Below are 288,358 nucleotides of genomic sequence, written 5' to 3'. Positions count from 1 at the left end.
CTGCAGATCTGATTTCCCAGCTATTATGTCTGCAAGAGCCATGAAGCGGCAAGAGTGGTTTATCCCAGCCCGTCACAATGACCTACATTTTGTGACACATTTTTGATGTTCTATCACATGCAACAGTTTCTTGTAACTCCGTGAGTCATCACAGAGAACCTGCAGAGACTCTGAAAGAAGCATCAGTGCTGTTCCACCTGACCAACGGTGTCATCCACAATGACAATTACACACAATAAAAAGCAATCACATTAACACTGGCCAGGGCAGCACGGCTAGAGATGTTGTTAGAGTGAGTCATTTTAAAGTGCACGAAAAATAACTGACACAAACTAAAGAGGAGCATGAATGAGTATAATCATACTGCCATATGAATAACTTCTATAACAGATCAATGGAGAAAAATGAGAAGAAAGATGTTATATACCGTATTTTTCGGACTATAAGTCGCACTTGAGTATAAGTCGCATCAGTCCAAAAATACATCATGACGAGGAAAAAAAAAAACATATATAAGTTGCACCGGACTATAAGTCGCATTTATCTAGAACCAAGAGAAAACATTACCGTCTTCAGCCGCGAGAGGGTGCTCTATGTCTTCAGTGAAGACTACAGTACCACTGAGCAGCATAGAGCGCCCTCTCGCGGCTGTAGACGGTAATGTTTTCTGTTAGTTCATTTCTCTTGGTTCATGTCAAATTAATTTTGATAAATAAGTCGCACCTGTCTCTAAGTCGCAGGAGCAGCCAAACAATGACAAAAAGTGCAACTTATAGTCCGGAAAATACGGTAGTTCAAACTGATGTTAAATGGGAAAACTTGTAGGAGAATCTGGAAAACCTTGACACACATATCCAACCACAATTTTAACCAGAGTGGTTTTAAAATATAGAGTCCCTATAGACCATTATGCACTCAGAACTGACTTCGCCCCATTAACTCCAGTCTGCATCTACTTCAGGGAACATTTCCCATCTCCATTACCAACAACATGTGTCCCTGGTCTGTAAGATCAGCCATTAGTCTCTTGGGATTTGTCTCTACTAACTTTGCACAACTAGACTTTACATTCACTTTCTCTCCTTTTTTTGTTGCTCAGTTTTGCTGTTTGCTTTGGGTCATTGTCATGTTGGAAGGCAAACCTTCTTCACACTGACAACTCTCTCACAGAGGGCAGCAGATTTTCCTCAAGAATTCGACGGTATTTTGCCCCATCCATTTTTCCATCTTGACAAGTGCTCGAGCCCCTGCTGCAGAGAAACACTCCCATAACAGGATACCTCCACCTCCATGCTTTAATGAAGGAATGCTGTAATTTGGATGTTGAGCTGTACTGGATTTCCGCCAGACACATTGTTTGATGTTGTGGCTAAATAATTCAATTTTAGTCTTATCTCATTTAAAATCATCAATGTTGTTTTTCGCAAAGCTCAGTTGTGACTGCATGGCACCAATACAAGCCACATCTGTGGAGAATCTGTGATATTGTTGTCCCATGCATACAATAACGTTCTTTGCCATAAATTCCATAAAACACTGATAAAGCAATTACACAAGATCATTAAATGTACCTTAAGATGTTTGTTCATGCTTATTTCATGCTGTAACTAGTACTAAATGGTAGTAAAGTGGAAGGGATGATCGCTTTTAAACATGCACTGCGTTGCTGCTTGAACTGAGGCACCTACACATGTCAAAATGGCATTTATTATTTGAATTTCCAGATACAATTGACAGAATTTGAAAGATGAGACTTTTGTTTGTTTCAGTGCATCAAAACAGAGCTTATTATGATTATTTGTGGTTAAAACTTGAAAAAAATAACACTGTATTCATCATGTACACATGTGTATCGAGCTGAAAGACACATACCGAAAATCTGAGGTATTTTACTGCCTTCAAACTTTTGAATGGCATTATTTACATAAAGAGACCATTTTATCCCAAATCTAGTTTAGGCGGACATTATTTAGTTGGACATCCCGTTTCAATCTGCAATATATTACATTATATTGTAAGGCTTTAATATGTCCATCAGTCTGAGTTTTTCAGTTGTCTTACTTACAAACAAAAAACCATATAATGTTCACAGAGACTGTGCAAGAACAGTAAATCCCTGCATTAATTTATCGATGATCACACTGCTGTCATCTCAACCCAATCAGTATGTCGCATAAATCAGGCCAAGAATCGCCCATAAAAGGTGAAAACTGTGCTGAAGGGCACTTTGTTAAAGAGTTAAAAGAAAGAAAAGCAGAAAAATCTATTTCAACTGCCAGGGAAGATCAATTGCAGACATCAATATTTCATTAATATTTCATCTCATATGGCGATCACTCTTCACTCATGGCTGCAGCGCAATAAAGAATAATTATTTGAAGATTGCTTTGTTTTTTTTCCACACAGCAAGTTTTTAGAAAGCTGTGTGTGATGTTGCCTTATGAGACCTGCAGTTCCGGCAGCGTTCCTCAGTGATGGGAAGATTATGAAACCTACATAACAGAAACACCTTAATTTGTTGACCTTTAAAGGTCAGAGAAACTGAGATATCTGTACCTGAAATATGGCGTTTATATGGGAAAATCAAGGACATCCAAATACCCTTTAAATGTCCGGACTGAGATCCGAGGGTATATGAGTATAGACATGATACTTCTGTCACCATGTTCCCATTTCCTCCTCCATACGGACATGGCAACAGACCGTCAGCGTTCAGTCATTATGAGCGGTGACTCAACAAGCTAAAGGCACATGTGTGAGAACAGCAGGCTATTGATAACACACACATTCATCAGCTCAAGTCTCTTCTCCAAAGCCAAACCAATTTACTTAACTGTTTGAAAGTTTAGGGGGAGTATGATTTTTTTTATGCTCTTATGCTCATCAAGGCTGCATTTACTTGATTTAAAATAATTATATTTTATATATATATATATATATTTTTTTTTTTTAATAAGAAATTTACAATTATTTAAAAGTATTTTTTCCTATGATTCAAAGCTGCATTTTCAGTATCATTAATCCAGTTTTCAGTGACATAAGATACTTTAGAAATCATTATAATATGCTGATTTGCTGCTCAATATGACTCTTTGAAGAATAAAAAGTTAAATAGAACAGCATTTATTTAAAATAAAAATTTGTTATCAATGTCAGTTTGGTCAATGTAATAAGTCTTTGCTGAAAAAGTAATTTGTTTCTGAAAATATCTTACAAATGTCAATCACCAGAATCCTAATTCCAGATGGATAAAATGATGCTCTGTCCTACAGTCTTCCTTGTTATATCACATTGGTTGAAGACATTTAATTTCATGTTGACTTAACAGTATCAATCCAAAAACCTGCCATATTTAAAATATCAGAAAAATCAGGCTTTGTCTTAAGACGGCACAGAATGACTTCCATCATTGGCTGGGCATAAAGTTCATGGAAGCATATCACACCTGGGTCATTTAACATCATTACCCTGGACCATCATTTTTGAAACTCAGTTCCAGGCTGAATGCAGAGCTTTCATTTCATCAGGCAGAAATCCAATGATATCTATCACCTACATTTCACATGGCTAACTGACTTCTGGAGAAAAAAAAATAAGACTGCTGAATTTGCCCTCAGATTTCCCGAAAACATGTACCAAATATGTTAAAACATACATGAGACACATGCATCATTGCATTACAAATTAGATGTTAACATTTTGTTTTGAAAAAAGTTCAAGTCTATGATAATGTGGTCCCTAAATATGTTCAAAAGAGCACATTTTGTCTTCATAACATTCTGGTGTCTAGTCTGAATTCAGTCAAAAAAAGTCAGACCACTCTTAGAAGAATAATAGCACACGATTTGATATCTAATATCTTATATATTGTCCTACTCTAGATTCACTTTCTGTTCAAACCTCGTCTACCAATTCTCAATGGGACACATCCTGTCTTTTCTTACCTCCCCAGGTTTTTAGGTAGTGCTGCAATTCAATAAGATTTCATCAGGACATTTCTGATGAGATCTTATACCCCACAGCACTTCTGCCAACAACCAGAGATCTAAGGAGAATAAAAAGAAAGATGTGAAATTATGTTAATTTGGGTGCATTTCAATTTCACAGGTCCCCAATGTTCAGAACAGTGAGTTACAGCACCAGTCTGAATGTGTCCCATCAAATAATAGAACTAAAGTAAATTGGATGTCCAATGTTCTGCCAATGCCAATCCGTAGGATAATAACATTATATGAAAAATCATAAATTAGCTCATGCAAAAATGAAAATCTTGTCATCATTTATCTTCCATTATGTCAATTCAAATCTGTATGACTCACTTTCTTTCATCTGTATTTTGAAGAATGTTTTGTTCTACAAACACTGTTTGAAACAAAAACAGGTATAAATTCAAATATGCATGCAATAGACATTATGTTGAATAAGTAACTGGTAAAAATTGTATGAATGTCTTGAGAGCTAAATAGTGTATATTTAGTTCTAAAGAATCATACTAACACTTGCAGGATCATTCATTTTATAATAACACACCTGCACACAATTTTATATAACTCACTTCCAGATTTATAGGACAAACAAACAAAAGATGCACCTGGTGCTTCCATGACAATAAGGAAACAAAAATATCAGGATTCAATTTTAGGAGTAGAAAAATAGGTTAGTGTGCTACATTAATGTAGGTCAGTGCTGCCCTCACCTGCAGTTTTCTGAGTGTGAGCAAAGCCCAAATGATCATCTTACTGACAACTGAGGGCCTGAGGAGACGGGGGACAAACCACATCATTTAATCCAGCTGAAATGGAGGACTCGGCTCTGTTCATGCCCCTTACAGGCTTTAAAAATGTCATCCGTGACGTTATTCAGCTTATTGAGTTACACAGAGCAGTGCACGAGTGTCATGGCGACATATAAGCTTTAAATTATGGGTAATTAATGATATATTGAATGGGACGAGGTGCACGAGTCTGACCCACATTGGCTTCAGCTTGCTCCGAGTGAATGTATTTACCCAAAAAGCTGGCATCCATCAAGATAAGAGTTTACACCGCAAACACCTCAGTACAGAAATTATTTACGGTTTAATGACAAAGATGCATTTGTGTTGATCAACTAATAACCAGCAATATGTGAACTAAAACATGACTTTTGCTAGGGTTAAAGTTTAAGGATTTAAAGTAATTGTTCACACTAATGATTTGCTAAGCCAAACTGAAATAATGTTATTAAATTTCAATAAACGTTGAATGAGGGATGCACAGATCGAAAATGTGGTCAATACAGATCATTTTGATTGATTTCATTTTAAAGCTGATAATGGGCCAATAAAAGCCCATTATATACAAAATTTTATCTGAATTAATTAAAAATAAAACAATTTAAATCAATAGTTTTAAAAACAAAAAGAAAATCTAAGCATCGCAACACTATAATGTAATTACACTATAAAAAATACACATTACATTTGTTTTGATTTGTTGAATGAAGATTGCTACCATTCTAAAGATTGCAGTCAGAAAAAAAAATTATTATTCTTTTTTTTTTTTTGTCATTTATGATCATCAAGGCTGACTTCATTTGAAATACAGTAAAAACTATGAAATATCACTGCAATTTAAAACGACTCACCTATTTTGAGAAAAATTATTTATTCCTGTGATGGCAAAGCTGAATTTTCTTCCAGTAAACGTTACTCCAGTTTTCAGTGTCACATGATCCTACATGATACATAAATCGTGTACATACAGGTATCCAAAAAACAACTCTAGGGCATAAGAAACACAGAGCAATGGGACAAAAGACGATTCTCTGAAGCAGCTGACAAACAAGAAGAAAAAGCATGATTCTGTTGTGAGGCGACAGAATTTAGGTCACAACACTGTTTGGATTTCTTTGACGCTCATGCTGCAAAACATTGCCAGCTCAGACAATGCTGTGAAAATTGGGAGCTGAAAGTGGGATAAAGGACACAGGCCTCCGCACAACACATAAGGACGCTTGATCAAATAACCAAAACACATCCTGGATATTCAACTGGAGAGCCATCTAACAATTGTGAGAGCTCCACTTCAGAAAGAAACTGCTACAACAAGCAAAAACATGTAGAGTACTGCTCATTTTTAATGCATAAAGAAAGAGAAATGTAATAGGAGCTTAAGAAAAAGAAGGAATTTTATTCAGACCACCAATACATTTGAATGGAGAGAATGATATATTAGATATATTACAAATGTGATTTTCCTTCACTTCTGGAATTCTGTTCATTCGTTTTAATACATTCAATTTCTAGACACAACATTTATTACAAAACAAGTGTGTTTTACATTCAACACTCAAATTTGTACGTCAAACAGATGGATCTTTAGAAAGAAAAACCTGCACTATAAAAAAAATTAAAATTTCCTTCTACTAAAACTTGTTTTGTTCCATCAATATTCCCTGAGAGATTCCTTTGGGGGGGGGAAATGTTCATGGAAAACAAGGTAAACAAAACACACGTTCATACTGTACCGACTGTTGCTGTGAATTGAATGCAACAATTTAGTCTTTGTGAGCCTATCGTTCAAAAGATGGGGTGAGTAAGATTTTTTTTTTTTTAGAAATCCATACATTTATTCAGAAAGGATGCATCAAAAGTGAATTTCAAATTTCTATTCATTAAATAATCCTACAAAATCTTACCAGTTTCCACCAAAAATATTAAGCAACACATAATAATAAGATATGTTTCTACGTTTTAAAATACATTCAAAGAGAAAACTGTTCTTTTAAATTGTAATCATATTTTACAATATTACTGTTTTACTGATCAATAAATGCACCCCGGTGAGCATAAGAGACTTCCCTCAAAAACATTACAAATCGTTTCTACCCCCAACTTTTAAATCGATAACGTACAAATAACACTTTACAGAGAAATGTGCCTTTGCACATCTTTCAGGAATGGGATCCAATGAAAATGAATACATAAGAAAGAAAACAGGAAAAAGTGTGAATACTTCATGTGACTGCACTAGCAAATTAAAGGTTAACTTTGAAAAGTTTTTCTTTTTTCAAAATTCTTTGAAAATCCCAAAGACACGCAGTCCTTAGCCTCACAAAACTGGACCAAGAAGAGCTTGAAGTGGGATTTCATGGCTGCCTGCCAACACATGTGAGGCTTCATTATCAGTTCTTTCTCTCCGTCTCTTGATTTGACATTGCACAGGTTATAGCGAGCGTTTCACACAATCCCACAGAGCTTCGCCAACAGCAACATCGCTCAAAAAATGCCAGCCAACCACAACAGCTAGTGCTCTGCCTTCAAAATATAGCGTATATCCCCTTCAAGCCAGAGGCTGTTCCCTTTGGTATTCTCCAGCAAATCCCACTTCCCCATTTCTCAGGCGGATCAGAGCACCTCAGCAAGAATGTTTTCTAGATGAGACCACTGATCAGATGTTCTAGATGCTATCTTGGCTGTTCTAAGGCGATTCAGTTGCACATCACAGAGAAAACGGATTTCCAACATCAGCGCATAAAAACTTAGGAAAGTGGGTCAACAACCCTTTCCACCCTGCTTTCATCACTGCATAAAAGCAGAGGAACGAAGGATTGCATTGAAAATATAACCAGTAAAAATATACGCATCAGCTCTGTCCACTTTTTAAAGCATGCATTCGGAAGATAAGTGGCACCTCAATGTGACTGCAAGAGTGCAACTGCACCTGCAAACAAGAAAAGACTCTCTGATTGGCTCCTTCCCTGCTGTCTAAGAGCGATTTGATGAGACTCTTGCATGAGGAAATTCAGACTACTGAGAGTCAAAGCCACAATGCATTATTTAAACAGAGAAAAGCAACTGGTATTTAAAGGGATAGTTCACCCAAAAATGAAAACTACCCCATGATTTACTCACCCTCAAGCCATCCTAGGTGTATATGACTTTCTTCTTTCAGACGAATACAGAGTTATATTACTAAATATCCTGGCTCTTCCCAGCTTTATAATTGCAGTGAATGGGGGTCGAGATTTTTTAAGTCCAAAAAAGTGCATCCATCCGTCATATAAAGTGCTCCCCATGGCTCTGTGGGGTTAATAAAGGTCTTCTGAAATGAAGCGATGCATTTGTGTACAAAAAAAATATCAGTAACGTTATAAACTGTAATCTCTAGTTTTCGCTAACTGTCGTACTGTGCACACGTTCACGAGAGAGTGGCATTCCAGCGGATAACGTAGGACATTTTTAACATAACTTTGATTGTGTTTGTCTAAAAGAAGAAAGACATAAAAAACCTAAGACGGCTTGAGGGTGAGTAAATCATGGGGCAATTTTCATTTTTGGAGTCAGAGACTTTTAGTAAGTTTGGAAAGGCTTCAACAGCCTCAGCGGTGTTAAATGAATGATTCATGTGGTAATGGCTGGGTTATACTGTGTAAATGTGATTAGTCATGGGAATGCTGCATTATAACCACCTCTAACAACAAGCCCCTTTTTCCTTTCAGACCACTTGATTTAAAATTATTCAAGATGTGCAACCAAAAGAATTTAATCGAAAAGTTAGCATTCAAAGACGCACTTTGAGCCTCAGTCATCAGGTATGGGAGTGTTGCAATTGCCGTGGTAGATGTGCACCGGCCCATCGCAGTGATAGTACAGCTGGAAGACGTCACCATACCCGTGTTCCCTCCACCATGTGCAAAGCTGTCGGTTCCAGCTGCAGGAAAGTGGGTAAAAGAGTTCCCTGTGCTCCATCCCGATCATTGTGAAGAAATCCTGATCGCCCAGGTGCCCCCGAAAGTGGTATTTCTCCGCAAGGCGAGCCACCCGCTCGGGCTCCAGAAGCTGGTTGTATAAGGTAGAGTGACGCATGGCTTCAAGGTTCAGAAGCATTACGCCGCTGTTGAAGCCAGGCAGACCATCTGGTGGAGGGTCACCCACATAGGACTTGGGGTTCTCTTTGCGGTACTGCCAGAAAGTGTGCCTACAACACACAGAGAAGACAATGCAAAGAAGAATTTAAGAGTGTTACTATCATACCCAGGTTTACAGATGTGAACAAACCCATAATTTGACCATGTAACCCATCCCACATTCTACGCCAAAAATGACACATTAACTCATGCAGCTGGATGAGGAGAGATCTGCTATTACTTCAAGTGATCAGACTGATGAGTCCACCTTTTGGATAGATCAATAAATAAACAAAACCATTAAATTAAATAATGAAACTATTCTAATAAAGAAGAAGAAATGTAAGTGAAAATGTTTAAATTGTTCACCTTTTGCAACAAAAAAAAATATTAAATAAAAAAAAGTATAGAAAAAAAAAGTATAATAATAATAATAATAATAATAATACAGTGGCACTTGCAATGGAGAAAAAAACTCATGTATAGGGATCAGACTATCATACTTAAGAAGCTCTCTTTACTTTTGACACCTAGCAATGACCCAAGACATCCTAGAAACCACCTAGCAATGCAATTAAAACCATTGAGAATATTTCTGCAAAAGCATAATATAGGACTATAGGTACAACATTTCTGGACAAAAATATGATTCTGCATATGTTTTTGTTCTCAAGTTCAATATTTTTGCAAACGGAGCTGTTTCTGGCTGAAGTATTAATAACCAGCGCGACAGACAGTACAGCTGTTTCAGACAGTAGAGACTTGTGAAAAATAGAGAAGCTTTAAAAACAATAAATAAATAAATAGAATACAAAATTCAAAAGAACACAGAAAACAGCAGAAGAACTATAGTTAAGGTGTAGGATGCATAAATCAAAGAAAAGTAAAAGCAAGCAAGAAGGCCTAACAATGTTTATTCATAATAACTCTGAAATATGTAGACAGTCAAGTTGGAAACAGAAAAATGAAGTCTTGAGACTTTAACATGAGATTGATTGACCCAAGGCTGTAAGCCTGAGGCGAACTCAACCTATAGACTGAGGCATGTGGAAAATCAGCATGCAGACTGGTTTAAGTCCAAGACCATGCACTGCTCATAACGAAAAACCGTGGACTGCTGAAACCAAGCTTATTCAAAGCAGCTTTGATCCATCAAGTCAATGCCCCCTGCAGGGAGTTCCTCAGAGGTTCCCCTGAAGTTCATAGATGCTCTCTTGCCTTAAAAAAGCCCAAGCTGGGAAGGAAACAACAAAGAGATTTGTGAAGCTGCTGCTCCTGGACTGTTCATTTGACAGCAGGAGAACAGACCCAGACAGGATGACACAATCTTAAAGCTTTTATCTTTGTCCCAGAGACTCCAATTTAGTGCATCTCCAGTCCATGGGAGCATTTCAGAGAGAACGCTTGCTGGAATCAACAGGGGCACAGGTAAACAAGAACATGACTGCAACATGAACTCAGAGCGCCCTACCAGCGCTTTGATGGAGCTGCTCAAAGAGCTTCATGAGATTCCTGTTCTCCAAGAAGTCTTTCAAATAAAGCTGAGGTACAAAGTTAGCATTATGTGCATTTTTTTATATAAAGGACTTGTTCTGCTTTTTTTTTTAATGCAGACAACATAAATTTACATGTGAATTAAATTATGTCAGATAAGGGACAAAGAAGTACGCTTTTTGTAGAAGCAATTCACAACCAACGAGTAAAAATTTGGTCACCGTTTGCTTACCATCATGTCATTCCACACTTGAATTTCTTTCTAAAGTGGAACACACAATATGAAATCTGAGAAATCCAAAAGCTCCAAAAAAAAACAAACAGAAAAAAAACAAACAATATAACAGTATGGCTGCAACTAACAATTATTTGTATATTTAATGAATCATAAATCATATATATATTTTGTGTGTGTGTGTGTGGATTTGAGAGCAATAACAGATTTTCAGTAAAAAAAAAAAAAAAAAAAAAAAAAAAAAAAAAAAAAAAACACTTCTCCATGTGTTCATGGGTTAAATGGAATATTTGTCCTTGCTTACTGATTTTTGATTGGAAAAGAGCAGCAAAATAATTCTTCACATACTTAAAGTTCCACAGAAAAAAGTCATACTGGACTGCAATGACAAGAGAAAATTACGATTATCATTTCGGGGTGAGCTATTACTTAGATAAAGATGAATGCAACCTCAGTGCAAACACTATAAACAGCAAGAAGAAGAGTGCTTAAACACTTCTGTGCATCTCTTTCCCTTTAATTCCAGCACCTGAGGATCTGAGGTGGCATGACACAGAATATTTAGGCCACCCTCTGCGAGTCTTCTTCTAATGAAATATTGATGAGATACAGCACGCTGAAAAACGCTGCATGTCAGATGTAAGGGCATGGCTGAGGCACTCTGGGTCACGGTGAACATGTGACTGTGCCATCCCTAATGAACGAAGCAAAAGAAAGATCCCAATTATAGCTGCGTTATTCAGTCTTTAAATGGGATTGGTGAAGTCAGAGTTGAAAACAGCAGGTGTCATCACCACGCAAAAGCGCATGAACAGCGTGGGTTGAGACAGCAGAATTGCAACTTCCTGTGCTGTCATTTCAGTCCAGCATCGGCACTTTAACACAAACAACTTTTCCCTGCTGTTTAACAGCCTCCTCCATTAACTCCAGAGGAATGTCACACGGCACTTCCACATTTCATGTCTAGTTTTAGTGTCTTTTTTACAAGTGGGAAAGACTTTGTCTGTTTGAGAGGATGTACGTGCTCTGCAGCACAAATCTAGGAGAATTCATCACCATTAACAACTGGATGGCATTTTGCTGTACGTGTGACTCAGGAAAGGAAATGAGTATTGGCCATATGCAAACAAGTAAACCATACAGTGGTATTTTACCGACTACAAAAATGTCAAGTTTTCAAATAAAGCAATCTGATTGGCTGCAGCTTTAGGGGTGCTTTACAGTTAGGGCAGGCTGTTATGAAATGTTTGAGGCAGCTTTTTTTTTTTTTCATCACTTCATCTTTTTTTGCCATTCGTCCTCAGTCATTTCTCTCACCGTTCAGCACACACCTGCCACTGGGAGATGACCTGCTATTTGCCTCAAGCAAAGAAAGTCAAACACCCATTTGAAATATGTCAAATAGCAGCTCTCGGAAAAAAATGAAAGAACAATCTGTGCCAAGCTGTGTTTTACGCGAAAAAAAAACAAAAAAAAAACACACATTGTAAATTAAACAATTTAAATTATGTATAAAGTGTATAAAAAATTATACATAAAATATGTAAAATATGCTTTTATATGAGAAACGAATTTAATGCAGTACTGAAATCTATCAGTACAAATTGTGTAGTGCAATAAAATATTTTATTCAATTTTTGCATATGCTTTAGGCTACGAATGATCAAATTAAATTATGTGTATTATGTGTATCAGTACGAGTTGCTTCTTATATCAAATGCCCCAAATTGGCAACTTACATATTTCCTTAACCATTAGGATGCTGCCTTATAAGTTAGCTCACAAAGCTACACTCCAAAACATATTTAGACATTAGACAAACTCAAACAATGGTACCAAAGGGATAAGAATAATGAAGTCCTCTGGGAACAGGGACCAAAGTTCAAAAGTTTACTGCCGGCTGACCGTGCAACTTTTAATCTCAACAAAGCCCTTGCTAAAGTTCAAAGCTGAATACGGTTATCTGATCTGCTATGATCTATGATACAGACACAAGAAGCTGATATTCGATCAGCGTCATCATGAGCATCCCAATGACTATAAACTCAAGTACAATGATTAACTTACTCCTACAACTACAAGTCTCAAGAGAACCTACAAAACAACAACAACAGAATATCAAACACAAAAGATGCTTTTACTATTAAATCGGTGTGGTAAGTGGAGATAAGAGTGGATGGTATTCCCAGTGAAGCATGCGAACAGAAGAAGGAAGAGGAATCTTATGCAACAGGTTTGTGAATTATTAAACACCGCACTCTGAGAAGCCAGTTGAATTTTAATGCATCATCAAAGATGAGCATTTCATCGGTGTTGGCAACCGCTGAACGAGGCCACGGGAAGCCCTATCCATCAACGCTCAGCTCTAGATGTCAGGAACTAACTGGGACGGAGGAAAAGAATGATTGGAGGTAGAGAACAGACAGGAAAGAAACAAGCCTGATGGAGGGAAAAATGGGAAATAAATCCTTGTGAAAACCTAAATGAGTTCTGGCAAAAAAAATCTGAGATCTTTTTTGATCGGAGAAAAAACAAGATCAGATTTTTGGTCGGATGGTATTTCCATAATAACACTCTTTGAATGCAAGTGGATCATAATTGAATAACATACCAAATAACAAAAAAACGAAATCTCTCTTGTTCATAGATTCCCATGATGCAGAAAATTTGGACAGAATCGCTGAATCAAGTAAAAAAAAAAATCTATTTCTGTGAATAATAAATACAAAAACACATTTTGTTGTTATGTTACACCCCACCGAAATTACATTTGGGTTTAACTTGAAGAAACGACAGAAATATTTGGCTACTTCACAGTACAATGTACTTCACAAAATATGTATTACATCATAAAATACAGAATCCAGAAACACTGAAGAAAAAAAAAAGCTCATTTTATATAGATTACTATTATTATGTTAAAATTTCTAGACGTACTTCCTGATTATTTAAATATTATACCTTTAAAATTGAATCCAGAAATATTAAGATGGAAAACACAGGATGTGGGAAGAAATAACATTTCATGAATGCATTTCATTGGACCCCATGTTCCCTGATGGCACAGCACTAGCTTCTCTGTAAAATCTCTGCTTAAATGCAAACACAATTCATCAAAAGTCCTGACATGATGTTTATGCCAGGCCAACTGGTTCAGAGAGCAAGAGTACCTTCCAAACAATGTTAAAGCTCAGAGCAGAGAAAGAACAGAGAGAGAAAAACTGGGGGAAGAAAAAAAAAAAGCAGCGGTAATGACGTGGTGCCAAATACAGTAAGTGAGAGCAGGATGGGCACAGATGCAGTAAGTGACGTAGATCCGGAGCCGGACTGTTTACGGACTGGACACGGCTCTTAATTTGCAGACCCTGAGGCTGGACAAAGCCCTCTGGTTACATGTGAGTACTGATAGAAATCTGTTTGTATAGACTGGAGTACTCTCAGCACTACCACAAGGCTCGGCTGTTTCTGCAATCACTTCCTGTCCTGAAAGAAAAAAGCCTGGCATGAGCTCAAAAAAATAACTGGAACATATTAACGACTGGTATGGCTCTCCAATGAATGTTCTCACATCATCAAAACCCTGATACTGGAAAAATAAAGCTTCTGATCTCTTTATATTTCACGTGGAAGTAGGTTTGACAGACTGACTGGAAATTGAGTAAGACCTCAACAGAAAAACAACAAAACACACAGCCCAGTGTAGTAAGTAGATTCCCGCGGCCCATAAAAACAGTCACTAATGAGGAACGTCTCTCAAAGCCGTGATTCCCACTTACTTCCATTATATGACTGACAGACTGCAGCAGTTTCAGTTAAAAATCTTTGTTTGTGTTCTTTTGAAGAAAGAAAGTCACCTACGTATTGGATTTTTGAGGGAACTATCCCTTTAAGTCAAAACGGAGACAAAAATATTTCATAATTTTGACAAGAGATTCCAATTTATATTTGTGATAAAAAGTCAAAATGATGAGATTCTAATTCATGAATTATTTTTTACATCAGTATTTACCTCAGAATTGTAACTTTTATGTATACTTTAGTGTAAAAAGTCTTGTGACTGTCATAATTACAAATGCATGATTATTTTTTCTTATGTGGTGGAAATGTGTTTCAATACAGTGTTTATACACATGCATCCAAGGAAAAGTCTATAATTTATAATAATTACCCTGTTAAAAAGTGATTTCCTTTATAGGTGGCTCATATTTTATCTTAGCTCTTTGGTGACACTGCTGTCTAAGCAAACAAGTACAATAACTTTTGAAACAAAAAAGTATTAAAGTTGTTTGTAGTAGAAATGACTTTGAGACAGTCACTGTTTGTGTAAAAATGTCTATAAATAATTTTCATGCAAAAAAAAATTGAAATTCCTTTGTAATTCACGCTCTCTTTAGATTTTCATAGCTTAAAAAATAATTTATAAAATGTGCAATGTGACCATAAAAAAAGAATAGAATATATATATATATATATATATATATATTTTTTTTTTTTTTTTTTTTTCAGGGAAAGCTTCATCATCAGACAAGCAGGAATTCCAGATATCCTGTGAGCACACAGACAGCCAAATCTGCACATGCCAAGATTACTGACAAACGACGTCCAGCTGGAGCATTGAGCAAACATTGCAAAATTCTTCAGTCTGATGAACAATCTGTAGTCACAGTGATTGAGAAGACATAAACATATAGGCTATGAAGCTGAGAGAGGTTTAAGTGTGTAATGACTGAACATGTGTAAAGTAAAACAAGACTGACAGCACACGCTGCTGCTGTAATTAATGCAGACAGCAGACAGACTGTTGACAGCTCACAGCAGAGATAATGACACAAAAACATTGCTTAAACGATAGACACTGGACAAGTGCTCAGCAACAATACACCAGACAAGCATGCACACACAGCAAAAGAACATCAACAACAGAGAACACTGGCACAAAAACAGTTAAAAAAAAGAACACTGTCAGTCAAGACCGAACACACTGGACATCACAAACCATTGCTGACAGGACATGTGGTACCATCTACTAGAAAGTCTGCTTGGCCATAGAGTTCATAAAAAAGAAAGAAAGAAAAAAAATGCTACCATTGTTTTATAAAATTAATTTTACACAGTAGGAATGCCAAAGTTAAAAGGAGAAACTTGAAGAAAAAAATGTATTAAAGGAGCATTGAAATTTCTAACCGTGACTGACACCATTGGCCGTTAGAGGAACTGCAGCCAGTCTCATGCTCGTTCTCAGTGCGCAGAGGAGCAGGCTTTTTTTTTTTTTTTTTTTTTTTACTTTGAGGAGTGTCCGTGGGTGTCTGAATTGTGCTGGAGGCTGGTCGCTTCCAGAGGTGGGTAGAGTACCCAAAAACTTTACTCAAGTAAAAGTAAAAGTAATTCTAGAAATATTTACTCAAGTAAAAGTAAAAGTACTAGTCTTGAATAGTTACTTGAGTAAGAGTAAAAGAGTATCGGATAAAAAATCTACTCAAGTAGTTAGTTACTAGTTACTTTGGGTCATATATACGGAGCCTTTTTTTATATAGATATATAGACAAAAAATGTATGTAATGTATGTGTGTGTGTATAAATGTATATATTTCATCAGCCTTTAATCCAATTTATGTAATTTATTATAAAACCCTGTCTGTTTATTTAAGTAACAAATATAGGTATCATGCCATAACATATTTTTAATACGACTGACTTTATTTTAAATGTGAATTTAACATTGAAAATTAATGTGATATAAATATTGCTACTAATCTTTCATTGTTCAGAAAGAGAGCAAATAACATTTACATTATTAAACATAATTTTCACTGACAGTCTAGATTTCATTCACTCTCAGAAACTACCATTAAAATCACTGAAACTGTTAACACTGTGAAATCAATATCTTAATTATAGATTCGTACACACATCTGCACTTTGTTGTTTCTGACGAGAGAATTCGGCAGAAAGAGGTATTCAGTAAGTGAGCGAGTGAAGGAAGCACCGGCCTTTCAGCGATGACTCATCGGAACACCTCTGATTGGCCATTGCATTCAAAAGCTCAACAGAACCGTGTGTGATTGGTTATAATGCGCAGCGCTGTAAAAACGCGTCTGTCTCTGGCTCAGCGCCAGCAAGCGATCACAGATCTGAATTTAGCAGCTGATGATATGACTTGCTGAACGTACTCGCACTGGTGTGATTGTATTAAAATTAATAAAATCTTAATCGGCTATTCTTTGTCTTTTGGAAGCTGCATTCAACCTGTTATAAGCCACACACGTACAACAAACTAATGTCACAGTGGTATCGTGTACTGTAATCGAATGTAGCCCAAGTTATTACCTGTTAAACAGTAGACAGCACACGCGTTCATCTAATAAGGATCTCCATCGCAAGCAAATAATAGCCTTTGCAGATTAGCTTTCAATTCAGTGCAGTTCCATAGCCCCGTTTTCAACGCTGCTAATATTCTTAAACGTTACAACTCTGAGTGAACCGCTTCAGAGCGCGTGCAGCATGGAACTGAACGACTCAATCAAACTGATTCATGAACCAATTCACTCGTTTGCCAATTGGTTTGATCAAGCCTTTGAACAGAGTTGACTCAAAAGAATGAATCATTCGCGAATGGGCATCGCTTATTGTCCAGAGAAAAGTAGACGGCGCGTTTGGAATAAACTGAAGCATTTATTGCATTAAGATAAAGTAACGAGAGGGGCGTCGCCCACAGTAACGAAGTAAAAGTAAAGATTTTTCCCAAAAAATGTACTCAAGTAAGAGTATAAAGTACCCATCTTTAAATATACTCCGAAAAGTATTCGTTACCCCGAAAAATTACTCAAGTAAATGTAACGAAGTAAATGTAACTCGTTACTACCCACCTCTGGTCGCTTCTTTCCATTCTTTCCAGTCCATTTGAAAACACTAATGCCGCTGTTTACTATAAGGGCTGGCGTGCCGTACGGTTGTAAGCCCAAATAGATGAGAACGTGCATGACGTCACATTTTGTCAATTTTCGCGCCAATTCGGGCCCGACTCCTCCACACACAATTGAGCCTACAGGCTGATAGAGGCAACCGTGGTGGACAGTCGAGGTGTCATTCTCTTTTTTTTACATCATTGTTGGCTCATACATGTACAATTGAAAACTCTATCTCAAAGATTTTTTTAAGTAAAAACCTCCACATAGCTCCTTTAATATAATGTAACACAGCAATTTAATGAATTTGATAGCTTTACGTATTTGATAGTTTTATTTCTATTTCTACTGTTGGAAAAGTTGTAAATTATGGGATTCAGCTCTAGCTCTAAACAAAAAACGGGAAGATAATCACATAAATGTAATTGTTAATATCAAACACTACTGTTTAGCAACAGCAATAATTTCTTTAAAAAAATCTTATTTTTATCTAGCAAGGATGCATTAAATTAACCACAATCAACTTCAGGTCATTTAGAATTTTCCAAAATATTTCAAATAAATGCTGTTCTTTTTAATTGTATTATTCTATTCATTAAAGAATCCCAAAAAAGTATCACAATTAACTAAAATAAAACAAAAGATACTTTACATTGCCAAAATATTTCACAATATAAATATTTTACTGTATTCTGATCAAATGCAGCCTTGGGGAGAACAACAAGCTTCTTTAAAAATAATTAATTATAAAAAAAAAAAAAAAATCCTTTTTCCCCTTACTTTTGAACCATACTGCACATGCATATTTGTGTAATACAATCTTGGTATCAAACAGCATCATATAAACTATTCCTTGAATCAGAAGGATGGTCCTTAGCAGAGCTGCCCTGTGCTTTGTTTGCATACAGATCTGCTGTGCTCAAACCACGCTGTCAAGCATTCTAGTGCACGTTCAGCACGAGGCATCATGCTTCCCATTAGACGCTTGCTTACAAACAGCCTTGAGGTCCTGACCTGTCGTGTTTGTGTTTTGAATAGGATGTACGCACAATGAGGGTGGAAAAAATGCCGTCTGTCAGACATGAAGGTCTCAGAGTATCCTGAATATCTAAAGCTACTGTACTAATCACTGACTTACGTTAATCAAAACCCTTCTAGCCAAAATGACTAGAGATATGGATGTATGATTAATTGTATTTATTCAACATTAAAAATAATGGCTGCACTGAATAATTAATGATGAAAACCTAAGAAAATGTGTCACAATTCTGGCTCGTAGTAACAATGAGCCAATTTCATGTTATAGCCAATAAGCAATATTTTAAATAAAAATAATTTTATGCAAGTACATAGTAGTTATATATATATATATATATATATAGTGTTGGACCAATTCATGTTTTTAAAGATGAACTCTAAAGTCATATTTCAAATTATTTCAACATAAAAAATAATTCAGAGAAATCTTGAACATTGGCTGGTGGACAATATGGAATCCAAAAACCTGATACTACACAGATTTACTTTAAAGACACAATGGTGACGGTGCAGTAACTTAGATCAGTTTGTTTGAATAGATTTTAATATTCAAATATTTCACTTTGTGTCAAATTAGGGGATTTACGTTTCAGGAGCAAATGGTGCAATTTAATATGCATTCATAATGTGAAATCTGCTTGTGTGGAACGTGCAGTGAAACCAGCACCCACAGCTGGAGGAAGACCTTTGGTTACAGAGATAGATGTCTACAGACCTCGTCAGTGGTCGAAAGAAACCACATATCAACAAGATCAAAACATGACCTTGCAATGTTGCAAACTTGCACCAAATCGTAAGCAGCCTAAAAAAGACAGCAGTATCAAGGCAGTCTCAAAACTGCAAAGGTCTTCCCGGATCATTTACAAGAGACTTCTCTGCTCGGAACAACTAATCTCCATGCAGGCCTTACGAAAACTGCTCATCAGGCCAAGCAATAAATAAATAAACATAAGCGAATCACCATTTATGTCTGAGCTCCACAGGGAGGCAAAGGGTGTGTGTAATTGCTGACATATTGAAGCTCTCAATCCGATTAGTGAATTCCCAGCTCGGTGTTTGCACTCAGACCACTGGCACGCTGCCATGCACCATTGGGTGTCCTGGTTGGAACAGAGGCCGCTGGAAGGGAGAGGCTCACAGCTGAGATACGAGGGCTCCAGTGAGCCTTCAGATTCACTCAGTTTTTCTGTCCTGCTTCGTGCATTCCATACAGGCAACAAAAACGAGTCAAATATGATAAATCTCCACAGTAAGTAGTGTTAAGTTTATTTTTATTTGAAAAAGATGTTTCAGAAGATTCTGGGATGGCGTGGCTATCTGACTTCATGCTGGTATTAAATGTCCAACATTAATGAACCCCATCAATTCCCAATGGATATAAATAATATAAGTAAATATATAGTAAGTTCTGGTTTGTCTAATTGAATATCTCATGTTCAAAATTATGCAAGAATAATGCATTGCAAATAACGTCTCATGCTGACTTTTGAAGGTCTGAGACAGCAACCAAAAGTTTGTAGGTTCAATCCCATTGGAAGCATGAAGCCAGGTACTGCTTTTACACAGCATATAAAAGATACAAAAAACAAAAAATAAAAACAACAAAAAATACACATTAACTTGAAAAGCAAGTTACTTTCGTAGAATATACAGTATATGGAATTTATTTATTATTTTGTAATATTTTATATAAATTTAAACAAACATCTGTGAGATTTAAGCTTAGAGAAATAAAAATATGACTCAATATCATATACAATTTTGCTTCTCAACAAGATTTGATATTTTCACTGGCCAAGAAAGAAAAAAGTATCTGTAAATGAATTTTGCTAAAATAGTTTTATTTTTAAGCAATAAATATATAATCTAAATAATATAATAGTAAATATAATGTATATTGCATAAAATAATATAACATTTCTTAATTTCAAATATTATATTAAACCTTCAAATCTTAAAAGTAATGCATCTCTAACTATGTTTTAAAGAGCCACACAGATGGGAAATCAAAAATTACCTGTATTACAGTGTATGATGTAGCTGTCCATCAGTGTAAACAATGTGCAAAGTAATTAAACCAAAGAGTACACGATTTATAAAGTTATTGGCTTCATAAGTAAGGAGTCGACTCTGAATTGCTGAAATGAGTCGTTATAGATTTCAAATCTTTTGCCCATCTCTATGTACGTCACTAGGAGAACTTTGCATAATAATCTCCGCCTACCGTCTGGGGAGAAACTAACTCTGACCTGCCCCACCCCCCCACACAGACGCTCTGGTTGGTGTGATAGCATCATGTCGAGGAGACAGATTTTCAAAGCGTTTGGCCATAAAAGAGGGTTCATTACCAACTTTATTTAGAACAACGAGCATCTCCGAATCACAACGCGAAGTATGATTATGAAGTTACGTGTTTGTTTTCTCCCGAGCGTCTAATCAGTATGTGTGCTGTCTGCAGCCTGTCTGCGCTGATCGTCACGTACAAACACGTCATTAAAATGAAGTGTAACTCCGTGAATACTCAACGAAGAGACATGAGAGAGATATCTATAGAAAGCTTGACATGTCTACTTTAAAACTAAACAAGTGCTGCCGAACAGATATTCTTTGATAAAGTAATCCATATGAAAACAACGCTATGTCTGTTTTTCATGTCTCCCTTCGTTATATGTGACCACGCCCCCGCGCTGAACGCGCTATTCAGATTCAGATTCAAACTGAAGCGCGCGGCTTGAATACACCCACACAAAAGAAAAAGCAGCGAGACTGTTCAAGTTTTTTTATTTTACTGTTTGCTTCAGATGAGAGGAATAAGACATAATTCACCCCAAACAGATGCTAACACATAGTTTACCGTGGAGGTGTGCGCGGAACAACCAATCAAACCTGACTATGTCAGTTGACCAATCAGAATACAGTATGCTACCGAAAGGTGGGGTTTAAGGAAACTGAATCTTTTAAACAGCTTCGCGAGAACCGTTTGGGGATCTCTGAGAATTGAGGTAATTTTAAAATGATATTTTGACAAAATGACAATGTTTTTTAACCTTGGATGGATTTAAACCTAATGTACAGGACTTATAAACAGTGATAGGAAGCTTAGAATTTTCATCTTACTGGCTCTTTAAATAATCTATATTTGAGAAAAACTTTCAGAAGGGGAACCCAAAAAAGTTAAACCCACCATAGCAGAAGATTCTGGCTTATCATTTGTTTCTAAAGTCTCACTTCATTAGCTAAAATACACATTAGATAAAATAACTCTAAACGAGCTAAAGAAGATCTCTGAAGAAAAACAGCGGTCTCTATCTTCAGTCCTGCTGTGTGTTCTTGCAGAGAGACTAATGCAACAACACCGAAAGAACCACGCACCTCAGAGCCAGGAGACGTCTAAACATCCCACATCAGTGGAAACAAGAGCTCTCTGGGAGCCTAGGGAGCATCGCAAACAAAGTGTAAGGCCTCTGCCAGTCAGGGAGAAGGCTTGGAAAAGAGTTCAAAGTTAAATATAGCTGCAAGCAGCGATGGCGGGCTCAAGCCGTCAGTGCAACGCCACCCCGGTGGCATCGGGAAAACTGTGCCCAGCGGGCATAAGCATTTACAGTAACCCTCTGGCAATCAAATTTTAAGGGATATGGCAGTTAAAGGGTTAATCCGACCCGTCTAGACTTTGAAATCACATACACAGAACAATATATATAACTTTAGTAACACTTTATTTTAATATATATATAAATGTATAAGGTGTACATTGTAGCTGACACCTAAATTAACACATTAAAATTGTTTTATGACTGCAAGTCTTTCTCCTCAAATGCTATTGAGCTTCAAATTTGTTTTTGAGTCCATGTGAAAAAGTAGCATAATTTACATATGACTTACAGTTTGTTTTAATAAATATCAAACATTCAATTTAATGGTGCATTATAGCTGTCACCTAGATGAACAATTACAGTTGTTTTTATGACTGTAAGTCATTCTCTTCAAATGCTACTGATGTTAGAAAATTGTATAACAATATCACATGTAACTTAAGAGACGGTCCCTAAATTTGAGACTCTCGAATGTCCAATGTCAAGCCAAATTTATGCCTGTTTTTGTTTTGTTTTTTACTTTATTTTTCTTTTCTCTGTGCCGGATTGCTGATGACTTTTACCCGGGCATAGATGTCCATCCATCAATTACGAACATTCATCCGCAAATGTCCGAGCGGTCGCGAGCGCGGATGGGAGAATGGCGCATGTTTTATTTTACTGGGATGGTGCCTCCTCTGGGAGTTGGTGCCCTACGAAGACTGCGTATTCTGCATATAGGGAGCGGCGGTACTATCTGGAAGATATATTCCTCAAACCGTCGTACAAGAGGAGGTGATGCTAGTACTTCAAGCATCTCTCAAAACCTATCTGTTCATAAAGCCTATATATAAAGTCTTAATATAGTATTCCACAATATGTTGTGCTATTCTAATATTATTGTGGTTTTTTATTGACATTGTTATTTGCTGTTATTTTTTGTTTTAATATTGTTACTGTTGTTACTTGTTGTACGGTGACCTTGAGTGGTTTGAAAGGCGCCTTAAATAAAATGCATTATTATTATTATTATTATTATTATTATTATTATTATTATTATTATTATTATTATTATTAGCTGTACACTTGATAAAAAAAATTAAATATAAACTTATGCAATTGTATATATATGTATATATAGTGTACAGTTTTCTTTTATTGCATCTTGAAATAAATGTTTCTGAGTTCTGTGTTTGTTTATTTTTTTATTTTTATTTTTTTATTTTTTTTAGGAAGATTACAGCCTTTAATCTCCTCAAAATAAATGTGCATATAAACCATGAACAATTTAATTATAGCTGTATTTATAAAATGCTTACTAATGACTATTAATTTTGGGAGATGGCTATATAAAGCAGCAACAGTTGATGTTGAGGCCTAAGATATTTCTTAAGCTGTAATGATGAAAAAACAACAACAACACAAAATTGCTTTTTTTTTCTGCTGGTGATTAAAGAGATGATTAAGTCTCCCTCCCTCTCTCTCTCTCTCTCTCTCTCTCTCTCTCTCTCTGACACCAAGCCCATCCCCTCTCCCACACATTCACACAAACTCAGCACACACACTTAACACACAAACACACACACACACACACACATTACCCACAGTGACAGAGGGACAGAGTGACATCAGATGTATGGTAGTTTTTTAATTTTCTATCATCCATATAGTGTTGTATAGTCATGAAACTATGCATATTTCCTCAGCATGACTTCTATGTGTACATTTTGTTGAAGTGTTTAGAAGCTGCACTTTAAAAAAATAAAAGACATTTACTGGTTACTTTTTTACTGTTATTTCAAAAAATCACCACGACAAAACCATTCAAGCTATCCAAAATTAATTTGCATCTGTTCTGTAAGATAAATTCTTTAAACAGTGGTAAAAGAGGATGTGGTGCTGATCCTTCAAGAGTCACTCAAAACGTGTCTGTCCATAAAGCCTATAAAGAATTATTCTTAATATACAGTTCACAATATTTCAGCTTGTTATTCTAATAAAGTGAGGGTCATTTTATCAGTAAATACATAAAATTCATATTATTTTTCTTTGAAAGATTTCTATAAATGATTTAAATCATACTTGTTTCTACAATAATTATTTAAAAGTAATCCTATACCTCCATCTGGTGGCCATTATTGGTACTAAGAATTGCAAGCTTCATTTATAAGTTATGATAGTTTTAATTTTATGCTGGCTCTTGAAAATGATAAAGCTATTAAACTTACTGTGCTTCCTTCAAATGATAACTTCTACGTATATAAAAAAATATGAAGAGTTTGGAATGAAAAAAATTAAAGATATAGTAAAATAACTATTGTATTTTTTTATGTTACTTTAATAAATCGCTATGACCACACCATTTAAGCTATCCTAAACCCATTCGCAATTTAACATCTCAGTATATTGGCTTCATGTTAAAAAAAGTTTGGTGTGAACTACTTGTGTCTTCTTGGAGGAGTATGAAATCATTTACAGGCTGATTTTATCATAAATCCACAATAGAATTTCTGAGTTCTGTATCAATCAGTGTTGTTGTTTGTTTATTTTTATTTTTTTATTTTTCATAGGAAGATAACTGACCCTTTACTCTCCTTTTTAACAAATGTGCTTATAAACCAAAAACAAGCTATTTATAGCTGTATTTATAAACTGCTTACTACTGACTATTAATATTGGGACAAGGCTTTATAAAGCATGAACTGACTATTTACTTTTTGAGTTTGAAATTATTATTTGCAGCACAAATAAGGTTTTTTAGGATTTTTAAAAATCCCTAAAACTGTCAGAAAAGGATAAGGCCTATTTCTATGTGAGTGGCTACATTTATTTGTTTTTATAACTATAATGCATAAACTATGAAATTATACAAAATGTATAAAAAAAGTACAACAGTTATTGTTTTCCAATGTTTTTTATTAATTTTTTTTTTTTTTTTTTTTTTGGATTTACATTTAAAAAAATTAGCCTACTGCAATCATTCTAAACAGCTTGAATAAAACCTGTCAATATTTATTATAGACCACTGTAACTGTGTATAATCTAACAAACAAGTTTATTATGAAAATAAAAGTGTGTACACCAGAAAAATTGGACGATAAAGAAATTGCTAACAATAGTATAATAGATCATGTTTTATGTTTTTAGGCGTTTAGATGCAGAAATGGACAAATAAAATGTAAAATAAAATGTAATTGATTTAATTAAATATAGATTAATTCTTGTTAGAGCAAAATAATAAATACATACGTACACACATTAAAAAAGCAGCCAAGATGAATGAGTTTCATTTTTTTTATAGATTCAAATTGAAGACAGAAGCAGCTGGTATATGCGGTCACTTAATATTCAAATCCAGTAGATCCACTTCAGATTTATTTCTCAACAGTTTATGTTCAATTGGCTGTTTTCGTTCATATTCGCCAAGCTATTTTGAAATAATCTTGTCCGTTATGTGTTCGTTCGTACGACGAAAGGCAGAATCCTGCAGCTCGAGAGATACATGTTATTCTGCCAGTGGCGGTGTCAAATAGTCTTTCACACTTAAACAAGTCACAAACACCTGCATTTAGCTCTTGCAGTGTTACAATGGGTTTATTGTGTGCATTTGTGGTAATATTTTATTTAAAAAAGCTCTTAAACAAGAATAAATTCGTTTGTTTTGAGCTCGACACTGTAAGCGCTGATCGGAGCGGTGATTTCAGATAGGCAGCCCAAATATTTAATTTTCACACAAACAGTTGAAAAACATCTGAATTTAGCTCTTGGTGTGTTCTAATTGGTTGATTGTGTGATATCGCTGTAATAATTTATTTTTAAAAGCTTTAAAACAGGAATAAATTCGTTTTTTCTGAGCTCTTTACTCCAGACGCTCGTGATCACAGCGGTGATTCATCTCTCCTATTTCTCACGTATCTCTGGCCAGAAATTATTTATCCATGAGCCCTGAACCGGTAATAATCAGATATGTTGGTTTAGCTTGTCAGTGTGAATTAAATCTAAGTATGTATTTGTATTTTTAACCGATTTAAAAGTGAAAGTAAAAGTCCGGTAATTGCACCTGTAGGGGCGCTATTTCTCTCAGACAATGGAAGTCTGAAGCACATATACTCAAACAGAGGGACAGAGTGAGATGAGATGTCTGACAGTTTTTTAATTTTCTGTTATCCATACAGTGTTGTAAAGTCGTGAAACTATCCATATTTACTCAGAATGACTTTTTTTCTGTATGAAAAAAGGTTTTGAAGTGTTTGGAATTTAAAAATGCAGGACAATTAATAATTCCATTTTTATTGTCATTTAAAAAAATCACCATGACAAAACCGTTCAAGCTATCCAAAATCCATTGGTAATTTAAGTTGTTTAAAATGTTTTGGCATCATGTAGACAAAGTTTGGTGTGTATAGTGTTACTCTCCTCTGAGCAGTATGCATTAATTCACAGCTAAATGTAAAAAAAAAATCCACATTCAAATCAAAATAGCTGACTTCCTGTTGATCGTAGCTGATGACTGTGAATTAGAAAGTTGTCCGTGTTGATAAGAACAATTTTTGTACCGAGTTTGGTGTCTGTAGCTAAAACTAACCCCCCCACTTTTGACAAAAGGTGGCGCTATAGAGTGCCTCTTCCACGCCCTTTTAAAAGCTTTTTCCATTGTCTAGCTATCAAGAATACTGATATGTGTTTTGAGTTTCATGTAAATCTGAGGTTGTTATCTGCCTCAAAATCACCATAACAGAATATTCAAGTTTGACACGTTGCCATGGCAACAATATATAAGATATCAATATCCCCACAACAGATTTACATCGGCCATGTTTTGTCATTATTCTGATGAAGTTTGAAGCAAATCGAGTAAAAATAAGATGCTGAATTCAAAGCATTTTGAAAATGACTCACTTCCTGCTGCCAGTTGGTGGCGCTATAACGTTGACTCTTAATAATCACATATATACGATCGGTATCATACATCGAACAAACCGATGAAGTTTGATCAAACTCAGGCAGTGTATGTGGATGTTATTAGGCATTTCCTGTTTCTCACTTTTTGCCCTAATTTCAACGCCTCGCCACGGGCAAACCGTTCGAGATATAAAAAAATCCCCTCGCAATTTTTCATCCCCAATGTCTTGAGATCATGTTCACCGAGTTTGGTGGCAATCATGTAAAAAACCTATGACAAGTATATCAAATTCCAGAACATGCTTTTTTTAAACAGCCATGAATAGCTGACTTCCTGTTGGGCGGAGCCTTTGACATAGAGCGCGAAAGTTGTTCAGCTCAATGAGATCTACAAGTGTACTGAGTTTCATATAAATATATGCAAGTGTGTGTGAGCTATGGTTCAAGATTTCTGACTGTGTTCCAGGGGGCGCTGTAGAGCCCCTGTGCCACGCCCGGGTCCCAGTCTCTGTGGCGTCCTGATGGCCGCAGATTCCAATGTGTGTGCCAATTTTCAAGAGTTTTTGAGCATGTTAAGGCCCCCAAAAACCCCCGGAAGGTTTAATAAAAAATAAAAAAAAAAATAATAAATATAGCTGCAAGCAGCGATGGCGGGCTCAAGCCACCAATGCCATCGCCACCCCGGTGGCATCAGGTAAACTGTGCCCAGCGGGCACATGCATTCACAATATCCCTCTGGCAGTGAGGTTTTAAAGGATACGGCAGTTAAAGGGTTAATCCGAATCATCAAGACTTTAAAATCACATTCACAGAACAATATATATAACTTTAGTGACACTTTACAATAATATTTCATTTCTAAACATTATGTTAACATGAACAATATTTATATAGCATTCATTCATGTCAGTTAATATTCCAAACTTAAACATTAAAACATTGTTTTATTGTGATTTTTTTCCAAGCACATTTTACCAATTCCAAACCATATCAATCTTAATAACTACCATTATTTTTTATTTAATCATTTATGAGTGCTATACAATAGTCCAGGAAAGCTGGAAGAGAAAAACTCCTTATATTCATGTGTGCAGAATTATTGGGCATGTTTTCTTTTACAGATGAAATGCGCTAAAAAAAGAGTTTTAACTCTGTAAAGCCTGTGAGAAATATCAAACACAAATGCAATACAGAAATTGATAAGTTAAGACTTGACCATTGTACAAAAAATGCTGACTGAGTCATGAGGTCAGAAAAGAAGAAGAAAAAAACAGGTCAAGAAGAACTGACAAAAAGAATTGCAAAATAATTAGAAATTAATGTGAAGATGAATTTTTAGTCAATTCTGCAAGACAGACTTTCAGGAAAGGAGGTGGAATAAAAAAGAGCTCCTAAATCTTAATCCCGGATTCTGGAAGATATATTCTTTAAACCATTGGACAAGAGGAGGTGGTGCTGGTCCTTCACAAGTCACTCTAATCTGTTCATAAAGCCTATATATAAAGTCTTTATATATAGTATTTCACAATACTTCATGGTATTCTAATTAAATCATTTTTTTGAATCTTAGATATCTCAGAACCTGACACAGAGTAATTCTGGAGACTCCAGGAAAGTGGCAGTTCTGTAAAATGTTGGCGCTGGAGACTAAATGCTCCCTGATAGTTTCACACCTAATTCACTTACACACACACACACACACACACACACACACACACACACACACACACACACATTACCCACAGTGACAGAGGGACAGAGTTACATCAGATGTTTGATAGTTTTTTAATTTTCTATCATCCATATAGCGTTGTATAGTCATGAAACTATGCATATTTCCTCAGAATGACTTGTCTTCTATGTGTACATTTTTTTGAAGTGTTTAGAAGCTGCACTTTAAAAAAATAAAAAGACATTTACTGGTTACTTTTTTACTGTTATTTCAATAAATCACCACGACAAAACCATTCAAGCTATCCAAAATTCATTCGCACCTGTTCTGTAAGATAAATTCTTTAAACAGTGGTAAAAGAGGATGTGGGGCTGAACCTTCAAGAGTCACTCAAAACTTATCTGTCCATAAAGCCTATAAAGAATTATTTCTTAATATACAGTTCACAATACTTCAGCTTGTTATTCTAATTAAGTGAGGGTCATTTTATCAGTAAATACATAAAATTCATATTATTTTTCTTTGAAAGATTTCTATAAATGATTTAAATCATACTCGTTTCTACAATAATTATTTAAAAGTAATCATATAGCTCCATCTGGTGGCCATTATTGGTACTAAGAATTGCAAGCTTGATTTATAAGTTATGATAGTTTTAATTTTATGCTGGCTCTTGAAAATGATAAAGCTATGAAACTTACTGTGCTTCCTTCAAATGATGACTTCTACATATATAAAAAAATTATGAAGAGTTGAAATGAAAAATTTTAAAGATATCGTAAAATAACTATTGTATTTTTTTATGTTACTTTAATAAATCGCTTTAAACATCTTCAGTATATTAGCATCATGTTGAAAAAGTTTGGTGTGAACTACTTATGTCTTCTCGGAGGAGTATGAATTCATTTTTACATGCTGATTTTATCATAAATCCACAATAAAATTTCTGAGTTCTGTATCAATCTGTGTTGTTGTTTGTTTATTTTTATTTTTTTTATTTTTCATAGGAAGATAACTGAAAAGATTACTCTCCTTTTTAATAAATGTGCTTATAAACCAAGAACAAGCTATTTATAGCTGTATTTATAAACTGCTTACTACTGACTATTAATATTGGGACAAGGCTTTATAAAGCATAAACTGACTATTTACTAATGAGTGCAGTTATTATAAAGTGTTACCAATGCATTTACTAATGTTAACAAATTAGACATTATTTTACAGTGTTATTAAATCCTTTAATGACTTATAAGCATTTGTGAAAGAAGCTTAGTCTTGATCTGTGAACTGAACAGTTTTACTGTTACATCCATGAGATTTTAAAAATGTAGATACATGTCATGTCACAGGATGGAATAGGTCAGTATCAAATGAGTTGAAATTATTATTTGCAGCACAAATATGTATTTTTAGAATTTTGTTTTTAATTCCTGAAACTGTCAGAAAAGGATAAGGCCTAAGAGATTTCTTAAGCTATAATGAAAACAGCAATGTTAGCAACAGCAACAAAAAATAACAATTTAAAATACATTTTTTTCTGGTGATTAAACAGATGATTAAGTCTCTCTCTCTCTCTCTCATTGTGTCTGCCACTCAGCTCATGCCCATCCCCCACTCACACACACACACTCACACACACACACATGCACTCAGTCAGCACACATACATTGCTCAAACAGAGGGACAGAGTGAGTTGAGATGTCTGACAGTTTTTTTTAATTTTCTTTTAATCATACAGTGTTGTAAGGTCATGAAACTATGCATATGTCCTCAGAATGATTTGATCTCTGTATGAAGATGTATTTTTTTTAAGTGTTTGGAAGCTGCAATTTAAAAATACAAGACAATTAATGATTCCCTTTTTACTGTCATTTCAAAAAATCACCACGACAAAACGGTTCAAGCTAACCAAAATCCGTTCGCAATTTAAGTTCCTCAATGTTTTTTCAACATGTAGACAAAGTTTGGTGAGTATAGTGAACATTTCCTCTGAGGAGAATGCATTAAATCAGAGCTCAATTTAAATATTCAAATCAAAATAGCCGACTTCCTGTTGGTCGTAGCTGATTTCTGTGAATTAGAAAGTTGTCCGTCTTGATAAGAACAATTTATGTACCAAGTTTGGTGTCTGTAGCTAAAATTAAACCCCCCACTTTTGACAAAAGGTGGCGCTATAGCATGCCTCCTTCATGCCCTTTTAAAAGCTTTTCCCATTGTCTAGCTATCACTAATACTGATATGTGTTTTTAGTTTCATGTAAATCTGAGGTTGGTGTCTGCCTCAAACTCATCATAACAGAACATTCAAGTGTGACACGTTGCCATGGCAACGCCATATCAGATATCAATATCCCCACAACAGATTTACATCGGCCGTTTTTTGTCATTATTCTGATGAAGTTTTAAGTAAATCGAGTAAAAATAAGATGCTGAATTCAAAACATTTTGAAAATGACTCACTTCCTGCTGCCAGTTGGTGGCGCTATAACGTTGACTCTTAATAGTCACATATATACGATCGGTATCATACAACGAACAAACCAATGAAGTTTGATCAAATTCAGGAAATGTATGTGGATTTTATTAGACATTTCCTGTTTCTCATTTCTCGCCATAATTTCCACGCCTCGCTACGGGCAAACCGTTCAAGATATCAAAAATCCCCTCGCAATTTTTCATCCTGATGGCCGCAGATTCCAATGTGTGTGCCAATTTTCAAGAGTTTTTGAGCATGTTAAGGCCCCTAAAAACCCCCGGAAGGTTAAATAAAAAATAAAAAAAATAATAAGAAATATAGCTGCAAGCAGCGATGTCGGGCTCAAGCCATCAGTGCAATGCCACCCCCGGTGTCATCGGGAAAACTGTGCCCAGCGGGCATAAGCATTTACAGTAACCCTCTGACAATCAAGTTTTAAGGGATGCGGCAGTTAAAGGGTTAATCCGACCAATCTAGACTTTGAAATCACATACACAGAACAATATATATATAACTTTAGTAACACTTTATTTTTATATTTATAAAAAATGTATAAGGTGTGCATTGTAGCTGACACCTATATGAACACATTACAATTGTTTTGTGACTGCAAGTCTTTCTTCTCAAATGCTATTGAGCTTCAAATTTGCATTTGAGCCCATGTGAAAAAGTAGCATAATTTACATATGACTTACAGTTTGTTGTAATAAATATCAAACATTCAAATTAATTGTGCATTATAGCTGTCACCTAGATGAACAATTACAGTTGTTTTTATGACTGTAAGTCATTCTCTTCAAATGCTACTGACGTTAGAAAAGTGTATAACAATATCACATGTAACTTTAGAGACCGGCCCTAAATTTGAGACTCTCAAATGTCCAATGTCAAGACAACTTTATGCCTGTTTTTTTTTCTTTAGTTTTCTTTTCTCTGTGCCGGATTGCTCATGTCCTATACCCAGGCATAGATGTCCATCCATCAATTACGAACATTCAGCCGCAAACATGAGGTGTGAGCGGTCGCGAGCACAGATGGGAGAATGGCGCATGTTTTTTTTTTTTTTAGCAACTGGGATGGTGCCCCCTCTGGGAGTTGGTGCCCTACGGAGACTGCATACTCTGCATATAGGGAGCGGCGGTACTATCTGGAAGATATATTCCTCAAACCATCGTACAAGAGAAGGTAATGCTAATCCTTCAAGAATCGCTCAAAAGCTATTCAAGTGTACAGTTTCCTTTTATTGCATCTTGAAATAAATATTTCTGAATTCTGAATCAAACTGGGTTGTGTTTATTCATTTATTTTATAAGACAACTGAGACTTTAATCTATTTTGTAATATATGTGCTTTTAAACCAAGAACAATTTATTTATAGATGTATTACTGCTTAATAATGACTATTATTAAGGGAAAAGGCTTTATAATCATGAACTATTTACTAATGCTTAGCTAATGAGTGCAGTTATTATAAAGTGTTACCAATGCATTTACTAATGTTAACAAATTAGACATTATTTTACAGTGTTACCAAATCCTTAATTTATTAGTGTTTTGTAATGATTTTAATGACCTATAAGCATTTGTGAAATAGTTTTGCTTGCATTGCAGCTTTATCTGTCAGTTGAAGAGTTTTACTGTTACATCCATGAGATTAATAAATGTCATGTCACGTCACAGGTTGTCATAGGTCAGTATCAAATGAGTTTGAAATTATTATTTGCAGCACAAATAAGGATTCTTAGGATGTTTTTAAATCCCTAAAACTGTCAGAAAAGGATAAGGCCTAAGAGATTTCTTAACCTGTAATGAAAGGAAAAAACACCACCATTAGCAACAACAAAAACAATAACAATTTAAAATACAGATTTTTTTTTTCCTGATTATTAAAGGGATGATTAGGTCTCTCTCTCTCTCTCTCTCTCTCTCTGCCAGACAGCCCCTCCCTACAATCCACACACACTGTCAGTCACCAAACATTCACAGTCACCAACCCCCTCACACTCCCCCTCCCTCTCCCCCTCCCTTTCCTCACACAGACAGAGTGGCCAGAGTGAGATCATGTCAGTTGAGAAGTCTGACAGTTTTTTTAATTTTCTGTTATCCATACAGTGTTGTAAAGTCATGAAACTATGCATATTTCCTCAGAATGATTTGATCTTTGTATGAAAAAATGCTTTGGAGTGTTTGGAAGCTGCAATTTAAACATACAAGACAATTAATGTTTCCCTTTTTACTGTCATTTCAAATCACCACGACAAAACCGTTCAAGCTAACCAAAATCCGTTCGCAATTTAAGTTCCTCAATGTTTTTTCTTCATGTTGACAAAGTTTGGTGTGTATAGTGTACTGCCCCTGTGAGGAGTATGCATTAATTCACAACTGTAAAATCTCAAAAATACACATTCAAATCAAAATAGCCGACTTCCTGTTGGTCGTAGCTGATGACTGTGAATTAGAAAGTTGTCCGTCTTGAAAAGAACAATTTATGTACCAAGTTTGGTGTCTGTAGCTAAAACTAACCCCCCCACTTCTGACAAAAGGTGGCGCTATAGAGTGCCTCCTTCACGCCCTTTTAAAAGCTTTTGCCATTGTCTAGCTATCACTAATACTGATATGTGTTTTGAGTTTCATGTAAATCTGAGCTTGTTGTCTGCCTCAAACTCACCATAACAGAACATTCAAGTTTGACACGTTGCCATGGCAACACTATATCAGATATCAATATCCCCACAACAGATTTACATCGGCCGTGTTTTGTAATTATTCTGATGAAGTTTTAAGTAAATCAAGTAAAAATAAGATGCTGAATTCAAAGCATTTGGAAAATGACACACTTCCTGCTGCCAGTTGGTGGCGCTATAATGTTGACTCTTAATAGTCACATATATACGATCGGTATCATACAACGAACAAACCAATGAAGTTTGATCAAACTCAGGAAATGTATGTGGATGTTATTAGACATTTCCTGTTTCTCATTTCTAGCCATAATTTCCACGCCTCGTCACGGGCAAACCGTTCGAGATATCAAAAATCCCCTCGCAATTTTTCATCCCCAATGTCTTGAGATCATGTTCACCGAGTTTCGTGGCGAACGGGTTGAAAACCTCAGAGGAGTATTTCAAATTCCAGAGCATGCTTTTTTTAAACAGCCCTGAATAGCTGACTTCCTGTTGGGCGGAGCCTATGACATAAAGTGTGAAAGTTGTTCGGCTCAATGACATCTATAAGTGTACTGAGTTTCATATAAATACATGCAAGCGTGTGTGAGCTATGGTTCAAGATTTCTGACTGTGTTCCAGGGGGCGCTGTAGAGCCCCTGTGCCACGCCCGGGTCCCAGTCTCTGTGGCGTCCTGATGGCCGCAGATTCCAATGTGTGTGCCAATTTTCAAGAGTTTTTGAGCATGTTAAGGCCCCCAAAAACCCCCGGAAGGTTTAATAAAAAATAAAAAAAATAATAATAAGAAGAAATATAGCTGCAAGCAGCGATGGCGGGCTCAAGCCACCAATGCCATTGCCACCCCGGTGGCATCAGGTAAACTGTGCCCAGCGGGCACATGCATTCACAATATCCCTCTGGCAGTGAGGTTTTAAATGATATGGCAGTTAAAGGGTTAATCCGAATCATCTAGACTTTAAAATCACATTCACAGAACAATATATATTGTTAACATGAACAATATTTATATAGCATTCATTCATGTCAGTTAATATTCCAAATTAAACATTAAAACATTGTTTTATTGTGATTTTTTTCCAAGCACATTTTACCAATTCCAAACCATATCAATCTTAATAACTACCATTATTTTTTATTTAATCATTTATGAGTGCTATACAATAGTCCAGGAAAGCTGGAAGAGAAAAACAGGTCAAGAAGAACTGACAAAAAGAATTGCAAAATAATTAGGAATTAATGTGAAGATTAATTTTTAGTCAATTCTGCAAGACAGACTTTCAGGAAAGGAGGTGGAATAAAAATGAGCTCCTAAATCTTAATCCTGGATTCTGGAAGATATATTCCTCAAACCATCGGACAAGAGGAGGTGGTGCTGGTCCTTCACGAGTCACTCTAATCTGTTAATTAAGCCTATATATAAAGTCTTAATATATAGTATTTCACAATACTTCATAGTATTCTAATTAAATAATTTTTTGGAATCTTAGATCTCTCAGAACCTGGCACATTGTAATTCTGAGACTCCAGGAAAGTGGCAGTTCTGTAAAATGTTGGCGCTGGAGACTAAATGCTCCCTGATAGTTTCACACCTAATTCACTTAACACACACACAAACACACACACACACACACACACACATTAACCACAGTGACAGAGGGACAGAGTGACATCAGATGTATGATAGTTTTTTAATTTTCTATCATCCATATAATGTTGTATAGTCATGAAACTATGCATATTTCCTCAGAATGACTTGTCTGCTATGTGTACATTTTTTTGAAGTATTTAGAAGCTGCACTTTAAAAAAATAAAAGACATTTACTGGTTACTTTTTTACTGTTATTTCAAAAAATCACCACGCAAAATCATTCAAGCTATCCAAAATTCATTCACACCTGTTCTGTAAGATAAATTCTTTAAACAGTGGTAAAAGAGGATGTGGTGCTGAACCTTCAAGAGTCACTCAAAACGTATCTGTCCATAAAGCTTATAAAGAATTATTCTTAATATACAGTTCACAATACTTCAGCTTGTTATTCTAATTAAGTGAGGGTCATTTTATCAATAAAATACATAAAATACATATTATTTTTCTTTGAAAGATTTCTATAAATGATTTAAATCATACTTGTTTTACAATAATTATTTAAAAGTAATCCTATAGCTCCATCTGGTGGTCATTATTGGAACTAAGAATTGCAAGCTTGATTTATAAGTTATGATAGTTTTAATTTTATGCTGGCTCTTGAAAATGATAAAGCTATGAAACTTACTGTGCTTCCTTCAAATGATGACTTCTACGTATATAAAAAATTATGAAGAGTTGGAATGAAAAATTTTAAAGATATAGTAAAATAACGATTGTATTTTTTTATGTTACTTTAATAAATCGCTATGGCCACACCATTTAAGCTATCCTAAACCCATTCGCAATTTAACATCTTCAGTATATTAGCTTCATGTTAAAAAAGTTTGCTGTGAACTTGTGTCTTCTTGGAGGAGTATGAATTCATTTACAGGCTGTTTTATCATAAATCCACAATAAAATTTCTGAGTTCTGTATCAATCTGTGTTGTTGTTTGTTTTTTTTTATTTTTTTATTTTTCATAGTAAGATAACTGACCCTTTACTCTCCTTTTTAATAAATGTGCTTATAAACCAAGAACAAGCTTTTTATAGCTGTATTTATAAACTGCTTACTACTGACTATTAATATTGGGACAAGGCTTTATAAAGCATGAACTGAATATTTACTGTTTGAGTTTGAAATTATTATTTGCAGCACAAATAAGGTTTTTTAGGATTTTTAAAAATCCCTAAAACTGTCAGAAAAGGATAAGGCCTATAAGATTTTATGTGAGTGGCTAAATTTATTTGTTTTTATAACTATAATGCATAAACTATGAAATTATACAAAATGTATAAAAATGTACAACAGTTATTCTTTTCCAATGTTTTTTATTTATTTATTTATTTAATTTTATTTTATTTTATTTACATTTCAAAAAATTTGCCTACTGCAATCATTCTAAACAGCTTGAATAAAACCTGTCAATATTTATTATAGACCACTGTAACTGTGTATAATCTAACAAACAAGTTTATTATGAAAATAAAAGTGTACACCAGATAAATTGGACGATAAAGAAATTGCTAACAATAGTATAATAGAGCATGTTTTAGGTTTTTAGGCGTTTAGATGCAGAAATGGACAAATCAAATGTAAAATAAAATGTAATTGATTTAATTAAATATAGATTAATTCTTGTTAGAGCAAAATAATAAATAAATAAATAAATAAATAAATAAATAAATAAATACGTACACACATTAAAAAAAGCAGCCAAGATGAATGAGTTTCATTTTTTATATAGATCAAAATTGAAGACAGAAGCAGCTGGTATGTGCGGTCACTTAATATTAAAATCCAGTAGATCCATTTCAGATATATTTCTCAACAGTTAATGTTCACGTGGCTGTTGTCGTTTATGGTCGCCAAGCTATTATGTATTTTGAAATAATCTTGTCCGTGATGTGTTCGTTCGTACGACGAAAGCCAGAATCCTGCAGCTCGAGAGATATATGTTATTCTGCCAGTTGCGCTTTCAAATAGTCTTGCACACTTAAACGGGTCACAAACACCTGCATTTAGCTCTTGTAGTGTTACAATGGGTTTATTGTGTGCATTTGTGGTAATATTTTATTTAAAAAAGCTCTTAAACAAGAATACATTCGTGTGTTTTGAGCTCGACACTGTACGCGCTGATCGGAGTCGTGATTTCAGATAGGCAGCCACAAATAATTCATTTTCACACAAACAGTTCAAAAACATCTGAATTTAGCTCTTGGTGTGTTCTAATTGGTTGATTGTGTGATATCGCTGTAATAATTTATTTTTAAAAGCTTTAAAACAGGAATAAATTCGTTTTTTCTGAGCTCTTTACTCCAGACGCTCGTGATCACAGCGGTGATTCATCTCTCCTATTTCTCACGTATCTCTGGCCAGAAATAATTTATCCATGAGCCCTGAACGGTAATAATCAGATATGTTGGTTTAGCTTGTCAGTGTGAATTAAATCTAAGTATTTATTTGTATTTTTAACCGATTTAAAAGTGAAAGTAAAAGTCCGGGAATTGAACCTGTAGGGGCGCTATTTCTCTCAGACAATGGAAGTCTGAAGCACATATACTCAAACAGAGGGACAGAGTGAGATGAGATGTCTGACTTTTTTTTAATTTTCTGTTATCCATACAGTGTTGTAAAGTCGTGAAACTATCCATATTTACTCAGAATGACTTTTTTTCTGTACGAAAAAAGGTTTTGAAGTGTTTGGAATTTAAAAATGCAGGAAAATTAATAATTCCATTTTTACTGTCATTTAAAAAAATCACCACGACAAAACCGTTTAAGCTATCCAAAATCCATTGGCAATTTAAGTTGTTTAAAATGTTTTGGCATCATGTAGACAAAGTTTGGTGTGTATAGTGTTACTCTCCTCTGAGCAGTATGCATTAATTCACAGCTAAATGTAAAAAAAAATCCACATTCAAATCAAAATAGCTGACTTCCTGTTGATCGTAGCTGATGACTGTGAATTAGAAAGTTGTCCGTCTTGATAAGAAAAATTTTTGTACCGAGTTTGGTGTCTGTAGCTAAAACTAACCCCGCCACTTTTGACAAAAGGTGGCGCTATAGAGTGCCTCTTCCACGCCCTCTTATGAACTTTTGCCAGTGTCTAGTTATCATAAATACTGATATGTGTTCTGAGTTTGATGAAATTCTAAGCATGTTATATGCCTCAAAATCACCTGAGAAGTATTCCAGTTTAACATGTTGCCACGGCAACAATATTTTTAGATATCAATATCCCCCCAGCAGATTTATATCGGCTGTGTTTTAACATTATTCTGATGAAGTTTGAAGCAAATCGAGTAAAAATAAGATGCTGAATTCAAATCATTTTGAAAATGACACACTTCCTGCTGCCAGTTGGTGGCGCTATAACTTTGACTCCTAATAGTCACATATATGCGATCGACATCATACAACGAATAATCTGATGCAGTTTGATTAAAATCAGGAAATGTATGTGGATGGTATTAGACACTTCCTGTTTCTCATTTCTCGCCATAATTTCAACACCTCGCCACGAGCAAACCGTTCGAGATATCAAAAATCCCCTGGCAATTTTTCATCCCCAATGTCTTGAGATCATGTTGACCGAATTTGGTGGCAATCGGCAAAAAAACCTATGACAAGTATTTCAAATTCCAGAGCATGCGCTTTTTACATAACTCTAAATAGCTGACTTCCTGTTGGGCGGAGCCGAATGACATGCAGTACGAAAGTTGTTCAGCACGATGAGATCTATATGTGTACTGAGTTTCATATTAATACGAGCAAGTATGTGTGAGCTATACATCAACATTTATGACTGTGTTCCAGGGGGCGCCATAGAGCCCCTGTGCCACGCCCGGGTCCCAGCCTCTGCAGGCTCCTAAAGGCCACAGATTCCAAATTGTGCGCAAATTTTCAAGAGTTTTTGAGTATGTTAAGGACCCCAAAAGCCCCCACAACTTTGACGAAAAATATGAATAGTAAACCCTAAATATCCAACTTCCTGTTGGGCGGAGCCTATGACATGCAGTACAAAAGTTGTTTGGTTTGATGAGATCTACATGTGTACCGAGTTTCGTGTGTCTACGTGCAAGTATGTATGATATATGGCCCTCAGTATTCCAGGGGGCGCTGTAGAGCCCCTGTGCCACGCCCGTGTATCAGTCTCTGCCCGGCCCTAATGGCCGCAGGTTCCAATGTGTGTGCCAATTTTCAAGACTTTTTAAGCATGTTAAGGGCCCCAAAAGCCCCCGAAACCTTGAAGAAAAATAATAATAATAACAAATAATCCTAAGGAAAACAATAGGGCTCTCGCCCTCCAGGCTTGAGCCCTAATAATCCTTAGAAGAACAATAGGGCTCTTCGCCCCTTCGGGCTTGAGCCCTAATTACAGTGGCCTAGTGGGTCTTTGTGATGGCACAGGTGTTAGATGTTGCCACGCTGCTGCTGCTACTTACACACCACTGATTTCTCAATGGCTGATCATGCTTTTTTTCTCCTCAGTTGTTTATGTAGTTCTGTCTGAATGAAGTCAGAGAACTGTCGTGGAAAACCTGCACTCTGTTGAGGAGAAAAAAAACACTCACAGGGACTCACAGGGTCTATTTTAATACTCTCACAGGGACTGTTTTTCTTTTATCCAGAAACGATGTTAGCTCTTCACACAGAAGAGCACCTGATCACTTCCCTGACCCTCTTAACTTCAAAACGGTGAACAGACAGATGAAAATTCATGCAAAAACATGATGAGATGTCAGTTAGTAATGCTTGTATGGGTGAATGAAAAAAATAGAGAACTTACGACACTAGGTTAGGAAAGGTCACATCAACTACACTCTAAAATTGATACCGCTCTCTGGAATCCTTGATTGTGATTGGTTGAAATAAAACTTGATATAAATCACACTAAATTATATAATCATTCAAGACAACTGACCACAGCTCTAACCAATGTTTGGTATTGGTAAGATTTTTAAAGAAGCTTCTTATGCTCAACGAGGGCTGAATTTATTTGATAAAAAAAAAGTTTTTTCACTACAATGAATTTTTAGTACTACTACAATGGGTTAACACAAAATATTTCAAAATGTAAATTTATTCCTGTGTTGACATTACTCAATATTCCAGTCTTCAGGGTCACGTGATCTTTCAGAAATCATTCTAACATGCTGATTTGCTGCTCAAGAAACATTTCTTATTATTATGCATGTTGAAAACAGCTGTGCTACTTTAATATTTTTGTGGAGACCATTACACTTTTTTTTCAGGTTTCTATCATGAATAGAAAGTTGTATAGAAAAATGAAAGGCATTTATAAATTGAAATAGAACTCTTCTGCAACATTATAAATGTCTTATGTATCATTTTCGATCAATTTAATGCACTCTTGCAGAATAAAATTTCAACAAAAAAATTAAATAAAGTTTGAGTGACCCCCAAACTTTTAAATGTCTAGTTTTTTTTATTAACTTCACACATTCTCTTTCTTCTTACAAAATAAAGTTAATGTAAGTAGTTTCCCATTTGGTTCCTCACCATGCACTCTGTGTTTATTTGATAAACAGCTGACTGTACAGAACTTTTCGTTGTTGTTGTTGTTGTTACTTAAAAGAAAATTTTTAAAAATAAAAAAAAACTTTTCTCTCATTTTTTGGGGATTACCATCCAATTATGTTTTCGATGAAGGCTAAACTACAGGCTGAAACAACAATGGAGTGAGTAAAACATCAAGGTTTTCAGTTCTGGGTGAAGTATTCTTTTAACATAGAGATGTACTTGCTACGACTTGCTGGTTTCTTATATAAGGACTTGGCTTGTGGCCCTCACTGAGGTGAGGCAGGTCTGATGGGAATATTTATGGGAAAGCCTCATTCAACAAGGGACCAGTGCTGACAACAGCGCAATCTACTTTCATACTGTGAAGTACAATGGTAAATTGCTCATTAATCAACATCAACATTAATCTGATCTAATAATTTGATAAAAACATGTCTGTATGCTCAATCATGCAAATCTTGAGACTTTTCGGTTAAAGATCCTGGTAATTAAAGCCGTTTAAGCACGTTTGTGCCTGTATAAGTAAGCCGAAAAGTGTATCAACTAGGAAAAAGTCGGTTTAAACAAGACCGGCTTGCTTCAAAGAAGACACAACAACACTGTAGGGTTTGTTTTTTTTTTTTTTAAGGCCACAAGCCCCTACAGTCTCTCTATCACACAAACAAAGCAACCAGAAAAAACAGCCTACTTTGTGAATTCTTATCACCAATCTGAGAATCCTCCTCATGTTTCGGTGTCTAAACACTGGAGCTATTAGAAACGGTTTCCTGAAAGCTCTAGTCACACGATGGTTCTTGGAAAAAACTGTGAAAAGAATTCCACCTCTATTCGGTTCCCAGTTTCATGCCCAGCTTGATTTTGCCAGGCCACAAGACAGATCAGACCATTTCGACATTCTGTTGAGTATGCGATGTGAACCAAGACGACAGGTTGTCCAAAGACTCTTTCAGATTATGGAAAAGCTGTTTTGATCAAACTGTACAGTAGAAATCTCATCCATTTTGAAAAATCAAAAGTGCACCTCTATTTTATTTCCATGTTATATACAGTATAAATGATATACGGTATAGATCATACTAGCTTAATGACACAAAACAGTACCGTGATGATACCATGGTAATGTATCAGATGGGAACACTATGACATTTTGATATATACCATGAGGCTAAATGATCATGGACCTCCATTTTTACATTGTTCTTCAAAGAATACCATTGTACTACCATCATGTTGTACAAAACAATGTGGTATTATAGTACTTTTTATATGGAAAGTATTTTTAATGTTAACTGAAACTATAAAAAATATAGCTGAAATTAAATATAAAAATTTATTAAAAAAGTTGCATTGGCAGCTAACACTTAAGCTTAATAAACCTACTAAAAATACTTAAGCTTAAACTGAAATAAAGTTACAAAGAAATATTTAAAATTTAAAATTTCAAAAGCACATAAAATTACTAAAACTAGAATTAAATTGAAAATTTGAATTCACTGCAAGTCGCTTCGGATAAGTGTCTGCCAAATAAATAAATGTATATGCAAATGTAAAATATAAAAAAATACTATTATAGAAAATAAATAATACTAAAATAACACTGAAATGCATTGCATGTTAAAATTAGTTTCAAGTTATAATTATAGTTATATTATTTTCACATATTTAAAATATATTTTCTTTTTTAATTATATTTTCTCAAAATCAACATTATAATGCACAGTATGAAAAAAAAAAACATTTAAAGACTCCTTTTAAATGTAACTACTATAAGATTCATGATGTTTTTAAAGATTTACTTTAGGCTAATATTAGATGATGGCAAAGGTAATCTAAAATGTATACATTGGGGAAATGAGCATGTACTATTAAATATCAACATCAGCCGATAACCGATATGGTACCGATATATTGTACAGCACTTTTTTCATACTTTCTGGTATGAATGCAGCAGATTTATTGGTAAGGATCATATAAATGAAAAACTGTGGACACAATTACTTTTCTGTATGCAGAGCTATGTCAGATACCTGTAAACTGGCTGCATTTCACGTGCAATTCCAATGACAGCCTCCACAGGGAAATGGTTAAACTCTTGGAAGAGGTCTCTGATGTTGTTTCTGAATTTGAGGTCCAGGTCCAACTGAACAATGTGCTTCAGTTCTAGGGGGCGAAAGAAAGAGAAAGTAAAGCAAATCTGTATGAAATTAATGAACACCAAAATAATCACATCATACAAGTTGTGAGCAGTGTTCCATGTGGTAAATCAGATATACAATATTGTTAATATTGCAGAAAACCCATAACTTGAATGAACAAATGATGGAACATCATCATCCGGAGGGGTTTTCTCACGTCGGATGGCCTCATGTGAGCACACTGAACAACAAAGCCCTCAAGACAACATTCTGGATGCACTATTGTGGAGAAGAGGCCACACACACAATGACATACATTCAGAAAGCAAAACATAGGGGGCCAAAACTATGCTTGTTGTAATTAGAACAATGAAAAGAGAGCGGCCAGCCGAAGCTGTTTAGTTGGTCAGGCATTTCACCCTGACATCTCTCCAAACAATCACCGGAAACTGGACGAATCAATATGAACGATCTCAGCACTCCCCTCCAAACACACAGGCTGACTACAAAACACTTCATGAGCAATGCTAAAATCACGACAAGGGCATTACAAATTCTAGTTTTATATAACTTAATTCCTTTGTGTATCACTGCCATCTTATTATGAATAAAATGAAAGCATGGATGCACATAAATTAACAGATATACCTGCTCAAAATGTTGCTTTTGTTATGGTAGTACCTATAATATCAAGGCCTAACATCCAATTTAACACCTGCTCTGTGGTGGTGGAGAAACCATGACACGAAACAGGTTGATGGCATAACTTTTACCAAGTTTAGGGTCTATAAAAAAAGAAAAAGTTTTTATGATTTGGCTTTCATTGGGCCAAGATTTCCATAACCAAGGCCTCAGGTCTCCTCAATGCATAGTCTGTGGCGACCAAGAAACCATCCTGTGTTTTTTTTTTTTGACTAGTCAACTTGAAAATGTAACTACAACATGATTCAAGTAGCTTTTTCTTTACTAAACCTCTAATTAAAGAAAATTCTATTCCAAGCGCACAAACTTGTCTTATACATATAATGAGTTCAGAAATAATACTGTAAAAACATTGAACAGCAGCTTTCCGACTGATGTCATCATGATGCAAACATGAAATATCAGACATGCAGAAGCAGTTTTTTACAGGCTTTCATTTGATTGCACTGCTTTTCCGGAGTTTATCCTGCGCTTGTGTCTCTTGCAATGTCTCATGCATGAAACCCACTCTAAAAACACGCCGCTCAAGTTAAAGGAAGTTTAACCCCCATCTTCCTGCATTTTTTTTTCTATGCAACTGCCCGTATCACATCTTTGTCAACACAAAAGTGCATTCTGTGTGAATGGCGCTTAGGGCTATATTTATGGTCCTTCACAGTGCGCATCACATGTGCTCTGACATGTGGTTGGATCGTTCTTTTCTCTTTATTGTTAACATTGACATTCCTTGATTTCTAAAAAATGTAATTGGCAAAACATTAAATTCAAATTAATCAATAAAATGGGAAAATCACACAGCCCTACTTCTAACCTATATTTTGCATAATAAAAATTGCACCTTGAATTCATTCAGTCATATTTAGCGATCACAGAGGAATAAAAAAAAAAACAGCCATGAAACCTCACTTCTTGTTCAATAAATTTATTTTCATTAATTTCCATTATTAAAAAAAAAGTCTGGAAACACTTTTATTTTTCCATACTCTGCTTTCTTTTTTCCATACTTTTCCAGACCAGGAAAATACTTAAAACAAATTCAATACTTTTCCAAACCCCGTATGAAGCCTGTTTTTTTATTAGGCTAATACTTTTCAGTAAGGATGCATCAAATTGATCAGAAGTAACAGTAAAGACATTTAGAATGTTATGAAAGATTCAAATAAATGCTATACTTTTTAGGGGTGCTCCGATCACGATCGGCCGATCGTTATGCGCATCTCGTCAGTAAAGCCGGTTCTCTAATCAGCGGTTAATTCCATCAGGTGCCTGATTTCACATAGAGCAGCTGTTACTACACAGAGCCGTTGTTAATAGAGAAGATGCGCCAATAAACGCTGAAAATTAACGTGATTTGCGCATCTTCTCTATTAACAACGGCTCTGTGTAGTAACAGCTGCTCTATGTGAAATCATGCACCTGATGGAATTAACCGTTGATTAGAGAACCGGCTTTACTGACGAGATGCGCATAACGATCGGCCGATCGTGATCGGAGCACCCCTAATACTTTTGATTGTTCAATTCATTAAATAATCCTGAAAAAACTATCACAGTTTTCACACAAAAAGCAGCACAACTGTTTTCAACATTGATAATAATAATAAAAAATGTCTCTTGAGCAAATCAGTGTATTAGAAAGATTTCTGAAGAATCACATGAAGACTGGAGTAATGATGCTGAAAAGCTTTACCAGCACAGCAATAAATTACATTTTACAATATATAAAAAAAAAAAAAAAAAAAAGTAAATTGGAAAATTATTTACATTTTCTTTTATAAAATGCAGCCTTGATAAGCAAATTATCTGTTAACATGAGCTAATGCACTGTGAACTAACATGAACAACGAAAAATTGCATGTCTTAAAGATGAAAAATGCTGTAAAAAAGTTAGTTCTGCATTGCTAATGCATTAACTAATGTTAAGAAAAAAGAACTTACTGTTAACCATAATGATTTTTTCTATTGTACATTATTTTGTTCTGACATGACTATATTTAGCAGAGCACTATTAAAATCAACAACAAAAACAGGCAGTGTAGCCTTATAATATTGTGATGTTACTTATTTGCCATAATAAAAATAATTATCAGCTATTATCACCATCCAAAATTTTTATAACAAAGTCTGGCAGTTGTAAATAGTATTCAGTCTGGTGCCAAAAGTAGTGCTGAAACTTCTGAAATTGAAAAACCAATGAAATGATCAAATCCCAAAGGCCAAACTCAACTCGCAGTTTGAACAAGGACCATTTTTACCATCCAAAACAGAGTTGCTTACAAACTCCAAAAAACAAAATCCATGCGTCACAGTATACCAGATCAAAAGAGGAACAATCGCTTTGGGCAGGATGAGCCACAGAGGCTTGGTGTGCACTGGAGGGCATGTCAGCAAGCAGGTTAAAATGCGCCTTTGAAGCATTAACCACTGCACTAATTCATCTCATTGGGCCTCTGCAGCCTGAAGCCATAATGCCTTTCAAGGAACGGGTCCACATTAAGTTCACCAGCTCCATCATGGCCCAGGGTGCTGGAGATATGCCTATTGAGCCTCATAAACACATTTTCTAGTTTTAGCGGAGTACATACACATCTAGGACATTCACAGCAGGTTTACAGGCAAGGGAAAACACAGTTGAACATGCTCAAAAATAGCCTTGTCATCTAAAATGACTAGGGGCGCCAAAGCTTGACATACTTTTAAAAGAGTGGCTGTGTTTTACAGAGGTAAGACTTTTGTACTAGCTTTTAACAGCATCATCTTGGGAGATATTTGACTCTTTCGGGTTTTTCCTTATTTTTAGATATAATCCTCTTGCAAATGTACTGTGTATTCACAATTTGAAACCCTATTAAGGTGAATAACAAGTAATCCAAGTAATCTACTTTACTTTCCTCACTAAAAGTATGGAGCAGGTGGAATTCCATCTGTTCTCTGTGGATTATGGCTTTGTCGTCTTTCTCAGTGAAAACAACAGCATGTGATATAGCCTGATAGAGGTCAACCTCTTTTTGAGATTAAAACCTGGTCTTATCTGGACATTCTCCATCAGCAAGGAAATTTCTCAAGTGGTAAAAGAATACAGGTGCATCTGAATAAATTAGAATATCGTGGAAAAGTTCATTTCAGTAATTCAACTTAAATTGTGAAACTTGAATATTAAATAAATTCAGTGCACACAGACTGAAGTATTCTAATTCTATGGTTCTTTTAATTGTGATGATTTTGGCTCACATTTAACAAAAAAAACCCAATTCAATTCATCTCAGCAAATAAGAATATGGTGACATGCCAATCAACTAATCAACTCAAAACACATGCAAAGGTTTCCTGAGCCCTCAAAATGGTCTCTCAGTTTGGTTCAGTAGGTTACACAATCATGGAGAAGACTGCTGATCTGACAGTTGTCCAGAAGACGATCATTGACTCCCTTCAGAAGAAGGGTAAGCCACAAACATTCATTGCCAAAGAAGCTGGCTATTCACAGAGTGCTGTATCCAAGCATGTTAACAGAAAGTTGAGTGGAATGTAAAAGTGTGGAAGAAAAAGATGCACAACCAACCAAGAGAACCACAGCCTTATGAGGATTGTCAAGCAAAATCGATTCAAGAATTTGAGTGAACTTCACAAGGAATGGACTGAGGCTGGGGTCAAGGCATCAAAGGCCACCACACACAGACGTGTCAAGGAATTTGCTGAACCTCAGTCAATGTCAGAGGTGTCTTACCTGGGCTAAGGAGAAGAAGAACTGGACTGTCGCCCATTGGTCCAAAGTCCTCTTTTCAGGGGAGAGCAAGTTTTGTATTTAATTTAGAAACCAAGGTCCTAGACTCTGGAGGAAGGGTGGAGAAGCTCATAGCCCAAGTTGCTTGAAGTCCCGTGTTAACTTTCCACAGTCTGTGATGATCTAGGGTGCAATGTCATCTGTTGGTGTTGGTCCATTGTGTTTTTTGAAATCCACTCCATTTTGAAAGTCACTGCACCCGCTTACCAAGAAATATGGAACATTTTATGCTTCCTTCTACATGAAGAATCTATGGGGCATTTTCAAGCGGAAAATAAGAAACAAAAGATCAGCAAAATGAAGATGAGCTGAAGGCCACTGTCAAAGAAACCTTGGCTTCCATACCACCTCTAATAACTTAACCTAAAAATTTAAATGAAAACTGAAAATATAAAAATTAAAAACTGATTATTAATATTAATAAATACAATAAATACTAAATGTTATTTTAAAAATAAAACAAATCTATTAAGATATTTTGTAAATTTCCCACCATAAATAAAACAAAACTTAATTTTTGATTAGTGATATGCATTGCTAATAATTCATTTGGACAACTTCAAAGGCGATTTTCTCAGTATTTTGATTTTTTTTTTGCACCCTCAGATTCCAGCTTTCCAAATAGTTATATCTCTGCCAAATATTGTCTGATCCTAATAAACCATAGATCAATGGAAATCTTGCTTATTCGGGGTTCAGGGTCACAAATATATTTTATCTCTGTGGTGACGTGCCAGACAGCCCTTTCAACACTAAAATGTCACTGGACCTCACCTTATGTATTTTTAAAAAAAAGTTTTGAATCATCTCTCACAACCATAAAAAGCTGCAGTATAATAAATGTTTGCTATGGCTCAAAAACAGGCAGAACTGTTCTGATTTGTTTTGTGATTGATAGGCATTCTTGTTATTTCATGTCTGGTTAGTAAACAGTTTTAACCTGTATAGCAGCTTGTGTTGAAACCTCCAATAGATCAATGGCATCAAGAACATGACATCACTGGGAATAAACATATAAATATCTACTTTTAGATGTTCTTGTTGATCTGTTTACCACACTCTAAAAAATGCTTGGTTGTTTCAACCCAACTTTGGGTCAAATTTAATTTCAAAATTTAACTCAACAGCTGGGTTAGTCCATATTTGACCCAAAGTTGTGTTGAAACAACCCAACATTTTATCTGAGTGGTGACAGACACAATAAAAACAACTGCTAAGAACCTCAAAGTAGCAGACTTTGTTGACAAACACATTGTTCTTGAAACAGCGAAAGAGTTTTAAAACATAGGCTTTCTGTTCCCTCACGAGCTGCCGAACACATGCCACTGCTTCATAATAAAAGAAGATTCATAGCCACTTGAAACAAGGGCCAATTATTTTCACAGCTCCTGTTGTCACTTGGGCTATGCAGTTAATATACCAGCTCGCCTTTAGGCACAATGTTCCTTTAATGAACAGCCAAATCCCTCACAGCAATATGACAGAACATAAAACTAGAGCATTTATTTTTAATAACCGCAACCAGGTTTCAGAAGAACAAAGAAAAATAAAAGTCATTAAAAAAAGAAAAAAAAAACTAATCTTGCTCCGTTAGACCTCATTTTTGCTCAGTAGGTCAGTGGTCTTCCAGGGATCACGGTCTAAAGTGAGACGGATGGTGTCAGTCTATTCCTCAGGGCTCACTTATTCAGCCTCTCAGCGGGCTGGTATTGACCGCCCTGTTGCTAAAGAGTCGATGACCGGAATAAGCCTGGCGGGAGAGACGGGGGGAGAGAGTCAGACCTCCTCCGGATGTACAGAGAAATCAGAGTAATCAGGGTGAAATTCCTTAAGGTGGGATTGAGTATCTAGTCAGCGGGTCAAAGTGAATAAAAAGTCACCAAAAACCATGAACACTTTTAATCTGTCTGTGGAACACACAAGGTGAACAGCCATGGTCATTCTGAACTACTACTGTATGGAAAGTGAAGAGCTTTCAAAATAACTTCCACAATTATTTTCATATGGGCTTGGAACAAAATAATAGTTAATAATTAGTGAATTTAATGCAGAGATTTATTTCGAAGTACAATATGAACAACAAAACATTAAAGAAGATTCAGACGAACAACAAAGCAAAAATGTAGATGGCATAAAACATTTAAAAAAGTGAAATGGTAGCACTTTACAATTAGGTTCTCCATTGGTTAATGCATTAGGTAACTAACACCACACAACCATTTTTATTCAAAAGTAACAGTAAATGTCACTCACTAAAGATTTACATTTCAAATAAATGTCGTACTTTTGAACTTTACTCAAAGAATGATAATAATAAGAAGAAATCCTCTGTAAGCAGCAAATCAGCATATTAGAATGATTTCTGAAGGACGATGCTAAAAATTCAGCATTGTCAAAGCAATGAATTACATTTTAAAATATATTAAAATAGAAAACAGTTATTTTAAATTCTAATAACTGTTTTACTGTATTGAGCAAATGAATACAGCCTTTATGAGCATTAGGGACTTGTTTCAAAAACATATTTAAAAATCTGACTCACCACAATCGTTAAAAAAGTTTTGTAAATAGTTAAGTTACAAGTGAGATATTTTCTTGATAAATGTTTACAAGATGCTGAATGTGAATTTGTCTCTTTGGATCAATGCATTTATGCCTTATCGGATCAAAGAAACAGAAGGGTACATTAAAAAAAAGAGACCGTACTGACAAACTGCACAAACTGCATCTAAACTTTCTGAATGTGCGTTGCTTATCCAATTGTGAGGACTTGAATCAATACGGAGAGTATTCATATACACACCTGGCTAATTTCCATTTCAATGACCTACAGGAGAACAAAGTGAGATGACCTACTTCCAGTCAACCTCCAAACTGTTTGTCTCTCTCAGAAATTCAAAACGTGCAAGTAACAACTCAATCATAAAAAAGTCCAAGACACATTCTCGCCACAGGCCACGCTCTCAACTCCCTTTCAAGCTTCCACACACAAACAAACGCACACGTCACTTTGACAGCATGTTTTGGCACCCATGCAGATATAAATGGCTCAATTCTGAAATCACAGGCTCTACACGACCCACTGAATCAAGCTGAAAAGTGCACTTCAGGAGAGAGTTTCTGACCAAGTAGATGCACATATTAAACACGCACACATTCAAAGGGTACTGACTTTAAAAGGAACAAAAACTCCACGATTGAGCAACAAGCTATCGATTTCCGAATCTTACATTTCTAAAGCATTTCATTTCAGATATCTTCTCAGTGAGAATGGACTCAAATGCCTGACAGAAATTCGCAAACAAATCGACCCGAACATCCCTCGTGGCCTTACTAAAGTGCTGGCAGCGGTTTTCGGTGAATCTCAGTTCGTAGAATGTGCATTCATTCTAAACGTTCCAATTCCCAGGGTCCACTATAGGTTCAGAGAGTTGTTGCTAGTTCAGACTTTTTATTTTCTGACATCTTTAAGGCATTCTGGTGCAGTGGTGACTGAGGTCTCCAAAGGTCACTGGCCAAAGAAAACTATTTCAGAGCAACAAGGTGAACAACAAGGGAGAGACTATAAGCTGTATTATAATTTTAGAATTAAATTTAATCACTTAAAATGCTTTTGAAATAAACAATGCTTACTAAAGATGCAAAGCACTTAGCATTCAGTTTGGGTGTGCATTGATTTTAACACTAATGTCTGTTAATCTAAATCAAGAACATAATACTGTATATAAGTAAAAAATATATATATTTATTGAACTTGTATAATTAAATATATGCTAATATTTTATTTAATCTTTTTAATATGAATTTATTTAAATAGAATCAGCGTAAATCTGTTATTTGGCTGTTTCTCAAATCACGCTAATAAAATGTAAAAAAAAATTGCACAATAGAAGCATTTTCAGACTTTAGGCTTAAAAGGACAGTTATAATATTTTTATCGTCAATGAAGAAAAGATACTGCAGAGTGATGCAAGAAACATAAGCTAGCACCGCTATGTAGAAAATTTGTCAGATATCCACTTTAATGTTCATTATGAAAAAATCTCAAATGGATACCCATTTGTTTTAGCGTGAGAGATTGAGTGGCCGATGGCTATGTGTGCGAGAAGCAGCAGTGTCACAGAGGACGATCGACTGAACCGTCCCGCCCCGTCCTGCCCCCCTCCCTCCATCCTCTCTGCCCAGCACCGTGCCATGTGCCAATTCAGCACCTGTGAGTGAGTCGGCACATCTGACATCAGCGGCCTCGTTTCCAAATCCATTCACGGCCTGACTGATTGAGGGCCGCTTTCAGATGGCCGGATGTACTGACCTTTAGAATACATGGTTAAAATGTGAGGAGGAAGTGTGAAGGGGAAGTTTACATGAACACCGAATGTTCTGCAGCTGCCACTTTTGAAATGGAAAAGTTGGGTCACAATACATTTAAGAAAAAGTGGCTTAGTCCTAATTTAATCAGGATAATAATTATGACTTTCTAAACAGACAGATTATAACTTGTAAACATAAACTGGAAGTGCTAAAGGTGACAAAATCAAAATTGCATGAAAAGTTTAAACAAAACAAATTTGTCTATTCACTTAAAAATATATGATTTAATAGAGCACTTAGAAATGAGCAAGAGTTATACACTATACACGAAAAATAAAATGAAAATACACCAAAATAATAATTAAATGTTATTATTAAAGTATTAATTTCAGTATACTTGTTTATACTTGTTGAGTATATCTGTTTTTAATTAAATTTAAATTTTGAATTATTAAAATTTCTATCAATAATCATAATAGAGTATAATTTAGCTTGATTTTAAAAGTTTTATTTAATAACCTGCTTTCTCAAGGTTTAAAAAAAAATGAAGAAAAAAAAACTATACTTCTGCTAATAAAAGTATAATTTTTGGTTTGATTTTTGGTATAATCATTAAAAACATGTCTTCTCAACAATTAAAACAAAGAACAAAAAACCACATAAAAATCATGGCCTTTATGTGGTTCGATGTCTTTATTATTGCAATTTCGTTTTTTGAACCTTTTATTGTCGACAAAGCTGAAATTTGTCACGACTCTACCATACAATATAAGCTCAGCATAACAAAAATCAACAGCAAACCAAAAGTTTCGATTGCTTTTCTTATGCCTATTAACAACTCAACACATCAAGTCACGCAGCTCACCTGCAGGCATGATGCGATGCATGGCCACCGACAGGAAGAAGATGGCGTCACTATAGTACGCGCCAGAACCTGCACTAAAGTGTTTCTGCATGGCCTCCACGATGGGGAATAATTTCTCAGTAAGGGCATCTACATTGTGAAACACCACCTGGAATAGACAACAGACAATATCTGTGTTAAACAAGGGTATTTTTGTGACCCTAGTGAAACTGACACTACATATTTGTAGATTTGTGCATGGAAGAACGGGAGTGAGCTGTATTTCAACCGTTCGCTGGGGTTTTGGCACTGAGATTTCATTCTAAGGTGTTCACTATTTGGCTCAGTGAACCTTGACAGGTGTCTTTTACTGTTCCTTTCATTGAAAACACACAATACCAGTGTTTGTCTGCAGTGAAATCGGCCCCCCAATCCTGCTCTGCAATGCAAGGCTTTGGCGTCGACTCAATTCGTACAATCAGATAATGTGTATCTAATGCTAAGTTGCACAAAGAGGATTGATGTGGCAGGGTGAGGGGGGCTGTTCATTCATCACAGATTTCCCATTAAGGTTTTGATACCAAAGGTAGTATGTTTCTGCCATAGAATTAGAATTCCACCTTCAGTTGGCGAAACAAAAGCACTAATTCAGAACAAGCTCAAATTCAAGAAACACATTCGATACTACAACAAAGTTTAGTCTCATTTGTGTGGAAGAAAGTGCAAAAGTACAGTTAGACAAATATTTGTTGTATATAAAGGCAGATTTTCGCCGAAACACAGTTTCTTCAAAAAGTCCGAAATTTTTGAAAAATAAAAGCGACCTCACATTGTCATGTCACGTCATGCTTACACACTGCCTCCAAAACTTTCATCCATCAAAAAAATTCAGATCAAGGTTACATTTTTTGCATTTTCGCATCCGTAGCATGCATTTTGATAGAAAAGAATGGTGAATACAAAAAAACGAAAAACACATGCAAAAGACCTTAAATCTTTAGTTTTTTTACTTACAGAATGTGCTTCTCTTTTCAGTCAAAAGATATGATCCAATGTAATAAAATATCTGTTGCAAACTCAAAAATTCCAAATAGAATTAGAGAATGTCAATAAAGAATGTCATTCAAAAGTTTGGGATTCCTGAAAGAACCAAAGACACATTCAATTGTTCAAAAATGACAGCAAAACATTTTTAAGGTTAAAAAATATTTTTACTTTCCATTCATCATAAAAACCTGAAAAAAAAAGTATCTCAGTTTCCACAAAAACAGAAGCACAATGTTTTCAACAATGAAAACTAAAAATAAATGTTTCTTAAGCAGCAAATCAGAATATTAGAATGATTTCTGAAGAAACATATAATCCTGAAGACTGGAGTAATGCAAAAAGCTCAACATTTAGTTTTGTCATATAGGAATAAATTACATTTTAAAATAGATTTAAATACAAAACTTATTTAAAATTACAAATATATATATATATATTTCACAATACTATTGTTTTTACTGTATTTTCTATCAAATAAATACAGTGTTTGTGAGTATAATACATTTTAAAAAACAAATGCTCAAATATCAAGTTTGGGAGCAATGCATTTAATATTCTATCACAGTTTATTTGTGATATCACCTTTAAAGCCACTGGTAAATAATGCAGAAGCAGTTAGAAAATAACAGGAAACTTGTTTATAAGAACTTCAAAGAGGACTGATTCATTCATTTCAGTTCCAATAAAACTGCCATTTCACTTCAAGAGAAGTAATAAATAGGAACTGAAACTAAACCAGTAAATGCTATGCTCATTTTATAGATTGAGTAACTGCAGGAATCGACTAACTCTTCCAGGAATTTGTATGAGTTTCAGAGTGTAGCCGCAGACAGAGCTCAGTGTAATCTCTATTACTAGCACATGAAGTGCTGTGCAATATTCATTTAAAGGCTTCTGACAGTGTTAAAGGGTTAGTTCACCCAAAAATTTAAATAAGGCCATAAATTACTCCTCTAGAAGTCTTCCTAGGAGTATATGACTGAATCTTTCAGACGAATCCAGTCAGAGTTATTTTTAAAATTGTCTTTGATCTTTCAAGCTGTTTGATGCCAATCAGCAGATGTTGCACTGCATAATTTCAAGAGAAGTTTAATAAAAAGCGCATCTTTAAAAAAAAAAGTGCCTCACAAGGCCCCCGGGGGCTGAACCTCCGACATTCTTCTTTACAAATTCTTTACAAAAATTCTTCTTTACTTCTCTAGTTTTGTACTTCTAAAGGGGCGGTCACACTAGCCTTTGAACGTGCGAAATTATTTCGGACACCGCTGCGAATATGGGCGGGAGGAAGATATAACGGTCCCCCCTCAGTTATCACAACATGGATTAATATTTGCTTGTACTGTGTCTTTTGCAACGGCGTCGAAAGCGTCTTATTATATTGTACTCTCTGTCTCTCTCGCTCTCTATACAAGTATATACACACTTAACAATACAAATGTTTTAATAAAATTAGCACTTCCTTCATTTTTTTATTTCTGTACAGAGAGGTCACGCAGTGAGATATCGATCATCTACTGGTCACACGACTTCACGTGATGCGAATTCGCAGGTCAGAGTTCACCAAGCTTGAACTTTCAAACGCAGTGAAATGCGAAATTTTTCGCATGAGCCTGCTTTTCTGGTCTGACGCATTCCCATGCGTATGAATGGAAGTCAATGAACCGAAAAGTGCAGTGTGACCGCCACTTAAGTAGTGACCATATATCTGTGGTCATATATCTTTAAAGGCAAAAAATCAGTTAGACCAGATAGTAAAATGGTCTGGCCGTTTGATAGGTGAGTCTAAACCAGGAGTGGCTTCCCTGTATACCAAACAGTTACAAAGGATGGCCTTCTCAATCCTAGATGATGACTCTCACCCCCTGCACAGTTTCAGTTATTGCCGTCTGCGAGGAGGTATAAAGTCCCAAGGTGTAGAACGAAAAGATATAAGAGCAGCTTCGTACCAAATGTGATTAATATGATCAACAAAGTGGTTCTTAGAAATGTTGTACTAAAGAAGAAAGTCATATGCACCTAGGTTGACTTCAGGGTGAGTTGGCTTAATTCTCATTTTGGGGTGAACTAACCCTTTAATGCCCATGGGGACTCGGAGCAGAGCCTGATGGTCATTTTATGCGTTTCTAACTTTCCAAATAGTTCTGGAGGTGTGATCTATAAAAAAGTTAGACTGTGTATGCATAAATATCACTGACAATCTGAATGTTCTGTGAAGGAATTCTAACATCATAGTCATTGAGAATATGTTCGCCATATCTAAACTAAAAAGCACCACGTCACAGTGAAGTTATCAAATAGAATGAACAACATCACTTCAATATACTTCATAGAATACCATGATACTACTATGGTAAACCATGCTTTAAATCAGTTTAGCATGATGGCCATTTTAAAATGCAATATGTGACCACCATCTACCTCTATCTGCCAGTGCAGTAAACACCAACAGTCAAAGAATGCAACACTTAAATCATTAAGCTTTCACTCGCTTCTTTCAGTTTCCCTTAGAGAGCTCAAAGAATGACCCCTAATGATCCCCAGAAGAAGCTGATGGTGCCGACATCCCTTCCCTGAGAACATGTCTGATGAACTCATTCTGGTTCCCTCTCATGTCATGAGACTGTGTGGGAGTCTGGGAGCCTACAGTGACAGTGGAACTTTCCACACGCTCTGTGTCTGCGCAGTTCAGTTTTAAAAGCGAGACCAGGTTCAGTCTATAGCCCGCAGACAAAGACAGTCTTCCCTATAAACCACATGCTACCCCAACCACATAATTATATCTAAAATAACTATATGCTTGTGAATGGCTTATTATTAATGTTATTATTGTATATACATTGTATGTCGGCACATCTAATAATTTAATCTAATATAATACAATAAAATCAAATAATTTTTAGTTTTACATTAGTTTTGAACCATTATAAAAAATGATTATTATTATTATTATTGCTACTACTACAATTACCGTATTTTTCGGACTATAAGTCGCACCTGAGTATAAGTCGCATCAGTCCAAAACTACGTCATGATGAGGAAAAAAACATATATAAGTCGCACTGGACTATAAGTCGCATTTATTTAGAACCAAGCACCAAGAGAAAACATTACTGTCTAGAGCCGTGAGAGGGCGCTCTATGCTGCTCATAGGTAGGCTACAGGAGCACTGAGCAGCATAGAGCGCTCTCTAGCGGCTGTAGATGGTAATGTTTTCTCTCGGTTCATTACTCTTGGTTCATGTCAAATTAATTTTGTTAAGTCGCACCTGACTATAAGTCGCAGGACCAGCCAAACTATGAAAAAAAGTGTGACTTATAGTCCGGAAAATACTGTAGTGCTGTATTTAAGTTTTCATTCAGTTTCACTCGATAATCATAAAACTTGCTCATAGTATGAATTATTATGCGCTGCTGTAATTTAGATAAAAATGCTTTCTCTTACATAATGCTTTTGGCAGCAATAAAAACAATTAATTGTCACTAAAAACAGAATGCCGTCTTATTTGTAATTCCAAAACATCTATATAAACTGCTGTTTTGTGAATCTGCGTGCATATGTGTGTGTAAACGGTTTTAACCGAAATGTTACAGCACATGTTGGGGTGGGTAGTAATGATGATTATAGGATGTTGCATTAAGCCAAATACTCATTATCTCATTGTGTGCATGTGTGTGTGTGTATTGAAAAGAGTCAGGATTAAAGGAAGGTAATCTGAACCTCAGTCTCACAGCATCCCTGCTGCTAAACTGAGCTACTGTCCATCCGCCTGTCCAGGACAGAGGATCAGCCTCCACTAATGCCCGGCAACAGGGCCGTTGCTAGGCAGAAACACTGCTGTCTGCTCACTACATGAACCAGATCGATCTAATCAATCATATGAGAAAAAAAATCTGAAACTCAAAAAGTCCAGTGACAACCTGACCAACTATCTCTCTGAACTAGGCCAAGTTTACTTAATGGTAAAACAGACAAATCCTCTACGGCAGGATCAGAACAAAGATCCTGAAGCTCAAAGAGGAATCACAAAAAGCCATTGTGGTAGAGTAACACTGCCCCCGTGTAACCGACATACAGCCATTTCTCTGAAAACCCTCAGAAAAAAATACTAAAACATGATTTATTGTAACATTAGGGTCGGTAAATTGTCATAGCATTTTCATTTTTGTGTGTTCAAATGTACCATAATTTTGTGAAAAGAAAATGATTTCCATCTTTTAGTGTAAATCACATTTACAATGACTTTTAAGTAGCAAATTATGCTTATCTCAAAAATATCCACAAAAAATAAAGACAATCTCAATGTCATAATATTTATGTGCTCACAGAATGACCCTAGTTGTTTTGATGAACTAAAAGATCAGTTCCAGAGCGTGAGCGGCCCTGAGGGAGCACTGCTGTATGAGAGCTGCGTGTTGTTCTTCTGTGAGCTGATCTAAAGGAAAAGTCTGCTGCGTGACCTCTAGTCCTGTGGATGATGTGTGCAAAGCAACTGTCTGAGTTCAGCTTTCCTGCACTGCCATCTGCTGTGCTTAGAAAACGCAGAAAATGTCTTCATGCATTAAACAAAAAAAAACAAAAAAAGGTTCCAAATTTAAGGTTACAAACCAAACCTCTTGTTGGCAACTTAAACTAAAACACACAGTACTGAATATTATTTTATATTATATTATATTATATTATGTATAGTATGTCTATATAATAAAGAAATAACTACTGTAATACTAATAATAAACCAACAACAGTATATGCATACTGGTTTTTGAATTTGTTTTTTATCTATTTATTTGTAAAGATATATGTATTATGTAAAGTATGTTTATGTTATATAATATAATAAAACAATATTATAAATAACTAATGAAATAATAATGAAAATAATAATTATTTTGTGTTTTCTATTATTATTTCCTATTATTATTATTACACACAATTTACAGCATGTTTTATGTAATCTAACATAATAATAATAATATAAATGTATCAGAAGGGGATTATTGACAGTACTACTACTACTCTAAATAACAACAACACATTGTTATTATTATCATTGAAATCTATTTTAAAGACATCAAAACATGAGATAAACACACTGAAAAACATGAAGCACACTGAAAAACATGATAGGGTCACTGTACATACCTCGTACCGGAAAGTTGCATCCAGGAGAAGTTCAGGAAGCATCTTCTCCCCCAGCTCCTGACTACCTGCATCAGAGACGTAATGGAGAACCAGCATCTCATCCTCCAGGAAGCGTCCGTGTTTGACCATGGAGCGCATGGCCACCTGGAACTTCTTCTGCAAGCTCAAGCTCTTGTAAACCTTGGTGAACATCATGAGAGCATGAAATCGTGATGGCTTTCCATCCAGGTCATCTCCAGTTCCTGTTCTGCTTTCTGAACGTCCAGATCGGATGTCTATGGAAAGATCTGCATCATCACGGTTGCTGTTGTGGCTTGCTTGTGTTTCCTTGATCCGTTTTGTGGTGCTCGAGAAGTTCTGCTTTTCGGAGCCAAAGTAGTAGAAGGCCACCACTGCCAAGGCTGCAGCAAAGAGCAGCATGATCTGATAAGACCTAAATGTGCTGATCCTTCCCATGGTGACTGACAGCACCCGCAGGACACCCATGGATCCACTTCTACATGCACAAAATAGATCTTGTTGACAGTTTCTAGACTCCGATTACAACCTTAGTGCAAGAAACAAGAATTAATCAATGACATTTTCTAAAGATTCATCTAATGACACCATATTTGTTTTGAGAGGTTAAAGCAAAGAGGATACAGCCTGTTCATCACAGAAATCTGTCATATGACTTCAGAAGATTTATAATAATTATTATAAATCATATATGACGATATGGGCACATTTCATGAAATCTTTTGTGTTGTTGTCAGTCCGATAGAACATTACGTAGAGCAAATTGAGACATAATTAGGAGGACAGACTTCTGCTGAAGTCAGTAGCGGAGTGTTTTAGGTTTGCACATCCATACATGTATATCTATTCAGCTCGCTGCAGGATGGCATGTAAGCAAGTTACTGAACATGATGGCACGGAGTCACTTACCGCCGTCACGTGACGCGTTCAGCAACGCGCGACAACATCAGAGTCCTTCACTACTGCCGGAAGCAAGCGGTCTAGCAGTCGATCACCAAAGAACGAAGGTACAAATACATTGGCAAAGACAGAGGAAATGTGCAGACAGGAGACATATAAACACTTGCGCGTCTTACACAACCGGAAGTCAATTAGTTCATAATAAAAGTCTCGCAGTCACGTGATAACGTTATACGTTATACAGTCTATGGGTACATCCAGAGCCGTTGAAAAATATACATCCATACACAGGGCTCTCAAGTTTTGAACTGAGTTCAGAGTGAGATTTTGCCCGCGGTCGCGATGGCGGCAGGGGTTTGATGGGGACGGGTGTCTGATCTCATAAATGACACATATTCTTACAAATAAAATAATATTTATTTAATTCAGCATTTATTTGTGTGTGTGTGTGTGTGTGTGTGTGTGAGAGAGAGAGAGAGAGAGAGAAAATGGTCAGTGTTGTTTATTGTAGGTGTTGGTAGCTGGTTTTGAGGCCAGGGGTTGGTGGCTCCCATTTGAAGCACTGTGGTTCCAGGCCAGCCATTTTTCACAGTTCCATCAAGTGCTAAGCTGTTCCTGGTTTTGGTCTTGTTTAATCCCACCATGGAGAAAACCCTCTCAGCATAGGTATTTGAATGAGCGAGCACTAACACTAATGCAGCTATTTTAGAAAGCCTCCCTGCTTATGTCCCTCACACCTTGATGGACACAGGAGTTCTCTTGTCTGCAGACTAAGCACCAGTAAAAAGAGCTGGTGGTTCCCATTGTGATGAATGGCCATCGTGTTGACCACTCCTTCTTAAAGGAACACCTACAGGTGGCTGCTCTACATAACCCTCTCTTTTTCCCTGTTTCCAGTGGCTTCTCCACTGTTTCCTCTATGGTCCTCCACAGTCTCTTCCATGCACCCATCCTCTACTGGCACTCCCTCCCCTACTGTATTCTCCACAGCCTCCACCTCTGACCTAGCCACCTTTTTAGGGAGCTGGGCCCGCATTCATAATGATTTTAAGAAAGTCCTCTCAGAAAACTCTTAATTTAGCTTAAAAACTTTTACATAGGAGTCTTAGCTTTAAAGCAATTCGGGACCGATCTGAGAGCAACTCTGACTAAGGAAAAGACAAAAACGTTCATCTTAGTGAGGAGGCGGGGTTGACCCCGTTGCTATGTATGACACAATCTTTTGAAGACTGTGATTGGTTGGTAGTCCAAGAAGGAAAAAAAGAGTGATTTTAAGTATAGGGTCTATTCTAATTCTCACTTTGAATTTACATGCGTAATTTTTCCTATTTGACCGTTCTCTCTCTCTCTCTCTCTCACACACACACACACACACACACACACACATTATATGTGTGTATATGAATTCTATTTTTTTATTTACCATGCTTTTAATTTCCTATAAGATATTTGATTGGTTAGAATGATAAAAATTGCTCGACTCTTTCTAATTACAGTGATTGCTGTCCTATTTAAGTGGCGGTTTGAATGTTGGTTCTAATGTATCAAACATGGAATCAAAGCCAAGAAGGGCGAGAAAGCCAAACTGGACAGAGGAACAGTGTTTACTGTTACCCCAGTTAGTGGATGAACACCAGGACATTCTTAAAGGAAAATTCAGACACAGCAAGGGCAAGAAGCAGACATGGGAGCGTATAGCACAAACTATTAACGGTTCATTCCCTGCTTGTGCGCACCTATAAGCCTGCTATATTCATAAATGCAGTTTTTTGAGCCTGTAAGGTGGGAATGTCCAGTGGAAACGAAATGAACTGCGAACACAATAAGATGTTCTGAAAGTGCTGTAATTGTTTGTGTGATCACTCTGCTTACAGAAGGTTGTGACAGACTCAAATCATCACTATTGCATTGTTGCATGTTCCCATTTGCCAAATATCGTAATGTAGTGATTACTTTAATTTATATATTAAATTATATTATATTAAATTATATATAATCTATACCGTCTTATTAACTCATTGTCATCCATTGTCTGCAACACATTTCTTCTGCCTCTTCATCTTTCTGCCATTTTCTCCTCTGCTAAAGAAACTCTTAAGCCTCTTAAAAGTCCTCGTCTGTGCTCATAACAAATTTTACCTTAAGACCTCTTTTAAGGGATAAGATGCTTTCTGAATTACTTTTTTCTTAACTAGGATTTTTTTCTTTAATTTTAAAAGTAAACGCCCATATTTCTAAGAATTTTCTTAGAATTTTGTCACTAGGAACTACTTTTTGCATTAAGATTCTTTATGAATATGGGCCCAGATCTTTTAGAACAAAGCATGAAAGATTGATCCTTTGCCTCTTCCCTGACATCTTTGAAATAGACGAATGCAATAATCAATATTATACATTGGATAAAATATAATGAAATAGCCTAGGCAAAACGTTTTCAAAATGGGGACCAGGATGAGGTGCAGTAAAAATAAAAGGAAAGAAAAAACAAAAAATAATTCAAACTATTATGGATACTGCCATACAAGTATTTTGAATAGGCCTATTATAGAAGTCTCTTATATAAAACTATCAGAGTAGCCCCGCATCCTCTTCAACGTGTTAATTTGGCAATAAAAAAATAATAGTGGGCTAATAATAGGCACAAAAGCTACGGCCGACCACGTATAATGGCCAAAATTGCGTGCGTGTCGGGGTCATAATAACCATCAGACCAAAACATATCTTAGACTGTTTTTAAAAAATGTTAAATTAATATATTGATAAAAAAAAAACATATAGTGAAAATCTGTGTCATTGTCTTGACAAGTCTGTAACCGTAACGTTACCTACTTCAGCGAGCGTCTGGATCTGTGTTGCACACGAGCCTGTAAAAATCTTACCCGGATACAGCAATGCTATTTTCTGATTGGTTGATCGGTAGCTATATTTTTTTATTCGTTTAGCTGGTGCGTGTCAGGGCCTTCGGGGAACTCACTTGATTCCTCTACGTTACCTGTTTCACTGTTTACAAAAATAGCGCCGCAACTTGGTGGGCGTTGTCCTCGTAATGTCTCTGTGCGTGAGAAATACAAGGTGTGGCGTGTGAGCGTGTGAACGGGTTGAAATGCGTGAGTCTCACGCCCAATGCGTGAGACTTGAGAGCCCTGCATACACATATATATCTATGGGGTACATCAAACTCCTTTTTTATTTCTGATATTGTTTTCCTGTTATTAAAACAAAAATACATGGACATGTATATAATCAGACAGATCCACACACAAAAAAAAAATTCTTGAAATACGTTTATTTGTACATAGTCACATAACACTCAAAATATTGAAGACAGACTGGATACAAAGCTACTTTTGAATTGAGGTGCACAATGAAACCGAATAGAAATGAAGATGAGGCTTTGTAACTGACGGCAGTTTATAGATGGTTTCAACTGAGTGCAGTCATAGGCCAAAAATCCCTTATATCTACCAAAAAAAAAAAAAAAAAAAATTATAATAATAATCCAAGGGCAAGTTTTTCAACTTTTCTCTTTTTTCTATTCCCCCCCCCCCCCCCACCCCACTTTTTCATGCAAGGAAGAAAGGAGGTAAAGAAAGTATTTGGCCCTCTATATATAATTTTCTAATAGTGATAGTAAAGAAAATCATATATTTATGACATCATAATTCAACACATAAATGAGTAAAATGCGACAGCAATACAGAGAGAAATGTAAACACTCAAAGCATAAAAAAATAACAAATAAAACACGCTTTGACCTTCCATTAAATAGAATTTTCTATATCTTCCATCTTTTACACTTCACATAATAGCAAACAAATTTAAACGTTTGTTTTTCTTTGAATTTAAATGGTATTTTTTTCTCTCTTTTTATTGGTGCAGTGGAGTTTCTAACTGTAGAGAGACTCCAACCCAAACCATGGAAACATTCACAATCGGTATGAAATTGCCTATGCAAGTAAACCTTCAGTGCTATGAAACATTGACGGCATCGTAGTCGACACAAAGACCGCTCCAAGCGATGATTTTCAAGTACAACAAATAAACATTTTGTCATTTAACTCCTTTTTTTTCTCATTTTCCTTTGTAATACAAAAGACTTCAGAATTTCTGCATCTCAATAGTTCGTTTGAAAGTCATTAAAATTATTAAAAAGTAAATTACAAAGCTACAGATCACATTAGACGTTTGTGAATGGGCTTTTAAGCGGGTCCAGCCCAATTAGATCTGTAACCTGTACAGACAAAAACACGTAGTGAAAAGAACCATGCAATAAATGGCTTTAGGAGAGCTAACATAAGGCTGCTTACTATGACTAAGCTCTAATGTAGCGGATCTCAGTTAAATGAGCACATAGGTTTAAAAACACATGCAGGAGACTAAAGCATCCCTTGGGAGCGAAGGCAAAGAGAGAAAGAACAGAGGAATACAAAGTGCTAGAACCACTTGCAAACATCAGCCTGACACCCAAGTGTATACCTGTTCATTTGTTTTCTGCATATAAGTTACAACTGTAAAAAAAATAATAATAATACTCAGGACACTATTTTAAACTTAAAAGCAGTACAAAAACAAACCATTTTTCATCATGATTTGCACTGTTTGATGCTGCCCAATATTCAAGCTGAATTCATCAAACTGTAATGTGGAAATGAGCATATGTCGTTTCCTTAAGTTCCTACGTCGACCAATCAGATCTTCAACTGATCATTTATATCTCAGGTGGTTATGAAAGTAAGATCACTGCTTTTCCTTTCGAGGAAAACACAAGAATAATAGTGCCTTTTCACAGCTTTAAAAGTAATGCATGACAGGGGCTTGGATTAACTGACCAAAAAAATAAAAAAATTTGATTTGTGTCCAATGAGATAATTCCGCCTAAAAAGAAAACAGTCAACATTTACTCACCCTCACGTCACTTCAAACACAAATGGAATTAAATATTTACTTTTTCCAATAAAATTCAATTAGGTCTAACGTTGCTTCAACGTTCTTCAAAATATCTTTATAGAGTTCCAAAGAAAATAGAAAAAGGTTTGGAAAAGCATGAACGTGAGTAAATGTTGTTTTTTTTGGGGTGTGATAATTATATTGGATACGATCGGTTCTTGAATCTCACATCACAATCTGGTTCAAGACGGCGAAACTAAAGTGTTATTGGGATTCAAAAAGCTGGCCAATCAACAGGACGAAGGGAGCAGGTCGAACGTAACACTGCTATCACGGCCTCTTGCAAGGCACTTAACCTGACTCAAGAGGATGCTCCTTAGTTCATTTGAAAAGAACAAATAAATAAAAAAAATACCCTTACTTCCTCTTCTTTAGTTTGCTCAGCCCTGCAAGACCACATCTGAGACATCTGCACCATGAAACATTCATGGCACATTGCCTTCACTAATGAAAAAAAGAGACAATGAGGGGAAACAGTGCATGTATATATACACATATATATCTGTATATAAATGTATCTGTTCTGTTCTAATGCACTGTACTGTCATCGTAAATTATTTTACCAGTCATCCATTTAAAGCTTCTAAAAGCCATTGATCTAAAACATCCATTTCGTCCAAAAATCTTTCAACATAATGTTTAACTACATAGCACCATTTGTTTTAAAGAAACAGTCCAGCCCAAAATAACCCTTATTTCATTCAAAACCTGTATGACTAACTTTCTCTGTGAAACACAAAAAAAAAATTTGAAGAATGATGAAAACTAGTTTCAGTTTCCATTGACTTCAGTGGTATTTTTCTTTGTCCATTCTTTAGAAGTCAATTTTGGTTTAGATCCCAACATTTACAGTAAATAAAATAATTTTCTTTTTTGGGTGGACTATCCCTTTAATGCTTCGTGCACAAACTACAGGTGGCATCTGTTTAAAAGAAAAAAAGGCAGGCTAAAAAGGAAAGGCCTAGCCAGCTTTAGTGTAGTAGAATAAATTACCCAGAGTCAACGGAAGGGGAGAAGAAGCGGTGGTTTTGTCTTTCCTAACTACCCAGTGTCAAAGCACCAACAAGTGTTTGCTTTCCTGTGGCATGCAAGGACACGTGGAGAAGAATATCCATGCATACTAAGCGATCGTATTAAGGCTTCATATCTGCACGCTGCCAGGGCATCTGATAGGACAATCGTTATTCTGCGCTGCTCAATCGCACTGGACAACCGAGAAAACACAGAGAGACGATAACCTGGATTCCCTTGATGTTTCACACACTGGCACTGGAAAAACATCATTGATCTGTAAGGAATAAAAATAAAGATATTTGTCCTGATTAGTGATAAACTGATACATTTCCAGCCAGGCTGATTCATTTGCCAATATATGACTATTACTATAACCCATCGGTATTGGCTGACAGTGAAAATAAACACTACGTAAATTGCTTCAAACTGAATACTCGGGGGTATATAGTGTGTAAAATAAGGGAAATACTTAATCAGCACTTATCTGCTTATATATCACCATCAGTACTAGCCATATAAAAAAAAAAAAAAAAATGTAGAGCTAAAATGAATATTTCTTTCTATCATGGAGGGTCTGCACGGTTATTGTCTAGTGAGTTACGTGCATATCGAGAACACAAACCATGTCTCTGAAAAGTCCGTATAAGGAGTACAAGACTCGTGTAGTGCTACGGTGAGGCCAAAATGTGAGTTCATAATAAAAAGGAAATAAAAAAATATTCACATCCAGTGCATAATAAGGTATTCAGGCTATCATTTTAGCTCACTGTGCATATAAGGAAGAAAAGAGAACGAAACCTTATCATCTGTCTATTACAAAAACCTGTGTGGCCAACTGAACTCAAAGAACAGGAACGCAATTTGAAAATCAGCACCATCAGATTCGTACTGCTATGCCTCGGCTGCCTTTCAGGGGATTTAGAGTCGCTTTTGAGAGGAAAGGCCAGGTAGCAGACCAGAAAGTTTCATACCCTGTTTTTCTAGTGTTCTCAGAGGTTCCGTGCATATTAGAAGGCATTTGTAGTTTTAAACAGGAAGACATGAACATCCCCACAAAAGCTCCTGAAGAGTGCAGAACGTTTTTTTTTTTTTTTTGTCTTTGAAGGTTTGTTTTCCGCAGAACAATTGTAAGAAGTAATAATAATAAGAAGAATTGAATCTCCAGGAGAAGAGCAGCACAATGGGGAGAGAAAAAAAAAAAAAAAACTGTAGGACAAAACCCCAGCTCTATTATACAACCACTCTGGACAATGATGGGCAGGAGTTGCCTCATATAAGGTAAAACAAAAACCAAGAGGAGGACAAAAAACATGTCCTTCCAGGTTGTTTTAGTGCTCTGAAGGTCATTTGTACATGAGGTTTGGGTACTATGATTCTTCATGGCATAAAACAGGCAGTGCTTCCTACAAAAAGGGTTTTGTTTCTGCCCTGTTATCCTGCCCCAAATTCCACCAGGGGCTGGGATCTGTGTCGGCTCAGTTTTGGGCATGGTGCCGGATGGTGTGAAAGATCCAGTCCATCTTGGTGGTCCATCCACCATGGTGAGCGTCATTCATCTGCTTCATGAAATAGTCTAAGGCCTCTTGCTCTGTTTTGTCCAGTGCCAGGGTCTTTCGGATATAAGCGATGTCGTCGAAGGACTGCAGCTCTGGCATGCCTGAGCCCAGCATCATGGAGAAGAGATTTATGAAAAGGTTGGCATGCTGTCTGATAGCCAAGTAAGCCTTGTAGCACATCTCCTGGAACCTACAGGGGGAGACAGTGAGATGTTCAGCTACCCTGCTGCATGTAAATAAAGTCCAAAAACACAGAAAGGAGTACTGAGATTATTAAATGAGTTTTTGGTTAAATTCCATAAATGAGGTCTGTGGCTAACACAAGCTCAAAGTCCAATAGCTCAATTTATTTTTATTCTACAAATTAAATTACACCACGTTGGTGATTTCTTAAAACGTTAAGGTTTCTTGAAAAAGCCAGTAGCTAAGGCTACGTCCCCACGAAGCCAGAGCTTAGCCCAATCCAATCTTTTTTCCCCTCGTTCTAAAAAACAAATCCCGTCCACACGACGGGTTTAATCGACAGAAAACGATGAAGTATACTTATGCCAGATCAGTATGTGGCGCTGCATTTTTGCCACAGAGATACACTAAAAAAACTTTTTTTGCAGTGGGCCGCGCAAACATATGTGTTTGGTTGTGTGGGCAGCGAGTTGAAAAAGGTTGTGAACCACTGCTCTACATTAAAAAAATATAAATAAACAAAAATTATGATGAGCTCAAAACCTGTTTTTAAAGGCACTTTCAAAGCCTGTCCTTCCATCAGACTATTTCATCATTGGGTTATTTCACTGCTACTCCTCTGACACACACTGATACAAATCCTGCTTCTTTTTTTTTTTAAGCCTACTTTGAGTCCCAAATGAAGCGGAGATTTGTAAGAAAGAGGAAGTCTGGAGAAGTGGCAGGAAACTTGGCAGCCGGCTTGCTGTCAGAGTATTGTTGGAGGAGGAAAGGCTGCTGGGATGGAGGCCCATTTTGAAAGCCTCTATTGTTCAACTCAATCTCTAACTGTCTCGGATAGTTAGCTGCCTGCCAGTTACTATGTTAATGTTGAAACACAAACGATTTGTTTCTGCTAAGCTAACACTGGAAAATAATGTGTAATGCTTCCAACACGCACATACGCACCTCTCAAACTCTCTGGTTTTAGTGCACTCTTGGGTCCCTCCTTTGCTGATCACAATTAAGAAGTCTTGAGTTAACACAAACGGCACTCGCTCTCGCTTGTAACCAAACTTCTTCTTCTTGTGGTCCAAAAAGTGACCAAAATCTATATGAAACAGCTGCAGGAACACAAGCAAAAGGTCAATATGAGGATACTGATCATGAAAATGTTTCATTGGCATTAAGGGATCTAAAGATCAAGTTTATACCTGCCCATCATCCTTCACCATGATGTTACTGTTGTGTCTGTCACCGATGCCCAGAATAAAAGTAGCCACACAATAGCCAGCGCACGATCGTGTAAACAAGTCGATGGCCATGTCGTACCTATTAACACAGATCAATCCGTAACTAGATATTTGAATACTAGCTATTTGAATCTAATTTTCTATTTAATAGTGAAAATAATTATTCAAATATTTGCCACTCACATCTCGCCCCTATTCTTGTCCTTCAGCCACTGATGCAATGTTGAACTGTTAAACTGAAGTGCACCTTTTAGACCTCCTTTACACTGAATCTGCATGATGGTGTGGGAACTTCTCACCACCTCAATGAGACCCACGCAGTCTCCAATAGACAAGCAGCCATAGGGGAGCATTCTGGGATAATAGAGTTAATAGAAAATCTTTTCAAATTCACTCATGACAAATTAAGAGTAATAATCGGGTAACTACTATTTATATGACTGAACAATGTTTTGGTTACCAGGCAAGAGGTTTAAACCCTACGCCCACATACCTCAGGTCCAGCCCCTGATTTTGCCAAATGTTCTCCATTATTCTGATGATCTGTAGTGTCAGCATGTCTTGCCGCAGGTCTGAGGAAAGGAAAAGTTTACCATACAAAATAAAGACATCCATACTAAAAAAAGAAGAAAAAATACACAAGAATAAAAATCTGACCATCCCCATTCTTAAAGATGATCTCATTGTTTTGGAAGAGAAGTTCGGACATGATGTCCGGATTTTCCCAGTTCAGCCAGAGCGGTCTCTTGGCAGAGGACATAATTCTGCAGTCTTCAAGTCTAACAGGCAAACAGAAAAACAAGTCAGCAATCAAACAGACTACGGTTCAGAAGCATGTGGTCAGTTTTATTTTTTTGCTCTCCAAGACTGCATTTATCCACTCAAAAATTCAGTAATATTGTGAAATTTGATTCAAATTTCAAAAAACTGTTTTCTATTTTAATATATTTTAAAATGTTATTTATTCCTGTGATTTTTCAGAAATCATTCTAATAAGCTAATTTGCTATTCAAGAAACATTTATTAATATCAATGTTGAAAACGGTAACGGTTCTGCTTTTAGGAAGAAACCCTAGGAAATTCAAAAGAACAGCACTGATTAGAAAAAGACCATTTAGTAACATTATAAATGTCTTGACTTCCATGCTTAATGTTGCCGTAAAACTGACATGTCTGCTAAATGAAAATACATTCTCTCAGCAGTAAATACTGCACAGTGCGGGACTCACCGTAGATTACCCAGCTGGTGGGCGGGATTGAGCGGAGAGGTGAAATTTTGGAGGGCATCCATGAAGTCTGGTCGCTTCATCTGCTCCACCAAGAACTTCATTTGCACCTGAAAAACCAAAACAAATACACTTTAAAATAAAAGTCAGTCGATAGATAAAAATATCATTCTAAAGTCAACATCAGAGCAATGGATGATCTTAGATTTTTCGTTAATATTATTGATTTTTCTATTTTCTACTGCCCTATTATCGATTTGCCACTACACCAGGAGGCAGGTGCAATAAAAAAAATAAAAATAAAAATGCATTTATCGATAGTTTTATCACATATTAAAAATGACTACTTACTTCTTGATCATTTTTGTTCCATAATTAATAACTACAAGTTTTTAATTTTAATTGTTATAATTTTTTTTTTTTTTTTTTAATCAAAACTGCAGATTCATGAATCTTTTTATCCACATGCCAACAGCTGCTTACTTGATTTATTTTTTTCAATTTATTTATACATTTCCCAGTTGTTTTCCTTATTCCTTAACTGATTTTTCAATGAAATAATTGATTTGAGCCCCCATTAGATCAAAAGAGCTTCCCGAACCTTATTCACAACAAATGCAAAACAACTTAATTGGCTAATGAACTTAAGGCTTAACTACTTAACATCAAGTGGGATGTTTATTGTAATGCCTGAATGCTTTTTAAGGATCACCTCACAGAATAGACATTGTATGCTCCATAAAGACTCTCCTAATATAACCTCACATGCCCATGCAACTATCTACGGTACTTTTAGGTGAGGTGAGTAGGTTGAGTTTACCTTCTGGGTTTCATCCTTCTTCTCCTGTTTGAGAATGTCTGTGAGGTTGATGAGCTTCTCCATGGCTTCCACCTGTCTGCTCAGGTGCTTCAGGTACATGCCACATGCCCGACAGTATGACTCCAGCAGCAGACCAAACCGCTGACTCACGGTTTTATTGTGCATTTCTGACCTGCAACCGCACAAGATAGGTTACAACTTTGAACTTCATTTGGAACTTGAGAAACATGGTCATGATGTTTAGGTCATTGTACGTAAAAACCCTGATAGAAAAGAGAACAAAGAGAGGAAATCTCTTACTTTAAATGCCAAAAGAAGAAGTGCCCAATCCTCTGGTTGGTAAGAGCTTTTTTCAGCAGAAATCGCACCAGTGGGTTATCAAGATACTGCTCATACTTCAAAACCTTCAACAAATGTAAAGTGAAACATTGAAAAAAAACTTAAAAGTAAACATAAATAATGAATAAATGATTATATCAGTCTTACCTGAACCAACTGAATGAGGTACTGCGAGAGTTTGTCATCTGTCAGATACTTCTCAAGGCACCGGACTGCGAAGTCTCGGATCATTGGATCAGGATAGTTACAGTCAAGCAGCTCCATGGCTTGTTCCGGCTTTATTGCGGGCCAGTCTTTAAGAAGGCAAAACATCTGTGCAACTTCATCCCTGGAATTCCACTTCACCGCCAGAAGAATCTTGGGCAGGATATCTGGAATATTTACACAATACTGCCTAGAGTAAAAGAAACACAAATACAGTTTTAAATAAACTTTTCTACCAAGAGGCACCAAAATGAGTAGAGCAAATGGGGGCGTTAAACTACCGGTGTCTCCATAAGAAGTCTTTTTCCTGCTCAGTGATCTCAGAAAGCGGGTCCCTGTTGCTCAGCTGTCGAAGTTGCTCTATATCAGCCTCCGTCATGGCATGGTCTCGCGCGAGTCTGCTGCTCTGTAAGTCAGATGAGAAACTCAATTTTAATAAACAGAACAACTTAGAAAGAAAAATAAATTCGGTCATATTTTATTAATGATTAACATTCACTTAATAATATTGAAAATATTGTAATATTAACAAATATATTAATTTTCTCCATTTTATTTTATACACATAAGCATTCAAAAGTTTGGGGTCAGAAAGAATTACAAAATGCATACTTTTACTCAGAAATGGCACTTGTTATTTAAATATTAGGGGTGCTCCGATCACGATCGGCCGATCGTTAATGCGCATCTCGTCAGTAAAGCCGGTTCTCTAATCAACGGTTAATTCCATCAGGTGCGTGATTTCACATAGAGCAGCTGTTACCACACAGAGCCGTTGTTAATAGAGAAGATGCGCCAATAAACGCTGAAAATGAAGTGGATTTGCGCATTTTCTCTATTAACAACGGCTCTGTGTAGTAACAGCTGCTCTATGTGAAATCACGCACCTGATGGAATTAACTGCTGATTAGAGAACCGGCTTTACTGACGAGATGCGCATTAACGATCGGCCGATCATGATCGGAACACCCCTATTAAATATTCCACTAGACTATTTCAATATTTCGTTTCTTTAGCAGCAAATCATCGAATAAGAAAGAAGTATAATTTGACAATGTGAAAATTCAGCTGTCATCACAGGAATAGATTACATTTAATTAATAGAAAACAGTTATTTGAAATTGTAATATTTCACATTATTTTATTTTTTTTATCAAATAAATGCAGCCTAGTGAGCGTAAGAGACTTTTTTTTTTTTTTTTAAGTACTCAAATTCTGGAACAACGGTGTCCTTTCAATGTGAATAAACCTCAATCACGGTTCAGAAATGAGCTTTTGAGCAACAATCTTTGTAAGACAGACCTAATATGACCTCTGTTGTCATTAAACAATGGTGTCTGCTTTTGTAGAATTGATGCATCAGTGATTTTAACAAGAAAGCAGTAGTTTTAAAGCCTTGAAGTGATTAAGCCTCCAGGATTCATGCCATGCTGCTAAAAAAAATTTACTGTCACTGCTGAGATCTATTACAAAACCAAATGAATGAACATGATAATTAATAACTGAAATAATGACACGGACTCGTGAGGTGATTGTAGAAAGTGACAGATGTTTCTCATGCTCCTCAGGCTTGTAAAGGGTATAAATAGCAGCAGGAAGTGTGTCAGAATTATTAATTAATTAGGATGTGTGTGTAAGCTCACCTGTCCAGACTGACAGTAATTGTATCCCATCTCCCTGGATATTATCCAGTTAGCATGATCCTCAATCGTGGCCATGTCAGGGTACTTTACAGGGGAGCTGAAATAGTCGAACTCCAGCTCCAGACATGGGGTTTCCTAGAGTAAATATAAATCAGCAAAACACATTAACAAATCAAGTAACTAAATACCATTTTACTAAGAACTAATACAATTTTAGCATCCATGCAGATACACTACTGAATTTTGCATTAAGGCCATTAGATCTTTCTTGTAAATAAAAAATAACCAAATAAATTAAATAAAATACTGAATAAACAGATTTGGAACATATGCTCTTGATTAATCATGTCAGCTCAGATTAGACAACACAGAGGAATCGTATTAGAGCTTATTAAAGTGTCCCAGTGTTCAAAGAGGTTATGCAAGAGAGGAAACCTTATTAGGGTTGGAGCCTGTGACCCCAATCGGGTTGAGGAGGTCTTCTAGGCCGTGTGGTACTGGCCACAGGTTCAGTGCCATCTTTCCTGAGACCAGAGTGTGTGTGTAGTCAAACAAGTTGACGTTTCCCCAGGCCAGTGGACAGTGCTCCTGTAGAAGATCATTTAAATGTTCATTTCAAAGCCCTCTGAAGCAAACACTATTAGAATTTTTTTATTATTATTTATTAATTAACGTTATTTTTATAAATATTTAATTTTAGTTTTGTTATGTGCTTTTGTCTATTTATTTTTTTTAAATAGTTTTTTGTTTTTTTCTATTTCTATTTAGCTTGAACTTGTTTTTATTTCAGGTATAATTGCAGTTATTTCAGTATTTCAACAAACTTATTTGTCACCCTGGACCACAAAACCAGTCTTAAGTTGATGGGGTATATTTTCAGCAATAGCCCCAAAAAAAACATTAATATGGGTATAAATTATAGATTTTTCTTTAATGCCAAAAATCATTAGGATATCAAGTATAGATCATGTTCCACGAAGACATTTTGTAAATTTCCTACCGTAAATATATCAACACTTAATTTTTGATTAGTAATATGCATTGCTAAGAACTTCAGTCATCAAGGCGATTTTCTCAGTATTTAGATTTTTTTGCACCCTCAGATTCCAGATTTTCAAATAGTTGCATCTCAGCCAAATATGGTCTGATCCTAATAAACCATACATCAATGGAAAGCTTATTTATTCAGCTTTCATATGATATTTAAATCTCAATTTCAAAAAATTGACACTTAAGACTGGTTTTGTGGTCCATGGTCACATTTTCAGTTGCTAAGGCAACACAAGTTTCTTTTAATGTACATTCTCTTTGATAATGTATATTTTATTTAAGATTTATTTCAATTAACAAAAACTATTTTAATAGTTTTAGGGTTCTTTCACACTTGGTTCACTTGCCTGGTCTCAACCCGAGTTCGATTGCTCCCCCCTCTGGACTGCGTTCATATTATATTATGTGAATCCGAACTACGATTCGTTTGCGTACTCAAGCCATCAGCTGTTTACCCCATTGCTTAGTGACGACAGCGCAGGAGAAGGCGGCAAATGCATAACATTGATTTACGTTTTTGAACAAATCTTAATACGCACTTACGTCTGTAATATGAATGTACTGCAAAAGCCCTAAAGATCAATGAAGGCATACAGAAATACTACATCTAGCCCTCTGTCTGCAGCGCGTCAGTCACGCTCATCCGGAAAGTAAGGGAAACACAAACAAACAACATTTTTATCAAATAATACGTCGGTTAATTTCTGCGATTTGGTACGATTGCGTTCCCATCAGCAGTGAACCCTACCGGAGTTCACATGAACCGTACCCCAGACCACCCTTTTTAAGCGGACACGGGTACGGTTCATGGGTGCGCACCCGAGATTGGAAGACAGCGTTCATATCATCCAAACGAACCGAACTGACATCAATCGAACCTGGGTGCGCACCAAAAGTTCTAGAGTGAAAGCACCCTTAGTTTATCATAACAACAGAAAACCAAATCATCACCTCTTTTGCCCCCTTCCTTCCTTTCACAGAGCAGATGGAGAGACAGAGCCGAGCTGCCCGGGGGATGTCGGGAATGTACATGTCATAGGTCAGCCACTCGTTCCACCTGGAGACAGAAATAGAAAATGCTATAAAAAAAATGTAAATATAGAATTTTGCATTTCAAATATCTAACACTTTTGAAAGTCATAATACTGGGCATGACATCAGGGGTCGGCCAACCTTCAGCCACCACTGGCATGGTGAGGGCAATCGCTGGCAAGAGAATTAGTATGACCAATTACCATGTGGCCAGGGCCAACAAGACTGAGGAAAATCTATTTACTTGTGCTTCCCACTAACAGCATGGACTTAGTCGTTGAAGTTGGATGGTACAAAGCCACTTACACTTAGGAATTGTGAGTATATATGTAGCAATTACATTCCATGAAAGTAAAATTTTATTCTGTGTAACAAAATGAATATATAATGGAACGCACCAAAAAATGTATTGAACAAAATGTGCATTTTGTCATATATATCCTTTCATCCATGAAATTAGGCTGCTTTTAGAAGAGATGTAAACTGCAAAATACATACTAATAATTGCAAGACAGAATTATGAGATAAAAAGTCCCGACACTTTCACTCAGTAATGCATCAAATGCAGTAGCAGATACGACCAGTGATTGCACGGTACCTTGGGTTTGAACATGGCACACGCTGTGTATTGACATTATCACACAACTGTTCTCCACCATGGTAGATCCCCGTCCGCACATAAATCTGAAACAAAAGGTAAAAACTAGTTAACAAACAGCCTGTTAAATTAAGCAAATACTAGTGCAGAAAATGATAAGAAACAACACCCAAACAGCTTCCTGTTCTTTGGCAGTATAAAACGTCTCCTACTTTACTAAACACTTCCCATTCATTTTGTATAATAAAAGACTTTCAGAATACAAGAAGACATCAGCTAAGCACCTTGTCAATGTCCCGAATATTCACATTGACGTATGTGGCACAAAGGACACGTATCCTTAGAGTGCTGTTAATGGTCCAGAGGGATTTGGTGGAGGCCTCTCCGTTCATGTAAGGCGTGGCGGTGGAGATGCGGCGGGCGTAGGAGGGCATGGTGAAGTTGTCCATAGGCAGCTGAGAGTAAAGACTGTCCTTGGACATTAGCATGAGGTTTGGCAGCCGATTCAGCATAATACAACTCCGTACATACTGACAGAACCAGAAACAGAGAAACAGAGAGATATTTTGTACATAAAGCCACATAAATAGCACATCTCAAGTCATCCAAAATCTCCAGTTATTTTTAGTGTCCTAAACACTAATTACTTTTTGATGGGATGATTTTAACTTCAAATGCAGCCAGATACTCACACTACTCATTTGCATTCTGTGTACTGGCTGGTTTTGAGATAATGAAAGCCTGGAACAAACACATGACTAGTGCCAAAACCCTGAAAAAATCTTGACATGACTACAAATTTCAGATGGCTAATTAATCAGTGCCCAGTATGAAACCACAAATCTGTACTCAAGATAAAAATATCATGAGAACATGCATAAAAAAAGTATATAAATTCATAAACAGAATAAAAGACCAAACGGGTCTAGATACCTTGTACTGACTAATGGGGTACTTTTCCAACAGGTACTCGTCACAGCCGCAGACTTTCAGGATGTATTTGCCCTGATATTCTTGCACGCACATCTTTAGCTGCTCGGCGGACAGCAGCATGCTCCTGGTCTTTTTCCTGATGGCTTCAGCGATCACATGCTCAGGTACGCAATCGTGATTGATTTTTAGTGTGTATTTTTGCTTGTCGTTGTTGGGAGAGACAATCACCCAGATGACCACAATGATTTGACCTACCACACAAAGAAGACCAGAGTGTTAACAGGAACAGCATTACTGAATTGAGTCCTTCAAGCATTAAGCATGAGAGAACAAACAATTAATCCCACATGCCAACTGAGTGTGTTAAAAAGAAAGGCTGGATATTGAATGCATCCCAATGAAGTTGTCATGGAATGAACTTAATGGAGTTAAGTTGGTTGTTCATGCATTCCTCCAGGGTAAGAGGAAACAGAGGAGTGAATTAGCGAAAGCAAAAAAACAAGCATCATATGCTTCATGACTACTACTATTACAACAGAGGCCCATTCGCATATGAAAGAAAACAACATGGCTGCACTACAAAACTTTCTGGAATGACTCTACACTGTGAAGATTACCACTGGCCTCAGGGTAGAAACCATAAAGAAACATTCCATGTTATTTCCAACCTCAGAATCAAGGTGCCGCATCTGTGGCATGTTGTTGATAACCACAGCCAATTATGTTGACTGGTCTTTCAATTTGTATCAACAAAAACACAATGAAAGCCTAGCAGGCAGTTGGGTAGCAGTATTATTACATGTATAAAACATGTCAAAAGTGACAGTTCAATAATGTGCTAGCATGAGACTAGTGTGGTAAATCATGATATCAAATATAAAATCTGTATTTTCAGCTTGACTATATTTGAAATATTTGTATTTATATATATATTACTCAACATTTCCTTTATTATGCACTTTTAACTCACTGTAAAATAAAGATTAAAAAAGATAAAAAATGTATTTATCTGAGTAATGACGCAAACTAATTGTTAAATCAATCAATATAGAATTTAAAAACCTAAACAAGGTAACTTTTGCATAATATACCCAGAGGAATAACAGAAAAGGACCTAGAACCGTAATTAGGGTTGTCAACTTCAGAGAATTTAAATAAGGGACAACTGTGACTGTGTATGGGAAAATAAGTGACAGAATAAGGGACGCTTAAAATATCTGTTCTGTATCACAAAGTATGTCATTTCCTTGTCTACAGTTAAGTATGTGTATAAAAGGTTGTCAGAAATGATCACAACAGTTGCTTAACCTATGTACTTTTATTTTTAAAATAAGGTTTGATATCATTATACCTTATTTTAAAATGTAAAATTAAACCTGACAACAAATGTCAAGCATGTTACATGCAAAGCATCAGCCTGAGTAAATTTGACCACTATAGAATTGTGATTGCACAAGTGGTGTAGTAATTTAGTAGGTGAATATACTGTGAAATACAACATTTAAAGGATAACAATAGAATGTCTATGAAATGTCAGCCAATAAAGGTCTTAAAGCTTTCCTTGATTAGCTACGTTCTCAATTCAAACAATGATTTATGCAAAAAGAATGATTAAATTTGTTATGTGTATGGTCAAACAGCGTATGCCTGTTTATACGGGTCAAACTGCAGTCCATACAGCTTCATACGGTAAGCTTCTCTAATGCACTAAATATGGGACAATTCCATGTTATACGGAAGGGTTGGCAACCCTAACCGGAATACACCGTTCTGCAGTTGAGTTCTGCAAATTCTGCCCACAGAAATTACATTGGTAAGTCAAAAGCAGAAGTGCCTAAAAAAGTTCAAAAGAAGGTCATAGTTCAAGAAAGACTTTTTTAGCTCTTGAGGAAAATGTGAGTATGCATGGCCAAACACCATTCAAAATCTCAATGTTAGGTTTTTCTGAGTAGTTCCCATGTTGTTATGCGTTTTCTCGGTGGACTTTCAAGCCACCTAGCAACTGTATAATGTCTCTGACAAAGGGAAATTCTAAGTCTGTTCACTTAAGTAATAGCCTTGCATAATTCGAGGTATCATACCCATTCAACAGAGGGCGGGACAAGTTACGCCAAAGATTCCAACTTAAAACCACTAATACCAATAATGTTTTACCGTAGAATTCATGCAAGTAAATGACAACATGCCATTTGGTCCAAAAAATTGAAATGAAAAATAATCCAGAATATTTTTGTAAAAGAACAAACCTACCTTTGTCTAATTTGCCAAATATATGCTTTGGAAGCTCTGATGAAGACTCCACGTTAGGAGGATAAACATACAGCGCTCGACTGTGTGACCCACTGGCATCTCGCAGCTCTACTGAGTCTTTGCAGACATTAAGAATATTTCTCCTAAAGTCCTGCACCTCAGGATCCTTCACTAGATCAAACTCGCACACCGGCATGCCGATGGCAAAACCTGAAACACATAAAAAAACACCATCTTAGAACAAGGTAAGAAGAAGAAAGAGAGGTCTTTCATCTCAAATTTCTCTGAAAAATACTTGAGATAAATCAAAGACAATAACTTTCAAAAGTTTTTTACACTTCAATGTTAACTGATTTGAAAATGCATTAAAAGGAAATACCGGTAGTAATATTCTGAATTGATATTGGTAGTGTATGTTCTTCTGAAATAGGGATGTGAAATTTATTACTGAATTTCCGTTTTAAATTAGTTTCAAGTCATGCAAATATGCATATGGTTATTAAAAGAAAAACCAGCCCACGTGTGAGGTCTTACCAATTTCTCTGTTGAGGATTTTTTCCTCTCTGTTCCCTACTGGTTCTATGACCTTTAGGAAGGGCTGGAACAGCCGAAGGTCGCAAAGTCTTCTCGTCTCATCGTAGAACTCCTCACGCTCCGCCTCTTGCGTTACACTGACGAAAATATAGGACGTCTCCTCCTGCAGCAGGTGGTGGAGGGGGTACTTCCTTGCCTCCTTAAACAGTTCATGTTTGATTGTGATGAGGGTGGCCTCCCGGAGGCACTCTAGTGTCAAGATCATGCCATTGGGCAGTAAACAGTCTACCAGAATCCTGGGGGGCATCAAATGGATGCCCCATAGTTCCCCCGAGGAGGGTCTTGGAGGCATGGTGTGTAGTCCTCACAGTCTTTAACAGCGGGGGGGGAAAAAATTCCAACCTCTTCTTCACCTGAGGGAGAACAGGATGCAAAAAGTTTGATTTGGCAACATGTTTGACATCATGCACTGTTTTTAATAACAACAAAAATCAACGGAAAAGACAAAATGTTTAGCATTGCAAACTACACCTCAGATAAAGAAGTCAGCTAGTCCCAAAAGAAACAAATTAGGTCTTGAAAGACAAACTGCAACAAACAGGAACATAGATCGCAAAAAGCATAATAAACAAAAGTGATGCTACTGATTGACCTGTGTTATTATTTCAGGTTTAACCTACTGATATCAAGGATCATATAAAACATTTGGGCTCTGTAAGATGTTTCCACAAAAATCTTAAGCAGCACAACTGTTTTCAACATTGATAATACATTTAAGCAGCAAATCAGCATATTAAAACAATTTCTGAAGGATTGTGACACTAAAGACTGTAATTGTGGCTGCAAAAAAAAAAAAAAAAAATCACTGAAATAAATAGCCTTTTAAAAAATATTAAAACGTTTTAAATTTTAATAACATTAAAATATAACTTTTACAATAAAAGTTTTTTATTTTACAATATTACAATATTACATTTTTTTTTTTTACTGTATTTTTCATTAAAAAGCAGCTTTGGTAAGCATAAGAGACTTCTTTTAGAAGCGTTTTTAAAAATCTTACCAATCCCAAAGTTTTGAATGATACCCAAATGACACACAATAGTGATATCAATGAAGCCAATAGAATCATTTAATGCGGTCACATCACTGACATCAGTCTTAATAAATAAATAAAACATCCTTACAGGAAGTTCAGTACAACCCAACAACAATGAGTCACTGAGCAATGACAGAAATGTATCACTGTGAGAGAGGAGAGATATTTCCACATAACATAGGGCCAAAAACATTGAGGAACTTCATACTGAAGTGGATGACTTGTCTTTCCCAGAAAACATGAGAGAAAAAACAGACACCCGTATGCATCTCCTAGGTATAAGGCTGCTAAAAGCGATTCACCAATCTGACAGACTGCACTTTTCACCATGTTAATGCGTGATCTGAAATTATTGGATTTTAAAACTAGGCCATGTGAGATGAACATGTCAGATCGTTTGTCCTGACTATACTCCGATGTAGTTCTGCCAGTTTATTCATGTAAAACACCATGCAAATGTGCGAATCTTGGGAACACCACCCTTTCACACTTTTTATTGCTAGACATCTCTTCAGAGTAAAAAGAAAGCAGATGAATTCATATTTCCATAAGATGGTGGTATTGGTGCTTACCTGATTCTGATGTTAGGGCTGCTTGTAAATGTCCATCATAGTTCAGACTTTCATCTGATCTGTTTGTTTTATAACTTATCTTTAGGTCCAGTTAATTATTCTGTAACAATTGAAAGGAGGACACTCATTTAGTGTCTAGTGGAAAGTGGACTAACAACTCCAACAAACCTCCACGGCAGTGTTAAGAGACACAAATGGGAAGATAAAGAGATTATGAGGTTTATCATTCTTGCATATGAAAGGACCAAGCCACAATGGCAGAGAATCAGTTGCTAAAATTAAATGTCTATAAACTGCATATAAGTCGGATCAATTTTTATTGTCATTAATCAAAACAAATAACACCTGAATCGTGACGGAGTAGAAACATGAGCTAAAGTGTCTATAAACCGGCTTCCTACTAACGTTACACCGCTAAACAAGTGTTTCATTAAAAAAAAAAGTTAATTTTATAATAAGAACGTTTAAACAGTTTAGTTAATTTAAGAAAAAAATTATATATCTTATTAAAGCAGAAACATATTCTAAATGTTCATATACATGACATAATTAACGTTAGTCAGCTAGCAATACCAGACATAACACACTAATTAAAAGGAAACTGTTAAAGAGCTTAAAATTTCAAAAATAAAATGAGATATTGGTTAGCGTATAAATAATTCATAAAGATTGATTATTTCTTAAAACATTAAGATGTTGATTACTTTAGCCACCTAGCCGGTAACATTAGGCTAATCCGCTAGACTATCCCGATAATTTCAGATAAAAAAAAAAACAAATGCAGTAATATCCCCCGCAAAGAGTATAGTCAGAAAAAACACATAAACTTTAAAATACCACCAGCTTGGTTATTCAAACGATAAACGATAAAGGAATAAACACATATCTCACGTTTATATGTATAGCTAATATGGGTATGTACCGGAGAGCTGTTGTTAGGTAATCCGCTGTTGGTGTTCAGTCGCTCGGTCAGGGCTGTAATTCCAGCGCGGGGCGTTGCTGGGCCTCTAGCCACCCCACTCTGACACGCACCGCCTCTCCATCATCACAGCAGCAGCGGCGGATCGCGAGCAATGTTTTGAAACAAATCATTCATCACCGAGGGAGAACGACGAAATACATGCTGTTCAATATCCCATGGATTCGATAAAAATAGCAAGAAACGCTGTCACGACGGAATAAGGGAGGATCCTGGGAATAAAACAGCACCAAAGTGGCCAAATAGAAGAGGGAGGGTGACTGCTAAAGAGAGAGTGAGTGAGTGAGTGAGTGAGTGAGAGAGAGAGAGAGAGAGAGAGAGAGAGAGAGAGAGAGAGAGAGAGAGAGAGAGAGAGAGAGAGAATGACAAACCAATTGCACAGCATTTTTTCCCTTCTTCAGTCGATCATCCCGCTATGGTACAGCCATATGTTCAACAAACACATGCTAAACAAGCGAAATTAAGTGTGGATTGTTAATCTCTCGAAAAATCCCTAGAAATCGTAAATATTATATTTTAATGCCATCTTCAGGCTGCAAATATATGCGCAAAATGTGTCTTTATGTAGACTACTTGATGCTGTACAAAAGGCACGCAGGAATTGCATAAATGTTGACCCCGAATGTAATAATGATTGGTAATGAATAGACAAATAGGCCTATTTAAAATATTAAATTATGAATACATTAGACTGCATAAGCAACTTTTCTGAATTATCTTCATCATTGTCTTTACAGATAGCCTATGCCGTTTTTTCATCCGTACTAATTTTGATCTATAGTTGCATATATAATTCTAGGCATTTAATAATAAGTAGTAGTAGTAATTTGTTTATTGACACTATTATTTCTTTCTTTCGAGACGTGTAAAATACAGAGAAATTACTCTGTATTTTTATTATAAATTAAAGAACTTAGTTAAAAGTCATGGGCCTTGCTAAAAAAAAATGCATTCACAAGCTTTAATACGTTTTCACAATTATATGTAAAAGTAATTTTAAAGTTGAATCTCAGTTTATTGTTGATCATTGCAATAGTTATTAACTTTGTAGTTTGAACATCTAAATGGATGTTTATGGAGCAAAAAGTAGCCTTGAATAAAATTAAATTTCTCGTTCAAATGTACTTAAATTGTATAGATAAAAGTAATGAAGTACACTAACTCAAGTAGGCACTTAACATCTTCTCATTGCGCGTGCTGAATCGTCAATCTGATTCTCACAGCTATAGGAAATGGACTGTACCAACTAGGATGCGGGAGACGTTACTATAAATTGCACAATATTTCCGACCATTGTAGTTGTGATTACGAATACGGTTTTCCAATATATGTATTAGCATAATTCAAAAATCCCCTATCTCATTTATCCAACTTTTCCTAGTATTTCTAGTGTTTTGGAAACCGTATATGATTGAAAATACCCCTCTGTTGGACGTTTGAAGCATGCGGCGCACGTCTAGCTTGAAGAAGTTGAGCAGTAGAAAGAGCTTGAAAGGATGCAGGGAAGATGGCGATGAATGTAAAGAACAGAGATGCTTTTTATTCAAGTGCTGACTATTGCAATATCTACAGCTCTCAGCCTGTAAACTATGGAGACTGCAGCCATTATTTCCCCCGGATGACAGGTAAAATGAGACAATGTTTTCGAAATGATTTTCAGTGCATTACGCTATAACTGAATGTTCTGCATCACATTTGCTTTGCACGGCAAATGTTTAAAACAGGACTTTATTAGGGCCCGATCTTTATTTTTAAATAATGGAAATATTTATGGGAAGAAAGATCTTGATGTCAGCCTAAACCACTGACAGATTGAGAATGAACATCCCTATAAGGATGAACATCCCTAAAGGATCATCGCACATTAAAAATGTTAATGGAATGTTATGTACATGACAAACACATTTATAATGTCACTGAAATTCTTCAGGAGCAGAAATTATTTCTTTGCTATCCCACTCTATTTCTATGTGATTATATACTATTTAATCTCTGCATTTTATGTGTTTGCCTTAGCTCAACTTAGCTCAAAAAATATAAAATAAATCATGCAAGCTTTTTGAATATATGCTTTTTAACAGAGCGTGGACAAATGTGAAGCTTATTCCTTAAATAGAAAATTATGCAGAAAAGAGTATGAGGGACATGCAAGATGAGTTACGATTTTTGCTTAATCCTCCCAACAGGAGTCCATAAAGTCACAATTTGCAGCCCATGTCCTCACAAAACACAAGGTAACACAAGGTTACAAATGTGATTTTATTTAAGATGACTCTTTAGCAGTATAATTAGCGAGGCCATAAAGGACATAAAATGCTAAATGTCTATGTATTTCACATATGAGAGCACTCTGCAAATCATGGGTGAAGTGTTAAAGTGTTTTTTATAATTGGTGAGACACTGTACAGCTCTGGTAATGCACTGAATTCTATAAGATAATACAGAAAGACAAAATGTGTGATGATCTTAATCGTGAACTTAGAAATGCAGAATGTCCCTTAAGAACAGAGAGCAACCAGGCATGTAATGCATTTATTCTGATCTGATCTGTCTGATCTGATGCTGTCAAAGAACAATGCATGTACAATGCATGAACAGCTTGGAAGTGTTTTGCAGTGTTGAGTGCTAGTACTGTTTTACCTTCTCATGTGCCCTGCATACCTTGCATTATAGTTGCCCAACGAGAACAATCCTCCCTAAGTCTGATGAAAGTTCAGATGTTTGTTTTCGTACTCCAACTAAACTTTGCATTGCTTCTAAAAAACAGTATATGTAATCTGAATGGAGAGCAGGTATGTGTCCCTGACCTTGAGTTGGGACTGTAGGTTCCACTTAAACCTATTTCTGGACTTGTATTCTCTGATGACCAAGAGATATGTGAAGTGATGAAGAATGAGAAGAAATGAGGAGAATGTAAAATGGTAGGCCATTGAAATCTTTTTAATAGTGCAAATGATGATGCAGAGAGTAAGACAAGGTTATCTTTTATTTATTGTTCGCTGGTGTGGATGCCAATATAGTTATCTTTGTATTTATAGTTAACATTACTGCTCCTGGTGTGAACGGGCTGTAAATATTTATAATAAACACTGCGATATTCCATAAAAACGATCAGCTTTGATTTAAATGTGCCATCCAACTTCTGACTAAACCAATTATGACAGTTTGTGGGGTGGGATTAACAAATTTACCAAACATATGGGGACAGGGATGACATTTGGGAAACCTGTTTAGAAACCATTTTTATTGAAAATAAAACACAGGAAATGAAAATATGTTAACAGCTCCATTTATGGAGATAAACATTATGCTATTTAAGAATTCCAAGAAGTGCCTTTCTAATTCCGACACCGTCCAGGCAACCGGAAACAGAACCATTTGGCGCATTCTTATGTCTATTTTGGTCAGCTGAATCATTGTTGTCATGATCCCGTCGGAACTGATAGACTGGAAATATATCACACAGCCACGAAACAGCTGCCTCTTCCACCCCCCACTTGCTCGGCCTCAGATCTGCCGGAGCACCGAACGTGCACTGAGTTCAGGAGACAGGAGTCAGCCCTAATCAGATCCACAGAAGGCCATACTGCAAAGATTTACTCTTGCTGCGTGAAGATATAGTATCTTAAAATAGCTAATTTGCTGAACTAAAAATGTATGTGGCCTTTACATCTCATCTCATCCTTCACTATTAAAAATATTGTTCCATTAAGAAACCTGTGCATCCATGGAAACTTTCCATTGCACAAAAGGTTCCTAATAGTGAAAAATGGGTATTGAAGTCTGAGTGAACTGGAAGATGCAATAGAGTTTACTTCAGTATTGTGTTCCTACAGTATTCAATGGAAAAAAAAAATAGAGGGTGAGGCTTGACTTTCTGCCTAAGTCATCAAAAGAGAAGAAACAAGATTCCACAAGAGAAGCACATTTTCAGGTTTTTCAGGCATTTAAAGTTCAGATTCTCATTCTGATACCTAAATTCTGTCATTTGGCTTCCAGGTCCGGACCCTGTTTTAAAACCACCTCTTAGCTTGTTATGTCATCAGCCGCCTCAGCCCTTCCAGGCCATGACCCCGATCCAAAACCTCAGTCCCCCGCTGATGATGATGCCGCCAGACCCCTTGCGTTTCCCACACTGCACTCCTCTAGCCATAAAGCCGCCCCCTCACCTCCAGTTGCCACCCAACCTGCCCATCCCAGCACCCCCCGTCCTCAGTCCCAAGCCCCCTGAAGAAGACGGCCGGGCGGTGGGTGCTGACCAGGAAGCCACTCTGGAGGAGCTCTGCAAGCCTCTATACTGTAAGCTTTGTAACGTCACTCTCAACTCTGCCCAACAAGCTCAGGCACATTATCAGGTAATCTAAAACTTATATTATGTTTATGGGTATGTAAATAAGATGAAGAAATAGTACATAATTGCACAAAGCTGTGTTTATGTCAAAAAGGTGGCATTACTGTATGTTAACAAATCTGGAGTTTTTACATGTGGTTTGGTTTTGGTTTCTTTCAGGTATTTGTTTTTCTTGTTTAAATCTCTGCTGCAATTAAGAAGAAAGCATGTAATCAATTCATTGTTTTGTCTATAGGGGAAAAACCACAGTAAGAAGCTGCGCAATTTTTATGCTGGCAGCCAGCAGCCACCTCCCATTAGAATAGCAGAGGTAGTAGAGCCAGTTTCCCAGCAACCCTCAGCCACTCCACCCACAGATTCTGCAAACGCGACTGCCAACCAGGTACTTATGACTCTTATCTGGTGCATTTCTGTGTTTTTTTTTTTCAAGCTGTTTGGGAATAGGGCTGGACGATGAAAAAATAAAGCAACATTGTAAATGCACATCAATAGATTATTTATACTTTTTTGTCATGTGACACACGTGTCATTTATTTGCCAATAGCAGCATCATACAGAATCGCAAATGGTTGGATTGTCCACCTCGGCCGAACATAATGGTATTGGTGAATTTGAATTTGGGGCGGAGCTACCTGTTTGTCTGACCAGTGGCAGATGAAGAGGTTTTGAATCTTTTTTAAGTTTTTGATTGTTTTTGTCGTTTGTTGTAGTAGCATCTCTAAAATAAACACCAAAAAAATTACATTAGAGATGGTGAATTTGAAAGCAGTCTCCCAAGTTCACCAATGAAGCATTTATTTGATAAAAATACAGTAGAAACATTAATAATAATATTGTAATAGTAATATTGTGAAATATTACTACAATTTATTCCTGTGATCATTACTCCAGTCTCCAATGTCACATAATCCTTCAGAAATTATTTAAATATGCTGATTTGCAGCTTAAGAATTATTATTACTATTATTACTATTATTATCCAGTCCCTCCAGAAAAACACGATTATGCGATCGCTTGATTTAATGCATAATCAGCCAAAGGCCGCATATTTATGCGGGGTCGCATTTTTTTAAAATACGGCGCTCTTTTGCTGCATAAATTGCCGATTTCAGGAAGCAAAATATGCGGGGCTAGCATTATTTCATAATCCCTGTATTTTCATTGCAAAAAACTTGTAAAAAACGTATATGTTAGCAGAAAGTTGAAAAATGTTGCGTTAAGGTAGTAGCCTAGTGAGAAAAAGGTGTTGGGGGAATCACCTTTTTTCTCTTTTTCATCAAACCGTAGTTTTTGCAAGTTCACGCAATTCCTCGCATAAAATTGCAAAAATATCCTGCATATTCCATCGCATTTTTTTAAGAAAACGTGCCGCAAAATCAAGGATTTTTGCCCGCAACAATCACAAAAAAAATTCACGTTTTTCTGTAGGGAATGATTATCACTGTTCAGTTGTGCAGCTTAAAATTTTTGTGGAAACCATGATTATTTTTTTTCAGGATATTTGATGATTAGAAGTTCAAAAGAACAGCATTTATTTTAAGTATTTTGAAATATTTTGTTACATTATAAATGTCTTCACTGTCACTTTAACTTAAAGCGTCCTTGCTTATTAAAATTACCAATTTCTTTAAAAAAAAAACTTTTCAACAGTTGTTTATATACACTGTATATTATATATTGAATATCATCAAAAAGGTTAAAATGATCAAGATATTTAGATTTAGGTAACTTTATCCTTCCAGCCCTATCTGGCACCTAAGTGCAGTTTGATCATGCAGTGTCACTTTGCCAGCATCCATTCACTGAGTCCGGTGGGATAGTAATCAAAGACATGCCTGTAGATGCACACCCCGCTCTACTCTTTCTAAAAGCTCTACTGTCATTGTCCCATCTGCAGCCAGTCTCTAAGGGCGCTAGCAGAGTCATACTGGCCACAGAAAATGACTACTGCAAGCTGTGTGACGCTTCCTTCAGCTCCCCCGCTGTGGCCCAGGCACACTACCAGGGCAAGAACCACGCCAAAAGACTGCGGCTGGCCGAGGCGCAGCAGAACGCCACGTCCTTGTGAGTCTGTCACACCCATGAGCTCCCACATAACACAACAGTTCAACTTGGAAAAGCCTTGAATGTTTGTGGGTGGTGTCTTTTTTAAATTTTTTTATGAGACATCAGTTATGCAGTTGGTCACGGGGGTGATATCAGAGGCAAAAATGGGATCAAAACCTGAAGTCATGACCCCTATTGTTACATATATTGAGAGGGGTTTGTGGGTAGTTGATATGAAAATAGTTACAGGAAGTTAAAATATATCTAGGATATAGATCTTAATCAAAAGGAAATCCATGTGCACATTATGCATCAACTAGTTAGTAGTTTTGAATGGAGGAGGAGGTTTTCCTGTTAACTTAATCTGCAGGCTGTTTTTTGCATTGATAAGTGGGGCGCTCATTTTAATGCCACTGTGGCCAGAGTTGGGCGGTTCTGATAACAAACCCAGGAAGATACATCCTGTTTCACTCCAAACGTCTGATTGTGTCTGAGCAAACATGTCTATTGCTAGTTAAACTAGGTTTGAATCCTTAATAATTCAAAACAAAACAAATTAGTAAGCAGCAGGTCTGGATGAAAATACATTATATATCCACAGTGATTTTTGTTAGCGATATACAATTTATTCTTCAGGATCTTAGAGATTAAATTGCTTTATTTTCATTTGACCACTAGTTGAATGTCATTAAAATGAGCATTGTTTTATTTATTTATTTATCTTTATTATTATTCATTATATATATTTGTCATTTAAATAATTTCATGATCCGTACTTGCTTGTTATTTGCAAGCATGAGAGTGTTGTTTCATATTGTGTCTGATTTAAATTTTGAGTTAAGTTTGAATTATCCAACAATTCATTTGCATTATAACTCAAATATTCACAGAAGTCTTTGAGTAGCATTTTTCTATATATTCAGATATTTTAGAGAGCATGTTTGTAAGTAAATATTGTTATTTTGCAGCAATATTGTTGTATTGTAATGTTATATTTATGGATATATGTGTAATCTTTCTATATATTTGACCATGGACCACAAAACCAGTCATTAGGGTCAATTTTTCAAAACTGAGATTTATAACTCTTCTGAAAGCTGAATAAATAAGCTTTCCATTTATTTATGGTTTGTTTGGATAGGACAATATTTGGCTGAGATACAACTATTTGAATATCTGGAATCTGAGGATGCAAAATTAAATCTAAATATTGAGAAAATCGCCTTTAAAGTTGTCCAGATGACTTCTTAGCAATGCATATTACTAAACAAAAAAGTTTTGATATATTTACAGTAGGAAATTTACTAAATGATCTTTATTTAATGTCCTTATGATTTTTGACATAAAAGAAAAAAATCAATTTGACTCATACAATATATTTTTGGCTTTTGCTACAAATATACCACAGTGACCAAGACTGGTTTTGCGGTCACATATGAAAAAATTTTAGTAAGCATTTTTGTAGTTAAATAGTGTTATTTTATAGCAGTGTTGTCCTAATGTATTGTTATTTGAATGGATATACATGTGATTTTCCAATATATAAAACATTTTTAGAAAGCATTTTTGTAGTTAAAGGGGACATAACACACATAGTTTCTTCTAATCTCATGTAAATCTTGAGTACCTATAGAGTAGTACCGCACCTTTCATATCTTAGAGGAGTCTTTGGTTTTATCAGATTTGTAAAGGAAAGTTAAAGCTTTACTCTTCTTTCCAAAAACAAGCTCTTGGCGGCATGCTGTGGGCAGAGCTTAAGAGTCATGAGCATGCACAGCTTTTTGCGTAGCAATTGTGTGCAAGCTGTGACATCAACATACATAACAAAGAAAGTAACAAAAATGTATTGACTTAATATTCATTTGTTTATAAATCAATAAAGTTTTAATGTCACTTTAATACTGTGAATTCTTGATTATCTTGGCTTTGATTTAAAGTGTATTTCTCTTCATGATTAATCTTAGATACAGTGGTTTAGTTAAAATAATAGAAATTGAATTGCTCATCCATTATTAGTGGTAATTCATGTTTTCTTTTACTGTGTTTTCCAGAGACTTGTCCAACACTCAGAGACGGCCACGGAAAGAAGGATACGAGTACCGATTAATGAAGAACCGTAGGGTTCAGAACAACACTGCCATGCCAGGTACTGTCCACACAGATTGATTTCAACCTATACTTTAGGAGAGATGGATTTTTGTCATCATTTGATCTTGCCCCGATTTCTGCTCAGTGGTGCAAGCTATGGTGCAAAGCCTCCATTTGTGATCAGTGTTTTGGCAGCAGAGTGCTTGGCAGCTGCGCGTGTTAGTTTGCAGGCCTGTGCTAATGCTAGTCTCGCTAAATGCAGGCCAGACGCCAAGGCTTTGGTCTTTGTAAGCCGATACTCCACCCCACGTCAGCCCGAGCTCATGAACGTCACCCACACGATGGCAGATCTCAATCACAAACATGCCCCCTTTGCCCCGTGATCCTGTCCTCACATATGCACGAAAACACACACCTTTGCATTCTAAATATTCTGATATTTTTTTGTAAATGTAAAAATAACTAAATAAGCACTTTTTCAAAAATTATATTTCTATGAATTAAAATGCTTAAGGTTAATCATTAGACTTTTATCTGGCGAATGTGAATTTGCTGAACCAGTGTGTCTCTCTACACTGAGGTGTGCAGGAAGAGGGCTGATGTTTCCCTTGTGTGAGGGTCATCTGCTCTCATTGTATCCTGCAGAATAGACCCATGATGAGCCACAAAGTGTGTGTGCCAGGGTTGGGAAAATGAGGTTTTCTTCCTCAAAATGTAATTAAAATAATTATTTTCTAATGTAATAAAACATGTAAATTAAATGCAAATTTGTACAGGTGCCACTGGGAGTTTTTGTGCACAACTTAAATTCCACTTTAAATTATAATTATAATTTGAATCCTGCTTACCTTGTTTCAAATTTAATGCAAATTCAGTAAGTTAATTGAAATTGAAAAAGCATTTTCAGTTCAGTTCTGAATTATGCATGTATTAAATATAGTTATTTTCCAACATAATGGGTTTGTATAATCTGGTCATGCTTGTTTTTTCTTTATTTATTCTTGTACATATATACTGCCATTCAAAAGTTTGGGGTCAGTAAGATTTTTTCTCTTAGACTATATTAAAAAAAGAAAATACATACAAAATAAATACAAAAATACAGCAAAAACTGTTATATTATGAAATATTATTACATTTAAAAAGTAATGTAATGTCTTTAATGTAATTTATTCCTTTAATGTGAAGCTGAATTTCCAGCATCATTACTCCAGTCTTCAGTGTCACATGATTCTTCAGAAAACATTCTAATCTGCTGTTTTGCTATGCAAGAAACATTTCTTATTATTACCAATGTTAGAAACAGTTGTAATGCTTAAAATTTTCATGGAAACCGTGATACATTGATTTAGGGTTCTTTGATGAATAGAACATTTAAATTAACAGTTGATGTATTAATGGATTATAAATTTGATTTATTTAAAATTGTATCTTTTGTAACATTTTAAATGTTTAATCTTATTTTTGATCAGTTTGATGCACCTTTGCTGAATAGAATAATTAATTTCTAAAAAAAAAAAAATTAAGGTAGAGTAAACATGAAAATAAGCGTTTCCATTTCAATGTGTATTTCATCACCTTATAATATCTGCTTAGTCATGTAACCATTAATTTGAAGTTTAATTTATTCACATGACCTGACATGTTTCCTGTGCTGTTTCAGGCCCTTACTACAACCCCCGGCCGAGGCAGCGTATCCCACGAGACCTTGCGATGTGTGTCACACCCAGCGGGCAGTTCTATTGCTCAATGTGTAACTCGGGAGCCAGTGAGGAAGCAGAGTTTCGTTTACACCTGGAGAGCAAGCAGCATAAAAGCAGAGTGTCCGAGCAACGCTACCGTAGCGAGATGGAGAATCTGGGATACACTTAAGAGACAGCCAATAAGTGATTCCCAGATCCTGAGGAAATGATCTTGAAATTTTGGAAATAGCCACTTTTGTTTAAAAATGTAAGATGACGTTTTTTTTAAGTGTGTTATTCTAGAAGCAATTTATTAGCTAAAATTAGCACACACTGCAGAGCAAACATTTCTTTTGAACCAGACAACAGGTCTATTGGAAAGTTCTAGGAAGCTTTATTTAATAAGAGATATCTAACAGAAAGTTTTAAATGCACGTAAGCACAGCTTTAGGCTCAATCTTATCCTATCATGCTTATCCGAGATCATCTTTTGAGCAAATACACAAATCTCAGAGTATACTGCAATATTGGGGATTTGAAACTTTCAGTAGGGATCTCTGTAAATGTCTAGCCTTTTTTTATTGTAATTTATTTAAAATGTTCTCCAACATGCTTTGGAGAGATAACAAGTGTTAAAAAAAAAAACAGTTGTTTGTTTTCCAGCTGTTTTTGCGTGCAATTGATGCCTCAGAAATGGACAAATCTAGCAGCAGTCAGTTACCTAAACAAACAGAAGTGGCAATCCTACTCACTCTGAGCCGTAGATTCACTGTGTTTCTTCAGGAGCTAAAGAACGCACACTCTGCCGCTCTGCCGATCAGATTAGAGACAGCATTCCCAGGAGAATCCACACCGGGAGTCTCCGGCGTGCCTGCTGAATGTATTATGAAAGCAATGACAATAGATCTACGTCTGTCTGTCATCTAGCACATGTTTACTAGATGTAGTGGGAGTTTTTCAATCTGATAAACACCATTTAGTCTATCTTGGAGTGTACGTCTAATATTGTTAACCAGCATGCTTCAGTGCGAAATAATTTGGGTGATTGCTGTTTATTTTCATCTTTGATTATCTCCAGGGAATCTCTCCCCACACTAAAGGGAGAAATAGAAAACATGGCTATTTTTAGTAAGGTCTGTGCCATGCCCCCTACCTCAGTCATTACCTTCTGACTTAGTAGTTTTTAAGTTGGCCTACCAAAGCGTATCTGAGAAATGCTTTAATATTTTTACATTTTGTCTCCAATATTTACTGAGGAAACCATGACCTTTGATGGAATCGTTCACCCTAAAATAAAAATTTGCTGAAATCGAATTCACCCTCAGGCCATACAAGATGTAGATAAATTTAGCCTTAGCTACATAATTTGCTCACCAATGGTTTTTATCAGCTGTTCGGACTTTCTTTCTGACGGCACCCATTCACTGCAGAGGATCCATTGGTGAACAAGTGATGCAATACAAAATTCAAACTCATCTGCATATTTGATGGCCTGAGGGTGAGTAAATTTTAAGTAACTTTTCATGTTTAGGTGAATTATTCATTTTAAGGGGTTATATTGGGACAAGTAGGAGCCATAAAAAAAATATTTTTTAAATTACTTTGTTTTTTTGTTCATGGATGCACAATTGCATGCATAAACATTGCCCTTGCCCTATTTTATCACTTAAAAATTATTTTATAAAATACTTTTTCAATATTATAAACAGAAGAAGTGACACAGTTTAACTCTTGCTGTTTTTGTTGCTCTTAAATAAGCTATAAAATCACTCTTCAGAGTAGTAGTCCATTGTCGCTAAATGTTTGCGATTGTAATTCTTCTCTGATTTAGTATTAGTTCTGCATGAAATTGTTGCTGCCTGTACATATTAAGAGGACAATTACGCTGCAAGAAAATGACTACTGCAGAACTGAATTGCACTTAAGAAATGGAAAAGACAGTATTGTGATAAGTCAAATTACTACACAGACATCTATGTTCTTTCAAATCAAATGTTTACAGTAGGAATCATCACAAGGGACTTATGGGAGAGCTTGACGGACTAATGGACTCATAGGAGCGGTGAAGACATCTTAAATGTGCCTCGGAGTATAAAGCCTACTCAACTGTGATGTTGAACATTTCATGTTCTGCTTTGCATATCTTTCCAGTTGGAGGGACTTGCAGTCTGGCATAACAAGCAATGTTTTGTGTATTAAAATACTGACCATTTATGTCAAGCTCTTTTTATATAAATGTGGTGATTTGTTTCATATGTATATATTGATATACATTTAAAAAGGTCACTTTGCATTTTAAACATGATAATGCTAATCTAATTATTCCATAAAATGCACCATTGATCATCAGTGTGATGCTTTGATGGTAGAAATTGTTTAGGGGTTTGCCACTTGCATTGGACAAATACAACAGAAAGGCAAGAGGAAATGCAATCAGAACATGTTGCATGCCGGACTAGAACCTGCATTATCTATATAAGCACTACAGCTATAAAAACTCTGGTGGCGTTTTCTACTGGTAGCCATTGTATTTGCACCCAGAGATTCAAGCCATATCCTGTTTTGTGTTTTGTATGCTCAGGAAGTTGTGACCCTATCTGGATACAGACCTTCCCAAAGGACGCCAACAGGGACACATGATTCTCCCCAAATGGAGATTCCAACAGTCTATTCCCTTCGAGCAATTCACGATTGTTCGCCCATTCATAAATACATCTGTTTAAATTAGTTATTATCGAGTCCTATTGTTTTGTAAAGGATTAGCAGAAACATTTTAGTGTCTTTTAAAGACGTTTTTATATAATAGTTGCCTTTTCATGTTCATTAAAGGACTACGTGCAATACAGATGATGTGATATTTATCTGACCTCTTCCTTTTTTCCCTCGAGATGTATTAAACAGTGGTTCAGTGTCTTGAATGTACAGTACAGATGAAAGAACATTCTAACTTTATTGTAAAGAGTCCTGGAACTCTGGAGTTTTGAACGGAATATAATGTATTAATAAAATATTTAATATAAAAAAAAGAGTGTATCTGTATATATACTGGGATCAAGAAATAGTACATTCTTTTTCTTTCTAATGGAAATTTCTGTTCATGCCCTGGTTGGATGTGTTGCCATGAAACTAGCTTTATATGTATTTATCAATAAATTGGATCAGAACAAGGATGAAAATATATTTGTAATGATTTTGATAAAAATATTTATTTTGACATGATTCCATATAAATAATAAGAATAGTTTTACCAACACTAATATTAAAGACATTCCATGAATGCAAAAGCATATCCATAAAACAACATCTTTTGTACAACTATTTTATTTTACAAGTACTATAGTACATACAGCTTGTATTTATGCAAATTTAGTTATGACTCAACCCAGCTCTCATTAGCTATCCTTGACTCCATTGGCTTGTTTTAGGAGAACAAAACATAGTTTCTCCATTCCAGTAATGACATTCTTAAGCACGCTGTTTGCTCACCCCACCCATAAGTCTGTGGGAATGCAGAAATGCTGAAATGAGTGCGATGCTTTGTACGGGGCCAAGTCAACTGACAAACTTGTGGCCTGTTTTTTAAATTGTGTGTATGGCTGAGGTCCTGTGGGAAAAGTGACAGCTGGAACAGGGGACAGTAAATCTGGGAATTCCAGTAGCATCAGCTGAGATGAACAGATGTGGAAGTTTTTGATTCTAATGAAAGTGTTTTTTTGTTGTTGTTGTTGTTGTTTTCTGTTAACAGGCAAAGTTATTATGAACACATTGTTTCATGATTTAAAAAAAAGTACATAGCGTTTTCAACAAAAATGTTGGTAACCCTTTAGAATAGGTAACATTTGTTAACTATTAACTACGACATTTCTCTCAATAAATTCTTAATTTGCTGCCTATTAATAATAAGTAAGGTAGTTGTTAGGTTTTGGTATTGGGTAAGATTACGGATGTAGAATAGTCAAATAGAACAAGGCATTAATATGTTCTTAATTAGCGCTAATACATTGCTAATATTCTAGTAATATGAATGCTAATAAGCAACTAATAGGTGTTACCTATTCTAAAGTGTTACATTTTCAAGTATTTTTGGTAAATGTTTTTTTCTTAAGAAATGATAATAAAAGATTTGATATTTAATAAATAAATACAAACTAAAAAAATTGGATAATCTAATTGGCCTGCTCAGTCTTGTCGAATGAATAAGAATCGTGAGAAAAGAAAAAAAAATTGTATCACGGTATCCACAAAAAACATTAAGCAGCACTGTAACAGAACTGTTTTCAACATTGACCATGATAACAAATGTTTCTTGAGTACCAAATCAACATACAGACAACACGTGGCAGGACCTACGCATAGTCGCAATCCTACTTTAGATTTAATCAGCAGAGTGATGATATCTCGGCTCATTAGCTAGCCTCGTGTATACTCCATATAGTCAAAGCTGCAAATTCATCTCCTAGTTACAAATATGGTAGAGCCATCACTTCTACAACAACAAAAAAATATGTATATGTCTCAGTTCCTCAGCATATCCACTATAGCTTCGAAAAACCTGATGGTGTAACAGAAACCATTCACTCACTTTTCTTGCACATTAGACATTGTTGCTCCTTTACATTTAAAGAAGGTTAAGGAAAACAGTTTGACACTATGCGATAATGAGCACACTCGTGCCCTAAAGAGAGCTGGAAGAAAACAAAACTAGAGGTATTTCATGTTGCATAGAGGGAAAGTACTTCTACATAAACAAAAGCCTTAAAAACATTTAGATTTGATTACTTTTTATCTCTTTTAGAAGAAAACAAACACAACCTCAGGTATTTATTCAATACCGTGGCTAAATTGTACAGACATTTCCCAACAGCACAGCAGTAATCACTTTCTGAACTTCTTTCCAAGATCAATACTATTAGAGATAAAATTATAACCAGCCTACATCAGACAGTGCACTATAGATTCCCTGAAGAATAATTCCACACATTTTCTGCTATATGACAAGAAAAGTTGTAAAAACTTAATAAATAATCTAAACCAAAAACATTTAGTTAGACCCTATATCATTTAAGCTATAGATCCTCTTCTGAATATTATTAATTTATCATTGCATTTTTCCATCTTTAAAATATTTCTAAATTACGACCTATGCTCGCGATGTCAAATGCAGAAACGTTAATTCATGCGTTCATGACTTGAGCTTAGATTATTGTAATGCTTCACTGGGTGGTTGTTCTGAGTACTTAATAAACAAATTCTGGTCCAAAATGCAGCAGCCAGAGTTCTTACTAGGACCAGGAAGTATGATCTGTCAACTCTGTGGCTCCCAATTAAAAATATCCTCATCCTGTCTGTTATTACATGCATGATGAAATGCATGATGTGTATTCTCTCATGTTCTGTTAACAGTCTACATGGAGAGGAAGTGAGTCTGATGTCATGGTGTGCATTCAACGGCTTGTGGCTAAAAACACAAACAGTGGAGATGGTAATTGATTTCAGGAAGAAAAACGCCCACCTCCTTCCTCTAAAAAATCTATTTTCCACCTTCAGCACACAACAACAAAAAATTATTATAGCAATTACATTATTATTATTTTTACTTACTACTTTGCTGTGGTGTTTAATCTATTATTTATCTATTTATTTGTGTTTTTTTAATTAATTATGTGTTTATTTTAATCTTTAAACATTTACAATAACCCACTAGCATTTTCTTGTTCTTTCTTTATTTTAGTTTCTTGTATTTTATTATTTACTTCAATATTTTAATAGTTTTTTTAGTAGTTATTTTTATACTGTTTTCTACTCCCTTGTGCTTTATTTATTTACTTATTTTTTTATTTATTTGAATACATTTTTATCTATTCATTCATGCTATTATCTATCATATCTATTTTATCCATTTATTTATTTTCATCTTATTTTCTATTTATTAGATTTTACATCTTGTACAGTTTTTCTCTACACATTTCCACGGACCCTCTAGCAGTCTCTTGTGGCCCTCTTACTAAACCTCAAACACACACACACACACACCATGAGGCCAAAAGAGTAATTTACGGGGACACAGCTTTTACGACATCAGTCTTAATTAGAAAACATGTTATACAGCAGTTTACAGGAAGTGCACCCTCTGAGAAATGAAAGGAATGTATCTCTATGTCTACGAGAGATGAGATACTTCACTCAACACAGAGCCATAAAAATTTGGCACTTCATGAAGAGAATGACTTGTTTGTGTCCTGCTAAAAGGCAGTAACTCAACCCGAAAGACACCCATAGATTTCCCTTGGGTGTAAAGCCCCTCAAAGACAACTACTAGTTTGCTGGTTTAGTCAAATAATACACTGTTACATAACTTCTGAGTTAATATGCCTATTCTAGATTTATGAATTTTTAAATATAAATGTGAATATATATGTAAATACTGTACATACAAACATACATACATACAAAGAGAGAGAGAGAGAGAGAGAGATCATAAAAAAATACTTAAAAAATAGAAAATCACCACAAAAGGTTTATTCAAGGAGGAGATAAAATTCAAACACACAAACACAGATTGCATTTTCAACAGTACAAAAAAAAAAAATCCATGTTATTTGACATCAAATATATTATTTTCCCATGATGCGGTACAATATGTCTCTTTGTTATGTCAACATGGTGTAGCAATATGACAAATGATTTGGATACACAGTATATACAAGGAATTAAAATCTGTGATTATTACTATTAATGGACTACTACTTCAAAACTTCAAAATATATATTTCTAGTGTGATACTGGCACCGAAACAATCATAAAATTACTTACTCCAGAAAATCTCATTAAAATAGTCAAGATCTGTTTCAAATGCACAGTATATATCACAGAACTCTTTGGACATGGTTCGAGACAGGCAACAATTCAGTCAACCTATACCTATGTTATACTGGATGAAAGGAGTTACAGATAAAACGGACAGACCCAGATAAACTTAAGAGTTTAATACTATATTTGAATCCTTATATGGAAATGGATATAGATGAATCATTGTTGAACATATTTAAAATGAATACAAATTCCGAGACTTTTATCTTGTTCCCAAAATTGTTAATGTAACAAAACAGCTTATGCTTCTCTCACAAGCACTTCAATTTCTCAGAAACATGCAGTTAAAATCACTGTTGGAAAGTCAGAATATTCTGCAGTTATTCTAAACAAAATGTACATGATATAAAAATACCTGCCCGAACAGCTCACTGTTGATTTAAAATAACTAGCACTTCAATCAACAATTAGTGTCTGAATTTAAATGTCAGGTGAAAGGTGGATATTCATATCTAAACTCTTAAAGAACATAAAAAATAAGATAAATAAAGTCACTCTATCTTTAGAGAAGATGAAGGACATTTTTTGACACAATGAGTGTTTTCTCAGGTTTGTATGTTCACAGGCACAAAAACACACACATTTTGACATCCATCCCTCAAAATAACAGAGAGATTACCTTTTAGATTTGACAAAATGAGAGCACTATTAAAGGAGCAGCAAAATAACATACCTGCAGATCCCATTGGTGTAACTGGCATATCTGTAAATATATGTATATCACACATACATATAAGAGCCATCGTAGAAAGAAATGTAACATCCACCTAAAACCCATATTTCCCAAAACACGATCTTCCAGGTTATGTGTATCTCATGCCACGGGTCTTTCAAAACATGGAGTGAGAAACCATATACTTTATACAGTCAGTAGAAATCTTACGGCAACTAATTAACCAGTTAACATGAAAAACCAGAACCTGACCAGGGGTCTGTCTGAAGGCAGGGTCGACCTTTAGTAATGGTAAGCCCAGGCTTGCATGAGAGACACTGGAGAAGATGCAGTGGTTGTAGGTCAGAAGTGAGGCGGGACGGTCTGTAGGGCGTCTTCGGCAGTGCGGTGTACATTAACATTCTAGGAAGAAAACCAGAAAATGACATACCATTACATTGCTTTGCTTTTCAAAAACTCCTTGTTATCTTAAAACATAAACTTTTTTTTTTTTAACTGGTACTGGTAAAGTTCTTTTTAAACAACACTCACACGCATTTATATATACCGTATTTTTCAGACTATAAGTCGCACCTGAGTATAAGTCGCATTTATTTAGAACCAAGAGAAAACATTACCGTCTCCAGCCGCGAGAGGGCGCTCTATGTCTTCGGTGTAGACAACAGGAGCACTGAGCAGAATAGAGCGCCCTCTCGCGGCTGTAGACGGTAATGTTTTCTATTGGTTCATTTCTCTCGGTTCATGTCAAATTAATTTTGATAAATATGTCGTACCTATAAGTCGCAGGACCAGCCAAACTATGAAAAAAAGTGCGACTTATAGTCCGGAAAATACGGTATATATAGCACGGAGGTCAAAGATCATGGGACCAAGTGAGGGGTGATATACAATGACAGAAATAGATCTGATATCATTAGCTCAATATCTCCATCCTGACTCTGCCCTTTGAGTTCAGGTCAAAGTCTATTGACATAACTCACATTACTGTCCCCGTCTTGTTTGTCTGTCATATTCATGTTTTTGTCTTATTGCAGTGTGGTGCAGTTATGTTTTAGAAGTTTTTCGGTCTTTGTTCTTCAGCGACAGTCAGAATTGTGGGTGAATGTAAAGAGAGACAGGATTTCACTATTTAAATACATTTTATTAGCATCGCAAACAGGCATTACAGTAGAGATTTTTCCTCCTCCTCAGTTACCGGAAGAAGAGAGTTTCACATCATAACATTCCTTAGTGTTTCAAAAAAACTGAAAGATTTACTATAAATTATTACCGTACGTAAATATCTAAAATGATCTAAAATGTCTATGCAAGATAAGGCTCTACTTAATCTGCTTCAAATTTGACCTATACATGATACAGATATGAACTTTTAAGACAATAATGTCAAATTTACCAGCCAAATCCCTAATTAATTTACATTTGCATTACTTTACACGTGCATCATAAATAAATATCACATGCGACTGGAGTGACTGGTGTTCTTTCATAGCAGCAGTTACATTTGCGTGCAGCAGGAACTGAAAAACATCAGTGCGCATTCATTATAAAGTGCAATTTAGTATTAACACGTTGTCAATGAACACAAAAACACATTCTGAAATAACTTTTGACAATTTCTGTACATATTCTGTACAATTTCTGTTCTTCACTTCTGAGTTGTAATTCAAACGACATTTACTGAGCTGTAAAAATGGCCCGATTTTAGAAAATGCCACAGAAGCGTTGAGGAATGTATGATTGTCTACATTCCTAAGAAAGGGGGATGGGAATGGCATAATGGTGTGTGAGAAAGAGAGGAACGAGGTACTGTCAGTGATGATCTGGCACTGTTAACAAAGCCTCTTCCGGCAGCCGTGACACATCTACGTTCTGTTTGAAGCAAACACAGTGAATGACGTCACATATTAAAAGACGAGGTAAGTTGGTGTCGACTGTGTATTAGAACCGTGAAAAACTCCACGGAAGAATCAGAGCACACACATATAAAGACAGCAAGACCTAAACAATGACCTTCAGCTTATCCCTAGTCACATAATAATTACACATTTTGACTAGTTTTAGATTACTTTTGATCTAACTTGTTTATGACGTTGATTTGAAAAGGTTTATCTTGTACTTTATTAATATAATAAATTCAATTCTTTGTTACCAATGACATGAAGTGCATTAAACATTGCATTACGTCCTGGTTTCCCAAACTGTGGTTTCTGAGGGAACTACAGGGGGTTTGTAAACTGCTAATGCTAATAATTAATTAAATCATAAAAAAAATTATGACTATGAAATGTCTAAAAGCTGTAGGCTTAGTAAAAAAAAAAAAAAATAAAAATCACAAAAAAAAAATATTAATTAGGAGAAATAATTTTTTTATTTATTAATAATTTATTGCAGTTGTGTGAATAATATGTAATCAATCAAAAAGTAAACATACAAGTAATCATAATATAATCTATAATAAATTTTTGGAAACTGATTATGTAATACAGATTACATATAATCATTTTTATTTATATATATATACACACACACACACATACACACACACACACACATATATACATATACATATATATATATATATATATATAAAATAAAAAAAGAATAAATATGAAAAAAGGCACAATAAAATAACTAAAACTTATATTAAAATGAAAAAAAATATATAATAATAATAATAATAATTAATAAATTAAAACAAAATAACACCAAATTCAAATCTGAGCGATACTAAAAAAGTGCTAAAAACCACTGGACAAGAAAAAAAAGAATAATAATTTAAAGTGAAAAAGCAGCAGTATGGAGAAAAAAAGAAGAACAATAAAAAAATATTTTGAACTGTAATCTGGCATGCTGCAGTACATCTAATAACGCTAATAGGAAAAATCATCAGTGAATCCAACACCACATCTTTCATGCAACAGCCGAAGCTCAGGAGACCACAAAGCTTAATCACTTTATTATACAGAAGAGCTTTCAAGCACAACTACAGACTGACTGCACACTTTCCCTTGAGTTAAAACAGGCGGGGAGGCTTTTTAACCACCAGTCTGACTGACATGCTCAGTGGATCTGTGTTTGTGAGTCTTACCGATGGTCTGTCTCTGTGCGTATTCACAGCATCCACGTTCAAACAGACTGACTCCACCTTACAACCTGAAGACCCAGAGTGATTCACAATCAAGATCTGAATAGCATTATATAAAACAATGTCTATATTAGTTAAGAGAGGGTGTCTTACCATAGGCCATTGGTGTTAACTTCAATACTGTGTGAAGAGTGCATTTCAGGTAAGGCAATTCCTCTGTACACCAAATAAATAGACTTTCAATTATTACTTAGAATGCTATTTTAAATGCATTAATCATCAGTACAACTGTGCAAGTGATTTGAGATTTAAAAAGAGACATGAGTACTGTCACATCGGTCATTACCTGCAGTCTTGTCCAGAAAGTAGGCCAGCAGGCATCTCATGACGGCCTGATGACAGATGACTAGAACGTTTTCCTGCCGCTCTAACTCCATAATCACAGGTTCCAGCCGTTGGACCAAGTCTTCATAAGACTGTGAGGAGAATACTGGATTACAACACTGTTCCGTTTACCATATAACGGTCACATCACACACATATGCAAACATTAAAGGCTGAACAAAATCAGCAGCAGGGATACTACACTGAATATTTGTACTAGGGTTGGGCTGATAGACGATGCCATCATCCATTGCCAATGGCTGATAGACATAATGATGTTGCACCGGAATCGTGATCCACCCCCACGCTTTTTTTTTTAATACACGACCCATCTTTTCTTTTTTTTTGTTTTACCATCACTTTCGAGATTCGCAATCATACGCACTCTATTTATACCATGAAGAACCAGTACTTCCAACACATTTTACAAGAATATATGTTTGTCAGTGGTGTTAAGTATCAGCAAAACATTCGCCATCGTCCTCCATCAAAAAGCGACCATTGAAAATCATTTGAAATTTGTGTCAGCACGTCATAAATAGAACGCGACAGCAGTTTACTGTCAGGGATTTGTGGTGCCATGCCGCATCGCATCCATGTAGACAGCATCACTGATTATAATGAGTTCTATTGACTGATCTATATACAATGAATCTCTATTACAGATCAGTGGTTCTATAGTATTTTGTTGCGTCACACCGCGCCGCTCGAATACGATGTAGACACGGTGTTAGGAATTGTTAGTTGTTTACAAGGATTCATGCTTCGAGCACATCCCTTAACTCCACTCCAACTACCCCACCCCCCCGCACCGATGTCATCATCCATCGCGATGTTTCGCTGTAGACATCATCCGACGCAAAATTTGTAGACATCGCCCAACCCTAATTTGCACCTCCAAAAGTGAATTTATCACATTAAAAGATTGTGAAACTGTAGAATTATTATTCATAATATAAAAATTAGAAAACAGAAATAATATAAAACAGAATTATTAAATGAAAACTTGAAATGGAAATTAGAAATGTTGCCTTGGCAACTAACTGAAATAAAATACATTTTAAATAAAGTACTAAATTTATTAAAATAAAAATAAAGACAAATAGAAATAAAAAAATAAAAATAAAGATGACAAAATGCACATAATAAAAATGTAATCTTAAACTAAAATAGGAATGAAAATAGAATATAGAAAAATAAAAGCTAGTTCAACATATTAATAAATACTACAATAGTACTAAAATAATATATATAAGGTTTTTCAATACGTTGTAACTACAATTACACAATCTCTGACATAGTTTTCACTAAGCACTGACCATTTAATTTGTAATATAAAAACAAATTATACTAAATGGTTTGAGACCTACAATTAAACATAAATGTTTTGATAATACTCAGTTAGAATTTTCCCAACAGATCACATCATGTTCACAGAAACCTTTCTCATAACTAAAACTGACAAGCAGATGAAATGTTTCTAACTGAATTGATACGGAATCAAAACCGATGTTAGTACAGTGTTAAAACACCCTTATGTCCAGCACTGAAATAAATGCACAGTTAAACACAAGACACCAGGACCTTGCACCCAATCTTTATCTAATATAGTGCTTTAATGCTCTCCGAGTAAACAGGTTCAAGATATTGATCTAAATGAGAACTGCTTGCTCTGAAGAACAAACACGCTCCCAACTAGACAGATGAGAGGAGCAACTGGAAGTGTGTATGTGCCGGCTGAGAGTAATAGTGTTGTGTACACGGTCAGAGCAATAACAGTTCATAAAAACACGCCCTTTTGGAACAGTGTCAAAACAGACTTGTTTACTCCATTTCTGAATATTTGACTGGTGACTAACCCTTAAAAGTCTAGCAACCAGCAACATTTCTTTGATGGCTGTTTATTGCACTAAAGAGTGAGGAAAACCTGTTTGTCTCCAAAGGGACATAAAAGAGCAATTCAAACTCTGAATGCTAAAATATCACGCTATCATGAATAAGGCCATTAACCCTCATGATGTCAATTAAAATGCTATGCACAATTAAATAATGCACTGACTGAAAGAAAGAGGATTTGAAGTAAACCGACCTCTCCTTTGGGATAGCGATACCGGTATTTGTCCTGGTCACGTAATGCAAACTCCAGTGGATATCTCTGCTGGATCTCCTCATACATGAGCTCCTCACAAACACCCTAAACACACACAGATCGAACACAGTCAATTAACACAATATCCCCGAAATAAAGTTCCCCATTTATAAACAACAGACTTACGGCATCGATTTCATTGAGCGCTTTCCACTGTTCATATTGCACACCCAGAGCTTCTGCCGTCTGTATGGTCCTCTTCATCTGACTCGTCCACACCTTCAGGTCCCATATATTCTGCGACTGGATAAACTGGCCCAAAGCCTTAGCAAACTGAGAAGGAATGTGAAAAAAACAGAGGTTTAAATGATAAACACACACAAAAAAGGTCATACCTGAATGAGTTGTTTAGTATCTGATCTAATTAAAACTGATAAGCAGATAATCATTTGCATGTTACATAACCTTTTGAATATGTTATATATAACATATGCATCAAAACCTTAACAATAATATATTTCTGTCCTGATTTTATTACGTTTTCATGTTATTTCAAGACCATCAAGCCAATTTGGTGCTTGTTAGTTACACTAGAAATTATAAGTGGATGTAAATAGGCCTCTAGAGCTTACCTCCTTTCCACTGGCCGAGAGTCCTGAGTCTCCACCGATACGACCTTTGATGTTCAGATCACTCTCTCCATGCCGGCACAGGTAGATGGAGCGGGGCGTGATGTGGATATTCATAAGGTAGTACACAATTCGGCTCTGTATGTGGTCCTGAACCCGGTTCACCAGGTACCGCCGTCCCACATCTATGATCTTAATGAACGAAAGGTCCCTGAACACACCAAAAGAAGAACATGTGAAACCGATAGACTCACAGGTTGAATTAAGTTCAGCAGAACCAAAATGGCATGTACCTGTCCAGCTCCTCATCCAGCGGCTGATAAGAGTTCTCATAACATTTGATCCTCTTCATAAAGTCTGCAACGGCCTCTTCTGTGTTACAGTGCGTGTAGTCTGGACTGCCCAACTTCACTTGCTGAACACCAAGACCACAAATTCAGACCAAAAACAAGGTGGGATGAAGATATTGAAGATATTCCGCAGGTCTGAGACTTACCACAATGTTCTCTGCAATAACATCCGGGTCTTCGCATACAGATTCCACGAAGAAAACCTGAGGGGTGTGAAAAGAGGGTTTTAAAAGAGCGAACACATGAGAGAAACCCCTTTAAATGAATGATCCCATATCCAGCACCTTGAAACCATTCTGCTCTGCAAATCTGATGATCGTCTCTCTCCTTTCTCTGGTTGTGTTTGTGGCATCAAAAACCTGAAGATTGTGAAGCAAAACAGGTAAATGCATAAAAAACAATGAAATGTTCAATTGCAACTAAAGAAAGACAATGACTTGTACTTGAACACTGTATTTGCAACCATAACATTTTCTATTCTATTCAATGCATTTACAAATAATGTTTTCCTTACCGCCACCTGACCGCCTTCATCTGTGAGGAACTGCCGTACATCATTGAGAGCTGCCAATGCACACTGCCTAGAAGAGTCAAGGTATCAAATGAGCTTCTGGGCGTTTTTAGCATTAAGCAGTTTCATTTAACGTTTGGATTGGTCGCCACTGATACAAAAAGCAATGTCTTACTTCCTGATTTTAAGCCCCTCTTCATTGTCTGGCCGAAAGAACTCAAAGGATTTGTAGATCTTCACACATTCACGTCTGTACTGTCCCACGTTAAACTCTGCAGGGGTGAAACATCAAGATAAACCGGTTTCAGAATGAGCAAAGCCACTAATATTCAACAATAAATTCATGGCCAGAATTTTCAACCACATTTTACAGTCTAATCACACTGCAAATGCTGCGTACCTTTTGTTGGAACATCAATCCAGTTGAGGTAGCGTGTCAGTTTCTTGGAGATGTAGGTCTTTCCTCTGGCTGGGAGACCAACGGTTACTATAAGTGTGGGGCAGTTGGTCATGCATACTGTAAGAGCAAAAAAAAACATAGATAAAACTTAGCAGAGATGTTTAACAATAATATTTATCCACATACTGCAGGTGAACTGTCAATCACCACACCATAAGGTGTAAATAACAAAAGTGTTTTTTCATCTGTGTGCAGTTTGGGCAAACTTTTTATTGCTGTAATAAAATCGGTGTGTTGTCATTGTAGATCACAAGTCATTTCATTATCTCCACATAAAATTGCATATAATCATAACAATGTCAACATAGTCCTGCAATTTAAAATGGGTGAAAATGACATGTTGGTCTGTACAATGTTCATATTAAACATTTAGAGTAACATTTAGCCGTTGAAATATGTTAGAGCACATCATAACAGATAATGTACAGATAAAAAAACAATATTTATTTACTTATTTTTAAATTCCATGTATTTTAATAATTTCCATAACCTTCACTGGCTTGTAAAACAATTTTTAAATTGCCTTACATTCCCAGGTTTTCCATAAATGTGGGGATTTTGAAGCGATATGAAATAATGTCACTGTAAATTTTTTATATATGTAGGTATATACTTTTTTTATATTATTGAAATTATAATTATGACATTTATAGTTTATATGAATCTGCTTTTACCAGTGAACTATCGAGTATTACGTAACAATTTAAAGTGTTATTAATGAATGTTATAGCCTACATAAATACAAATACATCTACCGGATACGTTTTATTAAAACAATGAAGTGCAATCAAACAAAGAGTCTCTAGAACTGTCCACAATCCAGCTGTAAACCTGACTCCAGCATCAATGTCCGGCTCACATCCTTTCACCCACACTTACCCTTTCTTTGACTTATGTGTCTCTCTGGAAGGCCGTTTGTGGAGGATGGCACCCATATTTTCTTTAAAGGAGTCTGCGTGAGTTCTCGGGTGAGACTATTTCCACATTGCTCCGTGTTGTCCTCTGTTACATTCATTATATTCGTCGTCTCAACACACGAACGTCCATAATCATCAGTGCGCACTAAAGACAGCGCTGAAGAACGTCATGAGACTGGAGAACAACACTACCGTAACGACAGGAAAAAAGGCGCACCTTAAAAATAAACTACACTTTACCATAATGTCTGGTGTAATTTACCTAGTGATTAAAATATATAAATATACGGTAATTCGGTATAAAACAGAGAATTAGTAGTGTAGCGGATTGGTCTATATATGTGTTTATATTTTAATACTTCTAAAGAACTTTGAACTTAGCTGTTGAAAAGATTTTCTGTACTTTTCTGTCTATGGTCGCATGGTGTCTGTTACTTTTCTCAGCGCTAATATGGATGAACCAATCATAATCGATTAAGGTTGCTGCAGCTCCAGCGTAATTATTTATTTATTTGATTTGTTTGTACGTTACCGTTATTTAGATTAAAGTTGTTATTACATTATTATTAGTGTACAAATGCCTCCAGTAAGACAAAATCGTTCTGACCTGAGAATGTTGCAAGAATAACTTTCATATCGTTATTAATAGCTAGGCTACTTCGTTTACGTTATACAAAACATTATAGATTTTACATAAAAAAGACGTGTACCAAAACCTGAAGGTGGATATTTTTATAATTACAGTATAATAAAGGGCAGTTCACTTTCTAAAGCAAATAAAAAAATAAAAAAAAATAAAAAACCCAAAGACATGTTTTTTTTTTTTTTTAGCAAAATTTTGATCATGCTGATAATTTAGAGGTTGTTTTATAGGGCATGTTTTAGGTAACTCTATTGTTATAAAACATTGCTTGTCCAAGCGGCTCTGTGAGGTACTGGACAAATGGATTTAATATTAATTTTCAAAGAATTTAGAAATGTAAAATATATACATTGACGCTCAAAAGATTGGGATAAGTAAGATTTGTAAGATTTGTACTGTCTTTTAAAGAAGTCCCTTCTGCTCATCACGGCTGATCAGAAATACAGAAATATTATTGCAATTTAGTTTTGCTGCTTAATATTTTTTTGGGGAACCTGTGATACTTTTCTCAGGATTCTTTTGATGAATAAAAAGTTCAAAATTAACAGCATTTAACTTAATTTAACCATACACTACCATTCAAAAGTTTAGGGTAAGTAATTTTTTTTTTTTACATTTTTTTAAAGAAAATAACGCTTTTGTTCTACAAGGATGAGTTAAATTGATTAAAAAATATATAATAAAGACTTAAATTGTTAGAAAAGATTTACATTTTAAATAAATGCTGTTCTTTTAAACTTTATTCATCAAATAAACCTGAAAGAAAAAAAAAATGGTTCCAAAAAAATATTAAGCAGCACAACTATTTCCAACATTGATAATATATCAGCATAACAACAAAAAAAACATTAGAAATCTTACCGATCACAAACTTTTAAACAGCAGTGTATGTTTCAGAGTTAAATTACTAAATTAAATTAAATGTACAATTAAACTGTTGAAACAAACCAGTGATGTCAGTGGCTACACTGATCAGGGAGATTTTCAATGGCCTTTGCAGGGTGCTGGCAAGTTATAACTTGGATAATCCGATTTCACCAGATGTGATTTTATGAATCACTGGTCTATCTTGTAAAACATGTTTTAACAATAACATTTGGAAATAATCAGAATGCTTGTAATAAAAACAGCTATATAAAATGGAAAACAATGCTAATAAGGTCAAAGTTCACCTTCAAAATTAGCAGCTTAACAGACCATAGACACAACCTAAACTTAAACATTTAAACACTACATTTCAAGAAAACAATGTTTTTGCAGTCAGTTACAAAAATTCATATTTTAAGGTTTAAAAAAAAAAATCCCAGAACCTTTTCTTACATTTTTTTAAAAGTGAGACATGATGCTATACACATATCGACCACTAGATGGCAAGAAACAGACATTTTGAGAGATATGGATTGTGGGGATTTGACTTGAGCTGTGCGCAGAGCTTGATAATAATAGTGATTTGTGAGAAACAATGTATATTTATATCAGTGTGCAGTCTGCACTTACATAAAGCTAAAAGATCATTAAGATTACAAGGCTGCACAATGTCAGATTGCTTTTTACAGCACACACATCAATAGATCATCTTAAATTAAGGGACAATTTCACATTTGCAAAATGTATTCTACTTAAAAACAAATGTGCTGTAGATGTAACAGATTTTATGTTTTCATTTTCATTTCTTTATTAAAAGAAAGAATACAAAATTTAAGTGTATGACAAATCTTGCAACTGAGATTGAGCTGCTCTACAAGAGGAATTAGTAAACCACAAAACCTCAACAATCATGCATTCACTTCCAATTCTAGATTTTATACAAATCTACTGTCAAACTATGAAAATCATGTGAGTAATTCTGAGCCATTAATCAGCAGATTTCCAAATAAAACTAGGTCCGGCGTGGCTAAAAAGTGAACAAGTGGGTGTGGGATGTGCTGATATCATTCTACAAACAACAAATCATGACCTGCTCATCTGGTCCCACGCTAGTAAACAACTATCATTATACTGCCATTGTACAAAATTTCTGATATGTAATTAGGCCTATACTGGTTTTATTTCTGATGTGAAACTTACTGTCATTCTCATCACAATGGACTGAATGAACCTACAAACCTACAACCATTTTATTACCAGCCCAGATTGTTAGCAATTACAACACACCAACATCCTTATTTTCCAGCCATTTATACAAATCTGGAACAAATGCAATTGCAGTTAAGCTGTGTCCGTTATAATGTCTCATTTGCTGTTAACTTTAATTAAAGAATGCCTTTTATTTAGGTCTTCTCTCTAGGTCACAATTTTCTATTTTTACTACCCGACACGCTGCAGTTTACCTCCATGTCAGTAATGCAACAAACATGGCCATGATTTGACCTCAACTCCACACTCTTGTACAGCATGGGTGACATGCACAACACAAACACTCCTGAGAAAATACACAAAACGCAATGAAATCGACCACATGCGACCTCGATGCATGTCAATGTGTGCAGCACATGACCTAAACACTGTGTGCTTATCTCCATTCATTCAAATGCATTACACAGAACACAGCGTTAGTTTATTTTTAGACCATGTGCATGGTTTTGTACTCGCATAGGTTACGCTAGTATACGATTAAGAGGCCATTTATATAATGCTACTGTTCAAATAAACGGCTCGTGGGCTCTCGAGTCCAACACACACGCGCCTACGTGACAGAGTCTTGTTTACTTCTTCCTCCTCGCGCACAAAATACCAGCTCCTTCCGCCAAAGAACAGCCATAACCGCATGTCCCTTACCCCTCTTATCCAGATCCTGCGTGTTTTTTGACCGGCTGGCTCCCCTCATTGTTCGCGTTTGGTATCTTAGTGCTTTAGTTTGTGATGCTCGAGCCTTGAGGTATAAAGGAGAAGTATGTGAAAACACAAGCGCACACACCCACTGATTGACAGGTGGCGCAGCCAATCGCTGCGAGGCAGCGACCAGGGACACGCCCACCTATCATTAGAAAGTTTGTTGATACTGTTGCGCAGTGTTAAGCAATGCTAAGACGTTATACTGGAATGTGTTACAATTTAATCAACGATTACACTCGAGCCGTTGTTTGCAGGTTTAAAGAAAAGAGATGGTTTTTTCTGAACGCCCAAAAACGATTTAATTTCATAGGACAGTGTTTTATTTATTTTGATAGATAGATAGATAGATAGATAGATAGATAGATAGATAGATAGATAGATAGATAGATGGATGGATGGATGGATGGATGGATGGATGGATGGATGGATGGATGGATGGATGGATAGATAGATAGATAGATAGATAGATAGATAGATAGATAGATAGATAGATAGATAGATAGATAGATAGATAGATAGATAGATAGACACTATTTTTAATTCTTATTATACATGATTTTTTGGTGAAATCACACACAAACACACACACATACATATAAAAGAACTACACAATATGTTTTTTGGGGAAATATTACCTTGATTTACAATAGTTTGTTTTGGAGCAAAACGAAATCTTTATGTATTACATTCAATTTATTTAGAAAATAATATTATGTAAGTATATAAAATCTTGAATTGCAATGTATACATACAGTAAAAATGTATAGAGGAATTTATTTATATAGTTTATGTATTTTATATAGTTCTTTAAGATATTGATTTACAATGTAATGTTTCATATAATCATATAATTAATGTAATGTTCCTTAGGATGTATATAAGACATACATGGGTATCTTATATACATCCCAAATCCTGTATATGACTTATATGAAAGTACTATTGTTGTAGCTATAGGTATATTAAGATTTAATGAAAAAAAAATTATAAATATGTGTGTGTGTGTGTGTGTGTGTGTGTGTGTGTGTGTGTGTGTTTCACTGCTTTTATAAGAACTTACACCATTAGGTGTAGAATCATTTCTAACCTAATTTAATAAGACCTACATGGCCGACTAATGCAGGAGAGGTGTTTTAATTACACGCTGTCTCTCAGGATGTCTCAGCTACATTAGGAACTTGACCTGCTGGATGCTGCAGTGCTTCTGCATTCCAAAAACATATTTAGACACATTTAGACATATTTAGTACAGTGGAACATGTCGCTCACATAGCCACATGTCCCATAGTAAAGCATCAGTAAAGACAGACAGAGCTGTGGACACAGGCCAAGTCAGGACACAGGTCACTATAAATACACAAAGCTGATTTGAGCTTGACTTGCAGTCAATATCAGTCAATGTTTTAGTTTCTTGTTAATTGCAGTGCTTTCTGGTAAGACAAAAGTGTGACACTAGTCACAGTTACGCTCAGACTGGAACAAAGCAGGGCATGAAATTGTGATGAGGGCATGAAATGAAGAAGGGCCTATAGGAACAGGATGTAAATGTGATCTGGTGCACACACACACACACACTTACGTCAACATAAGCTTGTGATCTCGCCATAGACAGCACACTGTTTTTACATTTACAATATAACCGTAGCAAAAATTGTGGAAATATTTGGGTAGTCTGAATATTTGCAGTGTCACCAAGGAAAAAAAGGCATAACAGATCAACATTAAAGGTTGGAGAAGACTGAAAATAAAAACACAACTTGTGACAACAGATCCTGACCTTTCCGTGTCTGTCCGGAACATTCTTTATAAAAGTCACAGTGATTAGTGACCCAGCACAACTCGTACCCCATTCCTGGCTCTCACGGCACGGACGTGCTCTTGAGCAGAATGATCTCATTGATTTGTTTTGAACAGAGTCAGTTCATACCATTATACAGTATAATTAATGAAAAACAGTTATATATATATAAACTCTGTTCCATGTTCTTACAGTATATTGGTCTGAATATCTTATTTTTAGTTGGTGTTTTTATGCAAAACAAAGAGATTTAAACGAACTTAGGCGAAACTCACATTATGAAATAAATGTTTTTCTCCAATGCATGTTGGCCATAAGTATTGGCATGCCTAGAAATTTAGCACACCAGGGTGACTAGAAGCATGAAATTGTCCAGCCATGACTTCCTGGTACACAGGATTATAAATATAAGGAATTCAAATGCCAAAATCCCTTAATCATGCAGCACAAGGAGTAAAACCAAAGAATACTGTATAGCGCTCTGATGTGCAGAACAAGATTGCTGAGCTTCACAAAATAGAAAGTTACTTTAAAATAAAAATAGCTGAAGCACTGAAATCTCCATCCTAATCAGACTTTCAAAATCCTTCATCACTTAGATTTTTGCCACCACAAAATCAGACTTAAGCACCATCGTTCTGAGGTTAAATAAAGATTTAAAATTACTTTCCATTGTTTTATTTCAATTTTAGGTATATATTGTTTTATAATTTAGCAAATTCTTGTCATGAAATGTGCTAGAAAAGGATGTTTGACATTTATCATAAATTTTGATTGTTGATGTCATTGTCCTGTGTATTGCGGGGGGAAACACATGTTTAGTAATGATTTATGATTGTGACTGCAGTAACTTGTTCACTGGTACTTTTCATAAAACAATTTCAAAATACCATTTCAAAAGAGCTTTGCCTGTAATAGTTTTCAACCACAGACTCTGCACAGGCACTTGTTCCTTAAACATCAGCTGGCAGAAACTAGGGGAAAGGTCACTGTTAAGTGGTCATATAAATACGTTCACTAGAAAGTGGTCCGCTATCAGCCAGAAGAATGATGGCTTTGTACCAAAACCCTGTGTGATAAGTGTTATTTATAAACCACATGCAGTGCCTGACCACAGAGAAAACAGAGCATTTAGCACAGGCTGCTTCCAAGTGAACTGTTTTCGGTCAGTTTTCTACAGTGAAACATTTTTTAAAAGTTAAAATGGGAAAACATTTCTTCTCAGAATCTACTCAGCTTTGTAGTAATAATCATCATAAAAAGTGTAAGTACCTGTGGGAAATCCTAGTATTTCATCATCATAATAGTCTGAATAGGTAATTATTTCTGACTAATGCAAATTCTGGCAACCAAAATATTAAACAGCTGAATGTTTGAGATGGTGAAAGGAGAGATCTAGTATGTGGATGTCAGCTTCTCTAGAACTGACTGGTCCACTAAAGGAATAAAGCCTGTAGAAAATGTCTGAGGTCAGGTTTTTAGTAATGCAGATGTTGATGAGTTCAGGTTCAGGAAATGACTCACTGCATCAAAAAGCACCACATCTCGCAACACAAGGAATATTGTGAAACACTTCTAGTCAGACATACAATTCCTCTGGAAATGCATTTAGAATTTTTATTTGCAGTAGAAAGGGCCCATAAGAAAGCCCAAAGCAACATCAAATTAAAGGAAAAGTTTACCCCAAAAAATGAACATTTTCTGAAAATGTTCTCACGCTCAAGCCATCCGAGATGTAGATCAGTTAAAAACATGGATTTGTTTCATACAAACATGCAGCTTTTCACTTCAAAAGACATTCATTGATAAACTGGAGTGGTTGTGACTCTCTTATTCTGACGGCACCCATTCACTGCAGAAGATCCATTGGTGAGCAAATGTAATGCTTACTTTCTCCAAATCTGTTCTGATGAAGAAACAAACCCATCTACATCTTGAATGGCCTGGGGGTACATTTGAGTACATTTTCAGCAATTTCTTTTTTTTGTGTGTGTGAACTATTCCTTTAAGTCTCTGGAGTGGTCTGCATGATCAGCTTGATGAGACTTAGACACACAGAAACACATCTTATACAAATACACATATATAACACATACATAGTGTGACCAGTGCACATCAAGTAATAGATTAGTACACAAAACATTAATGAAAACTTACAGCATACACACACACACAGCTGAAGGATTTTAAAGCAGCTTTTTAAAGTCTTCTTCACTGCTGGTGATAGAAACAAGGACTTCCTCTGTGTACATGTGCATTGCAAATTTTCTTGTTTATCAACAAAATTGTCTCCTGTTCTTGCCTCTTCGCTCAGTCCTCAGTTCTTCTTTGGAGAGTCCATCTATTTCCTCATGCTTCCACTCTTGCTCTTGACTCCGTTTATCTGCTCTTGCACTTTCCTTCATGTCACTGATTTATCTATTCTTCATCCCCAGTCCCTCATTGGTTACTGCATCCACTTCCTCCACTCTTCTGTCCCGTTTCTGCTTTCTTGCGTCTCTTGTTAAGCAAGGGGTTACTGGAGGCATTCAAGTCCTTAATCTTCACCTGCTCGTAATCGACACGCATGGTGGCCAGTGCACTGGTTAACTCTTCCTACAAACCAAGAGACAGAAAAATAGGTGAAAAATGTAAATAGTATAACATAAAAAGTTGTTTTTTCAGATATATATTTGAAAACTTTTATCTATACCAACATTATTATTATTAATAAAATATATAACATATTTATATGTATGCAATCACTAATAATAATAATAATAATATTAATGATTATTTAGTAAAACGGCTGAATTTTTAAAATTCTATAATCTATAAATTTAAATAGCATAACATTTATGTTATTTTTTATTATTATTGTGTGTGTGTGTTTGTGTGTGCTGTTCATGAGTCTCTGTTGTTATTGACTGTAATTGGGCATCTGAATAAAAAAAAAATAAGTGCTTTAATATTTTATCTGCCTTTTTTGTAAAACAGTAAATTTTAAAATTCATGGATAACAACAATAATCATGGATAACAACAATTTAGCATTAAAAACACTATTATGACTAAAGAGCTTACACATACTAGTGGATTAACCATTACAGAAAAATAAAAAAATTGTTTGGTAATCAACAATACTGTTGTGTAAGCTGTAGCACAAACCTTAGATTGAGTAGTGGTGGTTTAATAAGTTTGTTAAGCACTATATATACTGTGTATGTATGTACTACTCTATATATGTACTGTCACATAAAGTTACTCAGTTGTTTTTTTCTTCTGTGTGGCTCCCTCTTGAGGATACAGATGGTATTACAGAAAATAATGGCCTCAGAGTGTATTCATTCCTCAGCATCAGATATTACATAAAAATAACAATATAGAGTGACAAAGACACTTAAATGATAACATTATTCTAAAGAGGTAGTGTAATTCTTTCAATGTGTACTGCATGGTGTGCTCACCTTGACCTCGTCCCACATCTCGCTGTCTTCTGTCAGCACTCGTGTGGTATGGAGAGGTGTTTGAGGAACCACCATGGATTGCTAAAAGAAACATTTCAGTGTTGGATCGCTGTATATGCAGAGCAAATATATCCAGAGAAACAGACAGAATCAGCTGAAATACTCACATTGATCCACGGGTGGTTCATGAATTGTTCAATGGTCATTCTTTCATTAGGGTCGGTCTTCAATAGCTTGTGAATCAACTGTTTGGCTGGAGGAGAAGAATATTATATATGTAAGGGGAACATGATTGTTTAGGTCCCCATAATCTAGATCAGGGCTGTAGGGGTCCAAAAAAAAAAACAGGTTGGGAAATACTGGATCAAACACCAGTGTGAACAGAATTGAGAACCAGATTGAATTTACAGACACAGTCAGAATATCTGAGGCATTTATTAATATTTGCAACATACTGCAAACACCGTCTGGAGCAATCCGTATGTTCCGTTCCATAAATTACAATTTTTGAATTGTTCTCTTTTGACGTCACATGTAAACATAGGACAACGCTGCTGACTTGCATTTAAGATTGTAAGTATGAAAATTAAGCAGAATGTATTATTAGACATAATTAATAATTCAACTTAAAATATATATTAAATTAAGATCATTTAATTATCCCTAGGGATAAAAAAAATACTTGCGAAAATAATTATATTGCTCAATATGCAGTATATATTTCTAATTGTATGAATGTTTCTAATTCTCAGTAAATGAAATAAAATAAAAATAACTGAAAAAGGCAATAAAAAACAAAGTAGGATAACTATGCAAAAAAATTACTTTGCACTGAAATATTGAAAGCTATAATTATTTATAACCATGCATACATAAAACAAGTCTATTATTACATGTAGTCATGAAGATAGCAATAAAAAAAAAAACAAAGCGATACTGCCCTCTGGTGGTGAACAGGCTACATGAGGTTTGCACCCAGTCAAACCTCATGTAGACATAAAATGCATCTCACCCTCCTCAGACACTTCAGCCCACTCTGGTTTGGGAAACTCGTACTGGCCCATGCGAATCCGCCGCTTCATTCCCGGTGAAATGGCCTGTCCTGTGTTGGAGTAGAAGGGTGGGAATCCACACAACCTTCATGCATCAGAAAGAGGAACAAACCAGTTTCATCTAGTTTAGTAGACATTTAAAATGAGGTACACCACAGCTTTAATTTACCACTTAAGGTAGCAATATATACTCACAGGATGTACATGATCACTCCCAGAGACCACATATCACATGATTTGTCGTATTTCTCAGGGCCTAAAACCTCTGGTGCTGGAGACCCATATTAAGAAAGAAAAACACACACATTAGTTTGCATTAGTACACCAAGTGTTATTCTGTTTACATTACATATACAAACAAAACTCAGTCTTAGTCTCCGTTTAAAGAGAGGTAAAGAATGCACCTCTCATGATAAGAGTGACATTCCTCTCACTGACCTACATAATACGGCGTGTAGCAGGGCGTCTGTAAGAGGTTATTCAGTGAAGTCTCTTTAGCGAAGCCAAAATCTGTTAGTTTGAGAACTCCAGTGTCTGCTTTTCTATTGTAGAGAAGGTTCTCTGGCTGATGGGGGTATAGAGAAACTCAAAATATTGTCAACAATGACACAAATATTCCAGTTTACCTGAATACCTGACTTGAATATAATTTTATTCTTATCCTTACAGATGGTAGTTCTAGTAACAGTCATGTTACCTTGATGTCTCTGTGTGCAATGTTCATGTTGTGCAGATACTGGATGGCTGTGCCGATGTCTCTCATGATCCCAGATGCCTCTGCAGGCACAGAACAGAGGGACTACAGATGTCATTTCATGATTATAAGTGTAACTACTACTCAGTTCCTGCCTCAGAATATCAGTCAAGTTTACAATTCAATGGCTTCTTCAAGAAAGGACTGACTACCTAGCTGACTTACTAACTAACCAACTGAAATCTAATCATAATCATAACTTACTAACTAACCAACCAATGTAGCTTGGTAAATAGCCTCATCATAACCATATTTAGTTAACAAACTTACTAACCAACAGAAAGTATATAGAATTATTGCTAGCAAATAAACGTTTCAACTTAATTGATATTGCATAAGGAAAAGACTAACTAAACAAACAATGGAAAATATATTTGTATTATAGTTGTTTATATATATATACACACACACACACACACACACACAGACACACACACACACATATATAAAGTCGATCAGCTAACCAACTAAATAAGTATGTGTGTGTGTTTGTGGTAACATAAATCTATATTTGCATCGTACATATCCTGTGTGTTTGTGTGTGCTGTGAAACACAGTGGCACAGAAAACCCACCTCGTTCGGTGAAGGCTTGGTCTCCTCTGGCCTGGATTCTGCTGAAGAGCTCTCCCCCCTCCATACTGACACAACATGCACGCACACACACACACACACACACACACACACACACACACACACACACACACACACACACACACACACACACACACACACACACACACACAAACACAAACACAAACACACACACACACACACACATTTTCTAATTATACGGCTTAATGCACAAATACACAATCACAATAAGCTGAGTTTCTTTCCCAGCTAAGCATGTGAAAACAACAACTTGGCTTTATGGCTATAAAATGATGTGAATCATATTATTGCCAAAATGTCCGAAAGCAAGAGGGAAACAGAAAAGGAGTTTTAATTAAGGGATGGGACATTTGTCTCTGTGAATGCTGGACTATGACGGTCCCTCTCTGCTCCTCTGAGTGCTGCTTTCACAGTGAGAGTGAATGAGACACTCTCAGACTGCTCAGACACCTCAGATAAAGCACATCACTTAATACAGCACTCAAAGCCACCGTTCGATTAAACAGCATGAAATTAAAATCAAAATGGTGTGGTTTTAAGTCCATGTCTGTTAGCTTTGAGGCTGAAACTAAGAATCTACAGGCTGTCTTTTCTGGAAAATGATATACTCATGTTGGACTGCACCAATTTCCGTCTAATAAGACGTTTTCTAGAACGAGAATGCCCCGTTCCCCTAAATCTACTGGCTATTTAACAAAGAGACATTTAATATGTTCCAGTAAAAAAAAACTGAGATATAATTGAGATATTACCAGTGAAAAAGAGAACTGAAACTATTGTTCATTCAGAGCAAGACTGTGACAGAAGATCACATGATATCAAAAAAATACAGGAAAAAACCCCCACAGCAATATGTTCTGTTTTTCCTTTTGTGTCTTTATAAGAAAGAAATGTCATTAGTCAAGGACATCGACTAAAGAGCTGTGTTATTTTTGCCATGGGAAATTATTTTTATGATGGAAAATTATGTTTTACCACTGACAGGGCTTACCATTCCATAATTATGAGAAGACACTTTTTCCCACGATACATGTTTTCATAGAGGCTGAGTATCCGAACAATATGTGGCCCCCCAGATACTCGCCAGTGCAGTTCCACTTCTCTTTGGGCTTTGGGACACTCGTACAGAATCTAAAGAAATTAGAAAAAAGATGCACACTGTCAGTCTTTCATATTTTAGAAAAATGTATACACTACTGTTCAAAAATTTGGGTCAAACAATAACAATAATTATATTAAATATATATAAAAATTGAATTTGATAACACTTCAGAATAGGAAACACTCATTCACTATTAACTACGACTTTCTCTCAATAAATTCCTAATTTGCTGCTTATTAACTAGTCACGTAGTTTTAAGTTTAGTTAGAATTAGGGATGTAGAATAAGGTATTTATATGTGCTTAATTAGTACTAATAAATGGTGAATATCCTAGTAATATGCATGCTAATAAGCAACTAGTTAAGAGTCCCTAAAATAAAGTGTTACCTTGAATTTTAAACAAAACATAAAAAAAAGGATTTGTTCACATCATCTATGGCCTTTGCATCTGTGGCAATTAACCGCATTGTTCTGAACCTGGAACATTCCTTGCTGCCCATTAAAGAAGAACAGTTATGCAATAGAATAGAACATTTCTATTCATATAAAGCAGTTTACCACACAGAGTCCAGAAAGTAATTAATTGTTTTCACTCTGTGCTCGTCCTTTCTCTCCCCGTAAGTGGTACGTCCAGCACATGGCATGCACTAGAACAGTATGAGACCTTGACATTGCACATGCATCGCATCAGAGTGTATTTTTGGGGTCTGAAACCTTCCACTGCAGCAACACCCAGTGTAACTTCTTGGTTGAGATCCTTTTAGTGTTTGTGTCCCTTTTAGGCAACATGATGTCTATGATCAATTGATACAGACTGTAGTAGTTTTATAAATAGTTTACTGATGTCAGCAGGTATTTACAAAACCAAGAAAGGTATGGGTATATAATCATATAGGAAGTCTTAAAGGAACAGTTCACCCAAAAATGAACAGATTTAAATCCTCTGCAGTGGATGGGTGCCATCAGAATGAGAGTTCAAACAGCAGATAAAAACAAGTAACTAATGGCTTGTGAAGTGAGAAGCTGTGGGTTTGTAATAAACAAACTTTTCTTTAACCCATTTTAAATGTAATACAAGTCTATAATATGACTTTTTAATTTTAATACGAGGCTGTTTCGTTCCTTCATTCTGACGACACCCACTCACAGCAGATGATCCATTGGTGAGCAAGAAATGTAATGCTAAATTTCTTCAAATCTGTTTTCAACTTCTTTAACTCATCTACATATTGGATCACCTATGGGTGGGTGCAATTTCAGTATATTTTCAATTTTGGGTGAACTATTCATTTAAAGTAGTGGGGGGAACCCAAAAAGAGTAACATTTTGTCACCGTATACACACCCACACATTGTTCCAAACCTATATAACTTTATGTCTTTCTTCTGCGGATCATGAAAGAAGATTATTTCAAAAGTGTTTGTCCACTGAATCAAGAAGTCAGTCATTGACTTTCACTGAAGGTGGCGAAAAACTAAGACAATCCTAAAATATCTTACTTTGTGTTTATTACTCTTGATCTCAAACTATTTTTGACTTGAATAAAACCAGTTAAGGCAGATGCCATCAGCACATAAAACAAATGACTAGCAAAGAAATGTGCTATTTCCATTTACACACTTTTATAAAGTTTATCAATTGTTTACATACAAGCAAACAGAAATAGGGTTCTGGTTTTAATTTCTATCAGTTAAAGCCCAACAGCTGTTTGAACCACTTACAGAGGTGTGAACTGCATGCAACTTGATTTGACCCCCACCCACGTTGTCTCTGTCTCTGCAGCTGATAACCAAAGTTCATAATGTGTGTGTATATGTATGTGTGGGTGAAAAAGAGACTAGCTTTAGCTTTCTGACTAGCTGCAGCCGAAAGACAGTTTGAGTCATTTAACAGAGATTGCCCGTGGGATGGAGTTTCAAGGGCAGTGTTGTAAATGACTGACTGGAGTAACCTTTATAGTTCAGTCCTGATTCAGAGATACAGGAACCACCTACAGAAACCTGCTATAGAATCACAGTGAAACAGACGTCAGGAAAATCCTTTTACAACAATAACAGAATAGAAGTTGTGGTTGGAAGAAAACCACGAGAGTATCAGATAACACACACACACACACACACAATAATTCACATGTGCACTGGTTTTGCTGCATAAGCTTTATGGGTAATCATGTTAAATGATTAATTTCTAAGGAGCAACAGCATCTATTATTATGAATGCAAGCACTTTCTGGTGCTAACAAACATGTTAACTTACAAAGAACTCTTAGTGGAGTTTTCTAAGAAATGTATTACTGTTATTGTTCACATGCTTATTACGGTTAACTATTAAACTAGAAAAAAAAACGTATTATTATCAGTTGTGATGCTGAATATTTTAGAAATATATAAAATAGAAAGTATTTAGAACAAAATGTATGTATCACTTTTGAAAAATACTTTACTCATGGGAGAAAGCAGATGTGCGACCATGTATTACGAATGAGTCAGATCTAATTTTGAGTCTGCTTTTTCAGTTTACAATGATCTCAATTAAGGCCAGTACACTTATGCATAATCGCATTTGCCATGAAATCAATCAGTTTGCTGAATTCACAGAAACATAAAAAGACAATATATGCAACAGGGATTGATTGCAGAATACATGATGGCTAAATTGACAGGTTCAATCTTTATGACTAGCCTGGATTTAATAAACTCAGCAGTAAAATTAACTGTGAGAAAAATCTCTTAGCTTAGCTCTTAGCTTATTTATACTTTGAAATGACTTTTGTTCGTGTAGCTTAGTCAGATTGATGCATTCAATATTGTCAGTAAAATAAAATCAGTTTATTTAGATGTTAAGGGCATTTTATTATTTTTCAGTTAGCATATATATTTATAATAGCACTTAACGTAACCAAAAGTTTTCTGTGACCACAGTTTCCTTAAAAAACAGAGCGGGGAATTACATTTACTAGAAACCACTATATTTCAGTTTCAGCCCAGAAACGTGTGGGGGTTTTGCGTTCTGGTCTGTTTTGTCATTTGAAGCGGCTCAGCTTGATTAATTTGGGGTCAGCGTAATCATAACCATCTCACACTTGGTTCTTGGTCAAACAGAGACACGCATGAGTGTTTACGTTACTTTGTGTTTGTCCAGGTCATATTTTACGATTACACGTGAAACATGACACTCTCATCTGTCTAAAATAAGACTCTTGTTAAAGACACCACAGTATTACACAGCATTCTGCTGCTTTATAAAAAACTATTCTCATCTCATGTAACCCTATACTCTTTTTAGGTCTGTTGTAAAAAAAAATCACTGAATACTAATGAGATAGAGTTTGAATTTAATTCATAGCCCAAATTTTCGTACACAAACTGCTACAGCATAAAACTGACCCTACTAAAAAATGATCTTCTATAGACAATTTGGCAGCTCTTGCAAATACGTCATACAGCGCTGTCACACTCTGCCTTCTCTGTTTCTCCCTTGGGGGAAACAAATTTCATCACCCTTTCTTAGAAAACATCAAGCGCCTTCCAGATGAACCTTGTGGCACCCTTGGAAATATACCAGGATTGAACAATATCTGCCTGGATCCTGAATGTAGAATCTGTGCGGAAATATGAACTCGAACACTGAACAGTGAGAGTGGCAGTGCCAGGGCTGTAATATGAACCAGTCGAGCATACAGTATAGCTGACAGCACAATGGGAACGGTGAAAGGCCATTGAACAGGGCTCACACATTTTTCATTGCAATTTTACCACCATGTTGCTTCATTAAGTTACAATAAATACTGTTAAACATTAAACAAAGTTCTGATTTTGTCACAGAATTTGTAACAAAAACACAACTTATATTATTATAATAATTATTTATACTTTTTTTATAATTTATATAATATTTATAAAGACAGAATTCTGAACAGACATGATTGTTATAGAAAAGAAATTATTTAAACAACAAAAATTAAGAAATTTATATTTTGTTCATATTCAATATTTCTTATAGGATAGAAAATTCTGTCCTATAGTTGTCATACAAATTCAGCATTTTAAATAATATATACATTTTCACATTATGTAAATTAGATTTTTTTTTTTAGTTTTTTATTTTATTATTATTATTATTTTTGGCTAGGAAGAAATTGCCCTTTTAAATTAGGATTGGTTCCTTTTCTAAATGTTAATTTCTAATGTTGTAGACCAGGAACCTTAAACTAAACTCAATCAAGGGATCAAGAACCCCTACTCCACCGGACCATGCAGGGTACAGTCTCTGCAAGACAGAGACCCAATGGCAGCGTAATAAATAAATCTCAGGGGTTCAGTCAAGCTGTAAGATATCTTTTCATTGTTGGCAACTGTTCAAATCCAATGTGGGAAATCAAGAATGAATTGAATGAGTTAGATTTAAAGGTTGGCTTCTATTCAGCAGCGTGATTTAAACAGCACATATACACTCACGTTCATAGCCTTCAACATACTACTTAATTAAAAGACTGCCAAGATGGACAGCTCTGCCCTATGCCTATTTACCCTGTGATTAAAGAGCAACGAGGATATTGAGCAATAAATTACTCTTGAATGACTCGGGTCAATTGGATTTTCATTGTACCCCAGCACAATGAGTTTCATTTAGGATAGCATAACTCTCAACACAATAAGCATCAAAAGTGCCTTCTTTATTTAAGCCTGTGCCATTTTCATAATAATAAGCAATGCCTGTACCACTCTCAAGAATTATTTGGGATGGTATGTCAGTTGAGAGTAAATAAGTCTCTGCATTTTGACTTCGTGTGATATTAAAATCCTTAACTTAACTACTCGGGTCAGCTGCTGTTTATACCTTGTTAGACATCTTCCACTAAATTGTAAAACAGAGAGAACAGGTGCAGTCCAGACTTGCAAAATATTAGATGGCCTGAAAAACTTCAGGTGAGCAGGGAAGTTTATAAGCTCTAATTGCTTCACAACATAAAAAGATTAGATGTATCATTCCCTGAATCTTTGGTACACTTTGCATCTCTTCGTTTTTTCTTCACCTACAGTGCCCTAATGTGTTAATTTAATTAATCTTTATTTTGATATATTACTACAGACATTTAGATTTAAAATGAACATGATATTTTATAAGTTGAATCAGATTGACTTAATATGAATTAATAAATGAATGCAATATAATAAATAGTAAATTAATAATTAATATTAAATAAATTAATAAAATTATATTCCTTATGTCTTCTTTTTTTCTCCTTATGTGCATATTCGGTTCTTCTGATTCAGCTGGATTATACTGGACACTAAATCCCTGTCCACGATGGCACTCGGGTGACGTGTTTCCATTGCTCTGCCTGAGTGCTGTGTGTCACACGCTATCTCCATAAAGAGCCAAGTCAGATTTGGCAAGCCTTTAACTAGTGGCCCTCCAGTTTCTAGGAACCTCAGCACTGTTTGTAACTCCAGCAAGTGACCCTTTACATGAGGTACGGTACCATGATGACACACGCAAAATGTTAGGGACACTTGAGACAAGTAAATTAACTGTTTTTCTGTAAAATCAGATGAATGAATACATAACAAATTGCTTTCTTGATTAACAAGGCAAAACTCCTGTAGCTCAAGCAACACCTACAGCAAATTAAAGTTCATTAGAAAATTAGGTTGCACATTTTACAGGATGTGCATTTATCTATACTCAGAGTGTACTTATTAATACTGGATAATGGGTTAGGGTTCAGTTTGGGGGTAGGTCCGGGGTTAGTAGCTAGTTATTAACCTGTTATTGTAAATACTATAACAAGTACATACATGCAGAACAGTAGTGCTACTGAAAAGTTAACTTTATTTTAAACTGTTTTTACAAAGCTGTCATATTTGACATGGACTTTATACAACTGTCATCTAACAAAATTATGTGCAGGGCTCTCAAACCTTTCCACCGATGTGATTTCCTCCGAATTTTTCAGTCATTCATGATTCATGATTCATGAAAATGTTAAATTTGATGTTAAAAAGACCCATAATTTTAATAGGTCTATAGAAAATGAGTTAATGTCCATGATATCTGTTAACTACCCGTTGTGCTTAATATTTTGAGGCTTAAGGACTGCTTTTGAAGCAAAGCCACATTTATCGGATCAGGTTAACAGGTTCATAATGTCAACTTGCCGACAAACATATCTTAGGAGTTGATTTAACTATCCCATTGTATCCCCATTACAACATGTGTGTGTGATTTACCTTAAGCGCACACTTTTGTCCGGTTTTCTTGTTATAGCACTCCATAACTTTGCCGTTAATACCCAGACCTAACACTTGACTTGAGATTTTGTAGTCATCAGTCACAGCATAGCGCTTGATTTCCAGTTTGGGGTAAACGGGCAGGGGGAACTGAGAGGAGTCTGTGTCCGTGGACTCGTTCTCGGGGTGAGACGCGGCGCTCTCGCTCGCTTCGGGCTTCTCGCTTTGCGCTTCGGGCTTTGGCTCTGGCTCGGACGCGTCCGCGTTTTCCGTTTGAGACTTGCCATCCTGGAGCATCTTTCAGTGCAGGTGAGATTAAGCTATCAGACACTCAACGTGGCTCAAGAGGGTCCTTTAAAATCCACAGATAAACTATCCGCTGTCACCGAGTGACGCTGTTCCGAAAATACACTGCTGAAGAATTCCTGTGATAACTGACGCTCACAGAATTACCAGCACTGGGCCACTTATATCCAGAAACATATAAGTAAAACGCCAGTTTCAACATCACCAGAAAGATTAAAATACATTTAAAAAATCCATTAAGTTATGGGAATGAATTCCAAAACAATTATATCTAATAATAAAAGTCTTATTCGCGTTCAGTAGAAAAGTTCCAAGTTAAAAGTGTCAGTAATTAAAAAGAAAGTCTTAACCTGAGGAGTTCCTGTCATTGACTGTATAGCCGCTGTGCGCGCGCGTTCACATGGGGTCAGTGAGTGTCTATTGCGGAAGCGCGAGCTTCTAAACCCCTTCTCTCTTAAAGGAGACGCGCACATTTATTGTGACAGCTCTTGATCGAGATAAACTAAGCAACTATTCCCGTAGGCACCAAGTCTAATCATGCATTAATCTGACTTTTAGGTCATGTAAATACCCCCCAAAACAAAATAAAATCAATTAAAAATAAATTAAATGCATAAGTTATATAAAATGTTCGTCAATGAGCTTGAAAGTTAATAATATTAAAAAAGTTAATATCTGTTAGTTAAATACCTACATATCTAAATTTGATCATTTAAAAATGTAAGGGAGTTTAGGTTATTATGGTGTGTTAAGGTCATGTTTATCTGTGCTCTTATTATAGTGTCAACACAGTTGTGTCTGCATGTCCCAGTTCAACCGCATTTTGACACCTCAATAAATTTCCAAGTAAAGTGAAATGAGTTTGCTTAGTAAGGTGCATTACCATCATGTAAATGTACTGATGTGGCATTTATATTAAATACATACAGTATAATACAGAAGTCTGTCTGTCTAATGTTTACTTCAATGTTGTTATTGTTTTTATAGCTCAATCAATTAAGATTGTTTTCATTAATTAAATGTGAAATAAAACAAAATATACAGTGGCATGTGGAAGTATGGAAACCCCTTGTGGAATCTGTGAAAATGTGAATAATTTTCAAAAAATAACATAGATCATACTAAATGCATGTTATGTTTATTTAGTACTGTTCCAAGCAAGATATTTCAAATAAAAGATGTTTACATATAGTCGACAAAAAAAAAAAAAAAAAAAAAAAAACCTTTTTAAAAACACCATTCAAAAGTTTGTAAACTCCCCTTGGTTCTTAAAACTGTTTGTGGTAACCTGGATGATCTACTACTGTTTTTCGGTTTGGTTGTTCATGAGTCTCGTGTTTGTTCTGTACAGCATATTTGAAACCATTCCAGCAGTGACTGAATGATTTTGAGATCCATCTTTTCACACTGAGGACAATTGAGAGACTCAAACACTATTAAAAATGGTTCCAACATTCACTGATGCTCCAGAAGGAAACACAATGCATCAAGAGCCTTCTTGGAATTTGAAGAACAAAGTAAATTGTACTTAATTTGTGTTCCGGGAAACATGCAAGTATCTTCTGTTGCTTCTGAAGGGCAGAACTAAATGGGGAAAAATTATATTTCAACAAATTTTGGACATTCTCATCCTGTTGCATCATGTTTCCTTTTGGAGCATCGGTGAATGTTTGAACCATTTTTAATGGTTGTTTGAGTCCCTCAGTTGTCCTCAGTGTGATAAGATGGATCTCAAAATCATTCAGTCACTGCTGGAATGGTTTCAAATATGCTGTACAGAACAAACACGAGACTCATGAACAACCAAACCGAAAAACAGTAGTAGATCATCCAGGTTACCACAAACAGTTTTAAGAACCAAGGGGAGTTTACAAACTTTTGAATGGTATTTTTAAAAAGGTTTTTTTTTTTTTTTTTTTTTTTTTTTTGTAGACTGCTGGAAATGGTTCAAATATGCTAAAGATACTGGAAAACTGAAGAATCTGCAGGACCTTAAAGATTTTTCTGAAGAACAGTTCTCAGTTTAACTGTTCAGGACAAACACGGGACTCATGCACAACCATCACAAAACAGAAAGACAGTCGTGGATCATCCAGGTAACAGCACACAGTATTGAGAACCAAGGGTTCCCAAACTTTTGAGTGGGGTTATTTTAATAATCTAAGTAATTTTGTTTTTCTTTTATGTACAATATATTACTCAGGACAGTACTAAATACAAAAAACATGCATTTAGTATGATCTCTGTTCATTTGTTAAAATTATTAACATTTTCTCAGATTCTGCAAGGGGTTCTCAAATTTTTGCATGCCACTGTACATAAGAAATATATACCTGTATATGAAGATTAATCTTAAATTAAAGTAAAAGTTATAGATGTTACCTTTGCAACTAAATAAATATGAAATAAAAATGAATTAAAGCTAAATAGAAATATATAAAAAAAACTAAAGATGATGACAAAAAAGCACATAAAATTTCTGAAACTTGAATTAAAATAAAAATGAAAACAGAAAATATAAGTTCAAATTCAATTTATTCAAAATATGAAATATGAAATACTATGATACACTATCCTTGTGATATACTAAAATATTAATAAAAACGATGCTTTAAATATTGCATGACATCATTTGTATGAGTCCAATTCATGGTTTGCATGAGGGTCCCAAGATTTAGTACCGCACTACATCCATGCATTAGACTGTTACACAAAATAAATAAACACATCTTAACTGAGAGTGTATACAGTGTAACTTTTTTGTCATTATATATATTTCCCATGTTGCTTTAAGCTTTTATGTATGAATAAGGATTTGTGTCTAGTAGTCAAGAGCCCAACTCAGCGCCAGACCCTGTTTGATCCAGTGCCCTTGGGTACGATCTGTGGGCAGCTCAAATGCCAATGCTGTACATAGTTGTTTGAGTGCCCGGTGGTTGAAAGAATTCCTGTGGAAGAAAAACAAAACTTTTCAGATCTCTGTGGTAAAATACAAACCATATTTTCACATTAATAAGGTCAATGCAAGAAACCCTTGCTGCTGAAAGCAAATTATGCACCTTAAAGTCAAAAGCAATGGTTTCAATTGAGACAAAGTTCTGCAGGGTTCCTGTGAGGGAAGTCTGGGGAAAGAAGAACACACTGATCTAGAATACAGCAGGAATGCCATAGGAGATCCAGATCTGCACAAAGCTTATGCACTGGACCAGACCTGACACCCATGAAGCCAATGACTTAAGAGACGGATATGCCTGGGAAAACAATAAAAGAAGAATATTATGCTACCTGTGTCCCATTACAATATTTCAAATAAGATTCCATAGACATGACATTGCAACAAAAACACTCATTCCACAAATTGAGTGCATGTCTTGCATGGTTAACATTCAGGAGATTCTTGCCTTGGCCTTCAATGGTTCTGGAACAGCACTGATGAATAGACAACAGCTCCAGTTCAAATGACATCATCCCCCAACCCTTTCAAAGCCTTTTGAAAAAACACCTTATTATATCTATGAGAATGATAGAGAGAGTGTTTAGAGACTAATACATTTTTCTGTTTATATATATATATATATATATATATATATATATATATATATATATATATATATATATATACACACATACACACACACACACACATATATATATACACATACATATATATATATACAAACACATACACACACTACTGTAAAAACATTTTTAACTTTTTTTCCTCAATAAACATTTCTTATTATTATCAATTTAAAAAACAGTTGTGATGCTTAATATTTTTGTGAAAACATATACTATTTGCTGAATAAAAATATGAATGTCTTTTTTATTTTTACCTTTTAAAAGTTACTATACATTTAAATGGCTTTGTATATCATTTATACATTCATTAAGCACATTTTATTCATATATTAAATACGTGTACAAGAGAAACTTGCCTTATAATCTCCTGAACCAGGAAAGTGTTCATAGATTCTTCATACATCACTGGGTATTTATTCATGACCTCCTGCACATTAATGAGACTGGGAATGATCTACACAATCCCCTCCTCTATGATCTCGATGTGTAGAAGAGAAAAAAGACACATTAAACCAAAAAGGCATATGCATTTTACATCACAGATGTTAAGCATGATCTATAATTGTTAGCACTGTAGTCGCTATAGTAAAACACATGGATACTACTTGTTGCAAATTAAATGCATGGCTGTTTGAAATGCTGCATAACAAGTGGCCTTCTAAAACTATAGACTATCTATATAGGTTGGTTTCACTATGTAATCCTCGCTGAAGTGATTTCTTTTTTTTTATGTATTTGAAATAAGTCTCATATGCTCACTAAGACTGCATTTATTTGATTAGACACACAGTAAACAGCGATATTGTGTTTTATTGTAAATACTATTTCAATTTAAAATAACGATTTTCTTTTTTAATGTATTTTAAAATGTATTTTATTCCTGTGATGTAAAGCTGTATTTTCAGCAGAGATTCCTCCAGTTTCAGTGTCACATGATTCTAAAGAAGTCTTTATAATTTGCTGATTTGGGTGCTCAAAAATACTGCTTTTATTTATTTTAGTTTTCTTGAAAAGTTTAACAATCTAAACTTATTTACTTTTATTTGTAATCAATTTAACATATCATTGCTAAAAAAAAACAAACAAAAAAAACCTTTATGACCCCAAACATTTGCGGAGAGTTTAGGATGTAACTCTCAGTTGTTTGTCACATGACCCCCATTGTTTATTTCCCCCGCAGTATAATTCAGAAGCGGAACCGAGAGGAAGAGCCAGAAAAAAGGATTGTTCACTAATTATTGCCTATACAATGCCTTGCAGATGAGTGCACAATATAAGCAAGGCAATTGCAATTAAGTGGTTCACTCAGAATTCAGACACTATATAAAACCGATATAGTTCACTATATAGGTGATGGAAGTGGTTTCAGACAGTTTTAGCACATTTCACTTCTTTACTGTAAGCTATAACAAAAATACAAATACATATATAAAGACTTAAAAAAGTTATTAAAACATACACACTAAAGGCAAGTACTTGCACTAAAGATATGATCTGGAAGTTTACGTTGTTATGACACTAGTGTAATGTTGAATATTTACGTAAATTGGTTGGTGTGAGCCTGTAGGTCAAGTACGTCACAGTTCTTTAGAAGGTGGCATAGAACACTGCAGTCTTTCAGGAACTTTAAATAGCAACGTAATTAGCACTAAGGTGGAAAGTCATCTTTTGTTAGCATTCGTCTTCTCAAAAAATGAGTCTAAACCACTGCCCCACTGTTCACACAGATACACTTATAAAATGAGTATCTAAACCTGACATCCACAATAACAATAATAGAAGGGCATATTTTCACCTGTTTCTTTAAGTTGGCAATGCCACTGATGAAAATCCCCAGGAACCACTCAAGAGAGTACTGGTACATAGGGTCCACATTTGACAGATCTGACACACGTAAGAGGAGGATCTGGGCTCTGACAGCCACTGGGACATATTCCAGACCTGTGGCATCAATGTCACTCTCAGTTGCCTCAGCAGCAGTAACTTTAGCCTGAAAAATCACTTATTAATTTTAGATTTCTACAGCAGATGCTAAAATAGATAGAAAGCAGATTTAGCTCTTCTAGAAAGGAAGACAAAGGTTTTTCCTTCAGACATAGCGGAATTTCTTCGGCTTTGACTTTGGAGGCCGCAAGCATTCTTATCAGTTCAGGATATGACCTTCAATCTCTTTTATCTCCTGTTTTATGTGTACGTTACTCACAATGAGTTAGATCTTTGCCCTTTCCAGACCGGGTCTCTCTTCAGCAGCGAGACACCCTTGTAGCTGATCCTCTAGCCCACTGTTTGAACACGGACATAAACCCAACACGTGAAATTCAGAATCCACCTCACAGCCTAAAAACTTTTTAAAAAACATGCTTGAAGCCAGAATGTTCAGAATGTCATTTGGTGGCTGTAGCACTTTTTGTGCCTTATTTTATGATTTATTCACACTAAACAGTGATGTGTACCTGTCGTAGGAGAACAGGGTCCAAAGCAGGGTCTAGCTCCTCCCCAACATTCTCCAGCGAGCAGGACTTTTCAAAGTGGATAGCATTTTCGAAACTATGCAGAAAGTCTCTGTCACTCAGCTTCATCACAGCTAATGTGTTATCATGCTCCTGCAGAAACAGAACAAAAACAAAGACCATGAGAAAAGGCAGAAACAAAAATGAGTACACATGCATTGCTTGCACCGACAGGAGGATAACAGAATATATGACGTATGCACCTCAACGGCATCATTCTTTTTCAGCGACTTTAGGCTAGCGAGGGCAGGAAGCGCTTCATTCAGATCTCTCTGAGCGTCATCAGCGATGGCATGTGACTTTTCAATGGCTTTAGCCTCCTCAGCCTGCACCGCTACACAGGTCTCCTCAGCTCCTCAGCCTGCACCGCTACACAGGTCTCCTCAGCTACCACTGTGTCTTCCTACACACATAACACATAACGCAGGCAACAAAAATCAATACTGGATTTTATTAATTCTTGTTTGCATTTATACTTTTTTTTTTTTTTCATTCACTTTAATTTTCTCCATGGTGATCACAGTGTCCTTGGCTGCTTCCTGCAGCTGATGCCTCATCATCTCCAACTCTTCCTGCATCTTGCTCACATCCTCTGCTGTACTCAGCAACTACACACATATACAGTACACACACAATCATAAAACACGTTTGTAGATAGTGTAGGATGGTTAGGAACAATTAGAACTTTCCCAAATCACCTTGTCCATGCCAGTTTTCATTGGCTGTCGAGTGCTGTGCATAGACAGTAAAAGAAATGGTCACAGCGACCCCATTGGAACTCAATTGAGACAAGTGAAGCCCATTTTTTTAGCACTTCCGTTTCTGACGCGCAGACTCAAACTAAGCTTGATGACGTCAGCAACCTGTCTGGCAGATGTAAATGTTCTAGTAGCTGTGCGTGCAAACTGCCATCGTTAATCTTGCAGAGACGGCGAGCTTGAGCGGGGAGTACTTTGGCATGAGTGAGCAGGATTAAGAATTCTGATTAATTATTTTGTGTAGTATTTTTAAAAGGTAACGCCAGTACGCCATATTAAGGCAATTGCCTGCGAGCTTCTCCTCCTGCCTGTACGGTAATGCGACAGAGAGTCGAGTGGTTATGACGCAATCGTTAGCCTATTTTTACAAAAACTGTTTCTACGGGGCCATAATGTAACATAGAAGGTAATGGAGCCCTTTATACATTGTCGTGTATCTTTAGAAATAAATAATGGACAAATGGAGTCTTTAAACGCCTCAGATGTAAAGTTATTCGCTGTCAAAGTGACGCCAAAATGAATGGGAGTCAATGGGATGCTAACGCAAGTGAAGTTCTGCTACAGGATGGCGGCACCCGGCCGACTTCAACTTCCGGTCGACATCCTTGCCGCCTGGTGCTGTGTAGCCCCTGGCGGGTGAAATGAGTGGTAAAAGTGATTATGGGTAAAGAAGCGTGTGTTACGGTGCGTAACGTGACGTACCGTTGCCGCGGTAACCACTGAACGTTTTCTGATTCGTAAGAATAATTATTAATAATTTTCGCTGCTATGACAGAAAATACATTTGAAAATCATAACGTAAAGGGAACAATCTATTTAACACTGCCTCGGGCAATTCTTTAAAGCTACTCCATCTATAAATTGATAGTTATATCACAAACAATTTACTGTTATTTAGACAACAAAAATAGCAACATATTCACTGTAATAAATTATAAAAGGAGGACGTTCCTAAACTAGAAAACAACATTTACCGCCGCCCACTGTGTGACAAGGGAATCCGTGTGTCCACCACGACAAATTAGTTAGCCTCATTGACTTTGTATGTGTGTTGTTTCCGTGGTGCCGACACGTAATTTCAACACATTCGGTGCCACCACCACGTTTATCGGGATTAAGGGTTCGTCTTCATTTCACGCATTTCTTTGAGATCAGGTTGCCCAGTTTCTTCTGGCCAATCAGAGATGAAACAATTCTGAGGAGATGTCAGGAAAGTTCAGCCAGGTACTGCTCACACTTCCTGGACACCATCTGATGGATCTCAACATACATCGGTGTATGAGAGACAAAAGGTCAGTTTTAAGCTATTGTATACATTTACAAACGCACACCAGATAAATTTACTGCCCGGAACACTTCCACTACTGGACTGTAGATGGAGACAGAGAACAGAGGTCATGAGATGCAAGAACCGGTTCACTGTATGTTGCAAGCTGAAATATCATGGTGTCTTTCTAACAAACGAGACAACAGACAATAATAATAAAATAATAATAATAATAATAATATCGGTCACTAAAACTAAAAACAACAGTTTCTGTATAGTGTACCTGTAGCAGTGTAAATACCAATACATGTAATAATGTCAAAAGGAAACCTCATCCAGAGAACAGTTTGGATGCTGCTGCAGATTCTCTTAACAGGCCGTGAGGTTAGCTTTTGTGGGCTGCTGGCCCATGTCCTGAACCACAGGTTTCATGGGAGTCGGGATACGTTTCAGCTTCTCAGATCTATACAGATTTGGCACATCGCCTGAGTTCAGGATGTTATTCACATCATCCAGGAAAGATTCATTCTTAATCTGAAAACCAGCAGGTAAGACAGAAGAAATGTGTTAGACTTGGACAGCAAGCTGTTGTGTGTTTGCCAATAGTGTCCAGTGATTTTCTTGCAGATAAATCTTTCAGGAACATAGGAACATTGAACGTTGAAGATCACGTGGAACAGTGGACTGGAGAAAAGGCTGCAGAAAATCCATCTTTGCCATCATAGTAATAAATTACATTTTAAAATAAATCCAAACGGAAGCCAGTTATTTTAAATAGTAATAATATTTGACAATATTGGTGTGTTTACTGTATTTTTGATCAAATTAAAAACAGCCTTAGTGAGCATAAGCGACTCAGAAAATCTGAAAATCTTTGTTCTACAATGAATCCAAAGATGAGGTCTTTAATTCAGTGTATCACTTATGGATGGTTTCCAAATGGACATGTGAATAAATGACTGAATATTCAATATGATGCTGTGATATAATGGCAGGAGTCACACTGTAATCATTTCTTTGTGGGTGGCCATGTATTAAGACATTTTTGAGCCAATGATCAAAAGTTATTACTGTAACTAAAGTTTAAGATCTGGCTAGTGTCTACTTTCAAATGTTTACAAAACCAAAAAAATGTAAAAAATAATAATGATTCCTTTGTGTATAAATAATGTATCTATTGTAAAATTATGCATTTGTATTATGTCATGGTTTATTAGATGTGTTCAGATAGCTGGTATTGATATTGAACGTTGCTCGCATATGTGTTCCAGGCATGACATAATAATTCTTTTCAGTTCTACATGGGTGGCAGAGCAAAAGGTTTACAGGCAAAAAATCTGGTACTGATGTCAAAAATGATAATGTTTAAATACAGTTTCAAATCAGTGGGTCAATACTTCTGGTTTTGATAAAATAAAGCCTTATTCATCTGACTCTCATTAGTGATGCTAATTATATGTTAACTGCTCTGCAGCTCTCACATGTATGTGGAAAGCCTGGTAAGGGACTAGTGTCCACTGCCGCCAACTCCTAACAGTAAAAAATAAATAAATCTTCACTCAGCCGGTAGACCTTGACAGGCACGGGAAACATGAAATGCCCATATAAGACTGGCTGGAATGGGACCACCTCATTAATCTCGCACCCAAACTCCTGTATGTGAGAGTGGAGGAGTTGGTCAAACCACTTCCTGTCCTCATCACTGACCAGTCGATCCTGGAACACCCTGCAGCTCCCATGATACCAAAGCTGCAATAGCTGTATTTTATTCTGAAGAAACAGAGACGACACAAAAGATTTTATGAAGATTTGAATAGATAAAACATGAAATATCTTTAAAAAGTATTTAATGATGGTACCTCTATTTTCCCAGCCTCTGCCATCAGGATGCCCTGGTAGACTTCTGAGATGCTGAATGTAAAGTGGGATTTAGCAGGTGTGGGTAAGAGAGCAGAGGTAATAATAGTGGAGTACACAATGATGATTGCATCCACTAGTGACTCATTGAACTGGGATTTTCTCTAGAAACCATAGATACAAAATTATTTTGTGAGAGAAAATGCATTTTGCAAGTGTGACATATACAGTACAATACACCAATATAAGCTCAATGCTGACATTGAACTTTGACTCATTCCAGAAATTATATTTTTAAATCTCAAAAAGAAGTCTGACATTTAGTGATTTATCTCTTTCTCTTCATTCTCTCTGGCTATTTTTTTTCTCTGTTTCTTTTTTTCTAAATGTAAAAAAATAAATAAAAGAAAATTAAAAAATAGACAAATCAGAACATCAAAAACATTCTCATTTAAAATGCTACCAAAGCTTCTGACAGGTGTTTCCTGTTGAAAACCCACCTTTATACCTAGATGCCCTCATGATGACTGTCACTCACCCATCCAGTTCCCCAGGATGGTGGAGAAGATCGTTCTCTTGTTGGCGTCCTCAATCTCAGTGAAGGACAGGAAGCTGAAGTGGTGGTTGAAGCGTTGAGTGATGGGATTCCTGTTCATTCCTGTTCTGTTCAGACACACACGCACACACACACACACACACACCAGTTTGACCATGAATAAATTGGTTTAACCAATGAAATACCAAAATGTTCTCTGACCTCTCATGGGATGAAGGGCTGAAAAAAACAGTCCAGCAGTTTGAGCAGAGAGCAGATTTGATAAGGTCCTGAGGCAACACACAACAACACTTCAAAAACTTGATAGACAATAAACCACATACCTTTCATTATCTTCACTTTCATATGATCAACAGATTTTGATCAGCAGTTCAGTAGACCACTTAATTAAATTTATTCTGTTTAATTTAAAAATAAATCTATATTCAAAAATAAAAATATTTAAAAAACTACAGGACCAATCATCACACGAGGTTCCTAAACATTGTCAGAAAAACACAGAAAATTATTATAGTTACACAAAGGCGTTACAGCACAGAGAGGCAAATAGTGGCCATTAACAAAAATTGTCAAATGTCAGAGATGATCTCTGCAGAACTTAGACACAGTTTCTTGTTGTCATCCAGAACCGTGTTCATGTTCTCGATCCATACAGCTTCTACGGAACCATGTACCACTTCTTCTCCTGGTCCATCGAGGCAGCTCCATCTCCAATGAGACAAGACAGTATACCGTATGTGTTGTAATTATACAGTGTGTGTTAATTTTAACAAATTCTTGCTTCTTGCAAGCTTTCACTGCCATTATAAAGCTTGAAATAGCTGTGTCAACCTGAACAGTATTGTTAATACAAAACTGCAGTCACCACTCATGAGTAATGTGATAAAACTTCAATCTGTGCTACATGACTAAAGAGAGCAGAGGAATATTTCAACATCCATTATGCACTTTTGATTTTGGTGCTGCCCCTGGAACGAATGAATGACACACAGTTTTCTTATGTGCCTTATAAATACATCTGAAAAACAACTTCATGGGACAAATATTGCACTTACTTGCTCAATAGCATATTCTTTTCCAGCCTTCTGAGCCAGAGTCGTTCACGGTTTTTATAAAGCTGTGCCCTTTCCTGACACTCTTTCAGCTGCTTGCTCACTCTCTGCACCTCATTTGCCATCTCATGAGCTCTCCCAAGGTTTGTGTAACCAGATAATCCAGCCACTGTGATCTGAAAAACAAATGTGACTTAATTGCAATGCCCAGAGTGACTATTCTCTCTCTCTATCTGGTTAAGGATCATGCAGGGCCAAGCTATTGCTGTCCATCTGCAGAACATTTAGTATTTAGGAGCTCAGCTACTGAAGAAAACGGCTTAACTCAGATCTGAACCCAGATGTGTAGAATGGCTGATTTTAGATAAGCAGTTAAAAGCAACTGTATTAAAACACTATTAAAATAAATTGCGAAGCAATGATGAACTCACTTCTCATTGGCATCTTTATCAGAGAGACTATAGAAGAATTAACCTCTTAGATCATAATCAGACATAGCTTTGGACAAACTCTCCTGCAGGAGGCCATTAGTAGAAGAAGACAGAGAAAATGTCCTTCAGCATTAAATGCAAAAATGCAATCGGACTTTTTAAAATACTAGGGACTAGGGACTAGGGTAATATATATGCTAATGTAAAGGCAATGGCGACAGGAACTAAAGTGTTAACTGCCATAGCCAAAGAGCACAAAAATTTCTAAGCAACAATAAAGAGGACAGCGTTATGCAGTGGTTCCCAACCATGTTCCTGGAGGCCCCCCAACACTGTACATTTCAATGCAGCTGGGTTTCTCAGCCAGCTTTTTGCTGATGGTTTTACACTCCTTACATGCCTGAAACACACACATAATATTATGTAACAGCAATAATATTCAGATTTGATAAATATGCCTCTAGTCCTGATGAACACCCTGCATCTGTTGAAGTGACCTCAGGGCGAGTCGGTCCAGCACTGCATCTGCGAGGTCTCTGCGTTTCTCCACCAGACTTTGCCAATGATGATGGCAGAAGGGATGGACCGATTTAAAAGTTCCATCTCCTTCAGGTGCTCCAGTACTTCCTGTTTCACTTCCTGAACAGTCTGTCTCTTCTGGCTGTGCAAACGTCGAGACACAAAAACATAGGGTATGAAATCAGGCGAGCGTGATGTGAACACACACCCAGATCAGTGGGCAGCCATTTATGCTGCGGCGCCCGGGGAGCAGCTGGGGGTTTGATGCCTTGCTCAAGGGCACCTAAGTCGTGGGATTGAAGGTGGAGAGAGAACTGTACATGCACTCCCCCCACCCACAATTCCTGCCGGGAATACTTGAACTCACAACCCTTCGATTGGGAGTCTCGGGCCGGCAGGAATTGTTAACATCCTTGTTGATCCTGGAACAACATTCCAATCAACCAATCACAATTGAGATATAACTTTTCAGAAAATATCTGTTTTAGACTTTGAATCAGAGTTAGGTGCTTCGACACCCTTGTTAATCAGCTATTATTTCCCACTGATTTTAGGAATAAATTATTGGTAGGGTTAGGTTTAGGGTTAGGGATTGGGTTTAGTCTATATTTTTGGACAATAATGTTGATCCAGGATGATCAGAAGATGTTGATCCAGGAACATGTCTTACTTGGCAAAATCACAGGGACCATGAAATCAGGGTATTACGGTGTATAGCACACTGGTCTCTCAGTTCATAAAAAATGCAAACAAAGGGCCTCACTGATGCTTTCCCTCAGATTCTTGGCTTATCCAACGATGAGCAGGTTCTTTATTCATCTGAGAGAATGGGAACGAACAAAAAACAGAACAAAACCTTCATATAACTGTAAAAATGTATATTTCATTTTTACCAACCAATTTATGGTCACCGATTTAGTTAAAGTTCATCATAAAAGTTATTTATGTACAAGGGACAAGATAGGGAAACTTGTCTAATTGGTATGTTGTGTGTGGACAGGATCATCAAAATTGGAAAAAAAAAGGATAATAACTGTTTAAAATAACCAAGGTTTGTGAAGGGCTATTTGAACAGGGATTCTCTCTGTCTTCCATTCAAAATAGGTTTTCCATCAGAATCCCGAAGCCATCCATTACAGTCCACTTCATGCACCAAGTACTCCTTCTTCTCCTGACTGTATTGTAGCAGTCCAACCGACTGCCAAGAATACTCCAAAGCTGGGCTCTCTGGATCCACTACAGTACAGGACAAACATATGAAGAACAGACATTTCATTTTTCCCACATGTGCCCATATGGCTCCCAATGGATAAGATGAATTTATTTTCAGAAGGAACTTCAAGACAAATGATGGGATCCATTTGAGTACAATATGTCAGGTATTTCCAGAGAGTTTAGACAGCACTGTACCAGGTGGTGTACTGTTTTTGTCGGCAACAGGGCTTTGGCAGGAACGGGCTTGCGGTCGATGGATCCTTGCCCAAAACCTAAAGCCAGCCATTTCTCTGGAGTACGGCAGTCACAATACTCATTGATGAATATCTGGTGTTACACAAAGCACGTTAAAGGACAAAAAATGTACACAACACACAATTATGCAGCCAATGAAACAGAAAAGGTGCAGGATTTTAATCTGAAGCATCTACATGGACACCAAAATTAGGGAATAAAAGCCATCTGTAAACAATAAATTTAGTGAAAAAATATTAACGTTTCATTAAGCAGTATACAAGCAACATGCATGACCTCCAGAGACAGGGAGCTGGTTAACTCATCTCATTTTTGAGCAACATCCGGTTGGAGTCAATGCCTCGCTCTGCCAAAAGATCATTAATATCCAACTTCTGCGCCTGGGAATTATTATTATTATTATTATTATTATTATCAATGTTGAAAACAGTTATGCTGCTTAATATTTTTGTGGATTTTTTTCAGCATTTTTTAATGAATAAAAAGTAATAAAAAAAAAAAAACAGCACTTAGTCAAAATAGAAATTATTTGTAACATTATAAATGTCTTTACTATGACTTCTGATCAGTTTAATAAATCCTGGCTGAATAGAAGTATTAATTTCTTTGAAAAAAAAAATAAAACATGTGAACAATAGTGTATTTTTAAATAATAAAAATCTCAACAACTGATGATTTACAGCAGAACATAAGTTGAGGCCATACCCTCTTTGCAAGTGACTGTTTTTTTTTTACCTAGCATAATTTTATTCATGTTTTTTTTGTTGTTGTTTTTTGAGAAAACAGACCTGAGGCAAATTTTTGGGTTCTGACCCACCAGTTGAGAAGCACTGGTTCAAGATGTTTATATGAACTGCTTACCTCTCATTCTCAATCTTATGGGGCAAATGTCCTGGGGGCAAACATAAGGCATCTGAACTTTAGGAAGTAGAACTGCAATACTCTCAGTCAATGTCTGACTCTCAGTGACAGTTTTATCAACTGTGCCGAATCCCAAACATTTCAATGCATTTATAGTTTTGTACTTCCATAGTTAATGGCAGTAATTATGACCTAATGCACTGGAATGGGCTTCCCAGAGTGATCTCAACCCATCCGTTCTCTTTTCATCTCATCCTGTGTAATTGTACTCTTATGGTTCTGAATGACCCACAGGGATCCTCACACTCCTGGGTCAAAAGGTCACAGAATCCTGCCCCATTTCCCAGCGGAGATCATAACCAACACACACCTTCGCCCCCGCTGGCCCTGCATATCATCCTGAGTGTGTTCACTGAAGCGTGCATCAATTACTTCATGTGCCTGAAATCATGTGTCATTCCCAGAAGGTGTCTTGCAAACCCAAAGAGAGGCTTGTTTAAGGTCAGAGGTCAAGTGCATGTGTGAAATTCAAAATGAGGAACCAGAGATGCCTTCTCACTTAGCATGGGAGATAACTGCCATCATTGTAAAAGGACTAAAAAGAACATGGCAGACTGACAGATCATTAAGGAGATTCATCAGATCATTAAGTCCACAGGTTAAAAAGTTAATGGCAGCAGAGGAAAGACTTGCCAATTAACAACACAAGAGTGATACTTTGCCTCAAGCTACCAATATCCGCTCAATTTACTCTCCTCAAATGGCCACGAACTGAGGCAGTTACAAGTTGTCAGTTTCAGTAGAGGAAAATAAAGAACACTCTCTATGCCATAACAGATTTAGGAACACAATTCAATGCTCCCTTTCTGATTAAGGTTAACATGTTACATAATACAGACTTATGATACACTGATTTTTAACACATAATACTGCATTCATAAAGCAAACCTTTTGGTGATTGTAAGTTACTCCCATAATTCTTCCAAAGCGTCACTGGTTGTAGAAAAGAGGTGGATAAGGGAGTATGTCACAGGGAACAGGAAAATGTAATATTTATAATTTTTTTTATTTAATTCATAATTTATTTATATAAAAAATTAGCATTTGTGTGAGCTAATATATATACATGTAATATATACATATATATCTTTTATTATTATTTTATTAAAAAAAAATATTTATGACATTTTTCTTGAAAATATAAAATCTTTTATTTTTCTTTTCTTGTATTTCATTTTTAATTCATTAGTTTTTATCTGATTTTATTTTTAATGTATTTGCTTTTCTTATTTCTTTTATTTTGATTGAATGTGCATGACACAATGCATGGATGTAAGACCATGGATGTGGTTCATGGTCACCAAAATCTTGTTAGATTTCAGTTTGTCACATGCCGAACTTCTAACCACATTTCTGTCAAATGCATTTCTGTAAATCACTACTCGCACAAAACTGTGTGTCCTCCCCTCCAGCACTTATATAGTTGCATCATGAGACATCGAAGCTCACTGTATCCCAAAGGCAGATGCAGCAGGCACATCTTGTCGTTAGCTCCAAACACCTGCCAGCAATTAATGACTAATAGCTTTGGCCTACAGCATTACAGGGCTCTTTGAACAAGACAGATGAGATTTCAGATGAGATCTCTAGTGTGTTTAATCCTCAAAACAGAGAAGTGATTCAATTCTGTGAACCAAAATCAGGGCAGATTGGTCCCCCCAAGTGTTTGAGGGCATTGTTAAGCTTCAGATGAAAGACATTTCTGATAAAACGATGCACAACTGAGACTTTCAAATGTCAACAGAAGAAACTACGCCAGTATCAAGAAGAAAATCAGACTTTCGAAGTAGGGCCAGGAAATAACTCAAACGGTCTGGGCTACTTTCAATTCACGATTACTAGGATTATATACCATACTGAATAACACAGAATTGTACTATATTAAAGGAGGATATTAATTATGAAAAAAGCAATTATGATTATGACTATTTATATTTTCATAACTTTGTGTTATAATTTAAACTTTTATCTCATACTTTTTCCATTTTCCCATTAGCTAAATAATTAAACATTGTTTAAAAAATATATATATTTTTAAAATAATAATGATTATTTTATTGATTTTTTGCAATAATTAAGACTACTTAAATGCACTTAAAAGTGTACTTAAACGCATCTGTGTACTTATATTTGTGTACTTAAATGAGGGCCACACTGCGACTGTCTTACACATATACACTTGGCATGAGGGAGGTTAGCTAACTTCCTTCTGCTGACTTTTTTTAATTGTACTGTCCATTATATCCGTCCACACAATTGTTCTAAGGAACTTACCCACAAAAGAAGCCGCTTTCTTCTAGCCAATCTCTAATTTACACCCCTCATCTGCCCTGCTTTATTCCACATGCGTTTGTGGGTGTCATGCCTGCTTGAGTGTGACTCTTATTTTGCAGTAATGAAAGCAACATGTGCTTCTAACTTTAGCAGCTCATGATACCCAGATGTTGGTTTTGGAGAGCTGCAGAGGTGGGCCCCGAGCTTCCCAGTGTCACATCGCTAAAGAGCCATGGAAGAATATGAGGCTTCTCCATGAAGTCCACATCTTAGGATCTGATTAGTGTTTTTAGACCGCTGGGCTCTGTTTTATCTCAGTGAGCAAACACATCAAAGATTGCAAATAGAGTTTGAGCTGGTATTTGTTCCACAGTAGAACATGTAAAGCACATACACGTCTTCCATAACAACGCATAATCTAGCTTTTGCAGAAAATGTTCAATTTTACCATTAGCTAATTGGTTAAACATGGTGCCTAGTAGGGTTTTAAACAGTAAGTTCAACAGCCCTGCAGCGGTACATGACCGTCATCTGTTCTATTTAATGGGTGAAATGTATACACCATCAGGTCAGTGAGTGTCACACTGTAGTACTCCAAGCCTGTGTGTTTTACGAGATAATAAAAAAGAGCTGCGGCCTGAAATGACAACGCTTTTTGCCAGACCAGACAGGCTTAGTGGCTTTAACGTTGACCCGCATGTCCTTTGAATGATCATTATGGGGTCAGATGAGATCACAGGGTGGATACCTGGCATGCATGTGGTCTTAAAAAAGAAAGGTTTTAATTGTTGGTGATGAGATTAGGCATGTTTTCAGTTACTAATAGACATCTGGGCACAGTTCAGGAATCACACTAGAAACCCCCTAATCCTAAGTATTGAATTTATGAAACCAAGACTTATTCAAAAAGAGAAGAAGAAGAGGGACAATGAGACACCAAATTAGGGAACCAAAAACAGAATACCACAGAGATTTGGAGGGAATTTTTATTTACTTTACTTTACTTAGAATTAATATTACCATAAAAAAAATCAATAAAATGAATAAAAGATTTATTACAATATGTATTAAGAATTCAATTAAAAATTGAAATATAATACTTATATAATAATTGAATAAAATTGCAACGTTAAATTATAGTAAAATTATAATATTAAATAATATAGAACTTATTATAATATAATATAGCCAACAGAAATATAAAATAACTTATTGAATCTTTGAGAGCAAATAACAAATATTAACATAGTTATTTAAAATAGTATGTATTCTAATAAAATAATCATTTAAAATATCATATCATAAAATTAAATCAGTCAGATAAAATTATTAAATAACTTGCTGATTCTTTGACATATAATAATAAAAATTAAAAATGTAAACAAAAAAAATCATTATAATATGTATTAACATACAAAATTATACTTAAAATAAAATTGCTATATTAAATATTCTATAATTAAAAATATATATATATAATAAAGAAAATAAAATGATAAAATAGTTTGCTGCAATACACAGGTATAAAACATAACGGGTTTGCGTTATTTATTAATGGCACTCCAGTCTATACCATGCCTCCTTACTTTTAAAAGGACCCCGGGGGCTACAGGGAAATGTATACTACAGTGTTGCACATTTTCCCTGTACAGCTTGCGTTAGTTACAGTCCAGACCGTTCATAGCCATTAATATCTTGCAGAGATCATTTAGAAAACTAGAAGGTTATTGCTGCAGTAGCATACAGAGTTTACCCTCAACGATAAGACTTGGAAATGGCTAAATCCCTCGGTAAGCACTTGTCTTATTTACTTACCAAACCCCTATGAAGGATGTAGGGTGTGTGCCTGTGGATGTTTATACAGACCTCCATATATGAGGGAAGCTTTACTCCACTCAAATAAAATGTGGTTTCAGCTGCGTCAGTACAGCAGGGCACTACCATTCAGGCTCAAACCTCTTCAATCAAAACCAACCCTGTCTCTCATTCCTGCTTCTTAAGACCTAATAATGATGTATTTAATGGATTTGGAACGCTGGCACATGTGCGAGTGTTTATGTGCAACGAATCCCATCATACACAAACAAACCGTTGCATGCTCACCCATTCACATGTATAAACAGTGACATGAGCTACTACATGGAATGGTTATCTATACACAATAAACATTAGCGATGCTGGAGACATGCAAGCATGCATGTAGTCACACAATTGCTTTGGCAAGCTTCCTACATGTTCCACGGGGGCTCCGGACTGTCATGACTGTTCATCTGGCCTCTATCAGCACCCAGCCTGACAACTTAATCTCAGTCATTCATTTTCACAGATCAAAGAGCATGCTGTAATTTAAATCTATTACCCATGTATAAAGACATTCGCCTGTTGTGAGCCACTCTCATACACATAGACAAACATATGCACAAATGTTTGCAAACAGATATGCAAAGACCATCACAAGCCCACGACTACAATGAGATGCATTTACACAAACACACATAATTTAAGATTTTTGTTTCTCCAATTTTACTTCATTCAAATTTACTAGGACTATGTTTTTTTGTTGTTGTATTTTTTTACTTTTATGTCATGATCGTGATGTTTTTTTGCCTCATAATTTAGACTTTTTATAACTATTAATCTGTGACCCTTATGTGCCCTCTAGAAGCTTGCGTTCTGCAAGTGAATGTCGCTTGATTGTGCCATCCCAAAGAAGCACAAAGTCACTTTTACGGACTTTTAAATTAAATGTTCCCTTCTGGTGGAATGAACTCCCCAACTCAATCTGAGCAGCTGAGTCCTTAGCCATCTTCAAGAATCGGCTTAAAACACATCTCTTCCATCTTTATTTGACCCTCTAACTTTAACACTCACTATTCTAATTCTATTCTTTAAAAAATCTAACTACCTTTTTAATCTTTTTGTATTCTATTTTCTTTTCATTTATTATGCAATTGTATATGTATGTGTGTGTGTATGTGTAAAGACCTCTAACTAGCTTGCTCTATTCTTTATTTTTTTATTCTATCTGTTTTCTTTTTATTTATTATATTAGTTAAAATCCCATGCTACGTGTACTGTGTTAACCTAACTGAGACTTGTTATAGCACTTATATATCATTGCTCTTTTTGTTGTTTTTGATTGCTTCCACTGTCTTCATCTGTAAGTCGCTTTGGATAAAAGCGTCTGCTAAATGAATAAATGTAAATATAAATGTGACCCAAAATGTATTCTTTTTATCTTATAGTTTTTTGTCATAATTTCAATTTCTTTTTATCACAGGACTTTTTTTTTGTCTTAATTTTGACTATCATAATCATGACTTGTTAAATCTCATAATTATTTTGCATGTGATAATTTAGACTTTTTATGTCAAAATAATCATTTTTAATGTATGGTTACATTAACATATCCTGGGAAACTGCAGTCTAACTTTGACATTTATACTGATGTCTGCATTACATAAATTAAGCCTATCTTAGTCTGTCCTGTAAGTGGGGTTATTTATCATGGTGAAGATTTCCCACATACTTTATTGTTAATATTGCTTTCATAGGGTTATACAGAATGAAACGTTTCAGTTTTAGAACATAATGGCCAAATGATAAAGCAAAAACAACCAATCATAAACTTTCCACATTAAATATCAAACAGTGAAGAAAAAACTTATGATCTGAAATAAGGTAGAAAATCTGTTATATAAACATGTTGTATGCTTTGTTCATTCAATCAATAATATTCACACAGCAAATTTGCAGATAAGAATGACAGTCCTGGAATTGAAATACCTAGAATAAATTCTAAAGTAGGTAAAAACTGAAACAGTGTAACACATGGAAAAATATAAAACAACATTTAGAATGATACCGTTTTACAGTGTGAAAAGTCTACAAACATTGGCAAAATCTGGCCAACACACACAAACCTTCCCAAATATTGGCAAGCTGATATAAATGAATACTGTGCAAATAATTGCTTGCCTTTTAAATTCCTTTCCTGTTTTAATGAGTGGCTGAAAAGCTTTGTTGGCTGCAATCTGATTGAAACTCAGTTATTTTCCCAGCATTTTAAATGAACCACAGTTACCATTAAGTCAATTAACTTTTGCATTTTTATCTGAAATATTATTTTATTATATTATATTATTATATATACTATTTACAGCTTCAAATCAGACTAAACAGGTGTATACAGTATACATACTGAACAAAATTATAAACGCAACCCTTTTTTTTTTTGCCCTCATTTTTCATTAGCTGAACTGTGTGAGGCAAATGGTGGTCACACAAGATACTGACTGGACCCCCAAATACAGTAAAACTGCACATTTTAGAGTGGCCTTTTATTGTAGCCAGCATAAGGCACACCTGTGCAATTAATCATGCTGCCTAATCAGCATCTTGATATGCCACACCTGTGAGGTGGATGGATGATCTTGGCAAAGGAGAAGTGCTCACTAACACAGATTTAGACAGAATTGTGAACAATCTTTGAGAGAAAGATGCCTTTTGTGTACTCATGAAAAATGGGGGCAAAAACAAAAGTGTTGCGTTTCTAATTTTGTTCAGTATATATAGGCCTACCTTAAAGAAACCCCTTATAAACTCTCACATTTTTTTATTTATTTTGTGTTTACAAAAGCTAACAATCTCTTTCACAAAAGATAGTTATTCTTTCATAACATCTGATCAGGAATGCCAACTATATGTCATCTGTTTTATTTCTAGGTGGAAATGGCTGTTTCTAATTCCAGGCAAGACTATCTCTTCCTTTTTTTGGCATGCACTTAGTCAGTGGATATAATGTGTGCTACATTGATAACCTAAGGCTCATCCAGTAGACCAGACATCCCCGACACGCTTACAAAATACAACCTAGAGTCCTAGACACTAAAGTTGCTGTATTATCCCTAATTTGTAATGCCACAGAAGAGAGCATGGGAACAGCCAGAGGAACCCCACACAGTTAAACTTCTGAATTAAACTTTTGCAGTGACATCTGGTCATATTTGACCATGTATGATGTCAGTTGCAACAGAAAATGGGATATTATAATGAGGTTTCTTTGTCAGCACAATATAAATCATTTATCAATATACTGCTGACAAACACAAGAAACAAAAATGCAGTGTTTTTGGCTGTAATTTCCTTCTCTGTTCAACAAAATGACTTAAAGTACACACATTTAAAGGCACACACATACAATTACAATTAATGCCAGTTAAAAAGTTGATAGCTTTCTAAATCAAACCTTCTTAAAAAGACAGATTCATCCATTTTCCACATCTGGACGTAATAAATATTAATAGCTCACAGATAATACACCATCAATAGGATTAACATGATCCCCAATAAGGATAGTTATTGCTTATGTAGTCTGTAGGGCGGCAGAAAGTCCCAGAGTTGGAATGATGTGAGGTTTGGAGATGAAGGTCTGCTCTCTGAGCTCTTTTTTATGACCTGGAGGGCAGCCAGCCGCTGTAGTGAGTGTCAGAGAGGAGAATGAAAGCATGAAGAGATATATGTAGGATATGAGAGCAGGGGAGGAAAATTAATAAAGAGCAGATATAGAGAAATCAAAGAAGTATAATTAAACTCATGCAAAAGATGAGGATTCAAAAAAGTAAGAAATAATGAGCAGTGACTGTATAAGCATAGACTGACACTGACTTAAATTAAATTATATTAAACAAACTGGCAATGTTTATTTGTATGTTGGTCATTAGCTTTGAAAATAGCAAATAGATTATTGCTCATCTTCTGTAATGACTGAACATGCATGGTGCATTTCATTTACATTTTAACAGATATGTGTTTTATGTATGTGTTAGGTGGGATTGTCAGGTCAGTCACTCTGTAAAAAATAAATAAGGCACCAAATTATTAATATGAATTAGTCTTCTGAATTAATTTATTTTACAGGTGTTTTACCTGTATTTTGGATTTTGCACATGGTTGCATTGTGTGGAGAAAATATTTTTGTGTTTCTTTTCTTCTTTTTCTTACAGTGTATAAGTGCACCTAGTTTAGTTCAAAAGAACATAGAAAATATGCAAGGGTGCTTTTTAGAAATTCTCACATATTGTAAACATCTTTAAAGTGACTACACTTTGCTATGGATAAAACCAAAGACTTAATTTGAGCTGTTTATGTCAATGCATGTGGCTTTGAAATTTTAACCTCTTATGTAGCCTTAATGTTTAGTAAAACATCATAAAACCATTGTCTTTATTTGTGAAGAACAGTTCCCTTTCAAACGTTTTTTTTTCACTGCGTCGCTGACTAATCGTCAGTTCTTGCCGAGGCCAGAACACCTTCTAAGAGTCTCACGCTCGCTCTCCAACCCTTTCACTTAACTCTGAGTGATGGAAGTTCCATTCAAGCTGGGTCTGTCCTTCCCTTTCAGTACGTGCCCTAGCAAACTATCTCTGTGATAGCAGACCGACATAAGAGCATTTCTCCTCTCCTCATTACCACAAATGTCAGTTCCTAGCCCCAATTCAGTGAACTACCATTTGAAAAGCATATATACCCATCCAGCTTGGAAAGCTATCCCGGATGTGTCAAGTTTGGATATAAAAATCATTGAACAAGGCTACTTGCTTCAGTTCGCTCGCAGGCCACTTTGCTTCAGAGGTATCATTCAAACTTTGGTACGGGACAACGATGCTCATGTTCTCGGGTCCGAAGTACAAACACTGTTTGCAAAACAAGAATTGGAAACTGTTATATCTAACTGTAATTCCTTGTTCTCAAGTATCAAGTACTTATATTTGATAGAAAAATGTGATACTAGTCTTTGCCATCTGATTATGTCAAAGAGAGGCTGAGGAGACTTATTCTGAACTTCAGTCAAATTCATTTTCATATGGTTTTCATCTCAACTCAAAGCAGAAAGTTCGGGATAGTTTAGCTCTAACTACATGTAATACTTTTCAAAATATACTCTGCCTCCTCCTTTAATTTCACAAGTATGTACAGCATGTATGATTTCAACAACAACCAGGCAGAAACATTCGTCTAATGACTTTATTCTTTATACACCTATTGGAGTCCACATATATACGTAGTTTTGTGTGTATTTAGAATTTACTTTAAATGAAACATCAAAGGCACCCATAATACAGAACTACTGCAGTTCAAAACCAGGAGGAAAAGGCTCGTAAAGTAACATCTCTCACCCCATTAAGGAGAGCAGGTTTTGGTGCTGGTATAATGTGTAGACAGTTTCTGGAATTCTCCATGTGGCTGGATCACATTAACTTTGTTCTTCAACCCCCGGGGAATCTGACCGAACTGTAACTCACACATGCACTCACCTGCAGAATCACCAAATAAAAGACCCAGAAAAATCATTAGAGCTTTGTGAAAAAGAAATATATTGCAAACGTTTCAGTAAATTCATACATGTAGCTTTTTTTTTGTAAAATATTTTATTAATTAATTTAATTTGAATAACAACAATACACTCTAGCATTGTTATACTAGCTAATGTATTCAAATCATGTTTTTTATATATATTTTCATTTCTTGTTTCACTGGACTGGCATGAGGGTGAATAAATTGTCAACAGTTTAATTTCTGGTAAAAAAAAATGGTTATGTATGTATATCCATCTTCTGCATTTTTCTATTATCTTTTCATTTCACAGGATGATTTCTTCAGATATAGGACTTTCAGAAGCATAATCATGTCTAGTACAGACGTTAACAAAATGTAATCAAGATCACTTGTTTGATGTCGGCAGGGAATTGCACTAGTGTAGCATTCCACTGTGGGGCACTAGAGAGAGCTCCTCTTCGATCCGTTCAACGCTTCGGATGCTACGAGTTTCAGGCCACTGGATCACACAGTCATTCATCCGTGCTGTTGGGAAGCTGGAACAACGCTGCGCGTTACGGATAGGTGCGACACACTGCTTTTAGCGACTTGCGCAGTTTTGTCCTTCTTTTACCTTCAGTTTGAAAGGACTGTCATGTACAGGCACAGAAAGGACAATAGTTCGCCCTTCATCTGAATGCACAAAAACAACAACGTTAAGGGAATGAACCGCGAGCCGTTTGGACAGGTGCATCCCAGATCACCACCATCATCACAAACGATTTCTTACTGACTCACTGTGGAGATGGATTACCAGCAGCTGTATTCCCTGCAACTTTTCATGCAAACTCTGTTTCCAAACAGACCGTGAAGATCTCTCTAAACTGAACTGACCATGCATTGGGACATGATGGTTTATCTATTCTTCTAACTATGGATAACTAACCTGCCTTTACATCCAGACTGCTAAACATGAAACATCTCAGGAGACCTCAGTTTGTGATGGTGATACTGAAGTGCACAGTGATCTTATTTCCTGCATCCCTGCAGGGTTTTACTGGCAAGTGATGGAAAGCAATCTATCTATCTATGTGTGTGTGTGTGTGTGTTTGTGTATTTTAATCCATTTTATATTGAACAATTTTAAGTATTATTATTATTTACTAATTTGTATCTTTATATGATATTAAACTTTACTTCTCTGCAGCATTTGCAAGAGAAATGACACAGTTTTTGGTTCTGCGAAAGCCCTGCTGTGAGCTACAGTACATTAAAGGCACAGGTTGTCAAACATTGTGCTGTGACATGCCAGAACCTGACTTGTAGTGTTTACAGAAGTTCAGTGTTCAAAACTGGTGCATTTCAAATCATCAGCATGAAAGTTTCTCTGGATTTATTTTTGAATGCATGTGCATGTTCCCTCTTTTACACAGAGTCCAGATGTGATGGCCGTGCTTGCAGCCCACCTATAGGTAACTTGGTCAGTGGCAGGACCCTTTTCACGCTGACTAGCTGCTGCACTAATAGCTCTTCCTGTCTGCCAACCCAGCCACACTGTCTAGCAGAGCTCCATCCTCCTGCCCTCATGGCCGATGACCCGTTTATTCATCCAGATACTTGGTGGGGCTCCGCAGCGGCCACTGGAGAACAGGAAGAAATCCGTCTTGACTTGGAGACACGATTCTGCATGAGTCACGTTGTGATGCTGTTCCGTTCCCCGCGTCCTGCTGCTATGAGGTTGGAACGCTCGCAGGACTTCGGCCAGACCTGGGAGACACTAAAGCTGTTTGCCAGAAACTGCACTGAGATGTTCGGGCTTCCTGATGATGTAAGTCAACCTGGATCTCTCTGCACTTCCAGATATTCCAGTGCGGTCCCCTGCAGCCGAGGAGAGGTACGGAAGGAAATAAGGTCTCTAAAGCACCACAAAACATCTTTCTTTTTTTTTGGTAAATTGCAATTTTGCATTAGCTTTAAATGTGAAGCATGTAAGCATGATCAAAATTCAAATGGCTTGAAATGATCCATTTTAAACAACGTTACAACCAAATATTCCCTCAATTGAGTACAGCTATTTAAATCTAAGTATTTTAAATCTGTCTAATGCTTTTTAAATGGACAGTTAACCCAAAAAGGAAAGTTCTATCATCATTTACTTCCTCTCATGCCATTCCAAACTTTTTTCTGTGTAACATCAGAACATAACAGTTCGAACAGGATCCCATTGACTTCCATAGTATGTTTTGTCCATATTATGGAAGTCAGTAGGACCAATTTGGTTACCAACATTTTTCGAAATATCTTCTTTTGTGTTCCATGGAAGAAAGAAAGTCAAGAGGGGGGTAAATGATGACAGAATTGTCATTTTTCGGTGTTTTGTCCATGTGAATACGGTAATTCATAATTATTTGTTTCTAACTGTTTTCTACTGTAGATCATATTCCGGTCCTTAGGATTAGGAAGTGGGATTGTTGATCCCTACAGTCCTGAAGCACTGTCCCGTCTTACAGTGACTAACCTACGAATACAGCTATTAAAATCTCAACAGTGTCCCCTCTCGAAAGAACAGTGGAGTGTCCCGGAGCAGTCAAACCTGCCTCCAACGCCAAGTTCTGATCCTCAGGATTCAACCCCATTTGCTGTGTACTCTCTTCTGGCTAAAGGGACATGTTTGTGTCATGGCCACGCTGAACATTGCCTTCCTGAAAATGAAGGACAAGACAGCCTGCAACCCAGTAAAGTGGTAAGTCATTTTTAGGACGAACAGCATCGCAGCCACCTGTAAGGGCCAGAGTGAATGTGTGAAGCAACTTGCTTCCTCTTTTGCATACTTGAGGGTGTATGTGCACTCACCCAGCATTTAGGAGAATACAATGTGGGCTGTTATATGTAGAGCTTGATTGGGCAGCAACTTGAAAGTGAATCATTCCTCTGGAGTGCAGGTGTCTGGCAAGTGTGCGTGTACCCACCACACGGCTGGCGAGCACTGCGAGAGGTGTGCCCCGCTCTACAACAACCAGCCCTGGAGATCAGCCAACGGAAGCAGCGGCGAGAGCAACCCATGCCAGAGTGAGTGCATCTACTGTATGTGTTGATTCAGCCTTAAATTCCTTTAATCCTAGAAAATGGTAATTGTGCTATGGAAGGCCTTTCCATCTTTTTATCATGTCATAATTAGTGGCGCTTTCTAATGCAGCAGGGATTCAAACCACATCGAAGAACCACAAAAATGAAAATTCTTTAATCACTTTCTCACCCCCAAGTTGTTCCAAACCTGTACGTGGTTCCTTCTTCTGTTGAACATTAGATATTTTGAAGAAAGTGGTTAACCAATCAGTTGCTGGTCCCATAGTCAATTGCTGGACTTCCATGCTATTGAATAAAATACAGAAACCGTTTGGTAATTACAATTATTACAGTTAAAAAAAGTATTTGTAAATAAATAAATCAGGTGAGAATCATATTAAGAACAGTAGAACAGCTATATGAATACCTAATTTTAAAATTGGAGGTGCAAACTCTTATTCGTCAAGAAAATTTTCCACTTAGATTACAGTACAAAAAGCTGTTAAAAGACTTTCATTTGACAATAGAAATGTCAAGGGGCATTTCTCATGTTCTTGGATGATTCTTTGATCCATACTGTCTCTTTATCTCTGTAAGTTTTCCTCTGTGTTTTCTTTTTGTTGCTGAAGAGTGTGAATGTCACGGACACGCAGCGAGCTGCCACTTCTCCCAGCGTGTGTGGCTGTTGACAGGGGGCAGTAGCGGGGGCGTCTGTGACAACTGCCTGCATAACACTGTGGGCCGCCGGTGCCAGCGCTGTCGCCCCGGGTACCACCGCCACCCTGCCAGACCCCTCAACTCCCCGCATGCTTGCATACGTAAGACAGTTAGAAAGGGATAAACAGAAAAGGACAACAAGATCTCAAAGGGTTCTGCCCTCAAATAATTATTCCTAACTGAACCTAGAATTGACTTTACTTCATTACAGCATATTCTTGGTCTATAATAAAATTAGTATTTAAAATTTGAAGTTAAATCTACAGTCTTCAATCGACATATAACTTCTTGTTTTTCTAAAATTGCTTTTGTGTCACGGTTTTCACCTGGTGGACAATACAGTATCAAAAATTGGAAACTATATTTGAAGAAGATAAAAATTTGAGAGGTAAAAAGGCACATTTAAGAAATTATAAAAAATAGTTGTAGGGCTGGATGGATATCTAATTTTAAAGGGGTGCTGCAACTGGACTTGTTACACTTAAATAAGAATGTGTAAGAATTTAAACAGTAGTTAAAAAGACTTTAATTTCATCTGGTGGACAATATCAAAAAAGAGAAAATAGGAAAAATATATTTTAAAACATAAATAAGACATATATCATTTAGAATAAAATAAGCCACCCCGCTTATCCTTAACAATATCTTAACAACCACTTAGCATTCTTAAGCACTCTTTAATTTCTTTAAAAAAAAAAGTAAAAAAAAAAAAAATATATATATATATATATATATATATATATATTGTTTTTTGATACAATATATATATATATATTGTATCAAAAAACAACCATTTACAGTTTTTTATTGCTTCCTAGTGGTGGCACTGGCAGTGTGACACAATCCACTAAAGTCACTCAAAAGCAGTGGGGAGAGCTGATGAACCAATGACCAAAGATCTTTTCTATGACAGGATGCTGGTGTGACCCGGTTGGTTCGGTGATAGTACAGTCTGGTGACGGGACACCATGGTGCCATCCGAGAAGTGGACAGTGCCACTGTAAAGCTGGTGTGGGCGGCAGCACCTGCAGCCACTGTCTAGCAGGGTACTGGGGTTTCGGAGAGGAGGGCTGTGAATCTTGTGTGTGCCCTTTGACCTGTGATCCCATCACAGGTCATTGCCTAGACAGGTCAGACTAAATTTTCAGTTCTTTCTAAATTCACCATTCGGGATTTGAAACTTAAATTCTGAGCATTGGTCATTTTAAATCCAAATATCTGGTTTTAATGACTTTGGTAACACTTTAGTGTAGGGTACAATTCTCACTAATAACTAGTTGCTTATTAGCATGCCTATTATTAATATAATAGTTTATTAGTGCTTATAAAGTACATATAATGCATGACATCCATAATCCTACCCAATACCCTAAACTTAACAACTACCTTATATACTATTAATAAGCAGCAATTTAGGAGTTAATTAAGGCAAAAGTCATAGTTAATGGTTAGTTAATAGTGAGAATTGGACCCTAAAATAAAGTGTTACCATGACTTTAATTTTGATTGCATACACCTGTTGGAGATTTTGAAATACCATTGGCTTTTATTGTCGTGTCATTTTTCTTTTACAGCAAAGGTAGTGTCAAGCTTTACAATGTACCTATTGGGGGGGAAATTCCTGAACTGTCCCACTTTAAACCTCAAGAGGGCGAGAGGGCGTGGCCTAGAGAACTGGCTGTCTCTGCATTGTACCATACAGGTGAGTTTACTACAGTAATAAAACAATCCACACGAACAGCGGCTATTGTGAAACGTGGGAAACCACAGCAGGAAATTTGACTTTAGGATGTGGCTATTCAAAGATTTGGCTTTTCGTGGTTGCTTCAACTGTAAAAATACATATGTGATATTTCTTATTATATAATTAGCATCAAATAAACAATTTAATTCTTATTCTCAGAGATTAATTTTTTTTTTAAAGCGATTGCACAACGAACAATTAGGTGGCGATATGCACTAAGTATATAAATGACCATTGAACAAAGCAAGAAGAAAGAATCAGTATGGCACTTTGGTTTACATGGTGACTCGTCGATTCTTCACTCTGTTAAGAATTTCTTGTATGTTAGCTGTAAATATACTCTTCTGAGGGTAAGTTAACCTTGCTTTCTAAAATACACCCCAGGTCATCCCGAAAAAAAAAAAAAAGTAAATATAAATAAACTTTTAAGCCAATTTTGGGACCATTTTGCATTGTGACTTTATTTTTATGATGAATTGTAAATATATATATATATATATATATATATATATATATATATATATATATATATATATATATATATATATATATATATATGCACAATTAAACTACATGTGTTCAAATCTTAATCCTAAAAATGCACTTCCTTTTATTTCTGGAAAACACCATTTCTATGACCAGGATGTGTTTTTGTGAGATTAAATACGTTAATATGTATACACAGAACCTTTGAAATGGTTGTGAATTATTTACAGGGAAGTGCAGCTGTAAGGAAAAGAAGCTGAAAAGTGTGTCAGATCTTTGCAAGATAAAACAGGCATATGGTGAGGATTTGTTTTAGTGTTTTTTCATGCTATGAATCGATTCTGTTGTCATTTTCTGTCTAAACATTTAAATCTCATGAGAAAATTGACTGTTTGTGGCGTTCATAGTGATCAAAGCCAGTGTGCTGTCAGCTCATGATAAAGGCACACACGCAGTTGTCCTGGTGAAAGTAAGGAAGGTGTTTCGTTCGGGAAAACTGCCCCTCTCCCAGGGAACACACAGTCTCTACCCGCTCTCCTGGACCAGCCGTGGCTGCACCTGTCCCATCCTCAACCCAGGTACAGCACTTGACATCTATTTGAGTCACAGCTTTGATTCAGTGTAGTTTGCCATGGGAGTAGTGACTGTTCTGTCTCCATATTTAGGTGGGAACTATCTACTATCAGGTCCTGAAGATGTTGACGCAGGACGGCTACTGGTCTCCATGCAAAGTCTAGTAGTCCTCTGGACCCCCATCCTGGGCTTTCAGGTCACAGAAGCACTGCATCAGGGCTGCCTTTGAGCACGACTTTACCCACATGTACAGTAGCACAACAAGCCCTTACTGGAAGTGATGCCACTGTACCAAAGCAGGCAGCTGGATCCTAAATGGACCAGGACCACCGGATACAACTGAAATTAGTTATGCACATTGCAAGTTGTTGCATGGCAACTTTCACATAACAGTCACTTAGAATAACTGTAATTGCCATACAGCACAACTTTGGTCATCTTAGTGGCTGTTGACGTGTGGACATGACACAACATGGTTATGGCTTTAATAAGACTGATCATAACAGTTTCTGTACTCCTTCCTCTGTAGTTTTTAGATCATCGTCATCAAAAATTAGTTAGTTGAAGAAATTAATGGACTTTATAAAAGGAAGCCAGTGAATCCAGATGACTGCAGGACATTTTTGTGATTCATTCATACTTTTGTATTTTATGTGCTTTTTCTCTTACTACATTCCAGTCAAATGTTTTTAAAAATGCAATTGCGTCACAACTGTAAAATGAAAAACAAAAGGTACAGACTGACTGATTCAAATTCTCCCAGTGCTTATGCATGATTTGGACTCAGTATCATATATTTTATTCAAAGTTTTTTTTTTTTTTTCAGAGACACATATATCACAGATGAAAAGATGATTAGGTTTCTTGTTTAATCAAATCATGAAAAATCACAACAAGGCTTTAAATGACAAACCTACCCAAGAGTTGTTCTTTGATAAACAGCTAGATTTGTAAATTCCATTGACTGAATATATAATAACCAACATAAGCTTAATATTTCAGTGTTACAAAAGGATTTGATATCAGCACAATTGAAAACAGTTTAATGTTGGCAAGTGTTGAAAATGGACCTAGAAACAGCCCTCGATGTTTAGATACTTCAAGTTGAACAAAACCTACCAGTCTTTGGATCAAAAGATATTTGCATGTTCTTACTAAACAGAAGATCTGCTCGTTTATAATGTGTATTTGTTTCACCATTATAATAGTGAACGCCAACAAATTATGAATGTATCATCATCAGTTGACAAGGCTACTAGTTCGCTCACTCACAACCCTGATGTTTATATTGGTATGCAGCCGTGGGCTACTTGCATTCGAACACATCAGCAACAGAACATTTCTTCGTCATAAAATTGATTAATCATGTTCTACAACAAAAAGAGCACATGAAATGTTTATAGACTTGTTAGTGGAGTATCTGGAGTATCAAAATGGCCTTTGATCTGCTGTAGAACACAAATCACACATGCTTAGCTTAGACTGTGGAGCAAATAATAACCGAAAAATAAAAAGCCGGATGTTTCAAATGGCAGCTAATGTTGCACAGGCCAAGTGCAAACTCATCTGCCACTCATACAGGTCCTCAAAACTAATTTTTTATAGGTCCCTTAAGTGCATATTAATGTCATTTGGATGTTTTTAATTACAAAAACTGATGTTTAAGGGCTTCCTGCATCTCTGTGCATCATGCAGTCAGGTGGAGAGCATTGATCCAGTGGCATAGTTAGATATTATCTCTTCATACTCGAAAGTGGAGTTGTCTTCGCTGTGAGGTGTGGAGGGAATGAAACTAAAATAAATATTAGCTAGCTGCTGGGTTTTTTGTGGTTGCTGGTGTGGAATCAGGAGAGGATGTAGGAAAAGAGTCAGTGGAAGTGGATGCAGTGGGTGCATTATCGGCCCCACCAGAGGGGGCGCTGTCGTCATCTTCCTGAGGGTAGAGCTCAGGGTATTTCTGCATACATTCCTGCATACTCCGGAAGTTTTCCACACAATCTGAACCCTTTAACTCCTCTTTGCTATAGTGGAAACAAGAAAAGGCTTCTTTGAACTGTTGTCCACAAGGGCCACTGGCCATACCGCCCAAACACGGGCAGTTCCAGTTTATATCACCATTAGGGAGAATGAGACCTGTTGGATTAAAAGAAAGGAGTGTAAAAATGAGTATCCTAGACACAACATAAATAATATCAGATTAAAAACGTACCGCGATCCTCATACGGATCATTTGGATCATCTTCGATAAGCTCAGCATTACTGGGTGCTTCATGATCCTCCTTAGTGACAAATATGACGCGATCTTTACCTAGTGAGAGAAATAAAGTAAAGGATAACATGTAGTTTTTGGGGGGATCAAACAGTCAGCCACTGAAAATCATACATTAACTGACCTCTATACCAGTGTCAATATTATTCAAAAATATCATAATGTGTTCATAATGAATAAATGATGCATTTGATGGACTGAGGTTAAGAACTTTACAGGTTATGACCTTGTAGGCACCTGCTACACGAAGGGTGACACACAACATAGCTGTGATGACTGAATGACTGCATCAAAATTAATCGGATGTACGAATCATGGAAAACGTATTGCATTACACTTGAAATTCATGGTTTATTGAGCGCTTGCTGACTCTGGTTAAATCGAATTCTCATCTGTAATTCCACCAACAATTCATCAGTATGACTATACACAAACATTAGATAATATAACACGACATACTTGACCACATCTGAAAAGATTAGTTGCAGCTCAAGATAAATATTTAAATAACTGATATTATCAAGCATGGCTGGCAAGAGTAACAACTTTAAGGGCACGAGAACTAGCTGCACTGCTAAACCACAATGAAAGATGGGTATAATGAGTTTAAACGGTCCGATTAAATTTAGCTATACCTTCCTGTTTGCAGTACGACATGTCTGCTGACAGATCCGTCTGATCGCCGTTTATCCGATCAATGAATCTAAAACACCGGCACAATGATCAAGCCACACGCCTGTTACATCAACTCCAGCATGGAGGCAGCTACCGCAACCAGGTGACGTCACAGCCGGATTAATCAAAATAAAAGTCTCCATAACATTTCAAAATAAAGGTAAAGGAACTAACGTTAACGCTTCCTTCTTCTTCGGTAAATTTTATTGGTAGTTTGCAATCAAATACATTTTTTTTGTACATTTTAGATGTACACGTTTAAACTTATACGTACAGATTATATTGTTTTATTCTTTTTAAACTGTGAAAATGCATCTAAAACGAATTAATTCATTAAAAAACGTATATGATAATCCAAGCAAAGACTCAAGTAATCACAAACGGATTAAAAAAAATTATTTAAAGTTTAGATAAAGTAACACTTTAAAATAACACTTTTCAATTGGACTTTTAATTATTATTATTATTATTATTATTATTATTATTATTATTATTAATAATAATAATAATAATAATAATAATAATAATAATTATTATTATTATTATTATTATTATTATTATTATTAATTTTACTAAGGGTCATTTTCAGTCTAACAATAGGAAATATTCCTTATTAATAGGAAAATGTTGTGACATTGTGTGCATTTAGGATAAATACACTGCAAGCTATGACATTGACCATTTTAGTCACAAAATGTGGTGGAAATGCTGTTTGAAAATCAGAGAGGAAAAAACTAAACAAAAATGATTAATTTGTTATATTGGACATTTTTAGCAGTGTCTAACGAGAGTTTGAAAAGGGCGTTTAATTGGTCCATTAAAGTTTTAAATAATAATTTAAATAATGGTCCATTAAAGTTTTAAATAATAATTTTAAGACAATTTACGATTTCTTGTACAGTTTCCTGCACTGTAAACAATGAATCATGGGTCTTGTAATTTTCAATTAAAAATTAAGGTGACAAATAAAAATAGTGTGTATACTTTATTAAAGAAATTGTGGTTCAGTGTTGTATAGAAAAAATGTAGAAATTTTCACGAATAAAACCAAGAGATATGTGTACGGGCCAGTCTCTTCTTTATTACTTTGGAAATCTCAGTCTCTGGAGACTGAACAGTTGCAGCTGTTTTACTGTCATGGCCTCAGATTACACTGACAGCTAGTCAGGAAACGGCGTACAGGCTCTGTTTTACTAACCAAGGCTAATTCTGCTGCTCCTGTGCTTTTATGCTGACAGCTTTTTACCCACACACCTCATTACAGAAGACAGACCCTGAGCAACACAAACAAGGCCTAATACTTATATTGGTATGTGATATGTTGGGTTGTTGAAAGGTTTTATACTTGATACTTTTTAAATGGAAAAAGTTCACTGGGGTTTGAAACTGTATTACTGATTCTTAAATACGGTTAAAATGGTGTAGAAACAATTGTCACTTAAAACTTGCTTTTAAATTTCACAAGAAATTACAATAAATTGGCAAGCAACATTTAAGCATTAAAAAAGCATTTAAGTATTCAAATATTAGATGTTTACTAAGATCCTTCTGTTCTCTATTGAAACCCACAATAATATTAAAATATATAAAATCATTTTTTACTGGGTACTTTAAATTGGGAGGTGGGAAAAATGGGGGTGGGGGGAGGGGGAGGATTCCATATCATTAAATTTTTATGTGTGTAAATTTCTTAATAGGTCAATTTAACCCTTCTAATTACATTTTTAATTCTGTGTTTTGGTAGAGACAAATTTGGGGAAAGGACAGATATTCTAAACCTTTTGAAAATATAATTTGAGAATTAACTGTACAGTTAATAGAAATGTGTACTTTGGATATTATACAATTTGCATACATACAACTTTATTGGAAAAACAAAAAATTCAAGACGTTTTTTTACTCTGACTTTGGACCAATTGTGTAAAATGTCTTATCCACACAAGGTATTTTAATATTAATTTACCTCTAGGTGGCAGTGTCTGTTGTTTATTACTGCTTAGAGGCTTAATGACAGTGATTCTTAAGTGGTAGTAGAGAAACATTTGCTTTCTCTGATTAATGTCATAAAAATATCACGAACTATCATTATTATAACAAATAATAAAATTAAAAAAAAAAGTAAAAAAAAAAAAAAAGGAAAAAGAGAAACATTTTCCATCCGCTTCATAAACCTCTCCTGCCTGTACATCTTGTTTGCTGTTTCCTCTTGCCTTCAGAACATCTAATTTTGTTTAAATGTAATTTTGTAAAATAAAACCGTATGGGTTTGGAACGGCATCAGAACTACTGTATTTTTTTAAAACTTTTTTTCTGAGCCTGTGTGGTAAGCTTTGCCGCAATTGGAATCCGTCTGGTCAAATAAAGGCACTTTTAGGATATGATGAATATGAGAGATAATTATAGTGTTCTAATGCTAGAAATCCCTTGCTTTCATTTACAAAACAGCTCTACTGTGTGTGTGTAAAATAAATAGGGCATTCTTGAATTTATTGAAGTTGTGTAGGCGGTCTGTTACTTGCTTGGAGGGCTCCTGCTCTTTGACTGACTATCAGAATGCTTAATTGCTTCTGTCTGTGTTGTGTGTGCTCATGTTGAAATTGCTGGTCAAACTGTCTTTTTGTTATTTGCTACATGTGTGTGCAGACTGTATACTGCTGTATAGACATTCATTCTTAAAACCCTTTCAGATAATGTAATATTAAACTCAGTCTAAAGCAAGCAGTTAAAACAAAGGCAGATTTTCACAGATTGGTGGGTGGCTGCCTGGCAGTCTCACACTTTGCCTTTCTTTATACAGCCTGAGTCCCCAGACGTTGCCTCATGGACGCTCTGTTCCATTCTTCAGGATCTGTCCACAGCATTTGTCATTCAACCAGTGCAAGCAGGCAATTGCGGATGGACAATTGTTTTAGTCACAACAAGAGAAAAAAAAATCCCTATTGCTTTTGCACTGAGAAATATCATACATGATGAATATGTTGTTTTAGAGGAATGCACTGAAATTCACCACACTCTTAAAAATAAATGGCCAGAAAGGGTTAATATATATTTGTATTTTATTTGTTAGATTATTTTACAATTAAGCTATAGAATACAACCAATTTTGGTTCCTCAAATCTGATAGTGAACGGTTCTTAAAATAAGTGTTTTTTTGTTAGTTTTTTTTTTTTTTTTAGTTTCATGTTAATGATTTAAAGAATTGTCCGATGGAAAGGTTATATGGATTTTTAAAGTTCTTCATGGAACCATCAAAGCCAGAATTATTATTTTTTTTATAGAGTATTCAATCTTTCAATACTTTAACATAGTAAATAACCAGGTCTGAAATTGAAGTTGGTTTCTGTGTGACCTTTATTTTTATTCTCTTGCCCAATGAACATTTACAGCAGCTATGAATATAATTATGAGGGCTCCATTTCCTCAACCTTTACAAGAAAAATAAAATTGCTTGGGTCCTGTCATCAGATTAGTCTGGGCTCAGAAGCGTATTAATTTTCCTCAGCTTTTTTTCCATTTTAACCCAACCCAGCTCTCCTTATTCTCAATATAGTTTCAGTAGTGGCAGTTTTTATGCTTAGGGGCTGTTGAGGAATGTATTTAAAAATGAACCTGAAACAAATAACCTGAATATGTGTATTTAATTCTCCCTCGTCTTGAAGCAGCAAGGAGTCAGCTAATATTTTATAGATTATAGTCATAGCACCTGTGGTGCTATAATGTCTGTATACAGAATTCATAAAAGCAGAACATAATGCTGTGACAAATCCAAAGGATATCCATGGCTGACATAAAATACTAGTAGAGACCTCAAGCCATTATCCAGAGTTATTGATTGTGGTTTTGTGGCTTTACAGCAGCTGTCTTTTCTCACTGTATTTATGATGAATGGTTTAAACACTTCTCCACAACTGTCTGTCTGAGTACAAAATGTGATAGTCATTAAAGTGCTTTCAAGCTGTAGTGACATGATAAATGCAAGAACGCATGATGTTTTTTGACATTTTTTTCCCATTCTGTCACATATCTATTATCTAATCCAGTGGTTCTTAATTCCAGCCCTTGAGGACCACCCCCTGTACATTTTCTATGTATCTCCTATCACATCAGATGTTTGTTCTATTCGACTGTAAGTGCCCTGCAAAGTGGATATAATGATTCCTGTCTTATTGGCAACGATTGTGTTGGTTGTCTTTTGGACAACTGTCAAGTCAGCAGTGTTCCCCATGATTGTGTAGCCTACAGAACTAGACTGAGAAACCATTTAAAGGTTTTGAGTTAATTAGCTGATTAGAGTGTGGCACCAGGTGTCTTCAATAGTGAACCTTTTCACAATATTCTAATTTTCTGAGATACTGAATTTGGGATTTTCCTTAGTTGTCAGTTATAAACATCAAAATTAAAAGAAATAATTATTTGAATTATATCAGTCTGTGTGTAATAAATGAAACTAATATACAAGTTTCACTTTTTGAATGGAATTAGTGAAATAAATCAACTTTTTGATGATATTCTAATTATATGACCAGCACCTGTATAAGAATGAGCTAAATTCTGAGTTTTGTTTCCCATTTACAATTCAGACAGCTATCTATCTAAGACAAAGAGGAACCCTAAGCTCATCAGTCTTTGTGTAAGTGCTGTTCTTTGCTAATCTGAGCCCCATCTGATTCATTCTCATAGAATTAAAAGGTTAAGGTCTTTTTAAGGACAACAGTTCTCAAATGAATGTACGTATGCCAGTGTCCCTCAAAGGCCACCGAATCCCTGGAGAAAGTTGGACACTGTTGTGAAACATAGATAGTTACATGAGGGCATTTGATCCTCGCCGCTTCCAGAGAGATTGATTTACCAGAAACAATCATAAGTTACTATGGGTTGCAAGCAGAGACTATGCTATTGGACACGTGTTTCTCTTTCAAGATCCCTGAATAGTTGACAACAGATGAAAAAAGCATCACATTAACTTATAGATGTCACAAAATCACTTGTTTCTAGAGTGTTACCAGGGCATTTCTTTGCAGTTGCCAAGGTGTTCCGAGTGGTTGTTATGTGCAGTTCTGGGTAGATTACTAACTGCAGTCCATTGCTGATTCCAAATTACATGACAAAAATTGTAGTTGGTAACATAATCCATTCCATTCCATATTTTCGATTACAGTTTTTTTCAATCGCTAACAAGCGCTTAACCATACTTCAGATACTTTTTCTAAACTCTTAACACAGACTCACACCTACAAAACACAACTGGCCAAATGGATAATTTTCTTCTCAAAAACACATTTTGTTAAATATATACTAAATCTTCATTTCAAAATAGAACACACCTTTCTCTGCACACACCAACTTTACCAAAACACTGGAAATCTGACTCAAAATTAAATTATTCTGTCAAAGAATAACACTTGTTTTCACTTCACAAGGTACATGCAGTCAATCAAAGTACACCAGGTTTCAAAATACTGGCTATTGTTGACATTACAAAAACTGCATAGACTTTTCAGTCTCAGTTTTACAGGTATTTGCATTCAAAACATGCAATTCACTGTTTTACACTAAATTTCTTGGTTAGGAACTGTATGTCCAAATGTACAGTAATGTTGACATTAAAAAGCATTCCAATAAAAAGCTATTTTTTTCCTTTACTGTTTACTGCAGGAGGTACAGTAGAAACACGGTATGATAGAACAGAACAGGTTCGACAGTATTGTTTACTGTGAACAAAATATCAATAAAACACATAAGAGCATTCTGAACAAAAAACAACAACTGCAAAAAGCCCAGATAAAAAGGGGGGGGGGGGGGGGGGGGTAAAATAAAAACAATCACTCACTGCTCCTCTCACTGCTCCTACTCCTCTCACTGCTCCTCTCACTGCTCCTCTCACTGCTCCTGCACCTCTCACTGCACCTCTCACTGCTCCTCTCACTGCTCCTGCATCTCTCACTGCTCCTCTCACTGCTCCTGCACCTCTCACTGATCCTCTCACTGCTCCTGCACCTCTCACTGATCCTCTCACTGCTCCTGCACCTCTCACTGCTCATCTCACTGCTCCTGCACCTCTCACTGCACCTCTCACTGCTCCTCTCACTGCTCCTGCATCTCTCACTGCTCCTCTCACTGCTCCTGCACCTCTCACTGATCCTCTCACTGCTCCTGCACCTCTCACTGCACCTCTCACTGCTCCTCTCACTGCTCCTGCATCTCTCACTGCTCCTCTCACTGCTCCTGCTCCTCTCACTTCTCCTGCTCCTCTCACTGCATCTCTCACTTCTCCTGCTCCTCTCACTGGGCCTGCTCTTCTCCCTGGGCCCCTTGCTCTTACTCTTCCTCGTCCATACATTACAGTGTTTGTCTTTTTCTGTTTCTGTTTCCAAAAATATCACTCTTCAAAGTCCTCCTTTTATTGTATAAGTGTCAATGTAATAGAAAAAAATAACCCCTGCCATTGAGTCTAAGCCAGATTGGAATCAGTTGTGGTTGGCCCAATTTACACAACATAAATCAGCTAAGATATATTGTTTTTGAACTGATATCATCGCAGAAGCAGAGGTTTTTATACTGTATCTAAGGTTTGGAACATTGTTTTTGCTATTGTGGGATGTTGTGTGATAACATTTGTAAATACTACAAAAACGATCCATAATTTTGTTGGGAGGTATAGCTTGTCTGTTCAGAAAATGTAAGCATTGTAGAAATGTGTTCAATGACTCCATATTGTGTGAAAACGACATGAAATGTGTGAATGGTATGGCCACAATAGACAGATGCTGTGCTAATTGTGTTTAGAGTTTTGAAAATGTGACAACTGCTTGGACAAATGCTTGTTAGCGACTGAAAAAAACTGTAATATAGTCATACTACTTTTTAATTACATTTATTTTTAGTTGTGTGATGTTGAAATGTTGAGAGCCCTTTTTAAAAAAATGAAAGATCTTTGTAAATCCGGTGGTCAAATGCTGTTTGACCCCTCAATTTTCTGTGCAATTACAGCAACCTGGTAACTCTATTGTGTGAATGATATGTAATCAGTGAAAGTGCTGTAGTCTGATTACAAGTATTTTAAAATGTAATGTAATCTAATTACAAGTACTTAATTTTTGGCATCTGATTATGTGATTCAGATTACATGTAATCAAGTTTCATCATTTGCTTGGTGTTCTGGGGTGGTTACTATCTTGGTTCCAGGGCTATGCTATGTGATTACTATAATGTTCTTTGTGGTTGCTATGGTGTTGCAATGTGATTTCTATCATAGTTCCAAGGCTTTTCTGTGTCTTTGCTGTTCTAAATTAATCTAAATTGATTTTTTTTTTTTTTTTTACGCCAAGCGTCTTTGTAAAACTCTCACTTGTATCTTTGAGCTAATTGTACTTGGACTGGTTTAATTTATGTGCAAGACAAATCAAGACACATTACACAGACATAATCCCTCACATCCCTTCCCCGCTGACCCTTTGGAACAGTCTGTCCTCGGGTGGCTCTGTTCTGTAGTTTTAGTGGTCTGGCTTCAGTTCAATGGGAACTTGGAGATGGTTTGGGTTTCTCAGTGTGTTGAGCCAACTGCGGTCACTGTAATTTTTCCTTGTCTGTGATTGTGTTATGACCCAGGAAAGTAGTGTTTTTTTTTCGTCAGCATTAATCATTGAATATTATGCATGTATACACTTAAAAATGTTTATTATAGACTGACCTTCTCCCACCACTGGTTTGAAATTGGGTGTTTTGGTTAATTACAGGGTTCATTTCCTGATGTCAACTTACAGTGATGATCAAGGTTTTTATAGCAAAAATATAAATACATACATTACAGTTCAAATAGGAAATATTTGCTTATGCTCAGAAAGGCTGCATTCATTTGATAAAAATACAATAAAAACTGTAATATTGTCAAATATTTTTAATGTTTTTAATATTTTATTTTATATTTTTTCCTGTGATGGTAATGCTAAATTGGCAGCTGCCTTTGAAACCATGATGTAGTTTACATTTTAAAACAGCATTTATTTGAAATAGAAGTCTGTTGTAACATTATGTCTTTAGAGTCAGTTTTAATTAATTTGTTATTGATGAATACAAATATATATAATCCCACAGGTCAAAAATACACTCACACTCTCTCTCTCTGACCTGTGGGATTAAACAGGCAGTTTTTTATACTTTGCTTTGATGCTCCTATATAAATTCCATGGAGGTCAATAAAACAAGAAAGCAATCAGTTATCATTCCTGTTCATCTCAATGGCAATTGCTTATCTGGTGAAAATCTAAATTAAGCCCAAATCTCTTACAACATTATGAAAACAGGATGTTTCAACACCACATGTAGCCTTTTAGCCAATTTTGGCTCAGTTTGACTGAAGCGACTGAAAGAATCGGTTATTTATTATATAATTTTTTTTTTTGTAATGTGGGTTTTTATGTGTTAGTGTATTCGTCTGTTTGAAATCAGCTAGTTGTAAAAGTAAAAGTGTTTTCATAGTGACGTAAACTTTTTTATTTCCAAGCATCAGTGAAAATCTGATTTTTTATTGTGTGATCATTTCTGCATGTGTTTATTGGTGATTGAGGCATTTTGGCTTCCTTCAAATGTCCCTAATAACCCTAAAACAGATGAGACACAAAGAAAAACTGTAATACTGTATATTTAAAGCCATGTAGCAGTGATTCAAGCCGGCGGTTCATCTCATACAGTTCCTGCAGCTGTCTAAATGAACAACATCTGAACCCAATAAACTCTATAAAGTCACAGACACAGACTTCATTTGTGGAAGATAAATTTATTCTTATTATTATTTTAATCTGGTTTTACTTTTGAGACTCTTTGGGGTTGTATTGTGGGGTTATATTGTATCTGCTCTTGCACTGTGGATTTACTTTTGCTTCCAATTGTCTCACTAGACACCTAACATTTTGGACTTGAAGCTCTTGCCCTAAAATTACTTGACCTGATTTTATTTTCAGTAACCACTGGCTTAACTTCAGGCTTTGCATTCATTTTTCTGTGCAAATGAAAATGTTTAATTTAAAATATATCAGATCACCATAACAGGATGTTACAATTTGTGTAAAATTGGAGTATCATAGTTCAGAGACCAATTGTTACCACCTGCATTTGTTGCTACAATCACAGTGTTTGAAAAAAAAGAAGAAAAAAATTGAACTGAGAAGAAAAATCGCGGGCCGTGTGAAGACCTGTGGGGGAGCGAGGGGGTTTGAGTGGGTGGGTGGGGGTTGTCTGCTCTCTGAACTTACTCTCTGACCTATGATATACAGAGAAGAACAACAAACAAACATGACGTTTGTGATATGACAGATGTCTAATGTTGATAAACTGTTCAAAGACTGATGTGCTGCTGCTCTAGACTGTATTATGCAGTGTTAGAGGTGCTGCACCTTCCTTTTCTAAGCACCAGATCTGAGAGCTTTTTCTCCCATGTCATCGGGTATTATAGTAACCTGGAATAACTGGAATGTTTGCTGCTAAAATTTTACATTTTATGATATATGAAGCTATTATTTTTTTGTATAAAAAAAAAATATATAAATATATACAATGATTTTATTATATCTTGTATTTTAGTTATATATATTTTTTATTATTTTTTAAAACATAAAAAACGGGTGGTGTGTGTTAGCTGCTGTGTGTACACTGCTGTGTGTGTGCACTTGGATAGGTTAAATGCAGAGCACAGATTCTGAGTATGGGTATTCGGAGTATTCGGAGTATGTTTTAACTTTCTTTCTTTATTGTCTTTTTTTCTCTTATTAACATTAAATTGAATAACCCCGTAAAGGGATAATTCACCCAGAAACAGAAATGCTGTCATCATCTATTCACTCTCATGTTGTTGTAATATTATGCAATATTATATATATATATATATATATATATATATATATATATATATATATATATATATAATATTGCATAATACAAATCAATAGGGTCCATGTTGTTTCCGCAAAAGAAATTTGTCACAATTGCGTTGCAAAGAAGAAACTGAGTCATGCAGGTGTGAAAGCTGCTAGCTCTGCTATGCAATATGAATTACCAGAGGTCCAGTTAATGTAACCCCAAACTTTTCATTGTCAGGCATGATTAGTTTTTCGCTACTGTTTGTTAGTAAAGCCAGTTTCCACGTGGCAAGTATTTCCAAGACTACAGTATGAAAGAATGGTCTAGATGAAAACCTCTGCAGTATTACTGCAAACTTAGACCTAACACATGTAACCCAGCCACATAATCCTGATGGGTTCTGATTAAAATAACAACAAAAAACATTCAGTTTCTTTTCATTATATATTATTTAATAACTGAGAGAGGGATTATGCAAACATTTCATCAAGATGTGATTAGAATTATGTATCTTAGGGTTTCTGGGAAATGTTTCTCTCTCTAGAACAGTATAAAAAAGGCCCTCCCCCATCAGAACTTGGGGTGGGCTGTAAAAACCAACCTTGATTGAGTTTGATCATTACGTCCAACAACAAGATAACACAACGGAGTTAATTATCTGTGCTGGATTTGATTTCCTCCTCCCTCGTTATCTTAAATAGGGGTGCTGGGCCAAGCTTTTACCTTAAAAAGATTCATGGTACTGGCTAACAGATTGTGTAACGGATCTGAATTTACACAAGTAATGTATGTTGTGGCTGGGATATGGAGCCTACTTGTGTCTAAAGTAATTATCTCACACTTTTAGTGGCCTGCGCCTGTTGCAAACATGAATCAAAACAGCAATATTCTAAGTCAGAGATTTAACTGTAGAGCTGTCACTTTTAAACAACTGAAAAATATTAAAACATAAGATCTAGTGTTTTTTTCATGTTTAATTAATCTTTTGTTAAAAAATCTAAATCAAACATTACAACTAGATAATCTTTTACAACAACAGAATCATTTTAATATCATGGAAAAGGTGGTAGTTTCACGGTAAACAAAAAGCAGGCTTTATTTACTCAATGCATTTGAACTGAATGCAGAAGAAAATAAATTCCATTGGAATCTTCTGTCTCAGAATAGAATTCAGAATAGCATCCAATGAAATAAAAAAATAAAAGTTGTAAACAAAGATTACTAGAGTATGTTTTACAAGAAAATACTTTTTCTGTTTTTATACTTCAAAATGTTTATGTTTTATTCAGTGTTACCATTTCTTTCTTTGAAATGTACTACCAATTTCTGAACAAAAAATAGTTTTAAAGTAAATTTTCATTCTAACATGCTACTCTCACTATTTATGCCATATTGAAGTGAAAATTCAAAAGTACCAAACAGGGAACAAAAAAGGTGCAAAGACATTTTTTTTAATCATATCATATACAGATTGCACATAAGTTCTCATTATAGATCCTTTTATTTCATAAAAAATCAAATAAAAATAAATCCTCAAAAATATTAAATGCAAGGCTGTATATGAATTCTCACAATTCCTGGTGAGGTTGTTAAGGATATGAGTATTTCAGTCACCCGCTGCGCGGAGGTACACACTGTCCCCCAAAGGCTGTCCGGAGATCCTCACTGCTGTGCTACATGCGTGATATGGACGCAGCTGTTTGACACACCTGGGACCAGTACAGCAGGGCACAGTGGTTGGGGATATGCCTCTGCCTTTAAGATCTCGCTCCCCATAGCCACAGCACAGTGTGACATCCACACTCAATATTAAATCGGCCTTTGAAGTCATTGAATTGTTAGGGATTTGTCCTATTTGTATATCCTTGCTATGCGCCCACATGCAGGATATAAACTTGTGTCTATTATTTACTTAATGTATAGAGCCATATGTTGCACACATGCTGTCGCCCCTATAGTCCGCCTAAAATACAGAGTTAGATGCTGCTTACCTCTCCAATAACTTGCAGGCTTAATGGATCCCATAATGACCTGTATCTGAATCCAAATTAACCACAATTTTCCCTAATCAACAGAATGCACATGCTGTAGAAAATCTGAGCCAAAAAAAAAAGCAATTTGCTGTTCTACACCACATCCAAATCATTACAGGAATAATTGTGGAGAATTTAGTGGCAAACATGCACGTTCAGATTTTTCAGATTATGTATTCAGATAGCAAAAAATGCAATGTGTGAAAGTTACCCTGGATTTCAAATTATAAAAATGTAAATATTAAGCATTTAAAGTACATATTGCATAATTTTAGATAGATAGATAGATAGATAGATAGATAGATAGATAGATAGATAGATAGATAGATAGATAGATAGACGGCGCTCTTTTCTAGCGTCCATCAACACTCCATCAGCAGCAAAGCAAGCAAGCGGTGGCAGGTTGTGTATGACTGAATTCTGACGTCGCCCCATATAGATAGTCAGCCAATCAAATGTGAGCGGGCGCTCCACACGCTGAACGCACCGGTTAAATCAGGTCACGCACTACAGGCTTCAAGGGAGCGTTGCGTCCAGTGTGTGACGAAGGTTCAATAGAATTATTTAATTGGTCGCGGCTCGGTCTAGACAATCGGAGGCAGGGAAACTGAAGAGTCGTCACAGCCCAGTTTAAAACCCCGTCAAAACCGACTCACGGGCTCCACGTCAATGAGAATAAGGGCAGTAATTCACGGAGGACGGTCCTCACATCTCCATCCTCAAGTTCTGGCGTGGTAACGTTACATATCTTATCTGAGGTAAACTACGGAGAGAGCTTCATCTGAAGGACATTTCTCAGAAATTCATCACCATCAAAAATATCCGTCCGGTAAGACTGAACATTTTTAATATTCTTTCATAGATACAATACATGTCGTGGTTTCCCATATTTTTAGTCCGTTGCGACACACGTCTTGTAAAAATGACATTATAATTTCTCAAAGGACATAGAAAACTATTGCCCCTGTGACTGATGAACGCCTTAAACGTGTTTGTAAAATATACGTTAATAATTTGTAATACGTGCGTTAATTAATTGTGTGGATTATTTAAATGTCAGTGTGTAAATAGTACTTTCTGTCGCTTAGTAACAGCAGAAACTTTCCTGTGTGTTAAAATGTCTCAAATCATGGTACGGTGTCTACACAGCATTATTGGCCATCCTAGGTGCGCGTGCAGATTTCAAAACTAAATAGTTATCGCCTTCGATGCCCCCAGGAAGTCTGCACACCCCCAGAATTACCCAAAGATGCTAAGTAACGTTAGACAGGTCAGTAGGGTTTGAGAGACACTGTCAATAACAAAGAAAAAAAAAAGAAATGTTTGTTTTGTGACAATCATAAAATCAGAGGAAAAAACCTTAGCCCCTCATGACTGTGTCAAGGTCTGTAAATTGTTAAAAAACAGATATTTAGGATTTTTTACAAAGAAACACTTTTTCATATAGAAAACAAAAAATATAAAACTTGTATAAATTATATTATATATTAACTTTCTAAGAACTACCTGCTTGTGTACGTTGATAACTAGTATGTTTATACCTAACCTCTCTCTGTCATCAAAGTTCTTTTTTTTTTTTTTCAGGCTTCATGTTAAGACTCATTACATGACAGTTTCTTTTTGTATGAATGGACAGGGGTTACTTGATTTCCTGTGTGCACCAGTGCCTTTGTATAGTATCATCCCAGAGCGTCTGGGTAGATGCGACCCAGCAGGAGTGACCTAGGTGAAGCTGAGATATTCAGTATCGTGTGTTCACTCTGTAGGGCACGTCAGGTGATAGATTAAGGCACTGAAGGTGCTGTGCTTTAACCAGTGATTAGCTGAGGAAGAGTGAATGCACGATTTCCCTGTCTCTTTCTCCTAATAATTGATTTCTCTCTAGTCCTGTCATTTTGAATGCACCTCGTCTTAGATGTTTGTTCTTCCTGTGTCCCAGTTATCTAAAGTGACACTTTACAAATCAAGATAACAGGTGAATACAGGAAATATGATTCTTATGTGCACATATACTGTACCTACATTATTACTGTTTTTCTTATTGTATGCCCCTGAAATATACAGAAATGTCATTGGAACAAGCCCTTAGGACACTCGAAAAACTAATGAAGTTTAGAGTTTCAAAGGTGGTTTAATAGGAAATGCCTCAACAAAGGTTATTTATTCTTATCTTATGGCATTTTGGGATGGCTATTTATTTTGTATTTGATATAGAATTAAATTTAAGCGTGACATGAAATCAAACATTAGAAGTGATTTACTAGGATGGGTCAGATCTGAACCATGTTAGCCATAGTAGATTAGTCTGATCTTTGTACTATCAGTACAGCTGGTTTTTCACTGCTGCTGAATGAAAATGAAAAGCAGACATTTATTTGCTTAATATGTGTGAAATGTGAATAATAGTGTGCTGCAAGAGAGTTTGAATCCGTAAAGATGCATGGTTTTTATGACTCAAGGTGACTTTGTTTTTCTTAAAGGAATATTTCCCCCCAAAATGAAAATGTACTCACTGTTGGCCCTTCCAAGATGTAGATGAGTTTGTTTCTTCATCAGAAGAGATTTGAAGGAATTTAGCATCACATCAATTGCTCACCAGTGGATCCTCTGCAGTGAATGGGTGCCGTCAGAATGACAGTCCAAACAGCTGATAAAAATACACAGTAATCCACAAGGAATCCACATGACTCCAGTCCATCAGTTAATGTCTTGTGAAATGAAAATGTGTGTGTTTGTAATAAATCAGTAGAGAAATATGCACAAATCAAGCACCGTTTATAAGTGAAAACAGTCTAAGCCATTGTTAAACAAATATGTCGGAGGACTTTCACTGTGGTGAAAAGACAACAGGGGATGGACTTTTTCATCAGCTGTTTGGACTCTGATTCTGACGGCACCCATTCACTGTTGAGTATCCACTGTTGAGCAAGTGATATAATGCTACATTTCTCCAGATCTAGAGAAACAAAACTTGCTTACATCTCGGATAGCCTGAGAGTGAGTACATTTTCAGCCAGTCTTCATTTTTGGGTGAACTTTAATGTAATTTTATTTGATTTTTTTTAAATATGTAAGATAGTAGATCATTTATTGATGGACAAAATTTTGGACCTATCATTCGTTTTAAAATTCCCAGAGCTTTAGATTCAGAAGTTGAATAACAACATTGATTAGCACCCTTCGTGTGTAGAAAAAAATGACGAAAGGACGTTATTAAACAGATAGAGCGCAGCATGGTCTGTTATCACTGGTTCTGTTGAAAGCACTTCACATCCCAAGCAGATTGTGAGTGTTGTTGTGACAGCTCTGAGTAGGGTCAATTGTGTGCCTGGAGTGGGCTGAAAACACAGCCAGAACTTCCATTACTACACAATGTAAGACGTCTATTGTATGATGCCCCACTTGCGGATACATGTTCTGTTTCACAATTTATACAAATATTTATAGTAAGCAAGTCATAATTGTGCGTCGCTGAGGTTTTAAATGGATTCTTGTTAATTATTAAGTAGGGACGAGCAGAGAGTGTTGTAACCTGCAATTAGTTAACAGTTTATCCAATTAGAAATGTGCTACATGGTGATATTTTATGTGACCAGGACCATTATTAAGTAATGGCAGAACAGAAGTTGTAAAATAAAAGTTGCATCTGAAATCATAGGTACTGAATTCACGTACTACATTTGTCATGTTGTCATTGTCATGTGATGATCAGTGTCCCTTCACTGCCAATCACATCTCCTCTCCCGTGGCTTCATTGGATAGTAAAATGTCTATCGAATGTACATTCCAGAATCTCTGTGGTAGGGGTCAATCAGGGTACTTTTCACCTACTACTATTTTTTGAAGGCCATGAATTTGGACATAGCCTTTGTATGGAAGTATGCATATTCAGACATATTCAGTGCCTAAGTAGAACAGTATACAGGACAAAAACAGTTATTTTTCCTATTTTACTGTCTGTTTTTAATTGAATATTTTCTATGTTGTGTGCTTAACCTTTTGAATTGAAATAATTGATGTGTGGGATAATTATTTTGAACACATTCATTATTATCAATATTTAATTTATGTTTGAATAAATCCGTAATTTTTTTATTTGTCAGCCACCATTTAAATGTTTATATTTCAAAAAACGAATTGGAGTCGAAATATAATTATGTAATTTTAAGTTAAGTTAGTATTAAAACTTCAATATTAAAACAACTTTGAGTAATTTTTAAGTGTTTGTATACAAATCAGCAAATTTCCTTTAAATTATCCTTTACCTAATATACATCCAAAATAATCCATATTGAATAGAATTGAATCAAAATCGAAATCAAATTACGTACAAATTTTAACATTTATGTCAAAACCCAGCCCCTATTAGTTGCAAATTTAAATAAATAAATAAATAAACAAAATGTGTGCAACTGTATTTTAGTTTAAGGTGCCTTAATATCGCCTTTGTGTAATGATTCAGTGTGAATAAATTTAGTTAATTTCAGCAGCTTTGTTGACAAAACTCTTTTCTGTGTCATATCATGTGTCATTGGTCCAATTTCCATCTTTGGGAGTCAGTATTTCTTGGGAACTGGCCAATCAGGTTGTAGATCTACACTGTAGTGTTGGCAGAGCAGCATTGTTGTCCAACATTCAGATTTAGTCAGAGCGTTTTTTCTGGAGTCTAGCAGTCTAACTGGCTGACTTAACAATTTTTAATGCATCCATACTGAGTGCATGATTCAGATTCCACTGGAAAACAAGATCCAGTTTCCTTATTTGGATCTGTTGAAGTTGAATCATCTGGTCTTGTTCAAACCAGTTAACCAAGTGGTTTTGGCAGTCAGTCACATGTATAGTAATGCTTTTTGACACAGCACACATCAAGGCAGTGGTAAAGACATAATTTTAACCCCCCCCCCCCCCCACACACACACACACCCTAATCCCAAACCTGTGGAAAGTGAGAAAGAAAAATAAAAAAAGGGTAAAGGATGACAGAATAGTTTACACATTTAAACACCTCTTGAACCCTAAAGCCTACTCATAAGTCTATAATAAAATCATTTACCAAAATTAAAATAGTGTAATTTACTTTAAATGATTGGATAAAGGTTTTGACTGAATGGAACTCCAATTACAATGCCGTTAATTCTTGCCAAGTATGCTGCAAGTCAATGAAACATTTGTCTCTCTCTATTCATCCAATAGTGTTATTGTAAGAGAGGAAATTAATGCTTAGGGTCCTTTGTCTTGAGACCTTGAATGTGATTGGCGGTCTCTTGACGTCGTCAGATGAACACTGGCTTCTGATTGGTCGCTCTGGTTCATCAGTGGTGCCAGCAGTATATAGATTTGCCATCTGGTCACGGTGACATCCCCTCACAATCTTCTGCTCTCACCACGTGACTCCGGAGAAGAACATCAGGGAAGACAGGAGAGGATGTCCCTTTGTTTAGGGCTGGTGTGTGGACACTGGCACAGAATGGTGTTTGATGGGCCGACCTGAAATGATACGCCCTGTTTGGACCACTGTTACTTTCTTCTATTGTTGCAGACATGCCAACATGTGGAGGCTTCCCTCATCTGCAGAGCGCCTGACTGACTCAACACTGCCTCAGTGTTCTCCTCGACAATCAGAGCCACACAATAACTTCCTGACAGCGAAACATGCCCCTACTCACCGGAAATGGCAGCTGTATGGAGAAGCTGTGAAGGGAAAACAAATATGGCACGGCCTCTGAACATGTAGTGAAATTAAAATAAGACACATTCTTATTGAAGATGGAGCCTTTTTCCAGTGAGCAGGATATAATTACTTGAACTTGATTGTTCTTGATATTAATTATGGGATTTATAGAGTGAGTACTTTCACTTGATTTAACTCTCTCAATACTTCTAGCCACTTTTTTATCTTATTACATTTTTTTAATGTCATAGCCTTATATAATAAAAATAAAAAAAATAAAAAAGGAACAATAATAAGTTGCATACTTTTTTCTAGGTTTTCAAGCTTTAAATATTTTCTCTCACAAAACTATAAAAAAGTATGGAAAAAATAAAGCAGATATAATGAGATTGATTACAAGTACAGATACAATTTTTAAGTAGGTTAGTTAGTTTGGCTGTAGTGCACAGTAAACCAACATAACATGAAAAAGAATCATGACAAGAATGTGGATCGTAGATCTTATCTGGTTAGGGTCAGCTACCCATAATGCAATGTGTGAATGAATCTCAATATCTATTCTAAGGTGTTTTTTTTTTTTTTTTACAGTGATTTATCAACTTCGGTGCAGTCAGGCAGTAGCATTTAATCTCTGCATTTTTTATGCAATCACATGCTCTCTTTCTTCATGCCATCATTTTATACAATCTGGATTAATGCGAGAGCTTACCAGCACATCCCTTGTTCCTTCCCTTTTCCTGACATTTATTTGTTTATTTACAGCTTAGTAAAGTAATGAAATCTTTCATGTTAGTCACACTTTTTAATCTGTCCCTTCTCACTGGCTAAGACTTTATTCTTCACACAAAGGGTTCATCCAAAACCTTGTAACTTTAAGCAGCCTAACAGGGAAGTTGTGGCCTAATGGCTAGAGATTTGGACTCTTAATCCAAAGGTTGAAACCATTTTAGGTCTACTATTTGTAAGTGGTCTGTGTTTTATCTGTGCTTAGTTTGTGCATGTGTGATGTTGACTCCCCTACCTGTGGCCATCTCAGTGATGGGACATGAGCAGCCCGATAAGATGTGGAGCACAGGAATATAAATTACATTTGCAATGAGTCACACTCCACGCTGCCTCCGGGGAAAGAGACACAGAAAGCATTTGGGCAGGAAAGAGTGAGTGAAGGTGAGTAGGGAAGGAAAAAGAGGCCAGGCAAAGCTCATAATGCTAGCCAATGCCTGATGCCTGTGATGTCTCCAAGCCCTCCAGTGTGGCAGCCGACATGAAAAAGCTCTTCACCAAGATCTAACAGATTCATTCTGAGCCTGAAGCTTCTTTCTGAGATGACAGCAAGAGAGTTTGCCGGGGATAAATGAAATTTGCTGAATCTCCTTGCTGGAAAGCTGCGCTGGAAGTATGTGATGTACAACCATGTGACGATCATCCCCTCCCAAAGGAGATGCACCTGCATGCATTATTTTGCAGTACACTTGCTTTATTTGCCTGTACACTTAAAAAAAATGCTGAGTCAAAAAAATTAAAAACCATTTCTGGGTTATTTGGCAATCTAGCGTTGGGTAAATAATGATTTTGGACAGAACATATGCTGGGTTATTTTGACCCAGGTTGTTGGGTTTCATACATTAAAGCTGCAGTAGGTAACTTTTGTAAAAATATATTTTTTACATATTTGTTAAACCTTTCATTATGTCCTGACAGTAGAATATGAGACAGACAATCTGTGAAAAAATCAAGCTCCTCTGGCTCCTCCCAGTGGTCCTATTGCCATTTGCAGAAAGTCATCCGCTCCCGGTAAGAAACAACCAATCAGAGCTGCGGTCCGCAACTTTGTTTGTGTTCAAAATGTAGAAAAATGTATATAATAAGCGAGTAGCTACACCATGAATCCATTTTCCAAACCTTGTTTTTAGCTTGTCCTGAATCACTAGGGTGCACCTATAATAAGTGTTTATATTCGGACTATTTTAGATTGCTTCGGGGGGTACCGCGGCGGAGTAACCCAGTACCTTTGTGATTCTTCATAGACATAAACAGAGAGAAGTAGTTCCGGCTAAGATGTTCTTCCGCAAGACGCAAGCAGTTCTGTTTATTAACTGCTAGAGCGTCAAAAGTTCCTTACCGCAGCTTTAACCCATTTGCTTTTCGTTGTTTTTTGACAGTGCTGGGTCAGTCAACCATTTGAAGGGTTTTCATTTTAAATAATAAAAATTCACTCTAATATCTGGTCCGCCTGTCTTTCTATCTATCTATCTATCTACCTATATATAGGAGAAGAACAGTTGTCCTGTATGTTTTTTTTTTTTATTCAATGGCTGTGCAGTCTTTTTTAACCATAAAATGCTCAAAAACAATCAGACAACGTCAATCTTATATTCATTTTTGAAAAGTTACATCAAAAATAGCTTCACCTTGTGTTATCTCGTCTGTCAGATTTAAGTTTGCAACAAACGCAAAGTACGACCACAGCTGCGACAATAGCGCAATAGATCAGTAGCGCTCCTGTTGTAATTAGTGGAGCGAATGGAAACATTGTTACACAATGATGTCACCTCTTGTTCAGCCCTGGTTAAAATATATATATTTCTTTTTTATACTTTCTATCAAAGAATCCTGAAAAAAAAAAATGTATCAAGGATTCCACAAAACAAAAAAATAATATTAAACAGCATGTAATATAAATGTTTAAAATAAAATGATTCTTGCAAATCAGCATATTTGAAGTAATGGCTGTGTAATTAATATATTTAATTTAGAATATATTAAAATGGAGCTGTTATTTTAAATTGTAATAATATTTACACAATATTACTGTTTTGGTTGTACGTCTAATCAAATACAGTCTTGGTGAGCATATAGCAAAAAAAAAAAAATAGTGAACATTTTCATGTTATTTGTCAGATTAAAAGAGGGATGAAGGGTTGACAGTTGATGTCTAAATTGGTGTACTTGGAATTAATCTCCATCAGACAGATCTCATTAATCACTGAGTCCTCAAACCCTCTCCAGATGAAGAAAAAAGAGGAGTGAAGTGCAGTACATATGAAGATGAGCACTAGACTATGATCAGCAAAGGATAACAAATGACATTTGAGTAGCTCTGATGTTTTAACTTTGATGTTTTTGATTCTTGGTGCAGTTTGACGCAATGTATTCCATTTGATCCAGCATCATCCTGTGTGGACTGGTGTACTTGTAGACTTCTTGTGAGGGCCTTCCCCAAGCCTTTGTGACAGCCATTATGAACTTGGGCTGCTGGATATTTGAAAGAACTGACATTGCATTATTTTGCTTTTACACTAAAATGATCCCCAACACATAACGCTCTGTTTATTATAACCCTGTGCTGCACTTTTGCTGCCGCTTTAAATTCTCCATCTCCTTGCATGGAAATACGGCTGTTTGTAAACAAATCTGTGGTAAAATGAAGTAAATGAAGGACCAAGTTCTTACTGACGCAGTCTGGAACTTAATAAAAAATAAAGTTCATCCATTCTTTCCAAAGGCAATGCAAAGACCACAACTTTTTCCACAAGTGTCTTGTTGTCTTTGGAGCATCTTTATCATATGATTTCTGCGTAAACCTGCCTCACTCCTTATTTACACTTCATGCATGAAAGTGATGTAGAAGCAGGTGTTGATCATCCTCTGCAGAGGCGGGGTTTAGTCACACTATTACGTCATGAAGTGGCACATTCTACATACTGTTGTTTTGGCAGACTGGCTTCCATATACCGTATTTTTCGGACTATAAGTCGCACCTAAGTATAAGTCGCATCAGTTCAAAAATACATCATGACGAGGAAAAAAACATACATAAGTCGCACTGGACTATAAGTCGCATTTAAGAGAAAACGTTACCATTTACAGCCGCGAGAGGGCGGTCCATGTTTTCAGGGAGAGGCTACAGGAGCACTGAGCAGCATAGAGTGCCCTCTCATGGCTGTAGATTGTAATGTTTTCTCTTGGTTAATTTCTCTTGGTTCATGTCAATTAATTTTGATAAATAAGTCGCACCTGACTATAAGTCGCAGGACCAGCCAAACTATGAATAAAAGTGTTAAGCTGTTTTTAGACTAACAAGAAAGTTTAGAGTTCTGATGTTTTTATACAGTGACCTCTTATATGTCAACAGATTTTTGATTTCTCAGTTCATGACCCCTTTAAAGCTGTAAAAAATGGTTCTGAAAGTGAACAATATTGTCATAGTTTGTCAAAGTCTCATAAAATTAGAATGATTATTTAAACTTTATAGTTATCATTATCATTATTTTCCTTGGTGTGAACGGGTCTTTTAAAAAAAATCAACTAGCCTTCACTTAGGTTAAACAGCAATTACTTAAACCCTCAACTGAATTTTGCATTGAAATACAAGGTGTTTTTATTTTGTCAGTCAGAAATTCTATTTTCATCCTTGACACGCTTGTTTATGTCTTGTTTCTGGATCTGTTTCTTCCACAGCTGACTGTTATCCACACACTTCAGCATTAGCCTTGACAGAACGTCTGCTCTTCATATCACAGGATGAACGGTGTGATGCTAGCGTTATACATCTCTGCTTGTCACATGACTGAGTGTGAATGTTCTGTGCTATTTTTGACGGCGAATGAAGGCATGTTTATGCTGCAGTCAGGCGGGCATGTGATGCTGTTCTAATCCAGTTTAGTCCCCGTGTGACGGCTTTGAAAAATCCAACCGATTCTGCACTTGTGTGCATGTGTGTTGGATTGTGTTTGTGGAGTATGACTCATGTAAAACATTGCTGTATTAGCTGCACTTCTAAAATAGGAGAGAAATCTCATAGTCTGTTTAATCTCCTCCATTTCTCTTGTGGAGGGAATTGTATGATTATACCAGCATACAGATATTTAAGTAATAATGACTCTAAATGAAAATTCTTTCATCATTTACTCAATCTCATGTCATTACAAACCTGTATGACTTTAATTCTTCTGTGGAATCGGGCTGTATTTGCTGTTTTTTCCATTGAATGTGAAGTGAATTGAGGCAGTCAGGCTCCACAAATCACATCTCTCATTCACATTAATGAGGTGTACAAATGACTTTTTATAATGCTTTTTGTCATTTTTGGATCTCGACAATAATAGTTATGCAAAGAAAAAAAGTTCTGCTTGAACATTCTGTAGTATTACTATTTTTGTGTTTTCCTGCTGAATATGGTCATTTGTGTTTGTGATTTTTGTTTTGTTACTGTCTTTCTCCAAGAGAAGAGCCCCTTAAATTTTCCCAATAAATAAAGCTAAAACAAGTCTAACATAATGTTGTTTTAGTAATAACCTTATTATTATTATTTTATTTTTTTTCTGGGAAAAGAGTGAATATAACAGAATACCGTTAATCTGAGATTATAATCCAGATGGTAGGAAGGACAGAGGGCTGTTTGCAGCAGTTCCAAATCCTTCATCAGTTAATTAAAGACCTGAAGCTTTTGACTGAGAAATTACCATGGATATCACAATGTATATTTAACAAATTGAATAGCAGAAGTGTGTGAGTATATACCAGATACACACAGCTGGTATGTCTGTTAGCAATCACACAGCAGGCATCATTTAAGAGCAGGACACCAAACCACAAACACGGCTCACACACATCTGAAAGCTGAGGGCAAACATTCCAGTGCTGTGTAAACCCCTGGACCGAGTGACGTCCTGATGCAGCTCTGCCCACGTCACTGAAGCCGTAGAGTTGCGTCAGCTGTCTCACAGGTCTTGCTGTGTTTAGGGGGGTGCAAGATTTTCTCTTTTTTTTGCTCATCTTTCTTTCTGTCTCACTTCATCTCATATTGGCTTTCATTTCATTTTTGTAAATAAGATTCTGTGCTATTTGGAGACAAAGTGATATTTCTCTCACATTATTTGGGTCATTTTAGGACTGTTTCACCCTAGAAAGTCAAGCTGTGCCTGCATTAAACACTGTCCCCAGAAGAGATGTACTTCTTTTGTTATTAGTATTAAACATACAGTAGATGCACAACTTTTATTCAGCAAGGACTTATTAAATTGATCAAAAGACATTTGTAATGTTACATAAGATATCTATTTCAAATAAATGCTGTTCATTAAAGAATTTTGGGAAAAATATATGTATCATGTTTTCCATGAAAGTATTAAGCAGCCTAACTGATTTTAATAATAATGTTACGAATAATAATAATACTTTTAAGCAACAAACCAGCATATCGCTTATTATCTTTAAAGCTTTAAATATGGAGATTTTTCTTGCAAAAATGCATCGACTCGCTTCAGGAGGTCATGGAGCACTTTTTATGATTGGTGGAATCAGTTTTGTTGGACTTTATAGGACTATCGAATATCACCCATTCACTGCCATTATAAAGCTTGGAAGACCCCAGGCATTTTTAAATATAACTCCAATTGTAATCGTTTGAAAGAAGAAAGTCATATACACATAGGATGGTTTGAGGGTGAGTAAATTATAGGGTAATTTTCATTTTTGGATAAAACAATCCCTTTAATGACTTTCCACCTCTTGCTCTAATCCATTCGGTTTCTTCCTCTTTCACACTCAAATTTTTGCTGCTGTTGAATCCCATGACGGAGTGGGATGAACCAGTCTTAATAATAGTAATTTATAGACACTTTAAACACATTCGTAGGCTGTTTTTAATGAACATCGATTTGCCGTTGTAGCACTTCCAATAAGTGCTTTTCACAGACCCAGAGCTAAATCAGCTCCTGACAAAACCACATCAGCTCACAACAAATGCAGCGTTCATGCTTTTCTGCATGTGACTGCTTGATGTCATGCAGACATAATGAGTACAGATTAGCATGTCCCAGCCTCTATTTGAGAATGTGGGACATTGTTACATCAGTAGGGAGGCGATGTTACGACTCTTCGGAAGTGTGCGTCTGTTCTAGCGGGTTTAGTCTAGATGGGCAATTGAAAGCAGGCTGCTTTAAGTATTTAATCTGTGAATAAACTTCTCATTATTCAAGAAACCTAAGCTATGACCCAGTTGGCAATGCCGTTTCTTCCCCAGTGTGTTTAGTAGTTGCCAGACATCGGAGGAGAATGAAAACAAAATCTGTTTGTGTTTTTCAGACCCGGTTGAAAGTCGTCGCATGTTCCGGCGCAAATCGAATGCAGTGGCTATTATGTGTTTGAATATGCAACAATGGGACCTGTTACGGTTCGCTCAATTGACTCCGCCCAAAGCCTTGAAATCCTCTGGCCAATCATGTGTAACCGTCTATTTGTTACGTTTAGGCCAGTGTCTGTCTGATTAGCGGAGTGCATGAAGGACAGGCTGGTCCTCCATTCAGCATCTTGGCACAGACCTCTGCCCCCATCATAGGCCCGCTTCCCAATTCATGATGCATTCACAAATGTAAGGTTCAACGTTTTTTTTTGGGATTTGGAAGCCCAATGAATTACCTTTTCAGCCCTTCAAGTGCCCTGGCGAGTTTGAGCCAAGGAGGCCCCACTGGTATAATGATGCTTGGCACAATCACCCTTCTGTTCCTCCAACCCTGTTCCCAGGAAACCACACAGTATGCCCAATTGTGTACCGTGCTTTGCTGCCCAACCGCATTTCTCTCGGCGTGAATGCGCAGCAAGCCGGGTAACGTGGAATCTCGCTGGATTATCCAGAGTTTATCTTCTCAGAGTTCACACCGATTCGTTTTCAGCTCAAGTTTGCGGGGCGTAGCGGGGAAACACGAGGGGTTAGAAGACAGAAAAGGAGCTAGATGGAGGGGGAACTTGAGGTTATGCCAGCCCAGAGTTTTAAGCATGAAGAGAGCATGGCTGTTAAGTTAAGCTTCTCCTAATTAAAAGCAAAGGAATGGGAAGAAAGCAGTAAAAAAAAGAAAAGCTGAATGAACGATAAATGAACAAAGAGGAGCAGAACTGGATCTGAGCTGGTCATAGCTGGTTGTACTGGCTTCCTCAATGGGCTCGCTGGTTTGGAGTGTAGGCTCCCTCCCTTCCTCTTCTCCCTTACTTCTGTTTTTCTTTTATATCTACTGTGATACTAAGTCTTCGTCCTTTCAGACCAGGATTGGGTATACCAGGGGGCCAAATGGGAGCCTGGAGACACATGTCAGCTTGTGCTTTCAGGACTCAGCACTCCAACAGGTCCATCGTAAGCAGCCACAGGGAGTCATGCACCAATGAAGGCAGGATGAGACCACAAAAACAGCTAAAGAGACATCAGGAGCCATATAGTGAAAGGAGGAAAGCAAGAACAACACCTCTCAGTAGAGTCAGGAAAGTGATGACTTATTCAGTTGTACAGTATCGGCGCAAAAGGTTACTGGCTGTTTTGCAAAGTTAATCTGGCAGTGGCAGAGGTTTGATGGAGCTGTTTTGTCATGCAAGAAGGAAGAAACACATGAATGAAATACAGAGAGCCAAAGTCTTAGAGGAAGTTCTGTCTGTCTCTAAGGCCTGTAAAGGAAAGACATTTTTTTATTCTGTCATTCAGAGTCTGTCTTGACGAACCTTCCTTTTTCTGTTATAAAAAATTATACTTATTGCAGTTATACGAATTTCTTTCTTTTTTTTCTTCATTATAATGGTGTCTACACCAGACACAAGGATTCAAAATGCCAATGCATTTGTCCTGCGTGTCACAAGTAATGAAGGTGCATTGTATTTTTTTGTGCCACACGGCTAGCATCCGGTGTTGATGTAAGTCTCCTACCCCTATTCAATTTTTAATTACAATTCTATTTCAAATTAATTTCAACTTAGAAAAATTATAAGAAAATTGTAAATTATAATAAAAGATATCTAAAAATTCTATTCAAACTGTTTCTCCAAGATGGTAGTTCACATGAAAACTAACCATAGAGAAAACGCAGATCACATTAAAGGGTTAGTTCACCCAAAAATTTAAGTTTTATCATTAATGACTCACCCTCATGACATTCCAAACCCGTAAGACCTCCGTTCATCTTCGGAACACAGTTTAAGATATTTTAGATTTAGTCCGAGAGCTTTCAGTCCCTCCATTGAAAACGTATGTATGGTATACTGTCCATGTCCAGAAAGTTAAGAAAAACATCATCAAAGTAGTCCATAGCCCCTTTCACACTGCACGTCGGACCCGCAATATTCCCGTAACATTGCCTGGTCGCCTTCTGTGTGAATGCAACCACGTCCCGGAATTGATTACCGAATTGAACCCGGGTCGGGAACCTAGTAACATTGCGGTAATCGATCCGGAACGAGCGCTGTGTGAACAAAAGCCAGATCTAATTCCGTATCGAAGTGATAACGCGCGTTATCGCGCGACTCTATTACCGGCTGTTTTGAAGGAAGACCAACATTCGCGACGAAAACATATGTGCAAACTGTAATGAAGCAGAGATCAGTTAGTTCCTCACTTTCCGCGCTGACACTGACACTCGTTAGATCGTTAGATCGTTAGAGATCGTGCTTCAGTTAAAGTATAACGTGCCAAGCGTTGTCGACTCGTACATTACACGTCACGCGCTGATGTCACGTGTCGTTACGGGATCTTCAAGGGTTGTGTGTGAAAGCACGCACATATACCGGGTCATCACTGGCAGTGTGAAAGTGCCAAATCTAGCGACCAGGGAACAATTACAGGAACATTTTACCCCTGTATTTGCCGGAATGGCAGTGTGAAAGGGGCTCATGTGACATCAGAGGGTCAGTTAGAATTTGTTGAAGCATCGAAAATTCATTTTGGTCCCAAAATAACAAAAATTACGACTTTATTCAGCATTGTCTTCTCTTCCGGGTCTGTTGTGAGTGCAACTGCACTGTTTTTGTTATTGAGCGCACCAGAAAACATGTCAGCAATGTCGTCCGTCAACAGGAACAGCAGTCACACTCATTTTTGGCTGAACTAACCCTTTAATGCATGCTATATCACCCCTAGTGGCAACATTGAGAATGCAGCACGTGCTTGTGCTTAAAGTCAGCGTGACATCAGAATTAACTTTTCTTTTTGAAGTGTTTATTATAAATAATTTATCCCAGGCATCATTATTCGTTTAAAAAATGCATACACCCCATGTAACAATCTGATGTATTCACAATATCAAGTGCTGCCTCCCCCTAGTTTGAGGGGCCGTTTCACTTGAATATGCATCATAATATTGAAGAAAATACAATCGCGATTTCTGAGTCTGTCTGTCTGAGAACTGTCGTCTTCTGAAAAATAAAAAACAACAACAACAACTGAATTGAGCCTAGAGGTTCACATCACTATCCTATTTTAAGGTCTTACATAACATGTACCTTTATTGCTCCATTTTACACAGATGAACACACCATGTCTCCTGTGATTAATATGTACTGGTTTTTGCATGCTTTTCTCATAGGGAAACAAGGGACCGACACAAAGTTTCTCTATAGATCATCCTCTCACACACGCACACTTGAAGACTGAATCACTCTGAAAGCATGGAGCCCGCTGAGATGAACGCTATCCCCAATGGAAAGGGGCACGAAGCTGGAGAGGAGACAACTGCAATTGCAATAAAAAGCCAATCAGAGGATGCAGCTCAGTAAGTATTCACTCAAGGGTGCAATTTAATGTCGTCTGATTAAGGATGGTTTATTGTCAGTCATCCAATGTGTGTGGATTTTGTAATACAGTTTCAGTTGGTATAAGCTTTATCATTCAATCCATCATTCAGTCGATCATGGGGTGCCTTAAGCTTTTGCTAGCACATGTGTACAGTATGTGTGAACATCAGTGTGTGTTTTTGCTGTATCTTCCAGCTAGCATTAAAGCTTCCAGTCATGTTGCCTTTATAAGGTGAAGCCTGTCTGTCATCACTGTCTTAAATGTCACTGAACAGCACAGTTCAGTCATCACTGGGCACATTCAGTAGCACTGATGTTATGCTCTCATAACTGTGTTCACAGATCCAATGTGTCTGTGATTGTTTTGGTGTTTTCATGCAAATTACTGCACATGGGTGTTTCTTCAACTACAGGAACTTTTTATGTGGCAACAATAGATTTTTAGTAAAACTAACTTTGTTCTTTAGGTTATATTTGTTCTTTAGGGCACATTGAAATACAAATACTATATCATCTATAATACCTATTATCAGATTAAGATAAAATACATTGAATGCTGGCTATGAAGTTAGCCTTAACAAGACAAAAGCAATTTCATGTAAAAATGTTGCAAGATGCATAATTATTTGGTTTAGAAAAAAATAGAATGCTCCTCTGAGGCATATTACTAGTAGGAAAAATATATATTAGTGAGAATGCAAAAAAGTCTCCATAAAGTTAATTTCTTTTTTTCTCTCTTTAAGACTTAAAAGTGTCTTTAGTTGAAGAAACACCTGTATGTTCTTTTATATGCAAAACAAATTCACACTGCATGTAGAAGAACCCCTCGCCTTCACATAAGCAAATCAAATCACTTTCTCCTGATTGTGGCCACACATGCCTTCAGTGGTGTTTATCTAAGAATGTGTTCATGTCTCTTGTGCTTTCGTGGATGCGGCTCCTACATTGCTCTGTAGGGAACTTGTACCAAATAGCACTGAAAATGCCAGGTTTGTCATACAGATAGCAGAAACATTAGCAAACAAAACAGTTTTTTTTTCATGCACCTTAAATTAGTGCTTTGGTGACATTAACCCTTTATTAAATTTCACTGCCAGGCAGTCCCTCATGTGTGTTATGTGCAGTGTTGTGGGTAACGCGTTACAAAGTAACGCGTTAGAGTACTCTAATTACTTTTTTCCTGAAATTTGTAACTTAACGCGTTAGTTTCGTGCGTAAGTAATCAGTAACTTCGTTATTTTTTAGTAAGTAATCCGTTATTTTAAGGAAAGGAAAATCCCGACTGCAGCCTGCTTTTTGTCAGACAGTAGTCCTAGGTCTACTGTGCCACCTGCGGATGTACAGTATCAGCGGAGCCGAAGCTCTGTGATCGTAAAGTCAATGGCTGTGATGCGTCTGTGCCCTGCGCCTGACCCTGTGTGTGTGTGTGTGTGTGTGTGTGGGGTTTTTTTTTTTTCGAACTCCCGGCAAGATGGCAGAGAGGACAGCGTTTCGTTTATGGAAGTACGCACATTATTTTCAATTTGTCAACGAAAAAGAAAAGAACATAACGGTAAAATGCACACTCTGCTTCTGTCGATCGCCAAAAATTCTACCTCAAATTTATCGCTACGTTTTAATCACTACTTTGAATAGTAAATGTAAGAGGACTGTGTTAAAGTGAATTTAGGCTTGTGACTGTGAGTGACACTTTAATAATAATTAGTTCGGCTATTAAGCGATTTGTCATTTGCCTGTGTGGCAGTGAAGGATTTAATTCGGTTTGTTATCATTTTTGTCTGACAGGCAGCTGTTAATTTCTGTTAGATCATTGGCTGGCTGGTTGTTCATCATTTCTAAATGGATTTAAATCTGCAAGCCTGTTTAAGGTTGTGTTTACAAGTAAGCATACTTGTACTTTGATAACTGCATTATTTAAAGTTAAAGAAAAATCAGGAGTTATCTTGTGGTGCTCATAATATACAGTAGCCTAGGCTACCCGGGCTGGGTAGGTGCGAATTTTGATTAATAATATGTTCTGTGATAATAAATAAATAAAACGCCATGTGGAATAGCCGATTGCTGACTGTCTTTCCTGTTATTGTTATCCTGCAGTGTTAATTTAGTCGGATGACTGACGTTATTCATTGTCGGGAGTCACGACTTCTAGGTGCATTTAAAGGGGCCGGGGGCTGTGTCTGTCATGTGTGAGCCGCTGCAAACGGCTTTTAATTTTTGGTAACGCATGAGTACTCTAACGCGTTACTTTTATGAATAGGTAACGCTGTATCATAACTGATTACTTTTAATTGATGGTAACGTTGTAACCTAACTAACTACTTTCCAAAGTAACTATACCCAACACTGGTTATGTGTGTCTATAGCACTGACAGAACTCCAGGTAATGCAGAGGCAAACCTGGCAGAAAGCTCAGAGTTCACGTCCAACGCAGATGACAAGAAAGCCCCTCACTTCACGGATGTGAGTTGAACTTTTGCTAAAATTTCATGTATGGCATTTTGTGAATGTGCCAGACAAGATAAGATTTTTTCAGATGTGAATATGTGGACTAATTGCTCTGTTGTTCCTTTTAGTTTGAGGGAAAGACTTCTTTCGGGATGTCTGTCTTCAACTTGGGAAACGCCATCATGGGAAGTGGAATTCTGGGATTAGCGTATGCAATGGCCAACACGGGCATTGTCCTCTTTATGTAAGTTACAGATTTAGGTTACACTCTATACATTCAGTTTGTAAGGGAAATGCCTTAATGGAGAATATATAGTTCACTTTGAGCTAGAAAGAATAAATGAATTGTGCGTTTGATACCATCATAAACCACTTTGTGGATGAATATTTTATTGAGAATTAAAGCCATTGTTGTTCTTGCTGAATATGTATGCTAATGAGTTTATTGTAGTGTGTATTAATTAGCTAATTAAATTGTCTTGCTTTGTCTTGCACAATAACTCTGTTCCCAAATTTTATTCAATGTATACTACAATTCTAAAATATGGTATCAGTAAGACATTTGTTTGATAGAAAGAAATAAGTACTTTTTTCAGCAAAATGTATCACAATGCCACAGCTTCCCTACAGTTTGTTAGTTGTCATGATCTATGTTCATTCCCATTCTGTGAACTGTTGTTCCCACTGTTTTAATCCTCTAGTAGAGCAGCTTTTTTTTTTTTTTTTTTTTTTTTTAGAAAAGTCAGATTGCCAGAGCGATTTGTTTCCTGAATAACCTTCAGTAAGTATAGCTGAGCGGGTTGTACCAGGACACTCACTTTGCACGGGAGCTCTGCATTCACACCAGACACGCTGTATTAGTTTTGTTAACAAAGAGTCTGTCATCTACTGTAGGCATGATCTGTAAGGTCTGTGCTACTAAACATGGGTCTCTGCTGTGATCATGAAGATTAGGTTATACATGCTTTATGAAAACCAGTCAGGCCTTTTAATCTGGGTTGAGGCTTTATTTCTTTTCCTTTCTGAAAGGGCTTTGGGTTTGAGCTGTTTGGTGTGACTGGGGTTCTGCGATATTTGGCACACTTGAACTCTCCATACTCCCGATTCTTTACGTGTGGTACCTACTCTAACTATTAAGTTTATGGGATTTTTTTTAGACCTTGCTATGCGGATATCATTGTGGAGTTTTAGGATATGATGTACTGTATGCTAGTATAATAATTTGTATTCTTTTATTTGCTTTATGGCTTATCATGACCATTTGATACTCTATAGGCTATCATAAATTTTATGCTGATTTGAATTGTATATGGTGTATATAGAGGAAGATAGAGGACAGATTCTGAAATGCTGATGTTGGGTTTTGCCCCTGTGTGAGCTGTGGGTTGACTTCAGGCTCGATTTTGTGTGCCACTTTGAATCTTGGCAGCGGTTCTCTAGAGGCGATAGTGAATCTATGACTCCCGGAAGTACACAACATCACAAACAAGGACAACTTATGAATATCTAGCATCACAAAACAACAGTCAGTGAGATTAAATGGACAGCAAACTGAGGCTCCTGCTCTCAGATCTCCTGAGAAAAAGAGCCCAGTAAACACACATTTGTCTCCTGTGGAGTTTCAGAATAGATTTCATCAAATTATCATATACAGTATTGTTCAAAATAATAGCAGTACAATGTGACTAACCAGAATAATCAAGGTTTTTCGTATATTTTTTTATTGCTATGTGGCAAACAAGTTACCAGTAGGTACAGTAGATTCTCAGAAAACAAATGAGACCCAGCATTCATGATATGCACGCTCTTAAGGCTGTGCAATTGGGCAATTAGTTGAATTAGTTGAAAGGGGTGTGTTCAAAAAAATAGCAGTGTGGCATTCAATCACTGAGGTCATCAATTTTGTGAAGAAACAGGTGTGAATCAGGTGGCCCCTATTTAAGGATGAAGCCAACACTTGTTGAACATGCATTTGAAAGCTGAGGAAAATGGGTCGTTCAAGACAATGTTCAGAAGAACAGCGTACTTTGATTAAAAAAGTTGATTAGAGAGGGGAAAACCTATAAAGAGGTGCAAAAAATGATAGGCTGTTCAGCTAAAATGATCTCCAATGCCTTAAAATGGAGAGCAAAACCAGAGAGACGTGGAAGAAAACGGAAGACAACCATCAAAATGGATAGAAGAATAACCAGAATGGCAAAGGCTCAGCCAATGATCACCTCCAGGATGATCAAAGACAGTCTGGAGTTACCTGTAAGTACTGTGACAGTTAGAAGACGTCTGTGTGAAGCTAATCTATTTTCAAGAATCCCCCGCAAAGTCCCTCTGTTAAAAAAAAGGCATGTGCAGAAGAGGTTACAATTTGCCAAAGAACACATCAACTGGCCTAAAGAGAAATGGAGGAACATTTTGTGGACTGATGAGAGTAAAATTGTTCTTTTTGGGTCCAAGGGCCACAGGCAGTTTGTGAGACGACCCCCAAACTCTGAATTCAAGCCACAGTACACAGTGAAGACAGTGAAGCATGGAGGTGCAAGCATCATGATATGGGCATGTTTCTCCTACTATGGTGTTGGGCCTATTTATCGCATACCAGGGATCATGGATCAGTTTGCATATGTTAAAATACTTGAAGAGGTCATGTTGCCCTATGCTGAAGAGGACATGCCCTTGAAATGGTTGTTTCAACAAGACAATGACCCAAAACACACTAGTAAACGGGCAAAGTCTTGGTTCCAAACCAACAAAATTAATGTTATGGAGTGGCCAGCCCAATCTCCAGACCTTAATCCAATTGAGAACTTGTGGGGTGATATCAAAAATGCTGTTTCTGAAGCAAAACCAAGAAATGTGAATGAATTGTGGAATGTTGTTAAATAATCATGGAGTGGAATAACAGCTGAGAGGTGCCACAAGTTGGTTGACTCCATGCCACACAGATGTCAAGCAGTTTTAAAAAACTGTGGTCATACAACTAAATATTAGTTTAGTGATTCACAGGATTGCTAAATCCCAGAAAAAAATAAGTTTGTACAAAATAGTTTTGAGTTTGTACAGTCAAAGGTAGACACTGCTATTTTTTTGAACACACCCCTTTCAACTAATTGCCCAATTGCACAGCCTTAAGAGCGTGCATATCATGAATGCTGGGTCTTGTTTGTTTTCTGACAATCTACTGAACCTACTGGTAACTTGTTTGCCACGCAGCAATAAAAAATATACTAAAAACCTTGATTATTCTGGTTAGTCACATTGTACTGCTATTATTTTGAACAAAACTGTATATTCATATGTGTATTTGCTTCTATTTTTTAAATTATTTTTTAAAGAAAATTAAGGAGAAGCATCTTGGACAATGCTATTACCTAAATTATCTGGTGGCTCCATTGGTTGTCTTCGAAAGAGCAGCTCTTTGTGGAAGATTATGACAAAGAGAAAAATCCCCAACTTCCTGTGGCTTACTGGGACATGTTATTGCTCAAGGACATGCATTTATTTCATGTTCCTGGAATAAAAGACATGTTTATGAGACACGTCTCAAAACAGTGGGAGCATGAATTATGTTATACAAGTAGATACACCAAAAAGATTAAATTAAATATCTGTAGCACCATGGAGTGATTTTCTCCATTGAAATAATCTTTAATAGCATCCTTGACAGAGTACTGCTGGATTCTCAATGAACATTGTGCTTGAGTCATCCACTTCTTCTTTCATTTGCTTAAGATGTGTTTATCCATTAATTTAAGAACTGATGAAGCCACTTGGATAAACAGTCTTCGGTAAATGGAGACACACATCCAGACACTTCTGAATAAATTGTGTGTGATCCAAAATTAACAGTAATTTGTCATCAGGTTCTTACAAGGCATTCTAGCACCATAGCATTCAAGACTGGTCTTGATCTCAGATTTGACGCTCTTGGAAAAATGTTTAATATGGCAAATGATTTGAGTTAAATTTTGAGTATTAATACAATATCATTCTGTGCTGAAATTAATCAACAGAAAAAAATTATCTAATTAATTTTTTTTTTAGATTTTCCTCATGTGTATCTATACATTTCAAAAGTTTGGGGTTGGTATTATTTGTGAAAAAAATGAATTAATATTTTTATTCAGCAAGGAAACACTGATCAAAAGACTTTTATAATTACTAAATATATTATTTTAAATAAACCTTGTTCTTTTCTATTCATCCAATACATTTAAAGACTCAAGTAAGCAGAGTGTTGCAATTCAGTCACTTATGAGATTTCATTTCAGTTAGGAAGCTTTCGAAAGCAGCAACTAGCTTTTGGAACAGATATAACTGCTAAATTAAGACGTTTTTTCTTTGTCTTTTGGAGATTGGATGATATCGAATTTCTCATCACGATCAGCTGATGTTTGGATACTGAACTGAGCATAGTGCCTTCATTCAAGCCACCTGCATCCACTAAAACACTGCAGCTGGTGAACAAATCACATGTTCTGTCTCTGATATTTCACATTTTTTTTATCTCATAATGCTGCCTCCTCCAGTGTAATTTGTTATTAAATGCGAGTGATTAGCTGTACTAGTTGTGCTCCACTTATTTAAACATTTGTGGAATGTTAGTCAAGGCTGGGAGTTTATTTTTTATGCTGATTATCCAGTTCAGAGCTTGAGTAAGTCCAGCCACCGGCATTTCAAGCAGAACTGCACTCGTTGACTTCTCCTCCTGCAGTTCAGCCACGTCATTTGGAAAAAAGCAGGAAAAAGGAAAACGTGAGAAAGTGCGGAGTTGAAACTGAGTGCTTGGCAGAGAAGACCTGGTCAGTAAAGATGCCAAGACATTCTAAATCTAGGAAAAGGGACTAAACGGGCCATTTGTATGGAAGAAAAAGAGTCAGTAGAGCGTATTTCGGGTTCCCAGCTTGAGATGTTTGTCCAGATGTTGGCAACTGGAGGGTGCCATTGCACTTATGAGCTATCTGTGACTTGTCTGTGATTACGATGTCTAGTATTTTTCCACTTTACTGAGACTATAGCCTCTTTTCAGCTCTTAGAATTAGGCCTGTAAATATTATTTTTGTTTTGTTCTATATTCGATATATTAATATTAACATAGCATATTTATTAATGACAGATATACAGTGGCATTAGTTTCTTTTTTTATTCAACATTTTTAAAAGTATAAATACAAGAAATCAAATAAAAAAAAAAAAATAATCATAGAAAATGTATATACATTTAATTTGTAATTTATATGTATGTAGATACTGTAATTTAAATAAGCAACAATACAAGATTTCTTTAATGGTTTTCAATAGTAAAAATGCACATTTTGAGAAAATGTTGGACTGTTGGCAGTGTAATTATATTCTATGATTGACATAAATTCCTTTTTATGATTGCTTTTTTTCATAAATGGCATACATATATTTAATTTCTTGTTTTTATCCTATATACTTTGCCCAGAGTGGGATTATCCCATGTGTGCTTTGAGCCCTTTCAGTTGTGTGCATATGAACCAAAGGCTGTTTAACAGTACTCTATAAATGTAACACATTGACGTTTGGTTCCAGTTGCAGTTATTTAGTTCTCTCTGTCTTTCAGAATTCTCCTCACTGTTATCGCTGGTCTGTCTTCATACTCCATTCACCTGCTGCTCAAATCTTCAGGCGTTGTGGGTGAGTATTTCATCATGCTGACCCAGTACCAGTTTAAAGTGACCATCTGCCTCACTCCTCTGTGAGAGATTTTAATTGGCCAGAATATTTCTGGTGTACATTAGGCTAAAAATAGCCGAGCGTCTGCTGTGCTTGATCAATTGTGCCTGTCATTGTCAGTGCTATATCAGCTATAAGCCCATGGTTACATTGCTTCCACAAACCCATGTTTACCACATGGTTACCGTGAAAAACTAACAAATCTTACATATACTGTGATATCCATAATAATTAATTAATTTGAATAACTTTCAAATGAATATTATAAAACAGAACCTGCTTTAAAAACAGAATCTGTTTTAACTAGTAAGACTATATTACTTCGATTATTTTTATCACATACACCTTTAAATGTATTGTTGTTATTCAGAGGAAGAAGTTTTGTTTTTCAGATGGGCAATGCATGAATTTCACGTTTTTTCTTTTTTGTCAGGCATTAGAGCTTATGAACAACTGGGCTTCCGAGCCTTTGGCACACCAGGCAAGATGGCTGCCGGCATTGCGATCACCCTGCAGAATATTGGAGGTGAGACTCTGTCCAACATCACAATGTTTGGCTTTGTGACCCATCAAGGGCACCGCACACATGTCCACCTCTGCAGAGAGAGTGAAGGGACTTAGATAGCAATGTCATTCTTTTATTTATTCTCTAGGTCATTATGCTCTAGGTCAGCGGTTCACAATTCAATCCTCGCGAGAAAAGTAAATCTACTGTAGAACTGATTCTCTTCTTTACTGTGACATTTGCTTCCAGGTTAATAACCACAATCCTCTGGAGTAGGTCTGGGCAAAAAAAATAGATTTTGCAATTTATCGTGTTTTAAAATGACGTTGATTCGATATCGATTCTCTAAAGCCACGAATTGATCACTTCCAGGATTTATTTCAACACGCATATAAAAAAACGTTATGAGAAAATGTGAAATTTATCATTACTCTTCTCCACTAACGTTAGATGTCACCCTTATCTACTTTGCACTATGTTACAACGGAAAGCCTGTCGTTCATTAAGTGCTTCTCATGGCGGAGATAGTGTTGATGAGAACCAAGAACAAAGCCATACTCGTGATTTGCAATGCTCGGGTGAAATGCTGTAGGAATACCATAAATCTGCATTTAATATCACGCATAAGGCGCCATTATTTCTGCAATTATTTTTTCCACATTTGTTTACTAATCTAACGTACACACATACTAAAGCGCGGATATCAATAGGATTTGTATTAAAACTATATTCACTGCATGTAAAAAAAAAATTTGAGAATCGAATCTGGATGTTTACTGTATATGTGAGTGTGTGTGCATCTTACAGCCATTCTCTCTCTCTCTCTCTCTCTCTCTAATAGCCATGTCCAGCTACTTGTACATAGTAAAGTATGAGTTTCCACTGGTTATCCAGGCTTTTCTCAAGGTGGATAATCCATCAGGGTGAGTATACACGTTTTTGTGTGTTTAAAGTTGTGTTTTAGTTCCCAGAAAGCAACACAAATACATTTCCTTTTTTTTTTTCACTCTTAATTCAGCACATCAAGACTTTATTACCATGTGGCCTGTTTCAAGCATGTTAGGGAATCGGCACACAAAGATTTACTAAAAAGACTACTAAAACATGAGATCTGGTTAATGTACACAATTGTTTCTAATAGATAACAGAGCCATTAAATGGAAACTAAATGATGTCGGCTGTTTCAAATGTTTCTCTTGAGAAAAAGACTAATGTTGCACAAGTCTCAAAACTCTTTAGTTTTGAGACGTTCTAAGGTCTTAACAATGTCTCAAACTGTGGTTATGCGGTTTTTAAAAGTCTTCAAATGTTTTTGAATGAAGTCTCTTTTGCTCACCAAGACTGCATTTATTTGATAAAAATGTATTATTCGAAACTTTTGACTGGTAGTTTATATGAAACACAACTAAGAGCTCCATGACAGCAATAGAAATGTCCTTTGGGATGAAAAATGTTGAGAAAGAGAGAGCGAAAGCAGCGTGTGGGCATGTCTGCACTAAAAGGCCAAAAAACTAAAAATGTTGTTTGATTAGTCAAGTCTGCAAAAGCATCTCTTTCAATGGCATTTCTTTTTATTTTTTGTCACATACCGGCCTTTCATTGTGGGCAAGAAGGTTTTATCGTTAGCTACCACTTCAGTTTGGCCCCTGGTTACGATTACTGCCAATTTGTGTATGTGTGTGAGCTGTGCAGTTTCTGTCTGATCAATAGCTCCCTGAAGATTTCTGAGAGACACAGTAAAACCCTCCAGCACAATTGTGTGAAAGTGAGTGTGTGGTAGAGTAGAACTATGATAGATGGACTAGATTTGATGAGAACAGGTTTGTATTCGTGTGAAGGTCAGATTTCTCCTAATTATAACACTCGGTTGCCCAGCCAAGGAAGTGTGTGTGTGTGTGTGTGTGTGTGTGTGTGTGTGTGCGTGTGTGTGCGTGTGTGTGTGTGTGTGTGAGTGTGTGTGATGGTCCATGACGCAAGCCGACTGCAGATGCGATGACTGGAGTTCGGCTCGACAGAAGGCCTGTACACACACTCTGGAGGACATCTCAAAAACTCCACAGAAACGACCTTTGGCTGCCTCATTTGAATTCCTCACCTCTCCAGGCGAGCGAGGAGGATCACAAAGCAGTAAACAGCGACTATTCATTTCAGATTTAGCAGGCAGTGCCCATGAATCTAGATGTGTGACAGCTTGTGTAAATGAACATCAGTAGGAAAGTTTTCTAAAAGGGCCTTATAGTCATTGTTGACATTATATTTAATTTGACACACATATGAATAAGGTTGAAAGATAAACAGTCCGTTCAGTAAATTGTACTTATGTGTATATTCATGTCAGCCAGAGAGACAAATATGTAACAGACTTTGATTATATGCACATCAGAACCATTCAAATGTTTGGGGTTGGTAACATTTTGAAAATGTTTTTGAAAGAAGTCGCTTAAGCTCATAGAGGCTCAATGTATTTGATCAAAAATACACGAAAAGCCTTAATATTCAGAAATTATTACAGTTTAAAATAACAGTTTTCTATTTCAGTATATATATATTTAAAAAAAAAAACATTCCTGTAATGGCAAAGCTGAATTTTTAACCTGATCTCATGAAGGTGTGTATAAATAGTAGGCAAAAAAATGAAAAATTGTTGTATTGATATGCAAAAATGCACTTTGGCGTAAATATGCTATGTGATGGGTAGATTTAGGATTTTGTGCTAGATGCATTTTGTATGGACGCCAACAAATTTAATATCATATGCATGCGAAAACTGCATACTATATACATGCCAAATAAATGCGTACCAATGCACTCCAAAGTCCGTTTTTGCGTATCAGTACCATGAGTTTTTTTATTTGGCAAACTATACGCATTTTCATGATGCTGGGCTCAAATTTTCAGCACTGACACTCTACATTGTCACATGGTCCTTCAGAAATCATTCTAATATGTTTATATAAACATTACATATTATAGTCAACATTACATATTAGTGTAATGTTGCTTAATATTATTCAGAAAAAAAAATCTGTATTCTTTGAATAGAAGATTCAAAAGAACAGCATTTTTTTTTAAATAGAAATATTTTGTAATATAATAAATGTATTTTTTGTTACTTTTGAGTAATGCATCCATACTAAATAAAAGTATACATTTCATAAAAAAAAGAAGAAAAAAAAAGAAATTGAAGGCTGCTATAAACTGAACCGAACCGAAAGAATGTGAAATAAGGCAACATCTGTTTTACGCTACTTTAACACATCAAAATGATTTTGAATTCATTTCAACTTCATTTTTGCAAGTTGTATGAGAAGTCGAAATGACTCATAGAGCCAACTAGATTATATTAGGCAACAACTAAAGTTTAAACTTTTAAGCTGTAGTGCTGTGGACATTTTTGACAGTCTAGATATTTTTATTAGCAATGGGAACACATTTTTAACAGCAATTTGGTTCTGATATGCGAATGACGGCAGTGCAAATAAAAGACAGAAAGCTGTTGTGTGTGTCAAAGTGGTTGTTTTCTTCTTTTCCTGTCTTGCTATTTGGCAGGACCACAATTTATGCACTGTATTAAGTCACTTCGGTAAGAAAGTTGGTTAAAAGCTTGCATATAAATGTGTTCATTTTGCACCCAGACATGTCCTCATCCAGACTAGACGTGAAGAGGTGGGTGGGGTGCAAAACTTTTGAGAGAAAGTGTGTTCAGGCGAGTGTTGGCATGCCTCTCTACAACTGACTCACGCTACTGCCCATGTGAAAATCCTGTGGCAGAAAATGAACATCGCACACATGGATCCTGAGCCAACCAGTACCAGAGTCAAGTCCAGTTTAGATTGACCTCTCGAAATAACTTTGTTTTAGCGCTGCTGACCATGCCTGGCATCTTTCACCTCACTGAGATCATACCTTATCTCTACTTAATAAAATCCACACCCGACTGAACGTCTTTGGCTTGATGGAGTAGCTCCATTGTCTCATATCAAGCTGCATTTCCGGACAGGGTACCGGCTGTCCCTTATAAGTCTCTCAGTCTCTTTGTCGTTCATAGCTTCTTTGAGAGATGCCATGTATTTGGTCTTAATGGGGGGCAGAATAACAAGATTAGCAGCTTTAGGACGAGTTAGAGAGGGAGAGGATTTCCTCTAAATTGGCCTGTGTTTGAGCTCAAGGGTTTGAGGCTAAATAGCTGCTCAGTCACACATCACAAAACATTTAAAAGGAAATGCACTTATCACTCCCTCAAAATAATGCCCACCTCCCTGTCATGGTTTTGTTCAGTAACATGATCGATGCATTGCACCGTAAGCCATTTAAAGAACACACTCTAGTAAGCAGTCATTTATTATTATGAAAATGTAATTCATTAGTAATAATTAATAAGAGAACCACTGCTCCGTATGCAAATGCACGAGGGAAATGTTAAACGGTCAGTATTTTTAAAAGCAATAAGTCACTTGAAACCATACAGTGGTTTCATTACAGTTAATGGGTTTATTTTTTGCATGACACCCCTTGAGCATTGTAAAATCACTGTAACACACAGCATTGATTGTGTTTCTAAAACAGCAGCAAGAGCGATATGAAACAAATTTGAAACATAATGTTTAGTGAATAAATGCATGAGTATTAATAATCACAATAAAAAAATTCTTCCACAATAAGGTAGTAAAACAAATTTTTCCTTTGTTTTTCTATTTAGCTTTATTTTTATTTCAGTTTTAGGTTTAGTCATTTTAGTACTTCTTAAACTTATTTTAGTTGTCAAGGATGCATTTTAAATATTAAGTTTTTAAGTTACATTTTTTTTCACTTATTATTTATATTTTATTTTCTGATTTATTTCAATTAACAAAGCTATTTTAGTTTTTAATAGTTTAGTTTACAATAACAACACTGGGAAGAATACATTATGACCATCATTTCTATCTGACATAAATGGAGAGGAAAGGCTCTGTGGCAAGCAAGATTACAATCCTTACTATTTGAAGGAAATGTTCATTCACATAGAGTTGTCTAGTGTGGATAAAAGGTTGTTTTGAACCATTTATAATTTAGTTTTTGTCTGTTTTCTGTGATTTATTTGGCAGGGAGTGGTATTTAAATGGCAATTACCTGGTCGTCATTGTATCATGCACTGTCATCTTGCCGCTGACTTTAATGAAGCAGCTTGGTAAGTCGTCTCATACTTATGACTCATGTGTCTAATTGCACACACCTGCTCACAACTTCCTGTCTGCTCATCTGCCTAATGTAAAATGGTATTATTCATGTTTTATTGCATTGTGAGTGTATTGCCCAGATCAGACTGCTCACAGAGGTGTTGTGGGTAATTGTCACCTATTCATAACACTGTGTTTCAGGGTACCTGGGCTACACCAGCGGTTTCTCTCTCAGCTGTATGGTCTTCTTCCTTATTGCGGTATGTTTGTTGCTCTTGTTAAATGAATTGTTCACCTGAAAATGAATATTTCATTTGTATATCCTCATGTCCTCCTTCTATGACTTGCTTTTTTTATGCACAGTCCATTGACTGGTGGTTTGAACTTCTTTATGAAAAACTGCTCTAGACATTTTGTGCAACTGTGTTGCTCAGAAGCAAGATTTAATGCTGCTGTGGCTTCGTTTCAAATTATTTTTTGCTGGTGGATCAAAAATGGACAAAGTAACATAAGTTTCTCAATATTAATTGTTGTATAGATGAAACAAAACCACTCACGATTATGCAGTATTGCTGAAATACAAATTGTTTTGTGTTCCACAAAAGACGTCATACATATTTAAAACAACATGAGCAAGTAAATGATGACATCATTTTTGGGAGAATTATCCTTTTAAATATGTTTTATTCAGTTGTCACGTGTTGCTTCGTATTCCAATCACGAAGCAGAAAGCTATTTTGAAATTTCTCTGTGAATACTGTGCTGAGAGCGTGAACATTCATATTTAATCTTGATACAGTTCCAATTAGCAGTTTATAAATGTTAAAGTAAGCTGAGTGATTTAAGGATGTGCTCGTGTTTTCCACTAGCAGGACCAGCGAGTGATGCTGTGTGAATGACTTGTATTTTTAGACTGGGGTTGTGTTTGGTGCACCTCACTGACCTAGTTTTGGAGGGGAGCTTTATTCCTTGAACACAGGTTTCACTCTTTCTGTCCTGGTTTCTGTGTGTGTGTGTGTGTGTGTGTGTGTGCATGTTTTTGTGACATATCAGGACACAACTCTGTATGAAATGGTTATGACACAGGTATTACAAGGAGAGGGTCATTTTTCAAAATGCTTATGAACCATACAGAATGAGTTTTTTTGAGAAAGTAAAAATGCACAAATTTTCCTGTGAGGGTTAGGGTTAGTTGTATGGTTGGTGTACAGTATAAAAACCATTACGCCTATGGGATGTCCCCACTTTTCACAAAAACAATCGTGTGTGTGTGTGTGTGTGTGCGGCATTGGCTGGGCCACATATTCAAGCTGGATTCATGAAACTGTCCGGTCTTTACATCATGGTCCTGTCTGAATATGATAATATTGCCTCTTTCTTCTTCTCTTGATTTACCATCCCTGCTGTGATTCAGATAAGCACCAAATGAAAAGACACAATGGCTATAGAGCCACCTCAACTTACTCTCTTTCATCTGACTCGGATAGATGACATTATAAAGCAGTGATGTGAGATCTTTCAGGATTAAAGGTCTCATATCTTGAGAAACCACACACACACACACACACACATACACACTGTACACATACATATATATAATGTATAATGTATGAAAATGATGTAATTCAGTAATTCATAACTCAGAAATACGATCCTTTGAAACTAAACAGTGAACATGACTCATCCTTGGATTTCTGACTTTATAAAACTAAATAGATAAACAAATGATTACCTACATTTACAACAATGCTTATTTTTAGGTTTAAACCAGTAACGTATAAAAGAGTAGTAAAAAAATAAAATCTTTTTTTAATATATATATACTGTATATATTGTGTGTTTTGTTGAATATCATATTTGGTACATCAGGCTTTTATGGTTCATATAGTTTTATATCAGAGAATGTGGAGCTCAATTTGAAGAGGAAAAGTCAGACATCAGAAGGCATGTAGCTGATTGAGTACAAGAAGCTTTGATGTTGATAATTTAAATTCCAAATAGAATTTTAGAAATCAGATATGACATAAAAGGCTTTATAGGATTAAAAACATGTCCCATTTAATTATGAGGGACAGAAAGTGAGTTCAGTTTATGAAAAAAAAACATAGTGACTAACTGTAAGTGGAGCCTAAGGGGAAAAACTATTAAACGATGACATGAATCCATGAAAACTAACTGCAAACTATGCAAGACTTGTTAATTTCTCAATCTCTTGTCTCCCTCCAGGTGATCTATAAGAAGTTCCAGGTGAAATGTCCTTTTGATGATTATGTCTATAACAGGACAGTTTTGGGCTTTAACACGAGTGTGGCGGCTGACCCTGGAGGAGTGGAGATGACCCCAGAGGGTGACCCTGGCTGCACCCCCCACCTCTTTAACCTCAACTCACAGGTATATCTTTGAGTAACTTAGAATATAAATATAATGAAATCATGCTTTTACATTCTTATGAATCATGTGATATAAGACTTTATGCCAAATGACACACACTTTAGTTCCCAATGAACTCAAACTGCATAAAATAAATCTGGATTTTCAGCTTACGTTATGATAATATATTCAATTCAAATTGAAAAAATATGAAAAAGACTGGTTTCTCGCTACCTTTCTTATGCTCTCTTACTTATAGGAAACAAAAATCATAAACGTCCTTGAAGTGACAGTTCATCCAAAATAAATCATGTGTCATCATCTGCTTACCCTCATGTCATTTAAAACCCATCATGTCATGTCTTTTATTAAACATTTATGTCCCGTAAGAAATTATGAGAAACATCTGAGACATAAATAAGACTACAGTAAAAAAAAAAAAAAGATTAATTCTATTCCGTAAGGATGCATTAAATTGATCAAAAGTTACACTAATTTATAATGTTACAGAGGTTTCAATTGTAACTTTCTATTCAACCAAGAATCCTGAAAAAAAAACATTTCCACAAAAGAAATTGCATTTTAATATATTTTAACATAGAAAAATAATAATAATATTTCACATTACACATTATTTTTTTATTGTATTTTTGATCAAATAAATGCAGCCTTGGTGAGCATGAATGACTAAACTAAAAAAAAAAAAAAAAAAATTAAATCTAACCAACACAAACTTTTGAATGATAATGTAGATGAGCAATAACATACATCCATTCATTCATCCTACTTAAACTATGGATCTTTTGTCTGGTTAATGTAGTCTTCAGTCAGCACAGGCTTTTTAGGATGGGTTACCCAAACACATTCTTATTTATTGCAGTCTATGGCCTATATTCCTTCATTATTCATGTCTTAAGTATAATCACATCCTCTTCACATACATAAGTGTCAACTCACACATCACCATGTGCATTTTTCCCCACATATGTCCTTTACTGTCAGGCTAATGAATGTCAAAGACTGTAGTCAGGAGTGTTCAGCTCAATCTGTCTCTATGTGCATCTTAAATGAGCCCAGGCCTGAGCTCTGTCCAAGTCTGACTTAATCACAGCTACAATTAGCTCTCTGTAATGTGCTACAATGTTTAATGGGCTTTAAAGTGTGGGGTTTGGGCTTTATGGTTGCTGCTGTTGTATCCATGGTGATGTGACGTGGTTGATTTCTGTGTGTTTTTAGACAGCCTACACGGTTCCCATCCTGGCGTTCGCGTTCGTGTGCCACCCCGAGGTGCTGCCAATTTACACAGAGCTACGCAAGTAGGTGGCAAGTTCTATCGCAGGACTAAAATCACAGATGAGTCATGTTGTGCATATGGGTGCTATTACACTGGGTAAAGCTATTCATCTGCTTCACTGTCCAGATAGCTATGCTTTAACAAGTCTGTAATTAACATATTTTCTCACAGACATTCAAGGAATATTATGGGTTTGATACAAGTTAAGCCCAACTGACAGCACCTGTGGCATACTTTTTGCATAATTTTCATAAAAAAAGCAAATCTGGATTACAGTGAGGCGCTTGCAATGGAAGTAAATGGGGTTTAGCTACATAACTTAAGCAATATGCATGTTAACATGGTTTAGTGTAAAAAAAAAAAAAAAAACTTTCTGTTTAAAGTTTTACCAGAGCCTGTCTATGGAGAGCCTTCCCACTCCCTGTTAAGTCCTATTGTACCGAATTTTGGTTGCAGTACCACCAGAGTTCCACTGGGGGCGATCGCCATGAGTGCAAAATGAATGGGAGTCTATGGGGCTAGACGGCTAAATTTGTCCCTTTCACTCAATTGCCGTTGCCGTTGACAGATCTCAGATCTGATTGTAGGTTTCGCAAGTTCAACATGGGTTATAGGTCGAAAGTTGAATGAACTTTCTTACAGGCTGAGTTGCCCATAACACGCTAGCATTCTGCTAATGAATGTGAATGTGTATGACGTCATTGACACTTTAAAAGACTTTTTAAAGCAAATAAGTGACTCTAAAAAATCTAACACCCAGCAATGTGTAATTTATTAGCATCTCCTTTCGAATACAACATTCAAATTACTAGACAAAAAATTATATCTTGAGAAAAGTGGATTTTGAAGGGTATACCGCCATTGACCTCCATTCATTCTGCGCTCGTCCTGTGAGCGCCATCATATGGAATCAGAGTGGAACTGCAACCAGTTCAGAAGCCGGAAGTGTAGTGAGAGTGAAACTTCTCGCCATATTAAGGCGGGCGTACACGGTGCGATTTTCACGGTGAGCTATCGGTTTGAATTCGTGCCAGTTGTGCGGTTGAACGAGCCGATTTGTTGATTTATCTGAAGTTGACCAATCACGAACTAGGAAAACCACAGAAGAAGAAAGACGAAGAAGGCAGCTGAAGTCTGCCAGGAACAGCGAGCGCTGTATGATGTTTCTAGCAACGTATTCCAATGCCTTTTTAGTTCTCTCTCTCCCTCCCTCTCTCGCTCACACACGCATATGTAGTTTACAGGGACTCTCCATAAACGTAACGGTATTCTATACTGTATATCCCCATACACTACCTCTATCATCACGAAAAATGCATGTTTAAAATTTCTATTAAAACACCATATAGTATTTTTTTAAGCCATTTGGTTTACGAGGACACAGTCCTCACAAACCATGTTTACATTTTAATACCCATTTCAGATATTTATAAACCATATACAAGAACACACACACAGACAGGGTAACCAAACGTCCCGGTTTCCTATTGCTGAAAAATAACCTGTAGGAAACAGTCACGGCTCAATATCAATATTTTATTTGCAGTTATGAGAGAGGGAGAGCAGTTATATTAGGCGCGTTCCACTTGAAGCACCGCTGCAAGCACAGAATGATCACCTGTATGACATCAAAGTACCGCGAGAGCGATTCGAATGCATTGGATATGTGTGCTGTCATATCGCTTTCGCGGTACAGTGATCCTTGGCTTCTGTGCGTGCAGCGCTGCTTCAAGTCGAACGCGTCTATCAACTTCGTGCGATTGCTTCTGGAATTCGCAGGTTGTAAAATCGTGTCGTATATCATCTCGTCCGTACGATTTTCAGATAAACTCACTCGTGCCGTGTGCGTGGACATACGATCTTCCGACCATCCTAATTTGCACCGTGTACGCCCGCCTTTAGACGTTCTCTGGTTTTACTGTCGTTCAAAAGTTTGGGTTCAGTATGTTTTTTTGTTTTTTTTTATTAAATTAATACTTTTATTCAGCAAGGGTGAATTCAAAAGTGAAAAGACCATTGCCTTGTGACAAAAGTTGTAATAAATTCTGTTCTTTTTAACTTTTTATTAATCAAATAATCCTTGAAAAAATGTATCACTGTTTCCACAAAATTATTGTTCCAACATTGATAATATCAAGAAATATTTATTGCACAGCAAATCAGTATATTAGAATGATTTCTGACGCATTATGTGACCCTGAAGACTGGAGTAATGATGCTGAAAATTCAGCTTTACCAACTCAGGAATAATTTACATTTTAAAATATATTAAAAAAGAAAACAGTTATTTTACATTGCAATAATAATTCACAATATTATTATTTTTACTATATTTTGATCAAATAAATGCAGACCTGGTGAGCAAAATAGACTTCTTTCAAAAACATTTAAAGTCTTATTGACTCCAAACTTTTGAACAGTAGTGTATTTCCAATTTTACAACTTTGTTTCCATGATAATGCCTAACACCCTAAAACCCAAAAATGACTTTACAAAATGATGCGCACAACTTCTCTGCAAGGTAAACTAAATTTTAGCTTTTTTATGCCACAAAATTATTTCTAAGTTCATTCAAAAAGGTTCAACATTCCATTATGAATCGACTTTAAAATAGCAAAACAGGCAATTAATATAAATATTTTTGCCTTATCAGAGAATTTATATGAGACTGAAGTGTCTTGACTATATGAACTTTATGAACTGACATTTTAGGTTTGAGTGCATTAGTTTGTAACAAATGTTTTTTTCATATCCTTATATTCTTCAATTTCAGCCCCACAAAAACAAAGATGCAACACGTTTCCAACATCTCCATTGGAGTCATGTACATCATGTACCTCCTGGCTGCTCTCTTCGGGTATCTGACCTTCATTGGTGAGGCCTATTACTATATTTGCATTCTTTCTTCATGCATATAGTGACAAGTTTCTCAGTGAAGCTAGAAAATGAGTACCACGATGACAGCAAGAAGTGACAAAAATATAAGTCGGATTGTAGTGGCATTTGTAGAATTGGGGACATATTAAGGTTTGGTCACACTTACCATTGCCATACTTAGATGTAGCAGACAGGAAGGGGACAGAATGCACTGCACTATTTTAAACTAGATGGAGTATCTTAAATGCATGTGTACATAATCCAAAAATGTATAATTGCTGCAAAAAGAACGTGCAAAAATGTGTCCCGTGTGAATGTTCTCTAAGAATACCAATCAAAATGCAGATATTGTGCCAACAGAGAGGCAATATGTTTCAACTGTTTCCATGTATCTAAAAGTTTTTGGTCTGTCATAGTCATTTGGATCTTTTAGGCCAAAGATAACATTCAGAGGCTGATTTTGGACTTTCTTGGACGACTAATAGAGAATAAATCAAACATCTAGGACCAGGGATGAAGAGCAAGGCAGGAGTGCTGTATTTAACAGAGCATGAAGCAGCAGAGAATGGTAGTTGCCATGATTGCTGATGGTCATTTGGTCATCCAGGACAGCTTCCTGCCCTTTTATACATCAGGAGGAGACAGCAGTGTGACTAAGCTGAGATGGAGAGAGTGGAGGAGGTTTTGTTGAGGAGAAAAGGGAGGTGAGACCTGTCAGGATGGATGTGCTGAGTGGTCATTCAAGTTGAGATGTCAGAGACCAGCCCAGATCAGTGTGACTGCAGTGGAAAAGAAGCAGACAAGAGTGTCTTTTTTAGGTACAAGATTTTAAAATTCACCCCAATGTTTTCAGAGCATTTGAAGTGTCAGAGCAGACTGAGACCTGCTTAGCTGTCAGCATGTGTTTCCTGATGTCAAAGATCTAATCATCTGTTTCAACAAATCAGTGTTTCATGCAAGGTCATGTTGGAGTAGTATTAGCACTCCATCTAGTGGCTATTTTGCATGAATAAAAACTAAATTCCACTGTGAGCAGAAAAAGAGTAATCTATGGTTCCCGATGAGTTGATTTACATACAATGCCATTCAAAGGTTTAGAGTCTTTATTATTTTTTTTATTTTTTTGAAAGTCTCTTATGCTGACCAAGGCTGCATTTATTTAAACAAAAAATAGTAAAAACGATACAATTTAAATTTATGCATTTAGCAGATGCTTTTATCCAAAGTGACTTACAGTGCATTCAGGCTATCAATTTTTACCTATCATGTGTTCCCGGGGAATCGAACCCCCAACCTTGCGCTTGAGAGATTTAAATCACTATTCTGATTTAATGCTCAAGAAACAAATGTTAAAAATATTTTTGCTGCTTCATATTTAATTAATATATTTAATATTTTTTATATGCATAAATATAATAATATTTAATATATTTGAAACTGTAATACACTTTTTACTTTAGAATTCTTTGAGCACAAAAGATTAAAAGAATATCATTTATTTGAAGCATAAATTTTGCAGCAGTTCAGTTTAATCAGACCAAATTTATGTGTCCTTGCTGAATGTAGTTTATATATGCAGTATAAATATCTAGCTATCTATCAAAAAATAAATAAATAAAATAAAATAAAATTCTCACTGAACCCAATCTTTTGAAAAATAACAAAAGTATATAAAATAGGTATAAATGACATTCATTTTGGTGACATTCATTTGTGATCAAATGTTTCAATTCAATCCAATGTCCCAGCTATAGCGAACAGACTCATTTAGGGTTAAAACCTAAAAATACTGTAGCAGTCTGTTTAATTTAAATAAATTAAACACTTTATTAAAAGCGAGAGTTTTTTGTGGTTTCCCCCAGATTTGGGTTGTTAGGTGGTCCACAGTTTTAGTTTTTTTTTGCTGTTGAAATATTCCAAAAAATTAAAAATGTTAAATTATTTTTGTTAAGAATGATCTTCATTGAATATTTTTTTTCTATTAATAATACATTTAAAATGAAATTGAACTTAATATTACATTTAAATGATTGTATTGTGTGTAGATAAGGTGGAAGCTGAGCTGTTGCACACCTACAGTCGAATAGATCCGTACGACACACTCATCCTGTGCGTCCGTCTGGCTGTGCTCACTGCCGTCACACTCACTGTACCCATCGTGCTGTTTCCTGTGAGTTACACACACACACACACACACACACACACACACACACTAGTTTAAACCTTTACAATTTTAAATAAACTACATCTTATCAGGTTACAACTTTGTTAGAGGAGTCAGGATTGGATGACAGACAGCATTTCAATATCTGATTTCAATGCTTTCCCTTTCGATGCATTTCTCAGGTAAGGAGGGCAATTCAGCAGTTGTTCTTCCCAAATAAAACCTTCTGGTGGCCACGTCACATTGTCATAGCTATCACCCTCCTCACCCTCATCAACTTACTGGTCATCTTCGCCCCGAACATCCTGGGCATCTTCGGAGTCATCGGTGGGTTTGATGCTCTCGGCTCTTGAGTGATGTTATTCTGGTCTCTTTATAGCACTAGTTGGATTCTCTCTCTCTCTCTCTATCTCTCTCTTTGAGTGTGAGAGCCATGTACAGTGTCCTTAAGTGTCACCATGCCAACCTCAAGAACCTCACCATTGCTGTATCTCCACATGCATTAAGTCTTAAACTATTAAACTGTATGCAGAGTCCCAGCTGTGCATAAATCCACTCCCGACAGCATTATTAATCGGAATTATTAATTGGAACGTGTATATAATTATCAGCATATTCCCATTATGCTTTTTCTTTTATTACATTCAAGTTTCTCCTGGTCTCACACTTAACTCTATAAAACACTAATTGTTTCTCCACTTCTTGTGAGTTTTACCTAGCTCAGAGAAGAATGGCCACTATTGTTCTCTTGGGCCAACAACCATGAGAAATCTCTCAATAACTATGGCTTATGCAACTTGAATAGCTTTAGCTCAGTTTAGACTTTGTCCCGAGGCATGATGTTAGGGAAGTATGAAGGTTTCGGTTTACAGTAAGTAAGTGTGCACATGTGTTTATTTTTCTGTAGGTGCCACGTCCGCGCCGTGCCTCATCTTTATATTTCCGGCTGTGTTTTACATCCGCATTGTTCCCAAGGAAGAGGAACCTATGCGCTCAGCACCGAAAATTCTTGTAAGTACTTGGACATACTGTATTCGATTTCTCCCCATTCATCCACAGTGGGATCTAGTTTCTGACCTCTTGTAGAAATGTAGATGCTTTGAAAACGTCCACACTATAAGATTGAGATCCTCTGAAAACGAATCATGCTAAGAGCTTCATAAATCCCTTGGCTAAATCCTTGTGACCCAAAACTATTGTAAACTAGTAAACTAATTCCCCTTAAGTTCTAGCAAACAGCAGGAATCTGGGGATGTTGGGTGAAACCTGAACATATAAGTGTTGAGTTTCTGAATCTCATGAAAACTGCCAACACATGTCCAGGTTATAATTAACCCCAAAATCCAAAGAAAAAAATGTGTGTACTGTATATTAAAAAAAAGAAAGAAAAAAAAAGCCTTTTTTTAGAGCCATTAAGTTGTTGTTGTTGTCTTTTCATGGTGGGATTATTTACATAAAATTAAAGCATATTTTCTCCCTTACTTCACACTGTAAAATTACATTTTAAATTAAATATTTAACTTATGCTCATTTAAAAAAAGATTAAATATTTAGTGCATGACACAATGTTCTGAAAATTGGCTTTATTAGGTTTGCACATTTTATTTATTTAACTTTGACCCAGACATTTCTTCATAATGTGCAATCCATCTTATTTTTTAGATGATGCATTTGATTAATGCAAAATGTGCTTAATATTAAAATCAAGCACATGAAAATGGCACAGTGTAGAAAAAATCTTAACGTTCTAAAAACTGGCTTCATTTAGTTTGCAAATTCTATTTTATTGTATTTTGACCCAGATATTTCACAATATGCACCCAGTCATTTATTTATTTATTTAGATGACGCAGTTTATCAATCATTTTGGCAATGCTGTTTATAATCCTGTCCCTCTCTTTCTTTTATAGGCTGCTTGCTTTGCCTTTTTAGGAGTCCTATTTATGGTAATGAGCATCAGCTTCATCATCATTGATTGGACATCAGGGAGCAGCAAAGGAAGCAGTGGTCATTAGGCCTCACCCTCTAATGGTTTATGCTTTTTAATATTACTTTCGGGTCAGTAGTTGGGTAGGATGCATAATCTCTCATTGATCAGCCACCAGAGTAGTACCAGATTCCTAGCTTTAATTGCATTCAATCAATCCGTTATTTGGCCGTGTGACCTGCATGTGCTGTAAATGGGGTCTTGACCCATCTCGGACCAACATTTAATCGATTTAAAGGCCATCTGCTTCCAAAAAGGAGTGAAAATAGTTTGTTTTAAAGCAGGGAGACAACAACCAGAGAAGATAACCAGAACTAGAGAATTAAAGCCCATGATCTTTAGTTTGTGCCATAGTAACAGCACATGCAGTATGCAGGGTTTACAAACAAAAAGGGATTTTGCATTCTAACCAAATGGACTCATCATCTTGCCCAACCTCCCATCCGGCCCTTCATATTATAACCTTTGACCTCTGATCTTCGGCCACATTCACAAGAGATTAGAAATCTCAGTAAGCGCTCAGTTCTTACGGGAGGAATGGTGGATATTAAAGTGTTTATTTTATCATATCTCATCTTAGATATAGCAATACTCTGTGCAATAGCTGTGAGATATCTGAAACTGAAGGCTGTTGAGAGGCGACACACGACCTCGTCCAGAATTCTTGAAGGAGACTTGATTTGGCCGCAGTCTATTACACAATTTCAAATGTATGCAAATTGTTCATATAGATGTACGTCAAAATTGTATATGGATTTAGAATGTTTATTCTTTCTACAATAGTTAGAGATAAATATATTAGTAGATATATGGACATAAATATATATGATATATCTATATTTAAGTATTCCCATTCCACTGGTGTTCCAAATACTATTCAGCTAAAAAAGATTTTGATTTAAAAAGACAGAAAGGCACATTTGAAATATTCTTCTTTTTTTAGGAATACAACTGTTGCGATGGGAAAGCACAGATTGGAAAGCACAGTTTATCATAGGGTCAGGTTCTAATGATCCCATGAGTCCTGCTGACAGAATGACTTCGAAACACTCTCTGGATTTATATGCAGAGAAAACCAAAAACACAGATTCACAGGGTCTTCTCCTTTACTGGAGAAACAAATGTGGTGCATTGATGCACATAAATGTTTTAGTTACAGGGCAAAATGGCGTACATGTGGTAACCTTGCCCGGTGGAAGCTGATTGGTTTTGCTTCTAGATAGGCTTTAAAAGAAGAGGCTATTAACCCAAGTAGATGGATGATTTTGGAGATGGGTTCCCACACAGGCTCATTCAGCGATTACTGAATCCTTAAACTATAGCACTTTCAGTTGAAGCACAACTTCTGCTCGATCTCCTGACCTAGTGACCCAGTTATGACTTGTTACATAATCATAGATTAATATATTTTGTAGACAGATATATGAACAAAGCCTATGTACTACTAATTGTAAATTGTACGAAGAAAAGAGTAACGTGCGGACGTCTAACATGGTACATTAATATTTTAAAGTTTGTAAGTGAAACTCGTCAGCTTAAAACAAAAATAAAGAAAAAAATAAAACTATATAAATCAAGCCCTTACTGGCCCATAATGATCTTAGTGGTAACACTGTGGTGTTTTAGTTTGTGAATGTGTGTGTTCTCTCCTCTTCTTGCTTATGAAGAAAGAATACTTAAGTCAGTGAATGTACTGTAATGGACTATAAGATATCTAAATGAAATGTGCATTTCAATTGTGGTACTATTTTATTCATTTTTGACTGTTTAATTCATGTTTAATGGATAGACCAGCCACACATATAGCAAAAACATCATATCTGTGAACCAGTATTAACATAGTTACATATCTCACTATCTTCTTTCAGTATTTTAAATGTCCCTTGTGATGCATCAAGGGCTTGTCAGACAGCAAAGGCACTGTAATATATTCTAAATTACAATATGAACTTCCTTGTTGAAAAAATGCCTTGTTTATCATGGTCGGAAAATATATCGAGAATTGAATGATTAAATATGTCTGTATGATTGATGGAGTGCACCATTGAAATAACCCACCGAGTCATTTTTTGGTAATAAAGCGTTTAGTTGTGTGTTCTGGTGATGATGAGATGTTATGTATTTAGTGGTGTAATGCCTCACACACCAATGTGGTTTCTTAAGCACAAGAGTGTTCCATTGTTTTAGCAGTGTGTGTTAATGTGTGTTCACATGCCTGAGAACTAAATGTGCCAGTTGTTAATGAATTGCCAGTATCTGTGATTAAGTATACCAGTGGCTCTACATGATTCTTGATTGCTCAAAGTCTGAACATGTCTTTAAAAGTAGAAGTGTGAATCTGCCCAGGCTGCATATCACCCCGAAATAAGATGACAAAAAATTACTTACATACTTTTGTTCAGCCAGGATGCATTAAATTTACAAAAAGATGTGCTTTATAGTCATCATTCACTGAGAGCAACTGTAATTTTGATTTGATAATGCTTGTGATCATTCTTTAAAGAGAGTATGATGCTTGTGAGTATTTTTAAGAAGAAACGTCTCCTGTTTGAAGTATTCACTGCATAAAAAAATGATTTTATGATGAAGGTAGTTTAGGTTTACCAGTAAGATCTAATTAACTTACTATCGTATAGCACAAAGTACGAAGCTTTAGTATCAATGATGAATCACGGATAAATATTGTTCCTTTTATAAAAGTACAATCTGTTTGCTGCAACCAGCATTACCAGTGGTGCACCAGAAACTGCCCTGAACAATAAGATCCCCCATAATGCTGTGCTTCCATCCCCAGGCTTTCTCATGCACAGCTTACGTCTGGGCTGACAGCAGCATTTTTTTAAGCACCTGCAGATCATACAATTATATGATCTCCAGATCAGGTATTACAAAGTAGCAGAAGGGGCAAGAATTTAATTGTCTTTTTAGCAGCTGTGTACTTGTGTCCAGTCAGCGTGATGTTTCCCTTGTGATGTAATGAAAGTGTCATCTGTTTGTAACAGTTTATATGAATTCATTGCCAGCATTTATACACAATGTACATAAATGTAAACCCTTTATATTATAAGCACATCTATAGTTTGTATATTGTAAATAGTCAGATGATGTTGAGTCTGATGATTAAAACGTAATAATTTTTAAAAATGCTTTTTAAAAGCCAGTTTATGTCTTTATTTTCTTTATTCTCAGTATTGAGTACATTGCTGGCAGTTAATGTACTGTAAACAATGTTCAAATCAAAAAAAGAATAAATAATATTCATTCATTCTCGATTCAGTCTACAGCTGTATTTCTCATGTTCATGCAAGTGTTTATATGATGTCTCTGTGGCTCACTGAGGTAAAGGGGAATTAAATGCATTGCTTATGTGCCATTTAGCAGATCTCTATAAAGCAATGCTACACTAATTGCAGGTTCAGATGAAGTGTCTTTTTCAAAAGCGCAGTGGTCTGAAAGCAGTTCCTTGAATCAAATCTGCAGATCTTTTCTTCCACCCTCAGCAGCTGTCTCTTTTCCATCCTATTGATGGTCCACCTAAATCTAAAGCTGTTTATGTCAAAACAGAATCTTGCCTAGAAACAGCAGTTCCCTAAAAACTTTCATATGATTTGTTTCCTCATGCTCTTCTCAAAATGGACAGAGCATTTTTGTTAATAATGTATTCAAACACATCCAATCTGACATGCATGCTGAATTCCAAATATTAATAATAACAATAATTTAAAAATACATTTAATATACATCCGATCAATACACTCCTCAAAATAAAGGTTCATAATTGGTAAGAAAAACCTTACCATGGAACCTTTCTCTGTTCTTCACCCTGATAAATATTTTTATCTCTTAAGAAGGTTCATTTAAAGATACTTTGGGAAACCAAAAATGTTTATTCAATGTCATTTCTACAATTGCTCTAATTTATCTAATTTTGTTTCTCTGTGCATGTGTAATCTGGTCATTTTACCGCAAGTAATTTATGCAATTTATAGACTTTTATTTATAAATATTTACTTTTATTTTTAAGTTCTGTTTACCCACATTGTTTTAATGTAAGAACAGTGCATTTGAAACTTGAATGTGCAAGACTTCCAGTGTTTTTTTTTAAATTTTATTTATTTATTTATTTTTTGCGGTACAAAACAGCTCGTTGTGCTGCTGTTCGATACAGACATGTTATTTCTTATATTATTTTACACATTGGTTTGTAGCGCAAATAGTTTTACCGTTTACTACACTATTTTAAAAATAAAATAAGGCGGATAAGACAAATCAAATCAAATCATCAAGTCTTTGCATCTGAGATAAAAAAAAAAAAAATGTTAGTATAAAGTATAAATAAATAGATATAATTTCTGACACACGGGGGCGCATGAAACGCAGTGATATGTCTAGCGCTGATCAAATCTGCCCAAACGCTGGAAACGCATTAAATATGGAAAAATCATTGCGTGGCTGCGGGCACATTAAACAAGGTTTCTAATCCTACCGGAGCAAAAATCACACAGAACACTTGCCGAAATCACTGCTTCAAAACAAAAGACATTTGTAACAGAGGCCCTAAAGAATTTTATTTGGCATCATTGAACGGCAAACAAGAGAAAATCAGCTGTAGCCTAATATACAAACACCACACAGGCCATTTCGTCCAAAGAAACCTCCAAAAAATAGTTATTCTTATAGATATATGCAACTAAATACATGAATAAATACCACATTTAAAAGTAAAAGTTTAAATGAATGAGTACAGGGAAATTATTAATAGACCTCTTAGAGTATATATATATTTCTAAATATATTTCTTAAGGCCCTAAAGAATGTCATTTGGCATCATTGAACGGCAAACAAGAGAAAGTCAGCTGTAGCCTAATATACACACACCACACAGGCCATTTCGTCCAAAGAAACCTCCAAAAAATAGTTATTCTTATAGATATGTGCAACTAAATACATGAATAAATACCAAATTTAAAAGTAAAAGTTTAAATGAATGAGTACAGGGAAATTATTAATAGACCGCTTAGAGTATATATATATATATTTCTGCAATTAATTAGCAGTTATTTTGTTATTCAAGTGAATCTAAATGTATTATTTAAAGCATTTAAACCGGGATACTGCGGAAAACTACATTTCCCATGAGCACCCGCGGTGGGCGTATCAGAGAGGCTGGCTGGCGTTGCTCGAGGAGCCCAACAGTTCTAAACGGTCTTCTGCTGTGTGGCAGAGAGCAACTTCTCAGCAGTCTGGGGTGTGGCGTTTTAAAAAAACTGAAATAAATCAGAGACCGCTCAGCGTTAGCTACTTAACGACGCATGTTATTCAAACCCCTCGTCGATCAGTGGACGGAATAACCGGGGATTTTTGCATTTTCTGACTCATTCAGCTTCTTGTCGCCGATTGTCTCATCTTTCGGTTTGCTGTTCTACTCAATATCTGAACACGAGCGGTAAATATCAATTTTATTTTTATTTTTTTCGCAAACTTTTATGGATTTGTGGACATAGGTTTTGTTTTTCTTTCCCAGTCCGCGTGATGTAAAAACTCCAGCGTCTGGCTAACGTTAACGTTACTTCATCTCTCTTGGAAGTCTAAACGTCAACAGATTCCAGGTGTTGTTCTAATCTCAGTATCTCAAATATATGAATTCATCTTTTATCCTAATCCCAGAACGTCTTTTGAAAGATTTTTTTCGGACGTTTTGGATTTAACGTTACTAGTTTCTAAAGGACATTTCCCCTCCTTGGACTTACGACAGTCTTTTTTTTTCCTTTTTTTTCAAAGCCTAAAGAGGAAGTTAGGCACGGAAGACACTTTAAAAAAAACTCCAGACGCTTTGAAAGGTCAATACCTTTAAGTTTTTTTTTCTCCTAAATCTATACCCATAAATCCGTCGCCCTGAAGCGTGCATTCGGAACCATGGGCTGCACCGTGAGCCAGGAAGATAAAGTCGCGGCCGAGCGATCCAAAATGATTGACAGGAATCTGCGCGAGGACGGAGAGAAAGCAGCCAAAGAAGTGAAACTGCTGTTGTTGGGTAAGTGACGGGTCACACAGATAACGGTCAGCGACTCGCTGCTGCAGGAAAATATAACTCTTTGTAGCACTTCGTCACACCGATAAGTGTTTGATTAAAAAACTCGTTTTGAACGCGTTTGGAACAGAAATTGAGATGTTTTTGTGAAGTTTCCAGATAACGTATGAACCTCAGGTTTCCTCCTCAGGTGTGGCTTGCGAGAAACTGTTGATTTGAAGAAAAAAAAACAACAAAAACTAACGTTATGATAAAACAAGCGTTTACTTGTTTGGCAGTTTAGGTGCCACATACTTTTCTAAATCTTGTTTTTCAGGTATTAAGTTTTTTATATTATTATTATTATTATTTTACTCCAATTGTGACCTGAGGCATGTCAGAATTGGTTGAGATAAACTTGTCATTTGAGAAGATTAGTTACCCAATAAGTGTATGTGCTGTGAAATATGATGACGTTCATTTTTGGCACTCAACAGGTTAGTATTATTGCTTCAGATGGTAGCTCTGCCAGTTAAAAGTCTAGACACACCTACTCTTTATGAAGTTATGACGTATTTTCCACATTATAGAGTAATAGTAAAGTCATCACAACACAATGCCACAAATGGAAGAATGAAAATTTTGTAGCAAGCTCAAAATGTAAAAAAAAATAATAATAGTAGCTACCCTTATTCAAATTACATTTATGCATTTAACACATGCTTTTATCCAAAGCGACTTAAATTGCATTCTAGGGACATATAAAAAGGGACATATAAAAAAAAAAAAATTATTAGTGTCTTCTTTTCCTGGGAATCGAACCCATGATCTTGTTGTTACAATTCATTTTTGAATTGTGCATCCTGGGCTGGGTTGCTTTATAAAACTGAAGGATGTTTGCTGCGCACATACATGGTTTTTGGTCATTTGGTTCAAACATCCGTTTTAAGGGTGTGATTTAGATCAAAAGCTGTATAAGAATCTGAGAAACAGATTGACTGTGATGTGCCCAAACTTCTGCCTGGTAGTATGTGAAACTTTCCCAATCGCAGAAAAACCAAAGTACATTGATGTGGAAACTGCTTATTTCAGTGTGACTTTAAGGGGTAGAGGTTGAGGTAATGTTTTGACAGTGCCTGTGGTCACTCTCAACATCTCTTGTTGTGCAGCATTGCCGCACATATTCACACTCAGTGTGCACTTTGGCCTGGTCCAAACTGTTTTAACAGAAATGAAGGAAATCTGTCAGGGGAATGTTTTTGGAAGGCTTAGAGCCCAAACAGAAGCCAGGAACATCCGCCCTGAGCCAAAGAAAGTGCTGAGAGTATATTTTTGGCAGGGGCTGTATATTGTACTGCTTTGCGTGTTTGTTAAGGACTGAGAAATGAAATACTTTGTGTGGAGCTTTTTATAGGGAGTTCTCAAGCCGTTCGAATTTTACTTTATGAAGTCAGAAAATTGCTTTGGCGTACCACTTAGTTGACTTTTAAAAGCATATGTGATGGAGACAACGTCATGCCCAGCAGTTTTTGGACTTGCATGGTCATTTTGTTTGGTTATCCCATTAAATATGTCAAACACAACATGTTAGTTATCCTTCGTAATGGTATTTGTGGCAGGCGAATATGAAATGTTTAATACAATGAATATGAATATTTTGCCATTTGTATAAGTAATTGAATGTATTTTTTTCCTTACATATGTATGAGAAACACTTGCAGGATCGTATAGAAGAGAATCCATTTTACATGCTAGTCACAAAAACCTGAAAACTCATCATGATTTTGTTCCTGATATTTTTTTGTTCTGTTTTTTTTTTTTTTTTTTTGGTATCTTTATGCGAGGAATATTTCACATTTTAAGGAGAAGCTTTAGGTGTCATAGATCAACTTAGGATGGTAACATTCCCACTCAGACTGGTTCTTTTAATTTGTGTATTAAATTTGGGCCAAAACTTTAAGCTTTCTATTGAGTCAGTTGTCTTGTGAGTCTGCAAGACACCTACTCGGTCAAGTAACAGCGAATAATCCTAATAATGTTTCTTGTGTCAGTTACTACATTTAATTCTAGGTCTCAGTGGGCTGTGCTCTAATAGCAGACATGGAGAGTAAACACTAGGTTAGGGATTTGAGTCACTGTCTGAGGAAGTTTAAATGATTAAATCTTTTAACCCTTAAACTACTTCTGATGCCAGGAAAGACCTCTGGTTTGACAGTGCACAACACTAAAGATTTTTTGGGCCAGTGGTGAAATTTTTACTGGTCCTGAAGCAGTAAAGGAGCAATGGCCTGATTGTCCCGAATGTCTTTCACGCTGGCCCCGGGCCATCGGGCAGTCCTTATTGTCGAGCCCTGTTTGGGAAAGACATGTTTAGTCTCAAATCATGTCCTAACCACACACATTGTGTTAAAAAGTATCTTTTCCACATTAATCTTGAGTTTTTGTCCTAACCAGCTGCAATGGGAATTTCTATTTTCTTGCATTGTCGTGGCTGGAACTACAGCATACAAACTATGACAATACTAATCTAAGGTAGAGATTATGTGCTTTATTCAATGTTAAAATTATCTGATTGTTATTTGAATATCATTTTGCGTGCCCCTTATAGCCATATTGAAAGCAACAATAGATCTTGAAAATAAATTAAAGCAAATGTGAACTAGATGCAAACCAACAAGTTTGTTCCATAACAAAGGTATAAGCCACTCAGTATATACTTAAAATAATATAAAAAAGTTTAATATTTATAAATTGGATTATAAACATCAGTTTAATTGCAGATGGATCTGCCCAGACGTTATTCTGAACGGTTGTGATAATTGATGTATTCTGTGTTGGGTGATATGCTCCATAGTAATATCATCCTATTGTTAGTTAGCTTGTAAGTTAGCAGATACACAGTATTATCATACTAATTTATTTAACTATTTACTTACTTAGTTTCATAGCTGGAGAGTGAACCAACTACAGGGTAAGGCTAAACGCAGCCTAATGTTAGTGTAGTTTATTAACTAAATATATTAAATATTTTTTATATGACTGAATTTGTATTTAACATAACAATTTAATAGAAACATTATAATTTACTGATTAAAATGCTTACATTTTCTCAGTTAATCAAACAGCAGCTACAGGAAATGAGCAAAGAACATTTAGAATATCAGAGATAATCATCACTGTCTTCAAGTGTGTTGTGAGTTTATACACTTTAAAAAACACTCCTGTTAATCAGTGAAGATATCTACACTGCATGACGAAAAAATGTCCTATACTTACATCGCACGTAAATCTGCACTTTGTTGTTTAGGTTGAGAGAATTCATGAGCGAGCAGAAGTCTGAACAACAAAACTCCTGTGTTTCAGCGATGACTAATCTGAGCTCTGAACGGAATCATGTGTGATTGCTTATAACACACAACACTGTAAAAATGCAGAAAAAGAAATATGATGAAACAAATAAGCCCTAATATGAATTACATTGTATTGCAAGCTTGTGTTTGTTATTGTCAAAGGTGTCAGCCGCAGGTGATATCTCTGACTATCATCGATACATGATACTATCGTCTATAGGGCTGAAATGATTAGTCAACATTATCGTAAAATCCAGTCACGTTTATTTATATTGTACTTTATGCAATAGCCTTAAATCAGTCAGTGTCGCTTTCAGTTAGAATTACAACCTGATTTTCTGTTATAAAGTGATTGTTTGCTTTTTAGAGATCAAATCTTGATCTAGCTACAGACTGTTTTGATTATCATAACCTTATACTGTCTTTTAAGAGAGATTATGTTATGGATAAAGTAGTTTATTAAAAATAAAGCATCCCATCACATCACTCACTTTATTTCGTTTCTTATCCATATGACTTACAAAAGGAGATGTTAGGCAGAATGATGTCATTCAGTTACTTTTTCATTAAGCTAATTAAATGGTGAATGAGAGAGTTTCTCTGTCATCTCATTTAGTGTGCCAAATATGTTTATTTATATACATTTATTGTATAATTGTAATTACATAATATGACTTTCAAATGTTGATGTGCTTACCTTTATTTATTTGATAGAAAAAAAAAAAAAAAAAATATATATATATATATATATATATATATATATATATATTAGGTATCTGCAAAAGTTGAATAATCAAAGTTTACTTATTAATCATTGAAATAATCTGATTAATCGATTATCAAAATAATTGTTTGTTGATCCCCTAATCGTCTGCACAACGCTGATAGCCGTGGCACGTCTGGTATTGACGGACAAATTGCTTGTCACTGGAATCTTGTTGCGTCGCATCTGGTCAGGACACTTTCACACAGGCTGATGTCTCTCTGGTCTTTCCAAACTCAAACTTTTGGTTTAGAGGGAAGTGTTGCAAGGCTTAGATGGATGATGGACTATTTTTAGCTTGTGGCAGATGTAGGGAAGAGTTGTATTTCCAGGCTCCCAGAACTCTTGAGTTTAGGCCTTAGATGAAGTTTGAGGCTTTTAACTTTATCTCCCCTTAAACAAATTTCTGAAACTCTTTTAATGATAAGCTTCTGTTGCTGCTTTTCCCTCTTAATTCCAAGAATGATTCTTTAGCTGGGCTTACACTTTATGTTATGAACTTTGTTCAAATGTAATCTCCAGTGAATTCCAGCACATATTGCTCAGATTATTTTTTATAGTACCGGATTGTTCTAACTGCCTTTGTTTTTCACCTTTGCAAGAGAAATATTCATTTGTGTCTTTGTAGTCATCACCCTTAAAGCATGGACAAGTCTGAACATCTCCCACACTATTGCTTGCAGCATGAGTTTACTTGAAATGCTTGGTTAAATTTATGAAACATCATGTTCAAGCAATAATATAATAACATATCATAATATGTTTAAATTAATTAGATAAATTGTTTTCAGAGTTCCTGTACTGTAGCCAATAATTATTCTTATCAAATTGCAAAAGTTCCAGGCAGAATATAGTCAAGTGTGTAATATGCATCCGTTATGCGAGCTACCCTGAACCTATTTTACAGGTTTGACAGAACCTGTTGAACTGATTTCTGCTTTTGCCTCTTTGGTTTTGCCATCGGGCTTAATAGTGTTGATGGTGATAAATGGAGCGAGAATAACTCCCACAACACAATCCTGTGTGCGGCGTTTTTTTTTTTTTTTTTACACTCTTACTGTACCAACAGATAAATGCAGACAGGCATTTGGCAAAAGGCCCCAGAACAAACAAACGGACACACAAACTCATTATGGCCTTTTGGTGCTGGCTGTAACAGTCTTACATCACATGGAAATCACGTTTTGCATTTACACGCCTTATTTGCTTTCTCTGTTGATCGCTAGTGGAAAAAGCTGTTCGGTCCATTTAGGATTCCACTGTAAAGCTGTCACGGGTCTAGAGGCATATCTCTATCTATCTGTCTGTCTGTCTGTGTCTGTCTGTCATAGAGTAGTCTTGTTTGAATGAACTTTTATATTTAATATATTTAATTTTAAATGCAAAATCACTTTGTCAGATGGCAGGTAATAAAATAATAGCATGTATTATGTAAAAATGTTTGCACATGCAAGACAAACTGTTTAAAAATTTGGCAAACTTTCCCTAACTGCTGTGTCCTTGTTAATTTTGGGTTTGGAAGTTGATCATTAAGCTGATGTGAAAAATGGCCTCATAATTCCCTTGTGAGTTTGCAAGCTCTGATGAACAGTGCATTTAAGACTAGTGTTGTCGAAAGTACAGATGTCTAAAATGTTAAAAATGTGATGATACCAGTATTTCCCATTAGCTTTTTGAATTTAGATTTGAATTTGGGCACAGAAAACAAATAAAAGCGTTTGAAAGCCGTGTCTATCAGCGAATCTGTCTATGATATATTAGGGATCCGCTGATAGACATGGCTTTCAAATGTTTCCTTGTGTATCATTGTAAGCGCTCGGTGAAGAGTGATTTTAAACATTTTTTTTTAAATTTAACTACTGACATCAGTATTTCAGACTAATGAAATCAGACTGCATCTCTGCTCTAAAGGTTTTTTATGTCAGACGAGCTCAACGATCCATCACAACGTTCTCAACTATTTCCTCAAAGCAAGGTCAGAACACACAACTAGTCCCTGTTATTCCAGAGAGGTTTTGCTCTCACACATATGTCTGCTTTTGCATTATTTTGTGAAGTGTGATAATTCCATATACAGTGATTTCATGTGTGGCTAAACTTTTTATGTTATCTGTTTGGTGTGTTGTGTATTTGGTGTGTTTGGCATTTTTTGGGGGGGGGGGGGGGCTGGAGTGATAGTGGAGCATTTAAAGCAGCAGGGAACTTCACAGTGCTCCAGAGATCTGAAGCCCATAGTGGTTAGTAAAATTTCGTAAAAATAGCTCCTTTCTCTGTAGGCAAATCTCCTGAATGCTTAGAGATTTTATCAAGTATTTGCCAGATTCTTTTATAAAAGCCAGACTCTTTTATTTAAATTTTTTAATAAATAGGTCTCCCAGAAGCAAAATTGTCATCATTTACTCAGCCTCATGTCATTATAAACCCGCCCCCCACCCCAAAGGTCAAGTTAATTTTTATTTAATTGTATTTTCTCTAAACCATCAGATCACAACAGAAGTCATTTAAAGTTACCGTTCCTATAGAACATGTCTATACCTTGTTCTTTTATTAAACAAACTAAATGGCCTTATGTTATTTATGTTATTTCTTGCCTCTGCTCTCAAATCTCACTTGCATTTAAGACCATTTAAATATAGTGGCAGCAGGTTTGACATAAGTGACTTTAAAGAATAGTTTTTGCTTATAAACGTAGCTATATATTTGCTTATACTGAAATTGTTGTCAAACTTTCCGCTGAATTTGAATGGTCTCAAAAACCATTGAGATTTCAGTGTCATTGACGTCAAACCTTGTGAACCATCTTGACATGCTTAATTTGAATGGATATGAATACAAATGGCATGAGGGTGTGTAAACGATGACAAAATTTCCATTTGTAGCAGACCACTAAGAAATCAATGTCGATCAGACCCATTGTGTGCCTGTATCATCTATGTGTTCAGATTTGATTCCCTGTTGCCACTAAAACCAGACAAATTATTTCCACGTTCATGATAGAAAACAATATTTTTGATGATAATGGTGAGTTCTACAGTCAAGCAGTCTGTCAAAAAGCCTTTCCTTTCTGACCTTTTCTGCTCTCCTCAGAATAAATTTGATTAAAGTCTTTGTATTTGCTCTTTATCAGCTTTCGTTATAGGGCCTGAGAAGTGGAAATTGCCCCCTGGCTCCATTTTACACCAGGACCAGAGCTTGTTCGCTGTCTCTCACTTTGGTCTGCTCTAGGTGGGAATACAGTGCTCTGCCACACTGTTGTAAGAGCAACAAGAACGTTGGCAGAGATGTGCAAGGTTCCTGTAAATGAAGGGGTAGATCACAGACACTGGCCTGGCCATCTGTTTGTGTGAGGCCGGGGCGAGGTGCTGTTGACATTGTTCAGGCTTGCTCTTTGCTAAAAATGGCAGATGATTGTGCAGCACAATGTACTTTTCTTTGAAAGCAGGAAATTAAATCTGTATGAGATGGAACATGTTGTATATGTTTCTGAACAGACCAATATCACCCTGCCATCCTGTAAACGAGAATCTGCATGACTGCATGTCCCCTTCACTGAACCGTCTCCCTTCGTCTGTGAGGAGGGTGAGAACAAGAACACTCTTTGTTTACTTCAATCTGACCCATAAGAACTAGCGACGTGCAGCTATTGTAAAGTGTGACGACTGAGAAAGCACTTTGGGGGGAAAAACAGCTTTATCTCGATTCTTTGCCAGAACTTGCTGAAATGCACTGAACAGAAGTTCATAACCTCTTACAGTCATCAGGAGGTGAAAGGTAGGGCTGCATGATTATGACAAAAATCATAATTTACGATTTATTCTCTTGAAATTCTAATAGCGATAAATTATTAATTACGATGAAAACAATTTACATGGAATGTTTATATCATTGTTTGAAGCAACTCCATATTTTTAATGAAGGCTGAAAACATTTAAACTGAAAAACTTTTATTGCTCATTTCTATAGTACAAGGCCTCAAACGTCAACTATTCATTGGATTGATTTCTTCTTTAAATAATAAGAAAATATATTAATTATTTAAAAATATGTTATGGTATTACAATGTTAAACTAAAAGTATAATTAAAACAATGGAAAAACCCTTAAGATATTCTGTAGAAAAAAAAAACCAACACATCTTAAAAATCTGAATAACATAAGTGGACTTAGAAATTCGATTAATTGTGCAGCCTTAGTGAAAGGTCACCTCTTTAGTGTGTTTACATTGACTGTTTTACCTCAAGAAATGGCAGATAGATAGCATTTCACCTTATGTAATCAGCTTCCTTTATTCATTGAACGTTGGGGTAGGATGTGTAACTAAACTGGGCTACGTGTTTGCCTTGTGAGTAAAAGCCTCTCCATTTGTGGATTTTTACACCGACAAGAAATCTCCTGGTGCTAAAAAAACAAACAAACAAAAAAAACCTGCTCTTTACAGAAGCATGAGCAGGGTTGATTTTTATGGATCTGTAGTTTATATATTGTATGTATTTTATATGAATATTTTTATTTACTGCATTGCCGTTCAAGACAACATGAAGTGAAATGAAAATTGATGCCGTTAACTTTCAACATTTACATTCATAATATCATTGTTAATTAATCATCAGTCCACAGAGAAAACTTAGTGCTCATAATTTACAGTATTACAATACCTTTCTCCCCAGCCTGGATGATTAGTTTCGAGTGTGATGAAGGTCCTCCTTCTGAAAAGCTAAATGTGATGTGATAGGTTAGCTGTCCCATTGCATTGTCATTGGCTAACGGTTTAGACCGTTTCAGTACTGCCCCGCCCCTTGCCAAAGCAGCAAGTTCTGTCTGCTCTGATGTAGTTAAGGATGGAGTCAATATTGCTATTTCAACTTTAGCCGGATTCAGACCCACAGAAACTTGAGCGAGATCGCGCGGAACTGCAAGCATGGAAATTGCAAAACATATTAGAGTTTTATTTATTTTAATTTTTTTTGGGCTAAATCACCTTCTGGAGAGGATGTCAACAACCGCTTAAAACTAAAAACTTAATAACTGCATTAACTATACAGATAAGTGCGTATGTATTGTTGTTGTTTAATTCTAACAATTATAACATTAATTCCAATGAAACTGTTGTACAGTTGAGTTTATTTATACCATAGTCCAGTGTTTCTCAGGCGGCCTATGTATGGAAATTCATTCTCTGCCGCCAGGAGGCGCTGTTTGAGTGGTTTCCATGGTAACCGCTGTAGGCAAAGCAAGGTTATCAGACATTGCATGCGAGATTAAATTAAAATTTAATTTAATTTTCTGAAGACAGTCGGATTCCTTCAGAAATACAGTGTAGTCTAAATGAGTCATTCATTGTAGTTCTTGAGAAGGGTTAAAAAAAAGAAAAGAAATCTCCCTTTGGAGTGGACTTGTAAGTTTGAAGATAATTTTTATGCCCAAACATACACATTACACACTGACTAAAATTCAAAAAGTGGAAAAGCATAATAGGACCCCTTTAAGTGTCACATGATCCTTCAGAATTATTACCGTCGCTTTTGATATACTTTATTTATTGCATACTGCATAAAAATTAGTTTCTTTGAAAATTAATTTACCACAAAATAGGGCTGCACGATTAATCAATCATTGTCATCTTGTCAGTAATGCGTTTATGTGATTAGTAGTAAATCTCCATTATGTGCTTTCGCATGGAACAGCATTTACTACACAGAGCCATAGTTCACTGACAAGCTACGCAAAATTGCATTCATAATAGCAGATGATATAATCGTGCAATAATAAAATAAATCGTTCTGCGATTATGAAAGCTGTTTGCATAGCTTCTCCATGAACAATGGCTCTGTGTAGTAAATGTTGTTCCATCTGTAAGCATGTGAAAATACCACATTTAATAACATGTTTTTAATCTAAACTCACTTTATTACATAAGAGGAGTGTTTGAAATTAATCTTTCTGTGAGATGATGTGGCTTTTTACACAGAATAAGGCACACAACATACAGTATTTCATCGTATTCTAAGCTGTGATAAAGGCTATTTTGATTAGCATTGCATTATTATATTCTATATTATAATAAAAATTATGAGACAAAGATAAACCATATGTTGTTGTAGTCATGTGTTTATAAGTCAAGTTGAATCAATGAAAGCAATTAAATCTTCTGTTTATTTAGCAACCGCTATAGGGATTTTCTGATTTCTTCTGCGGGGCGTATTTGGATTTTTTTTTTTTTTTTTTGTGCTAGAGCGCCCTCTGGCCTTCAGTTAGAGATTTACTACTGATCACAGAACTGTGATTCACTGAATGATACGCATGACAATCGCAGCTTCTGCCTTATCACAATTAATCGCCTTTGCACCTTCAATCATGCAGCCCTATCACAAACCTTTAAATTATTATTATTATTTTTTTAATCCAAAAATACATTTGCAAATGTCATAATGTTGAGTTCAAGCTATTTTCCCTCATATTTGATATGCTTCTTCTGTAGGCTGTAAAATCACAAGACTGACTGACGTCCACATATTTCAATTTGTTGAAAGAACAAATTTTAATTTGAGTTTAAAATTCATGGAGTTAATCTAATACAAAAGTTTTTATTAAGTAGACTGTGATCTCTTATCACTAATACTTGATTGGGATGGCCGAGTACAAGATCATTTGATGTTTGCTTTTGTACCAAGTTTCATGATAATCTGACATCAACATACCCCATAGTAGCTTGTTATGAACTGCTCTGTTGATTACAGTTTGTAATTAGCCACAGATTTATCTCCTTTTTTTTAAGTGAAGGGTTCATTAAACTAGACTCTCTCCTTGACAGTAACGAGAGTGAGACGACGAGGTGTGCAGCACTGGCAGGTCTTTGTTCTCGGGACTTTGGGGCATGAAGGGATGGTGCCAGTAGCTGGGGAGAAGAAAGATCAGCCAGCTTAGTCTCAGAGGTGCAGTGTGGAGGGGGTGAAAATTAAACACACTGAAACTCCCATTTCCTTTTTAGCCTATTGTATGCCTGCACTGGCCCACTAACGTTTCCGTTTGCTTCTTACAGAGCAAAGCACAAAATCAATTAAAGCTCTTTCTCATTCCTGCATCAACATACTCTCTTGACTGTGTGGTCGGCTGGTTGAGATTAGTGAGGTTGATTAGTTTATCAATCTTTTTTCAGGGATGCACCAAAATTCCTCCTGCTAAAAAATGGCACCACCCAGCAGTGTTCAGCTTGTGGGTTTCACTCTCTAGCCGTCGTCACTGAGTGTGACGCTCCACTCAATATTTTGCTCTATGAATGTGCGTTATGTTGAGTTGCTCTTGTCCCATGCAAATGCTTTACTTGTGTACCATAGTGCTACTGTGCTGTAACCTAGTGTTATACAGCTGCACTGGGCTACGCTGCTAAATTAGACTATATATATATATATATATATATATATATATATATATATATATATATATATATATATATATATATATATATATATATATATATATATATATATAAAAAATTGGATAAATTGATTATGTTGCACAGAACTGAAAAAAAAAAATATTAATATATTTTCCATCCAGTTTTATTGCTTTACTTTCATTAAAAGTTTTTTTAATTCTGTATCATTAAAATTATTAAGGTAAATTTTAAATGTCTTCCAACATCATTTTATATTCTTTAATAAAACAAGAAAGAATTATTTGGTTTTCAGCCAAGTGCATCCAAAAATTTTGGTTTTGGCCCAGAATTTTAATTTCGTAGCATCCCTACGTTTTTCGTTTTGTCTTATTCTGTCAATCTCCTTCCAACTGTTTTTGAATGACAGAACATGTCTTATGTGCACACTCTGTAAAAACGTGACTAATCCGTGTTTATGAATATGACCAGCATAATAACACCCACTTGCTAGTTGATTATAAAAACAAGTAGTTTTGCACATCCCTACTTTAGGTTTATTTTGGTGTTCTGATTTAGCATTGTGGTGAGATCCAATTTCGAGGTCCAAATGGCCATGCTGTGCCTGATTTCTTTTACACATTCAGTCCTGTCCCCATAGCTGATGTGCAGCCCTAATTGGTATAATGTCTTCCTTTCAGTTTTGATTTAATGGCTGCTCAACAGACACAGGCACAAGTTTGTGCCTGTGCCTTTTGCTTGGCCCTCTTCCCCTCATTTGGTCAATTCAACCTGTTCAAGTCGCATTGATTTTAATCATCATTGAGAGTCTGGAGCTTGTATACAGCCACAGAATGGCCACTAACCGTAACCTGGGCCTCCAGATTTGTTATTTTTAGTGACCTGGGAAACATTTGTTATATCTACCCAGATCCCTGGAGGATGCACAAAACCAGCAGCCATATATAAAGCCTTTATGGCATTCTCAACCGAAGCAGCCGTTTGCCGTCTCAAAAGCTGGTTTTCAGGAATGATGTCATTTCCTGTTCCCTCAAACCACTTCCTCTTTTGGCTTGTCACAGCTAGTGCTGAGACTGAGGTTGGTGCTATCCCTTTGTTCATTAAGTACAGGAAGCTAACACACCCATCCTGTTGAACGATTTTCACTCATTCAGGGGCAATTTGAGTAAAAAAAGAAGAAGAAAAAAAGCACAATTTAAAGCCTAGTCATCTCAGCTAGACCTTCTTCACAAGTGTCGTAAACAAGAACATATCACTCCAATTCTCGGATCTCTGCACTGGTTGCTGGTTCCCCAGAGAATAGACTTAAAAATTCTCCTTTTTGTATGTCTACATAATCTAGCTCCTGTCTACCTCTGAACTTCCATACACTCCGTCCAGAAACCTAAGATCATGCGACCAGGCTCTGCTGGTAGTCCCTCACTCTTGACTCCAGCGTGCATTTGCAGTGGCGGCCAACATGGCTCCTATGACAATAAGAACCAGGTGCTTGAACATTTTGTCCTCTTTAGGGTCTTATCTTGTGACATCACGTCCTGTTTTAAATTCATTTGCGTGTCTTTGGTCCCTGTTGAGTTTAAATATCAGTCGGACTTCACCGGAGTACATTTGAAAGTAGATTGATATCCACTTCTTTAGGCTTTTTCCACTAGTTTAGTTCGAATGGCAGTGATCACACTTATTCAAATGAGTTCCAGATTTGTTTGTTTTAATCTAACCAAACCTGTCAGGTGTAAACACGTCCGAAGAGTTGGTTTATTATTATTATTATTATTATTTTAGTAATTGTGTATTTCTTAGATTTCAGTGAAAGCATAAATGTTACTAGGAAGGTAGTTTTCTTTTTGGAGTGAACAACTCAAAGTTGAGATCACTTCTCCCTTCTGTCAGTTTTCAAGCACGTCACATGCCCATTAGTGCAGCGAGCACATCCGCTCAGATGTCAGGACTCAAGGCTTATTCTCAGTCTTAAAATCAGGCTTTACAGTCACAGCCAATAAATATTATTTTAGCATTGCACAGAAAGTGCTAAGCTGTGCAACAGACTGGAAGTAATCATATTTATACTGTCATACTGTTCAGATTATCCTGTCTGCACTTTACAGTGAGATCATGTTTATCTAATAGAGCTAGTAACTGACATCTACTTCATAATGTAATAAAACTTGTGATGCAAATTCAATGGTTGACCATCCAATTGCATGCAATTGCACTTGGCAAAATGCTGGAGAGAGACCTAAGCATGTCCGCACATAAGAGTAAAACTGCAGTATCAGTTTTAATCTGCCTCGCGTGGTTTGCTTCACTTTTGGTCCAGAACTGCATCTCATGGAAGTAACTAACTGCATTAAAAGAAAAAACTTTTTTTTGAGTATGAGCTTATTTAGATGATCTGCTGTTACATTAGTGTTAGTGTTGTTTGGTCAAATATGGTAGATCTGTGTGCTATGGTATAGATTGTTTTGCAAGCAGAAAATAAGAGGAAGTGCTTGTATGTTTATTATCCGACTGTCTCGTGTAGTCTTTTTTTTTTTTTTTTTGCATGTGCAAAACCTTTCACTTCCATCATGCTTCTCGTATCTCACACAAAATCAAAGTGTGTGTGAGCGTGCTAATGATAGTGTACTTCTTAGCGTCGTTTCTGACACATCTGTAATTCTGACTTTGATTGTCACCCTTTGCTTTGTGATGGAGTTCTGTTGACGTGCCACACACGTAGATCCGTTCTGCAGGAGGATTAGACGGGCTTCAGGAAGCCTTTCATTAAAGCTGGCAGTCTTGTGTCTCTACTGCTGATAAGGTGGAGCGGGCAGGGCATGGTGCCCGGAAATGCCCTGTAGAGCCGTTACACACATTCACGGGTGCCATGATGCACTCCCTGCCTTTGTGATGTGCTACAAATGTGCAATCCTTCCTTTAGCTCTCTTGTGAGAGTCTCATCAGAAGCAGGAGGAAGTTTTGTGTGTGTCTGCTGTAAGTCATAAACATTCTTGACCTTTTCTGGACTTTCCCAAACACGTGATTGTCAGCGATGGATCAGAGTTGGTCATTGCCATAAACACTCTGACCCTTGTGGTTTTTAATATGTATTTGGTAAGGAAAGTGTAGCTATTACGATTGCTCATTCATGGGGTTGTAATTTGTCCCAATTAAAGTATTGCATAACCTACACTCCTTGTGCTGCAAACTTGAAAGCCATTTCAATTTGGGTTTTGCTGGGTTTTGTATTGTGTATCGATGATAGTCATAGATATTGTTCTCTGGCTGATGCCTTTGACGATGTCAAGACAATTAATATTAATAATATTATTAGGCTCGTAATACATCATTAACATTTTTTCCAAAAAGTTGCAGCAGAGAGGTTGCAGTCGTACCTTATTTGTTTCAGAGTTACACAACTTCCTGCTTTCAACTTCCTGCTTTAATCCAATATGTGTCAGGAGCAATAGCAATCTGAGTCACACTACGACAAGCTCTGACAGTCCATTCTCATGATAACTCATTGGTTTGATCGTTTTTTTCATTATGGGTGTAGGTGGCGAATGATGTGTGAGTACGGTGCCACTGCTGCCTGAATCTGTGCCCTCTTATCTCGGACAACCTAGGTCGTCATCAGCCTGCCGCTGAGAGGACGATTACTAGATGGATTAAGTAAGAACTTCATCTCAACGAAGAGAAAATCCCTCGATGTTTGATTAGACACGAGGAAGGATGATAAAGACTGCGCTTCCTAAGTACTTAGCAAATGAATCGTGCAGGGGAATGAACTGCAAAAATGAGATAGCTTTAGATAACATGATGAAGTGATTTCAGTCCTTTTTTTTTTTTGACTGTCGCTTACATCTGGATGGTTTTGATGTATCATATTAGTATTTTTTTTTTTCTTTTTTTTGAAATTTTTTTTTTTCAGGTATGTTTAAAGCTGCAGTAGGTAACTTTTGTAAAAATGTATTTTTTACATATTTATTAAACCTGTCATTATGTCCTGACAGTAGAATATGAGACAGATAATCTGTGAAAAATCAAGCTCCTCTGGCTCCTCCCAGTGGTCCTATTGCAATTTGCAGTAATACATCGCTCCTGTTAAGAAACAACCAATCAGAGCTGTGGTCCGTAACTTTATTTGTGTTCAAAATGTAGAAAAATGTATATAATAAGCGAGTACACCATGAATCCATTTTCCAAACCGTGTTTCTAGGGTGCACCTATAATAAGTGTTTATATTCTGACTATTTTAGATTGCTTCGGGGGTACCGCGGCGGAGTAACCCAGTACCTTTGTGATTCTTCATAGACATAAACAGAGAGAAGTAGTTCCGGCTACGATGTTCTCCCGCAAGATGCAAGCAGTTCTGTTTATTAACCGCTAGAGCGTCAAAAGTTACCGACTGCAGCTTTAATGTCAGAGATTGAGATTTGCATATCAGTTTTTTTTTATTTTATTTATTGTGATATTCAATATACTTTAAGTTGATATTTAACTGTGCGTGCTCATTTCCCATTCGATTAGCTTTGCTACCATCTAATGTACTAATCTTTGAAAACAAACATTAGAATTTAAAGGATTAGTTCACTTGACATCTTTAGGTTTCAGGACCATAGAGAAACACTTTAAAAATGAAAACGTTTTCTGGTTGTCATACAAAAGCAGATCTATATTTCAGTGCCTCTCCATATTAAACTGGTTAAATGTAAACTTAACTTAATCTTACCCTGCAGTACATGAACAGTGTTGATCCTGGATGTTGTCATCTGCGATCGTGAACTGTTAAATCTTTAGCAAATCTCAAAGTTAATACCTATTTTTCCTTCTGTACATTAGAATGTTGAGATGTAGATATGTATTGGTGCTTCGGTAAATCTCAAAATTAACATTAAATTTTCATTTATATATATATATATATATATATATATATATATATATATATAGCATAGAAATGTTAATATAAGTGCTTCTCAAGGGCATTGGTTTGGAGGCTAATAGTTTAATGTAAAAGAGAGAGAGACCTGTAAGGGTCTCTGGTCCAGACTAAGCAAGTGAACCAAGTGTTAAATTGTGTGGTGTGCGTTTGGCCTAACGGATCCTCGAAGTTCTTCATGTATGATTTATAAAGTTAGTGAGACCTGGTTTTCACTGGGAGGAGAAAGTGTGTGTCATAAGGAGGAGGGATTTCAGCCAGTTGAGAGAGGAATGGAGAGAGACTCTGTTTGGGGTTGGAAAGGGTGCAGAGTGCAGCTGGGGCTGGCCAGCAGTACTGAGGGCTTTGTGATTTGTAATTATGTCGTAGTCTGCAGGCCTGTGGTTTCGTGCCCTTCCACAGAAAGACTCTTTGTGGGGCAACATAACGTGAGCAGACTGTGAAAACTTTTAGAGAGAGAGGAGTACGGCTGCAGCCCTCAAAGATCCACCCACATAATGAGAGAGAAAGTGAGTGAAAGATGAGCGCTTTCCCCTTAAGTTGTCTGAGACTTTAATATCATCTCATCAGCCTTAACATCTTGATTTTTGATTTATGCTTTTCAGTTCTAGTGAATGTGATCTGATGACTGTGAATTTATGACATTGTTCATGAAAGTTTTCCTAAGAATAGTGCTGCTGTACCTTTGAACAGTCTGTGTCAGGGCTGTTCCTCCACCGCTGGGCTAATCATTAGCTTGGGGCAGCTGTGTTTCACACATCTCCAGTAGCAGGAGACGGGACACAGAGATCAATAATGGCAGGATACACAGCTACCTGATTGTGAGAGCTCTAGGGCAATGAGAAGTGCATGAGAGCGAGAGAAGAAAGGCGTGTGATGGGGAGAAAAGAGAATGTAAATACATATATACTTACGTGAGATTTCTAAATGCTGTGATTCAGTGTTTTGCAACAGGTGACTGACAAATAACGTGTCATGCTCCCTGATGTCAGTGAGCCACAATTATAAGGTTGTGTACTTTTACAGTAAGTGAAACTCATCAGAGAAAATATATATTTTTTGTTGTGTTCTGCTTTAGTATTAAAGTAGAAGTGACACAATGGTGATGATAGCTTTTAATCTTTGGGTGTACTGTCCCTTTAATGAAATACAGCACTTCAAAAAAACGAACTATGCTTATTTCTTCACGATCTTGCTTCCATTGAATCCCAAGCCTCGAGTGCAAAGGTTCTTTAAACAAGACAGAAATGCAGGAAACATTGAGCAAGGGCAAGACAACCATGTGATTACACAAAGCACATAAGAGTTGAGCTGTGTATGTTCCAAAGAGAAAGCTTGTCGAGGCTGTCTAGAATAAAAGACCCATTTTATAGTCGGCATGAGCGCTGGAAACCTGAGCTTTTCAAGGTTAAAGTGTCGTTCTAACTAAATCCACATGAGACACTGAGTGCCTGACCCACTGCTACATTAATTTTCTCACACATACTGGTGCATGTCAGTTGCATATATATCATAAACGACAATCAACAAATTAGATTCTAGCTTGCCGTCACTATAATAGTGTGCAACAGCTGGGCTCTGGAAGTTGTTTTTCCTCCATTTGATTTTTAACGTTAACTTCTAAACATTTGAAGACGACTTATTGTGGGTGTGTATATATATATATATATATATATATATATATATATATATATATATATTGTATATATAATTTCAGAATTCTTAGCAGAAAAACTATATGTGACCCTCATTAGAGCTTTTTAGAACACAGTCTTGTGCCTTTATTAATTTTTATTTTGTTATTTATTTTTAAGTTTTTTTTTTTTTTTCACATCAAAGCTTGATTTGTTTGATTCATGTCAAGTCTTTAACTAAGACATTATTAAAAACCCAGTCAGAAAACCCAACCAAGGTTGCTGAAAAAATGTCTGAGTGATGTTTGGAAAAAGGTTGCTTACTACTGTTTCCTTGCATACATATTTGTCATGGTTGTCCCTGTATAAAGTTGATACCCTTGTACAGCTTTGCCACCCTGAACGACTCCGAGGTTAGTGATTTTCTTTTTCCCCTTTAAGCTTCATTTAGTCTTTCCCTTTGAAGCCTGGAATTACAATCTGCCACACACACACACACACACACACACACACAGACTCACAACTCAAATCCACATGCTCCCTCCTAAAATGAGTTTTCCCTGCCTTCGCTTTTGTAACCATGGATACAGCTACAGGAAAGCCACCTTGAAGGGCCTGTCGGTGCAGAACTTCCATTAAATGAAATTAATTAGCAGCTGAAAACTAAAACAAGATTTCTTATGCTAATAAAACATGCCTCTGATTCAGAAAGCAGGAGTTAGATTTTTTTTAAGCATCAGTCGGCAAAGTCATTATCTATTGTAATTCATACCATAAATTCTTCAGGATATTAATGTGAAGCTGTAGAGCAATTCTCTTTTCATAATTTTTTCTGTCCCTTGGGACTGAGAGCTATAGAACCATATTTCCTTCCGCATTTTGCTCATTTTGATGCAGTTTTTGTAATGTTACACACACATCCTCAATGTAGAAGACTAGGAGTGCAGTTCTAGTTGAGATTCTGTTAATGTTTTTTAAATGTCCCAAGTGCAGCGATCATAAAACTAATGCAACATACTCACTTTCTTTAAAGTCCTGTTGCAAGGAAGTTTGTGACAAAGCAATACAAATGTGTATTTGCCTGTAGCGTTTAAGCATTCTTGGAGCGAAGAGCTGAGGAGAATGTTTTATTTTCAGCATTGCCTTGTTTAAATGAATCACAGAAATCCAGGCTCCTTGCCTCAAACTTCTTGAAGCAAACAATGGAAAGTCAGATGTCCATTTCTCTTCGTCCTCTTCACTCTTCGTCCTTCAGTCAGGCATTCTCCGTTTTTTGCTTGAGGTGGAGTAAAGGTGGCCATCTATATTTGTCATGGCACTGTGCCTGAGGCAGTTCCTTCTCTTAAGTGAGTTTGCCAAAAGCTGACTGACAGATGTGGTTCGATTGTATTCTGCAAAAGAAGAAAAGCCAGCATTGACCCGTGCTCAAGTTTACTGTTGAGTCAGGAGTGCTTTAAACGCCAACTTGTGTTGCAGTGAGGTACAATAGGGTGCAGAGGTGACTGTCTTTAGCGTTATCGGTGTTACAGTACTGTGGAAACACTAATGTAGGGCAGATATTCTGTGTGCATCCAGAACCGGAAGAGTTGGGGCAGAACCCTCACACTAGCTTCCTGTAAGGCAGGAAGTATATTTGGATAGTGACACTGTTTCACCCTATCAGTGATCCAAAACAAATAGCTTTCTACAAGCACCAACTGTGATGAATGAATAACAGACGCCAAACCACATGTGCAGCATTTTCTCCTGTCCATTAAGAGAACTCTGTTGACTTACACAGAGTAGATAGTTCCTTCTTTTATTGCAGAGGTTTCTCTTCTACCTTTCAAACACATTGTAATTTATTATATAATGAGACTGAGCAGCCCTTCAAAATCTTTTTACAACAAACAAAGATGGAAAAACTACCAGAATCTCGCTTTGATTTGAGGAACAATATTACAAAGTTGTGACGCCATCCTTCTCCCTGAAATGCAGGAATGAAATGTGTAAGACGGGAGTTTTGGCTTTTTATAAATCAGTGTTGCCCTTGTTGACAGGAAGTGCTTTGGTTTGGAAATGTTTTAGGAAGACTCGGGATTTGGAAAGTCATATTTGGACAGAATGGAGAAAGTTGAACGGTAAACTTAGAAAGCTGGTTGAAAAAATGAACCATCTAGTGGTTTTGAGAGGCATATTTCCTCGCACTTTTTGTTTTTGTTTTCACCATTATGTTTTGTTTAGCTTGCAAGAACCTTGTTCTTAATTCTCTATACTCGTCTAATCACTTCTGCAGAAACATTTGTGGCTGATTTGACACTTCAGTAGGGTCTGGCTGAGGTGACGTCTCTCAGATGTAATTAAAGATGTAAAAGTCACTGTTGTTTTTGTTTTGCACATCTGCTCTCCACCCGATTTATTTACTACAGGGAATTCCGGAAATCGCCTTCCCTTCATTGTGCTTGTTAGTTTCGTCCAAATGAATGAATAAATTTGCGAGTTGTTGAGGAAAGCTGTGTGAAGACAGAGTGAGCATTTAAAATAAATATATATAAATGAATACCAGAAGACTTTTGCACTCTCTCTGTCTATATTATGAAAACTGGTAAATATAACAGTGAAATTCCATAATAGTAATTCCAAACGGCTACAGCCTATGCTTCTCTATCCAAACATCAGTGGTTGAGTAAGTGCATTTCTGCAGCTATCACAATCACAAACAATACAGTCGAGATCTCATGACAGAACACAGACCAGCAGAACAACACTTTCTTTAGATCACTAAACTCCAGCTTAGTAGTGTTTTCAGATCATCTCAGCGGTGCTTCCACAATGAGGAGTAAGCACGTGTGCATGGTTGCCAGATTGTTTAAAATAAGCAAACACCAGGCAGAAAATGTATCCTCGTAACAGCGAAGCTCTGATTCTGGGTTTTAAACTCTTGTTATCTGGCAACCGCTCTCATGAAAGATAGTAGAGGTGCATAGAGCAGTCTGCAGTTACATGTTCCTTTTTTGGACATTTGGCACGTTCTCTTTGGAAAGTATGCTTGAATTTGAAATATTCTATATTCCTTATATTTTCAAATTTTACATCGTCGTCTAAATTAATTCCATATAATCGCTAATATTCGATACATCGCCCAGCCCTAATATATGCATTCTAAAAGTTAAATCGTACTTTAACATAAAATAGTTTTTGTTCCACAGAAGAAAATATTGATTTAGAACAGTAAGAGTGTGAATACATGACACAATTTTAATTTTAGGGTTAACTCTCCCTCAAAAAAAATATTACAAAACACTTAAAAACCCTTCTTTGCAAGTCAGAATCATTTTGGCCGCATCTGTTCTTTGACTCAAAACCTCAACTTCCCTTCAGCTCCATCTCACAGATTGGCACGTTGAAACACACCCCATCCCCTTCCTGTGTGAATGTTCATCAATCCATGTCAAACTGTTTTAATGTAAAGTCACTTCAGTTTGTTTGTTGCTCAACCAGCTCGGTGTCCTCTGTCACACTTATATCATGTCAGAGATTTACCTTACCGTTACTAGCATTAAATAACTGTATCCACCCCTCTGTTTGTTGTGCCCTCAGACTAAAGCACGTAGTTGTGTTTTCACAACTAAAGAGGTCAGCGATAGCAATCATTCACTGCAGTAACCACCAAAGACTGTAAGACCCTGAGAACCTATCTCTAATCTTGTCTTATTGTGCATGTAATATTTCACATGCAGGGCATCTTTCACAAGAAAATGGGACATCACATAATATATGCTACATCAAGTTTTTTGGGGGATTTACGCCACTTTTGTCATGCCACTTGGGCACAGTCAGACAAGAGTTTCACTAAATTAATCATAGAAGTTTATGCTTTTGATAAAAGTGCATCAGACTTCATCATTTTGGCTTTTGATGTATATCTTGAAATGATCTGTAATTGTTTTTGAACACACATAAACTGAGACAGGGTTAGCTAGGTCTAGCTGTTTGTTTATGTGAGACCGCTGTGACATTTGTTTCAAAAGACAACAGGCCTGTTTATGTGGGTGAAAGAGAGCGGTAGAAAGACAGAAAATTGAAGTGTGACACATGAAGTGCTGGGAAAAAGGGATTTCACAATAATACAGCCATTCACCAAAGTGTTGACTGCAGACAGCTGTTTGCACATTCAGTGAGGAGAAACTTTCAGACTTCAAGCAGAGTTGTTAGGAGTTTTTTTTTTTTACCTATTTCAGTCTTTTTTTGCAAGCTGTTATTTTGCTGTTCCCAGACACATTCTTTGTAGAATTAATATCCCATGCGAGACATAATTTACAGATGTGGTTCTTTTTAGCAGAATTTGGTTGCAGTTTGTCCGTTTTATGTTTCTGTAACATGACTGAACATGTGAAGAATGATGGATAGATGGCAAGAGAGAGGCTAACCTATAAGCTCATGTTTCCTCAAACAAATGTACAGCAGGGATTGGTGTTTGGAAATGTATCCTTTGCTTAGGTTGATAGTTATTTCACTGAGTCATCTGTGCAGTTGTGAGTTTTCTCTCCATCCGTGTCTCTTGTTTCTCAGTGGTCAGAACTGTGGCAGTTGTCAGCTGCATTTGAGAGAGAGGGAGACTCCTTGAAAGGAAACCAAATAAACAAAAGAACAGTATAGAAAATCGAGCAGTAGCAGGGTTGAGGGCCATGTGAGGTTCAGGGGAAGGTTGTCTCTCACAATGCCATCCCTGTCAGTGCAGCGGGGGAAATCACTCCGTATTCCTTTTGCGTACTGTCAGGCCTCTCCGCCAAACCATTCGGCAGGTGCTGCTACACGTTCCCCTTACTGATCTGAGGTCAGTTATGTAATTCTTTATTTTTTATATTTAAAGCTGTGAGAAACGGGGTTCTGGTGAGTAAAAGTATTCTAAGATCAGGATCCATGAGCCACTTAATATATTTTTGGCTTGAAAAGTCGTATGTTGACTTAAGAATGTAGTGATGGTGAAAAGCATGCAGTTTGTTTAATAGCTGTGATTTACTGTACCATGTAATTGTCTCTTAGGACAATTAAGAGAATTTTATTCCTCTCTGTACTTTTACAAATCTCTCCTTTTCCTTCCTCCCCCAGACACGGTTTGGTTTTTCTCTTACTCTAGTCTAAATCAGATTACTTGAGAACAGCCCAAATATAAGATGGAACTAATATACCTGTTCTTCAGGGCATCTTATCTCACTCCCTTTGTGGCCTGAGGGGTCCTGTGATGGATAATGATCCTGATCTGTCAGTGCTCTTGGCTTCTGAACACTGCCCGAACAGACCCGGCAGGAGATCAAGTCTATCTGTCGGCTTGTCTTTGCAGGATCGCCCTCAGGTAATGCCTGGTCATAACCTTTAAGCCAGATTGAATATCATCAGCTCATCAGCCATTTATCTATTCCTTTAATCTTTTAGAAAGGTAAAGGGTATGTTAGATGCCATGTGAAATGGCAGCTGACCCAAAGCATAGTCTACATTTCAAAATTAGTATTTGAAATGATGCTTTAAGAGTGCCACAAGTAATACTTGAACACTGTAGGTCTGGCGCGAGACCTTTAGGCCTTTTATAAATATTTTTACTCTAACCACACTACTTTTTTTTTTTTACATTTCATGTGTTTTTTTTTCTGAATTTGGCTGGCTAGAGGTTACTATGGCAGTGCAAATGGGACTAAACTTCCTGTATGAGTCCTGTTATCAGACATGTTTTCTTTCTGAGAATCTGTCCCTGATCTAAAACCGTAAGTCCTGCAAAGCATCAATACCCGTTTACCATTCTCATCAAGGAAATTAAAATTGAATGACCAGAACAATAAAGAAATATTGATGGATTGGGCTTTGCTTGTTTGACACAACATATTGTTCCTGTAGGCTGAAAACATGTGTGTGCATCTGAGGACTTGGCAAATTATGCTGTTTTGAGAAGTTCACTTGATGCTATTTGAGATACCGACATTTCTTCTCGAAACTCCTGTTTCCCAGTTCCCGTCGGGTATAGACCCCTGAGAGACGGCTGGCTTGTTCCCAAATCATTGCTTTTCAATTTACAATGTGACGCAAGAGCCATTAGCCCGGCTTGTTTGGGCAGAATGATTTCAGAAGCATCACTGGGAACTGGAAGTAATGCGTAGCTCATCTGTCAGTACGGAGCTGGCTGTTTAAACCTGAGGTATAAATAAATAATCATTTGAGACAGATAACAGGTGCTGTAGTTTTTAAATTGCTTATGGTTGCATTGCAAAAAGGGGGATGTAAAATTGTAGAGAATGCCTTGTGGTTGACTGATATGGATGTTTCAGTGACTCATACTGATAACTAGAAAGTGGCTTGGTTGATGGCCTACAGTGACTGATTTGGAACATGGGAAGCATACAAAAAGTCAGCCTCACACGCATGGGCGTCGGAACCATTGAATGTGGGTGAGGCAAGACCCAGCCACTTTTTAAGACCAATGATATTGGACCCACTCACTTTTACCGTCTCTAATTGAGCTAATTGAATGTCTGTTCTCTTTTCAGAGTGCTATCAGTCAAATCCATTCCACTTTTGGAATGCCCTTATAAGTTAGGCTCTACTTCCCTTTTTACTACAGCCTCCACTTGGTTCATTCAGAGTCCATATGAATTAAACTCCATTCTGTATTTTCACTACTCACATCTGCTGCACTCTTGCGACATGGCAAGGTAAACAAAGTTTGGCAATTGACAAGTAATTGACAATTAGGCAATATTACCTTCATAATCGCAGAACTGCAGCTCAGTGTAGTGAATGTGGCTCAATCTGAAATGAGCAATATTTTGCAACACATGATCAGCTGTATAAATAATTGCATTAACATCAGTCGTAAGATTGATCACTTTACATTTGGCCTGCATTTGTGAAAACAAAACCATAATAATAATAATAAACCCTTATTTAACAGCTTCTTTATAAACACTAATTCAGTATGTTAACGTTTTGTGCCCAGCAGTGTAAATTTGATATTACTTGCATAGTTGCTTGGTGTCACCCACTGCTCTTAAAAAAAAAATGACAAGACTTTCCTTTCCATTTCAAAGCTAATATCATCTTTAAATTAGAAAAATATATCAGTTTCCTCAGAGACACACCTTAACCTTGCATTATCTTTCATTAGGCTTTAATTCATCTTTCTGCTTCCACACAGTGCCATGTTACCATCAATGCTGCATGGTTTAAAATAGCTCCTGTATCTATAGATGCTTACCTGAAGAGAGGAATGAAAGGGGTGTTAATAATCACAGGTGACTGTGGATAAAAGGTGTTATTAGCACCTTTTTGCATATCATATTTGCATGTGTAGAAAACTTGCTATTGAGAAAAAGAAACCTTTATTATCTCTGTTTAAAAAGTTTATGCATTATTTTTACCCATATATTCAGAAAATGAAAAGTACTCATGAAAAGTTTTGTCAGGATTTGGGATATGATAGTAGTTTGTCTTCAGGGAACTGAAAGTGTTTCCCTACAGTGCCCAGGCCTTGTAAGCAGCTGGCCTCCATCCATCTGTGTCTAACCTCTGACAAGCTTTAACCTGAGCTCAGGGTCTGGAGATCATCAGTCCTGAGCCACAGATGCCTTTTGAACTCCAGTTTCATTTGAAGAGATGAAAAGCAGATTTTTTTCACTTCTGCTTACACCCGGTTTCAGATGTAAAAGAATATTGTTGGTGCTTTTCTACAAATGTAAAGTTTGTGTTGTTTAATTGAATCCTTACTGCGGTATTCCGTGTTACTGGCATTAGCCGGAATACATGACTTGCCCACGTGATTAATAGTGGGCTGCCCCCATTGTCCTTTTGCTTTTTTACAGAAATAAAAACCATTTAGTTCAGTTAGACAAAGATTGTAAACTGAAAGCATCTGCTCTGCTGCATTTCAGTGATCAGTCAGATTTCACTGATCACATGAAGAAGTGAGGGAGGCGTTTGTTTGTTTGTGTGTGGCTGTCTGGAGTCTTTTTCTTTCTTCCCTTAGGGCTTCAAGGCAACCTGGAGCGCCAGACAGACTTCTTCCTTTGATAGATGGCCTTTCAGGCGGAATTAATTATCAAGTACAACGCTTGTGTGTGTGCTGTCCTTTGCTCAAGTGTGTGTATGAACAGGCATATGTCAATACACTGCTTCGGTTGCTTTTTTTTCAGTCTGGCATGCTTCATTTCTTTTCATGTCCTTGTTAGTGGTGGACGGATATTGTGTTTTTTTTTTTTTTTACTGCCGATACGTTGGAAAGCATTGGGGCCGATAGCCGGTCTAAAGTCAATATGTGTACATTTGTGTGTGTGTGTCTATATATATATATATATATATATATATATATATATATATATATATATATATATATATATATATATATATATATATATATATATATATATATATATATATATATATATATATATATATAAAAATAGTTCTCAGCAAAGCCACAGCAGCACGGTCCTGTTAACAGCGACAGTAAACGAGAGCCTTTCTCAGTGCCGTCAAAATAAAAGTCTGGTGCGCCACATCGGTCAAGCAGAAAAATGTATCTTACCACTAGTCTTTGCGTCTCCTCATCTTTTAGCTTAAGTGTCTCTGTCTGTGTTGATTTTATTCATAAATTCACTATTTATTTCTGTATGTTTGTCTATATTTGAGCTGAACCATTTTTAGGAAAGATAATGATTGAACAATCTGATGTTCTGTGTTGAAGAGCATATCTGTGCCCCCCCCCGCCGAGCAATAATGATATTTTAGTAATGCATTGCCTGGCATGGGATATTGCCATGGCTTTATTAAGCTCTTCTCTGTGCCTAGAGCAGGAATCAAATACAGGGCTCTCATAGATTTCAAAGATACTTCACAAATGTGTCTGTCTAATAAAAGCTAGAATTAATACAAGCATGTTATCGAATTCTCAAAGAAATGACAATCCAGTAATGATCTATAGAAGTGCTTGTTGTAGGTAGGGGTGCACCGATCAAGATCACCCGATCATTAATGCGCATCTCGTCAGTAAAGCCGGTTCTCTAATCAGCGATAAAGAAGATGCGCAGATAAACGCTGAACATGAATTTGCGCATCTTCTCAGTTAACAACAGCTCTGTGTAGTAACAGCGGCTCTATGTGAAATCACGCACCAGATGGAATTTAACACTGGTTAGAGAACCGGCTTTACTGATGAGATGCGCATTAATGATCGGCCGATCTTGATCGGTGCACCCCTAATTGTAGGCGCCTGGTATCTTGTAAAAATACTGTAAATCTTACTGTAATTTTATATAATTTATTTGTAATTAGCGTCTGATCAAACCTGAAAGCCTGTGAAGCCTGATGCATCCAGAAAAAAATTAATTGTATATTTATTCTTCTTGCCTAACCTTAGAACCACAAGTACAGTTGATATGAGAAAACAGAAGGTTGTCCCTCAGTACCAGCAGTATTAAGCAGGATTGAAACGCAGTCACTTTTTCTCATGGTTTCTTTACGCTCTCTTTCTTTTGCTCTCTCACATTAATTTTTTTCTTACTTATGCTTTGTCGACGTTATCAATAATTTATTTGTGTGTGTTCAGGAGGCCAGCTCGCTAATGGAAGTATGCATAATTCATTCATCATGCTTTTATTGGAGCCTCTGGTGGCCCAGTCCAAGACTCGAGTACATCTTCTGTTCCATGAAATACAAAAATATGGGGGAATCCATGGATTCCACAATATGACATATTAACTTCTCTGAGTCATAAAAATATGCTGCAGCCATTACTCTAGTTTTCATGTCACGTGATCCTTTAGAAATCATTCGAACATGCTGATTGGTAATACAGTTCTTATCAATGTTGAAAACAGTTGTGCTGCATAATATGTTTGTAGAAAACATGATACATTTAAGGTTCAAGGTCCTAAGATAGTTCAAAAGAATAGAATTAATTTGAAGTAAAACATATTTTTACTTAAAAAATACTCAAAAAAATACTCAATTTTGATCAATTTGTGTCTTTGCTGAATAATTTTTAATTTCTATAATATTATTTTATTCACATATTTTCATTAATAATTTTAATTTAAGATCAGCTTAATTAAATCATTTACAAGTGTTGTATATAAATAAATATTTAAAGTTTTTAAATCTGCCCATGCCATATGCTGTTTTATTATTTATGTGCAAGTCTTGGCCAAATGGTTTGAGAGTCGGACTCATAATCCCAAGGTTGTGGGTTCGAGTCTCGTATCGGTGGGTATTGTCGGTTTGGGGGAGTGAGTGTACAGCGCTCTCTTCCACTTTCAATACCACGACTGAGGTGTCCTTGAGCAAGGCACTGAACTCCCAACTGTTTCCCAGGCACCACAGCAAAAATGGCTGCTCACTGCTCCGGGTGTGTGTGTGTGTGTGTGTGTGTGTGTGTGTGTGTGTGTGTTCACTGCTGTGTGTGTGCACTAATGATGGGATAATAGCCAAGCAATAATTCAGAGTATGTCATATCATACTTGACCATGTCACTTTTACTTTTTTATGTATCGATAACATTCAACACTGCTAGTGTAGTTCCACTATTCGGAGGAGTACTTTCTTGTCTACACAATGAAATCCAACTGTGAAAGTTTTCAGATTAACCTTTGTTTCAGCATCTTTCTTTTCTAAAGTGGTAAAGTTTCCTCCTCTAAAACAATTGCAGTTTAAGCACCAGGAAGCATCTTAAGTGCCTTTTCACATTCATGCTTTTCTGGACTCGTATGAGCTTCTGGTTTTATGTTTATGTCTGTAGTTGGTTTATCCTATTGTATATATGTATAAAGTTCATTGTATAGAACTGAATTGTCTCCGGACAGTCACAAGCTTTTGTTCGTTTGTCCTGTTGCAGCTGTGAAATTAAAGAGGATTTCCTGTTTGTGGAGTTAATCAAATCTTTATCTGCGTGTCAGCACAATCTAAGATGGAAGAAACAGTCTCCTCAGATAAGGGCCCACATGGCTAAATGATCTTTACATGCTTAAAGCATCAGCGGTGCACATATTGTTCTACCTGTCTCTCTCTTGAATAAATGCCAGCATGCTTTCAAACTGGCCAATTGCCTGGTTTTGTTTAGTCAGATCTGCAACGAGATTGTGCCAAATGCTTAGACTCCCCCCACACATCCGTGTTTATCTACACTCATTCATCCCTGGACTATAAAACTCTGCGAGGAGAGACTCTTGATGGAAATAGGATGGACTGCTTTTAGAAAGTCACTTATCTATGAGCTTTACTTTTGAAATTACTACGTGATATCTGCATACTCCGCAGACAGACATGTTGTTCTTTCTGCTCAGATCTGACATTTTACCTATTAACAGCAATTCCGTCTGACCCCTCAGCCAGTGCACGGGATGCAGTCTCCAACCTTTTATTGTCATATGTGTATCGATCACCACAAATAGAACGGTTGCCAAGCGGATGAGGGCTTAAACTGAGGCTAGTGTCACACAGGAGCAGACGGTCTGATCAACCAACATATAAAGTGACTGAACACAGTTTGTTTTCTTTTTATGTCATTTACTGGACAGATTTATCTGAAATAGATTATAACCTTTACACAATATAAGACTTAAAATTCTCTTTATTATCGTAGTACAAATTAGTGCTTGGCGGTATACCGCTGCATACCGAATACCGTTGTTTATTGTTCTCAGGATATGAATTTTCAAAATACCACAATACCAGTGTCATTTAAATAATGTTCGAAACACATCTGAGAGGGGTCTCTTTTCAGTGTTGCACTGTGGCGAGGACACAGTTGTATGTGTTACTAATCATGAAAGTTCCAAATCTTAAGCTGTAGAACTAGTAGAACATGACGACACAGAAAAACCTGTCCACAATATCCACTGACCAACACACTTATCCCCTCCGCTGCCATCAGCTCCCGCACCTCACACACACGAAAGTGAACTTTCAGATGCTTTTAGCTGCTTTTTCCCATATAATATGCATGCATGCATGCTGCAGTGTTTCCTACAGCCTTGTTTATTCAACGAAGTCAAAGCCTTATGGAAAATCTATTTGTGGCAGTCAGTTTTGATATTTTGGCGGCCCGCCACAAATCAATCAATGCATGGGAAACACTTTTTGGATGAACCTTAGCTATGATTCAGTTGGAAGATGTCACCAGTGCTGCCCTGCGAGTGCGAGATCTGACTCTCCCAGCACAATGTCGTTACAAAAGTGTTTCCAATCACCTGTTGCTTACTGACTGTTTGGAATTATGAATATGAGCATAGTTTGTCTGTTAAAAATAAGCACTAATTTTTTGTTTATTTGTTGTTTCTCAGACACCGGCAGTGCACTACATGAGACGAAAAAAATTAATATGGCCAAAACCAGTAGAAAATGGAATTTTTACTGCGGAAATAGCATGGAGTTCGCTGAGCATGCTTTTATGTTGTGTGAACAAAAGCACACTGCCGTATTTTTTCATATCAATCCGTGAAATCAACTATGTGCATGCAGAGTCATGGTCAGTTAAGTCACAGAGTTACCACAAAGCCGATTAAAAATCTGTAGAAAATGTCTGCCGATTTTTGGCCTTTTTTATTATTATTATTCGCCATTGGCCGATTGTGCTGCAAATAAGGCGTATTTATAGGCAGGCACATGGCGAGCAACTAAGTGTTGTTGCGGAGCTCCATCTGAGGCTGCGTGAGAGACAGAAGAGCTCACACTCTGCAGCAGCGGAGTGTGTGTCAGGGCAATACAACCCATTTCGAAAGCATAATTACCTTTACCCTATTGGAAGTGATGCCGGAAAGTTACCATATTCATAAGTGCAACAAGTCCATTGCATAAGAAAGTAAAAACATGTTCAATTTAGATGAAACTTCTGGTCTCATTATAAAATGCACATTAAATTTCTTCATGAAATGTGTGTTTATCCAACAATATCCTCCACGATGTACTGGGGAAACCGCTATATCTCTGCTCCAACAGCGCCTCCTGCTGGCAGAGAATTAATTTGCTGTCTGTGGGAAAAACTAGTATCTGTCAGTAAATATAAACAAAAAGCATGCTTCAGAACTGTTTTGAGAAGGTGCTTAAGTTTTGAGCCAAGTATTACTATACGAAATTGGGCTACTACTACTATTACTATCTTATACCCTGCAAAAAGAATTTCACTCACTTTTATGAGATGAATGTGAAAAAAGAAAAGAAAATTGGCCAAACATATCGGCCAAAATATCGGCATTATATATCGGCCATTGACTGCCCTGATTCCAAAATATCGGCTTCGACCAGTGAAAAACCCATATCAGTCAACCTCTAAAGAAAACTATATATATATATATATATATATATATATATATATATATGTAAGAATAATACTATTTTTAGTTTAAGTTCGGTTAGGCAAATACATGCCCAAACATAATAGTTTTGAGGAAGCACTTGCTTTTTTGGAGTCCGTAAGATTTTCTCTGCTACATAAACTTTTTTGATGCATTTGATGTTTTTGGTATTTGTTGAGAGGTGTTTCTTTCATGTTGAGAGGTGTTTCTTTCATGAGTTAGACTGGAGAGCTCAGGGGAGATCTGCTTTCTGCCAGGAGACTTCAATGCCTCTGGGCTGCTGCTTGCTTGTTTTGAGATTTTCACACACACACACACACACACACACACACACACACACTCAATGCTCCGTCCTTCTGCTGTCTGCCTAGATTAATGAGACCAGTGTCATACTTAGCTCAGCCAAACACACAAACTCACTCTCACGTATTCGCAAGGGCCCTGAAGGCAGGTGTTTAATAGATATTACTCGGTGCATAATCTCTAACCAAGCACTTTATTTACATCAACACGCCTCTCAATGGACCGGTTGGAGTCATTAGGTAACAATACGCTTCTCTAATTAAACGTCTCATGAGCTGGCAGAAGATGGAGATTTTGGAGCTGGAGAATTATCAGAATTTTCACTTCTTATTTTTAGTGTTCATTGTTTTGATTGATTTTCAAGGGCATCTGTGATATTTGCATATGGTGAGTGGACACATGGTCACAGGTCATGAGAATGACCTTCATGCTCCTAAATGAATTGAAGCTAAGGTTGTTGTTTAACTCTCACACATGGTATTGCAGACTCTTTCCTCTGTTGTCTCTTGAAGTCTGTGTGAGGCCTCTTGTAGACCTACTTTACTCCTCATGCTAGACACTGCCTGAGGTCTTATTGATTTCTCTCTTATTTATTGTCTTCTGCTTTATTATTGCATTCTTAACAAATGTGTATTGAACAAACTCATCCTGGACTGGTTTTGCTATGGACATGATCCAGTCAAATCATGTGGTTTGTTGAGAAGAGGTGTGCTGTTACTTTTCTAAGCAACTTGTGGATGATAAAATGGGCCTTCCATTAAAGACTTTCATGGACTTTAATGTTAAGGAGGACTATAGACCAGAATCTGTTTGAGTGCTTAATGGTGTATTCACACCCGTCTTGTTTGGTTCGATTGAATCGAACTCAAGTTAATTTCCCCCCTTGGTGCAAACCTTTTTGGTAGGTATGTATGCAGCAATCGCACTTGGGTGCGGACCGAACAACTGCACAAAGAACCAGCTGAAGAGGTGGTCTCAGTCTGCTTCCAAATGAACTCTGGTAGGGTTCATTTTAGGTTTGAATATGACCCAACCTAGATCCAGCCCAATTGCAGAAATCATGCTCAGAAACTGACAGCTTGCACATAAATTGCTGTTCTTTGCGTTTCAATGGCTTTAATCACTTGTTTTTAAACCACATTGCTTTAAAAAACACACGGAAATGATGAGTTTGCACAGCAACGTGATGTGAGCATGCTAAATAGGCTACAGCTTGCCGCAAAATAATCATCATATTAAGAGATATTTTAATCACTTAAGTCAGTCTCGCACTGAAGTTAATGATCCTGACCCACCATCTCATCATTGGACAGGCCTTTAAAAAGAAACTCATCTTTACGGATTACATAATAATAAGAGTATTTGTCTTGGATTTTAATTATTTAGTTTTGTAGTCATTTACAGCTTTCTATAGGTATATTTATTTCTGTAAGGAAAATATTTGCTGAGTTTCGGTTCATTTTTGTGACGCGTTCCCGAGATGACAAGCACATATTATGTTTTCTTCATTTTCCATTCTTTGTTTCTGTGTGTCCAAACTTTTGGTCTGTACTGTGTGTGTGTGTGTGTGTGTGTATATATATTTATGTGTGTGTATATATATATTTATATTTATATATATAAATACATTAGTGGTGTAAAAATTTGCTCCTTAACGCAGCCAATTAATTTCAGTTTAATGTGTTAAAAAGAAATGACTGAGAACGAGAGACAGGCGTGAGTCTAGTAATACTAGCATCACATCACATGCACAACTATAAAGGTATTCACTGCAACCTGTCAAAATAAAAGTCTTGTTTAGTTTAAAGACAAGTATTTGACAGAAATGCATTACTATTGTTCAACAGAATGTACATAGCCTAGTACTACTACTAAAATGAAACTATTTTTTAAGGAATAATCACACAACATTTCCTCCATGTTTTATTTTTAATAGTAAGTCCCCTTTGTTTACCAAAAAAATTAGTTTGCTTAATTTTCAATGATAAAAAGAATGAATAGGGCTGCTTCGATCACGATCGGCCGATCATTAATGCGCATCTCGTCAGTAAAGCCGGTTCTCTAATCAGCGGTAAATTCCATCAGGTGCCTTATTTCACATAGAGCAGCTGTGTGTGAGGCTGGTTCAGCTGTAAATGTTGTGACCTAAATGATGGTAAACAGTGGCATTGCTGTCCACACAAACCCAGAGCCACACTCCCACTGGCCTCTGTTTTTCTCTTCCCACACCCTTGGATACATATAAACACACACCAGTGATGCGCGGGTTGATCCAAGATGAGCTCGGTCCCACAGTTACCCACAGTTACGAGTCATCCAAAAATAATTGTAATGATATTTGGGTCGCGGTCGGTCGGGTCGTTTGAAATAAAGATGACAATTTAACCTTTATAATTTCTCAAAATTCAGTATGAACACATACCCTTATGGTACACAACGTATACAGTATAATGTTTTAATCAAGTTATTATTATTTTTTTTTTTTATGTATGTGTACATTAAAAGTACCATTCTGGCGGTGCAAATGATCTGGAACTAAATGAAGATTGACATTTTGGCATCATGATGTGTTTTGGCATACATTTCTTAATCCCATAGATCTGACCAGAGGGTGATAATCCAAGCTGGGGAAAAAATTAAAGCCATAAATAAGCAGACAAATACATTTTTTAGACAGCTCAATAAATGGCTGACGGTTTTATCCATTTACTAGATATAAACTAGGGCATAAAAACAATCCAGTACAGGGCATCATCAGTCTGCGGTCTCTGCCGGTACATTGATCTAGCCGCATCAAAAGTGTTTGACCGTTTTCACAATATCTTTTTCATTGCCGATTCATTATCCAGCGGTGGGTTTAGCTGGCAAATAATATTACAAATGACCCCCGAGGCACTGCAAGGATGTTCAGCACTTATGAAACCTTCACTTCATTAATCCAAAGTATCCGGTTTGTAAGTGTTTGGTTATGTATGTATTATGTGAAAGAGTGCACAATTCATAAATTGCTGCTTTCTTGTTCCTTTTTTTAAACAATTGCCACGAAACGGTTCACTACAATATTAAGCGATGTGGTCACAACTAATTTTAGTAAGATGTATTGTTTATTTAACATCACTCTGCACAGCGAATCCTAATGGAAATTGCTTGTTCTTTTGTCTCAACTCTCAAGATTGTAGTTATGCCCAACAGGATGCAGTCATTTGTGTTTTGTTTTAGATTATGCTTAGATTATGCTGTGCCACAGCTCTGACACATTTATATATTTTAACCCTATAACTGTGTTATACTTACTATTTAAACTATTTAAAACGCCAATTTGCTGCTTCTGTTTTTGAATTTGATCATGAATCCCTGAATAATTATTATTATTTTTTTTCACCTGATCAGGTCTAACACATTTGTAATAATTAAAAAAAAACATTTATGTATTGTTTAAATTCTTTGTTCAGATCAGATTATTAGCCCAGCATTGCCATTAGACTAGCTTGTAAACATCAGAGCAGAAGAAAAATAAGAACGAGTGAGATGAATTTATTAAGGGAACAGTCAGAGAGATCACGCTCTGCTTGTAAAAGCCTGGAGATTCCTAGAATTTGAGCAGAAAAAGGAGCTAATGCCTAGCAACCGCATCACTAAGGGTGGAGAGCTGTGGCCAAGTCTGTCTGCTGGAGCAGTGAATACAAAAACCCAGAGGACGGATGGAGTGAGAGCGAGAGCAAGAACTAAAGTCTGTTTGAATGTGATTAGATGGATCACACTCATGATCTTAGCCTTTTAAATAAGTACATTACTTTCTTATTATTTCATAATGCAGTTAAGAGACTGTAACACTTTTTAAGTGATGGCCAAGCTAGACAATAAGACAGGCAGAGTGGACCTAGACAGATGTGTACTGTGATAACCTGGGTCGGAGCTGCAGCAAAAAAAACAAAAAGTGAATTATTCTCGCCTCCTGTGTACCTCAGACCATTATGTCCACAAAAACCATTATGTCCAGATCAGGAGTGCACACCTGAGCTCACTGCCACATCGCTCTACTGTATTGGTGCACCTCTCATTAGCGTAGCCTATGTTGTCATTTGCACACCCACACCTGCCCTCAGATCTGAGGTACCGCAACTGTGTGAGAACCAATGCAAAGCAAAAACAACACCTGATACCAGGCCTTCAGCATGTATGGGGAGGTCTAGAGTCTGTCTGGGTTCAAAGGTAACATGACATGTAAAAATATATATATATATTCATTTAGCTGTCCCATCTCTGTCCTCTGAGAGATCGGACACAATACAAGTTTGCCAAGTATGGCAATAATTATATTCTTGTCCATATCATCAGACTATGCAATTGTTTGTTTAATTGAGTTGTTTAAACTGTAAACGTGCACTGCAGTTTTGTCGTCTGCAACTTTAAATGCTCAAGCTCTTGTTGTTGATTACTTCCATACTATGGAAAACAAAAATTGTATGGGAGTCAATGGCTACCAGCAACTGTTAGGTTACCAACATTCTTTCTTAATATCTTTATATTATATGTGTTATAGTTAGTTGTAGTGAGGCCTATATAATATATAACTAATGTAAAGTAGAGTGTACTTCTCAAAGTAGTAGTAGTAATAAAACTAATATGAAATAAATTAAACCTTATTTTTAAAGAATATCATACAATTTTAACACATCGCACGGTTTTAAACGTAAACCTCTGTTGTGCAACACTTTATTTTCCTGACAATAAAATGAAATGTTAAAGTTTTCCTTTGTTAAAACTTAAAAAATTGTTAATGTTTTATGCCTTCATTTGGTAACCACTATTTTTGATCATAAGTTTGTATAAAATCTTTACAATTACAATAATCATTAGAATAATCATTAAGCATAAATCATCACTTTGTTAAAGTTTTATGAATTCAGTTGATTAGACATGCTTTTTGATTAAAAAAATTGATTAAACTTTTAAATTGGAATCCAGAAAAATAAAAAAAATTAAAAGAATATGATGAAGAATAAAATGTAAATTGAAATAACTGATTTCATAAGGCCCTTTTATAGTTAAATTCCTTGGTGGGAACAGCCCTTAACACTAACTTTCTAAACGTGCAGTAGCTGCAAAAATCTCTCAAATGAAAGCCACAAACTGATGCTTGGCTGCAGTCTGAATGGCTGCCATCTATGTAGGATGTGGGAGATCTGATTTTGCATGTTTTAGGTGTTGATAGCAGCTGCTCAAGTGTGAAGTCGTCTCTTCACTTAGAATAAGTGGGTGTGAGCATGTGGCATGTTGACAGGTGTGCAAACGCTGTGATTTTGAACTCGCAGACACGCACAGAGGCTTTCTTTACTTTAGTTTTTCTTTTTTTTTTAGGCTTTCCTCTTTTTGTGCATCTTCGGATACCATTTCATTCGAGTCTGAGGGCAGTTTTCCGCTCATTTTGCAGTGCAATCTGTGTGTGTTTAGAGTTGTGTAAGAGGGCCACAGACTGATGGCTGGAGGGCAGCACTACATCTCAGAGCTGCAAGTCATGTGACACGCTCCCCAACGCGCAAATGTGCCAGTCCGTATCAGATATGTCTTTGTGACGCATAGATGTTTGTTTTTGAGATGTTAGAAGTGTGCTTGTGGGAGCTTGTTGATCCTAGCTTATGGCGGTTATGTTTTGTGTGTTTACATAAATGAGTTCAAATGAGGGAGTTGTATGTCAGATGAGTAGCGTGCCCCTGCTGGCCTGTGGAAAATACCTAGATAAGGCCCCGTTTCCTGTTTGAGAAGCACTCAGACATCTCTATTAAAGGCTAAACTTAAAAAAGCACCGGGTTTGGGAGAGGGTGGAACACTGAAGATCGGCAGCTGAGTCAGCAAAGCTTGAGGAACTGGAAGTATAGGACACACACACACACACACACACACACACACACACTGCTACAGGGTGGGCATTAGCACTAAGACTCGGACTAGATGGAGGGAAAAAACATACACTGTGAGCTTGCTTTCCTCTCGGAAGTAAAGTGTGTGCATGAGTGTGTTGTTTGTATTAACCTTGTTTTCTTTGTTTTTGTCACAGGTGCTGGAGAATCGGGGAAGAGCACCATTGTAAAACAGATGAAGTGAGTGAACAATGTTTTCTCTTCTCTCTTTCAGACTCTTACTCTCTCTGTGCCAGTGTCTGACACTGGTGTGGATGGTGTGAGAGGGAACAGCTGCAACTCTATAGTGGAAAAATGTTAAAAAAGACTATTTTCTTTCTCAAACACATCCATTCAAATGCCACATTGGCAGTTTTTTGCCCCGTCAATAGTTAATGAACTCAAAGTGCACGTACTCACAAACAAACCCCAGAGCTCCAAGTCGAATCGTTCATTTCAATGAATCCGTTCAGTCATCAATTTGAACATGTTGCCTTTCAGGTAGCTAGTAACAGATTTTTTCTTATACATCCGACTGAAATAGGTTATTAAAAATAATGTATTCTCACATAGAGGTCGTCTCACAGCAACTTACCTACCTAGAGAGGATTTTTGAACATTATACAATTAAATGAATGTTAAAAACGCAACACTGATAGCTAAAAATGCTGTCTAGTAGATAACCTGTGTCTTCCTTGCGCACACACACATAAACAGCTGTGGATGTACGAGTGTGTGTGTAATCGGGCCCCTGGCAGCAGTTAATACTGTTTATCTGACCTTGCCCTCTGCTGCTCGTCTTACGCCTCTCTTTCCCAAAGTAGTTTGACACTCTAATCACTCTGATGGAAAATGTGTTGTACTCCTCCTCATCACTGAATGCATCCCAACACACACACTCTGATCTGGGGCACAATCGCAGCATTCACATAATTGAATTAAATTATTATAAAATTACTTTACAATTTAGATGTGCTTTGTTATATTGGAGAGAGTTATCTGTATTTTCCCCTTAAAGGTGTTTTAAATGCTATCTGAGTGTCGTTTGAGTGAGTGAGCTGGCTCTCTGGTTCTGTCCATCCTCATGAGCCAGAGCTGACTGTATTAAAAAAAAAAATTTAAATAGATTTGCAGTCTGACAAGATCCACAAGGCAATTCCTACCAGCACTTCAAATCAATTCAGTGGCTAAGTTTCATCCACTGCAAAAGCCTGTAGATATTAATACATTTTTATATTGCATCTGTATACTTCTGCCAGGCTTTGGTTTAAAACCTAATGCTCTTAACTCTCTGTCTCCGCCATCCTGACTTTGTGCTCGGTTTTATTTTTATTTATTTATTTTTGTTCATATTATAGAACGCTGTTTATGTTAGCTTTTTCTTGTGGAATGTAACTTTCATATTTATTTTGCTGTATATTTATATTTATTATTTAGTTTGTGGTTGGTAATATTTTTAAAGATTGTAAAAGTAGTCCATATTTGATCCAAATAGGGAAAAAAAACACCAACAGTAAAATCATAATATTGTTTAAATATGATATATTATATTAGATAAATATAATTTTATAATAGTTTTTCATATTAAAAGTATTTAACAGTATTTTACATTTTTTAACAATGTAAAAGGTTTTACTGTAATTTTGATATTTAATGCACTATTGCTAAATTTAAATATTAATTTCTATCTAAAAAAGTCTTACCCTAAACTTTTTTTTATTTAATTTAAAGTAGTATTTATAATGGATAGATAGATGGATAGATTTATAAAGTAGTATTTATAATAGATAGATAGGTAGGTTTATAAAGTTGTGTGTGTGTGTGTGTGTGTGTGTGTGTGTATATATGATTTATTTATTGCACATTAAAACAATACAAATCCAAATTGAATGAGGTTGATTGCTCATCTGTGTGTCCGTTTTGCAGGATTATCCATGAGGATGGCTACTCAGAGGACGAGTGCAAGCAGTATCGAGCAGTGGTCTACAGTAACACCATCCAGTCCATCATGGCCATCATTAAAGCCATGAGCAACCTCAAGATCGAATATGAGGACAGTGCCAGAGCGGTGAGTACACACAGTGTTCCCTCAGCAAATAAAGCACACACGCAGTTTTACACACACACTCAGATTATCTCAGATGCCCCCCAGCCTCAGATGATCCTTCCCTCGTCACAAAGCCAGACGTCTGACGGTCTGCAAGTCTGGTCAGCACAGCACCGTGACTAGGTCTTACTTACAAGTTTGGTGAGATTTTTACAACGTTTTTTAAAGAAAGTCTCGTATGCTCACCAAGTCTGCATTTATTTGATCAAAAATACTATTCTATTATTCAAATACATTTTTTTTTACCTCCAAGAGATGGGAAGATGAAGTGTGAAAGAAGGGAAAAATTGAATGAGGAAGTGAGAGTGTTAGCTTTCTAGCTTGGATCTAAAGCGCATCTGATCTGCTCTGGAGAAACTGATATCTATCAGCACAAATTTGTCCTTGCTAAATAGCAGAATTCATGATGTTAAACCAGATTTACAGTGAATGTACAGGGTTAACGCTGACTAAATACACGGAAGTAGGATGCAGGAGTCTTGAGATGTGTTATTAAAAGTCAAACTTGTAACTTGTCACAGCATCTTAAAAAGCAGCACTCTTGGTGCAGAGGATAAAGTGAAGAATATGGCTCCTTTAAACCAACACATGCGGTTTATTTTCAGTGTGCAGCAGCAGTTTAATTAGACGGGTGATGGGAGAGATGGGTTATTGTGTCTCTGCTCTGGGAATAGAGCTGTAAAGTGCTTTTAGAGAGGCTAACAACATCTCTCCATCACATTTAATTAGTGAGAGCGAGATATGTTAGAGACAGTCCCTTAAGTGTCTCTCTTTCTTTCTCATTTATGAGGCACTTGATGTAAGAGATGCAAAACTTCTAACTAATAAGTCAGTGGCTCCTCTCAATAACTAGTCTGTGTTAGGAAAACCCTGTGTAATTAAGCTAAATTAGGGTCATGGCCACCAAAAACCAGTCAGAAGCATTTGTGAGCTGTTTATCAAGGGTGTCAGACTCATTTTAGGTTGAGGACTGCCTCGTAAAAACATCTTGTTAAGGCTAAAATCTATTAATTTATTAAACCTTGGTGTATATATACAGATCAACACATGCTTTTATCAGACTAATGATTTCCAGAATCAATTTTATACTGCTTTAATAATTAAATTGGAAACATACAGTATAAGCCAGTCTTGGTGTTGGTGTCATCGCACTGACAATAACAATTAAATTACAGCTAAACATTACAGTAGTAATATTTCTTATATTTTATATTTTTATTTATATATCAAGAAAAAAAATTGCAATTAGATTTTTTTTTTCTCACCAAATCATGCAGCCCTGCAGACCTTGTGGATTTCTGTAAGGCAGTAGAGACATTATCCATTTATACCCCCCCCCCCCAAAAAAAGGTTAAATTTCTGAATAGAGTGGACCTCACAAACCACCATCTTGACCATACCTATATTTGATTTGATCCTGTTTAGGCTGATTTATACTTCTGTGTCAGACCTATGCCTCAGCCTTTACGCCGTAGGCTATTTTTTGGAGAGGTGCATGTAAGGGAGTGCGGTGTAAGGGAGTGCGTCTATGCATAAGCTATGGAGTAGGTCCGACACAGAAGTATAAATCAGCCTTTACTCCTTAACTTCATCAAAAGCATTGAGTGCCCAGTGCTGTGTGTAAGACAGGAAGTGGAATATCGGCCAGTGTACCTTTTTAAATCGTATGAGTGAGTGCATGTGTTAACCATAAGTCAGAGTTTGAGCAGTGTGCTTTAGACATGTGGAAAACCACGTCCCATGGGGCTGATTCCTCTCTCTCTCTCTCTCTCTCTCTCTCTCTCTATTTCGCTCTCTCTTCTCTTAAGGCCATAAATCTTTTAAAAGGCCTGTAACCATCCTCTCCTCTCTCTGTTCATATCAGTTGGCTTTTTTCCACCACCAAGTAAAAGAACCTACAGTATTCCTGTTTCAGGAGATTTTCAAACATTCCTTGAATTTACAAGCTATTCAACTTTTTAAATTGTGAAACACCGTGTTGTTTCACCTTAACGATGTCTGCAATCTACAGCAGCACACAGTTTAAGAGTTCATCACATCTCCTTGAAGCACAGGGTCGGTCTCTCAGCCCATCACTTCTGTTCATGGCTCCCATGTTCCACCCCAGGGTTGACTTCCTGTGACCTAGATCAGCTCCGTGGTGGGAGGGGTTTGGCGTGAGGCTCCATTCCTACAACATGCACTCTAGGAGGAGAGAGACAGATATGTAGGTAGACGGTTATTTTTGTAGCTCTGAGAGAAGCACATAGGGAAACATGTGGGAGACAGACAGACAGGCTGCAAAAACAGATCGAGACTCCAGTCTGAGATGTGATCGTAGAATCACGAGGTGAGAGCTAGTCATAGGCTCCTTCTCTCCCTATGCGTTTTTGTCTCAGGGGATGCATCTCACATTTGTATTTTGCACTTTTGACCTGTTTGGTCACCCCCACACAGTACACATACACACGTGCTCACACAGCAACAACCACAAGAATATCCCTCCTCCCAGAATGCCACCATACAACCAGTCTCTCCTCATGATAATGGATGTATAGATAATGCAAAGGGACACTTAATATTTATTTTTACCTATATTGACTAAAATCAGGTTTACTAACAAGTGCTACCATTTTGGGGTTTAAACAATGTTTAACCGGAAATTACAGCAACAACAATAATAATCTATTATTGTTACTTTCATTATTTTTCTTGTTTTTTTTATTCAAATATATATTATTATTTTTAATTTTAGAAATACTTAAAAATATTAAAATGTAATTGTGATTAATGTGTAGCAAGTTCTGAGTTACTTTCCAGCTGCTGTGAGGTAATATTTTCATATTGCAGATTATTCATAGTTGATTAAATGGGTTAGACTTAATAAATCTGCCTCGCACGCCTAATACTTTTGCATATGATGCATACTAAGTGTTAATGTGCGTTTTTCAAATAGATCTGTTTATTCCTTTATTATATAGGATGATGCACGTCAGTTGTTTTCCCTGGCCGGACCGGCAGAGGAACAGGGCATCCTGCCAGAGGATCTGTCCAATGTCGTCACCAGACTGTGGGCTGATGGAGGGGTACAGAACTGCTTCACCCGCGCCAGAGAGTATCAGCTCAATGACTCCGCTGCATAGTGAGTTCTCTCTCTCCATTATTGGGCAGAAAGATATTGACCAATGACCATTCGTCAATATTCATGGTATGCAAATGTAATAACTCATAATGCTCAGCATGGCAGAGGATAAATATGCATTTAGAGATATAACAGGGTGGTACCTTACCACATCATTGGTGTTTTGTTTTTTTTAGAAATTAAAACACATTTTCTAATATAATTATTATTATTTTATTTTTTATAGACACCAAAACTGCTCTGCTATAGATCAGAATAATAAGAGTTCCTCTTTAAATGAGGGCCAAAACAAAGCTGTAACTTACTCAATAGTGCCTTTAAATTTAAAAGGGACTGAAAGATGATAATGTGTGATGAGAATAGGCAGGATCAGATCGATACATCAAATGGAGCAGAATCTCTGCCACAAACAGTAAACAGTCCGTTGAGAAACCAATTGCTAATAAATGGAGGGAAGGCCTGGGTCAGGATTTCCATGAATTTTCCCATGCTTGATACACTCAGAATCAATCTGGGGTAGATGGAGCGTTCCCTCACAGGGGATCACGGTCAATTTGCACTTGAAATAGGAAATGAATGATGATGTCATTTGCTGGTGGGAAAAGAGATTATGGAAGGATAGAGGGAGTGCTAATCTTAGTTTTCATAATATTTTGTTGATTTTGCTGGGTTCAGCAGATGTTTATGTGAGAGGGTTTATGGCCTGTGTGTGTGTGGGTGGAGAGAAGTGTGGTTTTACAGAGGCCGCCACTGCTTCTCCAACCTCAAAACAGAGCCTAACATGACTGTATTGACAAGAATAGCAAAACCTCCTTGAGGAGAGATGCAGACTATATAAAAATTATAATTAGCTCATAATAATACAGTGAATAAAAATGGAAAGCCCTCACATAGACAACCGAGTTCAGACACTTACATTGTTCAAAAATATTGAAAAGCTTTTCTTTTGAATTTCATATTCATCAGAGAATCCTGAAAATAATGTATCATGGTAACCCTAAAAATATTAAGCACCACAGCTGTTTTCAACATTGATAATAATAAGAAATGTTTCTTGAGCACCAAGTCAGCATTTTAAAATTATTTCTGATGAATCATGTGACACTGAAGACTGGAGTAATGATGCTGAAAATTCAGCTTTGCATCACAGGAATACATTACATTTGAAAATTTATTAAAATCCAAAGATTTACATTTTAATAATATTTCACAGTATTATTGTTTTTACTGTAGTATTGATCAAATAAATTCAGCCTTGGTGATGATGAGAGACTGCTTTCAAAAACATGAACAAATCATAAAGACCTTAAGCCTTGGAGCAGTTGTGTGTAAAAACTGTGGCTTCTGTAAATGTTTTACACTGCTTTTTCTGTTTGTGTGGTAGACATTAAAGGGGTCATGAACTGAAAAATTCCCTTGATCTTTTGACATTTAAAGGGGTCATATGTGCAATTGTGCAATTTCTGGTTTTCCTTTTCTCTTTGGAGTGTTACAAGCTGTTTGTGAATAGATAAGATCCCTAAAGTTGCACAGACTAAAGTCCCAAACCCAAAGAGATCTTCTTAATAAAAGTTAAGAGTCGTCCATGCCCTCCTAAGACACCTCGTTTAAACATGCCCCCTTGTCTACGTCACTGTTTTGGAAGATTGGCATAACACTGCCCAAATGTTTATGCAAAGAAAGAAGGCAGAACTTTGATTCTCGCTGTAGTTCTGTTGCCACCGCCGCTGTGTCGTGGACATGCATAAGAACTTGCTTCTTTGTTCACTTCATTTCACCTCAGATTCATTAGACGCAAACTGTTCTCTAGAAAAAAAATGTATGCTTTAGTGTTAAGATTAGTTTTCGCTGTACAGTTGTGTCGTAATGGGATTGTACGGCATTAGGAGAAGCAATAACATTCAGTGTTGCTGGCAGGAGTTCTTGCCTACACAGCTGATCCTGTGTTACTGTGAGGCTTCATTAGCCTTTGATTGGCAGCTGAATGAAAATCTGCATCGTCACTGTTGCAGCCTCATCCTATAATATAATAAATAAATGCTTAATATAAAAGTAAATGGACATTTTCATAAATTGCTTTGGCTTTAGCATAGTATATAATATAAAAGGCAATTATTTTGTGTTTTTTTTTTTTAAGCCTTTTTTCACACTATATTTCTTCCTACATATTTAGGAAGGATGCCATCATATTTGGTGCTTCTTGACACCAAAGATGTAGTTTTATGCAATAGTGAGCATACCTAAAGTGTGTCTGGATATTTGGATGCAAATTTGCAAATACATCAATGAAATACAGTGTTATAAAGAAGAAAGAAATGTATTTTTTTTAAAAGCTAATGTTTTGTTACCATCCTTTGCAGTTATCTGAATGACATGGAGAGGATAGCTAAAGCAGACTACATCCCAACTCAGCAGGACGTGCTGAGGACCAGAGTGAAGACCACTGGCATCGTAGAGACACATTTCACCTTCAAAGACCTGCATTTCAAGTGAGAAACCTCTCTGCACTAGATGTCTTTATCTCGCTCTGATTTTAACAGATTTTATTCACACTTTCTAGTATGCACGCTAACGTATGTTGACACATTTACATTTTAAACAACCCATCTGCCCAATCTAACAGCCTCTACTATATCTGTTAGCTAGCAACACCCTCTCTAGCCCTCACTGGAATCAAGGAATTAATTCTGTGCCATCATGAGGTTTTGGGATTAATTTCCCTTAAACCTGTTGAGGGCGTTCGGTTTGGAGAGTTTATGGGATTAAACTGGTCTGGAATGATTCTCTTTGAATGCGTCTGCTTTAATCTACAGAAGAAATGTCAGCCCAACCTTTAGAAAGATCAAACACAAGCCAGCTGTCCAAGATGCTATTACTTTATTTCATCTTATGTAAATCATATTATGTATCGTGTGTAAAAAAGCAAAAGCCACATAAGAGGGAAGATAATTACGGAATTTCCTAGAAATGCCAATGACGTCTTTTCCAGGTCGACATGTTTATATAGTCAAGCGTGTGACAGGCAGAAATGAAGGACTCCTGCAATAGACAGGAAGCCCGAGCTCTTCCATCCTCCCACCCTGTCTCACCCATCCTACTTTAAACCTGTCCATTACCATAGAAACAAAGCCCTGACTCAAAGGTCAACAAATGCCAGTGACACACATAAACGGCCAGACCTAAAGAAGAAGGGGCATAGTAAATCTCCCACTAATACTGAGTCAGCAACTCAACCATTCTGCATTAAAAATGTCCCACGGATTTCCAGTCGACAAAAACAAACTCCAGGGAAAATATGATTTGTGGAAACTAGTAAACTGTAAATGACGTAAAATTAGTTATTGTCATTACATCCTCAGGCCTTTTCTAAACCATGTGACTTTCATTTTTTTTTATTTGTTCTAAATCTTTATAAATCTAGAAATATCACTGTAAAAAAAATGCATTAAAATAGTAATAGAGCTTAGAAACAGTCCATTCACCTTGTACCATATATTAGTAAATGATTTTGCAAGTGTTTTAAGCCAGTACAATGAGTTTTACTAAAGAACTGATTTAAATAGAAGTTATCGTTTCCTAAAATCTTTCTCTCTGCCATAACATATTCCAACTTGTGTGCTGCCGTTAAGGAATGTCGAAAGGGACCAAGGTGTTTTTTCTCTTTGTTTTTGACAATTTATGGATGAAACCTCTATGTATTTGGATTGACATGACAGAAAATGATGGCAGTATGATATATTAAACACTTATTTTGCCTATTATATCATTATTGCTCTTGTTAAATTAAATAAGCTTGTTTGGCTGATCAGACTTGCTTTATTTGTTTAATCAGCAAATTTTCACCTTGACATATCATTGATTTCTTAAAGATATGTCCTTTTATACTGCTGACCATTTATATGGGTCTGCTGTCTCTGTGTAGGATGTTTGATGTTGGCGGTCAGCGTTCAGAGAGAAAGAAGTGGATCCACTGTTTCGAAGGGGTGACGGCCATTATCTTCTGTGTGGCCATGAGCGCGTATGACCTGGTGCTGGCTGAGGATGAAGAAATGGTGAGACCCGCTTTACCCCAGATTAGTCGATTATTAAGTCATAACTAAGTAATATAGTGGCTGGACTTTTTTTCAGGATTCTTTGATGAATAACAAAACTACTAAAAATAGTATTGATTTGAAAGACATCTTTTGTAACATTAAAAATTCAAAATCTTTACTGTCACTTTTGATCAGTTTAATGCATCCTCGCTGAAAAAAGTGGGATAAAAATCTTACTAACCTCAAACTTTTGAACAGTGGTGTAGCTGCGTTACAGTTCAAGCCGTCATTCATCAGAATAGGTCAAGCTCCTGAATATTGACACATCTCTTAATTCCAATACAGAATCGAATGCACGAAAGTATGAAACTCTTCGACAGCATCTGCAATAACAAGTGGTTCACCGAGACCTCCATCATCCTGTTCCTCAACAAGAAGGATCTGTTTGAGCAGAAGATCACACACAGCCCCTTGACCATCTGCTTCCCTGAGTACACAGGTACTATAAAACAACCACCCACCCAATAAATCATTTCAATCAAGTGCACAAGTGCTCCAGGAGTGCTTTTGAGTGCTGCCGTTCAATACCTCGCAAACTCTTGCTTTACCTTTGCATTAAAGACAGAAGAAATCAATATGGACCTCTCCATGGACCTTTAATAATGGTACCTGGTGTTTTGTGCAATAAAGATAAAGAAATTATGGATATTAATATATCAGACAAAACAGTTGTTCTGCCAAGCAATATAGTTCGTAAACTATAGTTCATAGGCTTGAACTTTGACTTATAGACTGTTTTGGCCTGAAGCAACAATTGAAAGTTAAAATGCCTTGATGGATTTGTTTCTTACAAACACGCAGCTTTCATTGTTAGGTGAACTATTAATTTAACCAAGGGCTGTACAGACTGGGGAAAAAAAATATTTTAACCAATAATATTGTCAAGCTGAATATTAACTTACATTTAGAAATGCATCACATTACAGATGTGAAGTATGTTTCTAATGCCATTTTCATGTTCTCTTTAAAATGTACACATTTTCCATGTTAAAATCAGACCAATCTAAACCGGTTTTATTCTGGTATGTCCAGCCTCTGTGAGGCTATTCACTTCGTGTTCATCAAGGGGTTTATTTAAATTAGGGCAGCAATTGATTATATCCCATGCAGCCTTGTGCGTGGGACATCAGTCTTAACATAGGACAGGCCGCTTTACTGATATCGATCAAGTGGAAGAGGTCACGTGTCATTTTAGTGATCAGTATGAATGCGCTGTTCTCCCTTTCCCTACGGTTTTCTCATTGTGCTTTGTGTTTCCCCTCTCTCGCAAGGTGACAACAACTACGACAAGGCCGCCGAATACATCCGCATCAAGTTTGAGGACCTGAACAAGAAGAAAGAAACGAAGGAGATTTACCCTCACTTCACCTGTGCCACAGACACGAAGAACGTTCAGTTCGTTTTCGACGCTGTCACCGACGTCATCATCAAAAACAACCTGAAGGATTGTGGGCTCTTCTAGAGCATGAAAACAGGAAGATGAGTTGAGGTACGAATAAACATTCAAACCAGAGCGTCCCTCCTAGTTGGACTACTTTGGTTTCCAAACTACTCGTAACTTATTTCTCTTCCTTTTTCAGATTACTTGAACAGTTTTAATGACCAGAGGAAGTTGGGGTGTTATACGTCCTGAGCGACTCCTGTTTCCATACGATGACTGATAGCTCAGAGGAGCCCGACACGATTTCAACGATTGCCAACGACCTTAGCCTCTGTTCTCCCGCCCTCTCGACACTGTCCCAGCGTTGTATTTGACATTTAATATCTGTATTAACTCCTTGGGCTTTGACCACAAATCACCAACTGTTGTATTATCCTTTGTCCATTTTTGTTTGTCTTCTTTCCTTTTGTTAATTTGTTTCTTTTGTTCATTTCAGAGTAATAGCAGAGGCAACAAAATGTTTTATACGATCCTTTCACTTTTCTCTAGGGAATATGATGTGCAAATTTTATTAAACTTTTAATTGCATAATGCTTATTTTTTTAAAAACCAACAGGTGTTAGATATAAGGTATGATTGAAAAAGGAAAGCGCTTTTTTATGATGTTTACATGACGACCTTGTTGATAGAAAAACGGAAAGTTGTCCTGCATGATAGAAGATAGCAAATATATCAATACAAGTTATCAGTTCACATCAGAGTAACATTCCTTTTTAAGAATACATTTGAATAAGAACAAAAAAATAATAAAACATAAAAAGCACAAAAAAAAAAATGAGGAAAGAACTGCTGATATGTAACTGATATTTAAAGTATGTACAATAGCAGTATCTAACAGTCTTTTTTCCTTCTCCTTTATCTTCCCGTTCTTCTTTCTAGTATTCTGTTTGTGCCTTGACTTTATTCTCTCCCCATCTGTCCTGTTCTACTGTTCGTAAACATTTCTGCTCCAGAATTTTCACATGATCTAAGAAAAAATAGTAATTAATGGAAATCTAATTGAAAAGAAAAGGTAGTGTTTTTGTTTCATTTTTTTTTTTTTGGTAAAGATAAAAAATTCTTTTGAAAGACCTATATAATGATTTAATTTAAATAAAAGTTCATTCACTAGATGAAGTTGTGCCAACTGTGATTTTTATTTCAAGTGTACTTTTCTGGAGGTTAATAAGTTCACATCAGTGGTTGAATAATTCATTTAATATCCAATCGCAGTAATTAAATACACATTTAAAAGCTTGCTGTAGGGCATCAACTGGAACATTTTCTAATTTTAACATAATGTTCTCTAGCTGATTTTGGCTATCCATTACCTGGAGAGATCTGAAAGAACATTAACTAACTTAATTATTTAAGAACATTGAGATTCATTTCTTTTTTGAGCTCAGATCGCAGGAAGACGAGGCTCTAACCAACATCTCTGCCACACTGCTGAATTTAACAAGTAACAGTCCTGTTACTGTGGAAAATCATCTCTGGTTAATTAATCACCATGTTCAGAACATATGCTTCTCAAAAATATAATTACATTCATTTGGAAATGTCTCTTATGCTGTAATCTAACCTGGGACTTTTCCATAAAAAACCTCTACAATGAAATGAAAGGAAAATACTGTTTTGAGATCTGAACTAAATTTAGGGATTAGAGAGTGGAAGATTTGACCATCATGCACTTTTGTATGCTGACTTTGGACAGACTGCCATCTAACGACTGCTTTGTGAAATGACAGCATTGTATCAATTTTACAACTAAATCTACATAATCTCACTTCTCAGAAACAGGTTTAGCAACATTGTGATTTGATGCCAATGGATGTTCAGTCCTTTCACCGTTAGCTTGTGTGCTAAAAAGATCACAAATAAAAAAAGAACAGCAACATAAACCTGAGAAACCACTGTAAAAAAAATTCGAGCTCGCCTGTCATTAGCTAGAAGCTCAATGAGATCCGTGTCTACACCAAAGAATGAACGACAGATCTTAAATATTCAAATAAAAACTAGTAGCTTACTAAAACTGATTAAGAAACTTCAAAGGATGATTGATGTCTTTGAATGCCGCGTCTAGCTGATTTTCAGCTTCTTGCGCATCCGCGTCTTAATTTGGTGTTCCACGTCATCATCTGTACTTGTTTTCTAGCTGATGTAGTTATATTACCTAGAAGTTAAAAGTATTTAAAAAAAAAAAATACTGAGAAAATGAAATACATTTGTCATGTGACCATAACAAGTTCAGAGAATCAAGTAACATGCAAATAATACTTAATTATTCAAATATTTATTTTAAAATCACAGGTGTACTTCTAATAACAAAAAATGACAAGAAAAAGTGTTAATTTGTGAATTTTAACGTGTTTGAAGACATCAGCCTTCCAAAGGCATTGAAATACATAACCTACAGGGTGATAATTCAAATAAAAATGAACAGTAGTCGATGTTCTGTTGAAACACTTCTTAAACCTGAAAATAACTTTTGGAGCAGTCAAATGTTGTTTAGCCGCCTGACTGAAGACTGATCTCTGGGTGAATGCCCACAAAACTAGAAGACTTTCTGAGTGTATAAGCACTAGGCTGTTTTAGACGGCAGCATTTAAAAGATGAAAAAGAGAAATAAGGGAAAATCTGTAAATTATGAATAATTAATTGCTATTGTTTACAATATGTAATCACATAGGCTAATCTATAAATAAGTAATCTGTAGTCTGATTAAAATGTAATTTAATCTAATTACAAATATGTAATAATTGGAATCGGATTACGTAATCCATATTACATGTAATCAGTTCTGATCGCAGTGACATGATACAAGCTTTGAAATCGCCTACCCAACCTTTAATACAATACTTAACAAATGTTTTAAGGACATTTTTGTTTACTCTTGTACAATAACCATTTGTAACACATTTGTAGTACATTTCAGACAAGTTTTAAGGACATTCTTATTTCTTTGTTCTGTGTTGGGTCACCACTCCATATCCAAAGTAAATCTTGGCTCTGTATGAGTTTAGAAACAGTGGTTTAAAGTTTAAAGCTTCAAGCATTAATAAGTTAGTGTTATGTATATCTTAATTTAGTACATGCCCTACCTGAACTTGTACAGTGATGTCAGTAGCTTCAGTCCATTAGTTCTGTCTACATCCTGGTCAAAACCCACAGCTTGAAGTTTTATCATGTAATTATGCTTTTCCTCCAAATCCAGTTCTGTGCCCAGGTACAGCTGTCCTACAGATTGAAAAAGCAGGACCGATGTAGCTGGAAAATGTGATTATTGTGGAGGGCAATTGGAATAATTGTTTAAAATTATGTTTTGAGTATAATGGACCATTTATGAAGCATTTAAATTGGAGTGATCCATATGACCTCATCTCCGACTGGTTCAATGGCGAAACCTGAGTCTCCTGAGATGGCTACTGAAGGACTTAAAGTGCAAGTCTCGATGGACTGCATTCACCATGATGATCCCACGTTCCGGAATCTTCTGGGACGGACAGCACCAATAGACCCACAATTTGAGGGTCAAACTAATTTACTGGAGTGATGCTGACCCAGGATCTGGATTTCAGCTGGAAGGAAAATGGATTGGGATCATTTTTGACAGCAGTTTATATAGATTGTAAATGCCTTTTAGTTCATGTAAGGTCATACAGTATGAATGTATAGCTTGAATGTGAATTTGTCAATTGAAATAAAAAATTACTGTTTGTCAGTGAATTAATCCCTATAGATGGTGGAAACAGAATTCATTCATTTCTTCTGTTGAACACAAAATAGGATATTATGAAGAATGTTTTAGACCAAACAGCTGTGGGATCCATTGACTTCCATTGCATTTTCCCCTTACTATGCCTAAATGAATAATTAAAATGTCTTCTTTTGTGTTCCACAGACGAAAGAAATATACACAGGTCAATTTGGGGATGAGTAAATTGTGGCTAAACACGGGTCCTCTATTCATACTATTGCTTTCTCCATTAAAAAGAAATCTGGTCTGAATCAGGAGAGAAATATGCACAGATCACAGACTGTTTACAAGCAGAAGCAGCTCTAAAACAATATGTTGGTGGATTATGATGTGACCGGACAACAGAGGATGGAGTTAACACTAGAGGACATGTTATTATGGATTGGTATACTGGACGGAAGCAATGGTTTGAAATTAAAATGCCATAAATATGGATTTTTTCAGTTCAGATGAACTAAATGTAATGTAAAATAAATAATATATTCTAGAACATGAATACATTTTGGATTGATATCAAAACCACAATAAGTTAAAATAAGTCCATTACATATAAAATCAAATAAAAACATACTTGTTTTATTTCCAGTGGTTGTAAGGACATAAAAAAATTATGTTTATGTTAGAAAATCACACTTCATTACATTTTTAAATATTGCACTATACATATATACAAATCAAAATTAAATATTTAACTGTTAAAAAAGAAAATGTATAGCTTGAATGCACTGTAAGTTGCTTTGGATAAAAGCATGTTAAATGCATAAATGTAAATGTTAAACACAAATACTACCAGATGGCTTAGATTTAATTTATAATATATTGGTAAAACTAAGCTGTACAAAGTGAATTATTTGACAGAGATAAGAAGATGATACAACAAACATTGGTAATCCTCAGTTTAGAAAGTGCAGGTCAAGTTGAAATGAAGTTCTCTCTTGATAGATTTGGAGATTTGAGCATGTTTTTGTACTCCTTTAATTGTTTGGAAGTGTGAATTACTAGATGTGTTAATGTGAAGAAGTTTAAGATCTGGTTAGGTCAAACTTTGTCCTTACTCTTTACAGAGGTGAAGAACAAACTGACTGTAGACCCATATATTATTATCATTGTGAATATTAAGATATAAATTTAGTTGGGTTGTTTCTGTTTGAAGAAGGCAAATAAAGAAATGCATCTTAAAGACATGCCCAGGTTACTGAAAGGATGTGCTTAACCTTGTACATTAAAGTTTACTGCTTCAGGAAAATCACTTGAACAGTCTGGATAAAGTGGCCATCCCTAAACACAATGGCTGGAGCTGCTTGTTTAGTTAACTGCTCACACGTTTTCCTATATGCAAATTAGATGGCCACATTTCAGGTTTGCATCACAAAAGGATCAACGTTATTGCCATGTCATGTTTTTGTGTGTGCCTGATAGTCCTCACAACTTATTAAGCCCCTTTCACGCAACACGTTGTTCCCTGAAAAGTGCTGTATTTGTGTTATCGTTGCCAAAGTTAACGTGCCTATCGTTTTCGTTCCCTTTACGGGAAATCACTGAATCTAACTATCCTGGAACAATTGCCGCATTTGTCGAGCTGCCGCAATTGTCACAGATTAGAATGGGGGAAAAAATAAAGAATGGAGACATGAATGGAAATGGAAAGATTTTTCTCTAATTACAATAAACTCCTCGACAGTGCCATCAAACCCATGTGGAGGCTTTGTTGGTGTTTCATTGCATTGCAAAATAGTATTTTCTCGGAACTAAGTTCATTTTATGAACCATATTTGTGATATAAATGAAGGGATTTGAATGAATCATTTTTAAAAAATCGTTTTTTATCATACCTAAAAGTTCAAAAGAATCGATTCGCAAACGTTGCAGTGTTTTCTCAGACCACCAGAGGACGCTGCTCCACACGCCGTGGATCCCACTCACTCTTTACATGCAGCATTAGAAGCGTCTTTGGAACAGCAGCTTTAACTTATTCAAGTAAAAAAAAAAAATAAATAAAGATGGAAAAATGAAGTGGATTCTCAAATTATCAGTTTAGGCTTTAGGGTGAAGCTTTTTCTTTTAATGATGCACAAATGTCTGCTTAAATGTATAGATTTATTTCAAGCATATGACTTTTAGAATCAAATAAAGAGTAAGGCATCAATTAAGTTGTGACTCTTGTTATTATGCACCTTTCAACATTTCACACGATTTAAAGACATTTGCAACAGGCAGGAATATCGATTAAAAGTACGCAAATAATAACAAAATACATAAATAATCAGTCGTTTTCTTTATAGATAGATAGATAGATAGATAGATAGATAGATAGATAGATAGATAGATAGATAGATAGATAGATAGATAGATAGATAGATAGATAGATAGTCAGTCATTCTCTTTATACAGTATTTATATTTATATTTTTATAGTGAAGCTGCTTGGAAATGTAAAGCACTACAGAAATAAAGCTGACTTTAAGTGGTTAAATTGAAAAAAACACGCATATAGATAGATAGATAGATTTTATTTTCAAGCAGTTCAAACAAGAATTTCGTCTTGAATAAAATTGTATATTGTCTGTGGTGCTTTGGCATTTTTGAATATACTCATAATTTGAGAGGGAGGAAAAGAGCGCTCAGATTTTAGTCGAGCTCTGATTGGCTCCCGGTGAGATGATTTGATTGGATGGCGCTGCGATGCTGCGCTGTGATTGGCTGAGACGCGAGTGTTGGAATGACACAGACGCACATATGCGTTTGTCTGCAGTGAGGGGCTCATGATCTGGAGTTTGAGTCACAAGAGCCGCATCTACAGTCTGGATTGCTCTGAATGGTGTTTTTGTCTCACAACAAATGTAAGTCCAAGACTCGATTCTACATTTGAACTGCATCCTGCTTGATTTTATCTGACACAAGTACTAATGTCTTGTTTTTCCAGTTTTTCAAATGTAGAAAAAAAAAGTAAATTATTTATTTATTTTGCTTTATTTATTTCCTTTTGCAAAACGTTTTATAAAACTTTCATTTCTGTTTCAGGAGCATCTAAACTTGTGGATTTGACTGTCATAATTTCAGAATCATGGTAAGCATGCCTCAAATCATCACCTCTCCACAATCATTAGGACTGTGTTTACTCAGTCAAACTGCACTGATTGGACATCACTTTACATTGTGTGCTGCAAATGATTAGTTACTGTGAAGAAATGTCATGACAAATTGACAAATGAAACTGGAGTACTGTGCTGTTTTTGGTCAGTTATAAGACATTTGGGTTTTTGGTTAATCTCTCAATTACATAGTACTAAAACACCAAACATTGCAGTACCATTGTTTTTGAGTTAGGTCTAACTTTTTGTTTACAATTTCACTTTGAGAATTCTAGACACTATTTGATATGGCTTTTTGATATGTAGATTTTAATGTCTATGCACCTGCAAACTACCTTCACTATTTAATGCAAAGTAATTGATTCACTATTTCAAATCAGTAAGCTATGCTCTTCCGTTTTTTTATGATTATGATTTATGTGTATATTTGTGCACAGATGGCATGGATCGAAGGTGTGGTAATTACTTTATTGAAAAGTAGTATTCCAGGTGTGGCTAGTAAAAGGTTTATTTATTCCAACTGATTTTGATACGAGGGTAGTAGTCATCCATCCTTTTGATAGCTGGGTGTGAGTGCACATGAGGTGCATTCATCGGTCGGTGTGTGTTCACTGCTCTGTGTTTGCACTTTGGATGGGTTAAATGCAGAGCACGAATTCCGATTATGGTCAGGGTCACCATACTTGGGTGTATGTCTCATCACTTTCACTTTTTTCATATTTATAAAATAAGCACTTTTTAAATGTAGTACAATTTTTATATATATATTTTATTCAATTTTTTATATATATATTAAAATATATGTATTATTATTATAATAAAATTAAATGCATTTTTAAGATGTAGTACGAATGTTTTCATAAAAAAACTTTATTCTGAAATTTTGCACCCAATAGTCTTACCATGTCTTTCTGTCTTTTTGCAGTTGTGTCTGCAGGAGTCAAGTGACTGTCTGCGGGAACAGATGCGTTATATGATGAGATCCCTGCAGGATCTAAAACATTTGCGGCGGAGCTGTGCAGCGCCCCCCATTGGACCTCCAGTGAGATTGCGTGCTTGTAAGCAGCTGATAGCCCAACGGGAACGGCGAGCACGGTTGAGGATCAGCGACGCCAGTGAGGCGAGCAGTTACGACTCTGCCTGTTGTCTGTCTAGCTCTTTGGAAGAGGAGGCATCTACAGACAGCCCATCGTCTGAAAGCTCACCGATCAGCGAGCGGAGTCTGGAGTTTGATTCGGGCTACTCTGAGGCCTCCTGGCAGGATGAAGGAGTGGTGTTACGGCGCACCAAAAACATTAGAGTATCTTCATCTGCGTGTCTTCGCACCAACCAGCCTCCCAACACTCAAGTGCGTCCTAAGTCCACCTCTGATGCTTGCCTGGAAAGTTGGACATCCTTTGAGACCGCAAGTGACCCTGACGACTGGACTACATCGCTACTGACGCGCGGACGTAACAGACAGCCGCTTGTGCTGGGAGACAACAGTTTTGCTGATCTCATTCAGAACTGGATGGACTTACCAGAATGCCCCGAACAGACTGAACAAAAGCACAGTTCTGGACGCAGTTTCGCTAAAGACTTCTTAGTAAATGTCAAACGCAGGATAGCTGGGATTTCACGGAGCACCGATGGGAGAAGAAAGTCGTCAGATGTTACAAAACTGAGCAAATCAATTGTGGCTCCCAAACGATTTTCTTGCCAGGTTGATGTACAGCACAAAACGCCGTTCTTCTATAAATCTCACACAGGCCTGAATGAACTGGACACAGATTTCTACCAGTTTGCGGCATTAACGAAATCTGGAAGCAGAATGCCCATTGTCTGTAATGATATTATTGGGTACATATGACTACAGTTGTGACATTATTTTTATTATATTATTATTTTTTTAAGAAAAGCTTTGTCCGTAATCCTGTGTAAAGTGCACAAAAAATAAAAAACATAAAAAAATAAAAGTATTGGTCATTTGCATTGGTCCTAACTGATCTCAATATATATATAAACACATTAAGAGATAATGTTCGCTCAGGCTGTCATTATCACAAAATAAACCCAGACAGGGTGAACAGGGCCCAGACATGAAGAGAAGGAGTCCTTTATCACTCTGAAAGGGTTTATTTTGTGATAACGACAGGATTAATGTACATTATCAAGCTGTATTTACACTTAAACACCACTGCTCAAAGGTTTGGGGTCAGTATGACACATTAAACTGATTGGAAGTGACAATTCTATTTACAATCAATTATGACAAACATTTTATTAATCAAAGCATTTTAAAATAATGTATCACAGTTTCCATAAAAACAATAAGCAGCACAGCTGTTTTCAAAACTGATAATTAGAAATGTTTCTTGATCAATAATTATTAGGATGCCTTCTGAAGACTGGGGTAATGAGGCTGAAAATTCAGCTTTATCATCACAGGAATAAAGTTCATTTTAAAATATATTTAATTAGAAGAGCGTTTAAAATTGTAATAATATTTCACAGTATTATATACTATATGTTGCAACATAATACTATATACTATATAATAGTATATAGTATTATGTTGCAAGCAAAAAAATATATTCTATTATATGAACAAGAACATTTTTTTTATGTGCTGTGCCTGTACTTGTTCAGTTATATCCTTGAACTAGTTTTTGTGATTATAAACAGCTGAAAGTATTTTTAGCAGCTTACCGCAGTGGACAGGAACGTGTTGTTCCTTGGACTACAAGTTCTTGCTTTTTGGCGTCTCTGGAGGGGAAAAAGAAGTCGAGCAGAAAGCTCTTTAGTGAAGGTAAAGAGGGGCTGTATCAACATGAATATCTCAGGTGGGCCCGGCAGCAAGTGTTAAATGAGGTAACCCTGCTTGCGTCTCTTTACAACCGCATGGGGAACAATTTGCAGCAGCTGGATGGAGGATGAAGACGTTGACTTTAGCTTCATTAGGGTTTAGAGTGCCTCGGCTATCAGACTGCATCCTGCGACACCGCAGCTTGTGCAAACTCATATGAATAAGTCTGCTTAAAGACTTATTAATCATTTTTCCTACACGCTGAAGGCTGTTCTCACCGTTTGACATCAGAGTTAATGAATCAAGATTTGTGAGCTAATAACAGGAATTAATGACAAATGCATAACTGCCTGCTGTACTGACCTCAGACCAGCGGAACAGATACTGTAAGAGGAGAAAAAAGAATCAGTATGTTGTTTATCTTGGCCTTTGTGTGGAAAAAGTGAATTATTGCACCAGTAAGATCAGGCCTTGTCCCTAAACTGTCTTAAGTTACCAAGCTTATAAAAGACACTTTATATTTAAGGCTTTTTGTTTTTCCATTGAGGGTACATGGAACAGATGGACTGAGTTTCTGCTGTACAAGTGGAAACAGTTCGAGCACTTAGAGCTGAGAGGAATACATTACAGCCAAAGTGTGCCTTGTCAGTCGCTGTAAGAATATCCAGGAGCCTTGTGTCTCACTCCTGCAGAATTTTGGCAATGGGACTTCAAAAAATGTCCAAAATGATTCTAATAACTTAAGGAGAAAAACAAAAGACTCATGACAGAGCCAGGGTAACTTGAACATTTCATGTTTATGCATGGAAAAAGCATGACATTCATTGACACTAGTAGCACTATAGAGGTGATTAGCGTAAAATATTTTTTATAGTCGTTACCTTTTTGCAACAGTTTGAAGTGGAAGTAAATCTTGCATAGCTATTTAAATGATTAGACACACTTATAGCTAATTATCTGAATTGTAACACATCTGGTTTAAATGACAGAGACATTTAAAATAATCTATCGCCAGTGGTTTGTTATAGCCAGAGTAATGCAGTATGCATGTTTAGTATATACAACTCTTCTGCATGCTTGCAATGCATTCGCCAGGCATTTGTGTACTTGTCTACAGCTTGTTTCCAGCCTAAGTCTGACCGCGTCTTATGTTGTCACAACATTTATTTAGCTGTAAAGACTGAAATGTGAAATGTTGGTATTGTAAGATTCCTCACATGCATGGAAGCTCCATCCACTGGAGGTGTTTGTGGCCTGTGTCTGAAAGCTGAAGTGCAAAAGCAAGCGTTGAATGTGTGTCAGCCCTTACAGCGTGTAAGTGTGTGTGGAGTGTGTTAATTGAAGTAAACGTGTAAGTTTGCAGGGGCCAGATGTCAGTGCTTTCAGACTGTGTGCTGTGGGGTCAGCCGTTCAACCAGTCAACCCGGTCCAGACACACAGAGACAGAATCATCACCTCTGTCTGTGTTGACAAACACTGAAGAAGCTCCCAGTCCCTTCTCAAATACATTTCAAATTAACAACAGCACATGTTCGCCACTGGCACTGTGTGCATACCACAATCACTGACTTCCCTGTGACCATTCCCAAAAAGCATTTCGACAACCTCCAGTGAAACACTGATGTCACTTTAGACCGATGTCCAAGTGTCACCACCTGTGTCAATGGTGCAGTTAACCTCAAATCCTCTGCTCGTCTGTTTAAATAGTCAATTCAGGTTTGGATTAACTGGTTTATGAACAATTTGATAGATTAAAATAATTAAGGAAGCTTAAACATAAAAGGAAATGTGGTGTAAAATTAATTTGACTGTTATAACGTGAGGGGAACTCCCTATCTAATGGGTATTTATTTCTTACAAATTTCAGTACGCAATGGAAATTGTGGCTGTTTTTCCACAGTTCCCTTGAAACTGGAAAAGTACGCCACCAGGAAGTGTCATCAAACCCCTTGGAAGGCTGAAACATTTCTAAAGACCGTGACTGGTGAAATAGGGTGAATTAAACACAAGGAAGAAAACATGTTCAGACTCGCCGGCTAATACTTGTTGTCTGTGTATGTGTCAGCTGCTATTCTTCAAAAGAAAACTGTCCTATTTTTGTGTGAGCCTTTTCTTTACATAGGCTACACCTCCACTCATCCCCCATCATTAAAAGTAGAGTTCACCTCTTGAATTAATATACTAGTCAGTCAACCAGTCGCTAATGGCCTGGCAATGTCAGGATAATGTTAATGCACACATTAGCGCTTTGTGAATGTGTAAAGATTTATACGGTACTGCTTGTAAATGTTCTTCGCTGCCTAATTGGATAAGAGGGTCTTGATGTCTGTCAGCCATTAGCGATGGACAATGGCATCATCTGTGGGCCCAATCAGATTTCAGTGCATTTGGGCTCACTCGAATTGTATGTTTCTATATAAAAAAAAAAACACACACACACACAACTGTGTTTTTGTATCAGCAAGATCTAAGCTACATTTTGAAAGGAGAAAGCATTAACACACTGCATTTATATCATTATGTCGAGAGCTGTAACACATCTTGGAGGTGAACTAAAGTGAAAGTGAAAGTGACATGACATTCAGCTAAGTATGGTGACCCATACTCAGAATTTGTGCTCTGCATTTAACCCATCCGAAGTGCACACATACAGAGCAGTGAACACACACACACACTGTGAACACACACCCGGAGCAGTGGGCAGCCATTTATGCTGTGGCGCCCGGGGAGCAGTTGGGGGTTCGATGCCTTGCTCAAGGGCACCTAAGTCGTGGTATTGAAGGTGGAGAGAGAACTGTACATGCACTCCCCCCACCCACAATTCCTGCCGGCCCAGGACTCGAACTCACAACCTTTCGATTGGGAGTCTGACTCTTTAACCATTAGGCCACGACTTCCCAAAATGTGCACTACTTCTAAAATGTGCACAGGCAGACTTTCATAGACATTTATATGTTGTATGCACATATATGTATTTTACTTTATGAAATGTCATAAAATTGAGTAAAATTATGCAACCATAAAATTGTAGAGTGCTAAATAGTTGTCATATGTTGCATTGCACTGTGGAAAATAAGATATTAATGAGTAGGAATGTGATATGGCGACCACCAATGGGAATGAATATTGAACAGGATCTGTTGGCAAGGCATTCTGGGTGATTCTGATTCATACCTCGTACAATTCATGGAAGCAACACAAATGTTGCATTTGTATTTCTTGAATGTTCTTTCTGTCTCTGTCTTGCACACACACACACACACGGTACGACATCTGCCACTTTTCGAACCCAGGTGAATGTGATGTATGCCCATCTCTCTGCAGGACCTCTGGGTAAACACAGTGGATTCTGGGTAAACAAGAATCAGTCAGAAAGAAGACCAAAGCTGTCACTCAGAGGTCAATCCCTCCCCTCCTTCAGAAAGTACTACCTTCTGCACAGAAAAGAACATTTATTTGCTATCGACAGTATTCAAACAAATCCATTATTGCACTTCTTAAATATATCAAGGGCATAATTTTGTTTTTTGGGACATTTAAATGAAATATAAGTCTCTCGTTGATCACATTTAACCACGAAGGATTCATAATAAAACTATGCTCTGTTTAATGTCAAAGCAACCCTTCTGATGTTCCATATCCATTCTAGGTGGATTTGAAACCTCATCTGTAACCCAACGGTGGAGTTCATGGGAAAGAATCAGACCAGTAGGCAGAACCAGCAGTATATCCCACAAGGCTTTGCAGTGTTACTCATAAGTTCTCATGGTCATGAGGAAGGCTAAACATGGCCTTCAGGGTCACAGGCCATTTCCCTCTGCTGGCCAAACATGATCTTTCACAGGTCAATAATAAATTGTTAAGTCTCTGCTATGAAGTCGTAATACTCACAGACCGTGGTTTATTTTTCTTAATTTTGGGAATGTAAATCTGGGTCAGGGTTGATCTGCAGGGTTAACTGTGTGAATGTTGCTTTGTTTTTTTTAAGTCACAATCATGAACAGAAATGTGTTCGGGGTGCTGTTTCAAATCAGTCTCACCATATAGCTACTTGTAAGTATTGTAAAAATATTGTGGATTTTTATTCTTTCATGTTTGCTTTTTTTAGTTTAAATATTAAGAATTTGCACGAGTGTTTTTGTATGTGAACGTGCGCTCGTGCACAAATGTTAGTGTGAGGGGTCATACGTGATTTTCTGTCATACCGTGGTCCTACTATATATTATTTGCAAAGTATTAGTATTGAGATAAGTTACTGGACAGTCGTGTGTGATTACTAGTATTATTAAGGTTGAAAATCATATCTGTGGTTGAGGCAAACAAAGTCTCCTGTATCTGCCAAGGTATCACAATGAAGACAGATGATTGTCTAATGCCAAAAGTTAAGTGGAGGGAAAGGGGTTTTCTACTGAAAGAGAATAACACAGGATAAGATGAGGAATGAGTACAAAAGTTAACTAATATTGGTTGCTTCTTTTCTTAGGGTTTGGTTTTTGAGCCTTTAAACCAACTCCTTGTTTGCTTTCACTTATGTTTCTCCTTCACTACATCTGAATATGAACTTGTGCATAAGAGCAGATCTTCTGCGGAAATGTGTGTATGTGTGTGTGTCTGTCTGTGTGGTGAGTAGCAGAAGCCTTCAGGCAGTTCCTCATTACAAATCCAAAATCAGTGGAGTCACGTTCAGTGCATCAGTATCAGGCATGATCTGGATTGGCTTCGGTTCAGTGGACTTGTGGAAAAAGGGGAAGAAAAGACATAACTTTGGCCTACAGATGCACAGACACACCTAATTTATGAAGAATGGAAAAACACATGCACTCTTCTGGACACAGTTTGTGTTACTTCTTTCACTGGGTTTCACTGTTGTTTAGAAGTTTCAGTCATGTCATTTTCCTGATGTTATTTCTGATAAAACCATAAAGCTGAACTAAACTTAATAGTAAACCTGTACAAATCTGCCAGATTTGTGACATATTTTCTTCCATATTGTTAAATATATCCGATCTGTGGAAATGGATTGTAGATTGGTTGGAGGCAGAAAAATAAACAGGGTTTATAAAATAATTAGAGAAGTCAATTTTACTGGAAGATCAAGTTTTGAGTATAAATGCATGGAATAATCGTTGCACAGTAAGATCAGTAAAATGCATTTAGAAAACAGATAGATTTCCATTTCTTGCTTACTTTAATATTTCATTTCTCCTAGTTTCTCCTTTCTGAGATTCTGTTATGTTTCTCATGAGTAAAATAAAGAACAATTGTATTTAAAGAAAGATGTATTTTACTTTAATTGGGTAAACATCTGCAAATTATAAGCATACAGTTTGTGGGACTAAGAGCTTTTTTTTGATGCAAGAATAACCAACAAATGTATGAATATCACAACATTGTTGTGAACTGAGCTGTGTCACGTGTTTCAGGTCAGAGGTGAGACTGTGTTTGTTTGAAAGTTTATTCATCTTTACAGCCACCATAAGCAGAAGGTGCCACTCTGGACACACAGAGGGAATACTCCACATTCCTCCATGTCTTTGCTATGAAGATCAGTTTGTGTGTTTGTTCTGAATAGCCAAATGGAAGCTTTTAGATTCTTTTTCGCTTTAGGTGACTGTTGTGTTTACTTTACTTAAACAACAACGCATATTGCATATTTTATTTATTTGTGCGTAGACACCTATTTTATCCTATTGTACACCTATTGTTGTTTTCTTGTTATTATTGTTCCTCCTTCTTTTTCTTCTTCTTCTTCTTCTTACTCTGCTCTGGAAGTCTATGGTAGGCCATAGATCCGCTTGCGGGACAATTATGAAATTTGGCACACTGGTAGAGAACAGTCTCATCATTAACCACAGCAAATTTGGAGTCTCTAACTCAAACTCTTTAGTGCCACCAACAGGTCTCATTTTTCTGCTAATAACATTTAAACTGTAAGGTCTAAAAGCAAAATTCTTTTTCCTCTGTTACCTTCACTCATACTGAGTCAAATGCATACCAAAGTTTACATTTTTACGGCTCAGTATTTTTCACAATTTTGAATTATCCCCCCAAAAATCGACTTTTTCGGACTTGTCTTAGATGGTTTGTTAAATTTTCACCAAAATTGGCTTAGATCATCTTCGGAGCATTCTGGCTAAAATATATCAAACGTTTTTTTCTTATACCAAACCGTTTTTGGAATGCGCGCTAACTAATTTAAATAAATTTGATGATAGATCTCCACAATGCTTTAGCCGATTCTGACCAAATTTGTTATGTGTCATAACAAGCATGACCAGAGGGCACATGAGCAGTTTTGGGGAGACCTTAAAACTTCTAATTTTTTTGATAAGTGCTTCTCATTATAAGTTTGGAAAAATGGTTGCCACATGCCTTTGCGATTTCAGTTTTATTTCAGTTAATCCTTATTTTACTGCATATTTTTACTAAATCAGCACCTCTAAAGGCTGACAAATTGTGTGTCCCAGAGCTTGTGACGATATTTATTCAACATTATATAACAAAATATGACATTCAAAGCTGCCATTAGTAAATCTGTTATAAAAAAAAAAAAAAAAAAAAAAAAAAACGCCTGAAATAATGTGAAGTGCCTAAAACATCCTGTCCTTCCCCTTCCCATTTAATCATTCATAGGAGTCATCAGCATATGAAAGCCAGTCGCACTTGACGTGTTAAGCTTTGCACTTTCATAATATGTTATAATATGATCACATTAATTCATATTCATCTGGACCTGAAGAATCAAGAGGTCTTATGAACAACACGAGTCACCACAATGTAGGCCATGACCTCTATTGACCCACAAACTCTTGCATTAGAAAAAAAAACGGTTCTCTCAGAGCCTGGCTGATTTATGAAACACAGGACATGGTTTGGAATGGAGGAGTGGATGTTCTTCTGGTCTTGCAATAATTGGGATGGGACTCGTAATGATAAGGACACACACACACACTCTCTTTATTTCTCACACACACAGAGCTGGTTCTGTTGAGCTCTGTGGCTGGCTGCAGGGGTGTAAAGTGCAGATGAACAGTGAGTGACTGCTGGTGGTGACCGTGATGTCACCCTGTATGGTCACATAAAGACTGGCTTTGGGAGACAGGAAGCTGAGTTCAGAGCCCCGACCCTGATGCGGAGCGGCGCTGTGGTGGACAGCAGAATAGAAACATCAAGTGTCCCACTGCAGTCGCATAGAAGAGACTGACTCGGTATGTTTCAGCATGAATACAAGAGACAGCAAGATTTTGTGGGTGTGAGTGTGTGTTTGTGTCTTCTTGGACTTCCTGTGTGTTTGTTAGAATATTCCTTCCAAATTTGAGCTTTTTTATTGGTCTGTTGCTCTTATTGTTCTTCTTTATTAAACTCAAGCTGTAATGGACAGCTTTTCAAGGGATGCATGATGTTACTGGATGATATGAAATACAAAAGATTCAAGGAATGCATGAAGTTACTGGCCTAAACTAGATGTTTTTAAGTCAGTTTTTATTTAATCAGTATTAGTATTTAATTGTGCTTGCTCATTTCCTATATTCTTACATTTAGATTACTTTGCAGTCATCTATGTGCTAATAATTTAATCACATTGTTAATTGTAATCTTTAGCAAATTTCAAATCTGATACTGTACATTGTAATGTTGTGATGCCTAGATTGTAGGATTGGAACCAAGTGATTGTTTTATTTTTTAGACCAAATTGTATAGATTTCCTTATTAATCAGCTATCAGCCATAACACTATAATTGAAGAAAAAAAAGAAAATAACAGATAGTATAAAATATTCAAGTATAGTAAAAGTATAAGCCTTGTCACAACATTTTGTCAGACTGCATGGATATGAGAAACACCTATAACAAATATTATTTAGGCAACAACAACAAAAAACAACAACTATACAGTACCATTGTAAGTGCAAACTGGATTTTGACTTCATAAGTGCAATTCAATAAGTCCATTTTTATATCCCCTCTTATTTATGCAAACAAGAGCTGAAGAGCTCGGCACAAATCCTTAAATTATATTAACACCAAACCAGACATGATGGTTTGAATTTTGTCCTCAGACAACAACGTTAAGGCAGTAGCATTCTCATTAAGCTGAACACATGGCGATCATTGCTAAGCCTGAGTGATGATGTACTGTAATACTGCATTGATGCTCTCTCTGGGTCAAGCTCAATAGCTCTTGTATAAAAGCTGTCTGCTTGTCTGGATAAAGAGAGGAGTAGAGAGAGAGATAGGGAAAAAAGGGGAAAAAGAGAGGGAAAAAAGGGTCTTAACCTATATGACCTTTAGGTGTAGATTATTCTCTTTTTCACAACTAGAGCATTAACATTCTTGCCCTCTCTCTCTCTCTCTCTCTCTCTCTCTCTCTCTCTCTCTCTCTCTCTCTCTATATATATATATATATATATATATATATATATATATATATATATATTGTTACTTTGAAGAGTGAACAGCTTTTAAATTTAAGACATAAGAACACTTTATTAGATCATGTTAAATATTCCGCCGGGAATACTGTTATCAGCGTGTACTTTTAAAAAGTAAAAATTTGGTGTCTTCTCTTCTAGTGACCTAAAATTTGCACGGTGGTGTTTATTCTTGGTGAGTTGACAGGTGAGAGGAATAGATGGCAAGTGTAAGCGGGCCACTTTCCTACACCTGGACACCTTCAACCTCAAACTCGCCTGTCAAACCATAGAACACACACATGAAAAAAACTGACCTGCCAACTGTGGTAAACATTAAACTGTGCACACAAGTCCAACTGCCAAACACACACACACACACACACACACACACACACACACTCATGTGTATACACGCTTATATGTATAGCTGAAGCAGAGAAAAAATAGTGAGATTCAGTTCCAAAACCTAGTAAGCTTGACTAAATATTTAGCTACCTTCTGAGACAGACCATTAATGACTGATTTGAAATGCCCTAATGCAGCAACTCTTTTAATGTGTCTTACAAAGAGTGAATTCCACTAAGAATTTGTGTAAGAGTATTGTTAAGCTAACAGCTAAGCCAATAAGCACAAAAGACATAGTACATATATTCTTTCAAAATGTGAATAATCAACTCTCTTTCATAAACTTGTTTCACAGAGCTAGTTGCAATGCACTATGGGACTGTCTTGTCACTTGCTGTTAGAGTTGGGCCATAAAAAGACATCTTATAAAAACAGCCCTATAGAAACCTCATGTTGCTCACTAGGTTTTGGAACAAAGCTAGTCTTCACATCTGTAAAAGTATGAACTTTACTGACTGTAAAAGTAATTAGTGGTTTTATCAAAAGTATCGCTCACAACTGCAAAAATATTTTGACTAATAGCAGTTTCGCTAGCTTTTCATGTAATTTCACTCTGTACAACATATGTAGCACAAAGGACGGAGGTTTTTCTTGGAAGACACTGATTCAAGTTCTGTCAGTCACGTTGGCTAGTATTTCAAGTACTGCTGGTTAAGAAGAAACAAATAAAAAACGGTAAACACAACAGGTTTGGTAAGAAATTACTGATATGTGTAAAACCTTTAGAATCGTTACATTTTCAATTTTGCAGCTTCCGAAAATATTGACTCTTTTATAATGTTGTATATTAAACATCACACAAATCATCAGTAGGCTATAAACTTGCTTGATCAGAAATTTAAGCCATAATAAGCCCTTTCGGGAAAAATGAAAGAATCCCTTGTGTTTCAGTATACCACTCTTTCTTCATTTTCCTTTTATAGTCTCTTAATGCAATAAGGAAGAACAAGTTATAACTGCTTAAAAAAATTTGAGTCACACATTCACAATCTCCTCTAAGCAGTCATGTGGGGGATTGTCTTGTGTCCCTAGCCTGAATTGCTCTTATTTAACACAGCATCATTTGATTACATTATTAAAAAAATAGATAATATCCAATCTAATGAGTTTAAGGGTCAGTTTGTCTTACAGATACCAACACAATGTCCTCTGATTTCCTTTAACTGATGCTTTTCAGGACTTGACCCTATTTGGGTGTATTCCTGGCAGGTGGGCCTCATAGGTGATATTTTAGAGCTAATATTAGCATCTAAACCCAGTTTGTGCAAACCAGTCTACAAGGGCAATGTCACACCTGAAGGAGTACAGTCACGTTATGACATCTGTGTTTTAACGGTGTAACAGACTGAGTGTGTGAAATGAGATGAGTCAGCGAGTCAATGACAGTAGCCATGGATTGTGGGTATCGACTGTTGTGGCTATACCTGCAAAACCAGCTACACATGCAGAAGAGGAGGAAAATGCATCTAAAATTTGCATACAGAAAATCCCACCATTAACTGTATAGGTGTAATAATAATAATTTATTTTTTATATTTTCTTAAAAATTGCGAATGGTACTTGTCATGCAAAACTGACCGCTGCCATGTCAGAGTTAGCTTGACTTTCTCAGTATTGTTTATGCAATTGCTAAGGTGCTTTGAGCAGTGTCTTGGTCATTTCTAAGGAGTTCTGTGGCTTGGTTGTTGCTCGGCTAAAATGAAATGAGCTGATAAGTTGTACAGCAAAATAGATAATAGATAAATAATAGATAAAATAGATATTAATTGTGATTCTTATATACAGTATAAAGAAATATTGTGTGTGTGTTTGTGTGTGTGTGTGTTAGCAGGATGAGATGGGGTCATATCATTCATGACCATGCTGGCCTTCTCTTCTTTTCATTGGGCACGT

At 36.4% G+C, this 288,358-nt stretch overlaps 10 protein-coding genes and 1 pseudogene across 21 annotated transcripts; 5 read left to right on the top strand and 6 right to left on the bottom strand.

Annotated features, from left to right (window-relative positions):
* Window positions 1–6,150: 6,150 nt before the first annotated feature.
* Window positions 6,151–60,118, bottom strand: xxylt1 (xyloside xylosyltransferase 1). 2 transcript variants are annotated; one of them, XM_052609483.1, is made up of 5 exons: window positions 59,926–60,118; window positions 58,999–59,545; window positions 52,834–52,981; window positions 43,068–43,200; window positions 6,151–8,960 (listed from the first exon to the last, which is right to left on the bottom strand). In XM_052609483.1, the coding sequence occupies exons 2-5, from the start codon at window positions 59,482–59,484 to the stop codon at window positions 8,564–8,566; spliced, it is 1,164 nt and encodes a 387-aa protein (XP_052465443.1). In that variant the 5' UTR covers window positions 59,485–59,545; window positions 59,926–60,118; the 3' UTR covers window positions 6,151–8,563. The 2 variants fall into 2 exon arrangements, with proteins under 2 accessions (XP_052465443.1, XP_052465444.1); XM_052609484.1 differs by having other exon boundaries at window positions 58,999–59,494.
* Window positions 60,119–63,187: 3,069 nt separating this feature from the next.
* LOC128022166 (phosphatidylinositol 4,5-bisphosphate 3-kinase catalytic subunit alpha isoform) lies at window positions 63,188–82,389 on the bottom strand. Of its 3 annotated transcripts, XR_008185870.1 has the most exons (22): window positions 82,068–82,389; window positions 81,146–81,245; window positions 79,478–79,890; window positions 78,944–79,153; window positions 76,694–76,944; window positions 76,045–76,290; window positions 75,761–75,846; window positions 75,082–75,187; window positions 73,516–73,668; window positions 73,081–73,215; window positions 71,719–71,843; window positions 71,381–71,627; window positions 71,195–71,298; window positions 70,895–71,066; window positions 70,078–70,184; window positions 69,506–69,627; window positions 69,342–69,420; window positions 69,032–69,202; window positions 68,810–68,927; window positions 68,565–68,719; window positions 66,849–67,623; window positions 63,188–66,151 (listed from the first exon to the last, which is right to left on the bottom strand). XR_008185870.1 is itself a non-coding variant. In XM_052609463.1 (21 exons), exons 3-21 carry the CDS (start codon window positions 79,827–79,829, stop codon window positions 67,353–67,355), a joined length of 3,210 nt encoding a protein of 1,069 aa, XP_052465423.1. In that variant the 5' UTR covers window positions 79,830–79,890; window positions 81,146–81,245; window positions 82,068–82,389; the 3' UTR covers window positions 63,188–67,352. The 3 variants fall into 3 exon arrangements, 2 of the variants coding, with proteins under 2 accessions (XP_052465423.1, XP_052465424.1); XM_052609463.1 differs by having other exon boundaries at window positions 63,188–67,623; XM_052609464.1 differs by lacking the exon at window positions 81,146–81,245 and having other exon boundaries at window positions 63,188–67,623.
* Window positions 82,390–83,591: 1,202 nt separating this feature from the next.
* Window positions 83,592–95,404, top strand: zmat3 (zinc finger, matrin-type 3). 2 transcript variants are annotated; one of them, XR_008185872.1, is made up of 7 exons: window positions 83,592–83,749; window positions 86,124–86,479; window positions 86,711–86,857; window positions 88,373–88,539; window positions 90,573–90,667; window positions 92,273–92,559; window positions 94,873–95,404. XR_008185872.1 is itself a non-coding variant. In XM_052609485.1 (6 exons), the coding sequence occupies exons 1-6, from the start codon at window positions 83,632–83,634 to the stop codon at window positions 92,479–92,481; spliced, it is 1,092 nt and encodes a 363-aa protein (XP_052465445.1). In that variant the 5' UTR covers window positions 83,592–83,631; the 3' UTR covers window positions 92,482–95,404. The 2 variants fall into 2 exon arrangements, 1 of the variants encoding a protein (XP_052465445.1); XM_052609485.1 differs by having other exon boundaries at window positions 92,273–95,404.
* A 3,386-nt stretch (window positions 95,405–98,790) lies between these two features.
* On the bottom strand, window positions 98,791–111,839 carry LOC128022171 (6-phosphofructo-2-kinase/fructose-2,6-bisphosphatase 4). Of its 6 annotated transcripts, none has more exons than XR_008185871.1 (15): window positions 108,222–108,446; window positions 107,283–107,399; window positions 107,058–107,154; window positions 106,886–106,952; window positions 106,656–106,730; window positions 106,518–106,574; window positions 106,315–106,436; window positions 106,025–106,232; window positions 105,579–105,725; window positions 105,393–105,497; window positions 103,266–103,395; window positions 103,073–103,135; window positions 102,923–102,987; window positions 100,087–100,236; window positions 98,791–99,864 (listed from the first exon to the last, which is right to left on the bottom strand). XR_008185871.1 is itself a non-coding variant. In XM_052609474.1 (15 exons), exons 1-14 carry the CDS (start codon window positions 108,355–108,357, stop codon window positions 101,644–101,646), a joined length of 1,449 nt encoding a protein of 482 aa, XP_052465434.1. In that variant the 5' UTR covers window positions 108,358–108,460; the 3' UTR covers window positions 98,791–100,236; window positions 101,642–101,643. The 6 variants fall into 6 exon arrangements, 5 of the variants coding, with proteins under 5 accessions (XP_052465434.1, XP_052465435.1, XP_052465432.1 ...); XM_052609474.1 differs by adding an exon at window positions 101,642–101,703 and having other exon boundaries at window positions 98,791–100,236; window positions 108,222–108,460; XM_052609475.1 differs by lacking the exon at window positions 108,222–108,446 and adding an exon at window positions 111,681–111,839 and having other exon boundaries at window positions 98,791–100,236.
* A 3,293-nt stretch (window positions 111,840–115,132) lies between these two features.
* LOC128022173 (MAP kinase-activated protein kinase 2) lies at window positions 115,133–127,448 on the bottom strand. Its single transcript, XM_052609479.1, has 10 exons — window positions 126,736–127,448; window positions 120,391–120,530; window positions 119,361–119,425; window positions 118,730–118,809; window positions 118,471–118,597; window positions 118,228–118,303; window positions 117,993–118,117; window positions 117,148–117,233; window positions 116,981–117,061; window positions 115,133–116,130 (listed from the first exon to the last, which is right to left on the bottom strand). The coding sequence occupies exons 1-10, from the start codon at window positions 127,030–127,032 to the stop codon at window positions 115,975–115,977; spliced, it is 1,233 nt and encodes a 410-aa protein (XP_052465439.1). The 5' UTR covers window positions 127,033–127,448; the 3' UTR covers window positions 115,133–115,974.
* A 3,529-nt stretch (window positions 127,449–130,977) lies between these two features.
* On the bottom strand, window positions 130,978–137,671 carry LOC128022813 (dynein axonemal heavy chain 1-like; annotated as a pseudogene).
* Window positions 137,672–152,894: 15,223 nt separating this feature from the next.
* On the top strand, window positions 152,895–158,879 carry LOC128022169 (netrin-4). The gene is made up of 9 exons (XM_052609468.1): window positions 152,895–153,449; window positions 153,990–154,298; window positions 154,498–154,624; window positions 155,251–155,439; window positions 156,252–156,468; window positions 156,913–157,040; window positions 157,799–157,867; window positions 157,976–158,146; window positions 158,234–158,879. Exons 1-9 carry the CDS (start codon window positions 152,931–152,933, stop codon window positions 158,368–158,370), a joined length of 1,866 nt encoding a protein of 621 aa, XP_052465428.1. The 5' UTR covers window positions 152,895–152,930; the 3' UTR covers window positions 158,371–158,879.
* A 112-nt stretch (window positions 158,880–158,991) lies between these two features.
* On the bottom strand, window positions 158,992–161,213 carry LOC128022181 (mitochondrial intermembrane space import and assembly protein 40). Its single transcript, XM_052609489.1, has 3 exons — window positions 161,046–161,213; window positions 160,351–160,449; window positions 158,992–160,274 (listed from the first exon to the last, which is right to left on the bottom strand). Exons 1-3 carry the CDS (start codon window positions 161,065–161,067, stop codon window positions 159,946–159,948), a joined length of 450 nt encoding a protein of 149 aa, XP_052465449.1. The 5' UTR covers window positions 161,068–161,213; the 3' UTR covers window positions 158,992–159,945.
* A 12,264-nt stretch (window positions 161,214–173,477) lies between these two features.
* Window positions 173,478–216,961, top strand: LOC128022170 (sodium-coupled neutral amino acid transporter 3-like). 2 transcript variants are annotated; one of them, XM_052609470.1, is made up of 17 exons: window positions 173,478–173,802; window positions 188,988–189,173; window positions 190,152–190,184; window positions 191,559–191,655; window positions 191,769–191,884; window positions 197,221–197,294; window positions 197,767–197,859; window positions 198,680–198,761; window positions 202,926–203,008; window positions 203,199–203,257; window positions 205,224–205,388; window positions 206,604–206,683; window positions 209,435–209,535; window positions 211,584–211,708; window positions 211,885–212,029; window positions 212,610–212,713; window positions 213,613–216,961. In XM_052609470.1, the coding sequence occupies exons 2-17, from the start codon at window positions 189,070–189,072 to the stop codon at window positions 213,715–213,717; spliced, it is 1,566 nt and encodes a 521-aa protein (XP_052465430.1). In that variant the 5' UTR covers window positions 173,478–173,802; window positions 188,988–189,069; the 3' UTR covers window positions 213,718–216,961. The 2 variants fall into 2 exon arrangements, with proteins under 2 accessions (XP_052465430.1, XP_052465431.1); XM_052609471.1 differs by lacking the exon at window positions 190,152–190,184 and having other exon boundaries at window positions 173,479–173,802.
* Window positions 216,962–218,879: 1,918 nt separating this feature from the next.
* On the top strand, window positions 218,880–269,147 carry LOC128022163 (guanine nucleotide-binding protein G(i) subunit alpha-2-like). 2 transcript variants are annotated; one of them, XM_052609452.1, is made up of 11 exons: window positions 218,880–219,135; window positions 219,214–219,298; window positions 219,471–219,723; window positions 257,431–257,473; window positions 259,199–259,340; window positions 262,340–262,500; window positions 264,861–264,989; window positions 266,423–266,552; window positions 266,880–267,033; window positions 267,866–268,083; window positions 268,175–269,147. In XM_052609452.1, exons 3-10 carry the CDS (start codon window positions 219,606–219,608, stop codon window positions 268,054–268,056), a joined length of 1,068 nt encoding a protein of 355 aa, XP_052465412.1. In that variant the 5' UTR covers window positions 218,880–219,135; window positions 219,214–219,298; window positions 219,471–219,605; the 3' UTR covers window positions 268,057–268,083; window positions 268,175–269,147. The 2 variants fall into 2 exon arrangements, with proteins under 2 accessions (XP_052465412.1, XP_052465413.1); XM_052609453.1 differs by lacking the exons at window positions 218,880–219,135; window positions 219,214–219,298; window positions 219,471–219,723 and adding an exon at window positions 236,611–236,631.
* Window positions 269,148–274,493: 5,346 nt separating this feature from the next.
* LOC128022161 (PAK4-inhibitor inka1-like) lies at window positions 274,494–276,827 on the top strand. The gene is made up of 3 exons (XM_052609451.1): window positions 274,494–274,610; window positions 274,792–274,837; window positions 275,788–276,827. Exons 2-3 carry the CDS (start codon window positions 274,835–274,837, stop codon window positions 276,709–276,711), a joined length of 927 nt encoding a protein of 308 aa, XP_052465411.1. The 5' UTR covers window positions 274,494–274,610; window positions 274,792–274,834; the 3' UTR covers window positions 276,712–276,827.
* The last annotated feature ends 11,531 nt before the right edge of the window (window positions 276,828–288,358 follow it).

The sequence above is a fragment of the Carassius gibelio genome, chromosome A11 (genome assembly GCF_023724105.1).
Source record: "Carassius gibelio isolate Cgi1373 ecotype wild population from Czech Republic chromosome A11, carGib1.2-hapl.c, whole genome shotgun sequence".
In the NCBI taxonomy this organism is placed as follows: Eukaryota; Metazoa; Chordata; class Actinopteri; order Cypriniformes; family Cyprinidae; genus Carassius; species Carassius gibelio.
The sequence above is the reverse complement of the archived record's forward strand: the minus strand, read 5'-3'. Positions and strand labels throughout refer to the sequence as shown.

Coding starts and splice junctions, on each gene's coding strand:
- LOC128022169 (XM_052609468.1), top strand. CDS start 152,931: ATGAAAGTTTCTCTGGATTTATTTTTGAATGCATGTGCATGTTCCCTC. Junction 155,440..156,251: donor CTCCCCGCATGCTTGCATAC/GTAAGACAGTTA, acceptor TTTCTATGACAG/GATGCTGGTGTGACCCGGTT. Junction 157,041..157,798: donor CTCTGCATTGTACCATACAG/GTGAGTTTACTA, acceptor AATTATTTACAG/GGAAGTGCAGCTGTAAGGAA.
- LOC128022181 (XM_052609489.1), bottom strand. CDS start 161,067: ATGTCGTACTGCAAACAGGAAG. Junction 160,450..161,045: donor GTCGTACTGCAAACAGGAAG/GTATAGCTAAAT, acceptor TTCTCTCACTAG/GTAAAGATCGCGTCATATTT. Junction 160,275..160,350: donor TGATCCGTATGAGGATCGCG/GTACGTTTTTAA, acceptor TTAATCCAACAG/GTCTCATTCTCCCTAATGGT.
- zmat3 (XM_052609485.1), top strand. CDS start 83,632: ATGGCGATGAATGTAAAGAACAGAGATGCTTTTTATTCAAGTGCTGAC. Junction 86,480..86,710: donor AAGCTCAGGCACATTATCAG/GTAATCTAAAAC, acceptor TTTTGTCTATAG/GGGAAAAACCACAGTAAGAA. Junction 90,668..92,272: donor GAACAACACTGCCATGCCAG/GTACTGTCCACA, acceptor GTGCTGTTTCAG/GCCCTTACTACAACCCCCGG.
- LOC128022163 (XM_052609452.1), top strand. CDS start 219,606: ATGGGCTGCACCGTGAGCCAGGAAGATAAAGTCGCGGCCGAGCGATCC. Junction 259,341..262,339: donor ATGAGGACAGTGCCAGAGCG/GTGAGTACACAC, acceptor TTTATTATATAG/GATGATGCACGTCAGTTGTT. Junction 262,501..264,860: donor CTCAATGACTCCGCTGCATA/GTGAGTTCTCTC, acceptor CATCCTTTGCAG/TTATCTGAATGACATGGAGA.
- xxylt1 (XM_052609483.1), bottom strand. CDS start 59,484: ATGGGTGTCCTGCGGGTGCTGTCAGTCACCATGGGAAGGATCAGCACA. Junction 43,201..52,833: donor GCATCGCATCATGCCTGCAG/GTGAGCTGCGTG, acceptor TTCGCCCCCTAG/AACTGAAGCACATTGTTCAG. Junction 8,961..43,067: donor GAAATGCAGCCAGTTTACAG/GTATCTGACATA, acceptor TGTGTGTTGTAG/GCACACTTTCTGGCAGTACC.
- LOC128022166 (XM_052609463.1), bottom strand. CDS start 79,829: ATGCCTCCAAGACCCTCCTCGGGGGAACTATGGGGCATCCATTTGATG. Junction 76,291..76,693: donor ACCCCATTAGTCAGTACAAG/GTATCTAGACCC, acceptor TGGTTCTGTCAG/TATGTACGGAGTTGTATTAT. Junction 68,928..69,031: donor GACAAGAATAGGGGCGAGAT/GTGAGTGGCAAA, acceptor CTGTGTTAATAG/GTACGACATGGCCATCGACT.
- LOC128022171 (XM_052609474.1), bottom strand. CDS start 108,357: ATGAATGTAACAGAGGACAACACGGAGCAATGTGGAAATAGTCTCACC. Junction 106,953..107,057: donor GAGGGGCTTAAAATCAGGAA/GTAAGACATTGC, acceptor TGACTCTTCTAG/GCAGTGTGCATTGGCAGCTC. Junction 105,726..106,024: donor TCTCGGCCAGTGGAAAGGAG/GTAAGCTCTAGA, acceptor ATTCCTTCTCAG/TTTGCTAAGGCTTTGGGCCA.
- LOC128022173 (XM_052609479.1), bottom strand. CDS start 127,032: ATGCTCCAGGATGGCAAGTCTCAAACGGAAAACGCGGACGCGTCCGAG. Junction 118,304..118,470: donor CTACACGCCGTATTATGTAG/GTCAGTGAGAGG, acceptor ATGGGTCTCCAG/CACCAGAGGTTTTAGGCCCT. Junction 117,234..117,992: donor GGCTGAAGTGTCTGAGGAGG/GTGAGATGCATT, acceptor CTTCTCCTCCAG/CCAAACAGTTGATTCACAAG.
- LOC128022170 (XM_052609470.1), top strand. CDS start 189,070: ATGGAGCCCGCTGAGATGAACGCTATCCCCAATGGAAAGGGGCACGAA. Junction 211,709..211,884: donor TACCCATCGTGCTGTTTCCT/GTGAGTTACACA, acceptor TGCATTTCTCAG/GTAAGGAGGGCAATTCAGCA. Junction 212,030..212,609: donor GGGCATCTTCGGAGTCATCG/GTGGGTTTGATG, acceptor ATTTTTCTGTAG/GTGCCACGTCCGCGCCGTGC.